This window comes from Bufo gargarizans, chromosome 1, assembly GCF_014858855.1.
Source record: "Bufo gargarizans isolate SCDJY-AF-19 chromosome 1, ASM1485885v1, whole genome shotgun sequence".
Taxonomy (NCBI): domain Eukaryota; kingdom Metazoa; phylum Chordata; class Amphibia; order Anura; family Bufonidae; genus Bufo; species Bufo gargarizans.
In genome coordinates this window covers 517,818,816-518,107,173 of record NC_058080.1, presented here as the reverse complement: position 1 = coordinate 518,107,173, position 288,358 = coordinate 517,818,816, and the positions used below count along the sequence as shown (strand labels likewise).

Sequence of the window (288,358 nt, the reverse complement as noted above, 5' to 3'; positions counted from 1 at the left end):
GTAGCTTCTGACATGCAGCTAGATAGCCCAGGCTCCTAGCTTGCCACCAGGAGAACGGTTTGCCTCCTAAGAAACCAAGTTCCCTTAAAGGTGCAGTGCAGAGCCAAGTTTATTTCCAGCCGAACAGAGAGCTGAAGGGCAGAAGGATATTCTACAGCAAGGAGATATATAGCAGAGGAAGTTTTCCCTACCCAAAGATGAAGCCAGCAATTGGGCATACGGGCCTTGGAGAAAGTCAGACAGGAACTGAGGAAAATACAGCCTGATCTGTAAGTGTTATTCCCTCTGAGTATCTTGCAAAGACTTTGCCTGCCGTTTTATATAAAGCCTGCCTATATTCAACCTTTTTACATATATGGAACCAGCTAAAGACTGTAAATAGTTGAACTGTTTCAGTAAAAGGAAGTTTTGGTTCACTGCAACTTGTGTTCCTCCATTATTCCTACAATAAATCGGTGTGCCACCGTTACCAGCACTGGCGTCACAAACTTAAAGGGATCTTGTCACCGGCACACTAAACCTGCAACACCCAGGGCACCTCACCTACCACCCGGCCTGGTCCCTATATACAGAGAGTGCCCCAGAGGATCCATGTGCCAGCCTCTCCATCACTGCTGTACGCCTGCCCAGGGTATATAAAGAAACTGTGAGTACCAAGAACACCCTCGGTTTAGTAACTACCCCTATGACCTCACCATCGCTCACCCTGCAGAGCTGCGTACTGCAACCGTCTACGGAAAAAGTACACTGGATGTCACTGATATTTTAGGGATGCACACACTTTACACAGGAGATGTGGTGCAGCTAATGTCACTGTCAGAAGCGGCCTATTAGACGCTATTTAGCGCAGGATGCACTCAAAATATATATTGCTGCTGTCACACACAATAGTCCTTAAAATGACTTTTGGGTCTCTAATAAAAATCTTCCAATAGCACTCCCTACACTGTCTGTCCCTTCCTATGCACAGCTCTCCCTAAGACTGAGCAATTTAGCGCAGGTTGCGCTACAAACATATATTGCTGCTGTCACAAATGGTAGTCCTTAAAAGGACTTTTGGGTCTCTGAAAAGTTTTTGTAATAAAAATCTTCCAATAACACTCCCTACGCTGTCTTTCCCTTCCTATACTCAGCTCTCCCTGACTAAGACTGAGCCAAACACGTGTCTTCAGGTGCTTTATAGCACCCGATGACGCGTTTCGGACAACCAATCACTGCTATGCCAGTAGCCAACATGGCTACGGAATTACAGTGCGTGGCAGTACATCGCTGCAAGTTTATTAGCTGCATAGCAGGCAAGAAACGTGCGGGTGGAGACTTGAGCATTGCGCTCAAGCACATGCGGTACTCGGCATGTGCCGCCATGTGCCGAGCATCAAGATGCTCAAGCCGAACAGGTGTTCGGCAGAGCATGCTCGATCATCACTACTTGCCATATCTTACCACTAGGATTTTTGCCCATTCCTCCTTGCAAAACTGCTCCAGCTCCTTCAAGTTGGATGGTTTGCGCTTGTTAACAGCAATCTTTAAGTCTGACCACAGATTTTCTATTGGATTGAGATCTGGGCTTTGACTAGGCCATTCCAACACATCTACATGTTTCCCCTTAAACCACTCAAGTGTTGCTTTAGCAGTGTGTTTGGGGTCATTGTCCTGCTGGAAGGTGAACCTCCGTCTGAGCCTCAAATCATGCACAGAGTGGTACAGGTTTTGCGCAAGAATATCCCTGTATTTAGCACCATCCATCTTTCCCTCAACTCTGACTAGTTTCTCAGTCCCGGCTGCAGAAAAACTTCCCCTCAGCATGATGCTGCCACCACCATGTTTCACTGTGGGGATGGTGTTCTCTGGTTGATGTGATGTATTGGGTTTGCGCCAGACATAGCGTGTTCTTTGATGGATGAAAAGTTCAATTTTAGTCTCACCAGACCAGAGCACCTTCCTCCATACATTTTGGGAGTCTCCCACATGCCTTTTCGCAAACTCACAACAAGCCTTATTGTTTTTAGCTGAAAGTAATGGCTTTCTTTTGGCTATTCTGCCATAAAGCCCAACTCTATGGAGCGTATGGCTTATTGTCGCCCTATGTACAGATACTCCAGTCTCTGCTGTGAAACTCTGCAGCTCCTCCAGGGTTACCTTAGGTCTCTGTGCTGCCTCTCTGATTAATGCCCTCCTTGCCCGGTCCATGAGTTTTGGTGGGCTGCCGGCTCTTGGCAGGTTTGCTGTTGTGCCATGTTCTTTCCATTTGGTTATGAGAGATTTGATGGTGCGTCTGAGGATTATCAAAGATTTGGATATTTTTTTTATAACCTAACCCTGACTTGTACTTCACAACAACATTGTCTCTTACTTGTTTGGAGAGCGCCTTGGTCTTCATGGCAGTGTTTGGTTAGTGATGCCTCTTGCTTAGGTGTTGCAGCCTTTAGGGCCTTTCAAAAAAGGTGTGTATATGTAATGACAGATCATGTGACACTTAGATTGCACATAGGTAGACATCATTTCACTAATTATTTGACTTCTGAAGGTAATTGGTTGCACCAGAGCTTTTTATGGGCTTCCTAATAAAGGGGGTGAATATATACACACATGCCAATTTTCAGTTTTCTATTTCTAAACAATAGTTTTATTTATATATTTTTCTCATTTCACTTCACCAACTTAGACTATTGTGTTCTGATCCATCACATAAAATTCAGATTAACAAAACATTGAACTTAAGGCTGTAATGTAACAAAATACGAAGAATGCACTGTAAATATTTAATGCTGTCAGCATTAATTAATTTATGCAGCTTTTTGTGCTGCACTGTGGTATCTGGTTCTGCCGAGGTAGCATTTTGTACTGCACTGTTGTATTGCTGGCCCTGCCTTCTGTCAATTTGGACCCGCTTACAATATGGGGCCACTTTTAGTTTTTTTTTTCACGGTCATTTTAAGTTAACAGTCAACCCCTGACCCCCTTACTCTAAAGCTACAGGGACGAGGTGTTGACCCTCTCTCTGATGCAAGCAGTGACAAAAAGGACAAAGGAGCAGTGGCCTGAAAAGCGTCAGTCAGCAAAATTTTGGTGTGCTTACAGTCCCTCACTGGGGGTTAGCGCCAGTGTAATGGCTATCAGCAGCTGAAGTACGTAAGAGAGTCAGAGAGTGAGAGAAGAGGTAGTCTCCTTCCTACACATGTCTCATGGAAGAGCAGACGGACAAAACAACTGCTGGAGTGTGAATAGTTTCAGATATTATTAGGTCATCAAATGACCAGGCTTGTAAAGGGGTTATTCTGCATAGCACTGATCATCACCCCTTACAAAATAGTGCCCTCAAACTGACCTCTTGCATTGTGCACTTGTACTATTGATATGCCAGTGTAGGCAACTGGACATTTATGCTTTGTTGCAATATTATGTTATCTGATGTAAACGTGTCTTTAAAGTTGTTTTCTGAGACTTTTATATTATATAATCTGTGGGGTCCGACAACTGGGACCCTGCTGATCAGCTGTTTGAGAAGGCACCAGCCTACTCACTACCTAGCCTAGTCCATGTGATGTCACGCTCATTGGCCATATGGCCTGGACGCAGCTCAACTCCATTGAATTGAATGGTGCTGAGTTGAGATACCAAATACAGCCACTATACAATGTACAGTGCTGTGCTTGGTGTGCTGAGAGAAGGCCCTGGCACTACTGTGAGCACCAGTGCCTTCTCAAACAGCTGGCAGACCTCCCAAGTGTCCTTCTTTTGAAGGGACAGACCCTCTTTTTTGAGCCAAGTCCCTCTGTCCCTTAAATGTCCTTTTTTAAAAAATCTGAGGTACAGATTTGCATCATTACATTTACAATTTTGATCCAGAAAGTATTTGTCTGATTCCTCTCTGTATATTTGAGCCTGTCTTCTATATTATTTCATTATTTGATGCTATTTGGCTTTTATAAATTTATATATTTGGATAATTTCTGCGCTATTGTTTAAAAGAAAAGTGTATAAAGATGCAGAAAAAAACGGATCTTTCACTCAATAAACTATGTGTCCCTCTTTGACCATACAAAAGTTTGAAGGTATGGGCAGAGGTATCGAGTGTTGGACCACCACCTACCAGATACTGATGACCTATCCAGAGGACTGTGCCTTTAAAGGGTTAATGTTATGATTTTTACCATTTATGGTGGGCACAGTGGATAGCATGGTCTCTGATTGTTCTGCCCAGCTGGGTTAGAGAATCATTACAGATCACGTCTGCCTCAGTCTTGGTATTTCTGAAGTGTTTTAGTGTGGTTATAGCACCATCTAGCGGTGTTAAGTTGTAGTACGCTTTGTTTTTCCTGTTACAAAGACTACTGCATTGTGGGTGGTGCATTGCATTGTGGGAGTGCAAAGCATTCTGGGAAAGAGAAGTCTCTAGGACACAGTTCAGAGCTGTTTTATGCATGTCTCCTTCTCAAACTTCACCATCCTTGTAAAAGCATATCTGGTGAGAGATCTACATTTGTTTCAGAAACATCATGTTATGCAGAGCTGTTCAGTTAGTTGTAATTGTTACTCAGGGAGTTGTTACCAGGGCCAGACTGGGGATAAAAACCAGCCCTGGAAAAAGTTGCACACCAGCCCCACAGCGTTGCGTCATTATTTACTTGTTTATAAAAGGGGAAAGCATTCATTTTAAAACACGTGTGTAAACACGAATATGAACTTTGCCCCACAATAGCTCTTTTGTAGAACCCCATTGTTCATATTACTGTTTTACTGGCTAGGGCAGCGCTAAATCCCGGCCATCAGTGACGGTGACGTCACTGGGCTTCCTGGCAGCCCCATGGAGAGCCCCGGTACGTCACCAGATCTTCAAAAAATGCATTTGCCCTGCGCGATTTAGCGCAGGGCAAAGGAGAGCATCGGAGCATAAACTGCTCCGATGCTCAAGTCAGGGGGGCTGCCGGGGTGAAAATGGAGGTATGTCCGAGTTCAGCTCTGAACCCGAACAACCCCTTTAATTTATACTCAGATATAGTCCTCCTGTAAGTACCTGGTCTTCCCCCTCTGTCCTCCTCTTCCTCACCCCCTTCCCCTTCTGTCCCCCTTGAATGTATGTCAGCAGCAGCACCAGGAGAAGGACTGGAGCTGCAGGCTGCACAGGGACAAGTGAGTGACTGGCACCCCCTTCCTGCTGTCACAGAGTTGCTGGGTTCTCCTGGAAAAGTTGTTGAAGTGCAGCTGCCTGGAGGTGGTGGGCTCCAAGCTTCTCACAGCCACTCTGACCATCAGCCATGGAGTTTCAGCTGCCTGGAAGTGACCTCCAGGCTTCTATGTAGGAAGGCACAGTAGACTGCTGGGAGCTGCCTGTGTGGAGGCTGAGCAGCCTGCTGGATGCAGAGAGCTGTGTGATCACTGTCCCCTCCTGTACAGAGAGCAGCAAGGGACTCTCCAGGAGTGGCATCAGCTGGGCAGATCCGCTTCTAGGATCTGGGCACCATGGGCATTCTGTAGCCCTCACATGCTTCTTTATGTATCACAGCAAGGAGATTGGGGCAGTTGACAGCAGGGCTCCGGCTGGAGGTAGCACTTTGTGAAAGGTTGTCACACAGGTTGTCAGGGGCTAAGAGTGGAGAACATCTTGGTGTGTACCAGCTGGGCATGGTGCCTCCACAGAGGGCAGGGAATCAGATTGACTGAGGAGGGCTTGTACTTTGGAGAAGTATATGTGGCTTCATGTGACAGAGCAGAGGAATCGCACAGAAGAGTGTGTGGATGAGGATACGTCGTGTCTCCAGGAGCTCTGCCCCTGACATCTCTAAGTGACAGACACTGCTGGACCCCCTGAAGCCAGGAAGCGCTGCCACCCTGTCCCCAGGTCTGCTCTGTGCATGCACCCGGAGCCCTCTGTGCCCACGCCGGTGATGCAATGTCCTGCAACCATAGTGGAGGTGATGTGGGAGGCTCTGGGCTCTGGATAAAAAGCAGCTCTGGAGGTAAAGGCAGGGGTAGGGACCGTTACTACGGCATGAAAGATGTGGAGTCGGGTCGGGGCAACAGGGTGCTGTTGAACTCCAGTAGAGGGGACGGGCTGCTTCTCCTGGGCACCAGTGACACTGGCAGGGGCAGCGGTGTGGGACCGGGAGGGGGCTTGCAGGAGAGCCACAGAGGGAAGCAGGGAGTTTGCATGAGCTTATTGGGGAAGCCGCTATCGTACAACAGCAGCCAGAGCTGCCGGAGGAACGTGAAGTACCGGAGGCTGCATAACTACCTGTGCAACGTGCTGGAGAGACCCCAGGGCTGGGCATTTGTCTACCACGTCTTTGTGAGTACCGGACACAGTGCTGCTGTGTATAATGCACCGCCACTCGCCACATGTGGGCATGGCCCTGGCATTCAATACATATCAGGGAAATCTATACTGTGCATTTATAATGTGTGCAGGGTGCCTGGGGGGTCCAGCAGTGTCTGTCACTTGGAGATGTCAGGGGCAGAGCTCCTGGAGACACAACGTATCCTCATCCACACACTCTTCTGTGTCATTCCTCTGTCACATGAAGCCACATATTCTTCTCCAAAGTACAAGCCCTCCTCAGTCAATCTGATTCCCTGCCCTCTGTGGAGGCACCATGCCCAGCAGATCCTTTGTACAGCACAGTGACACCAGGTTACACACCAAGATGTTCTCCACTCCCACCCCCTGACAACCTGTGTGACAACCTTTCACAAAGTTCTACCTCCAGCCAGAGCCCTGCTGTCAATTGCCCCAATCTCCTTGCTGTGATGCATAAAGAAGCATGTGAGGCAGAGGCGTACATAGGAATCACTGGGCCCCATAGCAAAAATCTGAATTGGGCCCCTTAACCCCGCCCACTACCCACCATGGCCCCTCCCACTTCCTGACTTTGCTCCTCCCATGCCACACCCCCATTAAATAAATTTATACATGACCTACAGAAACTGTTAGGGGTTTCCTGGGGGTGACCTGTCACATGGGATATCTGCTGCAGCCTGCAGGTCTCCTTATTTGGGGTGCCATGTTAGGCTACTTTCACACTTGCGTTCGGGTCTCCGCTTGTGAGTTCTGTTTGAAGGCTCTCACAAGCGGCACCGAACGGATCCGTCCAGCCCTAATGCATTCTGAGTGGATGCGGATCCGCTCAGAATGCATCAGTATGGCTCCGTCTGTCCTCCGCTCAGCAGGCGGACACTTGAACGCTGCTTGCAGCCTGGCCGTGCGGAGGCAAACGGATCCGTCCAGACTTACAATGTAAGTCAATGGAGACGGATCCGTTTGAAGTTGACACAGTGTGGCTCAATTTTCAAACGGATCCGTCCCCCATTGACTTTCAATGTAAAGTCAAAACGGATCCGTTTGCACTATCATGAACAAAAAAAAAAATGTTTTTTTTTTTTTTTGTTCATGTTAATGCAAACGGATCCGTTCTGAACGGATCTAAGCGTTTGCATTATAGGTGCGGATCCGTCTGTGCAGACACCAGACGGATCCGCTCTGAACGCAAGTGTGAAAGTAGCCTTAAAGGGAATCTGTCACTAGCAATTTACCCCCAATTTTTTTTTCATGAATCCATGTTTAACAGAGTACCTGTTTTCCATCTGTCTTGTTCTTTTGATTGTGAGTCTTGTCATGTCTTCAAAAAATCGATTCTTATGATATGTAAATGAAGCTGTAAGGAGCCCAGAGGGGCGTTATTCTTTCTCCACGGTGCCCAGGAACGCCCCTCTGAAGTGCCGTGCCCGGCTAAGTTTGAAAACTAATAACGCCTCCAAGTTCATCTAAATCGCCTCCCAGAGGCACGGCTAAGTGCTCAACACCCCCCTCCTCAGTGCCGCGCTCTGCGGCAAACACCCCGATCCTCCTCTCGCCGGCATCCCAAATCCCGCGCAGGCGCAGTGCCGTCAGTCATCTTATCATAGCGCAGGCAATCGCCGGCACTGCGCCTGCGCGGGATTTGGGATGCCAGCGAGAGGAGGATCGGATTTGGGAGGCGATTTAGATGAACTTGGAGGCGTTATTAGTTTTCAAATTTAGCCGGGCACGGCACTTCAGAGGGGCGTTCCTGGGCACAGTGGAGAAAGAATAACGCCCCTCTGGGCTCCTTACAGCGTCATTTACATATCATAAGAATCGATTTTTTGAAGAAATGACAAGACTCACAATCCAAAGAACAAGACAGATGGAAAAAAGGTACTCATGGATCCATGTTTAATAAAGTACCTTTTTTCCATCTGTGTTCTTCTTTTCCATGTCAGTCTTGTCCTTTCTTCTAAAAATCGATTCTTGCTGTAAGCCGGACTGGAGCCCAGAGGGGCATTTTTCTTTCTCCACGGTGCCCCTCTGATTAGTGCCGTGCCCGCCTAAATATGAAAACTCTAACGCCTCCATCATTTAGCTGAATCGCCTCCCAGAGGCGTGGCTAAGTCCTAGACACCCGCCCCCCTCCTCAGCGCTGCGCTCTGAAACACCCGATCCTCCTCTCGTCGGCGTCCCAAATCCCGCGCAGGCGCAGTGCCGGCGATTGCCTGCGCCTGCGCTCTGATAATACGGCTGAGGGCAACAGCTTCAACATCGTCACTGGGCTCGGCGCATGCCCAGTGACGATGTTGAAGCTGTTGCCCTCAGCCGTATTATCAGAGCGCAGGCGCAGGCAATCGCCGGCACTGCGCCTGCGCGGGATTTGGGACGCCGACGAGAGGAGGATCGGGTGTTTCAGAGCGCAGCGCTGAGGAGGGGGGCGGGTGTCTAGGACTTAGCCGCGCCTCTGGGAGGCGATTCAGCTAAACATGGGGGGGGGGCCCTGGGGAGAAAAGCAGCCGCATAGCCGGCTGCTGGTCATCAGTGGGCGGGGCCTTATCTGCGCTACGGGCCCCCCAGTGCCGCGGGCCCCATAGCAGCGGCGTGGTCTGCCTCTATGGGCGGTACGCCACTGATGTGAGGGCTACAGAATGTCCATGGTGCCCATATCCTAGAAGCGGCTCTGCACAGCCGATGTCACTCCTGGAGATTCCTGTAAACTGGAGACTGTATGTAAACTAATAGTATACACTACATAACCCTGAAAGCCTGCACAGTCACATGTGGGCACAGCCCTGGCATCCAATACATGTCACAGAGAGCTATACTGTGCATTATAAGCTATACTGCACAGTATAGCTCTCTGTGATATGTTTTGGATGCCAGGGATGTGCCCACATGTGACTGTGCAGGCTGTCAGGGTTATGTAGTGTATATTAGTGTACATACAGTCTTATAATTTATAAGACTGTATGTAAATAATATACACTACATAACCCTGACAGCCTGCACAGTCACATGTGGGCACAGCCTGGCCCCTTCTTACCCCCAGTATTTGCGGCTCCTCAAGTCCTCTCAGGGCATCGGTCATGACGGCGGCATACATAGGGGTCGGGCTCTGCTTCCGGTCTGCGGCCTGGGCCCGGCATATTGAATCTAGAGGTGAGGCGGCGGGAGCCTGAGGCCACTTGCAGGAAGAGAGGGGCGGCCACACACAGGACAGCCAGGCCGGGCCAGGAGGATCACGGGCTGCCGCTCACAGCGACACCAGGTGGTCGGAGGGAGCAGTGCCGCTCCCACGGAGGCCGGCCTGCTCAGCTCCACCTACCGGCCACCACTACATCAGAGCTTTCGGATTCGGCCCGCCGGCCACCGAAAAACTGCAGGCACATCTTAAAGCGGCCCCAGGGCCGGCGGCCTACCGGGAAATTTCCCGGTATCCCGGTAGGCCAGTCCGGCCCTGGTTGTTACTACTGTTAGCTAGACATATAATCCTATGTATAGACTGCCATTTTACCATGTGCTTTCACTGTCATGTTCTTCATGCTTAATACATGTTATTTGTATTCCTGTAGTTTTACTAAACAATCCTGTTTAATCAATCAATCATATATAATCAATCACATATGTACGACCTGTTGACCAATAAACAAGTTAGACTACAAAGAACAGTCCTCTTATTTGGAAGACAGGAATGGTTTATTCTGAATGTCAGACTGCAGACTGTGTGAACGTGTATGAAGACAGAACATTGGTCATGTGTGCATAGTCAGGAGCGTTGCACTGCAGTTGACAACTGGAGGAGATCTGTCGATCTCTGACATTAGGGCCCTGCCAGCATTTATTGCTGCAAAAGGCAGAGACCCTGATGTCCCTACTGAGCTTTCAGTACCTTAATCCTACGAAACTTCTGATTTTACTTGGGTCTGCTATGAAGGGTCCTCTGAGAATAAGACCCTTTGCATCCTACCTCCAGTATGTCCCTGTAATCAGGTGGATTGTAGCTGTGCCACCCCAGCTTCAAAGTGTTACCAGGGACTGAGACTACTCCAGGCCCATGGGGCTCGGCTTATATTATGATTTGGTTTGAGAGATGAACAGATACTGCGCTAGTAATGTACCGGACATGCATGAAATGGTAAAAGCTATAAATCTATAAAACATAATAATCCACCTACACTAGCTTTCAGTTGTACAAGTTACAAATGAATAGTAATCATGTATCGAACACAAACTTACCAGAAAGCGTTACATACTCGATCCATATTTAGTACTTTGGAAAGGGGCATAAAACCTGATATTATTTAGTAATGTATTGCTATTGTTGTATACTTAAAAGCTATTTTATTTACAGTGTATACTTTTCAGAAGTTATTGCAGTATTTAATGATGCCAGGCTAGTCTTTTATTCAGCACATAGTTCTTAGTGCCAGCTCTGCTCGTACCGATAATGGGAATAACAACAGATTAAAAAAATTGTTCTGTAGTGCAGGATCCTGGCACATGATTCTGGGATGCCTGCCACAACACCCATCTCATGTAATAAATGTTTTCCTTTTGCCCTGTAAAACCACTTTTCTCTTGCTCATTGTGGATGATTAGAGATTATCAGCATGAATATTAACAATGTGATATCATCTTTAGAGAAATATAAGAAACTGGAAACTGCTTCAGAGCTTCCAGTATATGTCTTCCTAAAAGACCTGACCTTCTTCAGTGACATAGAAGACGCTGAAAAGGACAATTTATTCAATTTTTATTTTATTTTATCATTTAAAACTAAAGACAACAAAGTTCACAATGCTTCTCTGTTGTCATGTTCCATATACTGTATTATAGATATTAACAAAGCAAGATAGTAGATTTGCTATCTGCCAGTCCTGCAGAGCAGACCCTGCCATTGAGAACCTGAATAAAGTAATGGTCTGACTCTGCCCTATTTAAAGGGGTATTCTCAGACTGTACATTTGGATTTCATGTCCCCCTCTTGTTTTCTGTATTAACTTTCTAAATTATATTCATTATAAATGACTTCCCAGTCATAAGGTATGCTCAGGGCTGCACCGCCAATTAGGTGAGGTGAAGAGATCGCCTCAGGCGGCCCTGGTGGCAAGTGTGGGGCGGCAGCGGCAGGAGTGGAGATAAGCTCTTACATTGTGGCAGCGCTCTTCTCTATATTCATCTGTATCGCCATCCTCAGGACAGCAATACAGATGAATGATGGGGCAGGGGAGAGGTGTCTCTCTTCCCCGTCCCTCTGATGGGCTGCAGGCCTAGGGCCTGCAGCCTATCAGAGGACGGTGCAGGCTGCGCAATGACATCATCGCGTTCATTCATGGTGCATGTGATCCTGGCCACCTGGTTCCAATCCACAATGAATGCTGCAATTATTACTGAGGACTCGTTCATGGTCTGCCCTTGCGCTCCTTGACCACAGAGCATGTGCAAGAATGATTAACTGCGTTAGCGCTTTCAAAGCTCCATAACAATGCCACCGGTGTCTGCACATACATCATGCAGGCCTACTGGTTGGGTTGGGGGATGGGCTTGTATTCTCTGCTCCAGTAGCGCTAGGGCACAGATTCGTTTTTTATCACGCATTTGCTGTGGTTAAGGAACACAGGGGGCAGGCCATGGTCGTGTTGTCAGTGATGACTGACATATTCCTTGTAATTTGTAACCAGGCAGGAATATGTACCATTTCCCTTACAGGACTATAACTATAAGGTCTTGTGTAAATGTATACAATGTACATGCGCTGTATAAGGTTGCTTAGCCAATAGGAAGAAATAAATAACGAAGAAGGTATTTTTTTGCTCTGTGTCTACACTTGAATACTGAGCTGCGAATGATGACATAATGGGTTAAGCAAGTGCAGCCATTGGGTTGACATGGTGTAAAGGGTGGGAACGAACCAGAGAAATTGAAGTTTGGGGCATAGAATAGTGCTGCTCAAGGGTACAGTGGGTCGATGCAGTGAAGAGCTGCTTGCATCACTACTAACACTCCCCCAACCAAGAGGTATTCAAGCAGGAAGAAAAGGCTCCAGAGGGACAGTGGAGAAAGCTCAGCTTGATCAAAACTTGCTTCAGGGTACTCAGCTTTAGTCTGCCATATGATAAGCCATTGCAGCAATATTTCTTGTTTTCCACAGACCCGAAAAAACCCTTTAATTGCTGCAGAACACAAAAAGGTTTATGTGTCTACGTAGAAAGCATTTACAGGGGTTTAGCAATGGAAAAAAAAATTGTGATACGGGTTAAAATATAAAGGAACCAAGTAGGCATTCCCTGTGTGTTGAAATAAGACCAGGAAGGTCCTGTGTGGACCCGGGCAGCATTGGAAAGGGAATGGAGCAGGATCAGTGAGGTATCAGTTCTTTTATTTTTTTAAAACACTCTGAGGCTTCTGCCACCAAGTTCTTCCTGCTGGAAAACCCATTTAAAAAGTTGGCTTTTACATGATCTGACCAACATATTTTCTTCATTTTTGAAGACCACTAAGAACCCACTATGAGCCAAAAGAGTGCCCTATTTGTATATGGTATGTCTTGGTGAAACCCCACATAAAGATGCCTTTAACAACAGCAGTCAAACAGCTTCAAGGCTATATATTCAGAGTATATATCAGGATAGTTTTCTGGATTATGTACGCTGAAAATAATTTAAACAAGACCATTTTGAAAAGCATGAACTGTTCTTAAACCATGAAAAAATTAAGGTGCTTTGGTTGTAAACATGTAGAAGTGTAGCATGTACAGGAAGGTAACATGGCAAATATTCAAATGGAAGTCCTTCAGGTTCACTAATTAATATTTTTGTCCTTCTTGTATTCTAAGAAGCAGCTCCCATTTATATACATCTGTCACCTTTATGAACAGTGGTGCTTGTCAAGATGCCCTCTGATGGCACTTTGCCATAACTGGAGGAAAGATTGTAGTACCAGCTTCTGACCACCCAAGAAAATCAGTAAGGTGGTGACACTCTGAAAATCTCCAGACTGGAAGACAGAAGAGGAGAACAGTAGGTGTGACATCGGTGGAAAGGACCACCTTGTTTAGTGGACGGGGTCATGTGCCCAGATATCAGATCTATACACACCTCAAAGTTAAAGTGTCACATATGTTAATACTAGTGCCTGTCGATTAAGTCATTGGGGACCTATGAACCTATGGCACATTAGTGAGTAGGTGACACACTGAAACTGTCTAGACCAGAAGACAGAAGAGAAGAGCAGTGGATGTGACACTGGTGGAAGGACCATTTTGTTTAGTGGCTGGAGTCATGTTAGTGAAGGTCAGATGTATACTGACCACAAAGGTAGATACGGTATATTACAAAGTGAAAGGACTATATAAATTACAAAGTGTAAAGGCTATACAAATTAAATTGGTTTTCTTTTCATAATAAACCAATACATCTATTTCCAACAGAAAGTCATAGTCACATGCATAAAGTACACAAACAATGGAGTCAGCAGGAGTTTGGAACTCAAAGCTTTTATTAAATTGCTTCAGCAGGTTTAGTCACACAGTGGCATGTGGGTTAACCATGCCATGGGAAAAACAGCAGCAGATCACGTAAAAGCCTTTTGGTATCTCTTTCCTGTCAGTGGCACTTGGAGGAAGTGGGCTTTATTTTAACTGGTAGGGTGGAAGGCTCCCCTCTGGTGCCACTGCATGTCACGAATGCGCCTCACAGACTGGATCTGGGGGTGTTGGGCGCCAAAGTCTGTGCTGTCCTTATAATCCCCCTTCTCAAACAGGTACTGGTATCCTCTGTAACCTGGATACTGATAGCCAACCCACCTGTAAAGAAATGTTTAGTATATTAGAGCGTTCTGTACCATTAATATGAGATCTGGGCATTTTTATGGTAAGTTAGTTATGCTTAGGTAACATCCCTCAGTTTAAAAAGTTCTTGCTCACCTTAGTCCTTCCACGTGGGGACTGTTTGGCATGGGGTTACAAAAGGATGTACCCACTAGCATACCTCTACTAGTTTATCATACTGTTTCATAGTGAGATGTTCTCTTTAAAATCTTGTAATGCTGGATAAGATAAGAGTGTGGAGACAATATAAAGCCTACCTGACTGACATTCAGGCAACATTATTGGACCAGTACTGTAGCCTAATATGTCTTGTGCAAAGCCGGCCTTAGGTGTGACCCATGCAGTTGCACTGTGTGCATTTTGATTGCGCACATGGCTTTGAATGAGGTCATGTTTTTCTTCTGACCATGCTTCTGCACAGTTCATACCCCATCCTCTCCCACTCCTGGTTCACGTGCTTCTAAGACATGAAAGTAGCGGAGGAACAAGTGCACACAATACAGTTTCCTGTCTACCATGGTAGGAGGCTGCAGTAGGAGGGATGGGGAATGTACTACATCCACCATCCCTCCCTTCCTCTAAAATCTTTGACACTATTTCTAGTTGGTGATGGTGGAGGACTGGCACTAAAAAATATTTCTGAACACAGGCCATGTAACCAAAAGCTAAACTTTGTCTGGTGCATTTGTTTTTCTTTTTTTATTGCCTTCCAGTCGGAGTACACAGCCATGAAGTCACAAGGGTATGGCCACACGGTCACGTTTCTGCATGAAAGTCAAAATCAGAAGTGAATCATAAATGGAGAGAAAGTATAAAAGACAGATACGATTCCTCCTCTTTTTGAATTCAATTCTGGTTTTGGATTCCAAAACTGCATGCAGAAACCTGACCGTCTGACGTATCCTGAGACAGTTGGATATGGTGCATCCCATCTTTTCTCCATCCTCTTGCCACTTCCATGAAAGCTATTAACCACATGGCAGGGTCTCTTCTCCCCACTGTCAGGATGAGCAATTCAGATGGACCCTTAAATCTATTTGAATTCACAAAATGATTTGTCTCGTATATCACAAAATATAAATTACAGTTCTGCACATACTGCAAATTTTCCACTGACACAGTATAAGAGCACTTTAACAGTTCAGTTAAAAATACGTTCTACGTATTATTTGATCCCAAGCATTATTTTAGATGAACACATTGCATACACGTCTGTTCTGTTTGATCTCCTGCTATACCCTATGCTAAAGACTTATCTGTGATGTTCAGATGTTCCCTAGAGGCCAAATGCATGGCATATGTTGCACGACTGGATTTAAACAGCTGTGAGGAGACTGTACATTTCCCTTCTGCTCTAATTTTTGTTCGTAAAAAGACAACCCAGTTTTATTTTCTACAGAGCGGTTAAGGCAGGGCTGGCCAAGATTAACTTACGTTCCACTTTGTACTCTCACAGAAGACACTTTTTCCTGGTAGCCATGAGCATGAAAGCTGGGGACATCATCGTCAATTATCTCAATCTTCTTCCCAGTGAAGTTTGGGTTTTCATATAGGACAATCTTGTGCTCCTGGCTGTCCTGGTAATTTACAGACGTAAGACTATATTAAGACTGAAAGATATTTTCAGGAACAAGTATCAAGATAAATAAAAGATGAAAAATGGGTAATCCCAGTAACCATGTATATTCTCTATAATCTTTTTAGCAAGGGAAAAGTGACCAAAAAACCAATCTATGGGGGAGATGTGTTACCTCCCTGTGCCACTTTGTGATTTAAAAAGTCACAAATACCGTGTTTGCATCTTTTTACCAAACTTTATCACAGCTGGCATTTCTGCACTGCCCTCGCCACTTGCCGTAAAAGGGGGCATGACAAGGGCAGGTCCACTGGTTCAGCCAAATTATCTTTATTTGTGCCAGTTTTCGGGTGCAAATGAAGTCATAACTCTATGGCAGCTCGCGCTACTGTAGATTTCATTCTAGCACAAGCCTGCCGGATGATCATCATCAAAGACTGGCGTAAAATGCCAAACTTTGATAAATCTCCCCCTAGGTGCTTTGCATAAATCCAGCCTGAATGTATCAATAATTGTTACAGCATGTACCTTGCCGTAGAATATTGAAGATTGCCGAGTGTAAAAAAACTGAACGATCAACGACAAATATTTTAACTACCAATTATTAAAATTGATCATTTATACATGAAAATCATTGGTATCATTTGTGAAGCTGAAAAACGTAAAAGATAAAGCCCCCACATACATGGCAAAAAAATCGGTCAAACCAGCCAATTTCAATGGGATCAGCTTACAATCTTCTGTGTATGGGGGCCTCCCGACTTCACCTAGATAGATGGTGTTGGGGGAAAGGATTCAGCGTGTTGAATTTCACAGCCCAATCCTTCTGTTTTCAAAAGATATAAGCCAACAGCAGTGGCTTACTCTCTTCTCCCCATTGAAAACACATGCATGCTCAGCCAAGCCAAGCGAGCATGCATACGGGATGGTCAGGACAATTAGCAGTCAGCCAAGCCAAGCGAGCATGTATACGGGATGGTCAGGACAATTAGCAGTCAGCCAAGCCAAGCCAAGCGAGCACGCATACGGGATGGTCAGGACAATTAGCAGTCAGCCAAGCCAAGCGAGCATGCATATGGGATGGTCAGGACAATTAGCAGTCAGCCGAGCCAAGCGAGCATGTATACGGGATGGTCAGGACAATTAGCAGTCAGCCGAGCCAAGCGAGCATGTATACGGGATGTTCAGGACAATTAGCAGTCAGCCGAGCCAAGCGAGCATGTATACGGGATGGTCAGGACAATTAGCAGTCAGCCAAGCCAAGCGAGCATGCATATGGGATGGTCAGGACCAGGCATCCTCAAACTGCGGCCCTCCAGCTGTTGCAAAACTACAACTCCCAGCATGCCCGAACAGCCTACAGGTATCAGCCTACAGCAGGGCATGGTGGGAGTTGTAGTTTTACAACAGCTGAAGGGCCGCAGTTTGAGGATGCCTGGTCAGGACAATTAGCAGTCAGCCAAGCCAAGCGAGCATGTATACAGGATGGTCAGGACAATTAGCAGTCAGCCAAGCGAGCATGTATACGGGATGGTCAGGACAATTAGCAGTCAGCTGAGCCAAGCGAGCATGTATACGGGATGGTCAGGACAATTAGCAGTCCGTCAATTGCTTCTCATTTCAAGATCCCTGCTGATTGAAAACAAATGAAGGCATTCTTGTTTACATCCAAGCATAAACTTGTCATGAACCTCCGCCATACACAATTTATAAGGCTTCCTGCACATGGCCGTATTTTCAGTCTGCGTCCGATCTGCATTTTTTGCAGCTTGCACGTGGATCAGAGCCAATATCTAGCCTTTTACATAAAGGCTTTCATACACTGCAAGCACAGATCTTGAAAATAGTAAGGAATGGGACCATGATTGAACAAAAAAAATGTAAGAAAAGAAAATCTGATAGCATATAGTACATGACAGTCTATTTCTAATGAACGAAGAACCAGCCCTGTACCTCACATGGATCCAGAGATCTCCCCATTCATTGCTCCAATTGCTCTGCTAGTGGGCATACACTATCTCGGGGGGGGGGGGGGGGTCCTTTCTACTACAGTTGGTGGCAATTGGTTGGAATTGAGCATGTGCTTCCATATCAGTGCACAGGACAGATATATTACAAAAGTAGACAACAGCAGGTGGCGCTATACAGATAGATGATAGATCAGTGAATAACTCAGTGGCTATACTAAAGGATTCAGATCCAGGTGCTGGTTTGAAAAATGTAGACAATTTTTCACCCCCTTTGATACAAATTTGACAAACATTTTATAATGCAACCAGTAAGCTTTAGTTCTAGTCACAGAACAGCGCCGGAAATGCCAATTTAGACTGTTGCACTTATAAAAGTCACCGATGTGGTCACTGATGGATTGGAGTGGTCCTGCGCCAGTATGGCATGTCACAGCTCTCGACAATGTAATCAGAGCCTTGCAATGTGGACCAGAGGGGCTGAAGCAGCACTGGATTAGAAGGTCAGTATGAGGTTTGTTTTACTAAATTGTGTAGGTATCAGGTCATCTTTATAAAGACCAGAAAACTTTACTTGGCAGCTCTGAATTTGAAGGAGCCAAATCTCAGTCAGGACCTACGCTTTGTGTGGCTGAAAATTATTTTGGGGCCCTTGTTTGAAAGAATAAAATTCATTATTTTTTTAATGTAAAAACAGTAAAGAACCGCACATCATATCCCTCAAGATGCTCATGGTTCCATCAAATGTAGCAAAAAATCCCAGCGGACGCTCTTTGTCTCCAAAACATCTCTTTCTTTATTTCATCAATGCAGATACATTTTGAGTTCCATCAACACCCTGGTCATTTCAGCTCGGATCGTAATAAACAGCAATCGGAGGGACTAAATAAATGTACTCTGGTTCTACTGAATGACAAAACAAAGCTACGCTCAGGACAAGCCATAGAAACATTGTCCCCACCGTTACAAGACATAATAAACTGCTGTATAAATGGAAAAGCATTCTGTCTAGAAGCCCTTTGGTATAGCAACCAGACAATGCACAAACACAATGATAAGTGGATCGCTAAACTGAAAATGCAGAGGCCCATAAAAAGTATTCATACAATAAAACAAAATTGAGTGCCAGTCAACATTACGAAAAACATTTTTTTTTAAATTACAAAATCTAGAACATAATTGCTTCAATAGATCAGCCTTGTACCAAACCTTGTGCAAACAATTTTTAAAGTCCTTCAAATCTGTATTATGTATATTTTATATTTTAAGCAGCATCAGAAGATTTATTATGAAGCCGGTTAGACTGATCTGTGGCCATGCCGTGTACACTGACCCATATAACGGTACATTGGCTGGCTGTACTAGAAGTCCTCAGTAGTATTCTCCCATAGCAGCAAGGCCTCTAAGGCTTCATGCACATGACCGTATGTATTTTGTGGTCCACAAATTGCAGATGTTCAAAATACGGATACCGTCTATGCTAAATTCGCACCCATTGACTTTTCTGGAACTGACATATGGAAAGGATCATCCACGTGCTTTCTGCATCCATATGCAAAAATATACACTATGTCCACAAAATGAAGAGCACTGACCTATTGAAGGCAAAGGCTCTGCAAAGAAAATGCCAACGGCACACAGACAACATCTGTATTTTGCGGATCCGCGATTTCTGGACTGCAAAATAGATACGGTTGTGTGCATAAGGCCTAGTACTGCATACAATGGAATGTATTATACAGTTATTTTTCCATAGGAATCCATACAACCAAATCCATATTACTGTAAGTCTCTGCTGTTTATCAAAAGTAATAATTCTATGCAAATCGGCTTACTTATTGGGGTATGGGGGGTATGCAAGTTTGGGCATTATAAATACATCTCACAATTTTTTTATGTATACAGCCTTTTTACTGCGAGCGTTGCTGCCTTCTTCAACAGCTGATCGGCGGGGATCCTGGGTGATCAGATACTGATGACCTATCCTGATAGGGGCTTTGCCAGTAATTGGCATTTGCCCCTCATGGTGTCATTAAGACCTATATTAGGTTGTCTTGGTGGATTTGTCTCTCTACCCCTATGTCCCCTTCTTTCCCTCCTTTTCCCGCCTTTTATTTCTCCTCAGGTGAATCAAAGGTCAGCCGGCAGCTAAAGGTGATTGGCAAGAAATAGTTGCTGACCAGTTGCTGGGCAAAGGGCTATTTCTAGCTGAAGTAATGGATTGGTCAAGTGCAAGTTTCGGCGGGAAGAGAAGGTGTATTTATGGAAGACACTCACCATTGGGAGCACTGTCAGCGGCTGGAAAATCAAGAGGGAAGATCGTGTCCCGCCCGCCCGCCCTCCCAATATTTTAGTCACGGTCTTTGAAAAGGGGGAAGTTTAGGGGGGGGGGGGGGGTTAGTCGCTCAGCCTTACTGGGTGGACTCTTGATGAGTAGTGCACTAATGGACTTGAGTTAATATTGGTGGAAAGTTCAATGGATTAATAATTTATGGAATGTTATTATTTATGGTTACCCACCTCCCCCCCCCCCCCCAGTTAATAAATACTGTGGCCATTTTTATCCACAATGGTAGTCTTGAGTAGTTATTTTAATATAAGGTTGAATTGGTGAATATGGCACTATGAGGACAAGTCATCAGTTCTAAAGTCTTGGAAAACCCCTTTAAAAAAAGACTGTGTCTCCACCCAGCATCATATAAATAAGTAATAGTACAGGTAACAGTATTTTTAAGCTCTATTGCTTTCTTACCACTTTGATTGGTCTCAGGGAAGAGATGCTGTCACTTTTTCGGCTGTTTGTCCAGGAGTCCCAGCGGGGATATTCACCCTTCTCAAAGACAAATTGTTCTCCTTTGCAGTTTTGTTGTTCATATCCTACCCAGCTACAAAACAAAAAGACTCATCTCAGAGTTTTATTCTGAAGAGCAAATATCAAAATTATAGACTAAAGCTGGTCATGTACATGGATGTCAGCTAAGCCCACCGATGTCAGCTGGGCCAGCCAACCATCTAATTCAGGCATCCTCAAACTGCGGCCCTCCAGCTGTTGCAAAACTACAACTCCCAGCATGCCCGAACAGCCTACAGGTATCAGCCTACAGCAGGGCATTGTGGGAGTTGTAGTTTTACAACAGCTGGAGGGCCGCAGTTTGAGGATGCCTGATCTAATGTGTATGGTTGTGTCTCCACATTCCCCAGCAGATGTGGAGGGAAGAAGGTCAGGCTGTGGGATTACAGTATGCCCAATTCTTTTGTTACCAGGAAGGCTTTCTCTCCTTTCCCTATTCACAAAACCCCCTGTTCCACAAAGTTGAGAAACTACATCTCCCAGCATGTATACTTGCTCAGCTCTTCTCAGAACTCTCATAGAAATAAATGGAGCATGCTGGGAATTGTAGTTTCCAACAGCTGGAGTGCCACAGGATGCCCACCCCTGCATTATGGGGATGTTATCATGTTGGCAGACAGCTATCTAATGTGTATGGCTGGTCTTTCTCTATTGTGAAGCAAGCTATTGCATTGAAGATATTAAAGGGGTTTTCGGTCAGTTTAAGGGCTTGTTCACACGACCGGTGCCCCTCTGTGTCCGTGCTGTGGACCGCAAATTGCGGGCACCAGCCGTGAGGCTGCCGCATGCGGATCGCGACCCCATCCACTTGAATGGGGTCCGCGATCCGTCCATTCCGCAAAAAGATAGAGCAAGTTCTATCTTTTTGCGGTGCGGAGGCATGGAAGTGCTTCCGTAGGGTTCTGTTCCGTGCTTCCGTTCCGCACCGCATCTCCGGTGAATGGGTCCGCATCCGTGATGCGGAATGCACATGGCCGGTGCCCCGTGTATTGCGGACCTGCCGTATGAGGGCCGCAATACAGCAACAGAGGGGCAATGGTCGTGTGAATGAGACCTAATACTGATTTCCTATCCTCACAATAGGTTGTCAATATCTAATCAGTGGTAATATCTGATCCAGCGAGTGCTGCAGCCACTTCCTAGGCCAGTGACGTCACATTCATCAGTTATATGGCATAGGCCAGGCATGTCCAAACGGCGGCCCTCCAGCTGTTGCAAAACTACAACTCCCAGCATGCCCTAATAGCTGTAAGTTATCCAGGCATGCTGGGAGTTGTAGTTTTGCAACAGCTGGAGGGCCACAGTTTGGACATGCCTGGCATAGGCACAGCTCAGTCCCAAGCATGGTCACTATACAATGAATGAGGCTGTGCTTGGTATGGGGTGAAGAAGCTGTGATGCCCCCCAGAGTGCTGCAGCCTGTTTAAACAGCTGGTCGGTTGGAGTGCCGGATGCCGGAGCCCCAATGATCAGATATTGATGACATATCCTGAGGGTAGATCATCAATATCTTACTCCCAGAAAACTCCTTTAAGTTCTGGATTTTAGGTGACCTCACATGTCTCAGGAACTTGCCAAACTGAGAGTCGGGTAGCATCACCAAGAAAGGAACCTTGGTATCATAACTGAATTGATCAATGGTTATCTTCAGACCACATGTATTTGTACGTGCACATTTTTTTGTGTAATATACAGTGTGTTATCACAAAGGGCAGCTATAGATATAATGTTTTTTTATTATTTAGTATTTTTCATGTGGTGTTATCACTCGCTTGACTTTCTATTTATGAATGAAATTGAAATTACATTTAGTAGCAGATTTGTTGTTGTTATCCACTGAAAATAAATGTGACCGTGCTATAAATATTCCAAAGTCCAAAGCTACGATTAGTATCACGTACTAAACCAATGGCTGATGTCATAAATGCTTGCTGATTATATACTGCTTACATCTAATCTACAGTAAGCTGATAACATAAAGGGATTTCTCTGTGGATAAAAATAATGTACACACAAGTGACCTAAATTCAGTGGGATGCACCCATATGGTAGCCTTGTACCTGGAGGCCCTGGGGGTCTAATTCATTTCATTACTAGATGTATTATGTCTCATATTTATGGATATTTAACCAATGCTGTCCCATTAACCATTCATTTACATATATATGGTTATTCAATTTTTTGCACTCCCTTTTCACCATAATCCGAAACAGTATTTTCTAAAGTGCGTGTCCTGAAATAATCCAAATGAAAACATTGTATACAAACTGTGGGACAGTCTAATCTGACAATTTAAGACAGTGATTGATAGCATAGTCTGTATAAATGTGTATACATAAATTACAAGTTAGGGCTCATTCACACGAACGTCTGATGCCCGTTGCTGTATTGCGGACCACATTTGCGGATCTGCAATATACGGAAACCGTTCCGTGGCCATTCCACATCACGGATGCGGACCCATTCATTTCAATTCTCAGCAAATTCAGAGATGCGGAACGGTGCGGAATGGAAGAACAGAACACTACAGAAGCACTACGGGGTGCTTTCTGGGGTTCCGCTCCATGCTTCCACACCGAAAAAAGATAGAACTTGCTCTATCTTTTTGCGGAACGGAAGGATCGCGGACCCATTCAAGTTAATGGGTCTGCGATCCCCATGTGCCTGCCCCACGGACGGTGCCCGTGCATTGTGGACCGCAATTTGCGGTCCACAGAACGGGCACGGCTTCACACGGTTGTGTGAAAGAGCCCTTATAATGAATATTTTTCTACAAAACTACATATCAATCTGCTCTATAACATGCTGTCTGCAGATTGCACAGCATTTTGTGGTGACAGGTTCTCCTTAACTCTTTCATGACCAAGGGTCATTGATGCCCCCGTGACCACGTCTAATTTTGCAAATTGGACATGTGTCACTTAATGTGGTAATAACTTTGGAATGCTTTTACTTATCCAAGCCATTCTGAGATTGTTTTCTCGTGACACATTGTACTTCATGATAGTCATAAAGTTGAGTCAATATATTTCACCTTTAATTATGAAAAAATCCTGAATGTACCAAAGATGTTGAAAAATTTGCAATTTTCAAAATTTCTATTTCTCTGCTTTTAAAACAGAGTGATACCTCATAAAATATTTATTACTTAACATTCCTCATATGTCTACTTTATGTTGGTATCATTTTGTAAATGTAATTTTATTTTATTTAGGACGTTAGAAGGCTTAGAATTTTAGAAGCAATTCTTAAAAGTTTTAAGAAAATTTCCAAAACCCACTTTTTAAAGGGCTTCTGTCACCCCACTAAAGTGATTTTTTTTTTTTGGGCTAGTGAAATTAGTTATATTGCGATATATCACAATATAATTGTGTTACTTACTTTGATCCAGCAGTTTCTGCAAAAAACGAAGTTTTATAATATGTAAATTCGGTCTCTAACAGCAAGTAGGGCGGCTACTTGCTGCTAGCTGCTGCAGAAATCCGCCCCCTCGTCGTGTTGATTGACAGGGCCAGCCGGGATCTCCTCCTCCGGCCAGCCCTGTCGGCATTTCAAAAATCGCGCGCCTCTGTTGATTCGGCGCAGGCGCTCTGAGATGAGGAGGCTCGTCTCCTCAGCACTCCCTCAGTGCGCCTGCGCTGATGACGTCTTCTATTTCGGTGATGTCATCGGAGCAGGCGCACTGAGGGAGTGCTGAGGAGACGAGCCTCCTCATCTCAGAGCGCCTGCGCCGAATCAACAGAGGCGCGCGATTTTTGAAATGCCGACAGGGCTGGCCGGAGGAGGAGATCCCGGCTGGCCCTGTCAATCAACACGACGAGGGGGCGGATTTCTGCAGCAGCTAGCAGCAAGTAGCCGCCCTACTTGCTGTTAGAGACCGAATTTACATATTATAAAACTTCGTTTTTTGCAGAAACTGCTGGATCAAAGTAAGTAACACAATTATATTGTCATATATCGCAATATAACTAATTTCACTAGCCCAAAAAAAAAAAAACACTTTAGTGGGGTGACAGAAGCCCTTTAAGGACCAGTTCAGGTCTGAAGTCACTTTGTGGGGCTTACATGGTGGAAATCCCCCATAAATGACCCCATTGTAGAAACTACACCCCTCAAGTTACTCAAAACTGATTTTACAAACTTTGTTAACCCTTTAGATGTTCCACAAGAATTAAAGGAAAATTGAGATTAAATGTCAAAATTTTAATTTTTTTGCAGATTTTCCATTTTAATCAATTTTTCTCTTTAACACATCAAAGGTTAACAGCCAAACAAAACTCAATATTTATTACCCTGATTCTGCGGTTTACAGGAACATCCCACATGTGGTCATAATCTGATATAAGAGCACACGGCAGGGCGCAGAAGAAAAGGATCGCCATATGGCTTTTGGAAGCTAGATTTTGCTGGACTGGTTTCTAGATGCCATGTCCCATTTGAAGCCCCAGTGATGCACCCTTACAGTAGAAAATCCCAAAAAGTGACCCCATTTTGGAAACTAGGGCATAAGGTGCCAGTTTTATTGGTACTATTTTGAGGTACATATGAGTTTTATTGCTCTATATTATGTTTTTTGTGAGGCAAGGTAACCAAAAAATTGCTGTTTTGGCACCATTTTTATTTTTTACAACATTTATCTGAAAGGGTAGATCATGTGCCATTTTTATAGAGCAGGTTGTTACGGACGCAACGATATAAAATATGACTACTTTCTTTGTTTCAGTTTTACATAATAAAGCATTTTTCTAAAAAAAAATATGTTTTTGTGTCTCCATTTTCTGAACGTCTTTTTTGTATTTGTCTGAAGATTGTCTTGTGCTGGGGCTCATTTTTTGCAGGAAGAGTTGATGTTTTTATTGGTACCATTTTTGGGTACAGATGATTTTTTGATCATTCATTATTAGACTTTATGGAGCAAGGTGACCAAAAAATTGGTTGTTTTGGAACAGTTTATATTTATTTATTTTTACGGTGTTCATCTGAGGGGTAGGTCATTTGACATTTTTTATAGAGCAGATCATTAAGGATGTGGCAATACATAATATGTATACTTTTTCTTATTTATTTAAGTTTTACACAATAATAGCATTTTTGAAACAAAAAAAATAATATTTTATTGTCTCCATAGTCTGAGAGCCATAGCTTTTTTTTATTTTTTGACTGATCGTCTTAGGTAGGGTCTCATTTTTTGCGGGATGAGGTGACGGTTTGATTAGTACTATTTGGGGGGCATACGCCTTTTTGATCGCTTGGTGTTGCAATTTTTGTGTTGTAAGGTGACAAAAAATATATATTTTTGGGCACTGTTTTTATTTAAAAATTTTACGGTGTTCAGCTGAGGGGTTAGGTCATTTTTATAGAGCTGTGACGCCCGGACGAAGGCACGCCGAAACACGCGTCGGGGTAGCGCCATCCTGGTCCTCACAGTCCGGTTGTTTGGTGAGTCGACATCATTATAATGTTATATTTGGGATTATGTCCTTTATCATCTTGGGGCCTGTGTGTACATATGCGTAATTGGTCATTGTGATGGTAACTACTGCTCATGATCCTGCTACTGCTGATTCATCTTGATATTGTGTTACTCACCATTTTTTCTACATTGTATTTAACAACTAGTATGGTCTGTGTAGAGCCGGGATGGTGCTTTTTCTGTCACTTTATTCTTTAAAACGGTGTGATGTCTGTTATATATTGAATATGTAATAAAATACTTTTTTATGGGTACTTATGAGCTTTTCTGTTCTTTGGTTTGGTGGTTTAATGATAACTAGCACCCAGTTTCCCAGAAACAGATATAATTTAGGCTACATTCACACAAACGTATTTTGTTTCTGTGTCCATTCAGTTTTTTTGCAGATCGGATGTGGACCCATTAATTTCAACGGGTCCGCAAAAAATGCGGACAGCACACTATGTGCTATCCGCAACTGTATGTCTGTTCCGTAGAACCGCAAAAAAAATGCGCACAAGGATAGGCATTGTTACAATGGATCCGCAAAAAAAATGGGTGCCATACGGAAAGGCATCCTTTTTTTTTGTGGATCCGCAATTGGCGTACCGCAAAACACATACGGTCGTGTGAATGTAGTCTTAGGCAAATTGCAGACGGGTGCAGACCCTTTAATTCTCTATGGGGACGGAATGAATGCGGAGAGCACACTATGAGCTCTCCGCATCCGCATTTCCGGAGCGCGCCCCTGATCTTCCGGTCCACGGCTCTGGAAAAAAATAGAACATGTCCTATTCTTGTCCACAATTGTGGACAAGAATAGGCAGTTCTACGGGGGTGCCGGCCGGGTGTATTGCGGATCCGCAATGCACTACGGATGTTTGAATGGACCCCTAGGCTCCATTCACACGTCCGCAATTCTGTTCTGCATTATGCAGAACGGAATTGTGGACCCATTCATTTCTATGGGGCCACACGATGTGCTGCCCGGATCCGAAAAAAGATCCGCACTTCAGGGACAGCAATTCCGTTCCCGAAAAAAAATAGAACATGTTGTATTCTTGTCCACATTACTTGTAGGCATTTTCTATTGCCGGTGTGTGTATTCAGACATCAGTGTTTTAGCACAGATGCATGCTCTATTTTGTCCGTGTTCACGGATCCATCACGTCCATTATAGTCTATGGGTCCGTGAAAACCACGGATGCCACGGATTATTAAGAAGAGATGCTTTGAAAATTATTTTACAGCTGTTCAGTGTCAGTGAAACACGGATGGCACACGGACAGTAATAAACGGACACACGGACCCAACACGGATGCATCACTGACCACCTTTTCACATATTTGAGAACAGACATGGACGTGTGAATGAGGATTTACACTGCCAGATCATTGCTGATTGAACGCTTGTTAGCGATGACCTGCATAATTATCTGCTAGTGTTATATAACTATTAGAAATGGCTGAATAGAAAAATTCACAATTTCACAGAAGAGAGTGTTAAGCCTCATTCACACATCAGTGATTGTGAGGCAAAACAAGGATTGTAGCCTCCACAGAGATAAGGTATAAGGCTTATTGCCCACGAAAGTGTGCACTCCGTGGCCGTATTGCAGACAGCATTTGCGGATCTGCAATACACGGGCACAGTTCCGTGTGCATTCCGCATCACGGATGCGGACCCATTTACTTCGATAGGTCCGCAATTCCGGAGATGCGGAATGGTGCAGAACGGAAGCACGGATCGGAACCCTCCTGAAGCACTACGGAGTGCTTCCGTAGGGTTTCGTCCCATACTTCCGTTCCGCAAAAAGATAGAACTTGTCCTATCTTTTTGCGGAGCGGCCGGATCGCGGACCCATTAAAGTGAATGGGTACGCAATCCACTGCGGCTGCCCCGCGGTGGGTGTTCGTGGGTGTGCAAGAGGCCTAAGGGAAAGAATTGCACCTGTTCTGTGTTTAGAGCTGCACCTGGTTTTGGCTCAAAATTACTGATGGAAATCACTGACCGAACACTGACGTGAAATATGGTGGTTTGGTTGTTAGAGATGAGCGAATTTCATATTTTGAAATTCGTTCATGCTTCATTTACTGGTAAAAGGTGAATTGTGTTATGGATTCCGTTACCATGAACCATAGCGCATTTCTATGACGGAATGCATAACGGAATGCTTTTAGAGGCATTCCGTTATTGATTCTGTCATAATATAAGTCTATGGGCTGCAAAACAGATCCGTCCCGATTCCGTTACGCAGGAGAGGACTCCCCGTTTTGCAGCCCATAGACTTCTATTATGACGGAATCAATAACGGAATGCCTCTAAAGGCATTCCGTTATACATTCCGTCATAGAATTGCATTATGGTCTGTGGTAACGGAATCCATAACACAATTCACCCTTTATCAGTAAACGAAGCGTGAACAAATTTCAAAATATGAAATTCGCTCATCTCTAATGGTTGTATTGTATTGTAGTGCTTTCTTCCAAAAACTGTCCACAGGCTATATCTGGTTTTGCAACTGCAATCTGCATTCACTTGAATGAGACTGAGCTGCAATACCAGACTCAGCCACTAGACAAGGGTAATGCTGTTTCTGGAAGTTGTGGTTTTCTAATCTAATACCCTTAAAGCGAACCTGTCATCAACTTTATGCTGCCCATACTAACGGCAGAATAAAGTAGAGACAGGTGAGTTGATTTCGGCGGTCTGTCATTTATTAGTTAAAAATAAGTGGATGCCGAGAACCAACATCACAATCATTGCAGAATAGGCCTGGAAAAGAGTCCCGGCCACCTGAGAAGAGTCCTGGTTATTAATACATTCCTGCTCTCCTGACCACCTGCTGATGACTGACGGTCTTCTACCTAGTTTTCTCTCTTTCTCTCTAGGAGAGAACTGCCAATCATCAGCAGATGGGTGAGAGAGCAGGAGATTAGGAATAACCAAGACTCTTAAGTAGATTTGACTCTTTTCAAGGCCTGGGCTTCAATGATTATGACGTTGGTTCTCAGAAACCACTGACTTTTAGCTCATGAATGACACACCGCTGAAATCAGCATTTCTGTCACTATTTTATGATGCCCTGAGGTCAGCATAAGGCCTCATGCACATGAACGTTGTGTGCATCCGCGGCCGTTGTTCCGTTTTCCGTTTTTTTCCGCTGACCCATTGACCCGTGGAAAAATCAGAAAATGCACCGTTTGGCATCCGCGTCCGTGATCCGTGTTTCCAGTCCGCGAAAAAAATATGACCTGTCCTATTTTTTTCACGGACAACAGTTCACGGACCCATTCAAGTCAATGGGTCCGTGAAAAATCACGGATGCACACAAGATTGTCATCCGTGTCTGTGATCCGTGTCCGTGATCCGTTTCCGTTTTTTCCTATCATTTTAAAGGCAAACTTGACTTAGATTTTTTTTTCATTTTTCATGTCCGTGGATCCTCCAAAAATCAAGGAAGACCCACGGAAGAAAAAACGGACACGGATCACGGAACAACGGAAACCGTTTTTGCAGACCGCAGAAAAAAAAGGTCCGTGTGCATGAGGCCTAAAGTTGATGACGGGTTCCCTTTAAAACCGATCTGTCAGTATAATATAGTCCCACTCATAATAGCAACAATAATGTGATAAGTCCATCTCCAAAAGTCCCTTATATCCTTTTTATATATAATGTTCTAATATTTAGGGGCTGTCCCTGTCACAGTAAACCCCCAGACCTGGATTTATAATACACAATCCTTTACAATTCACTCTCTCTGATCTACGCTATTTGTTCAAGAATTACTTGAGGAACACTGTGGATAATACAAAATGTGTGGCAGAAGATGCATATTCACAGTACAACTGGCAGTTTACTGAATTATATTCAGATACATACGGTCCAGAGTGCACGAGGATTGAGGCGACTTTTTCCATGCCAGCCTCTTTCAGATTTGTACAGGGTCCACTGAGTTCATGGCAGCGGCCTTGGAAGTTTTCTTGCTCAAAGATAATAATCTGTAAATGAGACGTCAGGATGTAAGACACTGAGAATGAAGATATATATGAAGTTTCACAACTGAAGCGCCCTATAAGCATTTACTGATAACCTTCCCGAAATAACACAGCGCAGAAAAAAAATCCTGTAATATGCACAAGCCCTGCAATAGCTTAAAATAAAAATTGCGTTATATTCACCTCTTTCTCCAGTGCCATTCACTGCAGCGCTGGTCCAGTCTTCTGGCCACAGCTTGTTTACTTACTGCAGCAGGGATGTGCCAGTATACGACTGAAGCCATCAGGGAGCTGCTCTGAAAGCCCGAACTGTTGCTAAATTTGTATCTCTGAACCCCTGACAGCTCATAGACACTCATTAAATGCAGATTATTATAAGTGCTTATGAGCTGTCAGGAAAGTACAGATTAGGGCTCATGCACACGACCGTATGTATTTTGCGGTCTGCAAAAAAACGGATCCACAAAAAATACGGATGACATCTGCGTGCATTCTGCATTTCAATTTTTTTTGCGGAAGGACATGTTCAATTTTTTTTGCGGAAGGTAAATAAAGACATACGGAAACAGAATGCACATGGAGTAACTTTTTTTGCGGACCCATTGAAATAAATGGTTTTGCATATGGTCCGCAAAAAACCCAGAATGGACATGGAGAGAAAATACGCTCGTGTGCATGAGCCCTAAGGGCTACACATCGAGCTATCAGAGCAGCTCCCTGACGGATTCAGTGTGAGGCAGAGAGCAATAATTCATAAATGTAGTAAAAGTGACAGTCGTAGAGGAAAAACTGTTTTTTTTGTTTTTTTTTTATAAAGACCAAATGAAACAATTATTTCACATCCAAAATGAGTAAAATGCAATGATAAAAAATGTCCCCATAGGTGTCCATAGTCTTCAACACAGTCCATCATCTGAAAAATGTTGCAAAATTCTGGGATCATGTAAGATTCTGAACTGTGAGCAGAGATAGCCAGTGGAATATTACAGAACTTCAGTAAGGGCACAATTCATTTACATTTTTTTTTTCTACTTTTGCATAAAGAATAAAAGTCTTTTTCACAAGACAGGTATCATTGTAACCAGCAGGAATAACCCTACCAGGCAGTATGCTTGGTTTAATAGCGTTAATCCTACTTACAAGTACTCTTTAAATGTAATGCACAAAATTGTACATTTCAGTCTTAAAGATTCTGTATATATTCAGATTTATTTGATTATACCAACTGGAATAAGACATTGACTATATCAAAGGATGAGGCATGCAAGCTTAAAGGGCATCTGTCAGCAGATCTGTACCTATGACACTGGCTGACCTGTTACATGTGCACTTGGCAGCTGAGGGCATCTGTGTCGGTCCCATGTTCATATGTACCTGAATTGCTGAGAAAAATTAAGTTTTAATATATGTAAATGAGCCTCTAGGAGCAACAAGGGCGTTGCCGTTACACCTAGAGGCTCCACTTTCTCATGCAACTGCCGCACCCTCTGCACTTTGATTGACAGGGCCAGGCAGGGAAACCATCATCACACCTGTTTTCATTGTTCTACTCCTATAATGCAGCAGTAATAGTGCTGATGTGAACAGGCCCTTAAGATGAAAGGAAGGTTTAACGATTCTGCATGTTTTTGATATGTTTAAAGAGCAAGTGAACCAAAAACAAATGTATAGATGAATACAGTCAAGAGCCAAATGTTCATCACCCTATTACCTGTCCCTACCAGTACTAAATATGTATGTCCAGCTTGCAGGAGGACTAGTGGAGGTTCTCTTTAAAAAATAAGTGAAGGGACACTGCAATGGCTAAAAACTACATTCTATACAGTTTCGATGTAGTGATAGTGTCACAAGATTCATGGTTAACTCATGGTTATCTTGTCATTTCCTGGCTTTTTATCAGCAAACAACATCGTTATTGGAATATGTATGAAACAAAACCACTGCAAGCAGGGAGCATGCTGAAAAACCACAAAGAACCATAATACATGCAGCAAAATCACACAATTCTGCCATAGAGAGCTCAATGCTGTGAACACATTTCTAGAATTGATAATTATAGTGTATCATGATATAAATGGAGGTTGGTATTTATAGGAGTGATTCACTAGCATGATGAAAAATTACCTTAAACTACATAGCACTACAAATCAGTCGGAGAAACTGCTGATTTTGGCATAATTGGCCAAATATCTAATGTGTGTAGGGCCTCATGACTGTGTGCAGATGACAGATGTTGGGCAGAAAGATTGGGCATTTTTAATTTCAGCATGCCCTATCCTTTGTTCCAGCAGAAAAGGGGTCTAGCATGTGCTCAGAGTCCTCCTCCACTAAAAAACATGCCAAACCATGCATGCATATTTGTGATTAAAGAGGACCTGACATCTCTCCTGACATGTCTACTTTAGTAAATACTTGCCTTTCCTATAAAAGATCAATCCTGGAGAAACTTTTTAAGGTTTTACAGTTTCGATGTTCACTGTTGCTACACGCAACTTATGTAGAGGATCATTTCTACTGAAATGTCAAATGGTATTTTTAACCTCTTATATTACTATTGGCCTTATAGGACCGCATATTTAGTGTTGATTGTTCACAGACAGTGTGAACTAGTGAACTCAACTAGAAGTTGTCTTAAAATAAAATAAAATAAAATAAAAAAAACTGGTGAAGCTGCAATGCCAGACACGGCCCAAATACAAGAGAGGCACTGTAGCATATTCCTTTTTCCCAATCCCATACCTCCACTTTATGTTTATAGAATTAGCAGATTATTCATACACAAAGGGCATCTGTCAGCTTAGATGCACTGAGCTTTGAGGTCCCAGGAACCATGCTGTGGCCTCTTTCTACACTCACTGACAAAAAACATATCACACCCAGATAGAAATGTTGGATTGCTGCAAAATTCAGCATGCAGCGATGTCTCAGGCAGCTGTGTAAATGATTACAGTTGTGGTTAGACTACACACTGAGACTTGTCACAAGAGGATTTAAAGAGGACCTTTCATCGGTCCAAACATTGTAAGATAACTATCAGGCTGTGTAGAGCGGTGCCCTGGGAACTCACTGCACTTACTATTATTCCGGTGCGCCGCTCCGTTCTCCCGTTATGTCCCCCGGTATTTTCGCTGACTTGGTAACACTGGGGGGAGCCTGCCCTTTGTCTCCTGGGCGTTCCTTTTCCCAGGTTGTAGCGCTGTCCAATCACAGCGCAGAGCTCACAGCTTGGGAGGTTTCTTTCTCCCAGGCTGTGAGCTCTGTGCTACGATTGGACAGCACTACAGCCTGCGAGAAGGAGACAAAGGGCAGACTCCTCCCAGTGTTACCAAGTCAGCGACAATACCGGGGGACATAACGGGAGAACGGAGCAGCACCACAGAATAATAGTAAGTGCAGTGAGATCCCAGGGCGCAGCTCTACACTGCCTGATAGTTATCTTACAATGTTTGGACCGATGAAAGGTCCTCTTTAAAAGTGCCTCCCCTGCTGTCCAACAGTAGAAAGGATCGTTTGATTCACCAAGCATTAGCAGCTCCCACAGTTTCATGTTCACCATCCAGACACAGGTGAGACCTTCATTACACAGACCATTCCAAGTGACTTAGCAGAAGAAAATTTGGTGTCATGGCACCCGCTACAAGTCCTGCCATTGACAACCAGCCACCATCGCCTTTGTTTGCAGTAGTGTCGTAACAAGTAACCTGCACTGCCATAGACTGGAACCGTATTGTCTTTAGTGACGAATCCAGGTTCTTTGTGGGAGCCAAAGAAAGTTGAGTACGAATATGAGGGCTTGTGGTGAGTGCTTCAATCCTGCCTTTGCTGTAGAGCGACACACTGCCCCAACTGCTGTTGTGATGATCTGGTGAGCCATCGCATACAACAGTCGTTCAACCCTAGAGGTAATACGAGGGACTCTAACAGCTCAGATGTGTGGAGGACATCCTGTCATCGCATGTGATGTCTCTCATGGCTGGGCTTCCAACTGGCATTTTTCAGCAGGACAATGCTTGCCCACACCACTTACCAGATTGCAACACTTTCTTGGCCTGCCTGGTCACCAGATTTTTCACCAATTGAGCGTTTATAGGGCCAGTGAGAACACCAGCTTCTGCAACCTACGAGTGTGCAGGATCTACAGACCCAGATGCAATATCTGTGGGCAAATGTACCACAGAATATCGTACATAACCTGTATATCTCCATATCTAACTATATCTCATCTTGTATCCAGGCTAGATACAAAAGCCCAACAAGATACAAAAGCCTCCTTTCAATTGTAGGTTTTCTTTCCAAATAAACTTATTCTTTCACTCTAATATTGTAAACACTTACATATATCATCATTACACTCACATATATAAAGTTTCATTCAATTCCAACAATTCCTTCTTGGTGCGTTAATTTGTTTTTTTGTGAATAAGTATATGTAGACATCCTATGTATGAATGGTGATGGAGACAAGTATAAAGTGAATGGCCACCATTGAACACCATTTGGCTATTTAAATCTGAATAAATGTAACATTTTGTGGTGATTATATTCTTTGTATATTTGTATCACAGTTCTCTAGTCTTTATCTCTCCTGTAGAGACACAGTTATATGATAGACTAGCAGCAATCACCACTAGAGGCAGCTTAGGATCTTACCGCATGCTGTTTAAAGATTAAATGCGCTAATATCTGTGAAATAATGGAAAGTCAAATTCACCTTATCAATTCCCCCTTACAAAACTTTCTGTTCCCCCGACAGTCTTTGCTTCCCGACAGGCAGGAAATGGTGGCGCAGCTGACCAGTGACCCAGCTCAGACAGGCAGTCATTTTTTGCGTGTCGAGAGGAACCAGTAAACATAGACTGGGAGTGGAATATAAAGCACTGGAAAACGAGTGGCAGGGGATTGGTAAGGTGAGTATGACTTATTTTTTTATTTTATATGGTTCTTTAAAAAAATAATAATAATTCACCGTACAACCCTTTTAAACTCTAAAGATGGATATTTATGTAAAGGGCAGGTAAAAAAACATTGTTTTGTTAAAGGAGAGAATATGTAACATTCATATGAAAAATATGGTCATGTATAGTGGGTGTTGTAAGAGATGAAAATATCTCATGCAATGACTGCTGCTATGTACAGGAGCCCAGAAATATGTTTTTGCAGAACTAAGGTTCCTGGACGCACCTTTGAGTTAGGTTGTTGTTGTTTAGTGGCTGGAGGTTGATGGTCAGATGCCATTGTTTCGCTGGTGTTTTGTTCCTGAAAGACACACAATCAGGGGAGGAATAATGATATTTAGTATCAATCAATGCTGTCTGGCCAATTCTTATTTGGAAGCATTTTGGATACAACTGTGGAAAACTGCAATAAACAGACTTCACAGCTTAGTCAGTGAGCGGTGGATTACTCATGCTGTAAAAGAACAAGTAGCCTGACCTTCTCTTAGCTATGGATTTAAAGAGGACCTGTAACCTCTCCTGGCTTGTCTGTTTTAGTAACTACTTGCATTCCCAATGTAATAACAATTCTGGAGCATCTATACTTATGACTCCATGATGCACTGTTCCTTTATTATTCCTGCTAGAAGTTATGAATTAATTACTAGCAGATTACACTGAAAGTCCAGATGGGTGTTACACGGTTGGGGGGGGGGGGGGCAGCCTGGCATCATCTAATCAGTGCTGCCAGTGCCAGACTGTGCAGGGACATACCCTCAACTGGTAATAGCCATTTGGACCTTCATTGCTAACTTCTAGTAATTCATTCATGAATTCTAGCAAGAATAATAAAGGAATGGTGCATCATAGAGCCATAAGTAGAGATGTTCCAGAATTGGTATTACATGAGGAATGTAAGTAGTTATCATAACATGCAAGTCAAGAGAGATTACAGATCCTCTTTAACTTCAAAATCATATACAATAGGTTGATGCTCTGCAAAATATATGTCCTTATTGAAAAAAGAGCCAAATTAACAATTTATCTTTCTGATAAAGTAAGTCAGATGTCTGCTCTGAACTGATAGCATAGGCTCAATACTGGGCCTAATAATCATAAAAATAATTCATAGAGCAGTCCAGCTAAAGTCTCCAAAACTAGATAAATACGACCCAAATGTATTAATTGTTCATCATCAATGATATAAAACAATACATATGCAAATGCAACTTAGTAAATATATAACGCAAAGGTTGAAACTCTGCTTCGTAAATATATATTTATTATTATATTATATAATTATTTGTAAATATATAATGTATCACTGGGTTGTTCCACACAATATTAGTAGAGTGGATATATTGTCCCATGATCCCTTAAATCTGTTTAAAACATAAAGAATAAAAAAGTGACCACATTGCAGGGATCTACAGATTGCTCGGTCTGTCAAGGTACAGTTAAAATATTTTCTCTCAGGTTTTATTTCTGGTTAATTGAGCAATTTTTTAAACTTATATAAATGCTACATTCACATACACAGAATTCATCCGGCTATAGCCGTTCTTGACCATGATAAAGCTTTTTAATAGACTATTGTAACTGCGATCTGCCAGGTAACATTAGTGTGCAATGTCTGGAATAAAGCTGTATCATTAAAACCACTTAAAGCATATTAGCCCTCCCATAAAAATGAACGTTATATGGAGCCACAGTAAGCAAACCTTTCACTAGTGATTCTTTACAAAGGCTATGGAAGGCATGACAGTGAGGTCTTTAATTTGTGCCCGCAATTAGAGCAGACCAATATCACCATATATTAGACATAGCCATACCTCACGTTAGGATGAAGGGACTGCTAGAATTCATTTTATTGGCAATATCAATATCACAATCACCAGTATGAAATGACTATCCTAGTCCTAAGGACAGTCCCAACACAGCCCTCTATGAGAGGATAATCTACTGCGACTAAATGTTGTCTCTATTGATTGTATTGGCATAAGATACGTCATTCATTCACCACTACTTCGATTTGATTGAATACAGGTTTCCTCAGGGGCCATATCTCCAGAACTGGTCTACGTGGGAATCCTTGTCACTTGAAGCCAAATGAGAAAAACCCAAGAATAAAGCAGATCTTACCCGTATGCCAGTACCCGCTTGTTCCAGTAAAGGGCCTACAGCTCTGGGTCACATTTATACTAAACGGGGACAGGAATATAGTGCCAGGACTATTTACAACATAGTTCCAGCGTGATACAAAGCCATAATACTGGATTACTGCTCTGTTGAAAACCCAGCTCTGCTGATACACCACCTGCATTGTTTTAAGAAGCAGAGTTGTAGAATTATTTCATTAGCTTTCACATTCAGCTGGCCCACTATTGTTTGGACTGTTGGTTGGGAGATTTGAACTTTGCATGCATCAGCCCTCTGAATGCCAAGACCTGGAACATCTCATTTGAGCATTTATAGCAGCCAGCCATTCCTGCTTTCAGGGGTTTGAGTGCCAAAGATTCAACCCTGTTTAACAGTCTACACCTACCCCAGGCCAGGGGTCTAAAGTGAGGACTGTCATTCGTGGCCTTCTAAGATCAGATGCCGGGCTTGTTTCTAATAATATAAAGTAGACTGAGTAAAAAAAAATATTATGTAAAAGAGAGGCCGAGGTCACCTGAAATAATATGGTATGCTGTAGAAATAGGATATAGCCACGATACTCATTTCATGTTGTAAAGCATAGACAGACTGGGGCACATTTATTTGCATACCAGTGAGCGTTCACCATGGGAAATTGAATGGGAAATGACCCATTGTTTAAATCAAGTGTTTATGTTAAACATATTTTATTTATTTTTTAGAAGTTTTGGTGGTTTAAAAAAATCCATGCCCATATATATATATATATATATATATATATATATATTAGAAATCCTAAAATCATGCAGTTTTCACTGTGGCCACTAGGCCAAAAATAAGCCAGGGCTTCCTGTTCTTTGACAGCAGCCACATGACCTCATTGACTTGTATGGGAGATTTTTCTGTCCTGTTCTGTGACCTGTACAGAGGTCAAAAGGGCATTGATAAGCTGTGATATCACCTACTGTGAATGGTGGACACTGTGTTATCTATACAAAGGTGTTTTCTGTCATTGTAATCATGCCTGTGATGATAATGCGATGTTTACGGAAAGGTTTCCTGTATAGAAAATATTATTAGTGGCCAGTGCTAAGACTGCAGTATTTTAGGAATTTTGAGAAATAAAATATAGATAGTGACATGTAAAATGAAATAAAAATTTGCACAAAATTCTAAAAAGATATGTTTTCTGGGTCTGTACACAGCAGACACTCGGTGGAACAGGCTGTGACCGTCGATAACACCAATCGTCACTTTAACCTCTCACAATTGACCATATAAGCAATCAGTTATCGGGAGCAATCACTCCTAGTGACCAAAGTGCTCCCCCACAAAGAGATCACAGGAGCTGTTTGCTGTGGCAGGCCTCTGAGCCTTCAGAAGACCAGAGACTGCAACCAAAACGCCTATGAACCTCTGTCTATGGCAGGGTTTGATAGGAACAAAGTAATTATCCCATAGGCTGCAATCGTAAATCATTGTTGTCCATGGGAAGTCCACTTATTAAATAAAAATAAAAAATAAAAAAGATGTTAAATTTCCAATCCCCCTTTCACCATTTTAAAAATAAAAATAAATAAACCCTAGAAAATAAAGATCATTATCCCAAAATGCCTGTACTATTAAAATCTAAAAGTATTTATTCCTGTACATTAAACGTAACATACAAAAATATCATAATTGCCGATTTGCTGTTTTTTGGTCGTTTTACCTCCCAAAAAATTTAATGAAAAGTCATACACATGCCAAAATGGTATCAATAAAAACTAAAAATGTAAAAGAGAGGCCGAGGTCACCTGAAATAATATGGTACACTGTAGAAATAGGATATAGCCACTATACTGATTTCATGTTGGAAAGCATAGACAGACTGGGGCACATTTATTTGCACACCAGTGAGCGTTCACCATGGGAAATTGAATGGGAAATGACCCATTGTTTAAATCAAGTGTTTATGTTAAACATTTTTTTATTTTATTTTTGAAATTTTGGTGGTTTAAAAAAACCAATGCCTTTTTTATATATATATATATTAGAAATCCTAAAATCATGCAATTTTCACTCTGGCCACTAGGCCAAAAATAAGCCAGGGCTTCCTGTTCTTTGACAGCAGCCACATGACCTCCATGACTTGTATGGGAGATTTTTCTGTCCTGTACATGTTCTGTGACCTGTACAGAGGTCAAAAAGGCATTGATTAGCTGTGATATCACCTACTGTGCATGGTGGATGCTGTTTTATCTATACAAAGGTGTTTTCTGTCACACAGCTTGCAGTTTATTGGTTGCCTCTTCTCTCTGTCCACCTCTTTGAGGTGGATGCACATGCTCAATTCTATCCTTTATCCTTCCAGCAATATCTACTGTTAGTAACAATCACAGTTACAGGGGGAAAGCTGCAGCAGAAAGGACACAACCCCTGAGCTGTGGCAGGGGAGAGCTGCAGCAGAAAGGACATATCCCCTAAGTAAGGACACACCCCCTGAGAAAGGGCCCACCCTCTGAACTGCCAGCCTGAAATAAATTTAACAGAACAAATATAGCATGAAATATAGCATGAATGGGGAGATTTCTGGATCCATGTGAGGTACAGGGCTGGTTTTAACAATGCTAGAGAGAGATTGTCATGTACTATACAGTCATCATGGGATAGCCCCTTTAAAGTGAACCTATCCTTAATGTAGCTCATTAATATCAGATTGGTGGGGGTCCGACTCCCTACACCCATGACTATCTACTGTTTTCAGAAGTTCTAGTGCTGGAATGAAGCAGTGGAACTACACTTGAATGGTTTCTGTGCTGCAATAACCAAGCCCAGCCACTATACAGTGTAGTTGTGGTGCCTGATTCTAGCACCATAGCTTCTGAAACCAGGGTGGCGGAGGTGCTGGAGTCAGACCCCCTCCAATCTGATAATAATAACCTATTCTATGGATAAGTCATCAGAAAGTCCTGAAAAATCCTTTTAATTGCTTCGATCGCAAATTAATAGTGTTTTTCATTCTACAGTATTTCCTTTTTCCTTAATGCTGTTGTTCGAGTTATTTTTTGTTCTTTGTATGTTTCTAATTAGGCGAATGTAAGGGTTTTACAATGCACTTACTTTATCTGCAGTGGCTACTTTCTCAGATTTCATCTCAGGGTCACATGACCTGTGATGTCAGCTTCTCTCCCTGCTCTGATGATGTTTCGTGCACAAGCCTGAGAAATCCGATATGTGTCTCTACACGAGAGCCTCTACTGTGCCCCCCTGCACTGTCTGCCCTGTGTCTCCCTCTCCCTGGATTCTTCAGGAAACTTTAACCCCTTCAGCAGCACACACTCAGGGCTGGAGACTTTTCCGAGTAGCTGCAGGGAGTAAGAAGACACAGAATCTTCGATCCTCATCCTGCAGACACAGAGCTGACAGACTGGAGGAATTCTGCAGAGCATTGCACAAGAACAGGTAGGGGGAAGATCCTGTGTGTATCAGCAGTGTCATTGTAAAGCTAGAACTTGTAGTCCTACACATACAACACCCCAGCAGTCAGACATTGCACTCAGGGCAGCACTTTTATTAATTCCCTTTGCAGGGAAGGGGGAGGGGCACAAATATTAATGGGGAAAACCTCAGAGATTGTTGCTACTGCACGTAAACAAAGGGCCGGAGGAGAACCAGGCAAATGAGGAAATATTATTTTCATTTGCTTAGCTTAGTTATATACTGCTGACCATCAGATTTACAGTTATATATATTTTTTTTCATAACTCGGACAACCCCTTTAAGATACGCCGCACAGTCAGGTATCTTAAGGTGGTTTTGGAAGCCAAAAAAATAGGAGTGGATGATAAAAGTAGAGAAAGCATAAAAGACAGATACAACTTTTCTTATTTTAATTCACTCCGGACTTCCAAAGCTGCATCAACAGACCTAAATGTGGGCCTCACCCACACATGACTAATGTAAAAAATGAAAATCAGACATTAGTACACGACAATCTCTTTCTAACAAAGCCAGAACCGGCCCTGTACCTCACATGGATCCAGATATCTCCCCATTAATTACTCTGCTAGATTTATATCAAGCTGACAGCTCAAGGGGAGTGTCTATTTTGCTGCGCTAAGGGGGCGTGTCTTTTCTGCTGCAGCTCAAGGTGAGTGTCTTGCTCCAGGCCTTCTTGGTGAGCAGCCTTCTTGGTGAGCTAGACAAAGAAATAAGAAAAAAACTGTAGGTGGCGCTATACAGATACATTTTTATTAAATAACTCACTGGCTATGCTAAATATTTAATTGCATGCAATTACAAAAGTAATCAGATCCAGGAGCTGGGTTGAAAACTGTACAATTTTTTTTGTGAGACAACCCTTTTAATGAATATGTGGCCTCTATATCATCAATAAAGTAAGTGAATAAACCCAGCTGCCTACACTGTATTTTCCACAGTTTCTCATTGAAGTCTATCTTATTTTGGTAAGCAGGACATGTGGTGACTTTATCTCAATACATTGAGTATGTCAGAATAATAACCAATGCAAGAATGTATAAGTAAAGCGCGAATTGTTTAAGAAATTAACAGAGGCAAATAAGAAATGTGAATATACTTCCACTACATGTATGTATAAGATCGCCCTCTCTACATTCCTCTATACTTGTAGAGGCAGGGACAGGAGAGAGGAGGTTTGGATATTTCTGCACAAAACCAAAACAGGCCTCAATATACCAACCTTAAATAAGGGTATAAATGCAATAACCAACATATACCTACAAAGTTGTTCACTCACAAACAACGACACATGCCCAAAATAGTAGAAAAATATAAATCCATTTTATTGCAGAAAAAGTCCATATACATAGCATATCACAATATAAAAATAAGAATAAAGAGGAAACAACAGACGTATAAATGTGCCAGAATCACCTAACCTATGCTGCTACTACCCACATGTCCAGCGTGATCAAGATATAGATGTGTGCACTATAAAGCATTAATCTCACACAGTGACCACATGGGTATTTCCCACAATATAGGTATATCCACATATAGAATACATACTAGAGAGTGTATAATAACACTGATAAGTAATGCTAACCCAAAGCACAATACAGCAAGGGTAACAAAAAATTATATATAGTCATGGAGTGGGGAGGATACTCTTTATTCTTATTTTTATATTGTGATATGCTATGTAGATGCACTTTTTATGCAATAAAATGCATTTATATTTTTTTTACTATTTTTGGCATGTGTCGTTGTTTGTGAGTGAACAACTTTGTAGGTATATGTTGGATATTTCTGCACCTAACGTACAGTACATTTACGTTTTTTTAAGTCGTCACTCGAAAATGTGTGCAGAACTGAATCTCCTGCGCCCTCCCCCCTATACAAATGTGTGAGGAAGGAGCTCACAATGCTGCCATTTCAGTTTGTTATTTCAACACCTTTGTGGTTGTGAAGGGAGGAGATGGTCTTTAGCACACATCCTGTTGTGTGGTCTTTGTGAGAACAGGAAAGCTTAGAACTGTGTTACGCTATAGCAGATGAGAAACCGGCAGCTGTCTTCTTCTCGTTCCCACTGACAATTAGAAGCCAGCCTGTACGAATCTTCCACTATGATAGTCCATGTTTCTTAGTAAATCTTCAAGACTGGAGATGTTAAATAATGTCACATAAATTACCTGAATGTATATAGTTTCTGAGGCCCAAAAAGATCTTAAAGGGGTTATCCAGGAAAAGATATTTATGACTTATCCTCAGGATAAGTCATCAGTCTCAGATCTGCGGGGGTGCGACAGCTGGGACCCCCGCCAATCAGTTGTTAGAAGAGGCCTTGAGCCCTGCAGCCCCTACTTAGGCCAGTGACATCACTGTACCTTGGTCACATGGCCTAGTTACACCTCAGCCACATTCAACTCAATGGGGCTGAGCTGCAATACCAAACACTGGGACAATATGATGTATGGCACCGTCCGGGACCCCTGCTGATGCGATAATGATATCTTATCCTGAAGATAGATCATCACTATCTTTCCAGGATGACCCTATTAAGGTAGACATGCCATCTCACCTGTGTGTCTGTTTTAGTAATTACTCTCATTCCCCATGTAATAATCATCTCTTCATATATCTCTATGTTGTTCTGTTCTTCAGCTTTTCTTCTAGAAATTTACCAAAGGGTCATCAGAAAATGACTTGTAGATTCTATGTTAATCAGATTTTTAATAATTTCTGGTGATGTTTTTAATTTTACATGTCACTATCTATTTAAAAAAAAATTAAAATTAAAATCCTGCAGTTTTTGCACTGCCAACTAAGCCTAATAATAGACACCAAACTGGTGTAAAGTACAACTGGCTTAGTTGCCAATAGCAACCAATCAGATTCCACCTTTCATTTTCCAAAGGAGCTCTGAAAAATGACAGTTTGATAAATGACCCACATATCTTGGTCTGTACAGATCACTTTTTATCATTATAATCACAGGCAAGGTTACAATGACAGATACCACCTATATAAACAGTATAGATAACACAGGATCCATCATTTATAGAAGGTGGTGGTCACATCCTATCTATCCTTTTCTTGTACAATGACCTCCGCACAGGTCACAGAGCATGCCTAGAAAACTCTCCCATAGATGTAAATGAGGTTCCCTCCTGACTATTGTGTCTATAGGGCTGTCGTAAAGCATATCTAAATGCTGTTATCTGGTTATAAAGGGCATCTGTCAGCAGATTTGTCCCTATGACACTGGCTGACCTGTTACATGTGCACTTGGCAGCTGAAGGCATCTGTGTTGGTCCTATGTTCATATGTGTCCGCATTACTGAGAAAAATTATTCATTAATATATGCAAATGAGCCTTTAGGAGCAATGGGGGTGTTGCCATTACACCTAGAAGTTCAGCCCTCTCTGCACCTGCTGCATCCTCTGCACTTTCGTTGACAGGACCAGACAATGAAAATGTCATCACACCTGGCCCTGTCAATCAAAGTGCAGAGGGCACAGCAGTTGCAGAGAGAGCAGAGCCTCTAGGTGTAATGACAACGCCCCTGCTGCTCCTAGAGGCTCATTTGCATATATGAAAACATTGTTTTTCTCAGCAGTGAGGGCACATATGAACATGGGACCAACACAGATGCCTTCAGCTGCCAAGTGCACATGTAACAGGTCAGCCAGTTTCATAGGGACAAATCTGCTGACTTTCTGATCTGACATCCCTTGAAGTAGAGAAATTTTCCAGCAAACAAACATGGATGCCGACACTATTGTTTTGGTTCATCCCGGACCTTGGTCATGGCCAAACAGAGCAGTATGAGCATTGTGTGGGGGGTGTTGGACAGTCCAGCACTCCCCCCCCCCCCCCCTCCCTTCCACACATTGCTCTGTTTGACCAAGTTCAAGGACAGATCATTATAGCCTCTTTCTAGGAAAGTAATGATACATTCTTCTGGCAAATGGCCTAGAAACTGCTCAGTCCCATTCAAGTGAATGGGCCTGAGTTTCAGACCAAGCACAGCCGCTATATGAGCAACCCACAGAGCTTACTGGAACACTGTGTTTTCTTCAAACAGCTGATAGGTGGCGAGATTCACACCAATCAGAAATTGATGTCCTATCCTGAGGATCGGTCATCAATATTATACTCCTGGAAAGCCCCTTTAAAAACTGAGTACAATATTTGCACGTTAGTCCGCAATACAGAACCATGTTGTGCTTTGTATTGCAGTCAGTGCTATTACAAGGTACTGAAAAGAGCATTTATAAGGTAAAATACAGCCCAATACATACAATTGCAAGAAAAAGTATGTGAACCCTTTGGAATGATATGGATTTCTGCACAAATTGGTTATAAAATGTGATCTGATCTTCATCTAAGTCACAACAATAGACAAGCACAGTCTGCTTAAACTAATAACACACAAAGAATGAAATGTGACCATGTTTTTATTGAACACACCATGTAAACATTCACAGTGCAGGTGGAAAAAGTATGTGAACCCTTGGATTTAATAATTGGTTGAACCTCCTTTGGCAGCAATAACTTCAATCAAACGTTTCCTGTAGTTGCAGATCAGACGTGCACAACGGTCAGGAGTAATTCTTGACCATTCCTCTTTACAGAACTGTTTCAGCTCAGCAATATTCTTGGGATATCTGGTGTGAATCGTTTTCTTGAGGTCATGCCACAGCATCTCAATCGGGTTGAGGTCAGGACTCTGACTGGGCTACTCCAGAAAGCGTATTTTCTTCTGTTTAAGCCATTCTGTTGTTGATTTACTTCTATGCTTTGGGTCGTTGTCCTGTTGCAGCACCCATCTTCTGTTGAGCTTCAGCTGGTGGACAGATGATGGCCTTAAGTTCTCCTGCAAAATGTCTTGATAAACTTGGGAATTCATTTTTCTTTCGATGATAGCAATCTGTCCAGGGCCTGACGCAGCAAAGCAGCTCCAAACCATGATGCCCCCACCACCATACTTCACAGTTGGGATGAGGTTTTGATGTTGGTGTGCTGTGCCTCTTTTTCTCCACACATAGTGTTGTGTGTTTCTTCCAAACAACTCAACTTTGGTTTCATCTGTCCACAGAATATTTTGCCAGTACTGCTGTGGAACATCCAGCTGCTCTTGTGCAAACTGTAAACGTGCAGCAATGTTTTTTTTTGGACAGCAGTTGCTTCCTCTGTGGTATCCTCCCATGAAATCCATTCTTGTTTAGTGTTTTACGTATCGTAGATTCGCTAACAGGGATGTTAGCATATGCCAGAGACTTTTGTAAGTCTTTAGCTGACACGCTAGGATTCTTCTTCACCTCATTGAGCAGTCTGCACTGTGCCCTTGCAGTCATCTTTACAGGACGGCCACTCCTAGGGAGAGTAGCAGTAGTGCTGAACTTTATCCATTTATAAGCAATTTGTCTTACCGTGGACTGATGAACAGCAAGGCTTTTGCAGATACTTTTATAACCCTTTCCAGCTTTATGCAAGTTAATCGTAGGTCTTCTGAGAGCTCTTTTGTGCGAGGCATCATTCACATCAGGCAATGCTTCTTGTGAAAAGCAAACCCAGGACTGGTGTGTGTTTTTTATAGGGCAGGGCAGCTGTAACCAACACCTCCAATCTCATCTCATTGATTGAACTCCAGTTGGCTGACACCTCACTCCAACTAGCTCTTGGAGATGTCATTAGTCTAGGGGTTCACATACTTTTTCCACCTGCACTATGAATGTTTACATAGTGTGTTCAATAAAAACATGGTAACATTTAATTCTTTGTGTGTTATTAGTTTAAGCAGACTGTGATTGTCTATTGTTGTGACTTAGATGAAGATCAGATCACATTTTATGACCAATTTGTGCAGAAATCCATATCATTCCAAATGGTTCACATACTTTTTCTTGCAACTGTAGTATTTCATGAAGCACACTGCAATTTTTTATGCTGGTTCCACCACCATGTGATAATACAGTGGTTTTCATGCCTCCATTGAGATGTTTTGCAGGCATAATGAAGATCGGTGGGGCAAAGTTCCCCAATGTTGTGCATGACTGTCACTAATGGTTGTGTATTAAAGCCTTTCAAATGAAAGTGGAAGGCCAGATTCAGACAGCCTTTCCGATGGAAATATCCACATGGCATGGTGCATCCATTTATTTTTATTTTTTTGGAGTCTTGAACAGAAAACAAGATGCAAGCTGAGAGTCTCTCTGCATGGGCCAACAGTTTGTCTTGAAAAACGGAATTGCATCATTACTATAAACAGGTCCTTGTTCTATTCAGGTGCAGTCTGGACACCACATGGATGGAAATGACTGCCGTGTGAATCAGGCCTTAATCCATTTACTTGTGACTACATTTAATTTTCTCTAGCAAGTGAAGTGTGTACAGTGCTTTACACTAGCGCCCCCTGCTGGTCATGTATATGTTTATTTCTTCTATTTCTGTAAAGGTAACGGAACTAAAACTACTACATGTTTTTTTTTTAGATTATAAAGCCATGTGCTCCTGCATTAACATTAGATGTTTCTTTTGAGTTTCATAATCACTTTTTTATGCTTCTGGACACAATTGCCAATACAATCATTGATGCCATGCAGTTATGAACGGTCCATCTGCACTATATTTTATTATTGTTTTTGTGGTGTCCATGTTCATACATAGTTTTTCCTCAAAATTTTTTTGTGCACTTTACAAAAATAAGTGGTGGGAATGCTATAGAATTACCAAATGTGAAAATAACCTATTACCCTAAGATACCCCAAATATGCATTATTTTTATATAGTTGAGATCCAAAATAAATGTTGCGGGAGTAAATTAGAGTATTCACCTCTGATCTATCAACCTGATAATCCAGGCCTATCCAGTGTCCATTTTTTTAACGCAGGTAATTGGTTTGCGGTTTGACAACCTGGGGGGTCATTTATTAAACAGAAATACGCCTAAATTAGGCGTATTTCTGGAGCAGATTGCAGCGCAAAGGCAGGTTTGTCTTATTTACAATTTTCTACGCCTGGTTTAGGTGTAGAAAATGGTCTAAATGTAAGACAGCAAGCAAGCGGTCTTACGTTAAGAGGTGGTGGTGGATAAGCCAAAGTTATGTAGAGGCCGGCGCTTCTTCATAACTCAAGCAGATCCACCGCAAGGTATAGGGGTTATTAAGACCAGCATCTAAAATGCATAAATGTGCCCCCTGGTTCTTATGCTTTAGTTGCAGTTATGAGACAGTATGGTAGGCTAAGAGATTTGGTGTGAAAGTAGTTTTATTAGGATATTTTCACTAAAGACAGATGAAAGATTAGTAGCGCAATCTACAATATAAAAGACCCCACACAGGGGGAATATAAAGCAATGCAATATAAACAGTATGCAAAATATACAATATTATAAAACTATGGAAAACACAAACAACAAACAAAAGATAGTGGCCTTAACTTTATTTCAAAGGGCCCCACCAACTATTGTAAGAGAATTAAAACAGTAGCATAAGTGGTAATAACTTAATGTATATACCCTAGCACAGTATATCAGAAAACTCAGATTACAGCATATTGTCATTCCCTACAAAAAAGTACAATGTTCTTGAACCTGTGGGCTATGGTTGCTATAGTTATGCCCATGGGCCTCATGTGTCAGTATATCTAAGTAAGGGCTCATTCACACAACTGTTGCCCCTCCGTTGCCGTATTGCGGCCCGCATACGGCAGGTCCTCAATACACGAGGCCCCCGGCCGTGTGCATTCCGCATCATGGATGCGGACCCATTCACTTGAATGGGTCCGCAAATCCAGAGATGCAGTGTGGAACGTAACAAAAGCACGGAACAGAACCCCAAGGACAGTGGCGTCGCCGGGGGGGGGGGGCCAGAGGGGGCCATGGCCCCCCCTACATCAAGCGGTGCCCCCCCATGTGCCCTCCCAACTAAAATTTGGTACTACTAGACTAGTTGGTCTGTGAGTCTTGTGACATGACATGTGCTGCTTGCCTGCTGCGCTCTGTACCGGACATCTGATCTACTCTCTCCAGTCCACCCACCGCCGCCGCGCCGCATCCTCCGCCCCCAGGACCTGACGAGTCAGACTCGACTCAGATGACTCACTCAGTCAGTCTCAGTGGCAGACTGGCGGCAGTGCTGTGCATAAATGAATCAGCTTGCCGCTAGTCTAGACTAGCTCTGATCTGCAGGATTCATTCACAGTACTAATTGCGTCTGTGACTGTCTGTGGCAGCAGTGCGGGCTGCGCTCCTGCTCCTCCTCCGGCGCATGACGTCACTGTGAGCAGCCCGCCCACTGCATAGTCTAACCTGCTTAACCAGGCCCAGACTAGAGACTAAGACAGCGACGAGACAGCAGACAGTGTGGCGTGGCCCTACTCTACCCATATATACCGAACAGACACAGACAGACTGACTGAGACTGACCAAAGACCGACCAGACCTAGTGGTGATTGAAAGGTGTGTAGCACTGCAGCCAGGACACTGAGAGGTTAACTTAAAGGAGTTATCCCATCTGACAATGGGGGCATATCGCTAGGATATGCCCCCTTTGTCTGATAGGTGGGACCCGCACCTACAAGGAGAACGGAGCAGAGAAAGTGGAGGAGGGCGCACTGCGCATGCGCAGCCGCCTTCCGTTCATTTCTATGGAGCCGCCGAAAATAGCCGAGCGCTGGCTCGGCTATTTCCGTCGGCCCCATAGTAATGAATGGGAGCGTTGGCTGTGCATGCGCGATGCGCTCCCATTCACTTCAATGGGAGAGGTGGGGAGCTGTGCCTGGTGGTGGACGGACCCCTGGAAACCCGGGGTCCTCCAGCCACAACTCTCCCCACCTCCGTTCTCGTTGTAGGAGCGGGTCCCAGAGGTGGGACCCGCACCTATCAGACAATGGGGGCATATCCTAGCAATATGCCCCCATTGTCTAAGATGGTAATACCCCTTTAATAATATAAGGTTAAGTAGTGACTTAGTGGACTAAGTCTCTTTCTATATTTCTAACTAGACAGATTAGATCTGACTGAGTCTGAGAGGAGAGCTGGCTGGCGGCTGCCCCTGATTCCCTGAATCTTCCTGATTTAAAAGTTAAAGGGGTTCTGCACTTTAATTTAACTAATGATCTATACTCTGGATAGATCATCAGCTTCTGATCGGTGGGTCCGACACCTGGGACCCCCGCCGATCAGCTGCTTGAGAAGGCACCGGCGCTCCAGCAGCGCCGCGGCCTTCTCACTGTTTACCGCCGGCCCAGTCATGTCACGGCTCACGACTAGTATCAACTAGCGTGGGCGCGGCTAAGCTCCATTCAAATGAACAGAGCTTAGCCGCGCTCAGGCTAGTTGATACTAGTCGTGAGCCGTGACATCAGTGGGCTGGCGGTAAACAGTGAGAAGGCCGCGGCGCCTTCTCAAACAGCTGATCGGCGGGGGTGCCGGGTGTCTGACCCCCGCCGATCAGAAGCTGATGATCTACCAGAGGATAGATCATCAGTTAAATGAAATTGCAGAACCCCTTTAAAGTTACCGTCAGTGCAGCCTGGATGATTACAGTGTTTACTTTACCGTTTAGAGAAATCATGTTCAAATGTAAGCGGTGGGAGGGGGATCTGTGGTCTGTGGATGTCATGAGTCATTACACTGTTATAGGGGGGGAGGGATCTGTGGATGATACTTTTATAGTGTTATAGGGAGGAGGGGTCGGGGGTCTGTGGATGTCATGACACTGTTACAGGGGGGATCTGTAGATGACACTGTTACGGGGGGGGATCTGTAGATGACACGATTATGGGGGGGGAATCTGTGCCACTGACACTGTTAGGCTCCATTCAGACATTCGTAACAGCGGTAATGTGCGGGTCTGCATTTTTCTTTTCAGTAACGGAATTGCGGACCCGGAAGTGCGTGTCCGCATTTCCGTATCCGCTGGCACGTCTTGTTGCCCTATAGAAATGAATGGGTCCGCAATTCCGTTATGCAAATTTTGGATGTGTGAATGGGGCCTTATAGGGAGGGGGACCCTGGTATGACACTGATATGGGGTGGATCTGTGGATGACACATAGCATAAGATGCTATAAACGGTATGTATCATCCACAGATCCCCAGGAGGACATGTTGAAATCTGAGTGATTGGGGTTTTTCTTCCCTGTTGCGGTTTTAGGTATTGGGTAAAGTATTGCAGCATTTCTAAGCGTACTTGTGTAAATGTATCGTTGTTATAGCTGCCCCCCCTACTTTTGTCCTGGCCCCCAGTGTGCCCCCCCAAAATTTGAAAGCTAGAGACGCCACTGCCCAAGGAAGCACTATGGAGTGCTTCTTGGGCTTCCGTTCTTTGTCTCCGCGCCGCAAAAATATAGAACTTGCTCTACCTTTTTGCGAAACGGACGGACCGCGGACCCATTCAATTGAATGGGTCCGCGATCCGCATGCGGCTGGCCCACGGTTGGTGCCCGTGCATTGTGGACCTCAATTTGCGGTCCACAGCACGGGCACGGAGGGGCAACGGTAGTGTGAACAAGCCCTAAGTGTGATTCAGACATTGAAAATAAGTCATCTATAAGAGCATAACAGCAAGAGACAGATTTCATGTTCAAACAAGATGAGCTAGACCAGGGGAGTTCTTGTCTGCCCAGGGCAGCAAGGTTAGTAGAAATAACTCTACAGTGTGAAATCTCATATTTTTACGTAGACTATAGTTCTATTTACTCTATCCTACACTAAGTCTACTTTCACATTAGCGTTTTTTGCAGATTCCGTTACAATAATACAACCGTATGCATCCTTTATGAACGGATCCGGTTGTATTATGTCTTCTATAGCCATGACGGATCCATCTTGAACACCATTGAAAGTCAATGGGGACGGATCCGTTTTCTATTGTGTCAGAGAAAACAGGTCCGTCCTAACACACAATGTAAGTCAATGGGGACGGATACGTTTTCTCTGACAAAAGACGGATGCTCTGCACCACATCGCGGACAGAAAAACGATGCTTGCAGCGTATTTCTGTCCACGATGGGGATGCAACCAAACGGAACGGAATGCATTTTGGTGCATTCCGTTTAGTTCAGTACAGTTTTGTCCCTATTGACAATGAATGGTGGACAAAACTGAAGCGTTTTCTTCCGCTATTGAGATCCTTTGAGGGATCTCAATAGCGGAATTTAAAACACTAATGTAAAAGTAGTCTAAAGCAAAAGACATGTGTTGAGATTTCCAGCTAGCAGCTATTTGTATCCTAGATGCCATACTAATATATTGAGATCATTTATATTACGGGTTACAAAGACCCAAATCTTTGTCTCCCATCAGTAGTACTGAAGGGGAACTGGGAAATATAAACTCAACTTCATCCAACCAAGGACAACATCTGCATGGCGTATATGTTCTCCCCGTGTTTGCGTGGGTTTCCTCCCACACTCCAAAGACATACTGATAGAGACCTTAGATTGTGAGCCCCATTGGGGACAGTTGGATGCTAATGTCTGTAAAGCGCTGTGGAATATAGCAGCGCTATAAAAGTGCATAAAATAAATAAATACTAGTGCAGAGGAACAGTCTCCTGGAGTTCAACGCATCCAGCATAGCCAGATACCACCTTTCCTCACCCGAGCCCATTGACGATAATGGGACCCGGCAGGGATCCAGCTTGTTTCCAGCATTAGTGTCGGGATTCGGCCAGAATAAGAAATGCTGCAAGAACCAGCTGAATCCCGACACTAATTCCAGAAATGGGCCGGATCCCTGCTGTGCCTCAGTATAGTCAATGGGCTCTGGCAGGAAAAAGCATTATCCAGCTATGACGGATATGATGAACTCCGGCAGGCCGTTCCTCTGCCAGTACAGCCTCCTGGAAGAATTTAAGGTTAGTGTGAAGCTAGCCTAAGTTACACACTTTATACCATACTTGTGACACTATCTATCTATGGGGCTGCGCTGCGCCTAGGCCACGTGACTGATGAACGTGTCGTCACTGGCCTAGGAATAGTGTCGCTGCCTTCTTGAACAGCTGATCGAGGGGTCCTGGGTTTCAGACGCCCACCAATCAGATACCTATCCTGAGAATAGCATAAGTATAAGGCATCATGCACACGACCGTTTTCAGTTTTTTTCCGTGGACCCATTGACTTTCAATGGGTCCATGGAAAAATCGGAAAATGCACCGTTTAGCATCCGCGTCCGTGATCTGTGTTTCCAGTCCGTCAAAAAAATAGACCTGTCCTATTTTTTTCACGGACAACGGTTCACAGACCCATTCAAGTCAATGGGTCCGTGAAAAATCACGGATGCACACAAGATTGTTATCCGCTTCCGTGATCCATGTCTGTGATCCGTGTCCGTTTTTTCCTATCATTTCAAAGGCTAACTTTTTTTTCATTTTTCATCTCCGTGGATCCTCCAAAAATCAAGGTAGACCCACGGAAGAAAAAACGGACACGGATCATGGAACAACGGAAACTGTTTTTGCGGACCGCAAAAAAAAAACGTTCGTGTGCATGAGGCCTTAAAGTTTTAGAAAATGCTTTTAATTGTCAAGTAGGGGATATTTTGTGTATTAGTCTAAACATTTAAAGTATTGAAATTCCAACACTAAGAAGGCAAAGTTGTGAAATAGTGGAAATCACACGATCGATAGACATGTTAATGATATGCAAATGATAAAAAAAAGGAAATAAAATATTCTAATATTCTGCCACACTGAATGCACTTGGGTATACAAATCATCAAGATCCGCTGCTGGCAGCTCTCTTTACAATTGACAACCAATGATGTCCAATATGTACTTGATGCATGTTTAGGCCATGCAGGCTGCTCTAAGTAGCATGAGCAACATATGGCCTGGCATTGCCCTGTTTAAAAAACAGTTCCTGGGACGTTTTGGAGAAATAGCCATACCACTGGTTTCATAACAAAATCAATGTAGCACTGAGCTGTTAGTGTACCTAAAATGAAGACTAGAGTGGCCTAGCTACTGTACACCCCACGCCATATGCCTGGGAGTAAGACTGGTATCAGTCACATTTCCTTGTGAAGGTCTTTAAGGCTACTTTCACACCTGCGTTCGATCGGATCCGTTCTGAACGGATCCGCTCATAATAATGCAGACGGAGGCTCCGTTCAGAACGGATCCGTCTGCATTAAAATGGCAAAAAAAAAAGCTAAGTGTGAAAATAGCCTCGGACGGATCCGTCCAGACTTTCAATGTAAAGTCAATGGGGGACGGATCCGCTTGAAGATTGAGCCACATTGTGGCATCTTCAAACGGATCCGTCCCCATTGACTTACATTGTAAGTCTGGACGGATCCGCACGGATCCGCACGCCTCCGCACGGCCAGGCGGACACCCGAACGCTGCAAGCAGCGTTCAGCTGTCCGCCTGTCCGTGCGGAGGCGAGCGGAGCGGAGGCTGAACGCCGCCAGACTGATGCAGTCTGAGCGGATCCGCTCCATTCAGACTGCATCAGGGCTGGACGGCTGCGTTCGGGTCCGCTCGTGAGCTCCTTCAAACGGAGCTCACGAGCGGACCGACGAACGCTAGTGTGAAAGTAGCCTTAATGGCATTGCCCATGTGGTCTCAAGACCAATCTCCCACTATCACTGCATCTTGCTGTCATTCCAGTTCACCACTGTTCTCCAAACCACTAGGACACGAAATGGTGAACAGTGCTGGCATCTCGGCCTATGCTCATAGCGATCTGCCAGCGTGATAAATCAAGGTCTCTCAGTTTGAAGCGTAGCTGAGTTTTCAAAAAAAAGTTTGCATAATGTCTGTGCTTATTTGTACAATCATAACTGTAAAGGAATAATATTTTGGGGGGCTTCCCTAACCTTTCAGCAATATTATTCCCTGTTTCAGCTTCACAGATAGATTCATTTTACTCAGAAGCAGGGGATGACTCCCTTCCGTGGATTCTGCCATCACTGTACTACTGTGACATTCTTTCCCTTACTTCCCACTATGTTTGTTGTCAGCTCCAGACCTCACAGAACAGGAAGAGGGGGAAATTACAAAGATGAAGTGATTTAGAAATTTGCTAGATATATCACGCTCTATTAAATTTATTGTGTTGAAGTACAGTGACTCTTTAAGGATTCTGTCCCTCTCAGTTTGTGACAGGTGGTAATAACACACATATCGATGAACAAGAGGCATTGCACAATCATCCCACATGGCTTGATCTGATTTTTGAGGTTTCATGTGGCTAAAAAACTTTGCTTTCAATCAGACTTTTATGCCCCTTCCGCCTGCCACTGATTGGAGGTAGGTGCTTACACATTTGATCATCTGCAGATCTTAGCGACACCTGCTACTTCCTCAATTTTCATAACCTTACAGCTTGTTGTTGCAATTTTAATGCTGTGGAGTGTAAGTTGCATTAAGTTTAAGGCTAGAAGCAGAATATCACAAGTTCAGAAATTCTGATTTGCTATAGTTGATTTAAAGACCCAATAGAGATACAAATGTCATAGTTTTATTCCGGCCGCCTCTCTGCATGCCGTGCTGTGGCCAGACCTCCGACCTGCCCCCATTATAGTGAACAGGGCTGAAGCAGACTTCCGGCGGCACGGTGCACTAGCGGTAGCACGGATCCGGCAGGCTGTTCCCCTGACGGAACAGCCTGCCGGAGAAGGCTTGCCGCTAGTGTGAAACACCTGAGACACCTGAGAAAGAGACACCTGAGTTTTTTTCACGGTAAGCAATAAATAATCCACAAACAAGCTAAGCTTGTATTCCCTGTTACCCACATACCAGTTATGTCAGGGTATAGTCTAGCTTTACCATAGTGAAGGCAAATACCTTGTGCCATGTTGGATGTTTACAATAAGCCTAGATGTAGAAGGAAATTTTAAGGTTGCTTAAGGCAGTGTTTCCCAACCAGTGTGCCTCCAGCTGTTGCAAAACTACAACTCCCAGCATGCCTGGACAGCCTTTGGCTGTGCTGGCATGCTGGGAGTTGTAGTTTTGCAACAGCTGGAGGCACACTGGCTGGGAAACACTGGCTTAAGGGTTGGAGTACAGGAAAAAATAAAAAAATAAATGAAAACAGGTGTACCAATAATTTGCTAACTGGATTCATTAGGATCTGTTAGGATGCATTATAAATTGTCTCAAAAACAGATCTGTCATGGAAGGGTATATTCTAGGAGCAGTATGGTCCCACTGTCTGCTGGTATAGGGAGACATGATTAATTAAGGCAGGCATGTCCAAACTGCGGCCCTCCAGCTGTTCCAAAACTACAACTCCCAGCATGCCTGGATAGCTTACAGCTATTAGGGCATGCTGGGAGTTGTAGTTTTGCAACAGCTGGAGAGCCGCAGTTTGGACATGCCTGAATTAAGGCCATTGATAAAAGTAGTCCTGTATACAAATTAGGTATCCTTCTGGTATCCTTAGGTATCCTGCCATGACTGCTCTGGTCTATACCCAGTTAGAACCATCGTTTTTCCTGTTTTATCCCAAACTCTTTGATGTATAATATTGTATTGAATCCTCTGAACTAATATAGTTTAAAATATGACAAACAGGACAGAAGAAGGAAAAAAAAAATACCAGTGTAAATGGTGTAGTACACAAATCACTGCAAAAAATGGGTGGGAACAGCATGAGAAGTCCACCGAGTGGCCCTATGACATAGTGGTGAGGTGGAAGCAGCATGAGGAGACAACAGAATGGCCCAATGACAGAGTCTGGAGGTGGCAGCAGCATCAGGAGGCCACAGAGTGGCACAATGACAGTCTGGAGGTGGCCAAATAAAATAAACGTAGGCACTGCTTCAGTTTTGTTTGAAGTATTGTGTTGATTTTTATTTGGTTTTCATATGCAAGGCAACTTGTTGTGTACATGTGACGATTAGTGATGAGCGGGAGGTGCCATATTCGATTTCGCAATATTTCGCCGAAATCGAATATTCGTAATTATTCCAATTATCGCAAATAAGATGCGATTTATTTTTTCGCGTATTGCGATTATTTATCTTGATAGTATAAGGCAACGTTCCTATGCTAATTGACTATGGCTAGGCTAATATGTGTATTTTACGAAATTTCGTGATATTGCTATAACTTCGTCTCTTAGAATATTACGAATATTCTAAAAGAAGAAGTTAGAGCAATATTACGAAATTTCGTAAAATACACATATAGATTGTAATTTAGCTAATATAGTGCTATAATCCCTTTTTTTCCTCAATTTTTTTTTTGCCTCTTCTGAACTTAAGTTTTGTAAAATATGTACACTATTAAAAAATATTTCTATAGCAGTATATTAGCTTAAATACAATCTATGTGTATTTTACGAAATTTCGTAATATTGCTCTAACTTCGTCTTTTAGAATATTCGTAATATTCTAAAAGACGAAGTTAGAGCAATATTAAGAACATTTGCAAAAACAGAAATTGCGATGCGAGTAATATAATACGAAATAATCGCATGAAGATTTCAACTTAGCACTGCTATACTCCATATTCTAGCCTAATATGGAATATAGCAGTGCTAAGTTAGCACTGCTATATTCCATATTAGGCTAGAATATGGAATATAGCAGTGCTAAGTTGAAATCTTCATGCGATTATTTCGTATTATATTACTCGCATCGCAATTCCGGCTTTTGCAAATGTTCTTAATATTGCTCTAACTTCGTCTTTTAGAATATTACGAATATTCTAAAAGACGAAGTTAGAGCAATATTACGAAATTTCGTAAAATACACATAGATTGTATTTAAGCTAATATACTGCTATAGTAATATTTTTTAATAGTGTACATATTTTACAAAACTTAAGTTCAGAAGAGGCAAAAAAAAATTAGAGGAAAAAAAGGGATTATAGCACTATATTAGCTAAATTACAATCTATATGTGTATTTTACAAAATTTCGTAATATTGCTCTAACTTCGTCTTTTAGAATATTTGTAATATTGCTCTAACTTCGTCTTTCAGAATATTACGAATATTCTAAAAGACGAAGTTAGAGCAATATTAAGAACATTTGCAAAAGCCGAAATTGCGATGCGAGTAATATAACACGAAATAATCGCATGAAGATTTCAACTTTGCACTGCTATATTCCATATTCTAGCCTAATATGGAATATAGCAGTGCTAACTTAGCACAGCTATATTCCATATTAGGCTAGAATATGGAATATAGCAGTGCTAAGTTGAAATCTTCATGCGATTATTTCGTGTTATATTACTCGCATTGCAATTTTGACTATTGCGAAATTTCGTAAAATACACATATAGATTAGATTGTAATTTAGCTAATATGGAATATAGCAGTAAGTTGAAAACGCCACTGACTGGAGCAGCCAGGAAGCCAGGAATCCAAAGGACAGGTAAGAACAACTTTAGAGAAGTGGGAAAGAAAAAAATATAATAATAAAAAAAACAAAAAAAAATGAATATTCGAATTCGCGAATATATAGAACGATATTCTAAATATTTGCGAAATCTCGAAATTGCGATATTCGAGAAAAAAATTCGCAATTCGAATATTTCACCATCCTCAAACAACTATTCTCTCTTTTCTTCTTCCCATGGCAACTAGTGTTTCAAAAAGGTCTAAATAGGACCAAAACGTCACATGTACATGACAAGTTGCCTTGCATATGAAAACCAAATAAAAATCAACACAATACATCAAACAACTGACGAAGTGCCTACGTTTATTTTATTTGATTATTCTAGGGGGTTGGGACCCCACAACTAGAGCACCCGAACAATAGGACACGAGTGCCACATTCTACCTTAAGTGTGGAGGTGGCGGCAGCATCAGGAGGAGGCCACAGGGTGGCACAATGACAGTGTGGAGGTGGCAGCAACAGCATGAGAAGACCACAGAGTGGCACAATGACAGAGTTTGGAGGTGGCAGGAGCAGTAGCATCAGGAGGAGGCCACAGGGTGGCACAATGACAGAGTATGGAGGTGGCAGCAGCATTATCAGGATGCCACAGAGTGGCACAATGACAGTGTGGAAATGGCAGCAGCATCAGGAGGCCACAGAGTGGCACACTGACAGAGTTTGGAGGTAGCAGCAGCATCATCATCAGGAGGAGGCCACAGGGTGGCACAATGACAGTGTGGAGGTGGCAGCAGCATCAGGAGGCCACAGAGTGGCACAATGGCAGAGTTTGGAGGTGGCAGCAGCAGCATCAGGAGGAGGCCACAGAGTGGCATGATGACAGAGTATGGAGGTGGCGGCAGCAGTAGCATAAGTAGGAGGCCAGAGGGTGGCACAATGACAGGGTGTGGAGGTGGCAGCAGCATCATCAGGAGGAGGCCACAGAGTGGCACAATGACAGTGTGGAGGTGGCAGCAGCATCAGGAGGCCACAGAGTGGCCCAATGACAGAGTGTGGAGGTGGCGGCAGCAGCATCAGGAGGAGGCCACAGGGTGGCGCAATGACAGTGTGGAGGTGGCGGCAGCAGCATCAGGAGGCCACAGGGTGGCACAATGACAGTGTGGAGGTGGCAGCAGCATCAGGAGGCCACAGAGTGGCACAATGGCAGAGTTTGGAGGTGGCAGCAGCAGCATCAGGAGGAGGCCACAGAGTGGCATGACGACAGAGTATGGAGGTGGCGGCAGCAGTAGCATCAGTAGGAGGCCAGAGGGTGGCACAATGACAGAGTGTGGAGGTGGCAGCAGCATCAGGAGGAGGCCACAGGGTGGCACAATGACAGAGTGTGAAGGTGGCAGCATCATGAGGAAGCCACAGAGTGGCGCAATGACTGAGTGTGGAGGTGGCGGCAGCAGTATCAGGAGGAGGCCACAGGGTGGCACAATGACAGTGTGGATGTGGCAGCAGCAGCATCAGGAGGCAACAGAGTGGCACAATGACAGAGTGTGGAGGTGGCGGCAGCAGCATTAGGAGGAGGCCACAGGGTGGCACAATGACGGTGTGGAGGTGGCAGCAGCATCAAGAGGCCACAGAGTGGCACAATGGCAGAGTTTGTAGGTGGCAGCAGCAGCATCAGGAGGAGGCCACAGAGTGGCATGATGACAGAGTATGGAGGTGGCGGCAGCAGTAGCATCAGTAGGAGGCCAGAGGGTGGCACAATGACAGAGTGTGGAGGTGGCAGCAGCATCAGGAGGAGGCCACAGGGTGGCACAATGACAGAGTGTGAAGGTGGCAGCATCATCAGGAAGCCACAGAGTGGCGCAATGACTGAGTGTGGAGGTGGCGGCAGCAGTATCAGGAGGAGGCCACAGGGTGGCACAATGACAGTGTGGATGTGGCAGCAGCAGCATCAGGAGGCAACAGAGTGGCACAATGACAGAGTGTGGAGGTGGCGGCAGCAGCATTAGGAGGAGGCCACAGGGTGGCACAATGACGGTGTGGAGGTGGCAGCAGCAGCATCAGGAGGCAGCAGAGTGGCACAATGACAGAGTGTGTATGTGACGGCAGCATCAGGAGGAGGTCACAGGGTGGCACAATGACATTGTGGAGGTGGCAGCAAGAGCAGCAGCATGAGGAGACCACACAGTGGCACAATGACAGTGTAGAGGTGGCAGCAGCAGCATAAGGAGGCCACAGAGTGGCAAGTTGACATAGTGTTGAGGTAGCAGCAGCATCAGGAAACTACAGAGTGGCAAGGTGACATAGTGTGGAGGTGGCAGGAGCATCAGGAGACCACAGAATGGCAAGGTGACATAGTGTGGAGGTGGCAGCAGCATCAGGAGATCACAGACTGACCCAGTGACAGAGTGGGGAGGTGGGTGGCGATACCAGTACCAGCTGAAGATGGTGGGTGAAAGAAGGAGCACTTGGCAACAGATGTGTGGCATCAGGCGGGTGGCAGCATCAGAATAGTAGCTGAGGCAGGTAGTCAGAAGAAACCGGTCCCTTTTGTCAAAGTGTTGGTGTGGCACCATGGATGACCTAGTCTGATGCATCAGGCATTGGTGGGTGGAAATACTGGCTGATCCATGCCTGATTCATCTTGACAAAGGTCAGTCTCTCCACATTTTTGGTGGACAGGCGAGTTCTTCTTGGAGTAACTATGGCCCCCGCCGTACTAAACACCCACTCTGATGCCACACTACTAGCCGGGCAGGACAGCTTTTCCAGGGCAAACTCTGCCAGTTGCAGCCCCAAATCCAGTTTGGCTGCCCAGAAGTCCAGCGGATCTTCAATGTGGGGTGGCAGGGTGCTGTCCAAGTATGCCACCACCTGCTGGTTCAGGTCCTGCTCCAGGTCTAGCTGCTGCAGCTGCTGGTGAGTAGTTTCTTAACTAGGCGGGTGAAGAAAGCTGCTCATCAGCAACTCTAGACTCAAGTTGCTGCTGATGGAGCTGGAACTGTTCCTATCCGCCCATCCTGCTACAGCAGCCATGGCAGAGGAACGGGAGCACAGAGGGCCCCCCCCCCCCCTGGTCAGACCTGCGAAAGGATGTTTCTATTGTAGATCAGTTTGTCCTCTCTCTCATTGGGTGTAAAAAAGCGAAGGTCCAACAAGGTGGAGAGCCAGAAGTCATCCCTCTGCTGAATGGTGACAATTCGGCTATCAATACGCAAGCAAATAAGCTTGCATCAGGCCATTTGTGCAAGTGACTCGGAGGGACTCCCTGCCTCCATCTCCACTGCTTACTGCCACAGTGTGTCTGGGTCCTCTGCCTCCTGTTCCTCATCACCTTTCACCTGTGTGTAAAGACCACCCATTTCGCTACACATTGCTTGTGCTTCAATGTCCTCGTCCTTCTCCAGTTCAGCCCCCACAGGGCTCATGTGGCCGTGAGATCTAGGCGTCACATCTCCAGTCTCCTGAGCAGCCAGATTTATCAGCATATGTTCCAGTGGAATAACGTTGTTCATTCCGTAGTCCTGGCGACTGACAAATAACGTGGCCTCCTCAAAGGGCCTGAGCAAACAGCAGGTGTCACGCATGAGCTGCCACTGCCTGGCATTACACAGGGGAGTACTCCTGTCCGCTTGGATCATCAAGAAATCATTTATGGCTTTTCTATGTTTGTATAGTTGGTCCAACATATGGATGGTGGAATTCCAATGAGTGGAAATGTCGCATATCAGCCTATGTTGGGGTATTCCGCTCTGCCGCTGCAGCTCAAGGAGGGTGTGCTTTGCGGTGTACGAGTGGCTGAAGTGCATGCAAAGTTTCCTGGCCATTTTTAGGATGTCTTGCAGATGGGTGGAAGACTTCAGGAACCGCTTGACAACCTGAGGGAACAGAAAAGAACAGAGGCAGGTTGAGTACAGGTGAGGGCACAGGGCCTGCTCCCGGGCCTCCCAACTATGGGTTGTGTCTGTTGAACCCACCGAATCTTGACTGGGGGTGTCTGATGTCACTTGGGACGAAGTAGATGACCGAGTCAACCCTTCAAGAACCGCTGGGTTGCTAGTCAAGACACGACCGCCAGATGACACCGGGTGCTCAGGCCTCTCGCTGCGACTCCTGCTGCCAAGCCCCCTTACTCTGCTGCGACCTGTGCATGCGCCAGAAACATTTAAGCCTCTGCCACTCCCAGGGGCGTAGCTAAAGGCTCATGGGCCCTGGTGCAAGATTTCAGCTTGGGCCCCCCCCTCTCTCAGTGCTTTGTGGCCAGGGGCAGGGAAGCGCATAGCCTTTGTGCTGCATGAGGCAAAAATTGAAACGGCACTCCTCCCCATGGCAAATTCTTGACCTAACCCCTTACCTCTAGCCAGAGGTGTAACTTGAATAGCATGCACTTTCTATAATACCATTGTCTTCACATGCGGCACAAGGGTCTTTGGGCCCCCTCAGGCTCCTGGGCCCGGTAGCGACTGCTACCTCTGCACCCCCTATAGCTACGCCCCTGGCCACTCCCCTGTGCAGGGCCTGGCACTTCTCTGTCTGACATACTGTTAGATCAAATAAATAAATAAAAAGTTAATTAAACACACCAAAAAAGTCTACTTTTGTACTTTTCTCACTTAACCACACAACGGCTAATAATCCCTTTTTTCCCACTAATACAAACCAAAAAATGCTTTAGAACATATAACTGACTGCACAAGGGCAAATAGAAATATTTCCTTGTAATAAAATGGCTGAATCCAAGATGACTGAGGCTATTTATAGTGTTGTGACATCACAGGGCTGGCTGTCTGCTGATTGGCTGCATGCATGGCATTGTGGGTGATGCCTCATTCCCAGAGTCCCTTGCTCCATGACCTAACACATGCAGCATCCATTTTAGGAAAAATGTCATTCATTACCACGACGCGTGAGGAAATTCGGATTTGGTGCGAAACAATTTTTTTCTGAAATTCGGATCGAATTCCACTTTGTCAACTTTGATTCGCTCATCTGTATTTGCAATCATCATAAGGAAAGGCCAGGTGATAAAAATTTCAAAGCTTTTTGAATACTGTACCCAGACTACTCTAACCTTATCCGGAAAACAACGGTAATGGATTCTTCTAAGCAGCTACCTAACACTATGAAAATTAAAATGGTTGAGGCCCACAAAGCAGAAGAAGGCTATAGGAAGATAGCAAAGCATTTTTAGGTTGGCATTTCCTCATTCGAAGTGTAATTATGAAATGGCAGGTCAAGAGAAGATCTGGAAGACCAAGATCACTTAAATGCAAAAGACCATCAGGAAGATTTAGCAGACTTTGGAGTTCTGGTACATTGTTCTACTGTTCAGCGACACCTGCACAAATATGGCATTCATGGAAGAGTCATCAGAAGAAACCCTGTCTTACATCCTCACCACAAAATACAGCATCAGAAGTTTGCAAAAATAACATCTAAACAAGCTTAATGCTTTTTGGAAACAAGACCTGGGGACCAATGGGGTTAGAATATAACTCTGGTCCCAATTAGCAAATGTATGTTTGGAGAAAAAAGGCCACAGAATTTAATGAAAAGAACACCTCTCTAACTATTAAGCATTAGGGTTTTCATGATACAAAAATTTTGATTCGATTTCGATACCATAAAAAAGAATTGTGATACACGATACCATTCGATACCACGTGAAACAAATAAAACAGCAAAAAAGCTGCATGCATTCCACATTTTATGGAACTATTAGCCCCCTAGAGGGCTAAAACTCTTGCCCTATTCTCCCTAATAGAGCTCTATTAGGGTGAATAGTATTTTACACTCTCCCTGCTGCCCGCTGCTTACCATGGATGTCAAGACTTTAGTAGCATCCTGGCTGCCATGGTAACTGATCAGAGCCTCCCCGATTTTACTGCTGGTGCTCCAATCAAATGCTGCCCTGCCACCAATGAAATAGACTGAGGAGGAGGAGAGGAGACCCTGTGGCCACTGCCACCAATGACTATAATACTGGCGGGAGGGCACACTGCGCCACCAATGGCTATAATATTGGGGGTGCACACTGCGCCACCAATGAATATAATACTGGGGTGGGGGGGTGCACTGCTCCACCAATGAATGTAATTAAACCATTAATACAAATGTAAGTGGCGGGTGTCGGCAGTATCACATACCCAGCACCCGGCCCCTATGAAAGGGCCCTGCGATCACAATCAATTAACTCCTCAGGTGCGGCACCTGAGGGGTTAAATGCCCTGTGCCCTGTCATTGAGGCCAGATGCTGGGTATGTGATACAGCTGGCACCCGCCGCTTACATTTGTAATAATGATTTAATTACATTCTGGGGGAGACAGTGGAGGGACCCTATGCATAGTTGTGTTGGTGGTAGTGCTGCTGTTAGTTCTGGTCACAGCTGTGGTGGGGGGCGGAGGTAGCAAAAGTGGCACTCAGACCTAACCCAAACTCGGCTGCCTCTAGCTCTGCATGAGCAAATCTCGAATGGTGTTTTTTCTCCACAAGGCCAGCACACAAAACCTGTGTTTTGCACAAAAACTGTGTGCAAGATCTGCAGGTTTAAAATAAGCTGTGGCTGTTGAAACACATACATAGGTACCAGGGCTCTATTGCAGCACATGAGGCAGTATCACCAGATCCTGTGGGAAAATAGAACTGGCCAGCATTCTCAATCAGAACAAATCTTTCCTCCTTCTCCTGGTCATCATAGTGGCAGTTAGCTCAGCTCCTCAAGCAGTACAGTGTCTTTGTCATCATCATCAGCTGCTTTGTCTCCTTCTCAGACTCTCCCTCCTCATCCTCTTCTCCATTGTGATATCCATAATGGAATGTCTGGCCATGTGAAAACTATTCTCGACCAGCAATTAGCTTATGTGCAAGTTGCTGGCAGTTCAGTTGCTGTCGTACAACTTAGTTGTAGGAAATAGGGCGCACTCCCTAGCCTTTGCCAAGCAAGGGTTCCGCTGATATATAGAAAATTTGACTCTTGTCAGTCTGCAAATGTGTCACACTTCCACGCCTTTGCGTTACTTTAATTTTTATGGGATGTTGCTCAGGCAGTGGGCTGGGACTCTTCGCCAGGCAAGCAAATGTTCGGCTGCTATATCAAAAATTTGAGTTGTGAGTCTGCAAATGAGACACACTTTCACGTCTTCGCCTAAATTACATTTTTATGGGATGTTGCTCAGGCAGTGGGCTGGGACTTTTTGCCAGGCAAGCAAAGGTTCAGCTGCTATATCGAAAATTTCAGTTGTCAGTCTGTAAATGAGACACACTTTCCTGTCTTCGCCTAAATTAAATTTTTCTGGGGTGTGGCCCAGGAGGTGGCCTGGAACTCTCGGCATGTACGTGTCATATGCGCAGGCATTCTTGCCCTGTTAAGGCGGAATTTTTGGACACTTTCCCAACAAACACAGTTTTTTCCCCATAATACCATGTGTTGATAAGGGACAATGTTTGGAAGCTATGGAATATGAAAAAGCATAAGACATGCGACAGTGCAGCTTGTTTTTAAACATGGTTGTTAACGCCATTAACCATGTGTTTACCCATAGCTATATATGTCAGTGTCATTGTCAGTGTGACATTACTTGCTATTCGTGTCATTGTGCTCAAGAGCTTACAGAGGAAAAAAATTCATGAGAGGAGACTACAGGGCGTTATATGCCAATTTTCAGGGCAATTGGAGCAACTTTGGTTCAGAAAGAATTGATTCATTTTCAAACCTAACTTTTTGAAAAATTTGGCAAACCTTGAATGAGGTGAATCTCAAATGGTTCACTCGTCTATATTGAGGGACCCCAACACCTTAGGGCATTACTTATCTTCTTGCAGTCCTGCCAATGTTTTGCTCTCTTTTCATGTCTTATTAGTTGTATAAGCCAGAGGTATTGGTATATAGTTTTACGGTAAAAGATTCCGTAATTTATACATACAGTGATTGACAGCCTGCCCTATATGACTGTGTGTACACAGAAAGCTGTCAATCACTGATAGGACCGCCTCCTTGACTTCAAAGTCCAGAATAAGCAAGAATTTTAATGTATAAATTACAAGTTTTACTGAATCTTTTCCCATAAATCTTTATAGCAATCTGCTCAGCCCCTCCTGCTCTATAACATGTAGCTTGCATTGCATTTTCATGGTGACAGGTTCCCTTTAATGAGTGGACAATGTAAGGGAATAAATGATCCTGTGTATCAATCGGACGCTTACCTTGGAGTGCTCTTATAGGGTGCTTGTTAACAGTTATTATTTTATTCATTCATATAGTGCCACGTACTCTGCAGCACAGTGCACGGATTGTACTTGTTCATCTTAGGCTCGCCTCTTCAAGAAGAGACAATCATAGCTGAAGGGGCACAGGGTTCGACTAAGTGGTTTTGCACCTTCAGTAATGGGAAGTCTCAGCACCCGACCCCAACTGATCAAAACTGCTGCAAAGACACTACAGCACCCATCTCACACACAATATTTAATTCAATAATAGTATAAACTGAATAGTACACCAACCTCTCCTGTATAAACTGGTAAATATAGCCAACAGAATGACTCAGTGATGCAGTAATCTTTATTGAAGATTACAGACTGACAAAATAAAGAAACGCTATCAAGTTTTAAAATCATTTTACTCGTTTCTTCTTGCTGTGCTTTTCAGCAGAAGAGGGTGACAACTGATGAGTGTGCTTTAATCTCCTTCAGCTACTTGCTGGGGCAGGGGCAGGGGCAGCAGAAGCTGCTGCTACTGGGGCTGGAGCAAAGCAACCACGCTTGTGCCACTGCATGTCACGGATACGGCGAACAGACTGTATCTGGGGTTGGTTGGCCTCCCAGTCATTCCAGTGCCTGTATTCATTCTTCTCAAAGACATACTGACGACCTCTGTAGCCAGGATATTCATATCCTACCCAACTGCAAATAAGAACAGACTCAATTAAGTCTTATCGTGTCCAGACAGAAATTATCCTTCAGCACTTGTATGTAAAAATAAAAGACATTGTGAAACTGCCAATACCAGTATTTCTTCTTCCCATACATCTTGACCTCCTCTTAGACATAACTGGAATGTTTGTTTTTCAGCTGAAGCGGTTGAACCTATCAGTGCCTATGGATTTCATAGTTGAGAAGCTCAGCTAGGGACATCCTTTATTAAAGTGGCATACACATTAGATAAATGCCAAACTCATTGATTTCAGTGAGATTTGCCAACTACTAACTAATGTATTTGGGGGCCACCTGACTCTCCCCTGATGGAGTACATTGTGGGAGATAAGGATCAGGCAGTTGGATCTCAACTGCCCAATCTTTTTCTTCTCAGGGACATAAGCCACAACCAGAGAAGTCTGGCAGTGGCTTTCTCCCTCTCCCAAATCCAAACACATGCAGCTGAACAAGCAAGTGCATGAAGGTTTGGGAGAAATAACTGTTAGCCAAACAACTATCTAACATGTATGACTAGCCTTACTGTACATATGTTGCAAAGATCAGCTCTTGCTCTGGAAGACTTTATGTGACCATTGACTTCAATAAACACCATGTAAGAGTATTATACAGCTGGCACCTAGCTTTCACTGCTACGATTTGAGAACTCCCATTCCAACAGTTCAACCTGTTAGATGCCACTGTCAATGCTGATCGAGGCATCTAAGTGGTTAGGGAGAGAGGGTGCTCCTTCTCTCACCCCACTGGCCTCCTCACAATGAGATTGCAGGCTGGTGAGTGGTTGCTAAGACAGCCAAGGGCCTGCATGTAGAAATGTTGGTTCGGTGCTGCCATAAGACAGGGCTTAATAGGCATTATGTCAGTTTTACAGTAAAACAGTAATACTGCTGTGAGGATGTTCAAATCCTCTAGTGGGACATAGAAAAAAAAAATGTAAAAGTAAAAAAAAGTGCAAAAATGTAAGAAAAATTCAAATAACTCCCCCACCCTCCACACAAAGACACATACACACACACAAATCATCTTTATTTGTTTCCAAACATGTTTGTTCATGTAAAAATATTAAAGGCTCCATTGTGAGAGCTGAAACGTTGCTGCTGGTTGGGTGAATAAAGCGTCCACCATTCTTCACTATTTGGAGTGCTGCCTTCTTTTTTTGTCCTTTGTCTACAGTTGGGACCTTGGTCTCTGGTCCCCCAGGAGGATTTTTGCACCGCCATATTATTTTTTGTGTGCTGCTTCTTTTCTTTTCTTATCTATATATATATATATATATATAGATATGAAAAATGGCGGCACTGACTGCTATACAGGAAAAATAGGGTGCACGTTCCAGGGGAATCGACTCCTTACCCCAATCAATGAATCCAGAAAAAGGACGGCACTCCGGTCTTGAAAAGGTAAAAGTGGTTTTAATCAACCTTGCGGTACAACGTTTCGGCTCCAATACTGAGCCTTTCTCAAGTGCTTGAGAAAGGCTCAGTATTGGAGCCGAAACGTTGTACCGCAAGGTTGATTAAAACCACTTTTACCTTTTCAAGACCGGAGTGCCGTCCTTTTTCTGGATTTATATATATATATATATATATATATATATATATATATATATATATATAATAAAGAAATCGGACTGCACTCCAGAAAAGATGTTCCGTGAAAAAAGGATTTATTCACCCATGAGGTGGCACAAGCGATGTTTCGGCTCACATATGAGCCTTTCTCAAGCCTTTCTCTTCTTTGGCTTGAGAAAGGCTCATATGTGAGCCGAAACGTCGCTTGTGCCACCTCATGGGTGAATAAATCCTTTTCACGGAACATCTTTTCTGGAGTGCAGTCCGATTTTCTTTATTCCGTATTAGTGGGTAAGCACCAGTTACCATACTCGGGCAGTGCACCCTTTGTACTTTGTTTTTTGGCTTGGTGGTGCTGCCGGGTATTTTTCTCATATATATATATATATATATATATATATATATATATATATACATATATACAGTAGAGACCAAAAGTTTGGACACACCTTCTCATTCAAAGAGTTTTCTTTATTTTCATGACTATGAAGGCATCAAAACTATGAATTAACACATATGGAATTATATACATAACAAAAAAGTGTGAAACAGCTGAAAATATGTCATATTCTAGGTTCTTCAAAGTAGCCACCTTTTGCTTTGATTACTGCTTTGCACACTCTTGGCATTCTCTTGATGAGCTTCAAGAGGTAGTCACCTGAAATGGTCTTCCAACAGTCTTGAAGGAGTTCCCAGAGATGCTTAGCACTTGTTGGCCCTTTTGCCTTCACTCTGCGGTCCAGCTCACCCCAAACCATCTCGATTGGGTTCAGGTCCGGTGACTGTGGAGGCCAGGTCATCTGGCGCAGCACCCCATCACTCTCCTTTATGGTCAAATAGCACTTACTTTCAAAGTTTTCCCAATTTTTCAGACTGACTGACTGACCTTCAGTCTAACAGTCTATTCCATAGGACTATCAGCTGTGTATCCACCTGACTTCTCCTCAACGCAACTGATGGTCCCAACCCCATTTATAAGGCAAGAAATCCCACTTATTAAACCTGACAGGGCACACCTGTGAAGTGAAAACCATTTCAGGTGACTACCTCTTGAAGCTCATCAAGAGAATGCCAAGAGTGTGCAAAGCAGTAATCAAAGCAAAAGGTGGCTACTTTGAAGAACCTAGAATATGACATATTTTCAGTTGTTTCACGCTTTTTTGTTATGTATATAATTCCACATGTGTTAATTCATAGTTTTGATGCCTTCAGTGTGAATCTACAATTTCATAGTCATGAAAATAAAGAAAACTCTTTGAATGAGAAGGTGTGTCCAAACTTTTGGTCTGTACTGTATATATACACACACACATAATTGGTATAGTTGCATCTGTAATGACTCATACAACAAAATTATCACTTTTTTTAAATCCCGTATGGTGTTCATTTTGTTCATTTCATCTCTCTAAATTGCAACAAAAATAAATCAACACGTTGTATGTACCCAATGAAAACTACAACTTGCTCAGCAAAAAACAAGCCCTCACTCAACTCTGTCAATGGAAAAAAAAAATGTTGGTCTTTGAATGCACCAGCACAAAAAAAAAAATAAGAAAAAATAATAAATTCGTTTTTATTGTGCAAAAGTCGAAAAAACATTAAAAAAATTATATCATCAGCACAATTGTACTGTTCTGCAGAATACAGTTATTATGTCACTTCTACCACACAGTCTATGCCATAAAACCCCAAAAAATAAAAAAATTGCAAAATGGCTGTATTTTTTCATGCTATCACCTCAAAAAAGTTGTACTGTACATTAGATGCACCCCAAAATGATGCCACTAAAAAACTGAAGTAATCCTGCAAAAAAAAAAAATTAGCTCTCATGTGGCTATATTGACAGAAAAGTTTATGGCTTTTTAAATGTGTGGATGAAGAAGTAAAAAAAATCACAGAGCCTTAAAGGGTTTTTCTATTGATGACCTATCCTCAGCATAGGTCATCAATATCAGATTGGTGGGATCCAACACCCGACACCCCCGACGATCAGCTTGCTAAATTCTAGCTCCCAATGAATGTGAAAATAGGACCTTTAAACTTTAGTGAAGAGAATACAATAGATGCCAACAAATGGATCATTGACTAAACCAACCCTAACTTTCCTTTTTGGGCCTATGGGAAGATAAGTACTACTGCAGAAATCATGTCCTCCTCTCTCACCTTAAATGGAAAACCATATTTGAAAAAATGAGTTCTTACGTTCCATTGAGGACCTTAATACTGGCCACACGATCCTGGAAGCCATGAGCCCAAAGACTGGGTACATCGTCATCCACAATCTCCATCTTCCTTCCATTATAGCCAGCATTTTCAAATAGGTGGATTTTATGATCAGCGCTGTCCTACATTAGAGCAAGCATATATAGGGTAAATATGACCCGTGACACATAAATCCCCTAATTTTCCAACCACTTTTCATGCAAGTTGGTTCCAAACATCGATGAGGGGCAATCACCCAAAAAAAAAACTGTCTGCAGTTGAGATGTTGGTTTAATTATTATCCAGGTCATGTCTCAAGGCCTTTTAAAAGGTTAAACTTTGACTTATAGATAGCTGCTTTACATCTGGTGGCATCAGTGGCAGAGCTTGTTTGCATACCTTCCAAGCATCTACTATTCTTTCAGTAAAACACTTTCAAGTCAGAGACTAAAAGAAAATAGTAAGAAAGGAGGCTAAGGCTACTTTCACACTCGCGTTTTGGCTTTCCGTTTCTGAGATCCGTCATGGGCTCTTAGAAGCGGTCCAAAACGGATCAGTTTTGCCCTAATGCATTCTGAATGGAAAAGGATCCGCTCAGGACGCATCAGTTTGCCTCCGTTCAGTCACCATTCCGCTCTGGAGGCGAACACCAAAACAATGCCTGCAGCGTTTTTCTGTCCACCATGTGGTGCTGAGCAAGACGTATCTGTCCTGACACAATGTAAGTCAATGGGGACAGATTAGTTTTCTCTGACATAATAGAAAATTGATCCGTCCCCCATTGAGTTTCAATGGTGTTCAAGACGGATCCGTCATGGCTATAGAAGACATAATACAACCGGATCCGTTCATGACAGATGCATACGGTTGTATTATTGTAACAGAAGCGTTTTTGCAGATCCGTGACGGATCCGCAAAAAACACTAATGTGAAAGTAGCCTTAGGTTACCCTCACACATGTGGCACAGAGCATGCCCACAACACACAATGTTACTCACAATGTTCAAGGGACGGGTGGACATCAAATAGTCACTCCTGTGGCTGTTAGACCAGGTGTCCCATCTTGGATAGTCCCCCTTTTCCAGGACAAACTGTTCTCCACCAAATGCTTGCCGCTCAAAACTGAGCCATCTACATAAGAAGAACAATTTAAATGACTATACTAACATTTCTATAAAATATGCATGTCTTTTGTAACCTATTAACAATTAAAATGGGTTTTCCGGGCTCCTGATATTGATGCCCTATCCCCAGGCTAGGCCTTCAGTATCTGATCAGTGGACCCCGCACCCGGCATCCCCTTGATCAGCTCTTCCCTGCAGCCTCCAGGTGCTGGAAGTACTACTTTGAATGAAACAGGAAGCATGGCTCCTTTGAAAGTGTAGTGGCTGCGCCAGGTTACTGCAGCTCAGCCCCCATTCACTTCACGGTTATGGCTGGTGTCAATTGGATCAACTACTAAACTCTCTATAAAGTTGTGCCCATGTAGCTATGTTACCTAAAAACATGAATATAGACAGAACAGAAAGATGATAATATTTGGAACTGGACACTTCAATGATAAGCAGAATGTTCGGTGCAACCATAATTTTGATACATTTACTGTACCTTCGTCTTTTTACCAGTTTTACTTATGTTACCCAACACTACTCATAAGTTACATAATCACATTGTTTTCTACAGGTTGTCAAGAAAAATGTAGTATTTCAGCATACTAACGAGAACAAACATGACGGTGCACCTAAGCTTTATACAATGATTTATTCTGGCAGCACGGTCGCTCAGTTGACGCCTTGCAGCGCTGGGGTCCTAGGTTTGAATCCAACCAAATGACAACACCTGTATCAAGTTTGTATGTTCTCCCCGTGTTTGTGTGGGTTTCCTCCGGGTACTCCGGTTTCCTCCCACACTCCAAAGACATACTGATAGGGAACTTAGATTGTGAGCCCCATTGGGGACAGCCTGATGCTAATGTATGTAAAGTGCTGCAGAATATGTCACCGCTATAAAAGTGTGTAAAATAAATAAAAATAAATTCTGCATTGGCCATCCAACATGTTTTTCATAACAATTATACTTACGTACATTATACTGTACAGCGATTTTCTTTTTTTTTGTTTCTTACTCCCTGCTTTCCCGGTGCCATGACTATTTTCTTTTTCTTTTCACATAGATGTATGAAGGCTTGTTTTTCATGGGAAAAGTTGTACTTTTTAATAATACAATTTAAAATTGTCTATAATGTACTGTAGTGCCAAGCTGGAAAAAAATTCTAAATGGAGTACAACTGGGGAAAAAAGCATAGTTTTATGGGTTTTGTTTTATGGTGTTCCCTAAAATGACATGGTAACCTCATTCTGCCGGTCAGTATGATTAAAGCAATGCCATATTGGTATTGTTTTTTCTTGTGTTTTAATGCTTAAAAAAATAAAATAAAATGTAAACAAAATAATTTTTTCTTTGAATCACCATATTCTCCACATTTTTTTTTTTATAGTTCTATAGTCTATGGACTTTTGAATCACTTTTTATACATTTTTTTTGCGAGTTGAAGCTATCAAAAACCGGCAAATCAGCCATTTAGATTTTTTCCCTCTTACACCATTCAGCAAACAGGATATTTTTAGATTTCAATAGCGTGGGCAGTTTGGGATGCAGCAATAGCTATGTTCTTCATTTGTATGTTTTTAAAATGGGGAGGGGGTGATTTGAATTTTTGGGGGGTTATATTTAGAAAAACCTATTTTTACCTTTTTTTTACTCTTATTTTTAGTCCCCATAGGACTTCATAGCTTTGCAATGGCAAGCCTTTGAGTCTTCAGAAGGCCCCAAGACCACAACAACCGAATGGCTTTTGCCATCTCGTCATTGTTCACTGGGAGTGCACCACTGTCAGTAATTGACCGCTCAGATGTTGTGGTCACAACTGACCATGATATCTGAGGAAATAAGTCCATCATGAGCGTAACCGCCAGTCACAGACTGTGCCTCGGAGTGCCTGCTGTGCACCATCTTTAAAAATACATCTGCAGTGCATGCTTGCCAGATGTGCGGAAAAGGTTAAAGAAGGCATGTTAACTATACCGTAAATAAATAGATGAGGGGGCACATCAGGGTGAGCGTGGATTCTAAACAACAAAGAAAGGAACCTCAACATCAGCAAGATCGCCAAACATCATCGAAAAATACCAGCGGTCTACAAACACCAACGGTTCACCTCCAATACCAAAGTTACAGCCGCATAAACAGTGACGTCATAGACAAGCGTCTACCCGGAACCCCAGAGACCAGGTCACGTGGGACGCCACAGCCGGCCGTGTACGGCCACCTGGGATACCAGCGCTGCAGCCTCGCAGCAAGAAGGGGTAAGGATAAGAAGTCACAGCGGCAAGAATCAGTAAGTAACCTGGAGGGTATATACGCATCTCTGTATAAACGAAGTATCGGACTTTGATCTTTAATCCGAGCCACCACTAGCAGCCTAAGTGGATACATATATCTAAGGACACTGAATCCTGATAATCAAGGAAAAAGGCACCTACACTCCATTCCTAATTGGAACATTGTTTAAAACCACGGCACTATAGCTGCAGCATAGTGCGGGCTTTCTAACATCAATCTTAAGGGGCCACAGTGTTGTCTCCATCAATTTCCAATTAGATTGCCTTATCATCAAATTATGTGGTAGATATTCAACTATACAGCAGTGATCGCTACATTTATATCTACAAATCTAAGTGGGACACTGGTGTTTTTGTTATATTCTTATGCATTTGGTTGCTGCATATTTCATATTCAGATATTTTGATGTATATGTTTTATGTGTATTTTGGGGGTTTGTTTTTATATTATTTTTTATATTATTTTTATTAAATCAAATTTACATCATCCAACAGTGTTTTCCTTTTGAGCGTACCCCTCATCTATTTATTTACGGTATATCAATTTTTGGTCTTGAGGGTAAGGCCTGAGGGTGAGCACCTATCCATACGAAATAGCAGTGAGCCACTGTATCCTTTTCATTCTAAGGCATGTTAACTATCTCTAAATAATTGTACAATTTTTCTTACGACTGTGCTTTATTCTCTTGTTCTGTTAATCCTAGAAATATATGAATAGTGTTACCAGTTCAGTGTGTCTGTTTGGAAAATGTGTAAAAATTCAACAGCACCAGATGCACAGCCTTTGGACACAAGACAATAACAAGGTCTGATTGTTCTGTATTTAAAGAGGACCTTTCACCAGAATTAAACTTCTAAAGTAACTATACAGGCATGTAGAGCGGCGCCCAGGGACCCCCCTGCACTTACTGTTATACCTGGGCGCCGCCGGTATCTTTAAAGTTAGGCTCCACCCAGGGGAACCTGCCGTCGGCTCATTCTCCCATGCTGTAGCGCTGGCCAATCACAGCGCTCAGCTCATAGCCTGAGAGAGAAAAAAGCCTCTCAGGCTATGAGCTGAGCGCTGTGATTGGCCAGCGCTGCAGCATGGGAGAAGGAGGCGCCGGCAGGTTCCCCTGGGTGGAGCCTAACTGTAAAGATACCGGAGGCAATTACGGGAGAACGGAGCGGCGCCCAGGTATAACAGTAAGTGCAGGGGGGTCCCTGGGCGCCGCTCTACATGCCTGTATAGTTACTTTAGAAGTTTAATTCTGGTGAAAGGTCCTCTTTAAAGGCTATTACACCTCAGCATTAATTTTTAAATTGCACATATTTCATTAAAATGTTTTTCAAATTTTTCTTCTGTAGTTTGCATGTATTCCACTAAATTCACAAGCCGTAAGGTCATGCAAATCAAGAAAGTAATAGGTGTTGCTAAGATCTGCAGATGATCAAAATTTCAAGCACCTAGCTCCAATCTGAGGCATGGGGGGGGCATAAAAGCCAGATTGAAAGCAAAGTTTTTTAGCGACATGAAACCTCAAAAATAGATCAAGTCTGTGGGATAATTGTGTGATGCCTCCTTTGCCAAGATAGTAGAAAATTGCAGCACACACTGTTGTATCCAGCGCGACACACCATAGAGGCACAACTAAAGATTAAGACCGCTGAAGAAGGCCCTGACTAGCCGAAACGTCCGGTCGCCATTCTGATTTATACATGCCTGTAATTGCACTGGAATATGATCATGTGATGATTCAAATTTTAATAAGCAAAGAGAAAAAACACTGTGTGCTGCAATTTTCTACTATTTGATTACGACTAAACAAGTCCTTGCTGGCACCAGCAACCAACGGTGTGCGGTACTCCAAAATTTAACAGATCCTTTGCCAAGATGTCGGCACTGTTCAACATTGTGTGTCCTGGTGCTTGGGAGAACAACAAAGAACTGGAATGACAGCATGGATGGATCGGCTGATTAGAAGAATGGGACATAGTGATCCATTCTGTACTGCAAATTAAATTGGACGTCACATCCCAAGCCTAGGGCAGCAATTAGTGTCTACACAAATCATAATAAGGTGTTTGCACGACATTAGGCTACGAGCCTGACATCCAGCTACAGATGTTCCATTGATATAACACCACCACTCTCAAAGGCTGTCATTGTGCAAAGCAAGAGAGTGGAATGGAGGTTTATTCTCTTCATTAATGAGTCCAACTTTTGTCTCAAACACAATGATAGCCAGAGACTGGTGTGACGACCACCTGGGCGACACCATGAAGAGGCCCTTACAACAGACCATCACATCGGCCCTACTCTTGAAATTATGGGGTGACATCATGTAAAGTAGCCAATGAAGACACACACTAGTGACAAGAGGAATAGTAATGCTTAGTTAATACATTTACAGGAGGAACGATACAGTGCAGAGCTAGGTCATCAATATCAGATCAGTGGAGGTGAGACTCCTGGCATCCTCGATGATCAGTTGTTTAAAGGGGCTGCTGCACTGACGACAGTGCTGCATCCTCTTCAGTGTTTACCTGCATACCCTCTAGACTGTATGAGCAGTGGAGACCCTAAAGTCAGTGGCGTAATGATCATGGTCACAGGGGTGCAACCACGACCGAGCCTAGAAGGGAAGGGGGCCCACTAAGATCCCCAGGCAAGTGGCGCTTTCAACTGGATCTTTTTTTTATTCGTGCAAAGGGAACATGAGGGGGGCACATATCATTAAAGTGCAGGGGTCCAAAGAGAGAAATAAGTATTGTGTGTGGGAAATACAGGTGGTCATATCATTTTTATTGTTTGGGGAAACATAAGGGGCATTACTGTTGTATAGAGGCAAAAAGGGGGCATTACTGTTGTATGGGTGCACAATTGGTGGTATTACTATTGTATGGCGTGTATAAAGAGGGGGCATTACCCCTGTAAAGGGGTACAATGGGGGTATTACTATTGTATTTAGACAACACTGTTAAAGATATTCTTCCGGCACTCTTTCTGATAAAGTAACAATAATAACTTTAAAATAATAGCTGCCGTGCACAATCCATAGAACCGCTTAGGTGTTTGAACCCCGAAGGGCTCTTAATCATAGCATAACTTTTTTACACCAGACATATTTAAATTACACAGAAGTGGGTGAAACTACACTCACTTCCATTCCAAAAGGAACCAGGGGATTCAGGGAATAGGTAAGGCCTACAACATTTAACTCCTTTATTTTTTTATTCTCCAATTTATACCTCTTGAGGGGATGTGTGTCTTTTCCATAGCTTTAAAGGGGACCCGCCCTGTTGAACATGTTTGAGCTGCAGACAACATGTTATAGAGCAAGAGGAGCTGAGCAGACTGATATATAGTTTTGTAGGAAAAGATTCAGTATAACTTGTGTTTCATTCATTTAAAAACACAATTAAGGGGCAAGTGATTGACAGTCCTGACAATGCTCTCTTTTCTCTTTACATGTCTCATTTGCTAGGTAAGTCAGAGGTATTGATATATAGTTTTATGGTAAAATATTCCCTAAAACTTTATACATTTAAATTCCTGCTCCTTCTGGGCTTTGAAGTCAAGGAGGCGGTCCTATCAGTGATTGACAGCTATCTCTGTATACACAGTCATAGAGGGCAGGCTGTCAATCACTGATAGGACCGTCTGCTTGACTTCCACGCCCAGAAGGAGCAGGCATTTACATGAATAAATTACAAGTTTTACTAAATCTTCTCCCATAAAACTATATATCAGTCTGCTCATCCTCTCCTGCTCTATACCATGCTGCCTGTACCTTACATTGCATTTTCATGGTGACAGGTTCCTTTTAAAAGTGTAAATAATTGTACATTTTCTGCATGATACTCACTAAAGTGTTTTGACACAGTTGAGGCTGCAGAGCATGGATACCGATCAGTGGTAGAAAGAGATTTTAAAATGTTATATGATTGCAAATAAATATATTACCCAAATTTTACTCAAAAAGGACTTTGAAATATCTAAAAACATTGTGGTAAGAACATCAAACTAGGAAGGTTCCATCACCATACTGAATTCAGGGTTGTATAAACGATGCTATCCATACAAAATGTATACAGAAACTTATCACACAATCCAACGGATGAATTTAAAAATATTCTGGTTAAAATATTGGATGAAGGCGTTTGTTTAGGGATTCTTAACCAAAAGCAAGAGGAATATATGAATTTTCCTGTGTGTCCCATCTTCCATGCACTGCTCAAGTCCCATAAAGAGGTTTTCCCCCTGCCTCTTCACCCTATAGTATAAGGAATAGGGTCTGCTATGGGGGGAATCTGTGCATGGCTCGACAATCTATTTTAACTACTCATGACTGAAATCCCTGGCTTTTCTCACTTTAGCTAATGTTAATGTTCATGAGTCCGCCATCAGGAGAACGCCAAGCTACAATGGTATGCATGTCAGGATTCCAAGGAGAAAGCCGCTGTTCTCCAAAAATAACATTGCTGCCCACCTGCAGTTTGTTAGAGCCAGAAGGTTATTGCAACAATGTTTTCTGGATGGATGAGACCAAAATTTAACTTTTTGGTTTAAATGAGAAAACACTGCATTCCAGCATGAAACCATCATCCCATCTGGGAAACACGGTGATGGTAGTATCATGGTTTAGGCCTGTTTTGCTGCATCTGGGCCAGGATGGTTTGGCATCAATGATGGACCAATGAATTATATCAGCAAATTCTAAAGGGATATGTCAGGGAATTTATTCATAAGCAGAATCGACAAGACAGCAACCATAAGCACACAAGTCGTTATACTAAAGAATGGTTAAAGATGAATGAAGTTATCATACATGTCCTACCAATCATACATGTGCAATCATACATGTCCTGCCTTTGTCTGTGGCTTATTTCTTGTAAAAACCATACTTTTATCATATGCAAATTTCTTTACTACCAGCAAGTTGGGCGGTTACTTGCTGGTAGCCGCCGCATCCCCGGACTATAAACACGCCCCCTCCTCCACTTGATAGACAGGGCCAGCGAGCGCTCTCCTCCTCCCATTGGCCCCGTCTGCTGCTGAATTTCCGCGCCTGCGACGTAATGTTCCTCGATCGGCGCAGGTGTACTAAGTGAAGGACGCGCGCTTAACAGCTCCTTCCTCAGTGTGCCTGCGCCGATTGCGTCACACTACACCCGGAAGAGAAGACTGCCGATTATCGCTGATGCCGGCAGTCTTCTCTTCCGGGTGTAGTGTGACGTAATCGGCGCAGCCGCACTGAGGAAGGAGCTGGCAAGCGAGAGTCCTTCTCTCAGAGCGCCTGCGCAGAATGAGGACCGGTACGGTCGCAGGCACTGGATTTCATGGGCAGAGAGAGCCAGCGGGAGGAGGAGAGTGCTCGGTGGAGGAGGGGGCGTGTTTATAGTCCGAGGATGCGGCGGCTACCAGCAAGTACACGCCCAACTTGCTGGTAGTGAAGAAATTTGCATTTGATAAAAGTATGATTTTTACAAGAAATAGGTAGGACATGTATGATTGCACTCAGCTGACATTAGCAAATAGCTAATGTCAGCTAATGAAAATTGCTAAATGGGGGGTGACAGAAGCCCTTTAAAGTTTTGGAATAACCGAGTCAAAGCCCTAACCTTAATCCCATAAATATATTGTGGAAGAACTTGATGTGAACAGTTCGTGGGAGGAAACCATTAATGTAACAGAGTTGAAGCTGTTTTTATACGGCTTGTATGTTTCTAATGGAACTTTAATGGTCTTTATTGTTAATTTATTGGAAAGAGCACTGGAAGAATACTTTTAATAGTGTTGGCTTTGTTTGGGACCCGATTGCCAACTCATAGAATATATCTCAGATCATCGCCAATACAAAATAGGCGGATTTAGGGTGTCTGATTTTGGGATGCCTACAATTTTTAGTATCTTTTTCATACAAACGTTTTTTTTCCTATTGTATGGGGGCACAATGGGGGATTTTACTATTGTGTGGAGAAATGGCAAAGGGAGGCATTGCCATGTTGGGAACACACAAGGGGTATTTTTACTGTGTAGGGCCGAAAAGAGGGCACTATTACCATTTGTGGGCACTATGGATGGCAAGTGCATAGGTGGGGAGGGTACTAGAGAGCAAGGAGCCAAAGATATTAGTGTGTTACACTCTGCAGGCTTGAAGACGTTATGGCTGGAAGAAGTCTTCAAGGTGGTCTGTGCCAGATGGAGAAGAAAGGCCAAAGAAAATTTCCCACCAGAAAGAATGTCACCTGTAAGCCACTGGATATAACTGTTCTGTAATCACTTATACGGTCTGCAGAGCCTATGTAGAACTGGCATTGACCACCTTATGGCCACTGGATGTTGGTAATTTTGGTCTTAGTAGTGTGGTTTTTATGCAATATTAGTATGATGGTAATATTCAGTTACTATGTGGTTGTAATTTGTCTGGTGGTATTAACTTATTGGCAATATTGGCCTTGGTATACATTTTTTTTTTCTTCAGTAACAGTATGATGGTAATATTTATTACTAGTGTACATGTTATAACAGTATTATTCAGCTGTCTATTATCAAATGCAGAAAATTGTCATATGTAGCTATGGTATATACATATATCTATAGCAATTATGCTGGTGCCCCTGCCTAAAGCTTTAATACAGGATTAGAAACACATTGCTGCTTTCTTCTAGAAAACAATGCCAAGCTAGTCCATGGGTTGTGTTGGGCACTGCAGCTCGGCTCCACTGAAGTAAATAGGGCTGGGCAGCAATACCACATAGGACCGGTGGACAGGTGGACAGGTGTGGCAACACTTTATGAAAAAAGTAGGCATGTTTTCTAATCCTGAATAGCCAATTTAGCACACAGAAATTTGCACTGGTGTTTTTTTATTGTTATAAAAAGTCATAGGAACCTCTTTTTCATGCTCATGCACTTTTTATGGCATTGTTTTAGCCACATTTTTTTGGGAGGAAGGCATTTTTCCCCCCACTATAGTCAAGGAGATGCAAAAACTCCAGAGAAAAATAATGTTGTTTCAACATACTGTGTCTTTAAAAATAACATCAGAAACAAAATACCATCAATTAGGGAAAAAAACACCAATGGGAGAAAAAAATGCTTATGTGTACTGCATTTCATTTTTCCAATAGACTTTCAGCTAACATCTGGAGCTGGCATTGCAAGCACTGGAAGCTGGAAGCTAAGGTGCACCTGGAGGGTATGACCCACTCCTTGGTGCACTAAAGCCTTCATTTGCATAAAGTATTTTTCTCAAGAATGCCAAAATAGATTTCCACAAGACATGAATGATTTTAATCAGCAGGACACTGTCAGGCAGTACGCCTGGTTTAATAGGGTTGATCCTGCTAACAAGTGCTCTTTAAGTAAGTAAACAGCATGCAAGCTCTACTCACGGTCCAGATTCCACCTGGATTGATCCAACTTTCTCAAGCCCTTTCTCTCCCAAGTTCTGGCACTCTCCGGTGAGCTCGCACTTCTTCCCCTGGAAATTCTCCAATTCATAGAGCGTGATCTGAATATCAGGAATGTAAATGACAAGACAGCGGTGTTTATCCTGTTTGATGCTCTGCACAAAGCATAACGTGTATCTCACTTAGCTTTATTTTCTGGAGTTTCTAGACAAAGTCTTGTTGAATGACCAAGCTCAGGCTCTGTTTGCAAGCTCAAGCCAGCATACCCCTAATGTATCCACGACACCCCATGCACCCTGCATACGCAAAAAGATTGCCTTTTTCCAGGGGCGGATTGGCCATAGACATTACAGGGAAATTTCCCAGTGGGCCGATACCCAGGGGGCCGCCTGAGCCCTCCTCACAGCCGGCCAGTGGGAGTTTTTGGGGATGTATTTTGTACTGCTGGCAGTATTTTGTGATGGACTGTGGTATTTGGCTTTGTCGGGGTGGTATAATGTGCCACAATATGGTATTTCTGGTCCTGCCTTCCATCAGTTCGGACCCAACTACAAAACTGGGACACTTTTAGTATTTTTTCCAGGGCCACTTTAAGTTCCCAGTCCGCCCCTGTCTTATTCATATACACAGGGCCGGTATGTGTCTGCATACTTTGTATAGGAAAGCTTAGTCTGTTGTGCTTTATAACCCAGAGGGATACACCCAATTAACATGCCATGCGGTGTACATTTTTTTTACAATTGGAATTGAAGGAAAATATATGCCACTGTACAGTATGGCTATAAAGTGGTATATGTTGTAGACTTCCCCTGAAGACATGTTGGGAATACCCTAACATATACCTCTGGAGGAAGGGGAAAAAAAGATCTAAACGTGACATTACAGTAACGTTTTTGGCCTCTGAGGTCTGAGAAATTAAGTTTAAGGCTGGGTTCACACCTGAGTGTTTTACAGCGCATTCCTACGCGCTGTAAAACGCTCAACAGGCAAGAACCAATGATTCCCTATGGGCATGGTTCTCACCTGAGCGTTTTACAGCGCGTAAGAACGCGCTGTAAAACGCCATACGCCCCAAGAAGTACAGGAGCTTTCTGGAAAAGTCATGAGACTCTGTGTCTTTGGGTGCAAGGGTAGAACCCCAACTGACCTTCATCTCAGCTCAAAAGGTGCCTTTCAACTACGACCAAGGTTGCCTATCACTACACCACATACCGGTACTTACTCATTGGGTCAGGGCCTGCTCCTTCACAACCCAGGATGTTATACAGCATTTTTATTTTTCACTTCCTGTTTCTCTACAGTGTGGCTTTCAGAGTTTGAGAAAGACCATTAAAGAGGACCTGTCACCACTTCTGACATGTCTGTTTTAGTGACTACTTGCATTCCACATGTAATTAAAATTCTGAAGCATCTATACTTATGGCTCTATATTGTGCCATTTCTTTATTATTCATGCTAGAGATCATGAATTAATTGCTAGTAGTTTGCAGTAAGAGTCCAGACCGGTTATCAGTTGGGGTGTGTCCCTGCACAGTGTGACCCTGGCAGCACTTATTGTATAATGTCAGAATGTGCAGGGACACACCCCAGCTGGTAACACCAATCTGGATCTTTATTGCAAACTACTAGCAATTCAGAACTTCTAGCAACAATGATAAACTAATAGTATGACAGAGTCACAAGAATAGACTCAGAATTGTTATTACAAGGGGAATGCAAGTGATTAGTAAAACTGACATGTCAGGAGAAGTTACAGGTAGTGTTGAGCATCCGTTATGGTCCGTGGTAGCGGAATCCATAACGTGATTCTTCGATAACCCGAACCCGAACCCGAACTTTAGACGCCGAACTTAAAACACAAGTTCGCTCAACACTAGTTACAGGACCTTTTTAAATTATTTCCAAATACTGATCTAATTGCCATAAAATAAAGATCAAGGGGGTTTATTCTGAAATACGCCTATATTAGGCGTATTCCAGGTGCAGATTGCAGTGCAACGGTTAGTTGTGCTGCAATCTGTTACTTCTCCCTGCTCACGCCAGGGGAAGGGGATGGGCCGGCAGTTTCACAACTGTTTCAAGCGCAGAAAATAGTCTAAATGTAAGACAGCTCGGAAGCTGTGTTACATTTAGAAAGGGAGCTGGATGCACCAAAGTTATGGAGAGGCCGGCGCCTCTTCATAACTTCAGCGGATCCACCGCCAGCTATGGAGCTTTATTAAGACTGGCGTCTAAAATAGAAAACGTTTCTAGGTCTCAATTTGAAATGCAGAGTTCTTCTTCAAAGGGTTTTTTCCATACAAATTCTTTTGCATCTATCCACAGGATAGGAGATAATTGTCAGATTGCTGGGGGTCCAACTGCTGGGACCACCAGTGATCCCTAGAAATAGAGGGTCCCTAAGTCCCTTCACTGAATGAAATAGTAGTGCAAATATCATTCCACTGCTGCATTCACTTCTAATGGACTAAAACAGTCATCTATCCTGTAGACAGGTGATAAATATTTTTCATGCATATCCTCTTTAAAGTATCAGGTGGACAATAGCTGCATAATGCCATATATTAAAGGGGTTGTCCCATGAAAAATATTCTACAGTTTTCAAACCAGCACCTGGATCTGATTACTTTTGTAATTGTATGCAATTAAAAAATTTGACATAGCCACTGAGCTATTCAATAAAATCTATCCGTATAGTGCAACCTGATGTTTTGTTTTTTTTTCTTATTTCTTTGACCTGCTCACTGAGAAGGCCACACATGCTCAATTTCATCCTTCAACTGCCTCCTGAGCTGTGATAGGGAGAGCATGGACACGCCTCTTGAGCTGGGATAGGGAGAGCATGGACACGCCCCCTTAGCTGCAGCAGAAAAGACACTCCCCTTGAGCTGTCAGTTTGATATAAATCTAGCAGAGCAATGAATGGGGAGATCTCTGGATCAATGTGAGCTACAGGGTTAGTTCTGGCTTGTTAGAAAGAGATTGTCATGTACTATATGATGTCTGATTTTCATTTTTTAGTCATGCAAAAACCCCCTTAAAGTGGTTGTCCGGGTTCAGAGCTGAACCCGGACATACCTCCATTTTCACCCTGGAAGCCCCCCTGACTTGAGCATCGGAGCAGTTCATGCTCCAATGCTCTCCTTTGCCCTGCGCTAAATCACGCAGGGCAAAGGCATTTTTTGGAGATCCGGTGATGTACCGGGGCTCTCCATGGGGCTGCCAGGAAGCCCGGTGATGTCACCGGCACTGATGGGCAGGATTTATCGCTGCCCTAGCCAGTAAAACGGCTAGGGCAGGGCTAAAGTCCGCCCATCAGAGCCGGTGACGTCATCGAGCACACTGCTGGGCCGAGGCCTCCGCCCGGCAGTGTGTTATTGTAAATAAAAGAGCCCTTGCCCTGCGCTATCAAGCGCAGGGCGAGGGAGTGCATTGGAGCATGAACTGCTACTATGCTAATATCAGGGGGACTGCTTGGGTGAAATTATGGGTATGTCCAGGTTCAGCTCTGAACCCAGGACAACCCCTTTAAGTATAATTTGTTAGAATCGTGTGCAGCATTATTCTATATTTACACAGCAAAAAAACACTATATTTTCTGCCAGTAAAACAGAGGGCTAAAAAGGGGCATGGATTAAAGTGGTTCACTGGGAATAAAGAAAATGAAAATACTTAAATATTACTTAGTTATAAATATATTCCCAAATTGCTTTCATTAGTTATAATGGCTTGTTTTTTTGTGGGGAGCAATCAGCAAGGAAAATAACTAATACTAATAGGATGGCTGCCATCCTATTAGTACAAACAAAACCTGTCCTAATTACACAGGAGGACAAGTTACTTCACAACACTGAGGTAAAGAGCTGCCTCATCCTCCTTTCTGCTCTACTGGGCAGGTATTATGAGCCTGAATACAGTTTAATATGATCTTCAGCTGAATCTCTGTAGGAATGGAGCTCATGAGGAGACATGAAGTACAGAGAGGAGGGTGGGTGTAATGGGCAGCAGCACTTGTATGCAGTCTCCATTACCACAGCCCCAAATTACCACAGTTTGTCCTTGCTGTACTTCATGTCTCCTCATGAACTCCATTCCTACAGAGATTCAGCTGAAGATCTCATCATCTGTGCTCCGGATCATTCAGTGATTAGGGTAGGTTTTGTGTGCACTAATAAGACGGCGGCCATTTTATTTCTCCTAATGATTGCTCTCCAGACAAAACGAGACATTATATTAACTCAACTATTGAAAGATATTTCAGAATATGTTTATAATAAAGTACTATTTAAGTATTTTTATTTTATTAACTCCCGGATAACTCCTTTAAGATTTGCCATTGTGCACCACTTTCTCTAATATATCACAATGGCCTAATAGGGTATATGAAAATAGTGGTCCTCTGAATTAGTGTGCAGAATGTATAGTTCTGGAACAGATGACAAGAACACAATGTAACAGGCACTTTCTAAGACAATTACAGATAATCAGGACACGAATAGGCATTCACTAGATACACATTCCAATGAATCAGACATTATTTTTCAACAATGCATGGCATATCCACAGATCCAGTAAAACATCAATTTAGAAAAATGCAAAGCAAAATTTACACAAGACAATTTCATCGTCTGTGATTTAAATTAAGCAAAATACTGTACTCTTCCTTCAAATAAAACCAGTAGGGATATGCCACAGTAGCATCCCCTGCTGGTCAAAGATGGCACTGCAGCATGTTACTTTACATAACACTATAGATAAGGCACTGGAGGATCAGTGATCCCAGAGTCTGTGAACAGGCCTTGTATGCCTTATAGACTATTTTACTTCTTTGTGATGGGCCACATTCACCTGAAAAACATGCAAAACACTAGTTTGTTGTGTTTTTTTGCAGAAATATTGCCCTTTATAAACAGGGGATATGCTGCCGATAATATGCAAAGTGAATGGGGAACAAGCATGGACAGGCCATCAATATCTGAGACCACTTACCTTTGCCGATTGGCTGTTCTGCAGTAGCTCCAGCACCAGAAATTGTCACTGGAACTACACAGCTCTGTCCATTGTATAGTGGAGGGCAGAGGGGTGCACCTAGCCTTTCTGCTGCCTGAGGCAAAAACTGAAACGGCGCCCCTGCCCCCCATACCAATTTCTTTACCTAACTCCTTTGGCACAATGAAAGCGCTCATTGCCCATGGCCCTTCTGCTGCCCCCCCTACCTGGTGCTGCCTCCCTTGGTCTCATTGGTGGTGCACCCCTGGTGGAGGGAGCTGGTTACTGCAGAAATGCTCCTATTAAAGTGAATGGGAGCAGCAGTTACAAGCTCCATCCACTGCACAATGGCCAGAGCTACTCTGAAACAGGGTGGTGCAGGGCGTCATACCTCCACCGATTAGATATTGATGGCCTATCCTGAGAATAGGCCATTAACAGTAAGGCTAGGTCTACACGACGACATTTGTCACGCGAGAAAAAGTCGCGCGACAGATAGGGCGCAACAGTTGTCGCGCAACATTTTGTTGCACCAATGTCGCGCGACAATTTTTATAATGGCAGTCTATGGTGTCGCACTGCAACATGCGACATGTTGCGACTGCGACGCGACAGTCGCAGAAAAATCCATCTTGAATGGATTTTCTGCGACTGTCGCATCGCAGTCGCAGCATGTCGCATGTTGCAGTGCGACACCATAGACTGCCATTATAAAAATTGTCGCGCGACATTGGTGCAACAAAATGTCGCGCGACAAATGTCGTCGTGTAGACCTAGCCTAAAGGAGTTGTCAAACACTTTAAGTGATAATGCTAACATATTGCATTTCAGAGAAATATGTGGCATTTCCTCAACCTGCGGTCTATCTGTATCTCAGTCATCAGCTCTATTTAAAACGTGTTGCTGATAAATCAATGTACCAGATATTGTCTTTCTTTGAGATGTATCAGCAGCGTGTAGTACAGTATATGAAAATAGTGGCATCCTGTATGGTATAGTAAATTACTGATAATGGTTTCCTTACATGATATGACACTGTATCATGTCATATTGCTGACTAAGACTGTGGAAATCGTGCTGCACATCTCTTTCTGGTCTATTCTCATTCTACTTTAAGATTAAATGAAAAAATCTCCTCCCCTCAGCGAACGGTTTGTGTACATGTATATTATGCCTCAAGTGGTCATATGGGTTGCAATCTCATTTTAGGTTGCCAACCTTAGGCCCCATCCCCCCCCCCCAAACAAAGTCATAGTACTTTAGCATGGGCAGCAAGGTGGCTCAGTGGTTAGCACTTTGCCTTGCCTTCTTGGTTATGAATCCAACCAAGGGCAACGTCTATGTGGAGTCTGTAGGGTCTTCTGGAAAACATGAGGTAATGCTCTGTTCATTATACCGTTATTGTAGAGAAATTACATCAGTATTGGTATATGCCATTCAGATCTCATTGGCACAGAAGGGAGGGGAATTGTTTTACTGAAAGCCTTCTTTTGCCTATGAGAGCTACATAAAACCAATGTAAGCCCAGCAAACTACCTGTACAAGGAGCTAACCTATCACAGAGACTGCGCTGGTCTATATGTTTGTATGTTCACATGAACCAAAGCCATGACACTGTTCCAGATCTGTCATGCAGTGAATGCTTCCTTACTTCTGGCATCAGAAGTGATGGATCTGGCAGGGCATATAAATTGGAGTTTATCAATATGAGACAACCCATTTAACAATTGCCTGCAGAACCAAGTGATTATAGTGGGATTCTGAATGAGGTGCCAGAGTAATATGGTTCTTCATATAGCTTGGTATGAAGATGTGTTTGCAGCTAATAGTAAGGAGGCCACATACAAGGAACCCTGTAGAGCTATCAGTTGGAAATGTTGGTCTAAAAAAGAACACATGGAAAATTTTATGAGATTGACACGAAGGGCTCCATTAGCTACCATGGTCACTGACATCTAGTATTAGTGGAGGGAACATTGACCAGCCTTCGGTATGTCCAGAACATCATGGAGCCAGTCCTCCTGTTGTCTTTCTGATGCAGTTAGGAGATGTAGTATTCTAACAAGATAACGTCCACACACACATTGCCCACGCTACACAAAGTGCTCCTCAGGGTATCCAGCAGCTCCCCTATCCAGCTCCTTCACCAGATTTATATCCCATGAAGAATGTCTGGGACTGGATGGGGCGATGGATCTCTCATGTACAGCAGCCAACAATAACCTTGGCCGAACTACGGGTCCAAGATGAAAAAGCTTGGAGTGACATCCCACGGGAGGATATCCAGCATCTGTATTACCATTGCCATGTCAGAGGGGCAGCCTGTATCACTGCAAGGAGAGATGCGGCCCAGTATTACTGTGACCTACCTCATCAAATACTCTACTGAAGAACCCAAAAAAAAGGGTGTGTGATCATTGACCAAGCACTACTAGCAGTTTATACTTTGTCCATCTTAGCTTTTTTCTAAGGTGTTCTTTTCTCATTTTCTAGCAGTGTATAAATACATTATACAGTAATTCGAATATATCACTATATAATATATAAATGCAAAGATTATTGACAGATTTGTGCTCATAATTATCCCTAATGTATGATCCTCTAATTCTGATATGGTAATGGCGGATAATATATAAGTGATCCACTGATTTAGCAAAATACCTTGTAGTTGCCACCAATACCACCATGGCTCTTTCCAGCTGCCATCTGTTCTGGAGTACTCTGTGGTTCACTCATGTTTACCTGGAGCAAAAGGAATGGTATTAGTAATGCAAGGCAAATCTGTGAATATTCATGAGAATATACCATGTCAATTTGGGATAGAATAGATAACTCTTTATGACCCTTTATATGTTTTAAAGTTCTGATTCCCAAATTGTAAACAGTTTTAAGTGAAATGGATCAGATTAACTAATTGATTGTTGTTGGTATTATTATTGCGGTACATAATATGATTCACATCTAAATAGATAATGGTTCTAAACATAGTGGAACAGGACCATAGCAAATATTAAAAAGGCGCCTCTTTAGGTATTGACACCCACCACTAATCTCCTGCCCCATCTCTTTAACATGATCTTTGGGTTGGTTCCCCACACCCTTTTCTTGCTAATATGGTATGACCCATGAAGAGGGGATCTCTGAACACATTTTCACAATACACCCCATAGCAAAGGCGTCCTATATGATACCTATGCTCTTGAGTATACAATAAAACCTGGAGAGGAAGTTATTTCAAAAGATGCTTCAATAGTAGTCTAACAGGTAAATTAGAAATATATCATCTCACGTTGGGATCTCTTTCATATAATCGTATGGGGTTGGTCCATGAAAATCAGAATACTTTTGCAATTGTCTGCATTTACATTTATTGCAGCCACTGAATTCTACAATAAAATATGTCTGTATAGCGCCACCTGCTGTTTGTTTTTTTCCTCACTTCACTGTCCACCTCAGTAACATTGATGAGGAGAACGCACATGCTCAGTTCCATCCATCAACTGTTACCAGCCCTATCTACTCTAAGAAACTGTAACAGTTACAAGGAGAGAGCTGCAGCAGAAAGGACACACCCCTTGAGCTGTGATAGGGAGAGAGCTGCGAGAGAAAAGACACACCCAGCCCCCTGAGCTGCCAGCTTGAAATAAATCTAGCAGAACAACTGGAGCATTAAATGGAGAGAGATCTGGATCCATATGAGGTACAGAGCTGGTTCTAGCTTTGTAAGAAACAGGTTGTCATGTACTAGATGATTATTTTAATATTTTTTACATTATTCAAGGAATAACCTTTTAAGTTAGGCTTCTTCACACTAGTTTTAAAACTACTCGACAGGCTGTTCCGGCAGAGGAACAACCTGCCGAAGTTCATCATACTCGGCATAGCCAGATACTACCTTTCTCTGCCACAGCCAATTGACAATGGGACCCAGTGGGGATCTGGACAGTTTTCAGCATAAATGCTGAGATTCGGCTGGACAAAAACCAGTGCAAGCAACGTTTTTTGTCCGGCCATATCCCAACTCTCAAGCCGAAAGAAAGACCGGATACCCACCAGGTCCCATTGTAGTCAATGGGTTCTGGAGGTGCTTCGACCCTATCCAGCTATGCCACATACAATGAACTCCACAGGCTATTCTCTGCTGGGTAGTTTTAATGCTAGTGTGAAACTAGCCGAAGCTGAATAACTGTTCTCTTTTCTGTGCAGTTTTCAGTAATCCTGTGTAATTGGATTTATACGATTTTATATCTCGCCTACACATCAATGTCTTGCCCAGAACATAGATTGTTAAAACTATTAACCAGTTTAAGTGGTGGTAATAGATATTCAGAGAGTCTGTAGGCGTAAATATAAAGACCAGCTGTGAATATGATACTGATGACCTTTACATTGAGACTGTAGGTTAATAGACATTAATCTGGCCAGCCTGCCAGCTTTTACTGTTATCCAGATGAATGAGCTTTACAGATGAAAAGGCCTCTATTTTTGCTACGTGTCATATTAGCCGACAGAATACTATGCAAAGGGATAGAGCATAGGACGCAAAACATTTAGGGCAGTTTAAGCCTTATTCATATCTCCCCTCAGTTTTCATTATTTGTCTGCATTACTTTTGATCACCACTAGAGGGACCCTCTGGTAATCTCTGCAGTGTTTGACAGATTCAAGTAAACTAAACTACCAAGCTACCAAAAGTTCTGACTAGTCATGTGAACATTGCAGACACAATGTGGTTTCTAGCATTCCCTATGGGGGAAAAGTTGCAGAAGACCTACAATTTAATATAATTTGATATAATTTATCCTGGCAGAGGTTGCAGTTGTATATAGGCCCTGGTACCTAAGGGGCACCTAATCTAGCATTATTTTAAATAGCACATATTGGGGAGGAGGGGTACAAACTATTTACAGATAGCTTGATAAAGGCCCAATGACAGCGTGCTGAAACTTTGCACCTGAACATATAGAGGATAAATAAGCTTTACTTTTATATAATATAGCAGTAAATTCCTAGATTTCTTTATTTTCAGTCTAATAATTGTATGAGGCCCAGTAGACTAGAAATCTGAAATAGTGCCTGGGTCGGTAAGGTGATTTGCCTGGAGACTATATCAGTACATTAAAGATTAAAGCACTAAATTAACATTTACAACAAAAAAAATACTATCACCATTTCAAGAAATATATACAATGTTAGGACAGATGGAAATTGAATGATTGAAATCAGAATTACTCTAAACTTCCTGCTAGAACTTCAGTAGTAGTAAATGGTTCAATGCACGAGATTCTTATCACAATCTTATCACTTATCACTATTTTGTCTGCATACAAAGCAAAGTTTAGGCTTCCCTGAAACTTCCAAAGCATCTCAAAGTTAAAAAGTTTCTACAGAATGGGTGTTTTTTTTAAATCTGAAACAGTTTATGGTATCTCAGCTCAAGTGGATGCTGCCATGCCAGACACAGTGCATGGACAGAGTTATCGTATACAGCATGGATGTCAAACTCATGGCCCTCCAGATGTTGCAAAACTACAACTCCCATCATTCCCTGATAGCTGTAGTATGCCCAGGCATGATGGGAGTTGTAGTTTTGCCACAGCTGGAGGGCCACGAGTTTGACATCCCTGGTATACAGCATAGCCAGACACTACCGCACACGTCGAGCATCTCAACAGCAGTATTTGTCTAGCAGAAAGGCAGCATTTATGCTGGAAACCCGCCGGATCCCCATCAGATCCCTTTATAGACAATGGGTATCCAGTGGTGCCTGGTGGTGTGCGACAGTGTCCTGTTATACTGGATGGGTAGTCTGTTCCTCTGCCAGAACAAACTATGGAGATGTGAACATAGCCTTATCCTAGAAAAACCTTTAAATTATAATTGTTGATAATGAGTCACAGCAGCTCTTCCCAACTGTATGGTCATGTCTTCAGGCCTCCGAATATTAACCTCCGTGCCAATGTCATCTGCAGTACTAGTTTCTATATGCAAATCTCATGAATCACGTTCATTTAGAAAACACACAACACAGGTTCTTCATTAGAGACACTCGTCAAACCTAAATCGATTAATGTCAGCAAATCCTCCATATATAACACCACATCTCTGTATAGAGAAGTGGCCTAGGCTGTCTATATTCCCAGCATGTATGGTCCATCAGGCCATAAATTCATGAAGCCATTCACCTGCACTTTATATAAGGACAGGTATTCGTCGAGTCTTTGATGCTTGTCCTATCAATCATTGCATGGTGCCTCAATAGTCCTTCAAAGCCATTGCCCTGAAGGGAGTAGAACAGCCACAGAGGTTTAGACCCTGCTTCACAAGCCACTGTATAAAGCAAACCCAAACCAAAAAATTATGCATATCCCAAGGCCAAGAAATGAAGAATTCCAGAGACGGCACACGTGAAGGTGAGCAGACCATCATACCTCTTCTGCTGACTCTATCCAGAAATGACCATCCCCTGATGGAGAGACGGACCATATATATATGATTGCGGTGAATAGAGCTTGAGATTACAAGGTTGCTGAGGCAGCAACTGTGTCTATCCCATTGTCTCCATCAGATTTCACATGAATAGTCTGTGCTGGGCGTCCACTGTGCACACCAGACACTGTTCTACCCCACAGCTCATTTTCAGAAGATTAGTGATTGACTTTGGGTCAGCATGTTCAGATTGCCTCACTCTCCCGATTCATGCCAAATATGAGGCTCAAATGCAGCTCTCAGCAGATTGTAAAGTATCATTCTGTATCCCACTGTACGACAAATAGGAGGAAGAAAAGTGAGGACAGGCCAAATAATATCCTGTCCTCGCAGAGGTGACTGTTTAGCGTATGTTTTTTAGCACACAAATGTGTACGTCTTGCTTTAAAAAACTAGGAGTGCAACACCATCTTCAATTAAAACAGCTTATGAGTTCTAAACGTATTAGACTCCCATCAACATGACCTTACATGTCCCAACTGGCGTATCACTGCTAAGGCTACTTTCACATTAGCGTTTTCAATTCCGCTATTGAGATCCGTCATAGGATAGCAGAAGAAAGTGCTTCTGTTTTGTCCCCATTAATTGTCAATGAGGACAAAACTGAACTGAACGAAACGGAATGCGCCAAAATGCATTTGGTTCCATTTGGTTGCGCTCCCATCGCGGACAGAATAACGCTGCGAGCAGCGTTTTTCTGTCCACGATGTGGTGCAGAGCAAGACGGATCCATCCAGGCAAACAATATAAGTCAATGGGGACTCAATGAGTCCCCATTGACTTACATTGTTTGCCTGGATGGATCCGTCTTGCTCCGCACCACATCGTGGACAGAAAAACGCTGCTTGCAGCGTTATTCTGTCCGCGATGGGAGCGCAATAGGGGAAGAAAACGCTTACGTTTTGTCACCATTCATTGTCAATAGGGACAAAACTGAACTGAATGAAATGCACCAAAATGCATTCCGTTCCGTTTGGTTGCTCTCCCATAACTGACAAAATAACGCTGCAAGTAAAGTTTTTCTGTCCGCGATGTGGTGCGGAGCAAAACGGTTCCATCCTGACACACAATATAAGTCAATGGGGACGGATCCGTTTTCTCTGACACAATAGTAAACTGATCCATCCCCCATTGACTTTCAGTGGTGTTCATCACGGATCAGTCATGGCTATATAAGACATAATACAACCGGATCCGTTCATGACAGATGCATGCGGTTGAATAAGGCTACTTTCACATTAGCGTTTTTTGTGGCTCCGTCGTGGATCTGCAAAAACGCTTCCGTTACCATAATACAACCGCATGCATCCGTCATGAATGGATTCCATTGTATTATGTCTTCTATAGCCATGACGGATCCGTGATGAACACTATTGAAAGTCAGAGAAAACAGATCCGTCCCCACTGACTTACGTTGTGTGTCAGGGCGGAAACGTTTTGCTCCGCCCCACATCGGGGACAGAAAAACGCTACTTGCAGCGTTATTCTGTCAGTGATGGGAGCGCAACCAAACGGAACGGAATGCATTTTGGTGCATTTCGTTCAGGTTCAGTTTTGTCCCTATTGACAATGAATGGGGACAAAACGTAAGCGTTTTCTTCCCCTATTGAGATCCTATGGCGTAGCGGAATTGAAAACACTAATGTGAAAGTAGTCTTATGGTAATGGAAGCGTTTTCACAGATCCATGACGGATCCGCAAAAAACGCTAGTGTGAAAGTAGCCTAAAATACATAGAAATTACAGGGCATCATAGCAACAGTTAACATTGCCCACCCAATAAGTAAAAAACTAAGGTTTGAGCTTCTTGGTTGATGTCTTCTCTGAGTTGACTTCTGCTAGCTCTAATATTGTTCCTGTTATGTGCCACTTGTACAGAGTGCAGATTTCAATTACTGAAAATCTTTGCAGTTTTATCATGGACTACAGTAGGTTAACACAGAGTAATTTGGGCAAAGATTTGGCATGGATACCGACAAAAAACACATGCAGAACTTCTCTATTGATTTCAATAGGGAATCTGCATGTACTGCTCTTTTGAGATCTATCCACAGATTTTCAATGATGTTCAGATCAGGGGACTGTGAGGACCATAGTAAAACCTTCAGCTTGGGTATTTTGAGGTAGTCAATTGTGGATTTTGACGTGTCTTTAGGATCATTATACATTTGTAGAAGCAATCCTCTTTTCAACGTCAGCTATTTTTTTTACACTTGGTGTTATGTTTGCCTCTAGAATTAGCTGAAATTTCATTGAATCCATTCTTCCCCATACCCATTAAACGTTCCCAGTACCACTGGCTGCAACACAACTCCAAAGTATGATTGATCCTCCCCATGCATAGAGGTTCTCCAGGAATTAAAAAATAAATGAAAATACTTAAATATTATTTTAAAATAAGTATATTCACAAATACCATTCATTACTTAGAACGGATTGTTTTGTCTAGGGAGCAATCATTAGGAGAAATAAAATGGCCGCCGTCCTGTCAGCACACACAGAACCTTTCCTAATAACACAGGAGGACGTTACTTCACAACAATGAGCCATAGTGCTGCCTCATCCTCCTCTCTGCTTGTCAGGAATCATGATCCTGAATACAGGTGAATCTCTGTGGGAATGGAGAGGATAAGGAGACATGAGAGGAGGGTGAGGTGTGAATAATGAGCAGCAGCACTTGTATGCAGTCTCCATTACCACAGCCTGTCCTGTCTGTCCTCTCTGTACCTCATGTCTCCTCATGAACTAAATTCCCCAGAGATTTCGCTAAAGTTCTTATCTGTATTCAGGATCATAATACCAGACAAGCAGAGGAGGAGGATGAGGCAGCTCTTTACCTGTGTTGTAAAGTAACTTGTCTTCATGTATGATCAGGACAGGTTTTGTGTGAACTAATGGGACAGCAGCCATTTTGTTTCCCCCTATGATATGTCCCCGGACAAAACGAGCCATTATAAATAATGAAAGGTATTTGAGAATATATTTATAATAAACTAATATTCAAGTATTTTTTTTTTATTCCCGGAGAACCCCTTTAATGGTTGGAGAGGTGTTCTTTTCATGAAATTCTGTGCCCTTTTTTCTCCAAACATACCTTTGCTCATTGTGGGCAAAGAGTTCTATTTTAAACTCATCGGTCCCCGGGACATGTTTCCAAAATGCATCAGGCTTGTTTAGATGTTCTTTTAAAAACTTCTGACACTGAATTTTGTGGTGAGGACGGAGAAAAGGTTCTCTTCTGATGACTCTTCCATGAAGGCTATACAGGTCCTTCTAAAAAAATTAGCATATTGTGATAAAGTTCATTATTTTCTGTAATGTACTGATAAACATTAGACTTTCATATATTTTAGATTCATTACACACCAACTGAAGTAGTTCAAGCCTTTTATTGTTTTAATATTGATGATTTTGGCATACAGCTCATGAAAACCCAAAATTCCTATCTAAAAAAATTAGCATATCATGAAAAGGTTCTCTAAACGAGCTATTAACCTAATCAACTAATTAACTCTAAACACCTGCAAAAGATTCCTGAGGCTTTTAAAAACTCCCAGCCTGGTTCATTACTCAAAACCGCAATCATGGGTAAGACTGCCTACCTGACTGCTGTCCAGAAGGCCATCATTGACACCCTCGAGCAAGAGGGTAAGACACAGAAAGAAATTTCTGAACGAATAGGCTGTTCCCAGAGTGCTGTATTAAGGCACCTCAGTGGGAAGTCTGTGGGAAGGAAAAAGTGTGGCAGAAAACGCTGCACAACGAGAAGAGGTGACCGGACCCTGAGGAAGATTGTGGAGAAGGACCGATTCCAGACCTTGGGGGACCTGCGGAAGCAGTGGACTGAGTCTGGAGTAGAAACATCCAGAGCCACCATGTACAGGAAATGGGCTACAGGTGCCGCATTCCCCGGGTCAAGCCACTTTTGAACCAGAAAAAGCGGCAGAAGCGCCTGACCTGGGCTACAGAGAAGCAGCACTGGACTGTTGCTCAGTGGTCCAAAGTACTTTTTTCGGCTGAAAGCAAATTTTGCATGTCATTCAGAAATCAAGGTGCCAGAGTCTGGAGGAAGACTGGTGAGAGGGAAATGCCAAAATGCCTGAAGTCCAGTGTCAAGTACCCACAGTCAGTGATGGTCTGGGGTGCCATGTCAGCTGCTGGTCCACTGTGTTTTATCAAGGGCAGGGTCAATGCAGCTAGCTATCAGGAGATTTTGGAGCACTTCATGCTTCCATCTGCTGAAAAGCTTTATGGAGATGAAGATTTCATTTTTCAGCACGACCTGGCACCTGCTCACAGTGCCAAAACCACTGGTAAATGGTTTACTGACCATGGTATTACTGTGCTCAATTGGCCTGCCAACTCTCCTGACCTGAACCCTATAGAGAATCTGTGGGGTATTGGGAAGAGAAAGTTGAGAGACGCAAGACCCAACACTGGATGAGCTTAAGGCCGCTATCGAAGCATCCTGGGCCTCCATAACACCTCAGCAGTGCCACAGGCTGAATGCCTCCATGCCACGCCGCATTGAAGCAGTCATTTCTGCAAAAGGATTCCCAACCAAGTATTGAGTGCATAACTGAACATAATTATTTGAAGGTTGACTTTTTTTGTATTAAAAACACTTTTCTTTTATTGGTCGGATGAAATATGCTAATTTTTTTAGATAGGAAATTTGGGTTTTCATGAGCTGTATGCCAAAATCATCAATATTAAAACAATAAAAGGCTTGAACTACTTCAGTTGGTGTGTAATGAATCTAAAATATATGAAAGTCTAATGTTTATCAGTACATTAACGGAAAATAATGAACTTTATTACAATATGCAAATTTTTTGAGAAGGACCTGTATTTGTGTACAGCTCCAGAGTCTGCTAAATCTTCCTGAAGGTCTTTTGCAGTCAAACATAGGTTCTGATTTGCCTTTCCAGCAATCCTTTTTCTTGGTCTTCCAGACCTTCTCTTGACCTCCACTGTTCCTTTTAACTGCCATTTTGTACAGTATTTACATTTCAAACTGAGGAAAGGCAACCTGAAACACATTGATATCTTCTTATAGCCTTCTCCTGCTTTGTGGACCTCAACAATTTTTAATTTAAGAATGTTAGCTTCTTAGAAGAACCCATGGCTGCTGTTTTTTGGGACAAAGTTAAAGGAGTCTGAGTTTTTACAAAGCATTGAAATTTGCATCACCTGGCCTTTCTTAATGATGATTGTGAACAAACCTTAACCCTAACAGGCTATTTAAGGTCTAAGACAGGCATGTCCAAACTGCGGCCCTCCAGCTGTTGCAAAACTACAACTCCCAGCATGCCTGGATAGCTTACAGCTATTAGGGTATGCTGGGAGTTGTAGTTTTGCAACAGCTGGAGGGCCGCAGTTTGGACATGCCTGGTCTAAGAGCTCGGTCTAAGTTATCCGAGTGCTCAAATCTCCTTGGGTTCCCATACTTTTGCAAGGTACTCCTTTCCTTTTTCCCCCCACTCTTAAACTGAACAAAACCAAAATTGCTTAAAATGTTGAAAAAGTGTGTTGCTTCTTTACATTTATGCCTTTTGGAGATTATCTCATCTTTACCTTTTAATTTTGACCAAGCTTTTGCAAGCAACTATATACAGGGTGTTCCAAAAGTATGGAGACGCCTAAATAAATGGCAGACAGTGGTTGAAAACACCATCCTGTGTGTGGAATGTTGCTAAGGGGAAGGGGACAAGTCTGTGAGGGCCAGTGTCAAACACATAAGCTATTTTGAAAGCTGCCATCTTGGAACCAAGTCAACATTTTCAAATGGGAAGGGGTGCATGTGACATATGTATCTCAGAGAATTTAATGAGGAATCCAAATCTATCTTATATGTGATGTACTTTTATTCCTGCAAAAGTTATTAACAATTTTCTCTTTTTTACAGACACAAATATGCCTGCAAGATCAACACGCGAGTGGGGCACAGATTGTGCTGATCTCTGGGGAGCAGATTTCAACGCTCGGGATTCTAACAGACCTCCCATCCTCCATGGCACAGTTGGCAAATTGCTTGCCAAATTTAGCCAGACAAGTTCTTTGTTGTATCTGCCCACACATTTATAGGGAACCTGTCATGTGCAGGAATGTAAATAACCAAAATTCTAATTATACTTATATAGTTTTAAATGAAAACTATATATCAATCTTCGTAGCTCCTCCTGCTCTAAAACCTGCTGCCTGCAGCTCAAACACCATGTTCAATGTGACAGTTTCCCTTTAACAATACTTAGACCAGAAATCTATGCCAGCAACTGGCAGCAAATTTCATTTTCTGGTGCACAGACTTCCCAAAGACGCAGCTCTTAAAGGGGTTGTCCAGCCTTGGGGCTGACAACACCTATGCTATGGACTTGTGTCCGGAACATGAACAAGACTCACCTGCAGTCTCGCCAATGCCCTTATTTCCTCTTCCGAGACCAGAAAGCGGCTGGGCCCCATGACCACTGTGGCCAGTCACAGACCCCATGGGACCCAGATACTTCCTAGTCCCATGGCTGCCCGGAAGAGGGAGGAAGAGCAGCAGCAAGAATGCGCACATGTGTTCTTTTTCGTGTTCTGAGTCTCAGATCCGTAGCATATCTGTTGTCTGCTCCTAGTCCAGACAACCCCTTTAATCCTCCTAAGTTTACGCCAGTATATTATATATATACTGTATGTGTGTATAAATATATATATACACACACATATATATATATACACAGATATATAAAAATGTGTATAGTTGCGGACCGAAACTACGGCCATGAGGCCTAAGGAGTAGACAAAAGGACACAATAATAAAGAAACAGACACTTTGTTGTTAAATATATATTCTGTGTATTCAAAACCGGTTTTATTGCAATACCATCTTTGTATAATGTGTATATGTATATATAGACATTTACAGATGTGTATACATCCATATATACACACTTATAATGGAATAGATTTCTTTATTGGCGCAACAAACAATACAATCTGCTGCAGGTCACTGAGATGCAAGAAACATGTAAAGGCCTCTTCACAAGCATCTCCTCCTGATACAGTAGTGCGACAGTAAGTGCAAAGGATTCTGGGATTATATACAAGTTAATTTCTGTGCAAGAAGTTTTACAGTGGGAGTGCTACTGAGGTTTCACATATACATAATCACTTTAATCCTCATTTGTTACCAGTCGTGTTTTTACAAGATTTATTTGTGGCTCCACTGGGGGATACTCACAAATCAAATAATCTTGCATACCCTCATTTTCAGGAAGCCATTCTTGTCATAAGTGTCACACTAGTACACATATTATATTGTAAAAGGTACTTATGGCAATACATTTAATTTGTATTATAGGAAAAACATTAAAAAAACTAAATTTACACCCATGTACAATCTATACCAGGATGAAATTACCTTTCGTCAAAGGTAATTTTTTTCTCTGGTCTCATTCTGCAGAACATTTGTCTCTTCAGAGAAAGGGTTAAAGTAGCTGAGTAACGCTCTTCAAGTCAGAGGCGAGATTTTAAAAACCCCAAACACCCCTTTATGAATCCATTGAAGGAGCTCTTCAGAAAGAGTCTTTTTTTTCCCCAAAAACAGCACCACTCTTGTCTCTAGGCCATGTCTGGTACTGCAGCTCTTAAGCGCTGAGTTGCAATACCAGACACAGGCGACGGTCAAGATTGGATACCCCTTTCTAATATGCAGAGCAGTATGGCCCATTCTAGGGAACGCACAGCAGAGAATCTGCGGCAAACAGCTTGCTGTAGACTTTACACACCACATCCTGATCGAGCTATCAGCCAGCTGCAAGTGGGAGCAAATCCTTTAAAATGGCAAAAAAAAATATTGAAATTTCAATACGGTTTTTGGCAAATCAACAGCTTATGCATACTGCATATACATTTAGGCAAAGGTCTACACATTCAAGAAAAAAAGGGGGCAGTAGTGTAAAAAAACGGTTGGCTGACGTAAAAAGGAAGTAAGTAAAGTATTGTGCTTACAAGGAACATTCCAGGCAATACTGATACACTGTGCTGGGGCATGTTCAGACTGAGAAATTTGGGCATGGGTTTCAGCAAGGATTCGGTAGCGAAAACCAGGTCAAATCTGCGCTGAAAACTGCATCCCATTGTTTTCAATGGGAGGCTGTGCAGCAGTTCATGTGGCAGAGGATTTTTGATATGTGGTTTTCAAGATCACGCCAAGAATGTACAAGTCCACGGTTAGCGCAGTTACCGTGCGGAACACTCACAAAGCCACAGCGGCAGCGTGCTTGCAGTTTAGCTTCATTCAGTGGAACTAAACCAAGAGTGAGTCCGCATGAAAACCCATGGGAGAACCTGGATCACAGCAAAGCGGTTTTTGCAGTGGGATATGTGGCGGATTCTATTACTGACAAAAGCCTCCGTCTGAACATACCCTTATGGTGAGGGGCTAATGCATGACAAAGGGATTCTCTATTTGCTATTTACCGAGTTCCGAGGCGCACCTGATCACTTGGCCAGAGCCGAGAGGACTACCAAGAGCGTCCAATAATTTGAATGCACATTGTGCAATGCTAAATTTCTCCTGTGGTGGTGCTGCAAGGAAACTAAGCACTGCCAGATTTACTAATACAGTACAGCTGATGGCTTTGGGGGTACCAGTAGGGGTACACTTTGTGATCTGCTTATTGTCAAGTAGGGAACCCCAGATATGTGATGGTAGACACACTAGAGCAGATTTACTGATGAAAATGCACAAGGATTCGAGCTGAAACTGAGCTAGAATTCTGGCACCCGTGCTGTGCGCCATAATTATTAAAGGGGTTGTATGCTTTTTACTATTGATGACCTATCCTCAGGATAGGTCATCAAAATCAAGTTGGTGGGGCTCATGGCACCCCCAACGATTAGCTGCTTGAAGAGAAAGCCTGTTCTGTTTACCCCCTCGCCGCAGCAATTGCAGTGATGAGCAGTGTAATTACAAGTACGGCATCCCCATTCACTTCTATGGGAATGCACTTGGACAGAGCAGTCAGATACGGTAGAAGTGAAAGGGGACGCCATACTTGTAATTACACCTGCTCAACAGTGCAATTGCTGTGGTGAGCGGGTAAACAGAGCAGAGAAGGCAGAGCTCGTATGAGTGCTGCTTTCTCTTCAAACAGCTGATTAGCAGGAGTGCCGGGAGTTGGACCCCGGCCGATCTGATATTGATTACCTATCCTGAGGGCAGGTTATCAATAGTAAAAAGCAGACAACCCCTTTAAGGCTACTTTCACACTAGCGCACGCGTGCCGTCGGAGGTCTTCTCCGGCCCCATTGCCTATAATGAGGGCGGGCCGGAGTGTCGGCGGCAGAACGGCAAGCATGCCAAGAGGCTCTTTGTGGGAAAGGGGTGTCTCCTGCGACGCAATACTGTGCATAAATATTGCAGCAAAATGTTGGTGCACAATTCTGGCACAAAGAAAGCCAATGGGGACATTTACTAAAGCTTGTACACTATAAATGTAGTTTAAAAAAGTAGCAATTTATGGAGCATGTCATATTTGCGACATAATTTGCCACTGTTTATGCTTCTCGACACTTTTCTGAAGAGGGGAGACAGGGGGAGCAGCTTAGCAGGTGAGGCAAGGCTTAGCACAGCTCACCGGATTTACGATAACTTATTGCTCGAGGTTACGCCAGCCGCTAACTAGAATTTCTGGCCCACCAAGGGGCAGAGATGCAACTAATCTATTAGCAGGCATCTGCCTCTTAATACATTAGGCACATCTTACTCCAGCACAGGGAGGTCAAGACTGGCATATGGGATAAATGTCCCTCAATAAGTGGTATAGACAGACTAGACAGTCTAAAGATGCACCACATTTATCAGCCAGCATCAGTCACTGTAATATATTTGGTATTAGGTAGGATTAGTAAATCTGCACCAATGTTGTCAAGACAGGAGTAAAATATACTATCCCCTTTAATAGTACCTACAACCCAGGAAACTACCCGGAGTGACCTACAAGGTAATAAACACCTACAACACCCCTAGTATACCTCATGCAAAAACAATGCAAAAACTTTATTAAAGTTAATGTCCCATAGAATTATTTCCTGCCGGCTAAAACCAGATCGCAACACATCTTTTTTCTAATCTGTTTTTATTTTTTGATTGCTGATTTTTTAATTCTATGTCCTGAACATGATTAAGAGGGCAGCCATCTAGCCAGAGCTGTTCTTAACAGCATTTAGAGATAGCAACCACCATGGACTATATAGACGCAATGGACAGGAGGGGACCCTATTGACTTCTATGGGAGAGCTTTAGATACCTGCGCGGAGGTCATTTGACGAGGACGGAGTAGATAAGCTGTTATGACCACCTACTGTGAATGGTGGATCCTGTGTTACCTATCTATATATGCCATTGTAATCTCAAATAAGATAATAATGAGATGACTGCTGAAAAGTGATCCGAAGAGACAAAGATTACCAGGAAGTTGCAGCTTAGAGGCCAGGGCCAAAACTGCAGGATTGTTTTGAATAAGTAGTTGGAAAATAAAAAATAACATGTTTGTCATATGAGCTATAAAAGGGGTCTTATAGGTGCTTGTCCCCTTTAGTTCATCGACATTAAACCCTCCCTCTGCCAGAAAGCACAATGTACTTTACATTCATATTATACCCTATACATAATCATCTGGAAGTCATTTCCTCCACAATCAGTTTTAAAGGGATTCTGTCACCAGAATTAACCCTAATCAACTAGCTGACGATGTGCTAATGTCAGCTGACCCCAACTAGCCTATTCCTACTTTTATCTATGCCCCTGTTACTCCAGAAATCTAACTTTTATAATATGCTAATTAGCCGCGTTGCTCCGTTCTCCCACCTCTGGCCAAGTCCTGCTACACTAGATTGACAGGCCCAGGCAGCGTTGGTCTCCTACTGCCGACCCTGTCTGCCGTGTAAATCTCGCACCTGCGCCGTCCCGTTCAGTATTCGGTGCAGGCACAGTGAGTGAAGAGCGCTCGCTGGCTGCTGGCTTCCTCACGGCGCAAGATTTCCCCAGCGCACAGGGCCGTCAGTTGGAGGTGAAGGCTGCCTGGCCCTGTCAATCTAGTGTAGCAGGACATGGCCAGAGGTGGGAGAACGGAGCCTCCAGGAGCAGGGGCAACGCCCCCCCCCCCCCCCCCCTGCTCCTAGAGGCTAATTAGCATATTATAAAAGTTATATTTCTGGAGTAACAGGGGCATAGATAAAAGTAGGAATAGGCTAGTTGGGGTCAGCTGACATTAGCACATCGCTCATGTCAGCTAGCTTAATGGGGTTTAATCTGGTGACAGAATCCCTTTAAAACATGTTCTCCCGGTTTAAGGTTTCATTACCACAGAAATGACAGATGTGAGGAACTCATCAGTTAGACCACAGCATATTTTCATGATGCAGAGAACATAATCATGATCATCCATATAATGGAAAATCCAGTAGTCCTACTGGTTCCCACTAAAAGTAGACATTCAAAGCATACATTATGGGAAACGATTCTGACGAGGTTATTGCTGCTTCAACCTTTTTCCGTCCTGCTTGTTGCCAGGTAGAATCTAGATTCCGAAGCATGATTTGCTATAAGGCAACACCATTTACTGTAGCTCATCCATTGTGTATTAGAGTTGTAGAAGAGCCATAGAGGAAGAGTTAACGGCTATGGACGCCTTTAGAAAGTAGAGCTATTGGTACAGATCGAGCCATACGAACAGAGCTCTGGTGGAGTCACTAGAAGGAATAGCAACAGTCTGCAGATGCAGTAAAACTGAAAGCTGCAGGAAAAACTGTTGAAAATGTTTAATAAAGACCAAATTAACAAATTATTGCAGCCCAAGGGTACTTTCACACTAGCGTTATTCTTTTCCGGTATTAAAAACACAGTAAAGGGTCTCAATACCAGAAAAAAACACATCAGTTTTGTCCCAATGCATTCTGAATGGAAAGCAATCCGTTCAGTATGCATCAGGATGCTGCAGTATTTTCTCTGGCCAAAATCCCAGAACACTACTGCACTTGCCGGATGCGCAGTTCTTTTTAGCTTTGAAAAAATGTAATACCGGATCCGGTATTTCAATGAATACGTCTACTGGATCCATATCCAGATCAGTAAAAAAAAAAGATATCCGTTTGCATACGGATTTCTGGATCCGGCAGGCAGTTCCGTCAACGCTAGTGTGAAAGTACCCTAAAATAAATAGAATGCAATAATAATTTTAAAAAAAAACATGCCCCCAAAGGTGTCCATAGCCTTTAATGGTTTTGCGTGGAAGGACAGGGCCAGATTTACATAACTTTAGGCGATTTAATCCACATCCATGCCACTAGTCACGCAGAGCATTTTGTAGCTTTTTAGCATTTTCACATTGTGCTTAATGTCTATTGTTCATCCAGCTCATCTCTGAAAGATAAAGTTGATCATGCTAGCAAGACAGAGAAAGAGCTGCCCCCCCCTCCCCCCAAAATAAACCCCAACCTACGGGGATCTATGGTAAATCTGGCCCTACTGAAATGTAAATACAGGCACAACAAGATCCGACACAGAAACATGCAGAAAACAAGAGGTTACATAGAAGAAGGGTGTAACAAGGACACAAGGGGGAGCAGATATGTATGGAAGATGGGTAATGTTAAAGACACAGAGCAAAGGCATGAGTCTACTGGGTCATGCAAAGCAGAACAGGGAGCCCCGGGATATGTATTACAGCACATAGGCAAACCATGCTTATATTATGGGAATCATTTTAGTGTGTGAAAGGTAATTTACATGGGCAGAGAATGGCTGGTAGCCAGTGAGAATGGTAAAACGGCAAACTGAAATAACGAACCAAGGTTTAGCAGAGAACAAAAAACAATATATTGTTCGACGGTAAAACAGTATTGTGCAGACAACAAAATAAAAGCAAGGAGAGCATAAAACACAATCCGACGTTCTCTTTCCTATTAAGAATTTTTAAAAATTATTTTACAAAAGTAGTCAAGCATTTTTGTTGTTATTGGCAGTAAACATTTTGTTCTCTTCTATATATATATATATATATTTATATACTCTGGGACGAATAAATCATCTGGATAGTGAATTACAATATTGTAAGCGACATAAAAGATAGATTCATTTGTGAAATTGATTTCTTTTCTCATAAACAAATACAAAAGTCAGTCTTTTTTCCCCCCACTCATTCTACATTGAGTCCTTCGCATACAGAACCGGTTTACACATTCGCTCCACTGACAAGCGCTAGCGGCCACTGTCCTGACTCCCTCCATATCAACAGGTCATCAGGGGGCATGACCTTTGGCTTTTGTACAGCTCTGTTTCAAGTAGGTATCCTTTTCAGTTTTAAAGTGACTTATCTCTTCTACAATAAAATACATTTTTGTTTGTATCTGTGTAAGTACTAAGCAGCTTTTTTTCCCCGCAAAAATGGGAAGGCACGGAACACATTGCAGTTGAGATGAAGCAAGACAGCAGAAAGATGTGCATCTGTAGGGCTGGGTGGATTAAGGCTTATGTTAAACTGCTGTGTCCTCTTCTGGTTGACTGTTGGTTCTAGAATAAATAAATACAATTTACAGCGTTACGTTATATAAAATAAGTAAAAAGAAACTTAAAAATTAAAGATCTTAAAATATTCTAATAGCTCAGATTTGGTCTCTGCTACGGAGGCCTGTGATTATGATATAAATAAACAGAAGGCTCTAATATATAGCACTGTACAGCATGAAATGAATACATAATATACCGCACTTTATACTTTTTTTTGTGGCAGCCCTCTGTATAGGAAAGCACAGTTTGCTGCGCTTTCCTATATAGTTGAAAATAAAAAATAGTGACAAAAAGACAGACAGAGACCAAAGGAAACTCTTGGGGCAGCCAATGAATAGCGCCCTGTGGATATGTTTAACATATACCGTACACTGAATGGTTTTCTATGTAATAAACAAATAGCTCGATAGCTGGCCATACACATTAAATAACTGCCATTCGGCTGACAACTCTCTCCCGACTCCCTCATGTATACACGTGCAATTCGGTTGAGTGCGTATGTACTATCAATAGAGAGAGAAGAAAGAGCCACTAGCAGATACTTCTAGAGGTGGTGTATCTCCTAGGACAGGCATGCTCAACCTGCGGCCCTCCAGCTGTTGTAAAACTACAACTCCCACAATGCCCTGCTGTAGGCTGATAGCTGTAGGCTGTTCGGGCATGCTGGGAGTTGTAGTTTTGCAACATCTGGAGGGCCGCAGGTTGAGCATGCCTGTCCTAGGAGAACAAAAGGATCAGGCAGAAAAATGTAGTTCTCGGGTTCATCCAACAATACACTAGGTTACGTGTCGATTGGGGGCATATAACTGCTGAGGCTAGTGCATGGCCACGTCAAGTTTACATGTAAGGGACCAGAAGGAGCAGGACCAGACCCGATCCTTGATACTAACAGTGGATGCTGTCTAGGGCATAGGAAAAATTGTTGTAGAAGCTGGACAACTCCTCTAACAGATATAAACTCCAATTAGTCCAATCACGCTGGGCTCCAGATGCTCCTCCACAGGCTATCCTTTTTATTTCGGAGAATGAATGGCTGACTATATACCCATACAGTAGTACTGCCTAGTGCACGGCCGCTACATGAGCTGCCACTAGGCAACCATGATGCTCCTCTCTGCACAGAGAAGAAACACCTCACTGGCGGCAATCAAGCTGGTATGTAACGAATGATCAGATACCACCAAACCATTTTTCATACTGTTGCGAGTTCCTTGGTTCTTTTAAACATTGGCCCACTTTTACTAATGTGAAATTGTGGCATAATTTGGCACATCTACATTTAGAAATACCTGACCCAACAAAATAGTGTGGCTTAATGGAAAAGGGTAGTGGCCTAAAATGCAACATTTTCTGGTTTGTTAGTGATACCTTCCATTAAAGGTCCTGTAATAATGGCAAATTCCCTTAAAAACATGTTCTAACAGAAAAGGATGACCATTACAGACATCTTCAACTTTGCTTTGTCTTCTGGAGCACAAAACACTATACTCTACACTATATATTTCGACATAGGCATTGAATACAAGCATACCTGTTAACTCTGGTTCTCATAGAGGCTCTGTCTCTTCTTTGATTTCAGCTCCTTTAACCACTGTGGGGATGCACTTGCCCCTCTGAAATCAACAAAATGCAAATAATTATGCTAAATTAAGGCTAGGTTCACACCTGCGGAGGAGGTTCTCCATTGCAAAATGATGGTATTCAAGCTGGACACCCAGTGGCTGCCAGAATAGTAAATGGGATCATTTGTACCCATAGATCATGCGCCCTGATATACTAACACTGGCCACAGATATGAGATTTTTCATTTTTTTTTTTGTGGGATTCACAAACGATCTTAAAAAGAGCCCGTCATCACAAAATGCAGTGCAATCTGAAAAAAGCATGTTATAGGGCAGGAGGCGCTAAGCAGATTGATATATAGTTTTGTGTTAAAACATTCCGTAAACCTTGTACTTTACACATTTAAGTCTCTGCTCTTTCTGAGTTCTGTTGTACACAGGGGAAGGCGTTATCAGTGCTTGATGGGATTCTCTGTATCATCACTAAAGGACCAAATACACATTAATGTATTGTCAGCTGAGAACACTGACAGTCTAATGTGTGTGGGGAGTTCCTGACTCTCCTCCAACAGATGATATGGGGAAAAGAAGGATCCATCAAAATTAATATTTTCACCAGATCCTTTTGTTCTCCTGGGATATAAGCTGCCACAAGAAGTGTCTGGCTGCAGCTTTCTACCGTCTCCCCATTAAATACTCACTTACACAGATAATACTATCAATCACTGATAACACCTCCCCTGTATACAGCTATTAGTGACTGACAGCTATCTATGTATACAAACTTACACAGAGAATGTTATCAACCACTGATAACACCTCCCCTGTGTACATCTATTAGTGACTGACAGCTATCTATGTATACAAACTTACACAGAGAATGTTATCAATCACTGATAACACCTCCCCCGTGTAAAACTATCAGTGACTGACAGCTATCTCTATATACACTTACACAGAGAATGCTATCAATCACTGATAACACTTGCCCTGTGTACAGCTATCAGTGACTGACATCTATCTCTGATAGCATTGTGTGTGTAGGTGTATTTACAGAGATAGATGTTAGTCACTGATAGCTGTACACATGGGAGGTGTTATCAGTGATTGTATATACACCTACACACACAATGCTATCAATCACTGATAACACCTCCCTGTGTGCAACTGTCAGTGACTGACAGCTATCTCTGTATACACACTTACACAGAGAGGAGGGTGGGGATGCAGCTGATGAGCAGCAGCACTTAGTATGCATTCTCCATTACCAAAGCCCCACATTACCACAGTCCTCTCTGTACTTGATGTCTCCTTATCCAATCTATTCCCAGAGAAATTCAGCTGAAGATCTTATCATCTGTATTCAGGATCATAATCCCTGACAAGTAGGAGAGGAGGATGAGGCAGCTCTTTACCTCAGTGTTGTGAAATACCCTGTCCTCCTGTGTGATTAGGACAGGTTTTGTGTGTACCAATAGGTGGCCATTTTATTTCTCCAAATGATTACTCACCAGACAAAACGAGCCATTATAACTAATGAACAGTATTTCGGAATATATTTATAATAAAGTAATATTTAAGTATTTTCAGTAATTTTATTTTCCAAATTCCGAGAGAGAACCACTTTAACCCCTTAAGGACCGGGCTCATTTTCACCTTAAGGACCAGGCCATTTTTTGCAAATCTGACCAGTGTCACTTTAAGTGCTGATAACTTTAAAACACTTTGACTTATCCAGGCCATTCTGAGATTGTTTTTTCGTCACATATTGTACTTCATGACACTGGTAAAATAAAGTCAAAAAAATGAATTTTTTTGCATAATAAAATACCTAATTTACCAAAAATTTTTAAAAATTTGCAAATTTCAAAGTTTCAGTTTCTCTACTTCTGTAACACATAGTAATACCCCCAAAAATTGTGATGACTTAACATTCCCCATATGTCTACTTCATGTTTGAATTATTTTGGGAATGATATTTTATTTTTTGGGGATGTTACAAGGCTTAGAAGTTTAGAAGCAAATCTTGAAATTTTTCAGAAATTTACAAAAACCCAATTTTTAGGGACCACTACAGCTCTGAAGTCACTTTGCGAGGCTTACATAATAGAAACCGCCCAAAAATGACCCCATTCTATAAACTACACCCCTCAAGGTATTCAAAACTGATTTTACAAACTCCGTTAACCCTTTAGGTGTTGCACAAGAGTTATTGGCAAATGGGGATGAAATTTGAGAATTTCATTTTTTTGCCTAATTTTCCATTTTAACCAATTTTTTCCACTAACAAAGCAAGGGTTAACAGCCAAACAAGACTATCTTTATTGCCCTGACTCTGCTGTTCACAGAAACACCCAATATGTGTCTGTAAACTACTGTACGGCCACACAGCGGGGCGTAGAGTGAAAGGTGCGCCGTATGGTTTTTGGAAGCCAGATTTTGCTGGACAGTTTTTTTGACACCATGTCCCATTTGAAGCCCCCTGATGCACCCCTAGAGTAGAAACTCCATAAAAGTGACCCCATCTAAGAAACTACACCCCTCAAGGTATTCAAAACTGATTTTACAAACTTCGTTAACCCTTTAGGTGTTGCACAAGAGTTATTGGCAGATGGGAAAGAAATTTGAGAATTTCATTTTTTTGCCTAATTTTCCATTTTAACCAATTTTTTCCACTAACAAAGCAAGGGTTAACAGCCAAACAAGACTGTATCTTTATTGCCCTGACTCTGCCGTTTACAGAAACACCCCATATGTGGCCGTAAACTACTGTACGGCCACACAGCGGGGCGTAGAGTGAAAGGTGCGCCGTATGGTTTTTGGAAGCCAGATTTTGCTGGACAGTTTTTTTGACACCATGTCCCATTTGAAGCCCCCTGATGCACCCCTAGAGTAGAAACTCCATAAAAGTGACCCCATCTAAGAAACTACACCCCTCAAGGTATTCAAAACTGATTTTACAAACTTCGTTAACCCTTTAGGTGTTGCACAAGATTTAATGGAAAATAGAGATACAATTTCAAAATTTCACTTTTTTGGCAGATTTTCCATTTTTTATTTTTTTTTCCAGTTACAAAGCAAGGGTTAACAGCCAAACAAAACTCATTATTTATGGCCCTGATTCTGCAGTTTACAGAAACACCCCATATGTGGTCGTAAACTGCTGTAAGGGCACACGGCAGGGCGCAGAAGGAAAGGAATGCCATACGGTTTTTGGAAGGCAGATTTTGCTGGACTGTTTTTTTGACACCATGTCCCATTTGAAGCCCCCCTGATGCACCCCTAGAGTAGAAACTCCAAAAAAGTGACCCCATTTTAGAAAGTACGGAATAGGGTGGCAGTATTGTTGGTACTAGTTTAGGGTACACATGATTTTTTATTGCTCTATATTACACTTTTTGTGAGGCAAGGTAACAAGAAATAGCTTTTTTGGCACGTGTTTTTTTTTTTGTTATTTACAACATTCATCTGACAGGTTAGATCATGTGGTAATTTTATAGAGCAGGTTGTCACGGACGCGGCGATACCTAATATGTATACAATCTTTTTTTATTTATGTAAGTTTTATACAATAACTTTTTTTTAAAACCAAAAAATTGTTTAGTGTCTCCATAGTCTAAGAGCCATAGTTTTTTCAGTTTTTGGGCGATTATCTTGAGTAGGGTCTCATTTTTTGCGGGATTAGATGACGGTTTGATTGGCACTATTTTGGGGTGCATATGACTTTTTGATCGCTTGCTATTACACTTTTTGTGACGTAAGATGGCAAAAAATTGCTTTTTTTACACCGTTTTTTTTTTTTTTTTTTTTACGGTGGTCATCTGAGGGGTTAGGTCATGTGATATTTTTATAGAGCCGGTCGATACGGACGTGGCGATACCTAATATGTATACTTTATTTTTATTTATGTAAGTTTTACACAATGATTTTATTTTTGAAACAAAAAAAAATCATGTTTTAGTGTTTCCATAGTCTAAGAGCCATAGTTTTTTCAGTTTTTGGGCGATTATCTTGAGTAGGGTCTCATTTTTTGCGGGATGAGATGACGGTTTGATTGGTACTATTTTGGCGTACATGCGACTTTTTTGATCACTTTTATTACCTTTTTTGGGAAGTAAGGTGGGCAAAATTTCAATTTTCTCATAGTTTTTATTTTTTTATTTTTATGGCGTTCACCGTGCGGGGAAAGTAACATGACCGTTTTATAGATCAGGTCGTTACGGACGCGGCGATACCTAATATGTGTAGTGTATTTTATTTTTTTAATTTTTATTCAGTGATAAATGTTTTTTTTTTTATCTTAACTTTTTTCACTTTTTTTTTAATTTTTTTGACCCAGACCCACTTGGTTCTTGAAGATCCAGTGGGTCTGATGTCTGTATAATACAGTACAGAACCTATATAGGGTTCTGCACTGTATTTTACTTACACTGAACAGATCTATGCTTTCAGCACAGATCTGTTCAGCACCATGGACAGCAGGACGCCTGAGCAGGCGTCCTGTTGCCATGGGAACCTTCCCCGTCTGCCACAACTTCGCAGACGGGGAAGGGTAAGGACGGGGCTCTCGGGGGGATGCCTGGGGGCTCTCTCCCTCTCCCATCGGGGGGCTGCAAAGGCACAGCAGCCCCCCGATGGGAGAGGGAGGGAGCTCCCTGCACTGTTAACCTTTTCCATACAGCGGTCCGTACGGACCGCTGTATGGAAAGGGTTAAACGGCTGACATCGCATCAACGATGTCAGCCGTTTATACCAGGGTGCCAGCAATGTGCTGGCACCCTGGTATATCCACTAGAAACCAACGATTATTCAAGGGGAGGCAGGCGGGGGATTGCGATCCCGCCTGCCGCACCGCCCGCCTCCCGCAACGCCCCCACTGCCTGCGACACCCCCCCTGCACCACCCGCCGCCATCAAATCGTGCAGGGGTGCAGGGGGAAGGTGAAATCTTGATTTTAGGCACTCTGAAGTTTCTGATCCCCGCGGTCAGGGACCGCGGGGATCAGAAACTGCAAAAAGCGCAGCAAACCGCAGGTCTGAATTGACCTGCGGTTTGCTGCGATCGCCGACACGGGGGGGTCAAATGACCCCCCCCTGCGTTGGTACGGGATGCCGGCTGAATGATTTCAGCCGAAATCCCGTTCCGATTAACCCCCGCGGCGCCGGAATTCAGATTTTAAGTCAGGACGTACCGGTACGTCCTCGGTCCTTAAGGACTCGGGAAATAGGGCGTACCGATACGTCCTCGGTCCTTAAGGGGTTAAGCAAAGAAAAAGCAGAGATTTAAATGTAGAAAATGTAGAAAAATTTACACTGAATCTTTTCCCACAGAAACTATATATTAATCTGCTCAGCTCCTCCTGCTCTATAACATGCTGCCCTTAGACTGCACTGCATTTCATGATGACATGTCCTCACATTCAGGGGACATTTGTCAGCAAAGGAATCCATTTTTATCTGACTTTCCCTGAAGATAATAGGCTCTAAAGGATTCTGACAGCTTCTCGTCCCCTTCTTTCCAAGGAAAAACAATGTTTAATAGTTCCATTAATGGTACTATTAAACATAGAGCTGGGTCAGCTGACCTGTCCTGTATGTCCGCAGAGGTCGGCAAGAGTTTGACACCAATTGTTCCTTGTGGTAAAGGGGATTTTGGCGATCTTGAGGGTTGAGCAGAAGCTTGAGGTGAGGAAGGTTGAGTTGATGATTCACTACTACTTTCTGTCTCTTGTCTTTTCCGAAGTTGGGCCTATTGAAAACATATATAAGTATGAAATATGACAATGCAATATGATGATACAATTGAAGATTAGTAAGGTTGGAAAAAATGGGGTTGCACTAGTTTCTGTGAAAAGCCCACATATGTTCCTTGTCATAAATGTACAAGAAGCATTTACAAGAAACAGAAAAAGGAAACCTTACAAAAAATTCTGGGTTTCAATACCATGATGCATTATAAATTTAAGAGTATGTTCACACTGTGTTTGAAGCGTGTTCCCATTGTTTTCATTGGGAAACTGAATTGCCGTGCATGCAGCAGATTTTTTCGGTACAGATTTGACAAGTCACTTGGATTCTGTGCAAAAATTTCAATGGATTTACTACATGGGAATTAACCCCATTCCGTGGGGACAATCTACAGGTGGATTTCTGCCGCAGATTCTGCATCAGATATTCTATTCAAAATATATGTCAAGTGAACATAGAAAACATCTATAAATTCTGTATCATTTTTACTAAGTGTGAAAACTAGGTTTAATTCATCAGCCACATAAATCTCTTAGTTCAAACCGGCTTGTACTGTATAATGAGAGCTTACATGTGTACACCGATGTGAATGGTGATTACAATAAACACAAGCTCATAATAACATTGCACTTACAGAAATCGGAAGACGTCATCTAAATCCCTGATCAATTTTTGGCCTGTAACTGAGTGATGTGATCAGATTTCACATTGAAAATATTTTAAAAAAGGCCTTTCCATTTTTATACACACTAAAGGGCCTTCTATATACATTTCTACTGGTAGGACCTCTTTAACCACTTCAGCCCCACTAGGTGAAACCCCCTTCATGACCAGGCCACTTTTTACACTTCGGCACTACACTACTTTCACCGTTTATTGCTCGGTCATGCAACTTACCACCCAAATGAATTTTACCTCCTTTTCTTCTCACTAATAGAGCTTTCATTGGGTGGTATTTCATTGCTGCTGGCATTTTTACTTTTTTTGTTATTAATCAAAATGTAACGATTTTTTTGCAAAAAAATGACATTTTTCACTTTCAGCTGAAAAATTTTGCAAAAAAAACGACATCCATATATAAATTTTTCGCCAAATTTATTGTTCTACATGTCTTTGATAAAAAAAAAATGTTTGGGCAAAAAAAAAATGGTTTGGGTAAAAGTTATAGCATTTACAAACTATGGTACAAAAATGTGAATTTCCGCTTTTTGAAACAGCTCTGACTTTCTGAGCACCTGTCATGATTCCTGAGGTTCTACAATGCCCAAACAGTAGAAAACCCCCACAAATGACCCCATTTCGGAAAGTAGACACCCTAAGGTATTCGCTGATGGGCATAGTGAGTTCATAGAACTTTTTATTTTTTGTCACAAGTTAGCGGAAAATGATGATGATTTTATTTTTTTTATTTTTTCTTACAAAGTCTCATATTCCACTAACTTGCGACAAAAAATAAAAAATTCTAGGAACTCACCATGCCCCTCACAGAATACCTTGGGGTGTCTTCTTTCCAAAATGGGGTCACTTGTGGGGTAGTTATACTGCCCTGGCAATTTAGGGGCCCAAATGTGTGAGAAGAACTTTGCAATCAAAATGTGTAAAAAATGACCGGTGAAATCCAAAAGGTGCACTTTGGAATATGTGCCCCTTTGCCCACCTTGGCAGCAAAAAAGTGTGACACATCTGGTATCGCCGTACTCAGGAGAAGTTGGGGAATGTGTTTTGGGGTGTCATTTTACATATACCCATGCTGGGTGAGAAAAATATCTTGGTCAAATGCCAACTTTGTATAAAAAAATGGGAAAAGTTGTATTTTGCCAAGATATTTCTCTCATCCAGCATGGGTATATGTAAAATGACACCCCAAAACACATTCCCCAACTTCTCCCGAGTACGGCGATACCAGATGTGTCACACTTTTTTGCTGCCAAGGTGGGCAAAGGGGCACATATTCCAAAGTGCACCTTTCGGATTTCGCAGGCCATTTTTTACACATTTTGATTGCAAGGTACTTCTCACACATTTGGGCCCCTAAATTGCCAGGGCAGTATAACTACGCCACAAGTGACCCCATTTTGGAAAGAAGACACCCCAAGGTATTCTGTGAGGGGCACAGCGAGTTCCTAGAATTTTTTATTTTTTGTCACAAGTTAGCGGAAAATGATGATTTTTCTTTTTTTTTCTTTTTTCCTTACAAAGTCTCATATTCCACTAACTTGCGACAAAAAATAAAAAATTCGAGGAACTCGCCATGCCCCTCACGGAATACCTTGGGGTGTCTTCTTTCCAAAATGGGGTCACTTGTGGCGTAGCTATACTGCCCTGGCAATTTAGGGGCCCATATGTGTGAGAAGTACTTTGCAATCAAAATCTGTAAAAAATTACCGGTGAAATCCGAAAGGTGCACTTTGGAATATGTGCCCCTTTGCCCACCTTGGCAGCATAAAAGTGTCACACATCTGGTATCGCCGTACTCAGGAGAAGTTGGGGAATGTGTTTTGGGGTGTCATTTTACATATACCCATGCTGGGTGAGAGAAATATCTTGGCAAAAGACAACTTTTCCCATTTTTTTATACAAAGTTGGCATTTGACCAAGATATTTCTCTCACCCAGCATGGGTATATGTAAAATGACACCCCAAAACACATTCCCCAACTTCTCCTGAGTACGGCGATACCACATGTGTGACACTTTTTTGCAGCCAAGGTGGGCAAAGGGGCCCAAATTCCTTTTAGGAGGGCATTTTTAGACATTTGGATCCCAGACTTCTTCTCACACTTTCGGGCCCCTAAAAAGCCAGGGCAGTATAAATACCCCACATGTGACCCCACTTTGGAAAGAAGACACCCCAAGGTATTCAATGAGGGGCATGGCGAGTTCCTAGAATTTTTTTTTTTTTGCATAAGTTAGCGGATATTGATTTTTTTTGTTGTTTTTTTCTCACAAAGTCTCACTTTCCGCTAACTTAGGACAAAAATTTCAATCTTTCATGGACTCAATATGCCCCTCACGGAATACCTTGGGGTGTCTTCTTTCCGAAATGGGGTCACATGTGGGGTATTTATACTGCCCTGGCTTTTTAGGGGCCCTAAAGCGTGAGAAGTCTGGAATATAAATGTCTAAAAATGTTTACGCATTTGGATTCCGTGAGGGGTATGGTGAGTTCATGTGAGATTTTATTTTTTGACACAAGTTAGTAGAATATGAGACTTTGTAAGAAAAAACAAAAACAAACAAAAAATTTCCGCTAACTTGTGCCAAAAAAAAATGTCTGAATGGAGCCTTACCAGGGGGGGGGGGGGGGGTGATCAATGACAGGGGGGTGATCAATGACAGGGGGTGATCAGGGTGATCAGGGTGATCACCCCCCTGTCACTGATCACCCCCCCTGTAAGGCTCCATTCAGACATCCGCATGATTTTTTACGGATCCATGGATACATGGATCGGATCCACAAAACACATGCGGACGTCTGAATGGAGCCTTACAGGGGGGTTATCAATGACAGGGGGTGATCAGAGTGATCAGGGTGATCACCCCCCTGTCACTGATCACCCCCCCTGTAAGGCTCCATTCAGACATCCGCATGATTTTTTACGGATCCATGGATCGGATCCACAGAACGCATGCGGACGTCTGAATGGAGCCTTACAGGGGGGTTATCAATGACAGGGGGTGATCAGGGAGTGTATATGGGTGATCACCCGCCTGTCATTGATCACCCTCCATTCAGACGTCCGCATGTGTTTTGCGGATCCGATCCATGTATCCATGGATCCGTAAAAATCATGCGGATGTCTGAATGGAGCCTTACAGGGGGGGTGATCAGTGACAGGGGGGTGATCAATGACAGGGGGTGATCAGGGAGTGTATATGGGTGATCACCCGCCTGTCATTGATCACCCCCCTGTAAGGCTCCATTCAGACGTCCGTATGCTTTTTGCGGATCCGATCCATGTATCCGTGGATCCGTAAAAATCATACGGACGTCTGAACGGAGCCTGACAGGGGGGTGATCAATGACAGGGCGGTGATCAATGACAGGGGGGTGATCAGGGAGTTTATATGGGGTGATCATGGGTGATCGGGGGTTTATAAGGGGTTAATAAGTGACGGGGGGGGGGTGTAGTGTAGTGTGGTGTTGGGTGCGACTGTACTGACCTACCTGAGTCCTCTGGTGGTCGATCCTAACAAAAGGGACCACCAGAGGACCAGGTAGGAGGTATATTAGACGCTGTTATGAAAACAGCGTCTAATATACCTGTTAGGGGTTAAAAAATTCGGATCTCCAGCCTGCCAGCGAACGATCGCCGCTGGCATGCTGGAGATCCACTCGCTTACCTTCCGTTCCTGTGAGCGCGCGCGCCTGTGTGCGCGCGTTCACAGGAAATCTCGGCTCTCGCGGGAGGACGCGTATATGCGTCCACCCAGAAGAGCAGGACCGCCGCCAGGACGCAATCCTGCGTACGGCGGTCCTGAGGTGGTTAAAGGTGCTGTCTTACGTATAAAAAAATAATACTCTATAAGAGAAGAGAGGCTCTCACTACAGAGCCATACAATAAACGGACACCCCACTGATTTCACTAGGAAATGTAAAATGCGTCGCATCACTAGTAGTGGTGCTGCTGGGAGACACTTTAATATAATTTTTGCATTACTGTAACGTGATTTGTTAATGTGTAAAGTCAGTCAAAATAACGGTGGCTGTGAAATCAAATACGCTTGTTTTTCAGCAGATTTCAGCCTGGAATGAGCTCTGATCAAGAATATAACCAGTCCATCGAAAGGGGGACGAACAATCATTTCTAAAATCTGCCCTCATTCAGTTTGCATATTGTCGACAGCACATTCCTGTTTACAACGGAAGATGTAGTGTGATAATTTTTATGTTTTCTTAAACGACCTTATCAATTCACTAATGATTGGGAACGAGCGCTCTTATAAGGCTACTTTCACATCTGCGCTTTCCCTTTCCGCTATTAAGATCCGTCAAAGGATCTCAAAAGCGGGGGAAAACACTTGCGTTATGTCCCCATTTATTGTCAACGGGGAAAAAAAACTGAAATGAAGAGAATGGAGGGCACCAGAATGTATTCTGTTCCGTTTGGTTGTGTCCCCATCGCGGACAGAATAACGCTGCAAGCAGCGTTTTTCTGTCCGCGATGTGGTGCGGAGCAAGACGGATCCGTCATGACACACAATGTAAGTCAATGGGGGGGGGGGAATCCGTTTTCTTGGACACAAAAGAATACGGATCCGGCCCCATTGACTTACAATGGTTTTAGAGACGGAACCGTCTTGGCTGTGTTAGACATAATACAACCAGATCCGATCAGAACGGATGCAGACGGTTGTATTATTATGACGGAAGCATTTTTGCTGATCCATGACGGATCCAGCAAAAACGCTGGTTTGAAAGTAGCCTTAATTATCATTTGGTGGATCATCGGACAATGTAAAAGGAGTTTGTAGAAGCTATACCAAGCATAGATGCCAATAAAGGAAAAAGTCCTGACTCATTTACCATCAGAGTGGAGTGGTCCATTCCGGGAAACATCGGCATCCTCTGGGATGGAAGTGAAGACCTTTGAGGTTTTTCTTCTTCCCCATCAACCTCATCCTTTTTCTCCGGTTTGTCTTCTAAAATACCAGACACAGAATAATCATAGAAATATTTCTAAAATGTGCCCAGTAATATACTGTAGAGAAAGCAAAAAAACCCTGCTACATTGTACAATGCCAAGTGCAGGAAGTGCAATAACCCCACTAGGCACAGTACTATTTCCCAGTTTACCAGCCCCTACAATACTCCACATTTCCAGTCAAGCAGAGTCAATGGTCATATCTAGAACACGGTTACCTGTAGAATCAGTGAACATCCAAGGACTGTCTGTATCTTCTATCACTGCAAGTTGGCTACTGGACACCAAAAGTCGACTTCTGCGCTGTGACTGGCTAGGTGCACGACGCTGGCTCTTCCGACTTAGCTGAACCCTGTTCTTGAGTGCTGTGGAATCTAAGACCGAAGTTTGCTGTGAAGGAAACAAGAGTTTCAACTGCAATTGTCCTGCATCAATATTTATCTATCTACTAACCATAAAAAAGGGATGTATATGGATCAAGGTAACAGTTGCTTTGTGTTAGGTCCAGTACATCAGATGATTATTACAAACACTGATTACGGCACTGTCCAAGCCCCCGCTAGGTCAGCCTAATGCCCCCCATACACATTAGCATACTGCTGGCTAACCCTCCAAGAATTATTTACTGAATAATGAATGCAATGTGACTGGCTTTCAAATATAGGTGGCCACAGGCCGTTTTCATAGCAACAATCAAATGTCTATGAGGACAGCCAACACTCTAATGGATGCGACAGGTTGCTTTTCAAGGGGTATGTTATGTTTTCAGTTGTGACTGAAAATGACCATGGCCAACTTTATACTGAATGAGATAAGAAGAGGGGTGTTAAAAATATGCGCACATATCCGCCACTCTTAAGGCAGACTGTCCAGATATACACAGGAGTGGCAAACAAGGTTTTTAAATCTGTGTCCAGACTTACAGCAGTTTTAAACTGTATCAATAAAAGTGATATTTTAATTTCACTCCAAACCTGGGTCAAGTTAGGTTGATAGCCTCCAGGTCTAGGTCATTATTGTTAAAATAAGTACATTTGAAAAGGTTGTTGCTTTCAGAACAGTCTAATTTTAACATCAATTACAAAGATTCCTTACATCCACGAAAGAGAAATCAACTGCTTTGGCTTCATGAAAAGATGGGGTGCTTGCTGTGCCGTCGGTGGAGTCAAAATCCATGCTGGATCTATCCAGACTCCCTTCACGAGCTTCAGTGATGGAATCATGCTGGTCAGTCTCAGTGTGGGACAGAGAGGACAGGCGGCTGTGTGACTGCTGTTTGCGGCCGCTGATGTTATCGTATGACGAAGATTCTTGCACAAAGCTGAAACAGAATAGGTAAATATTCTTAGTACAGTAAGCTTTGTACAAATGCGGTAGAATATGGTACAGTCCTTTGAAATAATTACGCCGTTTTGGTTAGTTGGACATAGCAGCTAATGCAAAAGAAAAAAAATACATTTAGGAAACAGCAGAGGGCAGCCAAGTCACACGAATATAGTGAATGGTCTCCGTACTATGCAAGAGCAACCAGCCGAGATACAGGAAGCCGCAGTGTTTATGAGGACAATTTTCCGTTTTCTCATTGATCTAAGCAGAGGGAAATAATGGCGGGGCTGGTGTAGGAAACACATTTCTCAAAAGGAGAGAAGGGTTACACTACACGGCATCAGTGTTGCCAGCCGTCTGTAAAACCATAGACAGTCCACAAATAACGGGTGTTTTTTTTTATTTTTTTATGTGGTCCATCGTGTCCAAAGATTTTTTTTTGATTTTTTTTGCAATTTTTGCAGGCATTTAGGAAGTCAGCAGGAGAGGGAGAGAGGCCTTGCACAAGGCAGGGCACTAAAGAGAGAGAGTAGGGATTTGAGTCAGCCAATCCCTACTCTCCTTGTTAAAGTATCACCAGCCCTGACCTTCAGACTGTCTGTGAAGACCAGTGGGCCATGCATGCACCAAGGAGGAGTGTATCGGTTAGGCCTCATGCACACAACCGTATCTGTTTTGAAGTCCAGCAAACACATATCCCCAAAATATGGATGCGGCCCCTGTGCTGTGCGCATTTTACTTGCGATCCCATTGTTTACAATAGGTCCATGGTTCACATTTTGCAGACAGTCTGTCTTTTTGGGGAACAGACATACAGATGATCCTCGTGCTTTCCGCATCTGCATATCTATTCTGAAAAAGGCTAGAACATGTCCTATACTTGTCGGGAAAATGTGAACCATTGACTTCAATGGGTCCACTGAAAATGCAGGTGTAACATGAACCGAATCCATATTTTGCGGATTTGCGGACCGCAAAATGGATTCAGTCGTGTGCATGGGCCCTAAATATTCATGTGTAAGTAGAGGCATGATGAATGTGTTTGGTGCAGGAGACCTTGATCTCCTGCGAGTGCCCGTTTGACTATTCATTGTTTGCAAGTTAATAGCTGTTAATACCTTTTACCGGTGTTGTGTTGAGGTCTGATGAAAAATGTATTTATTTTTTTCCTATTTTCCTCCTTTAAAATACAGGTGCATCTTATGGGAGGTGCGTCTTATAGAGCGAAAAATATGGTACACATCCAATTAGCAATCTTAAAGGGGTTATCCAACCCCTTACCAGTGAAGCAGACAGGGCCGCCATGGCAACAGGGGCGACGGGCGGCCGACACAGCTCGCAGTCGGTCTCTTACAGCAGGCCGGCCCGAGACTGTGTGAGGCAAACCTGGCGAGCTGAGCCGCTGCAGCTGCCAGGTCAGGTTCCAGAGCGTGGAGGAGGAGCTTAGAGGTGCAGGCGCAGCGTCCAAGTGCTGCGCCTTCACAGAGAGCCACAGAAGGATCCGCTCAATGTGTGAGGGCGGCGGCCGGTGGCTGCAGACAGGGAGGGAGTAAAGGACTTCAAATAGTGAGTACCTATACTTATAGTTTTTTTTATTTTTATTTTTTTACCAAATATCTTTCATTAAATGGGGGCAGGGTCTAATAAAAGGGAGCAGGGAACTGGATAAGGGTGACAGACACTGGGTATGATTAAGGGGGCAGAGGACTGGATAAGGGTGACACTGGGTATGATTAAGAAGGGCAGGGGACTGGGTAAAGGTGACAGGGTATGATTAAGGGGGCAGGGGACTGGCTCTGGGTGACACTGGGTATGATTAAGGGGGCAGAGGACTGGATAAGGGTGACACTGGGTATGATTAAGGGGGCAGAGGACTGGATAAGGGTGACACTGGGTATGATTAAGAAGGGCAGGGGACTGGGTAAAGGTGACAGGGTATGATTAAGGGGGCAGGGGACTGGCTCTGGGTGACACTGGGTATGATTAAGGGGGCAGAGGACTGGATAAGGGTGACACTGGGTATGATTAAGGAGGGCAGAGGACTGGGTAAAGTTGACAGGGTATGATTAAGGGGGGCAGGGGACTGGGTATGGGTGACACTGGGTATGATTAAGGGGGCAGGGGACTGGATAAGGGTGACACTGGGTACGATTAAGGAGGGCAGGGGACTGGGTAAAGTTGACAGGGTATGATTAAGGGGGGCAGGAGACTGGGTATGGGTGACACTGGGTATGATTGTACTTGTTTGCACTTGCACTTAAATTATCTGTAATAAAAAAAAAACTGTTTGCTACAAAGATTGTTTTCCTCTCTGTGTATGTTTAGGTGAACTGGGGGGGCACAAGATTAGCTCGCACAGGGCGCCTGAACACCTAAAGTCAGCCCTGGATGCATATCAATATCTCATTAGGGAGTCCTGTCATTGGGCTGTTCTGCAATAACTACACAGCACTGCCCAATGTGGGTAAGAGCTGTGTGGTTCTAGTACAGAGTCCCAGCACTTCAGCTACTGCAGAACAACTGTCGGGCACCTGCTGAGCAGATAGTGATGGCCTAAGATAGGCATACTACTTGTAAAAAGTTGGACAACCCCTTTAAGGTGGCCAACACCTTGACAGAAACAGGTTGATGGTTTTGAACAACCATTGAACAATCTCCTGGTGAAAGATTACGAACACACATACACATTTTAGTCTAAATTGAAATATGGTTGAAAGGGTTTCTCTTTATAAGGGTGACACTACACAATAGTGTGCACATATTAAGGGGACAAAAAAAATACAACGACTACCTTCGCTGTTGGGTGTCAGCCATTGCAAACAATTAGTCATTTATTTATGTATTTTTTTAATCATCACTCAATTCCCATCTAAAGGATATGGAGATTTTATACTGTAGATCCCTAGTAGCACAAATATACAGTAGTACAACAGAGCAGAGAACAACCCTCCTCTAACATGAGAAACGATGGTGCCCTCTGAAAACACTTAAGACGGGCATGTATGGCATTATACTCGGATTATCAATGCACCCCGCAGGAGGTAACAGTAAATCTATCCTGCGTTAGAGGCCCCTGGCTACAGGGATTATAGAGGTTTAACCAAAATAGACCAGATTAGACATATCGACTGAAGGTGCTACGAAGAATACAATCTCATTAATATGCTGAATCTTGGAAAGCCGTGTCTCCTCCTTCGTCTGTGACACTGTCCCCACCACACAATCTGCAGGCTGTAAGCACTAGTGCCTGACAGGAATTCTGCCATGACTGATGCCATAAACAAGGATGATGAGATAAGCTGCTCTTTTTCAGGACTGACTCCTTCCTCTTTGTCGCTGTCCTACTAGGGAAGTAGATCTGTGAGGCTCCTCTGCCTGTAAATATTTGGACGGAGCAGTGAGTTACGGGTAGGGAGGCACACGTCACGTGGCGCTTATTCCCTGCCGTATGGGTGTCACGGGCCTATTTATAAGCATGTAGTCACTCCGGCAGCACAGTAACAATGCCATTATTCTATGTGGGCAGACTAAACAGGCTTCGATGTACTGTGCCAAGCCTGAAGGAAGCTATCAAATATTCTAGAGCATTCCTTTATCACTAAATTATTAAGGACTAGTTCAATAAGCACTCTGCAGGGCGGATTCTCCAAAGATCTAGGGTGGAGCAGAGTGAAGCTGCGGAGCTTTGATCGGGGCAGTGCCCACGGCTATTAGGCAGCAACCTTATCACACATGTCACATACCCGCCAAATGTGAGACACCGGATACAGCTAACGACTATAACTATGTCCGTGCCGTCAAGGGTCTAATCTCTTAGTCCAGGTTGACATCTGCAGTGAAGATTTTTGCAGGAACCTCCGTGGCAGATTCCGGCACAAAAGAAGGAAGAAGTACCGCTGCATGCAGCAGTATTTTGTCCGGCAAAATGCCGGCACTCACACTGGACACCCGACAGACCCCATTATGGTGAATGGGTTCCCTTGGGCAGCGGTTCCTTTATTATGCCGGAACAGAATACTGGAAACTTGGCACGTGCAATTAGCCTTTGTGACAAACATATCTGATGCTTCAATTCAAAGCACATACGCCACAGGTTTAGGCTGTTTAGGTTTAGGTTGTTGTGGTCCGTTGCTCCGTTCCGTGGCCCCGCAAAAAAATAAAATATAGCATGTCCTATTCTTGCTCGTTTTGCGAACAAGAATAGGCATTTCTACAATGGGCCGCCCGTTCCGTTCCGAAAAATGGCGGAATGCACATGAGCGGCTTCCGTTTTTTGCGGATCCGCGGTTTGCGGACTGCAAAAACGGAACGGTCGTATGCATGAGGCCTAAGGCCACTGCCCCGTCGTGCCCATATTGTGGCCCGCAATATGCGGGTAACGGCTGTGTGCTCACCACATCACGGAGGTTGACCCATTCACTTGAATGGGTCCGCTATCCAGAAGGTACGGTGTGGAACTCCACAGAAGCACTACGGAGGGCTTCCGTGTGGTTTCTCTCTGTGCCTCCACACTGCAAAAAAATAGAACATGTTCTATTTTTTTTGCGGTGAGGACGGATCACGGACCTATTCAGGTTAAATGGGTCTGGATCCGTCCGTGGCAGCTGCAGGGATAGTGCCCGTGCATTGGGGACTGTAAATTGCAATCCCCATGAACGGAATGGCCGGGCAATGCCCGTGTGCATGAGGCCTCAGAAATGGCACAATTACAGCTGTTCACATCTCGATTTTGATTTAGGTTGAGCATATGCATTTGAATGCAATAAAAATATATTGTCGTGTATAACTTGACATGCCCATAGACTATAACAGAAAAAACACATTCCAATGGGGTCATTTATCAAACTGGTGTAAAATAGAACTGGCTTAAAGTTGCCCATAGCAACCAATCATATTTCCCCTTTCATTTTGGAAAATGAAAGGTGGGATCTGATTGGTTGCTATGGGAAAGTAAGCCAGTTCTATTTTACACCAGTTTGATATATGACCTCACAAATGTGTATACTTATGACTAGATTTGTATTTCTATCTGGTTTCTGAAAGGACAGAATAGTACAGCATACCAGGCTCTGATGTCTTGCAAAAAACTAATATTTGACATATATATACACCGTATATGCCGGCGTATAAGACGACTGGGCGTATAAATTGACCCCCAACTTTTCCATTTGAAATATAGGGTTTGGGCTATACTCGCCGTATAAGACTACCCCTCTTCCAACGCACACTAAATAAAAATTTTAAAACACCCGATTTGATTTCAATATGGTAATTTTAATTGAAATGCCCAGCCCTCCCTGTCTCAAAAACGATCTTCTCCAGTCTAGGGAATTGACCATGGCAGCCAGGGCTTCAGTAGCATCCTGGCTGCCATGGCATCCTGGCTGCCATCGGAGCCCAGCAATTACACTGGGTTAAATGAGTTACCCAGAATCTCATTGTTGTAATAAAAAAAACATACTGTACTTTTGTTAACTCCACCTGTGGTTTACCGTATTTATTGCAAAAAAGCGATTTTATAGATATGCAAATTTCCAGTACCTTTGTGCCCAAGGGGGCGTTCCCTCCGCCGTTTTGTGCCCAGCCGCGCCCCGAATCCTGGATCCCAGCGCTGCCACTCTCTTAATTTATTCACTGCACTTTGCTTTTTTTATCTTCTAAAGCCGCTCGTAATCTAGCGCATGAGCAGTTAGTTGGCGCTGTCTCCTCTATTCCCTCCGACCTCACAGCAAGAATGAGCGAGTGCTCCAACTAACTGCGCATGCGGCATGCGATTACGAGCGGCTTCAGAAGAGAAAAAACGGAAGTGCAGTGAATAAATTAAGAGAGGTGCGGCGCTGGGATCCAGTATTCGGGGCGCTGCTGGGCACAAAACGGCAACAGCCCCTTGGGCACAAAGGTACCGGTACTGGTAATTTGTATATCTATAAAATCGTTGTTTTTTTTTTTGCTATAAATAAACAAACCACAGGCCCCTCCTCCGCCCCTCTCTCATCATTGGTGGCAGCGGGCAGCACAGGGGGGAGGGAGAGACTGCTTCCTTCTCCCCTGTGCTGCCTAATACCCGGCGTATAAGACGACCCCCGACTTTAGAAAATGATTTCTGGTGTTAGAAAGTAGTCTTATACGCCGGCATATATGGTAGGTTTTCTAACACTACAGTTTCTGGGAACCAGATGAAAAAAGCATTATGTAAAGCATTAGGTTTCCATACATTAAACTTATCAGCTTGCTTCATTTAAAGCCAGGGGAAGTATAAAAAAAAAAAATGTGAAAGAAAAAAAAAAGGTTTTGTTACACAAGCGTATAAAGAAACGTGCCCATCTGTTAAATGTACAAGTTTAAGAAAGGAGAATCAGGTTTGTTTTCATGTACATTATAAATGAGAGGAGAAGAGCCCCTTAGAATTAAGCATGGAGGTCCACCACAGGGGATATGCTTAACAACGGAAAATGTAACCATGAGGAGAAATGGTGCGGGAGGGAGGGCAAGAAGTCAATATGGAAGGCAGGCAGAGAACACAGACAGACCTCACACAGACGCTTTTCCTCTGATAATAATCAGTAATATACAACTTCCACCTCCAATCCTAACCAACAATATCGACTAGAACTCTCAACTGGGTTTTATCTATTTTCCTTTTTTACAGGAATTCTCCTATTTTCTTCCTTAACATCCCTATTTCCCGTCTGCTCTGGGGATCTCCACTGATACATACATTTCGGTATATGACACCACATCATGTCCCGGTCCACGGTCAAATCATTGTGTTGTCTGGTGAGCAGAGAGACCATAGTGATGGCTAACCTCCGACACTCCAGCTGTGGTGAAACTACGACTCCCAGCATGCTCCATTAATTTCTATGGAGTTCGGAGAACAGCCAAGCAATTATAGACTATTAGCTCAGCAGCCTTAACCTTATCACCCACCTATAATCAGGTATGTTAGCAATTAATGATGTTCAGGTGCAAGTATGGCTTGGCTATAGTAAATGTTGGCTTACATGGAACAGATAAATAGCTTTGATCCATGAAAAGTGGAACAAAAATACGGACTATGCAGGAAATTTATCAAAGACTGGCATTTCCATGTGCCACCAAAGGATACACTTAATTTATGACGAGGATCAGGCCTAGTCATAAATCAGGCGCATCCTCTGGCAGTTCGGGCGCCTAAAATGAAATCTATTCCCACTCATACGTACCTGGCATAGACTTCATGGGTGTGGGTAGTACAGATGACTGTAGAAATGGTACATACAAAAATAAGTCCCTTCTTTTTGAGATTATTTAATAGTCATTTTACAAGGCCTATCATACATGGCTACCCTATTCTAGTGCAGGAGAAAGCAGGACGATGTATGTCATCATTTATGAGAAGGATGAGAGGAAATTATACGGTGGGTGTAGGCAAAAGTGTTAGGATGAGGGGGTGGAAGTGAGAGGGCATTAGAGGAGACAATTAGAAGATGAAGGAGAAAAGGAGACTAGGAGGAGAATAGTGAAGGAGGGGGTGACAGGCAATACAAGGAGAAAATGGAAAGAAAACGAGGGGGGAAGGGAAGATGAAGGTAAGGACAGGATTGGTTAATATAACCTAAGCCTCAGGAGAAATACATATTTGTTCTCTTGACAACAAGTATACTCAAGGACATCTGAGCAGCTTGGTCATGACATCACTACACTTGCACTTCATTCATCATGGAGACATAACTGGTGTGACCTGCCTCAAACACAGCTCGGATGGTGTAATATTACTGCACTTAGCTCACCAACACATAACATCTCAAGAAGATGTATATACTATATACTAAAAAGAAAATATACTAATTGTAACAGTACATTAGCACTATGATCTACAGTATACACACCAGCCATATTCTGGCTGATGAATTTAATGTTGAAGGAAATTACAAGAACGCAACATTTTACAAGGCGTTGTTATACTGCAGAGGTTGTTACAAAAAAAAAAAATAACACTTTAAAGAGGACCTTTCACCTGGTTATCTATAATCTAATTTTTATCCTACCTTATAGTGCGTCCCCCAGTGATGTCTTGGCAAATTTATTTATTTTTTCCTAAAGAACCCCCCCTTCATCCAGTGTGGTCCCTGTATCTTTTGGCGCCTCATATGCTAATGAGGCGACTCGGTTATACTAGGTGTGGACTTGTATTTCTCCTAGGCGCGGTTATCTTCTCCCTGGCTGCGAGCGCATCCAATCAGAGCGCCCCGCCAGTGAGAAGGAGCTTAAGTTCTTGCGGGAGAATCGCAGCTCCTTCTCCCGCAAGAACTTGAGCTCCTTCTCCCTGGCTAAGAGCGGTGCTCTGATTGGATGCAGTGCTCTGATAGGGAGAAGATAACCGCGCCCAGGAGAACTTTAAGTCCAAGCCTAGTATAACCAAGTTGCCTCATTAGCATATTAGGAGCCAAAAGATACGGGGACCACAGTGCACGAACGGGGGGTTCTTTAGAAAAAAAAAAAAAATTGCCAAGACATCACTGGGGGACGCACTATAAGGTAGTATAATAATTTGATTATTGATATCCAGGTGAAAGGTCCTCTTTAAAGGGAACCTGTCACCGGGATTTGATGTATAGAGCTGAGGACATGGGTTGCTAGATGACCACTAGCACATCTGCAATATCCAGTCCCCATAGCTCTATGTGCTTTTATTGTGGAAAAAAAACTGATTTGATACATATGCAAATTATCCTGAGATGAGTCCAGCGTTTTTTTTTTTACACAATAAAAGCACACAGAGCTATGGGGACTGGGTATTGCGGATGTGCTAGCGGCCATCTAGCAACCCATGTCCTCAGCACTATACACAAAATTACGGTGACAGGTTCCATTTTAAGAAAGATGTTATACAATGCTTTTTGTGGCATTTTATGCTACTTTTATTATAACTTTTTATGTTAGCTGTAAGGCAACAAATAATTTTTGTGGTATTCCCCAAAATGCAGCATGCTCTAGATTTTATTTTTTTCAGAAACACACCTAAAGAAAAGATGTGACCAAATAAATGTCTCTAAAGCAAGGCACATTTTTTGCAAGCCAAAAAAAACGTGAACAGCAGCAGTGATGGTAATAACAGAGATGGCACTGGGATGATTCCTTCCTTTTTAGAGAGTGATGTGTGTTGAGCAATCTCGGTACCACTTTCAGTAAGGCTAGGGCTACACAGCGACATGTGTCGCATGACAATAAGTAGTGTGACAAAAAGGGAACAACTACACTGTGACGTGTGTCAGTCAGTGGTGTTGCACTACAAAATGCCATGACAGTCGCACAAAAATCCAACTTGGATGGATTTTTTTGTGACTGTCGTGTCGCAGTTGAAGCATGTCGCAGTGCAACACCATTGACTAACATTATAAAAAAGGTTGCGCAACTTTTTGGCGACAAGAAGTCGACATATGCTTGATCCTATTGCTTCCCCTAAGATCCAGGGGTTACCATTTCCCCTTCTGGAGAAGGCCTGGTAGGCGTAAGCAGTCTTACAGTCCATGCAATGCTCCTCTGGGAAAAAAAGTCTGAAATGAGGTGGCAAAGAGGGACTGCTTCCTCTAAGATAAACAGCTCCAAAGGCAATTATCTCACCCCCTCAAAGCAAGACCCAAATGGGCATATCAATAAGGCGGTCAGGAAACATGGCCGTTATTCATGACTTGTCCAATGAAATCCAGGAAATAGGTTCTGATGAATTTTAGCTAAATATATATTAAATTTAGAGAAAGAAAAATGAATATCACACAACTTAGAAGCATGTAGATGCTGGGGAGTGTTTTTAGGTATGTCATTTAGATTTATTCTTACCACGTCAAGTGGATGATCACTTTCAGAAACTCCCTTTGAAAATGAGATGCCAGGTGGCACATACCAAATAATTATAGAAAAAAAATGGAAAATATAGAGCGACAAAATACCAAAATCTACAGTCCCTGATCTGGTGATACAGTAAACTTTCAAAGATTCTATATTGAAAAATATCTATTAATATGAAAATAAGAGCTCTCACAGGCAGTGGTAGAAAATGATGGACTTCAGATTGTGCAACAGAGAAAGGGCTAGAAAATCGATGTCTAAAGGCTAACAGATTGAGTGCTATAGAAAAGCAATTAAGGCACTATATATAATATGTGAAAGGTTAGATGATCCAGTAAAGTGATGTGATTCATCTAGTAAAGAAACATTGCACCAGATCTTGCACTGGATGAGTAACGTTGTGACACCAACCAACCACCTCCTGCAGGTTTTTACTGATGGGAACATCACGTAGCCAAAGCTTATGTTCCCAATTACAGATCTGGGCAAAGCTAGTGACAAATCTGCCTGCTGGGTCAAACTAATGGGCCTATTCTTTTTTTCCAAGATAGATAGATAAAATAGATTAGATGTTAAGTAATATCCATGTCCGTATCTGTCTGTCTGTCTGTCTATCTATGTCTGTATCTATCCATCTATCCATCCATCCATCTATGTCCGTATCCACCTATCTTTGTCCGTATCCATCTATCTTTGGCCGTAACCATCTATCTTTGGCCGTATCCATCTATCTTTGGCCGTATCCAATCAATCAATCAATCAAGCTTTATTGGCAGGTCTAAAATTATACATCAGTATTGCCAAAGCATGTGGGAAATAGGGGGTTGAGAAATAGGGACACACCTGGGGTCGGTGTATAGGAGTCCATGGCATATCATGACAGGAGGGGGAAGGGGTGTGAACACACCCAGGGTCAGGGTATTGGAGTCCATGGTATATCAGGCTCCTCTCAGTCTGTGGCAGGCACTGACATATTGTGCTGTTATGTCCACAGTGTTCTCTTCCTCTCCTAGCAGGATGGGCAGTTTCTCTTCCTCCTCCATAGAGCTGAAGTCTGGGAGTAGATCAGAGTCTCCTAAAGTGGATGTCCCTCACTGCTGAGTATTTGGGACCGTATATCAGGAAGTGGGCCTCATCCCTCACCGCCTCCAGGTGGCACTGCTGGCACAGTCTGCTTTCTCTAGGCATAAAGCTCTGTCGATGGCCAGGCTGTGGGTGCTCAGTCTGTAGCGGCTCAGGATTTTCCAGTCTCTGGGGTTCCCTAGTTTCTCCAGATATGAGGCCAGTTTGTAGTCTTTCTGCAGGCTCTGGTACACTGTCAGCTTCTGGGATGCTCTCACCTCCTTCCTCCATTCACTGACATATTCCTCTTGTCTCTTGTTTACTGTGTTCCTGATCACGGCTTTTGTGAGGTGGTGTGGGGTGATTATCCGGTCGGGCTGGATTTCAGTAAGTTGATTTGGGGGCTTTGCCTTGCCTGGGATCCCTTGGTGTAGCAAGGCTTTATGGTGATGGGAGACTTCACTACTACCATGTAGATGGCCCCAGAATAATAGCGCCCTCTTCTGGATTGTAAAGTGTAGAGGAAATCTGCCCAGCTCCCCTCGACAGGCATTGTTAGGCCCCTTTCACACGGGCGAGATTTCCGCGTGGGTGCAATGCGTGAGGTGAAGGCATTGCACCCGCACTGAATCCGGACCCATTCATTTCTATAGGGCTGTGCAGATTAGCAGTGATTTTTTACGCATCACGTGCGTTGCGTGAAAATCGCAGCATGCTCCTCTTTGTGCGTTTTCCGCGCAATGCAGGCCCCATAGAAATGAATGGGGCTGCGTGAAAATCGCAAGCATCCGCAAGCAAGTGCGGATGCGGTGCGATTTTCACACACGGTTGCTAGGTGACGATCGGGATGGAGACCCGATCATTATTATTTTCCCTTATAACATGGTTATAAGGGAAAATAATAGCATTCTTAGTACAGAATGCATAGTACAATAGGGCTGGAGGGGTTAAAATAAATAAATAATTTAACTCACCTTAATCCACTTGTTCGCGCAGCCCGGCTTCTCTTCTGTCTTCATCTTTGCTGTGCACAGGAAAAGGACCTGTGGTGATGTCACTACGCTCATCACATGATCCGTCACACGATCCACCAACATGGTAAAAGATCGTGTGATGGACCATGTGATGAGCGCAGTGATGTCATCAAAGGTCCTTTTCCTGTGCACAGCAAAGATGAAGACAGAAGAGAAGCCAGGCTGCGCGAACAAGTGGATTAAGGTGAATTAATAATTATTATTTTTTTAACCCCTCCAGCCCTATTGTACTATGCATTCTGTATTAAGAATGCAATTATTTTCCCTTATAACCACGTTATAAGGGAAAATAATACAATCTACAAAACACCTAAGCAAAAACCAAACTTCTGTGAAGAAGTTCGGGTTTGGGTACCAAACATGCCGATTTTCTCACGAGCGTGCAAAACGCATTACAATGTTTTGCACTCGCGCAGAAAAATCACGCATTATCACGCATTTTCCCGCAACGCATCCGCATCTTATCCAGGCCAAAAACATGACGCCCGTGTGAAAGAGGCCTTAGAGGTGCTCTGATGGACCTGGAAGAGATGCTTACAGAATTCCAGGTGGAATATTTCTGTTGAGCTGGAATCCCATCTTGACTAGTCGGGGTACGTGTGAGGGCCCCAGACTTCACTGCTGTACAGGAGGATTGGTGCAATGATGGCGTCAAAGATTTTAAGACCCTGACTGGTGCTTTGAGGTGGTACAGTTGTCTTCTGATGTTGTACAAGGTCTTGCATGATTTGTCTTTCAGCTCCTCAATGGCTGATTTGAAGCCATTGAGGAGACATGTCTATCCAGGTCTGTCCGTATCTATCTATCCACCTCTGTCCGTATCTATCTATCTATCTATCTATCTATCTATCTATCTATCCACCTCTGTATCTATCTATCTATCTATCTATCCACCTCTGTATCTATCTATCTATCTATCTATCTATCTATCCACCTCTGTATCTATCTATCTATCTATATATATATATATATTGATCTATCTCCATATCTATCTATTTATAAATCTCCCTATCTAATTTTAACATGTACGAGTCTAACTGCAAATTATTGTACTGCTCTAAAAAAAACATTAAAAAAAAAATCTAATTTACTGTTATCTCTTAATTCAGCGTCAAAGATCAGGGCAAGTTAAGGCAGATTTAGGGTCCATTCACAGGTCCGCAAATGGGTCCGCATCCGTTCCGCAATAATCGGGAACAGGTGTGGACCCATTTATTCTCAATGGGGCCGGAATGGATGCAGAGAGCACACTATGTGCTCTCCGCATCCGCATTTCCGGAGCACAGCCCCGAAATTCCGTCCCGCAGCTTCGCCAAAAAAATAGAACATGCGGACAAGAATAGGCAGTTCTATGGGGGGTGTCGGCTGGGTGTATTGCAGATCCGTAATACACTACAGAAGTGTGAATGGACCCCAACACTGTACAATTACATGCAGTGATCTCCTCCGCAGCATGGGTAAGAAGTAATTGCTATGCCATCGGTCGTACCCATGCTGTATAGTGGTTTGCCAGCAGCAGATCATGATTAGACAACACGATCTGCCGCCTGCAAAGGATAATTTTTTTGTCAAAAGATTTGGATTGCCCAATGAACAAGTGTTTGCTTGTTCACTGGGTAATCGGCAGCAGTATAACACCGCAAGATGATCGCTAACGAGCGTTCCTACGAATGTTATAATACAAATATTATGTCCTTCATGACTGGTAGATATCTATGTCAAAATAGCTGCTAAAATAGTATTCCTGATAACCCACGAAATGCATTGCAATAGTAACACTGTGTTCAGCCAGTACAGCACATAGTAATTGGGCTTTGTATTTGAACAGCAGTCTCCCTTATAGATAGGCTATTATTTGCAGACCAGGTAGTGACCTGAAACTAGAGTCAACAGCTCCAAACAATAGAGTGCTTGTACTCGCATCGCTTTCATACTGCAAACTGCAGAATATTACCTGTAAGAACTCTGCTGCTCAGGAACAAAAGGTATCAAAATCTATGTCCTTAAGACTTAATGAGCAAAACTATAGGCATCAACCTACAGCCAGACATGTACCCAGATCACTGAGAAGATAGATGCCAGTTCTAAGGGTGCAGCAAGATGCCAGTTTACTGCCTGCAGTTGATTATAGTAATTTAATACAAAGCACACACAAAAGCCAGTCACTAATCAAATAAAATGGGTCAAATGGGCTAAAAGAACTGTGGTGGTACAACATAGGCTTCTGGATTCCTACAGCATGACTAATGTCCATTGTTCTTGTATACTTTACACAGGCATTGGGAGATATTCTAGTGTATCCTACCCCAGCACTTACATCTACTATCATAAACAGGAAAGGGAAGGAGATGGTGGAAGAATGTACACAGCACAATGTATATCTCTATTCTTTACGGCACTATATATATATAACCTTTAAAGCAAATGTGGATGTTAAGAAATGTCAATGCGCCAAGCCGAATAGCCTCACATATGAAAAGGAATTCACCAATATTCTTCATTCATGTGTAAACCGTGAGATGAGATGGGTTTCACCCTAGTGCCAAGCCTCAGTAATACTATGGCACTCCTGTTGCCACAAAAGCATAACATTATTTAGAGCTGCCACCAGCGCGAAGCCACAGATGCAAGCCTTCTGTCAACCAATTCAGAATTGTGCTTTTTACAAAGACATTTGCAGTAATAAACTATACAAGGATGTTTGACACTTAACAAGGTAATTACACAGGGTATTTGAAGTGTTTAAGCAAGATAGCTGATGCCAGTGACTGGCTGCAGCATTCACATGGTGTATACGAGCAGATCACCGCAGCAGTCAAAGCCCGGCCAGGAGCTTCAGAAGGGCAGCATTGGAGCGCTGAGAGTTCGAACTGGTAAGTACACATTCTTTTATTTCCTACCTTCCTCACCTTTTTCCTAGCTAATTATCACTACCTCTGTACATACGTACATATATTTACTGTTGTAACTTTGCTTCTTAAGGCTTTTCTCATTCAAGTCCGAGATTTCCGGATTATCTCTAATATTAACAACAACCTCATACTTACAGTAACTAATCCAATGAATATTAATAATTTATTCCTGTAAGCAACTTTAATAATCGTGATAATAGAAAATTGATTTTATGTTGGTGCTACAATAGCCTATGTATGAAAAGCAGGAAAAAAAAAAAAACGTACACAAAGCACTGACAGTATGCATGTCTTAAACAAAGGAACGATAATATAAACTGAATAAAGATTAACTTTATGACAAAGAATCCTAAAACGCCTTATGAGCTCAAAAACAAGAATATTCGCAACGCATTTCCACCCTTCATCATACACATATTCATCCTTGAAAGTACATACCGGTATATATAAAAGGCTACATTCACTTTAGCGTTTTTTTGCAGATCTGTCATGGATCTGCAAAAACGCTTCCGTTACAATAATACAACTGTATGCATCAGTTATGAACGGATCCGGTTCTATTATGTCTTCTATAGCCATGATGGATCCGGGATGAACACCACTGAAAGACAATGGGGGACGGATCCATTTTCTATTGTGTCATTTCAGTTTCGTCCCCATTGACAATGAATGGGGACAAAACTGAGGAGTTTTTTTCCGCTATTGAGATCCTATGACGGATCTCAATAGCGGAATTGAAAACGCAGATGTAAAAGTAGCCTAAACTGCAAAGACAACTACTACCTTGTAATAAAGATTACATGGGTTGTCCAAGATCTTGTGAATAGGTGATCGATATGAGATCTATGGGGGTCCGACTCCATACAACCCCGCTGATCAGCTGTTTGAGGAGCGCTGCATCCTCTTCCTAGGCAACTCACATCACGATGATTGGTCAAGCAGCATAGGTACAGCTCAGTCCCATTCAAGTGAATGAGTCCGAGCTGCAATACCAACCACAGCCATTATCAAATGGATGGTGCGGTGCTTAGTGCTGTATGGATCTTCTACAATTCCTACAATCCTAACTGAGTGAAATATCACAAAAGAGACCGAAAACCACCTCACCTGTCCTCAGGCTTTTGCTTATCCTGACTCCATGTGCCATACTGTCTGTCAGTTTCTTGCACAAGAGAATCTGTGTCCTTATTGGAGGTGGAGGATCTGGAGAAACACTGCTTTACGTGATCCTGAAAATACAATGAAACAACAGGTCATCAACCACATCAACAGCTTTATGATAATGGAGAATGTAAGGGGGCAGTTTAAAGGGGTTTTCCAAGACTTAAATACCGATGAGATATTCTCTGGATAGTTTTTCAGTATCTGATCGGTGGGGGTCCAACAACTGGGACGTTCGTGAGCAGCTGTTCGAGAAGGCAGCAGCAGTAGCGATGCGGCCTTCTCGCCGCTTTCCTTAGGCCTGTGACGACACTTTCATTGGTCGCATGGCCTAGGTACAACTCTCCTCCATAGAAGTGAATGGGGCTGAGCTGTGATACAAGCACAGGCGCTTTACAAATGTACGGTGCTGTGCTTGGTGAGTAAGGAGAAGGCCATGGTGCTCAAAGGAGCGCCGGTGCCTTCTCAAACAGCTGATTGGTGGGGGTCCCGGGTGTCGGGATCAGACCTATCCAGGCCATCAGTATTTAAATCTCAGAAAGCCCTTTCAAGTCTCCTTTGCATACACAAGACTGCACTGAGAACATTTATCACACTTACAGTATGTAATGGAGTCATATGTAACCATGACCCCATTTAGAGCTCATGACCATGACTTCCAGTGGCTGCATTCATGCAAAAAAGCTACAAAACAGTCATCGAATATAATTATCATCATACCTATGGATTATATGGGAACATAAAAAGTGCTGGAAGCTTGCAAGCTCACTGCCAAAAACATCTACATGCTGTAGAGAATTAAACAGGTAAGGACTAGAACTTCATTACATTGACTTCAATTACAAGGTTTAAACCCATTCATGTGAGACTTAAAACATGCTCGCTCTTGTGTATATAACGTTTATAGGCTTCTAAAGTGACCTAGATACTGGAGCTCTTTTTATGAATCTTTTACTAACTACTAATTTTAATACTGCAAGGATATTTAATTTATCTTGACATTTTTAAGCAGTATCTAGAAAGCACCAACAAAAAATAGTTTTTTTTTTTAAACATTTGTGTGTCTTCATGTGAGTTTGGCTCAAAACGTAATGTTTTACAAAATGTGCACACATTTATGTGATCCGAGCAGAACCTGAGGCACAGAACTCCTAAAAATCAAAGTTCTGTATGTGCAGAGTTCATGTCTACATGAACATCTTGTCGTACAAAATCGATAGAAACCTCCATGATTCAGATGCCATTAAACGTTTGTTTCGTAAACGGTCCACAAATGCCCTGATTAGGTGTAATTAGAAGTATAAAGCCTGTATTACACCTGTTGATTTTTCGACAGATGATCACTCATTAACAATCATCTGGCAGTATAATACTGCTGCCGTTTGCCTGAAAATCGGGCAGTCCAAATCTTTTGATATGTTAAAAAATAATCATTTGCAGGCAGCAGATCGTGGCATCTAAAAACAATCTGCAGCCAGCAAACAACTTTACAGCATGGCTTAGCGATCGCTTCTCCCATGCTGTAAAGGAGATCACTGCATCTAATAGCAGCTGTCTCCTCCACTAGCAACCAGGCTTTTGCCGAGTGGGAACGTTTCCCTCCCGAAAATCGTCTGCAACATTGAGCTGTGTAATACAGCCTAAGGCTCCATTTACACGTCCGCAAATGGGTCCGCATCCGTTCCGCAATTTTTCGGAACGGGTCCAGACCCATTTATTTTCTATGGGGACGGAATGGATGCGGACAGCACACAGTGTGCTGTCCGCATCCGCATTTGCGGAGCGCGGCCCCGATCTTCGGCCCCGCAGCTTGCGGACAAGAATAGGCATTTCTATAGGGGTGCCGGGCGGGTGTGTTGCGGATTTGCAATTTGCGGGTCCGCAACACACCACAGACGTGTGAATGGAGCCTTAACTGTTAGAATCAGGGGGAACTTATCTTGCCTGATTGATAAGAGGGGTGATAACATGAAGAAAAGTTCCTGTATTCCCTAGCCCTCCCAATGCCTGGGTCAATGGACTATGTACAAGTCTGAGATGACAGTAAAAGTGACCTTACACATTAGACAGAAGTATACTGATGGTTGAACAAACATTGAACAAATGATCATCTGATGAAGGACAGTGTTACTGCGTGTGCTCCATCGCTTCGGGAATCGCCTCAATACAGGGAGAAAAGCTGGCATCGCCTCCTCCCTGTACCGATGCCATCTATTAGCATCCAGGGCGCAAAACCGGAACAGGGTACACAGCGGGGCAACAGAGCCATGACATCTACTAATAATGCTCTACAGTGCCAGGTACTTATATTGTAATGTCTGGACCGGTGAAAGGTCCTCTTTAAATAGGTTGTGTATGAGACCGCCTCTAAAAGGTAGACATCTTGGTGACTGTCTCAGGTCTGGATCCTGGAACCCTTGGAAATCAATTGTCATCACCGGAGAAAGCCTTTTTACACAGGCATATTGTTGGGAAAGAATGTTCATATGAATGCTCATTCCCGATAAGTGGTAAATGTGAAGCAGATCACCCGATGAACAGCACATAAAATCATCATTTGCTGGCAGGCTTCCTGAGATCTGCTGCCAGCAAACGATGAATCTTTATGGGATGAGCCATCACCGTAGCAATATCTCATCGCCTTGCGATTAGGTCATTTTCAGGAACAAACTGTTCATTCTCGAATATTTTCTGGGCACTGGATCGTGTAAATGCAGCGTCAGGCCTAGTTCCAATGTCACTGATTGGTCAGTGATTTTCATCAGTGATTGGCCTCATGCACACGACCGTTCTGTTTTTTGCGGTCCGCAAAAAACAGAAGCCGACCGTGTGCCTTCCGCAATTTGCAGAACGGGCGACCCATTGTAGAAATGCGTATTCTTGTCTGCAAAACGGACAAGAATAGGACATGTTCTATTTTTTTTGCGGGGCTACGGAATGGAGCAACAGATGCTGACAGCACACGGAGTTAATAGGCTCGCATCCGAGCCGTAAAAACTGTGGCTCGGATGCGGACCAAAACAACGGTCGTGTGCATGAGGCCATTTGAGTCAAAACCAGGAGTGGGTCAAAAACAGAACTGCAAAATCTTTCCATTAGGCTTCATGTACACGGCCGTTGTGCGGTCGTTCCGTGCATTGGGGCACCGCTATTGCGGTCCCCAATGCACGGACAACATCCGTGCAGCAAGCCGGACCCATTCAACTTGAATGACATGTCATATTTATTTGCGGTGCGGAACAATGGAAAGAAACATCACAGAAGCACTCCGCAGTGCTTCCGGTGTTCCGTTCTGTGACTCCGTTCCATGTCAAGAATTGTTCGTTTCCGTGTCCGTTCAGTTTTTTTTGCGGATAGGATGCGTACCCAATCATTTCAATGGGTCCGCAAAAAAGCATTAGTATGTCCGTTTCCGTAGCCCCGCAAAAAAAAAAAATGGAACATGTCCTAATCTTGTCCATTTTAAGCATTGTTACAATGGATCCACAAAAAACAAAAACAAAAAAAAACAAAAACGGATGGCATAAGGATGTCATCCGTTTTTTTTTTTTTTTTTTGGGCGGATCGCAAAACACATACGGTTGTGTGCATGTAGCCTAAGGGCTCGTTCACACGCCCGTTGGTGTCCCGTGCCCATGCTGTGAAACGCAGATTGCGGTCAGCAATGCACGGGCACCTTCTGTGGGGCAGGTGCATGGGGATCGCAGACCCATTCACTTACAAGGGTCCGTGATCCCTCCGATACGCAAAAAGATAGAGCATGTTCTCATCTTTTTGCGGTGCGGAGGCACAGAATGAAACCTCAGAAAAGCACTCAGTTTTTTTTAACCCCTCCAGCCCTATTGTACTATGCATTCTGTATTCAGAATGCTATTATTTTCCCTTATAACATGGTTATAAGGATAATGTGATGGACCATGTGATGAGCGTAGTGACGTCATCATAGGTCCTTTTCCTCACAGATGAAGACAGAAGAGAAGCCGGCTGCGCAAACAATTGGATTAAGGCGAGTTAAATTATTATTATTATTTTTTAACCCCTCCAGCACTATTGTACTATGCATTCTGTATTCAGAATGCTATTATTTTCCCTTATAACCATGTTATAAGGGAAACTAATAATGATCGGGTCCCCATCCCGATTGTCTCCTAGCAACCATGCGTGAAAAACGCACCGCATCCGCACTTGCTTGCGGATGCTTGCAATTTTCACGCAGCCTCATTCACTTCTACGGGGCCTGCGTTACGTGAAAAACACACAAAATAGAGCTTGCTGAGATTTTCACGCAGTGAAAATCACCGCTCATGTGCACAGCCCCATAGAAATGAATGGGTCCGGATTCAGTGCGGGTGCAATGCGTTTAACTCACGCATTGCACCCGCGCGGAAAACTCGCCCGTGTGAAAGGGGCCTTAGCGTGAGCTGATTAGGTCCGGATGCGCTCAGTGAAAAATGCATGATTTTGCATGCAAGTTCATTCAGTTTGGTCAGTGATCGCGTTTAGTTGTTCAGCTTTTATCTCACAGGTGCAATGAGCATTGATGCGTTTTTTACGTGAGTGATAAAAAAAACTGAAGGTTTTAACTCTTAGTAACCATCCGTAAAAAATGCATCGCATCCGCACTTGCTTGCGGATACAATGCGGTTTTCACGCAGCCCCATTCACTTCTATGGGGCCAGCATTGCGTAAAAAAACGCTGAATATAGAACATGCTGCGGTTTTCATGCAACGCACAAGTGATGCCTGAAAACCAACGCTCTTGTACACAGACCCATTGAAATGAATGGGTTTATGATTCAGTGCGTTCACATCAAGAATTGCAAGGAATACTCGCCGGTCTGCAAGGGGCCTTAGGCTGGTTGTCAATTTGCAATTTTTGGAGGATTTTTTTTTTTAACCAGATTTATAAATTTGACGCTAGTGATTAAGGGGCCTAGAGGTGATAAATCCCCAGAGCAAGAATCACTCATTGTAGTACATCTTCATTGTAACAAAAAGGTCTGGGATTCATGTCCCCGCCCATCCCTTGGTTGAACTTGATGGACTTCTATATTATTTTAACCGTGTAAGGCCTCTTTCACACGGGCGTCAGTTTTTTTGCCCGGATAAGAGCCGGGTGCATTGCGGGAAAATGCGCAATTTTCCCGCGCGAGTGCAAAACATTGTCATGCGTTGCACTCGCGTGAGAAAAATCGCGCATGTTTGGTACCCAAACCCGAACTTCTTCACAGAAGTTCGGGCTTGGGATTGATGTTCTGAAGATTGTATTATTTTCCCTTATAACATGGTTATAAGGGAAAATAATAGCATTCTGAATGCAGAATGCATAGTAAAACAGCGCTAGAGGGGTTAAAAAAATAAAATAAATAATTTAACTCACCTTAGTCCACTTGATCACGAAGCCCGGCATCTCCTTGTGTCTCCTCTGCGCTGAACAGGACCTGGGGTGAGCTGCTCCATTAAATACCGGTTAAGGACCTGCGATGACGTCACTCCGGTCATCACATGGTACGTCACATGATCTTTTACCATGGTGATTCACCATGGTAAAAGACCATGTGATGACCGGAGTGACGTCATCGAAGGTCCTTAACCGGTATTTAATGGAGCAGCTCACCCCAGGTCCTGTTCAGCGCAGAGGAGACACAAGGAGATGCTGGGCTTCGTGATCAAGTGGACTAAGGTGAGTTACATTTTTTTTTATTTTTTTTTTAACCCCTCTAGCGCTGTTTTACTATGCATTCTGCATTCAGAATGCTATTATTTTCCCTTATAACCATGTTATAAGGGAAAATAATAATGATCGGGTCTCCATCCCGATCGTCTCCTAGCAACCGTGCGTGAAAATCGCACCGCATCCGTACTTGCTTGCGGATGCTATGCGATTTTCACGCACCCCATTCACTTCTATGGGGCCTGCGTCACGTCAAAATCGGACAATATAGAGCATGCTGCGATTTCCACTGAACGCACAAGTGATGCGTGAAAAACAACGCTCGTGCACAGCCCCATAGAAATGAATGGGTCAGGATTTAGTGCGGGTGCTATACGTTCGCCGCACGGATCCCACCCGTACGGAAAACTCGCCCGTGTGAAAGGGGCCTAACAGATGCAACCTCAACTGGTTAAATCCATATGGAGAGAGGATAACCCTTCAGGTATTAGAATACTGCATTCTGTAGACAAGAATAGGTACTAGAAACAATAGAGTTCTTAATTTTTAATAAAACCTATTTGCTCCTGGCCACATATATAGCTCACAGTGCACAAACCAGACAACAGAGTGTCAGAATTAGATTATTTGTGGCCAGATGGAAGATGTCTACAATTACGGGAAAGCATAAGAACCTCCCACAGCTGAAACATTAAAGGGTGAATTACACATATAAAATGCATCATTATAGTTATAGCTGATGCATACCATGGATATGAGCACTTATTGACATTTAGCTGCTGCCTTACATACAAAAATAAGGGCTTTGACAGAAACAAAAAGTAGGCCTTCAGCCTGCATAGCAACTCCACAGACCGTCTACCTACGACAACCTGTTCCTCAGCAACATCAACATAGCGCACAAACAGCCCGGAGGGCTCTCTGTTCTGTCCTCAGGTATTTACTTCTGCTTACCTCAGCTATGTGCTAACATGTCCAATGAGGCCTGGCATTTATTAGAATTCCAAATCAAGTATTTGATACATCGAGGTGAAAACTTATTTTACTGTATTCTTGCTACAATTACTATGCTAATATACTAAGGCTACTTTCACACCGGATCAGTCTTGTATCTGCACAGACGGATCCGCACCGATAATGCAAACGCTTGTATCTGTTCGGAACGTATCCGTTTGCATTACCATGAACAAAAAATGCAAACGGATCCGTCCTGACTTACATTGAAAGTCAATGGGAGGCGGATCCGTTTTCAATTGCACCATATTGTGTCAGTGAAAACGGATCCGTCCCTATTGACTTACATTGTAAGTCAGGATGGATCCGTTTGGCTCTGCATCGTCAGGGGGACATCAAAACGCTGCAAGCAGCGTTTTGGTGTCCGCCTCCAGAGCGGAATGGAGGCGGAACGGAGCCAAACTGATGCATTCTGAAGGGATCCATATCCATTCAGAATGCATTGGGGCTAAACTGATCCGTCTTGGGCCGCTTGTGAGAGCCCTGAAACGGATCTCACAAGCGGACCCAGAAACGCCAGTGTGAAAGTAGCCTAAGGAGGTTTCGGAGGAGATAAAGTTTTTCAGCCTTTAAAAATAATGTATGCATTTCTGTTATGCTTAAAATAACATCTTAAAATATTTCTTTCTAGAATTTCTAGGCTTTCCTGTCTACAGTGCATTCAGAAAGGCATCAGACCCTTTCACTTTTTTCACATTTTGTTATGTCGCAGCCTTGTGCTAAAATCAAAAAAGTTCACATTTTTCTCCATCATTCTGTACTCAATACCCCCCATAATGACAAAGTAAAAACAGAATGTTAGAAATCTTTGCTAATTTACTGAAAAGTAAAAACTAAAATCCTGTAGAGTCTGCGCACCTGAACACAGATGCCCAACGGCATAGGTAGGTTTAACGTAGAACCTGCCTGACTGAGACCACCTTATCGGGGGGGGGGGGGGCACAGATGTGTTTTGATCAAAATATATTGGCTAAGAGTCTCAGATTTTATTATATCAAAATGAGGGCTTAGGCTACTTTCACACTCGCGTTTTGGCTTTCCGTTTGCGAGATCCGTTCAGGGCTCTCACAAGCGGTCCAAAACGGATCAGTTTTGCCCTAATGCATTCTGAATGGAAAAGGATCCGCTCAGAATGCATCAGTTTGCCTCCTCAGGCTACTTTCACACTGGCGTTTCTGGGTCCGCCTGTGAGATCCGTTCAGGGCTCTCACAAGCAGTCCAAAACGAATCAGTTTAGCCCCAATGCATTCTGAATGGATAAGGATCCGCTCAGAAAGCATCAGTTTGCCTCTGATCAGTCTCCATTCCGCTCTGGAGGCGGACACCAAAACGCTGCCTGCAGCGTTTTGCAGTCCGCTTGACGAAACTGAGCCAAATGGACACACAATGTAAGTCAATGGGGACGGATCCGTTTTCTCTGACACAATAGAAAACGGATTTGTCCCCCATTGACTTTCAATGGAGTTCATGACGGATCCGTCATGGCTATAGAAGACATAATACAACCAGATCCGTTCATGATGGATGCATGCGGTTGTATTATTGTAACGGATACGTTTTTGCAGATCCATGACGGAGCCGCCCAAAATGCGATTGTGAAAGTAGCCTTAGTCTATAGTGCTTGCATCTATTATGTTAGTGCATTATTATTTTTTTCTTTGATTTTTTTCATAAATGTAGCCATGGACATCTGCAGTTATTTACCATATCGTGCAGGATGTTTTTAGCTTTGTTTTTTTAAATCTTTTTTCTATGATTTTCGTTTAGTTTGTAGTATATGCTTGAGGAAGTGGTACCTTCAAGTGTGAATGCGCTCCTATTTTATCCCGTGAGTTGCATTCCTGTGCCCTTTTGCCCAGACTGCCTTGATTAGGTGGTACATATAGGTGTGTGTGCTCCTCCTCTCATCGGTTGCTGGATGCACATAGAGGCAACTAGGAGCAGCACACTATACGTGCAGAGTCTGCGCTCCTGAACATAGATGCCCAATGGCATAGGTAGGTTTAGCATAACATCTGCCTTACTGAGACCACCTTGGCGCTTGGTAGGCGGGCACAGATGTGTTTTGATCAAAATATATTGGCTAAGAGTCTCAGATTTTATTATATCAGAATGAGGGCTTAGTCTATATATGGTGCTTGCATCTATTGTGTTAATGTATTATTTTTTTCTGAGATTTTTATATATTTCTTAAACTAAAATCTTGCATTGACGTAAGCATTCAGACCCTTTACTCAGTACTTAGTTAAAGCACCTTTGGCAGTGTTTACAGCCTCCAGTCTTTTTGGGTATGATGCTACAAGGTATGTACACCAGGATTTGGGGATTTTCTGCCATTCTTCTCTGCAAATCCTCTCAAGCTCTCCCAGGTTGGATGGGGGCGTCGGTGGACAGCCATTTTCAGATCTCTTTAGAGATGTTTGATTGAGTTTAAGTCAGGGCTCTGGCTGGGCCACTCAAGGACATTTACAGACTTGTCACTAAGGCTACTTTCAGACTGGCATCTTTCACACAGGGCTCTCACATCCTGATCCGTCTGACAAATGCATTGAAATGCCAGATCCATCTCTCTGGTGTCATTCGGAAAAACGGATCCGGCAATTATTTTTTTCACATTTTTTGCAGTCTGAGCATGTGCAGACCACAAAAAAGGATCCGTTTTGCCAGAACACTCTGGGCCGGATCCGGCATTAATGCATTTCAATGGGAAAAAATGCCGGCATTCCGGCAAATGTTCCGGAATTTTGGATGGAGATAAAACCGCAGCATGCAAAAAGACTGAACTGAAGACATCCTGAACGGGTTGCTCTCCATTCAGAATGCATGGGGATAAAACTGATCAGTTCTTTTCCGGTATTGAGCCCCTAGGGAACTCCGGAAAAGAATAACGCTAGTGTGAAAGTACCCTTAGAATTGAGGCCAAAAAGTTCATTATTGGTTTCATCGGACAAGCTCTTTACTCTTCATGGCTTGGTTTTTGCTCTGATATGCATTGTCAGCCGTGAGACCTTATATAGACAGGGCTGTGTCTTTCCAAATCATGTCCAATCAACTGGATTTACCACAGGGGGATTCCAATCAAGGTGTAGATACATCTTAAAGATGATCAAGAGAAATAAAAAGTCCTGAGCTAAAATTTCAAGTGCCATAGCAAAGTATCTGAAACTCTGAATACTTATAGCCATGAAAAAAGTTAGTTTTTCCTCAAATAAATTTGCAAACATTTCTAAAATTTTGTTCTCACTTTCTCATTATGGGATATTGAGTGCAGACTGATGGAAATGAAATTAACTTTTTTTTTTTTTTTTTTTAGCATATGGCCGCAACAAAATGGGAAAAGAGTGAAAGGATCTGAAGACTTTCCAAATGCACTATATATAGTGAAGGCAAGACCAAATTACTCAAAGGAGTATTTATGATCCAAGAATAAGATTATACAGAATCCAGTTCTAGGAGTAAAATTGGAAGTGGGTTCATTAAGGAATTTGATTAGATTTATTATGAAGAATTGGATTAGTGCCAGACTTCCATCAGTAAACTGGAAACATGTTTACTTCTGTAACTACGTTCTTTACCCGAAGAGAGTACATTCATCTTTTTTCTATATGCAAATATATGGTACAGAACCAACAGAATGACAGTGAAATGAGTCAAAACCTATACTGACCAGTTACTCCTCAAAGAAATCAAAGTCACCATCAGCTACCCCTTAAAGGAGGATGTCTTAGTTAAAGGGGTTGTCCGGGTTCAGAGCTGAACCCGAACATATGCCCATCTACACCCCTCCGGCCCCCCTGATATGAGCATCAGAGCATTTCATGCTCTGATACTCTCCCATGCCCTGCGCTATATTGAGGAGGGCAAGGGCTTTTTTGTTTAAAATGGCACACTACTAGGTGGAGGCTTCCACCGAGCAGTGTTCCCGCTGACGTCACCAGCTCTGATGGGCGGCTTTAGCTCTGTCAAAACCTGCCCATTAGTGCCAGTGACATCACAGGGCTCATAGCTGGGCGGAAGCCTCTCCGCCTAGCAGTCCCTATGGAGAGCCCGGTACGTCACTGGATCTAAAAAAATAAATTAAATGCTCCGATGCTCATACCAAGGAGGGCCGAGGAGTGAAGATGGGGATAGGTCCAGGTTCAACCCCTTTGCCAGTTAATGTTCTGAAATAAACAATCATCCTATACTTTTGTCACTTTCTACCCTGAAGCTCCGGGCCGCCTCTTCGTTCTTATAAACAAGGCTGCAGCTTTGATGTACTGGCATACAACACATAGCTGCTGTAGTGTAGCTAATCACTGGCCTTAGCAGTATACACATAAGAGTGCTGAGGCCAATGAATGGCTGCAGCAGTAACATGCATATTCCTCTATGTCACCACTGCATCTTTGTATGCAGACATGGGAAGAAGGACCAGAGTGGGGCTGTGGGGCTGGCAATGGTGGGGGAGTAACAGGTGAGTGTAGGATCTATTGAGGAACATTCTCAATTACCATAACTCTGACAAACAGCGTTAATATGGTGTGATGCCTAGTTTGGTAACAGTCATTAAATAAGGACTTTTGACATTTCTAGGATTCTGGGGCTCTGATCTGATACATTTTGAACATTGATGGAATTTTTAAATGTATTAGTCTAAAGCTGATCATTTGTTGGGTGAAATTTAATAACACAAGATAATTTATTCCAACCAGTGGTGGAATGTCCTCGTCTGGAAAGAAGTTGGTCATGTTTAATATTTTTATCCCATAGTTGCTAGTCCATGAACAATCTTTCTGTGAACATTCCCAGAAAGATCTTCATCCTTCACCTGGATCTTCATCCTTGGACTGTAATAACCAACATGGAGTAAATGTGTATGGCTATGTCGGCAGAACAACTGTTCATGAGGTGATCGTTCACTGAACAGTTGTTAAAGGGGTTATAGGGAAATTCATTCATGGCATGGCACTCCTAGGCCATGTCATGTCACCGTAGATCCGTCACATGGCCTAGCTGGGGCTCAGCCTCATTTAAGGCAACAGGGCTGAGCTGCAATACCAAGCACGGCCGCTATACAATGCACTGCGCTGTGCATGGTGAGCTCCCAGGAGGCTGCCTCGCTTACCACGGTCGTTCCCGATCATCAGCCCAGGTATCGGGAGATGTAAACTGGTATTAACTTTGTCATGTGAGAAAATATAACATATATATTTTATTGCTCTTTTTTGCTTTAAAAAATAGGATTGATTTCCCAGAAACTATATTGTTCGGTAATGTCAGCGTTATTTGTCACCTTCAGTAAATACAATAAGGACTAAAAAAGAAAGGTTAATGGAGTAATTATGTCACTTTTTATTTTGCCTGCTCGGTAGCTTACAGGGATTTTAAAAGAATCTGAAGCATGAGTCACAGCTGACAAATAAAGGCTCTGCGCGGCACAGGGGTTTGGACGTGGGCCGTGCAATTCAAGGAACCCACTGTGTCGCAGCCAGATAGGTGCATTTAAGGGAGTGAAGATTTCTCTCCTAGGTGGGTGTATACGGAGTGAAACTACATGCTATGGACTGAAAGTGCACCTACCTGCCATGTTAAGTACTGAAATTCTCCCCCTCAAGGAAAAGTCAAGGATACTATAGTCTAAAAACATATACAGTATGCACCTATATACAGCACACAGAGCTTCCATTAGCTAACCGTCAATCCAAAAATCCTATGAGGTTGGACAGTATGCACCTATATACAGCACACAGAGCTTCCATTAGCTAACCGTCAATCCAAAAATCCTATGAGGTTGGCCGAAAAGGCACATTATTTAAGTGGTGGTGGACACATCTCGGGTGACATTGAAGCTGACAGAGGTCACTTAGGTTTTCCACATAGATGAGATTATGGACAGTTTAACAAGCGAACCACCAATATATGCAAAGAGTGAGTGTAAAGACTTCTATTCCAATCTGCATACAGTCTAATTCCCCATCTATTGCTTACAGTGAATTAAAGGATTTATATGGTTTTTAGTTGGACACACACTAATCTAATATTGATGGCCTATATCCTAACAGCGAGACAACCCCTTTCATTCAGCAATTTTCGTTGCTCCCCAATATTTATTGCTTGGTGTATTTTTTTCCCATGAAACAGCTGTGTTGTAGTAACCATCAAGCATATTGTGATGGATTATATTTTATCATTCCAGAGATGAACACAGTTGCTGAGCAACCAAAGAGCCAAGGATATAGCGGGTAATATACACCTGCTACTATATATGGTCACGTTGGAAGAAACAAGACAAATATGCATCCAGGAATATACTGTAGTACTCTAGGGGAAACACTGTCATAGCAAGAACAAAACATCAGCGCTCATCAACTGTGTAGTGAAAATGGGAACCCTCCTTTTGACTACAACAACACTCCTGTGCATGGCCATATATGTGTGCATTTCTTCTCACTCCCATCAATGGAAATTGTCATTTGTAAATATGACAAAAATAGGACTTGTTCTGAGATTTGTGGATTGGGGACACAGCTCCTTTAAATATGCCATGTGCATGACCCAACAGAAATGAATGGGTCAGTGAGCTGTCGGCTATTCTGAATACAGCCTTACAGAGCATCTGTCAACATGATCAACCCTATTAAACCAGTCATTTTGCCTGTTAGGGTTGATCATGCCGAGTTCATTATGGTAATGCCTCTCATTAAGGGAAAGGCATTACCAGTAGAAAGAGGGAGGATGCTCATGCCGCTCTACAGAGCACTAGTGAGACCTCATTTGAAGTATTGTGCTGCAGTACTGGAGACCATATCTCCAGAAGGATATTGATACTTTGGAGAGAGTTCAGAGAAGAGCTACTAAACTAGTACATGGATTGCAGGATAAAACTTACCAGGAAAGATTAAAGGACCTTAACATGTATAGCTTGGAAGAAAGACGAGACAGAGGGGATATGATAGAAACTATTAAATACATAAAGGGAATCAACAAGGTAAAATAGAAGAGACTATTTAAAAGAAGAAAAACTGCTACAAGAGGACATCGTTTTAAATTAGAGGGGCAAAGGTTTAAAAGTAATATCAGGAAGTATTACTTTACTGAGAGAGTAGTGGATGCATGGAATAGCCTTCCTGCAGAAGTGGTAGCTGCAAGTACAGTGAAGGAGTTTAAGCATGCATGAGATAGGCATAAGGCTATCCTTCATATAAGATAGGGCCAGGGGCTATCCATAGTATTCAGTATATTGGGCAGACTAGATGGGCCAAATGGTTCTTATCTGCCGACACATTCTATGTTTCTATGAGTACAACTATATATTTATTTTCTCTATAGAGGTAATAAATGCTGAGATATAGTCATTTTTATAAATTATCTATTTGGAGCACCAAGGAGCTACCTATAGTGCTAGGAGCACCACTAGTGCAACACTCCTGTGCTCTCTGTACTCCCACCTCCCCTTTGAGTAACAGGGCTAGACATCTTGTCTAGCATGTGTTCGAGGCAGCTCTGAGGCTCAGTGACTATGCGTTTGCACACAATCGCATACTGCTTCCTGAGCTTGGGAAGCAACAGAAGATCCATTGCTCAAGTGCCGAGCTGGCTCAGTAACTCGGTGCCTGTGCAGTGGATCTGATGAGCTCAGAAAGCAGCGTCCATCAGATCCACTACACAGGCGCCAAATCACTTTAATTTACTTTCATCTATGTTCCCAAGTAATTCACTGAAATAAAAAATAAAAACATCCAAGGTCATAATTACTGACACATGGTTAAAACACCAGTCCCATCAGAATGCAAATATTACATGACGTAGGCTGTACAGAAGTAAAATACTGACGAACTGCTATTCACATTTCTTTTTCAGTGAATCACTTTTGATTTTAGTACAGGGACTTGTAACACAATGAGGACCATTGACACGGATTGTGAGCTTGCACATTTAGGCTACAATATCAACTAATAACTTGTCAGACTAGCCAGACCGTGTGACTTTGATAGAGACCGCATGGGGCACTACACATAACCATATGATTGGCATGCTATATTGGATGAGTACAGCAATTGGCTACCGCTGGCTGTCCCGTATAATTAAATAATGCAGCAGTGAAATGGGAGAACATGGGGTGGGGGGAGGGGGGGTCGTCTGGCTAGACCCCCTATCGGTCAGACTGGTAAGAGAAAGGGTAAAGTATATTGGCTCCTGGGGGGTATGACATCACAAGGTTGTGTGACACAGACAGTGGGTGGTGAAAGGAAGAGCTTAGGACATTGGGTTTCAGGGGTTTTGGGACCATTTTATAAGGTGTTGTGTGTGTGTTTTCTGGGGGTTAGGGTTGTTGGCATGGCGGACATGGGTTCTGAGCATACTGTGGAGTCGGGAGGCATCTAGTCATGTACCCCTGAGAAATCTCCTATGAGCCCAAACATTCTAGGCACAACTCTCCTGGTTATGGTCAGTACTAAAAACACCTTCCTACTACCTAATTCCTGAGTAAATAGGACTTTTACATACAAAACAATCTAAACAGACTGAGAATAGCAATAGGCAACACTCTTGCACATTAGTAAGCATCACATAGCCATGCCACAGGAAATAAATGGAGTTTGGGGGGTTGTGGGATCATTTTATAAGGTGCTCTGTGTGCGTTTTCTGGGGGTTAGGGTTGTTGAGTTGGCAGACACGGGTTCCAAGCATGCTGTGGAGACAGCTGGCTTCTGGTCATGTACCTCTGAGGAATCTCCTATGAGCCCAAACATTCTAGGCCAGGGATCCACAACCTTTGGCACTCCAGCTGCTGTGAAACTACAACTCCCAGCATGCAAACTTACTCTGCTGCTCTGGTAACTCCCACAGAAGTGAAAGGAGGATTCTGGGAGTTGTAGTTTCAGAACAGTTGAAGTGCCGGAGGTTGCTGATCCCCGTTCTAGGCACAGCTCTCCTGGTAATCGCCAGTACCGGAATCCCTTTCCCACCACCTAATTCCTGAGCAAATAAGACTTATGTACAAACCAATCTAACCAGGCTAAGATCAGCAATAGGCAACATTCTTGCACATCAGTAAGCATCACATAGCCATACCACAGGAAATAAATGTATTCCACTACATATAAACTCCAAATGTAGCTTTACTGGAGTGTCCTGAAGAGCAATAAATAATAGATTACAGGATACTTCCAGCGCTGACATCATAAACCATTCACATTACATGATCTACAAGTGTGCACAAAATGCAGATACAAATTTTGCTGCTTCAATTCACTGTAGTTTTGCCATTAGATAAGACTTTGAAAACACCAAAGATTTATTAGTCTTCCCGCAGGGGGCTATTCTAAGGCTGTGTATCCGCAAGGTGTTGACAGCTGAGGAAATCATTTTGTATTCTACTTTATGTTGGGCACAGTCTGGGACAGCTTTCTAGCTCCCATAAAATTCACTCAATTCTTTCCTTCTGCTGTACGTTTTATTTCCTGAGTAATACAGAATATTCCAAAAGCACTTTACGTATAGATCAATAAGATCAATGTGGAACGGCTTTCACCGAGTCTTGCAATTAAAAAAAAATTACAATTATTGTAAGCCCTTGAGTTGTTTCTGACAAGACAACTGAATCTCTGGAGCTACTGTACATCAGTTTCCAAGAAAACCGGACGACGACCAATGTACCGCCATTACGCTTCCCACATGGACGGTTGGTCAGCTTTCCTACAGAGTAGTAAAACCGTACATGCATATAGAAATGGAGGTAGCCAAAATGTTGGCACTACATGACTAGACTGGTTTGCCTTGTCCAACATGAATGACATTTCCCAACCTGCTCTGATATCTACATCTTCTTCCACCAGTGCTCCTACTGTAACTAGTTAACGCTGTATGTATATGTATTCACTGAATGCTGCATTCTGTGATCTTGTAAAATGTATTATCTGGATTTTGCACAATGTAATGTGCCACAGTAGACCATGACACTCTATGACTCGATAAGAACTTGTCTGCAGCCCATCTATTTCTACAATCGTACCACTGATGATCCAGCTATATCTACTTACAGACTGGTTGGACATTATTACAGACTGAAGTCCATTTGCAAGTATAATTTCTCTACCAGAAGATGTGGTTTCTCGGTTCTTTATGTGTACAATGAGGACTCTAATTTTAGAACATACTGGGGTTTGTTTAGTGAGAAATGTGCCTATTAAGGTGAATGTGCAAATGTGTGTTTGGAAGCAGAACAGATAAATGTTCATTTACTGAAAAACAGAATTGCATGAATCATCTTCATAAAAACCCTCCCGTGCCAAGGAATCTAAGGCTACTTTCACACTTGCGGCAGAGTGATCCGGCAATCTGCATGCAAACGGACAGTATTTGTAGACAGATCCGGATCAGTCTTACAAATGTATTGCAAGAACGGATCTGTCTCTCCGCATGTCATCCGGAGGGAGAAACCTCAAAGATAGCTGTGAACCAGTCTATCTCACACCCACATTTAAGAGGACCTTTCATCTGGCAAAAAATTCTGAACTAAGTGTCATGATCTGTACAGCAGCGCTCAGGGATCTCACTGCACTTACTATTATCCCTGGGCGCCGCTCCGTTTTCCCGCTATGTCCTCCGGTATGTTCGATCACTGGGTTATAGTAGGCGGAGACTTAGGGGACTTGGTTATAGAGACTGCCCTTGTTCTCCTGGAAGTCTTCTTCTCCCAGGCTGTGAGCTCTGCGCTGCGATTGGCCAGCGCTACAGCCTGGGAGAAGAAGACGCCCAGGAGAAGAAGACGCCCAGGAGAACAAGGGCAGTCTCCTCCTACTATAACCAAGTGACCGAACATACCGGAGGGCATAGCGGGAGAACGGAGCAGGGCCCAGGGATAATAGTAAGTGCAGTGAGATCGCTGGGCGCCGCTTTATATATCATGATACTTCGTTCACAATTTTTTTGCCAGATGAAAGGTCCTCTTTAACACAAACCTGGCTGACATCCAACCTGAGAGGTACATAGAGATGCAGCGGCTGTATTGCATGCAATTCCATCAAGACAGGTAAAACTTTCACCAGCAAAGTTACCTCGGATACGTATGACATTCGATCATTCATTACTTGCAGAACCACATCAGTCATATACTTGATGACATGTGACTGCGGCGTACAATATGTCGGTAAGATGTGCGCCAATCCCCAAGAGGAGGAAATCTGGACAAGAGAGTACTCCGAAAAGAACTGGAGTGGATCTTTCGTCTTAACACTGAGAGACCGAAGGGACTAAATGACGTCAGTAGATTTACGTGCTTCATTGAGTAATCAATAAGAAAATAGTGGATCTGGGGGCATATGACAGGCACTTGTGTATCTGGCAACTGACATGCGGTGCCTAGTGTGGATTCTGGGAAATATGTCTCCAAGTCATCTGGGGTCAGGTGACAATTTCTCATCAGAATCCTAAATTTCCTCCTCAGTAATATGTCATAGAATATCTACAGTTGCCTTATTAATACATTCAGCTGTGGATTGATAACCATGATGCTATTTTGTATCAGTGTGATATGAAGATACAATGTTATGCTGATACACAGTAACCCTCTCAAATACTCCTATGAGGATATGTAATTCTCTGTCGCATACTTCTCTATATCCTTGCCATCCAGATCAATAGAATACAACACCCTGCTGACAATGTAATGTAGCAGCCTAATGGTCCCCCCCTCTTTTCTCTTGTGCTGTACATCAGCGAGCGGGGAACGCCTCCTACAGTGCATCAAGACCCGGCAGAATGAAGCAGGGGTGTGGTTATGGATCTGACCATGCCCGTGCCCTTAGATTGGTCTGGGTGGACAGCACCTCAGTTCCTCACCATCCCTATTTAAAGAGCAGGTTCCGGCGGGCAAATACGGCCATCATAGTGCCGATACGCTGCACGACACACGTGCAGCGTCCACTGCCGGCGCAAACTTTAGATAGACTACCACCTCTCAGACCCTAAGCCTAGCTCCTGATGAAGTGTCCCAGCAAAAAAAAGGTGCAAAGAAACACGTTGAGCGGGCTGAGAGAATTAAATATAGGTAGCCATAAGGTGGCGGTGAATTGTCTTGCTGTGCTCCAATTTACTATGAATGGGGAGTCTGACTAAACATAGATCCTCTATTCAAAACTGGTGTCCTCAGAGCGATCCTGACGTATGGTTAGTGGGACATTGGATTGTGGAGGGCCAGTAGAGACCTGTTGATATAGACGTATATGATCGGCCGCTACATGACCCTAATCCATAGTTGGTCAGTTTATATACTATAAATACACGGCTGACTATGTACGTACTCACAGTAGAGTGCGACAACGAATTATTAATTTATACACAATTTTGTCGGCACCGTATCTGTGAATTAGTGGATATAACACTCATTTCCCGCTTTGCACTAAAGAGCGGTGAAACAGACAGGGGTACAGTACTACAGACACTTATATATCCTTATACCCTCGCACTAAGGTGTGTGGAAATTAGAGCGTAAAGTATCGGTTCTATTCAGATTATATATATATATATATATATATATATATATATATATATATATATATATATAAAAAGAACGGCACTCCTTTAGATAAAAAGAACTCCTTTAATCACCTGTGCGGTGCAACGTTTCGGCTCAGCACTAGAGCCTTTCTCAAGCCAAGCTTGAGCGTGCACCCGCCATCTACTTATTTAGCTGGTGCCGCCATTTTTCTTATATATATATCCCCACAATCTGCCTGTCTCTATATGAGAGAAAAAAAGAGAGATTCAACCATTTTTAACAGATATTTATGAATAAATATTTAAAATAAAATTATTTTTTGTTTTATTTTAACCATCCTTCAGGCAGTGAGACTTTCTAAAATGAGTACGGTAAACCGGAACATATCTCTCCGTGAATTGTAATTTGGATCTGCTAATATATCTCACCCAGGCATTTACCGTTGGCATGCCTGCCATATTTCTAAAATCTACTGTATTAACACAGGTCACCCAAACAATGATACTGTACAAACAAATGAAGACTGAAGCATGGCTCTCTACACAATATTCATACAGGATTGCTATCAAAGGGGTATTCCAGATATAACATTCTACTATGAGGAGGGGTGTGGGGGGGTCTTTTCCTATGTACAAAAACAAATGATATGAAACTCTATGCAGCTGGCTAATAGGACTCCAGATAGAAGTATCCCATCCTCCATTAGCTTTATGAGTCCCAACTGGACAAAGAATGGGATCATGCAAAGACCAACCTTGTTCATGTTATGCTGGTCATGAAACATTGGTGGTTTAGGGGTTTTCTGAGACCAACACGTTGATGACCCATCAATAGGATAGGTCATTAATATGAAATTGGTGGGGGTCCGACACCTAGAACTCCCACTGATCAGCTATGGCAACAGCCACAAGTTACAGAGGTAAACAGTGTATGGAACCGGAAACTCACAGATCGGTGTACTGTGTAGTGAAAGTTCTCAGGTACTGCAACTCCCATCCACTTGGTAAGAGAACAACCACTACACAGCGTACACTTCTGTGGTGTTCTGGTTCTGTACACTGTTTAAGGCACCTTTACATTGCTCGATTGTCAGGAATCACCAACTCGTCAGTGGAGGTGCCCGCTGCATTTACAATCCCTAATGCCATCGCTCATCGATCTGCTGCCCACAAACAATAATATAAGTGACTATACCAATCTATTACCCAATGAACAAGCATTTAGCTCGTTTATCGGGTAATCAGCAGCAATTTTCAACTGGAGATTACTGCTGGCTAGTGATAAATCTGCCAGAATATCGAGCAGCGTAAAGGTGGGATTACTTCTGTAACCTGTGGCTGGACCCCCATGATCTCATACTGATGACCTATCTGATGAAAAGGTCATCATTATGTTAGTCCTAATAAAGCTCCTTTAAATACAGTTTATTTCACCAAACTTATATTTTTACTAATGCTAGTCTATTACTAACAGCAAGCACAATTATTTCTGCTTTGACTGACAGCGTCTTTATTATGTTTTCTTTTAAAATATCTTTTCATTGGCTTTGACACGCAAACTCTCGCAGTCACTCTGACACGCACAAGGAATAATAGCTGTATTGTCTGAACGAATCCCTGTTTCAGTTAGGATTTTAGAAAGTTCTAAAACATAACCCCCAATAAATTACCACCTGACGACCTCTGTGGATTCTTACAATAATGTGTAGGACATGGTGTGCTATATTATAAAAGTGCAGTGAGGTGGGGAGTTTTTTTGGGAATTCATTTTGTAAAGGTTTGGAAGGCAGAATAATTCAAAACTGCTTTCATGCTTTTAAAAGCATTACATTATTTTGCAGTCTAAGCTTATTCAATGCCAATGGCACAATAACATGTTACAACAATTTTGCCTGAATTTCCTTTATTGAAGCAAGTATGAATGTTAGAGAAGTTACAAAGTTCTGCATGGGGATTAGTACAAATACAATATGTGAAAATCCCTTGCCCCTAACAAATATAACAATTTTTTTGTGTTTAAAACACCATAAATACTGTATATATAAAATATATACCTTAGGCTACTTTCACACTAGCGTTTTCAATTCCGCTAATTCTGTTCGGTTTGGTTGCGTCCCCATCGTGGACAGAATAACGCTGCGAGCAGCGTTTGTGGTGCGGAGCAAGACGGATCCGTCATGACACACAATGTAAGTCAGGCATGGCCAAACTGCGGCTCTCCAGCTGTTTCAAAACTACAACTCCCACCATGCCCTGCAGTAAACTAATAGCTGTAGGCTGGGACTTGTAGTTTTGCAACAGCTGGAGAGCATCAGGTTGGCCACCCCTGATGTAAGTCAATGGGGATGGGTCAATTTTCTCAGATACAAAAGAAAACGGATTAACCTCCCATTGACTTTCAATGTGCGTCATCACAGATCCGTCATGGCTATATAAGACATAATACAACTGGATCCGTTCATGACCGATGCATGCGGTTGCATTATTGTAACGGAAGCAGTTTTGCAGATTCCATGCAGGATCCGCAAAAAACGCTAGTGTGAAAGCAGCCTTAGATCAAATATAAACCTTTTTTTCCTGATTTACCCTGAATAATTCTCGGGCTGACTATCAGGAATGAACGTTCGTATGAACCCTCATTCCCAATAGGCAGCCAGTGTAAAGCTGCCTCTGATCACCCGAAGAATGAGCAAAATGCTCGCTCATCGGATTAATTCTATTCAGCACATTAAATCATAATTTCTGGCCAGCAGAATGATATTTGGGTCAATTATTGGGAACAAGCAATCACAGGACCACTTGTTCCTGATTACTGGCCCATAAAGTCATGAAGTCAATCAGCTAATGAATGAGTCAACGTCAGCTGACTGGGATCTTTCATCAGAATGAAAGCTGACCGATTATCGACAGCTCATCTACCAGTGTAATCAGGGATGTATTGCCAAATTAATTTATGAAGTTATTACGCGAGACTTCGCAAAGCAATAACTTTGGCTCATCAGAGCCAATACATTCTAAAACTGTACGGAGATCCTGCTCCATACAGTATTAGAAACGAAGTTTTATGTGAATCGACTTTGGATGTTTTATCTGAAGTCTATTCGCTCATCCCCAATTGCCAATAATCATTAGAAATGAATGACTGGTAGCAATTATTGCTACCACATTTACTTTGCATCAGTTTGTGTAATAGGCCAGTGCAAATAAGAGACATTGGACATATTTATCATCTATCAGCACGAATATTGACCAGTGTAATCGGGCTTTTACTGCTCCCATACACATTAGTCTATTGCCGCTGCACTTGTCAAGAACAGCTGGTTTGGCCGACAGTTTAATATGTGTGGAGCTCCTGAGTCTCCCCCGATAGATGACGTCGGGGGGAGAAGGAATGGGTAAAATTTGTATTTTCATCCAATCCTTTTTGTTCTCCAGCGAGCGAAGCTGCTGCCAGAACTGTGTGGCAGTGGCTTTCTTCCTCCTCCCCATTAAACACTCATATAAGTTTGGCCAAGCCAAATGTGGATGCGTATGAGGGAGTTGTGAGGAAGTTGGAAGAGATAGCTGTCGCCCAACAGCTACTGAATGTGTATGGCCACCTTTACTCTTCAAGGCTTTAAAAAAAATAAAAAAAATCTTACTAGATGAAGAGTGTGTGTGTATAAGGGTTATCAGAATCTACCATCAGTAGATAAACAGAGACTATAAGGGCTCCCGACTGACTGGAGAGATGACAAGTTAACAAAGAGATGTCATCAGCCCAAAGGGCAGCCCCATAACTTGATGAATTACATTACAAATTACAAACTACAAAGACTGGACTGAGGTTGAACTGGCATCTGCAGCCATGGTGCAGTACTATGCAGTGAGAATGCAGGTTTATCAACAAGCTAATGTTTCACAATGAAAACATGGACAAACCCTATCTGCAAACAGAGCAAAGATGGTGAACGAGTGATATTAAAAGGAAAGTAAATAAAAGGAAACGATCAACTGTAGTATGCTATCCAATAAACCTGCTCCATGTTATAGAGCAGGAGGAGCTGAGCAGACTGATATATAGTTCTGAGGAAGAAGATTCTATTTAACTTGTAATGTATTTATTTATTTATTTTATGCACTTATATAGCACTACTATATTCCACAGCGCTTTACAGACATTAGCATCAGGCTGTCCCCATTGGGGCTCACAATCTAAGGTCCCCATCAGTATGTTTTTGGAGTGTGGGAGGAAACCCACGCAGACACGGGGAGAACATACAAACTCCATGCAGATGTTGCCCTTGGTCGGATTCAAACACAGGACCCCAGCACTGCAAGGCACCAGTGCTAACCATTTGAGCCACCGTGCTGCCCCGATGTATGAATTATAATGTTTGTTCAGGATTTAGGAGTCCAGGGCGCGGTCTCACTCAAGGATTGACAGCAATGATTTTGCATACAGAGATAGCAAACAATTAGTAAACAGGCCCACCCAGCCGACCACTAAACAATTAGCGTTGCAGTCTAAAACACCCTGTAGAACTTGTTTTTTTGAAGCCAAATTGTAACCTTGTTTGCAATTTTTCACATTTACTTTTCTCTTTAAAATGTGTAAAAGTATAAAATAAGGATCTGCTCTTGGCCACAGCCCTATTAATAGCAGTCACATCTGAATGACAAGCACATATCTCCTTCCACACTTGTGCTATCACATTCTGTAACACCGTCTAGCTGCAGAAATGTGTGCTTGTTCATTAACCCGTAAATTCTTTGAATCCAGCCTGTGCCCATGCAGCATAATATATTCTCTTTATGGATCAAGAATCCAATATTTAAATGAGCATCTTTTGATACTAGATTAATAATTCACAAATGCGACCTTCCCAGGTGGAGGCCACAAAAAGTACTTTGAAGTATGAATCACATTAAAACAATAACTAACCTTAGTTTTTGATGAAAAACATGACACTTTCAGGGATTCTTTTGCGAAACGAAGCCTAAACATATCCACAGACAAACTGTAGGCCAAAAGATAAGGCTTCCCCATTAATATAATTGTCTGACTCAGTTCAATTAAATGGCAATCAAAGGGGTTATCCAAGACTATGAGACCTCCTAGGGTGGCCGACCCACAGGGCTGATCATACTTATCCGTCGAACCCAGTCTCCATCGCTCCTCATCCAGCTATTCATCTCCTTACTGCGCTGAAATCAACACCTCTTTCAAACACTACCTGCCAGACAAGAAGTTAGGTACAAGATGATGGTGCTATGAACTGTGAATTTTCTATCTATAGTGTCATCATAATCTACCTAACCGCTTCTTTGGTAAATAGTGTTTGAAAAAGGTCAATACAGGACCGAAACACCTCACATTTTGCCATGAATTATAATAAACTGACTGAACATTGCATTAACTTCGAAGTGCTATTGTTTTCTTACTTGTCATCCATACACCGATAGAAGAGGTTTGCCTTTCTTCTTCTCCTCCTCCTTTCCATACACTTCTATGGGCAACATACAACCTTTTCTTCCAGTGAAATTGTTTTCCTAAGGCACTGCCTGGCTAATAAGACTCTAGACATGCCACCAACATGGTGATCTCCACAAGAAGAAACTTAATTCCCCCAGATATTAGTGAAACTGACATTTTTCTTTAATATGATATATTACAAAGTTTCTTATCCTCCACAATTGTACTGTATCCACAGTACAAGTCACTTCTATGACAGAAGACCACTATATGGTCAATGTATGGTGGTAGCATGCAATTCAGTACCACAGTCCCCTTTTTCCATAACCACAATCTTCATTATCATAACCACACAAAAATATGTCCCTAACCAATACCCCTGCCCATACACACACATTTTAGCTATGTTGTCCTGTATACACACCAGATTTTAGTCACTGATTTAGTCACTTAGATAATTTTGCACCAGAATACTTTGTTGACATTGCAGTGTATCGCACAGTGAAATCTGGTACTTTAGTTCCATTATTATTTTACATGTAGAAATAATTACATGACCGTACAGTACCATAAAAATCAATTATGTAAATCAAAGGGCAACACTAGTACAGAATAGAGAAGCCTTGCCTTTATCAAACCAGAAAAGACAAAATCAACAAAGGCTTGTCCTATAATAGTGGTAGGCTTGATTGTTGGCCTTCACCAATACAAATTCTACCTTTAAATGTCCTTCGCGGCATGTATCTATTTTCTCGCTACTAAATAGCTTAGAAACACGGTGTTAGCAATGTCAAATTTCACGGGCTGGAGAATTGCTGACAAATACAATCATTCTCAACCCATCATCGACCGGACCCTACATCTCAGAGCCACTGAACTGAACAGCTATGCTCACAAATAATTATCATTTTTCTCAGCAATCATGAACAAATGAACGTAAACCAAAATAGACAAAATGGCTTTGTTAGATATTTTCATTAAAGAAGCCAAAAGGTACTAAATGGTAAAAGTACATGAGCTGGGTTTCACCAAACCTCAAAATAGGCATAATGTAAAAATAACAAAAAATTAAAGGGATGCTCTAGATACTATATGAAGGAAAGAGTTCTGCTTCAGATGTTTGTTGAGGACAATCCCTACCATTAGACAAATAAACAATAGAAATTGAAGAAGAGGGCACGTGAGACAGAAATGTCAGCATTGACCTCCTACAAGATCAATGAACACTTTGTATGGACCATAAATACATCAACTGGGAACTGCTGTGAGGGAATCATCTAGTAAGCCTACTGCTATTAGTGGCATTTCACGTCTAGCTAAGGGGGCTGGCTTAATGGCAAAGTGACTCATTCTCCAAAAGGAGGTTGCATCTTTGACTCCTACACAATATCAGGGCCTCATAATGCTATTCTGAATAGACAGAGCAAATTTGTCTGAGAGAATTAGTTAAGTCACAAAATGTCAGGTTGCCATTACTGTAAGGGGTCCAAATAGTAAGGTACTATTACACCAGCAAATGTCATACATCACGATAAACGATCAAAGATGTAGTGACATGTTAATGCCAAATATATTGCTTATTATACCCATAACCCTTCATACTTGTGGTTGTTAGTTGTTGGCTAGTAAATCCTTCCTTGCTATGTCATGTAAAGATGGAGGACAGATGCTTGGTCAAAAGGCATGTATGAGATTGTTAGCAAGTAGACTACTCCATATTATACAAACAGGTCTATTAACGAGGAGCGACAATTTTTTTTAGCATGGTGAAAGATCACGATGGACGAGAAACGTCCTTGAATCAGTCTGTATCACACGATTTTCATTCATTTTAGCTCGCATTCACAAGAATCTGTATAATATTTTCTCTGTGAAATAGGGCCTTTAGTCAGTTACAGACTACAAATTATGCAGTTTCTACAAGAATGTGCTCCATGTCTGAAAAATCAAAAGGACCACGTCTGAAAAATCAAAAAGGACCAAAAGCAAAGCATAGGACTCGAAGTCCAACCCAGCTGACTGTGCAACCATACCTGGGCTTTTGACCATGGATGAGCACAGGGGAAGCAGCCAGAAACTTCCTATACAAAATACAAATACAAAGAAATTACCACAGAAATAGTAATAGAAAAATATCATTAACATTCAGAAAATGGATTTTCAATACCATATCAAGCATTAAGTCCTGTAAAAGGGATAAGGAAGGTTATGAGCAATCTTCTAAGCATGCTGGAAAGTATCTCATCAGGGTTAGCTTTGATGCCAGCTCTGCTCATTTTATGATACTGTAGCAAATATGACATCATCTTCCACCATGACTAATTGGGTCTTTTGCTGGAAGAGGATGTATGTGCACACAAATATAATCAATTTTCAAAATAAGGTAAACTGGTTCACATGACATTAATGCTGTGGTGGAACTAAAGTAATTGTGAATCATGCAGTTTGCACATGACTGCTCATATACATAGAGAAAATAAGTGAACGAATAATGTACGATATTCATAGAGAACGGTAATACACTATTCTCATTTTTACAATGCCAAAGGTCAACAGAGATGGTGACCATCTGCACTACTTGAACATCTTTACAGTACAATTTAGATTAGTAAAAAAAAAATCTTCAAACCAACCCCGCCCGCTCATCTCTAGCCATCAGCTGGTTAGTATATGGAAAGTGTGGCATTTGATCCTATCTACAGAGATAAAAGTTTGGAAGTGATTGATAAGTGTTAAAGGTCCACTCTCTCTACCATCTTGTCATACCAGGAATAATTTGTATATTTATTAGGTTATATATTGCTATTTGACATCAGCGTATAAAACTGTCATCTTGAATATGGGCTATTGATTAATGCAAATGTTGTCATACATGCCAGCAAATTAGGGATGTCATCCTCGTGGCATGGGGGAGGAGTGGGTGGCTGAATACTTTATGCATAGGTCAATCAATTAACAGGCCCAGATAAAACCTTTTTTTACCAAGTGATTTCTCTGTGTAGGCCTTGAATACAGTTCCCTGAGGGCAAGTTTGTTCCTCAGCTGTGGCAATCTGAAGCTGACCAACATATTCAATAGTTGCCAGCTATTCCTCCCAACTAACCCATACATATGGCTCAGCCAAGCAAGGGAAAGGATGAAAAGCAGCTGCCAGACACTTCTGGGGGCCACTTATGTCTGGTGAGAGGAAGAATTGAGCTGGCAGAAACTTCTGGTGGCCACTTATCTCTGGAGAAAAGAAAGAATCAGGCATGTTGAAATCCAACATGTTGGGACCTTCTTTCTCCAATGGCCGTGAAGGGAGAGAATAAGGGAACTACTGTAAACGTTAAATGGTCAGCCTATCCTGCCAAAATCAGCTGGTTTGGCCAATGTTTATCTAATCTGGATGGCCATCTTTAACTCTTCATCAATGTATGTACCCTTTGGAACAAAATTGCTGGATATCATCTACTAGCTGGAAGAAGTACCAGATGAAAAAAATGTTTCTGCCATATTTCTGTGTTAGAAATAATGCCAACCCATCAGGCTTCAGGATTATAAGATATTGGGCCAAAGTCAATTTACCATATATTTATTTCAAATGTAAATGATTAAAAGGTAGATATAGTGTAATATCACAACACCAAATCGCCTCAGTCCCTAGCAAACATGGTCCTGCATTCAGTGGCAGAATACCATCATGATAGGTTTTGGCCTGCTGGTGCAAAATGGCACCATTAAGAGAAACATCATATAATAATGTGATACAGCAGTAAAAAAAGAGGTAAAGAGGTAAAAGGAACGAGAGATATGGACAAAATGCTTCTGTACGGCCTACTGCAGTGGCTGGCATTTGTACTGACAATGCTAAATAGAAAGGTATTTGCTAGCCATATAAATAGGCTCGGTTTAGCCCACCCTCTCAACTAAATTTATTCCATGTTTCTGTTTCAGATATTGATTCAATCCCAATGTAGACTTACATTTAATACAGCCTACTAGAAGAATAAAGATAAAAGAATGTGTACTCAGAATCTGTTAACAGTCATCTGAAAACCATATTGCAGATAGCATAGGCATTCCTGCAGAGGATATTATGTAGACATTCAGTACATATCTATAATTCATTCATTCATGCTTGTACATATCCTGCATATGTTGGTTCTAAAAGGTTTAGCTGCATAAAGCTCCAGTATTAGCCATTCCCCACCATCATTAGACTGCAGCAGGCAACGCTGCTGTAAACAGATGCAATGCTGGTTTAAAGCCACGATACATCAGCAATCTTTCACCAAAATCCCAGCTGATAAATGATAAAGAAAAATAATATCGAAAAGCTATTCTTGTGAATATAACCAATATTTTTTGCATTCATGTATAAACACAAGAATTACATAACATGATTTCAAAAGGTATTTATGCCTCGATATTTTCAGGGACAAAAAAAATAAATAAATAAAAAATTTAATCACAAGAAATGACTACACAAAAACAAACATTAAGAGGCTTACAGAGTCGGCCTGTTCTGGGGTAGCATGCCTTTTCCTCAGAGAAGAAAACCTTTGCTGACTCCTAACGGAAAACCTACGGAAGGATTCACGGCTCCGGGTGGCAAAGTGTCGGAAGGATGATGTCCGTTTAAAAGGGTTCCTGTTGTCACCTTCCACATTAGTTCTCTCATGTGTTACAGCTGTTGTGACCAAACTGAAGGCTTCCTGCAGAGACCTCCTCATGGTGCCCATCCATTGGTTCATGTGTGTATGTGCCACTGTTATTTTATCTCCAAGATATTCCATAATCCAGAGAGTATCAAGAGTAAAACGCTTTGACTCAAAACAAGTACAAAGACCCCCCAAAAAATCCAAAGGTCTATAGGCCTACCGTCCTGGTTTTCATCAAGGGGTAAACGTTACCAAAAAAGCAGAAAGAGTATAAAGAATAGTCAGTCCAGTTCATTAAGCCACCTACAGTAAAGCCTATGTCCTCATGTTTGCTGAAAATACTTGGCACAGACAAGGTACTTTGACCTTTACCAACTTGAGTAAGTTGCCATCTCCTACACATTCAGCATATGCGCCTGTATGAGAAGCAGCAGTCCATTCTCTCTTCAGTCTACAATGCTCTTCAATTCCAGGTTGTTGCTGGCCATGTACATTACCTCCATCAAATCTGGTAAGCTGCTATTGCATGGAGTGAAACGGCTTCATTTTAAGGTGGTTTAATGGTGAATTAAGCAAAAAGAATAAGCTCTGGTTTCTTTGCACACACCATGGCTCTTCTTCAAACTGTGACCAGACGTTGAATAGAAAAGCTTAAAGCCTCTCTGTGTAAATCCACGGCGGTGTTAGCCTGTGCACTGCCTGAAAGAGACTGCTCTGCTCTCTTCAAGACTCTGCTTGCAAGCACGCTCTTCCCTTTTGCCAAGAGATTTTTCTGAATGACATCAGGTCTTTGCTTTGTAAAGGAGCTGCATAACCGAGGAATGCAGCAGGGACAGATAAACCCTGGAGGCAAAGAGCCAAAAAAATGTACACACTTCATCCACGCCTATTTCAAAGTCCCCCAGACCTCCTCTCCTCTGCAAGCATTTCCAAGAATCCTACTTAGATGTTGCCTCGAAGCTGCTGAGAAACAGCAAAACCCTCTGCTCTTCTCTCCAAATATCACGACTGGCTTCCATCCGTCCGCTTCTCCCTCATTCTGCTACAGCCTGCTCTCTATAATCCACAGCAGTGAAACAATAGGCTAGGTGAGGCAGCCGCAGAGGTCTGCCAAAGGAAAACGATTTGGGCTGGGCTTTTTTTTTTTTTTCCCCCTCTTTACGCTACAGGCAGCCATTGTCATAGCAACCAGGGGACAGCATCTGCCTGGGAAGTCTAGGGTTGCAGGATCTATGGGAATGATCCATGTATGGCTTATGGTCATGTGACACTGTCGCACCTTAACCCTTTTGACAGGCTTTTTTTTTCTATTTATTTTCTTTTTATAATGACTTTTTTTTATATATGGTTTTATTAGAAATGAACACAAAATACTGCATTTCAGAATATTTTTAGGAAGTGCTTTCCCTGGAGCAGCCTATATAGTATGCACTCAGGGCAAGGTGACGTATGGAATGACTAAAAAAACATAGGCAGAAATACGTTAGATATATACTGTAATCACACACGATAGACCTACATACGTGTAACGTTATATAGGGAGATCAGATTGCTATTGTGGATTGATGTAAACATAAGGAATATATTAGCTCTAGATAAATGGCAAGTAATAAAAATTACTAAATAAATATTTAAATTAGCATAATAATTACTATTTTTTATGGGAAAATTAAATACATTTGTGAAGCCTGGTAGCCATAGCACTGGAAAGAAAAACTATAACAGTTTCTGCCTGATGTAATTAATACATTCTTGCGCATTAGCATTAAAGGTTTGGAGGAGATTTATCAAAACTGGTGTAAAAGGAAAACTGGCTTAGATCCCCATAGCAACCAATCAGATCCCACCTTTCTTTTTCCAAAGTAGCTCTGAAAAATGAAAGCTGGAATCTGATTGGTTGCTATGGGCAACTAGCCAGTTTCCTTTCCACCAGTTTTGATAAATCTCCAAGTTGAATGCCTGCTACAAGCCCCATGTGTCCGTTCATGGTATTGTAGCTCAGTTGGGACAAGGCTGAAATCCCCAGCACAGTCGCTACTAAATGTACAGTGTGCAAACGTATGGAGCAATGGATTCAATGTCCCGAGCACCGCTGCCTCTTCAAACGCCAAGAGCAGAACTCCCACGATTCTGATATTGATGGCCTATTCTAAGCCTAAGAAAGGGATTTTTGTGCGACTGTGGTGTCTCAGTATGTCACAGTGCGACACCAGAGACATGACTGCCGTGCAGTTGTACCCTATAAGTCGCGCGTAGCCCAACCCTAGCCTTAAAACAGGATTAGAAAAACATGGCTTCAATCTTCCTAAAACAGCACCACACCTGTAGAGCATGAATTAGCTGCAATACCACATACTTGAATTCTGGACAAGCCCTTTAAATCCTTTGTATATAATACATTAATTCTCTAATAGTGAAGGCAATTATCAAATATAGGTCTTAAAGGGAATTTGTCACCACAAGCTTGGACTATTATCTGCACTAATACTTCAGATAAGAAGTCTAGCTTGATATTTTTTTTATTTTCCTACTGCCCTCTGCCTTAAAGCTGCACTGAAATACATTGTGCATGCTCACAGTCCACTCCAATATGCTAGCAGAATAGTCCGGATCAGTGGTGTAGCTAGAAATGACTAGGCCCCACAGCTAATTTTTGAATGGCCCCCCCTTCCCCAGTAATTTTTTCGCAACCCCTTCCTTTCATGCCGCCCCCATTTCTGTGGCTAGTAAAGATCGCTCTCTCAGACCAGGCCCGGCAGCTGTTCCTTCAGTTTTATACACCGTCTATACTGTCACTGTATATAATTTCCTTGTGTAATACTGTTGAGGGGGCCCTGACCAAATCCTTTAGTCCTCCTCCTTCTGGATGGGCTCCTTCTGGGTCAGGGCCCCAAAGCAGCCGCTTCCCCTGCTTCCCCTATAGCTACGCCCCTGGTCCGGACTGTGTATTTCAGAGCAGATTTGGCTGCTGACACAAAAAAGTAAAAAAAAATTGTGATCTGGACTGGGAGAATTTATCACACCCTGAACGTCAGGAATCTGGCTTCAAAAAGTCTCAAAATAGGGGCTTTGCAACGTTTTGGGTTCCTTGTGAGACAATGCTGTGACTTTTGCATTTTGCACCGCTCGCTCCAGTTTTGAAAAGTGGATGGGAAAAAGGCAGTGCTTAGCTGGGTTAATGTGTTTCACTCCAGATTTATCACTGAGATTTGATTTATTTTTTAAGTTTCAAACTCATTCCATTACAAGGGTGGCGTAGGAAAACTAGAGCAACATTTCTAGACAAAAGGGTTAAATTTAAAGATGCACAAAATTTATCAAACATGTAACATATAAAGTTGGTGCAAAGTACTCTAATGCAGAATACTTTAAAACGGACTTCAAATATTACCCTCATGATAAACCCCCCCCCTCCACTCAGGTACTACTGCAGATAATAGTGTGGAATCAGTGACAGATTCCCTTTAAGCTGCCAAACCCACTAATTTCCTTAGGGCAGGCTGAAAATATAATTTGTATGGGGTCCTCCTGACTGCACCCAAATGTCGGGGGAAGTGCAATTAAACTGACCGAGCCTTTGGTTTTCAGGGAGATAAGCTGCTGCCTGAAGTTAGAAACAGAAAAATACCACATGATCTATTTAGACGCATTTTACGTCCGTATCTGGTTCTGGATTTAAACACGCTTGCCTGAATATGGCTTAATATGTAAAATGATATTATTTAATAAGCTAGTAAAAGAATTCTAGGTGCAACCACCACCATTGGCAATCACATGCAGTGACATTGGTATTCTGTTATAAAGTCAACCACAGGAAAAGATGGCGTTAATCTAGTGCACCTCACCGGCAAACTAATTCTAGTGTGCCAGTATGTACTGTACCTAGCCGCCTCCTCGCTACGAAAGGTGTTTGTTCATTTACATTCAGCACATGGAAGCCGCACTATGCTCATGAGGAGGAGCGCTCCCACACATTTCATTGTTCGCAGTCAACGCTCTATATTTGGGCTATCTTATCTTCAATACATTACTGAGGAGGATACAAGGATACATTTGTCTGTTTAGTATCCTACAGATTTGTGTCAGACATGGATTCCGGAAGGAGGCCTTCTTAAGTACACTACATTAATAGAAGTGCAAGGTAATCTATTGAGCTATGTATATCCACGCTATTATCCTTTCTGCCAAATGGTCAATGTGTCCATCAAAGGTGCGCTAAACCTAAAATACAGAAGTATTAGGGTATTGTGACACAGTAAAGGGAGTTGTCTGGGAAAACAGGTATTTTCCTCCCAGTGTGTGCTGCTGGGCTGATTTGCAGCCAGTTGGGGTCAAACACCGGACTGGATTTTAAAGTGCCGATCCGGGGTTTGGCAATACCTAACTGTCCTTAAAAGACAGCTGGGTTCAGAAGAAGGAGTCTCTGCGTTAGGATCTGGGAGCCTTGTGTCTGGATGAAGGCTTGCTACCTGTGTGGCGTGAAAACAGGTTGGTGCGGCTATCAGCAAGGACTCTTTGAGGCAGAAATGCTGCATGGTGTGAATTACCACCAACACCGCAAGGTGACTTTTTGTTTGATTATGACTGCTTGTTCTGTCACTTGCCTAAAGTGTGAATAAAGCCCTGAACTGTTTGGTCTAAAGAACTTGTTGTTGCCTCTATACTGCGTCCGCTAATCCTGTCTACTAGAGCGAGTCCCCACAGTGTATATACACACATGGCAGATTCGTGACAGATATTTTTTCCAAAAATAATTCATCCAGCGCATCTGAATAGGGTTGTTTCCGCAGCAGGTCCATAGACTTCTACAAACACTATTCAGACCAATGAGACAGCACCAGAAATGTCTGTATATAAGTTTACCCTAAAGAGCACTGAATATTAAAAGGGCATCTAATGTAATTCATAAATATGTATGTAAACGTATCAGGTGTTCTCAGGATTGGATGTATGGGAGATAGTCACATAATTATGGCCACTTCCTACTTTCAATGGCGGGAGCGCGTAGCTTAGGAAGGAAGTCACGTGTTGTGAGCTGGCTTGGTGGGTATATAAGGTGTGTGATAGTCTGCACACGTATCCCTTGTTGCTGTCATGGGTGAAAGGGGTGATTTCAGGAGGCTTTCAGGCCAAGCTGGCAGTATTTCTGAAAAGGTGCAGTTTGTGAACTGTTCTCTGCTCGACTGGAGAAAGTTTATCGTGAGTGGACAAATGGATCCACTGAATAATTGACGTGGTAACTGTGGAGCACCTTGTGCCATTGATGTGATGGGGAAGGTGTAGCACCAACATGCTACAGTGGAGCAGCTCACTGCTGAAATGAACCAGGATTGTCAGAGAACAAACACCCTGCAACCATTGCTAGAAGAAGACAAGCTGGTGGAGGCAGGGTTATGGTTTGAGGAAGGTTTTCATGGCATTCTCTGGGCCCACTCATCCATGCAGAAAGACTAGGCTGAGCCTTGGGTTTATTCCGCTGGCTATGCATACCGATTAGCAGTATTCAATGGATATAATCAGTGCGTGGCCCCTTGCCACAATATCAGCATTTTTTCCACTGCAAAAACCGTGGCAAGATAGGGAGGACACTTCTTTTTTAATGCGTTGAAAAAAGAAGCAGTTGATATTGCCTCTTTAAAAAAAAAAGTGGCACGTTTGAAGTGTTTTCTACTTCATTTCAGTCTGTCAACTGGCCCTTAACCCTGTTTTTGCGTGGGGTGGAATTAGAAAAGAAAATGGAATTCCACCATAGTTTTCGGGCAGCTCAGTGGTTAGCATTGGTGCCTAGCAGCACTGGGGTCCTAGGTTCGAATCCGACCAAGGGCAACATCTGCATGGAGATTGTATGTTCTCCCCGTGTTTGCGTGGGTTTCCTCTGGGTACTCCGGTTTCCTCCCACACTCCAAAGACATACTGATAGGGAACTTAGATTGAGAGCCCCATTGGGAACAGCTTGATGCTAATGTCTGTAAAGCGCTGCGGAATATAGCAGCGCTATTTAAGTCCATTAAATAAATAGTTTTTTTTTTTTTTTACGGTGTTCCCTATGTGGTTAAACTGACCTATTACCTTCCTACTATGGGTCAGTATGATTACAATAATACCTTTACGGTATATTGTCTTTCTTGTTTTTTAATACTTAAAAAAATATATAATATACTTAGAAAAATATGATTTTGTTCTTTGCAGCCTCATATTCTAGTTTTTATTGATACCATTTTGGAGTGTGTCTGACTTTTTGATCACTTTTATTCATTTTTTGGGGAGGTGAAGTGACAAAAAAAAAAAAGCTCAAATTGGCCATTTCGTTTTTTTTTATCCTATTATGGGGTTCATTGCAGTCTATGGGAGATTCTCCATTTTGCTATGGGGCCCTGCCACAGGGCTCCATAGCAAGCTTGCTGTGGCAGGCCTCGGATATTTCAGAAGGCCACAGGCTGCCACCGCAACCTAGCAGCCTCCTCGATCTTGGCAGAAGAGAGCTGTTTAGGCCCTGGAGTTTGACCATTCAGGGAGAATACCTCACCCAAGGAACAGACACAAATGAAAAAAGCTTATTATCGGGTAGCTGGCTCAATACATACTGCCCACATTTTCTTGGCTATCAGAAAATGTTGATGCAATAACTTTTTTATATTTCCGTCTACAGGTCTTGTTTATTGTAACACAAACTGTAGTTTTTATGGGTACCATTTTTGGGGTACGTACAAAAGTTATTTTGGGGGGGACAAGGACACAAAAAACTGGCAAACAGCATGTTTTGTTTTGTTTTTTTCTGTTATGGCGCTCAACACGCATATTCGGATGCAGAGATACCAGTTATTTAAAAAAATAAAATAAATTTGGTACATAAAAATAAAGTTTGTGATGCAATTTTTTATTTTTCATGTCATTATATTTAAAGAAAATCCCAAAAATTCAGCAATTGATCACTAACCCTAATAATAAGTTAAAATTTCCTGCTCTGCAAAGAACACTTTTCAGAAGTCATCTGATCATCATTATGATTACAATAACAGACATCGCCCACATATAGCTAACACACGATCCAACATTCACAACCTCCTACAATGACCTCAGCACAGGTGTATACAAGTCCCCTCCAGTCTGTTGTGACTATGGCCCATGGTGGCTGTTCCAGGCAAGATGGAAACCCACATAATCATGTTGAGGAAATAGGATAAAAAAAAAAAACTAAATTCACAAATCAGAAAATAACAGATCATAAAAGAAATGACATGCGTCACTACCATAAATGCCAGAAGAAATGTAAGTGACAAATTCCCTTTCAGGTAAAAGGTACACGGGATATCTACAGTAAAAACAAGCATTCTTTCTGGTGCAGTAATCATGGTGTTTAACCTCACTTATTTTTTCTTGTGTTGTATCCACTTGTATCTTTTGTTCTCCCTTTAATGTTTAACAAATGTACTGGGTGACACACCTTGTAACCACTAACATGGTAACAAGGAATGTAGCCAGAAGACTCAATAAGTGAGCAGTAATCAGGTTAATAACTTATTACGTGACTTGCAGATATCTGGCACATGCATGAAAAAGGAATATTTGTTCAGAATTGGGTGCAGTTGTTTGGTAATGTCAGATTAAGGATCATACATATTGCCTGTTTTGAATTCTTTTCTATATAGACGACATACATATTTTACTCAAATTTTTCTTTTTTTCTGTTTAACCAGACATGATGCCTTGTAGGGCTAGCTCAGATGAATGTGAAGATACCTTTTATTTACAGATCCGTTGCATCACTCTGTAGAAAAAGTACCTCTAATCCATATGCAGATGAGGAGTTAAGTGCCCCAAGAGCAGGCCCAAGCCCATCTGTGCAGCCTTCTCTTCAGACTACTGCACAGTCATTTCGCCTGGCCATGAAAATGTCCCTTTAAACAGATTAGGGCCTGAGCTGCAATATCAAGCACAGACGCAAAACTACGTACACTGTGCTTGGTGAGCAAGGAAAAGGTTGTGGTGCTCACAGGAGCGCTGGTGCCTTCTCAAAAAGCTAGATGTTGGACCCCCACCAATCAGACAATAATGACCTATCCAGAGAATAGATACTGTGTTAAATAGAGCAGCACAACAGTACCTTAATATGGAATTTCGGAAATGCAGCAGCCAATCCAAAGACCAAGATCCATGGGGGTCAATACGATAATAACCAAAAAGAAAGCGATGGCAGTATCTCCAATCCAACAAGGTTTATTCACACATGCTGCATGAGACAGTACAAATGGTCCAGGTACAGCAACGCTTCGACTACATAGTAGCCTTTTTCAAGCTACTTCTGAAGTGCAAGCCAGGAGTATAACTTTATATTCTATTATTATTATATTAAAGCTGGCAAATAGCATTAGGCAGCATCCTAATGGTGGTGCAACTAGTTGGTCAGCAGTATGTAGACATCCCTTCTGACACTTGCACTCATAGACACAGAAGAGTACAAGGCAGTAGCTCCCTGCCCTGGTGGAGCTGGTATTGTGAAGTTTAGCAATGGTTCAGCTGCTGAGCAGTAATCCATGCAGGCTCCCAGAACATTTAACATAGTGAAAATCAGTGGACCTTGGTTACAACACAGAGAGAGTTCCAAATTGCCTCTGGAAACAACACCAGTATAAGGGATGGTCTATCTGGAGCTTCATGCATTGTATCAGCATTGCCAAAAGGTAAGACTCAAATCTGAAAAGCATACCACTACTGGACCCTGTAGTAATGTAAGCATGAGTGATAAATCATGCTTTATAATCAGAGCCTGATGGATCTATATGGTATATGCCAAGAAAAATATTTTTGGATAGACTGTATTCTACAACATTTTGGTGATACTGCGATCAATGGTGTTGTGTGCTCTTGATTCTAATCCTGGGTTATGTGCCACCTGAGGATACATCACTGCTGAGGAATTGGCTGCAGAGGTGCAGGTGACCCTGTTTGTAGCAGACCCCATTGACTTATAAAGGGGTCTGCTCAGGTGTCAGGTTTTTTTTGTTTGTTTTTTTAAGCAGAGTAAAAAAGGCCTTTAGTGTTACATAATTAAGCCCAATAAATAATAAGGCCAGTTCAGAGCATATCTGACAAGATGATGGCAATCTATCGACCTCTCTGATGTTACAAATATATAATCATCTCTAGCACAACTATGGGGGTCATTTATTAAGACTGACGTTTTAGACGCCGGTCTTAATAACCCCTATAGCTGGCAGTGGATCCGCCTAAGTTAAGAAGAGGCGCCAGCCTCTAAATAACTTTAGAAAATGATGAATGAAACGGGCCTGCTGGCCCGCCCCCTTCCCTGTTCACGCCATACCGACTTTTTTAGACTTGGCGGGAGCAGCAAAAAGTTGCAGATTGATGCAAAAATAACCTTTTCTGCACCTGAACTATGCCTTATATAAGCATATTTCTGGATAGTAAATGACCCCCTATATTTTTTGACATGATGGAGGAATGCAATCAGTGGAATGAATCAGTGATATCTCTTTTATACTGGGACGTGTCTTGACTTGTTCTTTACTTGATACGTTACAAATTCCAGGGAATCCTATAAGCAAGCAAGGCGTTCCTTCTGCACATGAAGGATTCCTCGACTCCAAGCTACATTTCTCACTTGCACACTTACATAAAGGTAACACCCTAACCTAAATGATGAAACACTGTAGCCCAATGAAAGGGAAGAAATGTAGCAATAAAGACACTTTGTTCAAATGTGCAAATGAGATGTTTGGTGCACTGAGTAGCACTTTAGTGCACCCAAGTTCTGTCCCTCCTTACAGTAATCCCCTCCTTTTCCCATGTTCATTGATAGGGCCAGAAATCTGTCTACTGCTCTTGACTGGCCCTGTACTCTGACGCCTGTGCTGTGTGCCTGAGGTTTGGCGCATGCGCAGTACAGCCTCTTGTTTCTGCCCTCGAGAAAATAACTATACTGAGCATGGGCTGGAATTCTAGCGCACATCACAAGGTTACGGGCAAAGTGAGAGCAGTATACAGACACCGGGCCCTGTCAATCAACAAGAGAATGGAGGGGCTTACTGTAAAGAGGGATGGAACTTGAGTGCCCTGAGAGGCTAGGGCCACCATCAGTGCACTAAACATCTCATTTTCATATTTTAAAAAGACACAGTAGCAAAATAATTCAAGTATTTTTAAACCTTTCTAGCCCAACCCAATTGTGGTTGGATAGGGTTTGTCTCATGAAGAGAACTCCTTTACAAATAGAACTGGCAACAGCGGGCACTGAAGAGGAAATGCAGAAGAAAATTAATGGTCATCCGAATTGTGTTACCACGACACATGGACAGGCAGTGCCTTCATGACAACCTCCGTAAGGACTGCTGAATGTATCTATTGCTTTGCCACAGCTGTATGAGGCCATATTTTTTGTGAATGAATGCAATCTATATAAACTGTCTGTCTACACTTTATGAATATAATTTTGTGATCTATAGTTTGCTTGGACACCTGACCGGTATTGTGATCAGGTCTGATCACTGCACCAAGGCTACTTTCACACTAGCGTTTTAGTTTTCTGGTATTCAGACACGTCATAGGGGCTCAATATTGGAAATTGCTTCTGTTCAATGGCGACAAAACTGAACAGAACGGTTCGGTTCTGTTTAGTTGCTTTCCCATACCGGAGAGCAAACTGCAACGTGTTATAGTTTGCTTTCCGTCCTGAGATGTGGAGCAAGACGGATCTGGCATAACCCCTAACGCAAGTCAATAGGGACGGATCAGTTTTCTTTGCCAGAATAGAAAACGGATCCGCCCCCCGTTGACTTTCAATCGAGTTCATGACTGATACGTCTTGCAATGTTAAAGATAATACAACCGGATATGTTCATAACGGATGCAGACGGTTGTATCATCAGTAACCCTGCTGGATCCAGTAAAAACGCTAGTGTGAAAGTAGCCTTACAGGGTTAACTGCCAGCCAGCTGGTTGTTAGATTGGGTGTGAGGTGTGTATTACAGTAGTGCTCCCGGAGGTAAACACTGGTAATGCAGGAACTACCTCCCTTCCTTGGCATCCTATTGTATGGTTATAAGTAACTGGAAAATTACATTGCGAGTCCCACTGGGGACCAGGACTAATGTGATTACCGGAACTGCAGAATATGTTGCTGCCTTCCTCAGTGGTGCAAAATCTAAATCAGATGCTGGGACCTCATTTTTAAACTGATTCAGGTGAAATCAAATCTATGGGCCGGATCGACATCCATAGAGTATTGGTGTTCAATCAGTGTTGTTTCAATAATCTGTGGTCCGGATTATTCTAGGCTAGATTATTAGTATTAAATGAAACATACTTCACATAATGCGTTTTCATGCCTTGTTACATGGCATAACGCTCTACGGTTCCATAATTTAATAAAAACATTATATATGTCATTGTGAATGGGATCCGACTTATATACCGGATCGTCATGAATAATGCTTATAGTAACATAGCATCATTCACATAATGCATTTTGATATCCTGCTTTTATAGTTCTAATGTATGTGATTTCTTAACTTTTTACTATTGCATAATTCCAAATAAAATACAAATCAAATAAAAAAAAAAATATACTACATACAAATAATCAAAATCTTCATAAAAAAGGAAAACTTCATTGAAGTATAAGGGTGAGGGGAAAGTCGCAGGATGCGTCAGTGCGCTGATATACAGCATAGCACCGACGATTCGTGTGAGCTGTACCCTCACCCCATTTAGAGGAACCCAAAGATTTCCAGTTCTGCATTTGGTTTCCTCTAAATGGGGTGAGGGTACAGATCACACAAAGCGTTGGTGCTATGCTGTATATCAGCGCACTAACGCATCCTGCGACTTTTCCCTCACCCTTATACTTCAATGAAGTTTCCCTTTTTTATAACGATTTTGATTTTTTGATTATTTGTATGTAGTATATTATTATTTTTTATTTGATTGTATTTTATTTGGAATTATGCAATAATAAAAAGTTAAGAAATCACAGATTCAAAACGCATTATGTGAATGATACTATGTTACTATAAGCATTATTCAGGCCGATCCGGTATAGAAGTCGGATCCCATTCACAATGACATATATAATGTTTTTATTAAATTATGGAACCGTAGAGGGTTATGCCATGTAACAAGGCATGAAAACGCATTATGTGAAGTATGTTTCAATAATCTGTGCTCCGGATCAACCTAGGCTAGATTATTAGTATTAAATGAAACACCACTGATTGAACACCAATAATCTACGCCAAGTCAATCAGGCTCAGAGCTTTGATTTCACCTAAATCAGTTTAAAAATGAGGTCCCAGCATTTGATTTAGATTTTGCACCACTGAGGAAGGAACATCCGTGTTCTGAAACACATCTGGTGGCGGTTTCGTGTGGGCACTGTGGATGGTGATTTATCGCTGACACAACAAAGAGAATTATCAGCTGAAGTCAGCGTTCCGGCAATGTCAGAGCGCATGCGCAGGGAGGATCATAGTGGAGAATGGCATAGCTGAGAACCACACCGAGAGGCTGAAAGGAAGATCAACCTGAAAACCACATAAGGTCGTGAGTAACACAGACTAGAGTTACACTTGAGTGTGGATGAAAATGAGTGCCCTCTAAGTACAACTTATATATTTGGATCATTTTGCGATATGAAAGCATGGATTTGATGAATATTTTATCAGCATGCACATATATGAATGCGAACTAATTGCAACCAAGCGCATTGATCCAAACAGACAGGAGAATATAGTGTCATAAATTATATGGACATATCTCAATCTATCCATATCAAGCGATTGTATCATATACCACCTAACCACGTGCCTAAAATCAAGTAACTGCATATGAAATCCGCATTTGTTTTATTTGTTTTTAAAATTGCATATGCGTGAGCTCCGCATCTAATTGGGACCAAGTTTATCAACCTAACATAAGGATCTTTATTACATAGAATTGTATTTGGGGATTGTTATTTTATTTCAATTTATTCTATTAAATGTTTTATATATATGTATGCAGCACTAATGAAGTAAAAGCCAGCCATATTTCTTAATTTGGTATTTATCATAATTGGGGGTGGTCAGTGGGCCGGGCTCTGGGATAGCTGGTGAGCATTCTCGAATTTGGTATTATCTGTCATAAATAGTGTTGAGCGAACTTGTGGTTTCAAGTTTGGCTTACAAGGTTCGGGTTATCTAAGAATTCCGTCATGGATTTTTCTACCACGGACCATAAGTTATGGCCTGTGGTAGCGGAATCCATGACGGAATTCTTAGATAACCTGAACCTTGTAAGCCAAACTTGAAACCACAAGTTTGCTCAACACTAGTCATAAACTCAATGTAACATGAGTTATAGTTGAAAAGAAAATGGGAGAGCACTTTATAATTTGTTTAAAAATGTGCTCACCTTATTGGGTTGGGCTTCGAGCACAACATATATTGTGATTGTCCATACTGCCTCCTTTGCTGGCTTGATTAATTTTTCCATCACGTTATATACTTCTCGTTTCCATGGTTACAACCACCCTACAATCCAGCAGCGATGGCCGTGCTTGCACACTATAGGAAAAGGCGTCGGCCTCTCTGGAGGGCCGGGACCATGGGAGCGCACATAGGCTGGTGGTTTTTCCTATAGTGTACAAGCATGGCCATCACTGCTGCTGTATTGCAGGATGGTCGTAACCTTGGAAACAAGCAGTGTCTCACTTCAACAAATAGCATTTATTATATACGGGAAGTTAATACAAGCCACTTACTAATGTATTGTGATTGCCCATAATGCTTCCTTCGGTGGCTGGATTCATTTTTCCATCACATTATACCAGGCATGCTCAACCTGCGGCCCTCCAGCTGTTGTAAAACTACAACTCCCACCATGCCCTTCTGTAGGCTGTCTGGGAATGATGGGAGTTGTAGTTTTACAACAGCTGGAGGGCCGCAGGTTGAGCATGCCTGGTATAATGTGATGGAAAAATGAATCCAGCCACCGAAGGAAGCAATATGGGCAATCACAATACATTAGTAAGTGGCTTGTATTAACTTCCCGTACATAATAAATGCTATTTGTTGAAGTGAGACAACCCCTTTAATTTTCAATGGCTTTTGTCATGAGATAACACTGTGACATGTGCTATCAGAGCCAAATTTAGCTCGGCTACATCTGTATGTATATACAGGTCCTTCTAAAAAAAAATTTGCATATTGTGATAAAGTTCATTATTTTCTGTAATGTACTGATAAACATTAGACTTTCATATATTTTAGATTCATTACACACAACTGAAGTAGTTCAAGCCTTTTATTGTTTTAATATTGATGATTTTGGCATACAGCTCATGAAAACCCAAATTTCCTATCTCAAAAAATTAGCATATTTTATCCGACCAATAAAAGAAAAGTGGTTTTAATACAAAAAAAGTCAACCTTCAAATAATTATGTTCAGTTATGCACTCAATACTTGGTCGGGAATCCTTTTGCAGAAATGACTGCTTCAATGCGGCGTGGCATGGAGGCAATCAGCCTGTGGCACTGCTGAGGTGTTATGGAGGCCCAGGATGCTTCGATAGCGGCTTTAAGCTCATCCAGAGTGTTGGGTCTTGCGTCTCTCAACTTTCTCTTCCCAATATCCCACAGATTCTCTATGGGGTTCAGGTCAGGAGAGTTGGCAGGCCAATTGAGCACAGTAATACCATGGTCAGTAAACCATTTACCAGTGGTTTTGGCACTGTGAGCAGGTGCCAGGTCGTGCTGAAAAAGGAAATCTTCATCTCCATAAAGCTTTTCAGCAGATGGAAGCATGAAGTGCTCCAAAATCTCCTGATAGCTAGCTGCATTGACCCTGCCCTTGATAAAACACAGTGGACCAACACCAGCAGCTGACCTGGCACCCCAGACCATCACTGACTGTGGGTACTTGACACAGGACTTCAGGTATTTTGGCATTTCCCTCTCCCCAGTCTTCCTCCAGACTCTGGCACCTTGATTTCTGAATGACATGCAAAATTTGCTTTCATCCGAAAAAAGTACTTTGGACCACTGAGCAACAGTCCAGTGCTGCTTCTCTGTAGCCCAGGTCAGGCGCTTCTGCCGCTGTTTCTGGTTCAAAAGTGGCTTGACCTCGGGAATGTACACGGTGGCTCTGGATGTTTCTACTCCAGACTCAGTCCACTGCTTCCGCAGGTCCCCCAAGGTCTGGAATCGGTCCTTCTCCACAATCTTCCTCAGGGTCCGGTCACCTCTTCTCGTTGTGCAGCGTTTTCTGCCACACTTTTTCCTTCCCACAGACTTCCCACTGAGGTGCCTTGATACAGCACTCTGGGAACAGCCTATTCGTTCAGAAATTTCTTTCTGTATCTTACCCTCTTGCTTGAGGGTGTCAATGATGGCCTTCTGGACAGCAGTCAGGTCGGCAGTCTTACCCATGATTGCGGTTTTGAGTAATGAACCAGGCTGGGAGTTTTTAAAATCCTCAGGAATCTTTTGCAGGTGTTTAGAGTTAATTAGTTGATTCAGATGATTAGGTTAATAGCTCGTTTAGAGAACCTTTTCATGATATGCTAATTTTTTGAGATAGGAATTTTGGGTTTTCATGAGCTGTATGCCAAAATCATCAATATTAAAACAATAAAAGGCTTGAACTACTTCAGTTGGTGTGTAATGAATCTAAAATATATGAAAGTCTAATGTTTATCAGTACATTAAAGAAAATAATGAACTTTATCACAATATGCTAATTTTTTTAGAAGGACCTGTATATATATATATATATATATATATATATATATATATATATATATATATTTATTTATATTTAGTAGGTGTTAACTATTTTTATTTTTATTTGCAGTTCCAAGGTGTATATAAGACCGACCAGTTTTGGGACTTCGAGATGCACCATACATAGTACATGCCTGGAGGGACTGCTGCAACATTTACATGCAACAGATGACTAGATATGTGAAGGAAGGGCATTTCTTTTAAAAATAAATTAAAGGGGTATTCCCATCTGGACATTTATGGCATATACACAGGATACAGAGAGGTGCATGAGTAGCCACCTTTCCATTCACAGCAGCCCAGACTCGAGACGGGTACAGATCTTACAGGTTGGACCCCCACCTATCAGACATCTATGGCATATCCTGTAGATGGTTGAGCGCCTAATACACATAGAGAAGATTTATACATTTCTGTTGTAATTGTAATATGAGACAAACTATGATATTTCTGGGGTATATAGACAGTATTTTCTAGGTTAGTGTTCCTTTAATAAATAAGAGGGCTAACTTAATAGCATTCCCAGAGAAATCAATTTATCATGGGTTTACTTCTAAATTTAGCAGCAACTGCTAGGAGACATGATCATATTATACCTTTGCCTCGTGCACAATCACAAACAGTTACAGGGAAACCTAGATGAAACCAGCTAAACCCATGACATGCCGCCCAGCACACGAGTGTTGCCCGTGTCTAGCAGTGAACAGCGGCAGCTGCTGTATGTGACATTTGCAGACTCCGGGCGGGCGAGAAGCTGGCGACTGTTTACACAGCAGCTCGGATTGAATAACAATATGCACACACTTCTTAAAGAAAGTCCCAGAGCACAATGGAAGGTGTTCCTGATGCCACACCACAATTTCCTCAGTACTACGTAAACACTTCACTAGCTGGAGAACTGGGCCCCCGAAAACAATGGTGTGAAGTGAACCATTTCATTAATGCTTGGCAAATGTGTAAAAATAAAACGGTGTACCAAGTAAAATAGAGAAGGGGAGGAAATTTATCGTATCCCCCGTGACAGAACTGTGGCTCCAAAAAGTTGAAAATATTGAGGAAGCCACATTTTGTGATAATATTTGTGACTTTTTGCCCCATATCTACCATGTTTGCAACTTTTCCTAAAAGGGAGGGTGGGGCGTGGCCTAAGCAGCCCAACACATTTACCTAGCAGCTGGCATAGCGTTCAGACTTTGGAGCACCCAAATAGTGCCATCTGTCAGCAGATTTATATCTATGAAACTGGCTGACCTGCTACATGTGCACTTGGCAGCTGAAGAAGGCATCTGTGTTGGTCCCATATCCATATGTACTCGCATTGCTAAGAAAAATTATGTTTTAATATATGCAAATGATCCTCTAGGAGCAATGGGGGTGTTGCCATTACTCCTAGAGGCTCTACTTTCTCTGCAACTGCCACGCCCTCTGCACTTTGACCGACAGAGCCAGTGAAAACATCAAAGCGGAGAGGGTGTGGCAGTTGCAGAGAGAGAAGAGCCTCTAGGTGTAATGGCAACACCCCCGTTGCTCCTAGAGGCTCATTTGCATATATTAAAACATAATTTTTTCTCAGCAATGCGGGCACATATGAACATGGGACCAACACAGATGCCTCCAGCTGCCAAGTGTACATGTAACAGCTCAGCCAGTTTCATGGGTACAAATCTACTGACAGATGCCCTTTAAGTGTCATGTGCCACCTTGGCAAATCTCGCACCACTGCCCATGAGATCAAGGCGGTAGCCTTGATAAATCTCCCCCAGAGTTTATACCGGACTGTTCGTGACTGCAAGTACAATAATTTGACAGTTGTATAATACAAATTTCAATCTTCATGTTTATTGCTTGACAACTATGTTCATTTCAACTGAACCCCAAGCAGGAGGAGAAGACTACTTCCTCTTTCACTGATGACTACAGTATACTGCCCAGAACTGTTTGGTTTTCAACTTGAGGAACATAAAAAGCTATACACTAGGACAGGGATCGGTAATCTTCCCCAGAATCCTCCTTTCACTTGTATGGGAGATACAAGAACCGCAGTGTAAGGGAGCATGATGCATGACTATGCAAGGTCATTTATTAAGATTAGCGTTTTAAACACCAGTCTTAAGTACCCCGGCGCTGGCTGTGGATCTGCCAAAGTTATGTTGAGTCACCGGCCTCTACATAACCTCGCGCATCCACCGCCGGTTTAAATCTACACCAGCTTCCTTGCTGGCACAGATTTAGAAAATGTTCTACACCTAAAACAGGCGTAGAAAATAATAAATGAGACGGGCCTGCTTCACCACCCATATCATGCCCCCTTTTTTAGACCTGGTGTGAGCGGGGAAAAGTTGAAGAATGCGGCACCAATAACCTTTGTGCCGCAATCTGCGACAGATATATGCCAGAAAACTAGCGTATATCAGTTTGTACGGTACATTATCCCCTATGTTTCACTGGTATAGACTAAGTCAAGCACAGTAAGGGATAGGCAGATGGGACAGCTAAAACAAAATGGAGATGCAGCCGAAAACAGTGGCAGTACATGGACTCTGTGGTCAAAGGACAAATATATTCCGCGTTGCATTCATATAATTCTTATTTTATAGCTTTACATATTGAACACTTACTATTATTAAGTATACGACTCATCATGTACCTTATTAACACAGCATAAAACCTGACACCAGCAACAGTAATTTAACTGAGATTACAGCACCACCCAGTGGCAAGTTTGGGTTTTTCACAGTTTACCCTACGCACTATAGAAATGTTTCCAAACCAGTGGCCCTCGACCCTTCACATGGCTCCCCAGCTGCTGGAATATGCAGTCATTAATGAGTAGCACTGTCACTAGAGAAGGCATAGCATTACTGAACCATGTCACTCGGACGACAATTCACACTAGGATAAAAAACATCTTTTTATAAGGTTTTCAGTTGGGGCTTAACCCCTCCCATCATATTTGCCAAGTGACTTGTGAACTAGAAACAATTCGGTCTTTGCCAGAATACCAAGGTGTGCTGCCTGTCTGCTAGATATAAAACAGCCTAATAAGAAGTTATTCATTTGTTAACCCCATAGTGAACAGCCTGTTTTGGGCCCTAATAGATTTCTTTCACTTTTTTCATCGTCTCATTCCAAGAGCTATAACCTTTTTTATTTTTCCGCTGATTTAGCCGCTTCAGAGCTTTTTTTTTTTTTTTTTTTCTCCTGCTGGACAAATTGTAGTCTTAAATGGCACCATTTTGGGGTGCACAAAAAGTTTATTTTAAAGATGAATTTTTATTAAATCATTCCGGGGGGAGTTTTTACATGATAAATTTTGTGGCATTTATTTTTCGGCATAAATAACATGATAATTTTTTACATATTGTTTTTTTTTCCAATGAAGCAAAATGTTTTTGCATCAGTGAATCCCAAGAACCATAACTTTTTAATATATTATTTTACGGAGCTTTGTCAGGGCTTGATTTTTGTGGGGCAACTTGTACTTTTTATTAGTATCATTTTGGGGTACATGACACTTTTTAATCGCGTATTATTTTGTAGTTTTTTATGGCAAATATGCAACAAAAAAAACAGCAATTCAGGCATTTATTTTTTGTTTTCATGGTGTTCATCGTATGGGATAAATTACACAATAATTGTGTAATGTGAGTCATTACGGATGCAGCGATACCAAATATGTGGTTGCTACTGACCACAGCATATAAGGCTGAGTTCACATCACCGTTCAGCCTTTCCGTTCTCCCGTTCCGTTTAGGAGCAGGAGAACGGAAAGGACAGATTCGGCACATAACTGTGAACACTGATGTGAACTCAGCCTAAGGGGTTTAAACGGCCTGGATTGGTCAATCGGGGCTGTTAGAGCAAAAGCCCTGCTTTCATTTGAGAGTCGAACAGCAGCTCTCCGCTGCACGGGAGAGCCATGCAGCGCTTAGACTGGTCCGCTGTAAAAAGGTGGCATCCCAGCCTAAGGCCCCTTTGTGACTGCTGTAAAAAGGAGTATAGGTGTTTACTAAGAAGTGGAAGGGTTTGTCCAGGAGGATCCAGTATGGTTTAAAAAATAATGGAAGCATTACTCCTCGCTGCAGTGGCCTCTGCTTCCTGGAGATAGCAGAAGTTGCCTGCTGAGCCAATCACTGGCCACAGGGGTGACTTGCCTCAGCGCTCATCTCCTGCTATTTCCTGTGTGTTGCGCTAGAGACCAGTGGGGAACCAGTTAGGCCTCTGACACACAAGTGAGTTTTCTATTTGGGTGCAATGTGTGTAGTAAAAGTATAGCATGTTGACTGAACCCTGACCCATTCATTTCAATGGGTCTGTGCACATGAGCGCTGTTTATCTGCATTAAGAAGAAACTGCAGCATGTTCTATATTGCTTTTCATGCGGCACTGACTCCACTGAAGTGAAAGGAGCCGAGCATGATACCAAGCACATCAGCTATACAATGCACAGCACTAGGATTGGTGAGCTGTGAGAATGCTGCGGTGCTCACCGGCTGATTGGCGGAGGTCCCGGGTGTCGCACCCCCACAGATCAGATAATGATAACCTATCTTGAGGACAGGTCATCAGTATCAAAATCTCGGAAAACCCCTTTAATTAAATCTGATAATGGATTTTAAGGAAACCACTAAAATCTAATTCATCACAGCAATACCTTTGGAGCTCACTAACTGGTTAACAGAAGCTATTCCACTAATACTAAATTGGGGAATTGTAACGAAAGCAATAAACCTAATCTGCCAAATAGCTCTAAAAATACAAACATAACACAAAGGCTAGCCTATCCAGGAAATAAAAAAAAAATGGACGTAGTTCATGGGGATGGGCGGAGGAGTCGTGTTCTTTTGATATTACAATGACGCTAATCAAGATCTAGGAAAGGCACAGGATGCCTGCAATTGCCTAGGTCCTGAGGAATGCAATGGCTGTAACGTGACATGTCGTGGCCTTATCAGAATTTGCACAGGCACCAACACCCAGTTCATTTGTAAGCCCATCCCTTGTTTTCAAGTCAGTCAAGTCGGAGCACTCTGCAAACACTTTCCTATGATAAGTTTAGTGGACGTATTTAAGCTGGCAAGCAGTCCCAGGAAAGTGAATATAAAAATAAGAAACCCTGTGAAATTACAAATGAAGCACAAAAGTGCAATACTGTGTTTAGAACATTACAAAATATGTATTTAACCATCATTTCAAAAAGGTGTAGGGCCTCCCTACATGTGTGAAGATGTCTTATGAAAGGGCTCCCTAATTCTGATTGTCCCTGATTATTTGATCTGCTGGTAGACCTGCTCCCCTATGTATTTCCAGGGCATCCCTGGTTCGTTAACAAGTGCTGGGAAAAATAGGGGAGCAGGGCTTAACCGATCAACATTGACTCCTGCGACATACAGGGCCACCCAATACCTTTACTGTGAGGGGCACTAAAGGGCATCATTGCTATCATTATTGTGAGGAGATGTTTATACAGTGCTGGGGCACTAAAAGATCATCCTTACTATGTGAGGGGCACAAAGCGGATTGGGTGGGATAAGAGGCATGGCTTAAGTAAACAAGAAATTGCACACTTTGCTCCACTGGTGGTGTCCCTTCTTAAATTTTTTTCCGCTCAGACCCGGTATGTGGACTTTTACAAAATGTACTGGAGTACCTGAGTCCTAAACAAAAGGGAGGCAACCAAGCGCAAGGTGCGCCTATGATTATTCATACTGTACTATTGATTGCTAAACTGGTTCTCCTACAGAAGTGTCCGCCTGACATACAGTAGCTAATGGCATCAAATGAACCACTTACTGGTACTGATGCTTGCAAAATAGTTATATTTTACTGCCTCACATTAATCAGGACTGGGAACCGAGAACTTGGTCACACACGCCCTGGTGGTACAGAAGAATGATGGAAATGCATAACTAAAGAGTACGGCCAAGCTTATCTGGAAAGGCCCATTCTTTGGGATTATCACAACACAGTTCAGGACATTCTTTTTACCCTAGGTGGATACTTTGTGCCAGTTCCTTACTCTTGTTTTTGGTATAGTTATACTGTAGTACTCGATTTGCTGGGGTATTCACATCTGGCCAGTCCCATTTTATATGATGGCTTGTAAAATATGAACCTTACCTAATGCCATGTTGTCCAGCTATAGGTCCTTCTCCACTCACATTGTTTGCAGCTCGTCTAGAGCATGCGTGCTAGCTTCATGTCTGGCCACCTCCCTGCGGCTCTACTGAGCTGTATGGGACGGCTCCAGGGCATGTAAAGTGGCCATTGAGCTACTCTACTCTACAGAACTGCAGACCACCATGGCTGATACTGCTAAATGTACATAATACAGCAGCATCGGGAGGGCGAACATTCAAACAATGCCTGAACTGTAAATCAGCAAGATGAGTATCACCCACCGATTGAATGGGGAAATGAGGAAGGAGTGGGAGACAAATAAGTAGAGAAGGTGAAACCGCAAAATAGGAATAACCCTTTAAGGCTCTCTGAACATCTGTGTTGTGGCTTCGATTACAAATGGAAACCACAACTAAGGCTACTTTCACACTCGCGTTTTGTTTGCGAGATCCGTCATGGGCTCTTAGAAGCGGTCCAAAACGGATCAGTTTTGCCCTAATGCATTCTGAATGGAAAAGGATCCGCTCAGAATGCATCAGTTTGCCTCCGTTCCGCCTCTATTCCGCTCTGAAGGTGGACACCAAAACGCTGCCTGCAGCGTTTTGCTGTCCGCTTGACGAAACTGAGCCAAACGGATCCGTCCTGGCACACAATGTAAAGCAATGGGGACGGATCAGTTTTCTCTGGCACAATAGAAAACGGATCCGTCTGCCATTGACTTACTGGAGTTCATGACGGATCCGTCTTGGCTATGTTACAGATAATACAAACTGATCCGTTCATGACAGATGCATGCGGTTGTATTAGTGTAACGGATGCGTTTTTGCAGATCTATGACGGATCTGCCCAAAACGCGAGTGTGAAAGTAGACCAAGTGCTGGATCTGTCATATGACAGACACTTGAAGAAACCAGTAGAAACATACTTCTTTATAATGGGTAAAGTCAGGTGCAACCTGTCTGTCGTTTTGACAGAAAAAAAAACTGCTCATCTCCAGTGGAAACAAATGAGATGGCAGAGAAAAGAAGGACCAGGCATGCTGGATTTCAACAGGTCATCCAGGGAGAATTATGAGACTCCCCCATATACAGTACACGGGTCAGCTAATCCCACCAAAATCAGTGGGACAAGCAGATACGATTTCCTTAAAGGGACACTGACAGGCCCAATTAGCATATTGAGTTATATATATCACAGTACAGGTCATATAAAGTGTATTAGAATCATGTAAGTATCCCCCCTGCCCACCTTATAAATACGGAAATATAAAGTTTTATAACCTGCTTGTGTCCTCTCCAATCTGCCCAAGGGGCGGCGTTTCATCTGAAAATGGACCCAGCCAGCCGCTCCCAACTGCCGTTCTGAAGCCCCGCCCAGCTCATCAATATTCACGTGGCTGGGCGGCAGCTACAACTCTCCAGGTCTCGATCCTGCGCATGGGCAATCGAATCCTCCTGGCATCGTTCGTGTGTAATCTTCTGCGCCTGCGCCCCGCCGTGGTTAGATCGCGCCTGCGTACACACTCTGCCTGCGTCCCCGAGCCTCTGCCTCATGTGCATGCGCCAGACACTGTTCATAGCAGCAGCACTTCAGGCGCATGCGCATGAGGCAGAGGCTCGGGGACGCAGGCAGGGTGTGTACGCAGGCGCGATCTAACCACGGCTGGGTGCAGGCGCAGAAGATTACACACGAACAATGCCAGGAGGATTCGATTGCCCATGCGCAGGATCGAGACCTGGAGAGTTGTAGCCGCCGCCCAGCCACGTGAATATTGATGAGCTGGGCGGGGCTTCAGAACGGCAGTTGGGAGCGGCTGGCTGGGTGCATTTTCAGATGAAACGCCGCCCCTTGGGCAGATTGGAGAGGAGACAAGCAGGTTATAAAACTTTATATTTCCGTATTTATAAGGTGGGCAGGGGGGATACTTACATGATTCTAATACACTTTATATGACCTGTACTGTGATATATATAACTCAATATGCTAATTGGGCCTGTCAGTGTCCCTTTAAAGACTGATCAAGTATGGTATCTTTCTACAAAGAAATGTTGGAGGTAGTACGAGGCAGGTTTATTATTATTATTGCATTAGTTTGAATTAGTATGGTAGCATTATAGGCTGGATATGATGGACCTATGTCTTTTTTTTTTTTTTTTTCAAGTATTGTTCTCAAAAAGCACTTGACATCCACCATAGCATTATCTAGCCATTTTACACAACTCTACCTTTCCAGTCAGTTATTTCCTAACCAGTTTTCTGAATGTGTTTAGTCTCACTTTTTAGGTTTTTATGGGTTCAGATGTTACAGCAAGAACAGTATGACCTGAAGTGTTTTCTTTGCTGTCCCAAATACCAGTAACCACGAAGAACCTCTGCTGGATCCATTTCATACAAAATCTCAACAAATCTCCACTAGACACTATGGGGAACATTTATCAAAACTGGTGTAAAGTAGAACTGGCTTAGTTGTCAATAGCAACTAATCAGATTCCACCTTTCATTTTCCAAAGGAGCTTTGTAAAATGAAAGCTGGAATCTGATTGGTTGCTATGGATAAGTCAGTTTTCCTTTGCACCAGTTTTGATAAATGTTCCCCATAGTGTCTAGTGGAGATTTGTTGAGATTTTGTATGAAATGCATCCAGCAGAGCTATCATGGTCCTGTTATGAACTGAAGACATGATGTTAACATTAAAATAGCCTTCTCGAATACAGACAAACATCATCATCATGTCATAAATGTGTAGTGCAACTCATCATGGGGCATGCTAAATTCCTCACCATTTTGCTTGGAAGGGTTAGGAACAGTAAGTAATGCATCGTGATTACTGTACATACTAGTTCATCAGGACTACAAAGAGCTTCCCTGCTGCGAGTCAATGACATTTCTGCTGAGCAACTTGGATTTCCCATGACCAGTTAAGCAGGTTTCCTTCACAATAGGCACAAGGCCTCACAGCATTGAATACCAGAACTAAAGAGATTCATTACAGAAGTAGACATCACTTAAAGGTTAACTTCATCTTCACACACAAGAAATATGCTACATGAAGAAGTTGTATGATCTATATTAAACAAGCTATAAGTCTGCTATACATATGTACGTATGTCCCATGCCTTTATCATAAGAAAACAACTAATATATAGTGCAAAGCTGCTCACTGGAGATATGTCATATAACAGGCTCCAAAAAGACAGCCCTACCCAAAGGCTAAATTACGAGAAGACAGTAAATTATGTGCTTGTATGTCTGCTAAACAGCATTTCTTACATAACCAGACAATTGCTATAGCTGCTACCATTATTGTACATTACAGCCAGGGGTGTAGCTATAGGGTGGTGCAGAGGTAGCAGTCGCTACTGGGCCCAGGAACCTGAGGGGGCCCAAAGACACTTGTGCTCTCTAAAAAGACACCGGTATAATAGAAAGTGCACGCTGGTCAAGTTACACCTCCGCCTGGAGGCAAGGGGTTAGGTCAAGAATTTGCCATGCCGGGGGTGGGTGCCTTTAAATTTTTGCCTTAGGTAGCATGAAGGCTATGTGCTTCCCTCCCCCCTAGCCACAAAGCACTGAGGAAAGGGGGGCACAAGCTGAACTCTTGCACCAGGGCCCATGAGCCTTTAGCTATGCCCCTGATTACAGCAGTTACATTAATGGGAAAGATTATCTTTAGAGCTTATTCAGATGAATGTAAAGGCTCTGTGCCCGTATTGCAGATGAGGACCCACTGACTTGAATGGGTCTACGATCTGAAAGATACTGCAAAAGATAGGACATGTCCTATCTTTTGCAGAGACTCTGATAGGAAGCCCACAAAAATGCTCTGAAGCCCTTCAGTGGGCTTTTGGGTCCGTGCTCCCGCACTGCGAAAGATAGGACATGTCCTATCTTTTGATGTATTTTGCAGATTGCGGACACATTCTAGTCAGTGGGTCCACACTACAATACAGGATTCACATAACTGGTGCACTTGCAATACAAGCATGGATCTCTTACTATCACTTTAAAAAACTGCAGTAAGAAAAATTACATATAGAATATTATTAATATATATATATATATATATATATATATATATATATATATATATATATATATATATACACACACACACACTGTGGTAAAGTGTACGGTAAAGTCCTGGAAGGGGTGGATATCCCACCCAGGTTCCTCAACTGGGTGAGGTAAGTAAAATCCAGGAAGATGGCGCTGGTTTCAGCAAACGGAGTTGCTGGAGCTATTTTTTGTTAACGTTCAAGGGCTGGATTTTATTTGGACTGGAAAGGTAGGTTTGGTAGTGTGACCTCCCCATACAAATTTGTATTAGCTAGAGCCCAGACGGGCAGTGGTTTATTTTGTTTGGTTTATGTTTTGGTGATGCTGGAACCTCATTTTACCCAGTGAGTTATAACTGGGTTCACCTGTAATTGCCGAAGTGCCATAAATTAAAGCATCATTTGGACTTTAATCCTGTTGTCTGCGAAGGAATCTGTCATCGCTGCCTTGCGTGAGAGCGCAATCCCTTACAATAAATATATATAATATGAGGTCTGATATGACGCCTGATGAAGATTGAGGATTTAATCTGATGGTCTGTTCAGAGGAAAGTATATATTTTTTTTTGTCATTTTGCTCTAAAAACGCGTCTTATAAAGCGAAAATATGGTACATATATACAGTATGTGTGTATGTGCATTGGCAAACTACCTCTTTGAAAATGATATAAAGTAGCATAAATTGCAAATCCCTACTATAAATTAAATATAAGAAGCACTGCCTTTAGTGATGTAAATGATATGATAATTACATTCAGGGCTGTGGGGAACTTCAAATTCCCTCTGCTTGCCATGCAAATCCATAAGCAATTAATTTTTACGAGAACCTGGTCTTCAGAACCTTGAATGCCTTTGGTAGATAGACAGAAAGACAGACAGAGACACACAGACAGTTTATACTATAGATAGCAATGTATGCAGATAGATAGATACGCAGATACCTCATGTTAAGGACTCATTCAGACGGCCGTATGCCGTACGAAAAAATACTGAATGCTATCCGTTTTTTTGCGGATCCGCAAAAAAACGGATAGCATTCAGTATTTTTATGGACCCAAAGACTTCAATGGGGCCATGTCCTGATTTTCACGGACAAGTATAGGACATGTTTCATTTGTTTTGCGGAGCCGTGGAATAGAAAAGGGCCCCATAGAAGTGAATGGGTCTACATCTAATCCGCAAAAAAACGGATCCGCATTTTTGCGGATAGCATACGGCCGTCTGAATGAGCCCTAAAGGTGAACTGCACAATGGTGCGCATTACACAGACAGACACACACACAGATAGGTTTATAGATATTTTATACAGATAGATACAGACAAGCAGAAAGAAACACAGATAGACAGACAGAGATACACGCAAACAGAGATACACTTTATGTGGCTGTCATGGCCCGTAAAAGGTAGGAACTAGTGTTAGGGACCACTCATGAAGGCGACCTTGACGTGGTGAGTGGCTTATTACGCTTTGGCCAAAATGTACACCAATGCCTTATTCAACATCCAGCATAAAGGCAGGGCAGAGTGCTGGTTGCAGAGTGCGATTGCATTTTGTGTTTTTGCGTTTGTATCTGTATTTCGCCATAGCAATCTGCACCTGCTAGGGGTTGTGCGGGCTGAATCTTCCATATTTTTTCTTTGTAGTACGTATTGGAGGCGTGGCGATCTCCAAGCAGTCATGCACACCTGACCAGTTAGTATGCCCTGGAGGCTGGTTTTAAAGTCAGTATAAAACTGAGTCTGCTTATATAGCACCTACCAGTAGCCATTTGGCTCCAGGAGAAGTATATAGTGGGCTCAGCATGCATGTTGGTACTTGCATCCCTGGATCCGATGAAAGCTGTAATGGCACCGGACGGGGTTAAAAGCAGAGTGTGCTTGGCGTGCATGCTGTACCTGCGCTCCCTGGACTTTATGTGGCTGTCATGGCCCATAACAGGTAGGAACTAGTGTTAGGGACCACTCATGAAGGCGACCTTGACGTGGTGAGTGGCTTATTACGCTTTGGCCAAAATGTACACCAATGCCTTATTCAACATCCAGCATAAAGGCAGGGCAGAGTGCTGGTTGCAGTGTGCGATTGCATTTTGTGTTTTTACGTAAGTATAGGACATGTTTCATTTGTTTTGCGGAACCGTGGAATAGAAAAGGGCCCCATAGAAGTGAATGGGTCTACATCTAATCCGCAAAAAAACGGATCCGCATTTTTGCGGATAGCATACGGCCGTCTGAATGAGCCCTAAAGGTGAACTGCACAATGGTGCGCATTACACAGACAGACACACACACAGATAGGTTTATAGATATTTTATACAGATAGATACAGACAAGCAGAAAGAAACACAGATAGACAGAGATACACGCAAACAGGAAGACAGATAGATAATCCATAGGCGAACATAGACAGATAGATGGATAGACAAACAGCACCATATGCAGCATTGTAGACTGTAGCGCGGCACTGAGCAACACACTCATATTACAAGGTGAACTGCACAATGGTGCGGATTACACGTTACACAGATAGATAGACATGTAGATAGACAGACACAGATGGGTTGATAGATGCGCAGAAAGAAACACAGATAGTCATAAAGACATGACGACAGACATACAGAGAAATACACACAGACAGAGAGACAGACATATAATTGATAGGCGGGCACACAGACAGATGGATAGAGAGACAGACATACAGCCCCCAGAGGCAGCAATGTAGTGGCCAGCCCGGCACTGAGCAACACGTTCATATTACAAAGTCAACCGCACAATGGTGCGGACTACATGTTACAAACAACATTGTATTCGTCCGGTTGTCAAAGCCTCATATTAAATTATGCATGCAAAAACTACATCAAGTCCCAGAAGACAGAAGAATTACTAAAAACACAATGCCCAGTGTCATCTGTTCTCTTACCCACGCAGCCTGGAAGTATTTGAACATTTGAGGCATGTAGTAATAGTCCATGTCTTGGGGCACTACACAGACGAGGTCATTATACTCTTCGGTCAGAGGGATATGTATAATTCACAGGTTCCCCCGCAGCACACGGACACTTCTCTCTCATCAGCTAACCACAGACTGCTCATGTGACCGACCTTTCTGTATCTGTGACCACCAGCTGGAGGAACTCTGCCTCTATGATATGATGGCATGCAACTGGAAAACGTTATAGTATCCTAGGAGCCAACAAATATTACCGCTATCTACGTGTCATTCTGCTATCTATAGCTGCGCACAAGAACTACTGGCACCCACCTCTATAAAATTTGCCATTACAAATGAATGTGCACTACACGAAGAGGCAGATATATTAAGATTTTTAAGGTTTACTTTGGGCTACAATATTGTGCCTGCGACATTGTGAATTAGTGTCGAATTTATGACCAGCATGTATTTGGATTGAGGGTGCATTCATTTCTATGAGGCCTCAAAAAATGCAGACAGCATAGACAAATTATAGAACACGTCCTTAACAAGAATAGATGTTTTTTTTTAAATGTGTTCCATGAAAAGTGCGCGATGCACACAGACCACATCCATATTTTGCAGACCGCCAAAACAGATACGGTCATGCGAATGAACCCTAAAGCTGTTGTAAAAGTATGCTATTTTTGTGTAAGGCAATATGAAGGTAAGATGTGCCACAAGATGCCTATATGTGAAACGATGCGCCCATGGGCTCCATACTATGGCTGATACAGCTTTTGACCACAAGAGGCGCCAAAATCTGCCTCTAAGTGTCGCTGTGTCCAGCAACTGAGCGTGCACCACAAATTCTGTCCCAAATAAAGTAAGATTCTAGGTGTGTGTATTTATATATCTTATATTATGATCCACATAAATGAGCAGCTGGTATAGAAGAATCAGCCACATGATCGTATAACTACGTTATGATGATGGTTATCATTGCTGAAATTATCCAGTTACTAGTCTGCATAATCATATAAAAGTTAAGCAAAAAAAATAATAATTGTGAAAAAAGGGAAAGATGATGTAGGAGAGTCAGCACTACTTGAGATATAATTTAGGTAAGTAAATGCAGTAAAGGGTGTATTACACCTGCCGATTTTTGTAATACTGCTGCCCAGAGGATAGGCCATCAGAATAAAAATAAAAAAAGTCTCAGAAAACCCCTTCAACGGTCAGTTAACAGGGAAGTGACAGTACAGTGGTCCCTGACGTTACAACAATGTGGATTGTGAGGTCACACTGGTGACGCCTATGACAAGTGACATTTTGGAAGGGAGGGAAGGGATCCATATAAACATCTGATACTCATTATTTCAGTTATTTAAATCCATTAGTAATTTACAGTTCAAAATTTACACTTCTGTCAAAAGCATGTACAGGGGTGTGCAAGGGGATGGGGCATATTGTGCATGGGGACACTTATCTGACGAGTGGGGTTGTATGAGAGCAGAAAAAAATGCTCTCTTTGATATCCATAAAAACAGCAACATTCTATGCCAAAGGCTGTCTCTGTTATTTCAGCTCTGTTCTAGTTCCATTTAAGTGCAATATCAGACAGAGACAATTGACAAGAGTTGCACAGTTTCTGGGAGAAAAAGAAACAAAAACTGCCGCCTATAAAATTTGGCTCAGAGACAGATAAAATTAAACATATATGGTGGGCTAAAAATACACACAGAAAGCCACATTAGCAGGAAAGGAAGTAAAATGTAGATAACACAGTATAGATTAACACAAACTAGTCTCTGACTAAATAGCTAGAAAAAGGATGTGATAAAATGCGCACGGTACATTCAGCAAATGTTGCACACCGTGAGGAACAGAAGTATTTGAACACCCTGCGATTTTGCAAGTTCTCCCACTTAGAAATCATGAAGGGGTCTGAAATTCACATTGTAGGTGCATTCCCACTCTGAGAGACAGAATTTAACAAAGAACATTCAGGAAACAAGTATTGGAACACCTGAGAAACAGCAAGAATTCTGGCTCTCAAAGACCGGTTACTGTGCCTTTAAAGTCAACCTCTACTCCACTCATTAATCTAACTTAGTAGCACCTGTCTGAGCTCTTTAAAGACACCTGTCCACCGCACAGTCAGATGCCAACTACTACCATAGGGCTGGGCAAGACCAAAGAGCTGTCAAGACACCAGAGACAGAATTGTGGACCCCCCACAAGGCTGGAAAGTGCTACGGGGCAATTGCCAAGCAGCTTGGTGAAAATAGATCAACTGTTGGAGCAATTGTTATAAAATGGAAGAGGCTAAAGATGACCATCAGTCTCCCTCAGACTGGGGCTCCATGCAAGATCTCACCTCGTGGGGTATCACTGATGATAAAGGTGAGGAATCAGCCCAGAACTACAAGGAAGGAGCTGGTCAATGACATGAAGAGAGCTGGGACCGCAGTTTCAAAGGTCACTGTCAGTAGAACACTAAATCGTCATGGTTTCAAATCATGCATTGTAGGGAAGGTTCCCCTGCTCAAATCATCACATGTCCAGGCCCGTCTGAAATCTGCCAATGACCATCTGGATAATCCAGAGGAGGCATGGGAGAAAGTCATGTGGTCAGATGAGACCAAAGTAGAACTTTTTGGTCTAAACTTCACTCGTCGTGTTTGGAGGAAAAAGAAGGATGGGTTGCATACCAAAAACACCATCCCTACTGTGAAGCATGGGGGTTGTAACATCATGCTTTGGGGGTGCTTTTCTGCAAAGGGGACAGGACGACTGCACTGTATTAAGGAGAGGATGAATGGGACCATTTATTGTGAGATTTTGAGCAACAACCTCCTTCCCTCAGCCAGAGCATTGAAGATGGGTTGTGGCTGGGTCTTCCAATATGACAACGACCCGAAGCACACAGCCAGGATAACCAAGGAGTGGCTCCGTAAGAAGCATATCAAGGTTCTGGAGTGGCCTAGACAGTCTCCAGACCTAAATCCAATAGAACATCTTTGGAGGAAGCTGAAACTCTGTGTTGCTCAGCAACAGCCCCGAAACCTGACAGGTCTAGAGGAGATCTGTGTAGAGGAGTGGGCCAAAATCCCTGTTGCAGTCTGTGCAAACCTAGTCAAGAACTACAGGGAACGTTTGACCTCTGTAATTGCAAACAAAGGCTTTTGTACCAAATATTAATACTGATTTTCTCAGGTGTTCAAATATTTATGTTCAGCAGTGCAAGACAAATATATTATTTAAAAATCATATAATGTGATTTCCTGATTTATTTTTTTTATTCTGTCTCTCAGAGTGGGAATGCACCTACAATGTGCATTTCAGACCCCTCCATGATTTCTAAGTGGGAGAACTTGCAAAATAGCAGGGTGCCCAAATATTTCTGTTCCTCACTGTATATTAATAGTACTAGCAAATATATGAAATTCTGTAAAATATCAGAGGAAAAAAAGCCTTCCCCATTTTTCTACCCTATACTGTTCAGTACTTCTCTACAATGCCATCCATTCTGCTGCTTCTTTGTAATCAAGTGATACTGAAGGGGACATAATCTCCTTTACTTTCTATGTGCTGTGTATGGGAGACATCATAGCAATCACTTTTCACCCACTGGCTTAGGCAGAACGGACAATTAAAGATGGATCCTGCAGAGAGGAAACTGGTAAAAATTCCATATACAAGTCATATAATGACCAGAAATAGTGCTACGACGGTACACTTTGACCAAAGCAAACCTTAAAAACTCACATGACCAGAAACCAGAGAGTTGAGGCCAAGACTTCTCTGTTCACATCCTAACAGATATATACTGTAATGTTTCCTTCCACAGGCTTCTATTCAGCAGATACTTGACTGTGCTGCCCTATGTAAAGGCATCAAATTATTGGGACACGTCCACTCTACTATTATGCAAACCCATATTAGTTTTTACAGAGTCATAGGTGGAGGTGCAGCAGCCTAAATAACAATAGACCTAAAAATGTTCACATCCACCTCCCCACAAACGTCATCTTAAAGCAGTTCTGTCGTCGGACTAAGTCGCTCTATGTAACGGCAGCATAGTGTGGGGACCAGTCCGCTCTTGTAATAGCCAAAATGGCACAAAAATGATTGAGAATACACCATGATACAACACTTCATCACGGCCACTACCACTCCCATCTTCTGCACCGGCTCCCCCAGGGTTTACTGCACATGGTTTATCAGTTTGTTGTAATTCATAACAGGAACAATCTCCATGCCATCCTCACAGAGACTAGGTTTTTTTTTATCTTTCTTATTTTAAGCCACTGTGCTGTGTCAATTATCAAGAACACTCATTCCCAATAATAGACTGTGTAAACATACTGCCGATGACCTGATGAACGAGCAAAATGGTGGAATGATCTTTTATACAGAACATTAACTGATTGTAGGTCACCACATGGAAATGTGCCTTTACAGTATATATACATGCTTTGGTTACAGAAACATCTGCGGTAAAAAGAAAAATCTTTTGCGCTCAGCTGAATGGGGTTGTTTTTGAGACGAGCACGTGGATCTCTGTAAGCCCCATTCAGAAGAATGAAACTGTTGCAGACATTTCTGCAATAAATCTGCAGTGTGTGACTACACAAGAACGTAGAAATGTCTATTTCTGAGCTGCAAGGGTCTGTTCACACATGACAAAGAAAATCATTAAAATATTTATGCAAAAGGCAAAAAAAGGTCATTCGCCTTGTAAGTACTGGATGACTAAACACTAAACAGAGGCGTACTGCTTGTAATGAAGACCGCTTTTTATTCTACATCTAGCACCCACCCACTCCCTTATACATGCTGCTTTCTTGACCTTCCAGCAAACCGTGGTGGAAAGCAACATAAAAATACACATACAATATATTGTATCCCAGGTTAGGAAGATTGTTAGAAAGAAGATATACTGTGGATTTGAAGCTCGTTGACTGGTTATGCAGTCATTGTACATGAGATGTGACGGCCTAGAAAGGCAGCGGCACAGTGAGTGCTCCGAGCTCGTGACCAGGGGGATGACTTTGCAGTGTTATATAAGCATTCAGCTGCTTACACTGCCCCCATGTGGACAGCTTACAGTTCACTACCAAGCCAACCTTAGCCTAGGGACAAAAGTCTTCCAGCAGAAAAAAATTAACCCCACCAGAGCGTTTAGCCTGGGGGGATGCATGGGGGCAATGACACCATAGGTAGTATAAATTTAGGGGTTCTGTAGGATCCATGTTTCTTTCCCCTGTTTGTCTTTTCCCGCCCTTTTTCTATTACAGGTGAATTTACCTCAGAAAGCGTCTTACCTGCGGTCTAGAAGATTCCAGCTTATACAAGTGAAGAGCGCAGCTGATTGGTTGCTGCCTGTTGCTGGTGGAGATTTCCAGCCCTCTGATTTGTTGTTTGTTTAGTAGCAGGAATCTGTTCCCCTTTATATTTCCAGGTTCGGCGGAGCTGGCTCAGATGTGCCTGAAGAACTGACCAGCGTCCCACCCACCCTACCCTTATTTTCGCACTGTGTCACCTGTCGCTGGGCTTTATTAGAGGGGTAGTGTCGCTCAGCTCATGCTGAGTGGATCTTGGTCTTTATATGGTTAACTTATTATTGGTCTTTTGGTATCGGTTATGATGGTATTTTAAAATTAATTAATTTATTTAATTTATGGTTGTAAAATATTTTAAGTGACCCTTAATAAAGCTCAGCGGCCATTTCCTCCACTATGTTGTTGGTGTCAATCATTTATTAGCGATTAAGTTAGCATTAGAGTGTGTCATTTGCCCCCATGCGACTCCCACTGTGCTGAGGAGCAAATCCCATGCGCCACTCTCCTGACATGGGCAGAAAAGTGACTGCTACGGGACAGAGGACCTCAGCTAGAATGAAATGTAGATATCACTGACCAGAAGATGCATTTTTGCTCTGCAGATCATTACTTAGTTCAGAAACTATTATAACTTTACAGTAAATGCTAAAAAAAAGAAAATGTTGCCTTTCACATAAGCATAATAAAGGGTATTACATTATGCCAGAGACTAAGATGGGGTAGTTATTAAATAAATGCAATCACTGGCCCCCAATATCCCAATGGGTGGGACTATTATAAGGGACTGTGTATTAAATTTAACTCAGTATATCACACGCAGCTCAATATGGATCAACTGTACAGCCCAGTAGCACCTTTCCTGGACAAGAGTCGTGTAGTCAAATAGGTGATCCCAAAAACTTAATCGGCTAAGAACCACCCTTTAAAAATGACTGTCTGCAAGTAAAACATGGTGATGCGTCTTGACATGCCGCCTTCACTTGAAGGAAGTTAAGCTGCAATGCCAGACATACTTACGGACAAACCCTCTGTCTCAGTGCCTACACCCGCCGAGGAGCAGCAGATTGTCGGGAAGGAGGCGTTCTGTCCTAACAGTCGGCTGCTCGTTCAGTGGGGGTGAAGCTCTGCATTTACATGCAGCGATCACCTCCACAGTATAAGGACGAGGAATCAGTATTGCGATCACTCGTCCTCATACAGCTGCACTGTTTCTGGGCAGCAGATCTCTGTTTAGACCACACGATCTGCTGCCCAAAAGTGATAATTTAGGCGTCTGCAGGAACAACAGTTTCAACCGATGAACAAGGGTTTCGGGTGATCTGCTGCACCTTTAGACTGTCGGGAATGAGTGTTTGCAGGAATGTTTATTCCCGATAATCTGCCAGAATATCTACATGTGTAAATCCACCTTATTCCTCTTTGAACTATAGCTCCACTTGCTTAAAGGGGTTTTCCAAGCTCCTGGTATTGATGACCTCTCCTCAGGATGGGTCATCAATATCCAATCGGTGAGGGTCTGAAACTGGGAACCAAAACCAATCATCTGTTGCGTCTCAAACGGAAACCAAATGGAGCCCTGTTCGGCGCTCCCCTTCTTCCTTCTTGCTCGTTGCTGCTATGTCTATGGCAAGCAGGAAGAGAGAAGGGAGATGGCACAGTTAATTGCCAATCTTATATTGATGACCTATCCTAAGGAATATTAAAAGCCAGGAGAACCACGTTAAGCAATATCGACATACACATATCATACTAGTATTTACATTCCGATTACCTGGTCAATGTTCTATACACTATCATTACACAGTTAAATGGTGACTAGTTCCCTCTAGTGTTCTAGACCAGAACTACATCCAATGTGCATCAGTAGATTACAGTACCTGAGCTGACTCCTATAGAAAAAAGAACTCTCAGTCACACTTGGGTCTGAAATGTATCTAATGCTGATTATTTCAATTCTATTTCTTACTTAAAACTAAAATAAAATAAAATAAAATAGACATTTCATGTTAAACCATATTTCAAGGCATGTGTTTTTTTCTGGAGACATTCCCAAAAAAGAAGGCTTTGAGGGCGCATTTATTCACCATCATCATGGGTATCACTTCCACAATAAAGTGGCAGCAAAATGTATGAGAAAAAATTGTACACTGGTTATCTTATCAGTGGTAATCCTTTTGAAAAATTGGCCACCAGGGCAACTGACTGACTGATCAGCTTTGTTCCTGTTCCTTGCACCCCGGAAAATACCTAATTTTGTCGTGGGAGGCAATTCAAGGCAAACAAACAAGAATACCTTGAGCCCTCCAGAGCTGAAGCCACAGAGCAGCAATCGTTTCTGGCTCATAAAGCAGGATCCCCCTTCTTTATGATGTGTATATGCTCCTATAGGGCAACCAGTTTAAAGCGGTTGTCCCACCCAAAATATTCTACATTTTTCAAACCAGCACCTGGATCTAAATACTTTTGTAATTGAATGTAATAAAACATTTAGTACAAATATTCACTGAAATCTATCTGTATAGCGCCACCTGCGGTTGGCTCTTTTTCTAATTTCTCTGTCCTGCTCACTGAGATGGAAGCACATGCTCAGTTCCATCCTTCCACTGCCACCAGCTGCAGCAGAAAAGGCAGGCCCCCTATTTGGCAACTTAAAATAAGTCTAGCACAGCAATTGGTACAATGAATGGAGATATCTCTGGATCCATGTGAGGTACAGGGTTGGTTCTAAGTTTGTTAGAAAGAGACCCGTGTACTACATAGCTTTTCATGTTTTACACTAATCATGGGGTAACCCCTTTAACCACTTCAACCCCGCTAGCTAAAACCCCCTTAATGACCAGGCCACTTTTTACACTTCTGCACTACACTAATTTCACCGTTTATTGCTCGGTCATGCAACTTACCACCCAAATGAATTTTACCTCCTTTTCTTCTCACTAATAGAGCTTTCATTTGGTGGTATTTCATTGCTGCTGACATTTTTACTTTTTTTGTTATTAATCAAAATTTAACGATTTATTTGCAAAAAAAATGACATTTTTCACTTTCAGCTGTAAAATTTTGCAAAAAAAACGACATCCATATATAAATTTTTCGCTAAATTTATTGTTCTACATGTCTTTGATAAAAAAAAAATGTTTGGGCAAAAAAAAAAAATTTGGGGTAAAAGTTATAGCGTTTACAAACTATGGAACAAAAATGTGAATTTCCGCTTTTTGAAGCAGCTCTGACTTTCTGAGCACCTGTCATGTTTCCTGAGGTTCTACAATACCCAGACAGTAGAAAAATCCCACAAATTACCCCATTTCGGAAAGTAGACACCCTAAGGTATTCGCTGATGGGCATAGTGAGTTCATAGAACTTTTTATTTTTTGTCACAAGTTAGCGGAAAATGATGATTTTATTTATTTTTATTTTTTCTTACAAAGTCTCATATTCCACTAACTTGCGACAAAAAATAAAAAATTCTAGGAACTCGCCATGCCCCTCACGGAATACCTTGGGGTGTCTTCTTTCCAAAATGGGGTCACTTGTGGGGTAGTTATACTGCCCTGGCAATTTAGGGGCCCATATGTGTGAGAAGTACTTTGCAATCAAAATGTGTAAAAAATGGCCTGCGAAATCCGAAAGGTGCACTTTGGAATATGTGCCCCTTTGCCCACCTAGGCTGCAAAAAAGTGTGACACATCTGGTATCGCCGTACTCAGGAGAAGTTGGGGAATGTGTTTTGGGGTGTCATTTTACATATACCCATGCTGGGTGAGAGAAATATCTTGGCAAAAGATAACTTTTCCCATTTTTTTATACAAAGTTGGCATTTGACCAAGATATTTCTCTCACCCAGCATGGGTATATGTAAAATGAAACCCCAAAACACATTCCCCAACTTCTCCTGAGTACGGCGATACCAGATGTGTGACACTTTTTTGCAGCCTAGATGCGCAAAGGTGCCCAAATTCCTTTTAGGAGGGCATTTTTAGACATTTGGATCCCAGACTTCTTCTCACGCTTTCGGGCCCCTAACATGCCAGGGCAGTATAAATACCCCACATGTGACCCCATTTTGGAAAGAAGACACCCCAAGGTATTCCGTGAGGGGCATGGCGAGTTCCTAGAATTTTTTTATTTTTTTTTGGCACAAGTTAGCGGAAATTGATTTTTTTTTGTATTTTCTCACAAAGTCTCCCTTTCCGCTAACTTGGGACAAAAATTTCAATCTTTCATGGACTCAATATGCCCCTCACGGAATACCTTGGGGTGTCTTCTTTCCGAAATGGGGTCACATGTGGGGTATTTATACTGCCCTGGCATTTTAGGGCCCTAAAGCGTGAGAAGAAGTCTGGAATATAAATGTCTAAAAAATGTTACGCATTTGGATTCCGTGAGGGGTATGGTGAGTTCATGTGAGATTTTATTTTTTGACACAAGTTAGTGGAATATGAGACTTAGTAAGAAAAAACAAAAACAAAAAAAATTTCCACTAACTTGGGCCCAAATAAATGTCTGAATAGAGCCTTACAGGGGGTGATCAATGACAGGGGGGTGATCAGGGAGTCTATATGGGGTGATCACCCCCCTGTCATTGATCACCCCCTGTAAGGCTTCATTCAGACGTCCGTATGATTTTTTACGGATCCACGGATACATGGATCGGATCCGCAAAACACATACGGACGTCTGAATGGAGCCTTACAGGGGGGTGATCAATGACAGGGGGGTGATCAGGGAGTCTATATGGGGTGATCAGTGGTTCATAAAGGGTTAATAAGTGACGGGGGGTGTAGTGTAGTGTAGTGTTTTGTGGTACTTTACAGAGCTGCCTGTGTCCTCTGGTGGTCGATCCAAACAAAAGGGACCACCAGAGGACCAGGTAGCAGGTATATTAGACGCTGTTATCAAAACAGCGTCTAATATACCTGTTAGGGGTTAAAAAAATCACATCTCCAGCCTGCCAGCGAGCGATCGCCGCTGGCAGGCTGGAGATCCACTCGCTTACCTTCAGTTCCTGTGAGCGCGCGCGCGCCTGTGTGCGCGCGTTCACAGGAAATCTCGGCTATCGCGAGAGGACGCGTATATGCGTCCAGGAGGAATAGATCAACCACCTTCCGGACGCATCCGTGCGTACAGCGGTCGGGAGGTGGTTAAGGTAATTTTTAATTGCCTCAATCTATAGGAAAGGATATAAATGTTTCAAGAATTACTGGCTCCTAAGCTTGAGTTGCTCCGTCATCTCTCTGCTTCTGTTTTCAGAACTGTTCACCCATAATCAGTAAATCATTCATGTAAATAAGTCATTTTGCTATATACTGTATAGGTCTTGCTCATTTTAAATCTGTAGAAACCATGGCGAACGTTGAAATCTTTAGCCAGATAAAGCCTGAAGGCCAGATGCCTGGGATCAGCAGTTTGCACTGCCTTGTGAGTTGATGACTTCTGATTTATGACCTGGTTTTATAATCACAGTTCAAAGGATGATCTGTGTAATGAGAACAAGCCCTAATGCGCTGCAGCAAGTACAGCACAAGTGAGGAACAGAGGAAATTCAAGTGAAACTGCCCTCCTCACTAGTACTTAAAGGGAATGTGTCATCAGAAAATGTTAAACATATTTTTTTTTTAGAATTTCTGGTGATTCTCGTTTACATTTTCAATGTCACTATCTATAGTTTAAAAAATATAGAAAATTGTGAATTTTTTTTACAGCAGCCACTAAGGCCTTATGCACACGGCCATTGTTTTGGTCCGCATTCAAGCCGCAGTTTTGGCGGCTCAGATGCGGACCCATTCACTTCAATGGGGCCGCAAAAGATGCGGACAGCACTCAATGTGCTGTCCGCATCCGTTGCTCCGTTCCGCAAAAAAATATAACCTGTCCTATAATGTGGCTTTAGGGGTTAAAAAATAAAAAAATATTAACTCACCTCATCCTCTTGTTTGCGCAGCCAGCATCGTCTTCTTTCAGGACCTGCAAAAGGACCTTTGATGACGTAATCGCGCTCACCATGTGGTGAGCGCGGTGACGTCAGCGCAGGTCTTGCTGAATGAAGATATCTACCTTCATTCAGCAGGACCTGCGCTGACGTCACCGCGCTCATGACGTGGTGAGCGCGATTACGTCATCAAAGGTCCTTTGGCAGGTCCTGAAAGAAGAAGAAAGAAGAAGATGCCGGCTGCGAGAACAACAGGATGAAGCGAGTTAATTATTTTTTATTTTTTAACCCCTAAAGCCACATTTTAGTAAGCATTCTGTATTAAGAATACTATTACTTTGCCTTATAACCATGTTATAAGGGAAAATTATACAGTAAATTGACTCTTATCAATTTACTTGCATCATCTCTTAGCAACCATGCGTGAAAATCGCACCGCATCCGCACTTGCTTGCGATTTTCACGCATACCCATTCATTTCTATGGGTTCTGCGCTGCGTGAAAAACGCAGAATATAGAACATGCTGTGATTTTCACACAACGCACAAGTGATGCGTGAAAATCACCGCTCATCTGAACAGCCCCATTGAAGTGAATGGGTCTGGATTCAGTGCGGGTGCAATGCGTTCACCTCACACATTGCACCCGCACAGAATTCTCGCCCGTGAGAAAGGGGCCTTAAAAGGAGTGTTTTGAGATTTTAATACTGATGACCTATCCTCTGGATAGGTCATCAGTATCTGACCGTGGGGGTCCGATACCCGGGACCCCTGCTGATCAGCTGTTTGAGAAGGCAATGTCACTCACAGTAGCACTGCAGCCTTCTTGCTGCTTTCCCTAGGCCAAGTGACGACATGGTCATTGGTCACGTGGCCTTGGAGCAGCTCAGCCCCATAGGAGTGAATGAGGCTGAGCACAGCCGCTATACAATTGTACAGCACTCTGCTTGATAAGCATGGAGTAGGCCATGGCGCTCGCAGGAGCAGCGGTGACTTCTCAAACAGTGGATCAGCAGGGGTCTCAGGTGTCGGACTCCAGAGGATAGGTCATCAGTATTAAAATCTGAAAACCCTTTTAATAACACATATTGGGCCTGTGGAAGACAAAACGGTTATATACCGGTACTTAACATTTTGAAGTTGCATAGGTCAGCCACTCAGGAGCCCGGTCACACTTCAGTCAACGCTTCAGATCTGGAAAGTCTGCTTCTGTTAATATCACGTCCTTTACCAGTTTCCCTGACTAGTCTATGGACAGGGACATCAGATCTGCGGCCCTGAACATGAGTAGGTACTGTGGACATGGCCATATTCCTCTACATGGTGCACGCAGGCTCCTGAATCCATCTGACCTGTGCATACACCAGAGAGACAAAAAGTTCTGGCCCATCCACAGTGAAGTGATGTCCCATCCACAGCCCAGGCAAGAAATGGCGTTGGTGGAATCAGGTTTTTCAGAAGAGGAGCATCACGTCGATTCCCCAGGCAGCCAATCCTCAACTTTAGGATACTAAAAATCTTTTGTCCACAGGCAAGATATAAGTAATTAAGGACCCACTGGTTCCCACAAAACCCCTTTAAACAGGATCGGTCAGCTCTCCGAACATGCCTGTTTTAGTAATTTATTGTTTCTCCATGATAAAACAATCCTAGAGCACCTTTCTTAGAACTCTATGTTGTGCCATTCCTCTGTTATTTCTCAAGGGATTTATGAAAAAAAAAATGTATCATCTGGGTGGTGAGAGTCTGACATTCCCCAATTAGTGCTGACATAGTCAAATTGTGCAGGGAAAATCCCTTTGACAAGGACAATAGTAATGCCCAAGTGTCAATTTATTCATAAATAACAGAGGAACAGCACAACACACCCAATGAACTGTATTATCTGACAACCATTTACCTGAACAACCATTTTATACAAGGACGGCTCAGGTCTGGTAAAATGGGAGCCCCTTTCTCATAAAGCAGCCCTACAATCTGACTCACAGAGAGGAGTCCTTAGTGGACGATCCAAATGCTTTAGTAAGACTTCATGATAACATCCATTACTGTCTGAATCTACCTTGGCAATCTTGACCACATTCCTTTTCATTTATTTGTGGAACAGAGCACACAACCTAAGCCACATTGAAGGCATCTCACCCAGCCAGCCAGAATCCTACTCCATAGTTCTGAGAGGCAAGCACCATGAAACAGCTGTCTACGGATGGATATCTGGCTTGGCCATATTCTCCTGTCAAATCCTAAGTCTTGTTGGAAAGTCAGATCTTGACTCATAAGTAGGCACTTCCAAGAGGTGGCGCTGGTGAGATGGTTCTCTTTCTTGGAGATACCTCTTTGCATATTGTTTTCCCATTGAGCACTGCCAATAAGTCTCCAAAGTCCAAACCATGGGGCACTTCCAGTTAGTCTCCATACAGAACTGGTCTCTTTAAAGGGGTTGTCCAGCTTCAGAGCTGAACCCAGACATAACGCCTTCTTCCCCCATTCAGACCCTCTGAGTTGAGCATTGGAGCATTTCATGCTCAGATACTCTCCCTTGCTCTGCCCTCCAATTTTGCACCACATTTTTGGAACAGTTTGCCACATTTCATTTTAGATATATTTATCATTGAAGTAAGCCAAAAAGAATAATCCACTGCACCTTGACCACTAAGGCTTCGTTCACATCACCGTTCAGCCTTTCCGCTCTCCTGCTCTGTTTAAGGAGCAGGAAAACAGAAAGGACGGATTCGGCACATAACTGATCTGAACGGAACGTAAGGACCCCATAGACTATAATGGGGTTAGTTAGGTTTCCACTCAGGAGAATTTTTTTTTTTAAAGCGGAGACAAAAGTCCTGCATGCACTACTTTTGTCTCCACTCCAAAAACTTCTTCTGAGCGTAAACCTATCGGCCCCCTTTATAGTCTATAGGGTCCTTACGTTACGTTCGGCTCAGTTATGTGCCAAATGCTTCCTTTCAGTTTTCCTGCAACTATAACGGAGCAGGAGAGCGGAAAGGCTGAACAGTGATGTGAACAAAGCCTAAGGGGGCATGACTTCACTGAAAAGGGCCATGGCTTTGTGGGAAATTCTGTTGCAAAGTAAGCTAAATAACAGGTATAAAGTTAAATTAGAGATATATCACCCAGCTTTAGTCACTAACAAATCTTTAAGGGTAGATTTTTTTAACTGATGACCTATCCACCTATCTCACCAAGTACAGCGCTGTACATTGTATAGCGGCTGTGTTTGGTATCGCAGCTCAGCCCCATTCACTTCAATGGGGCTCAACTGCACCTAGGCCATATGACCAATAAACGTGACGTCACACGACCTAGGCAAAGATGATAAGTCTGCGGCACTACTAGGAGCGCTGATGCCATCTCAAACTGCTGATTAGAAGGGGTCCTGGGTGTTAGACCCCCACTGATAAGATACTCATGACCTATCCAAAGATAAAAAAAAAAAACAAAAAAAAAACACCTTTAGGCTACTTTCACACTAGCGCTTGATCGGATCCGTTCTGAACGGATCCGATCATATTAATGCAGACGGAGGCTCCGTTCAGTACGGATCCGTCTGCATTAATAACTTAGAAAAATTTCTAAGTGCGAAAGTAGCCTGAGCGGATCCGTTCAGACTTTCAATGTAAAGTCAATGGGGGACGGATCCGCTTGAAGATTGAGCCATATGGTGTCATCTTCAAGCGGATCCGTTCCCATTGACTTACATTGTAAGTCTGAACGGATCCGCTCGCCTCCGCACGGCCAGGCGGACAGCTGAACGCTGCAAGCAGCGTTCAGCTGTCCGCCTGGCAGTGCGGAGGCGAGCGGAGCGGAGGCTGAACGCCGCCAGACTGATGCAGTCTGAGCGGATCCGCTCCATTCAGACTGCATTAGGGCTGGACGGAGGCGTTCGGGTCCGCTCGTGAGCTCCTTCAAACGGAGCTCACGAGCGGACCGACGAACGCAAGTGTGAAAGTAGCCTTAAACTGCAAGGTCTACATTTCAGACAAGAATAGTAAATCTGCCCCAATCTAATTTTTCTTTCAATTTGTATTTTTCTTTTTGCGTGGACTGACAAAAAAAAAAACATTTACAATTTCACTACTATTTACACAAAGGATTTTTTATGAAGACTATACTATACGATGCCACACTATATGAAAAAAAACATTAAAATCACACCTCTTTTGAGATTTTTGAGTACTCTTTACGTCGGTTTAGACTTTTCCTCCTAGACAGATCTGTCACAAGCTCCATTTCTCGTACTCTTGTTGGATGTGGTTTAAGTTCTTCTGTTTTGTAAAATTCCTAGTAGAAGAAGTGGGTCAGCAATCACTTTTTGATGCTAATAAATCTTCACTTTATTGCCATAAACAAAATACAGGCAGATGTGACGCGTTTCGGCTAAACAACAACTTTTTAAAAAAATCCCTAAAAGTCACATCTAAATGAAGCTTGTTTATACCATGACATGAGACCATCTATAACAGTGGATATGTATACTCCATATATAGAAACAGCAAAGATGGCATAACATGAAAAAGTCCTGAAAGCACCAACCGGTTGTGCTTATATGGTTAACTTAAAGCAGCTGTCTCACTTCACCAAATCACACTGATCATGTAGAGAAAGTGAATACAAGGCACTTACTATTGTATTGTGATTGTCCATATTGCCTCATTTGCTGGCTTGATAAATTTTTCTATTGAATATACACTGCTCATTTACAAGGGTTACAACCAGCCACCTCGTATCTGTGCTGCAGCAGTGGCCTTAACCCCTTGAAATGAGCAGTGTATTATGCAATGGAAAAATAAATCAAGCCAGCAAAGGAGGAAACATGGACAATCACAATACATTAGTAATTGCCTTTTATTAACCTTGTTGACATGATACATGCCATTTGCTAAAGTGAGACAACCCCTTTAATGCCTTTCTATCCCACTGCATGGTACAAAACCTTGATGAATATTCCAGTCCTATGGAAAGCCTATCCTTCCAGATCAAACAGTTATAATCAGATGCTTGCATCATTGGCCTTGGTATTCTTCACCACCATCCAAGACCATCTAAGGCTTTACTCTACATCAATTTCAGTTTATTACCTTAGGTTAGTAGAAGACACTTTAAGAATGTCTCTATACTTTGCTGTGACTCAAGACAAAAACAACAACAAACGAACATCTCCATTCTCCTCCTGGACTACAGTTCAGTATTGACATCTGCCAATTGAAAACACTGAAAAACCCACACATCCTGTATTTTAAACCATATATGCAGCTGGACCTTTCTATTTCCATTTCCTCATCTACTTATTTTAAGAATGTTTTATTACATTCCAAACTTTATAAATTTGCTTCTCTTGGACCTCATCAAAAAGGAATCCTACCAGTGTAGTCTCTAGGTGAAGTAGTCTGAGGATTTCACCAAGGTTAATCATGAACATTTTAATGATGTCCAACGCAAAACATTAATGGTTTGATTCTAGACGTTTGTCTTCACAAAAAAAACAAAAAATAAAAAAAAACACACATCACATGGACATTTGTATACCTTGCTTTCACTGTGTATCCATTCCTGCTGAACCACTAATCGTTGCGTTTTTGGCTCTTGTGGTAGTTCCACTGGAACACTTTGCCTAGAACGATGCCACTCCATTTTCTTTTCTTTATTTTCCAGCATAAGGCTGATTAAATCACTAGCTTTCGCTGGTTTTTTAGGTTCAGAAGGTGTCGGTGTCTTTTCCTCTGGAATGGATCCCCTACGCGTAAAGCTCTGGTGTTCACGCTCTACCACGTAAATTTCCTTTTGATCATCACCACTCATCTTTATTTGCACTTGTTTTCCTTGCAAATGTAAATTGGATCTTGCTTCTGTTGTCATTGATTCAAAGGATTGTGTTGATTGTGCTTTATAGTTAAAGGTTTTTACTGAGGACTCCTGAATGCCTTGAAGCTCTTTTCCTTTATATAGATCTTTCTCATAACTTCCTTCTGCTAAAGCATTCAAATTATCTAAAAATGTAGAACTTTTTGACACATCTTGCTTAAGATCATCTTTTGCAGAGGTAAATACTTGTGATGAAGAATACCGTGAGGAAACAGCCTCATACTTGTTACCTTCATCATTAGTAAATTGCCTAATTGAGGGATCTTTCCATTTGTTGCTTGAACCTTTTGAGACACTCTCTCTAAAAGATCTTGACCTTTCCCAGTGAGGCAAATTATGATCATCATCTCTGGCCTTGTTCTCTTTATCCTTCCTTTGACTAGCATTATAGTCAGCCATCAGAGAATCAACGTCCAAGATTTTAGATTTATAGGTTCCTTCAAGCTTAAGAGAAGGTCCTTTGGCATTTGACTCTTGTGTGTTCTCTGGCTCCATGAAATGTGACTTCTGCATAGGTTTTGTTTGGGTATCTAGATATGTTGGACCTTGATCATCTACACTTGACTTTTGCTTGTGTCGCTTAAGCAAAGCATCAATATCAATAACATTGCGTCTTCCAGATGGCTTTTCTACTAAATTATCCCGAAGAACTTGCACATTTTTGTATGTTTTTAATTCTTTTGAGGCAGGTGAGTCATCTATATCTTTATCTGTATTTTTTTCTTCTGGTGTGAAAGAATCATGATGTGAGTTGGAGTTAATTATGCCCATTTTTATGCTACGCTTAAAGTAATCCTCAGACGTTAAACTGGTATTACTGCTGATCTGACTTTGAACATCATGGTTCCTATGCTTTTTACTATCTATACCGGTTACTGCAAAATATGTTGCTTTCTTATCCACCGGAGTTAGGTCTTTAGCAGCACTAATATCTATGTTGTCTTTTTTTTCATATGATAGGCTTAATTCATCTGTCTTTTTCCTTAAGTCATCACGCTCAAATTTATACAGGCTAGATCGCCTATTCGTGTCATCACTGATATTCTCTCCGTCTTGAAAGAAGTCTTTACTTTTTAGCAGCGTAATATTTTCTTTAAATTCTTCCTTGTACTCTTTCTTTAGAAAGCCATCAGCTTCTTTCGTCGACCTTCGGGTGAATAATTCTCTCTTTATTTGCTCAATTTCCGTATTCAGCATGACGTCAGTAAAGTCATTTGACTCCTCTTTATTGATGTTCTTGGTTGACAATCCTTTTTGAGGATTAAACTGATTAAGTGATGATAGCTTTTTATACTCTTTCACTTGGGTTAAACTATTTGTTTCATCTCTTACATTTGGATTCGCAGTGGTTGCATCCTCCACAGTTCTAATGCCTTTTTCTGAATCTTTTTCTATTAAGTTGCGAGAACTAATCAACTTGTCACTTTGTTGACTGAAACTTCTGAAAGGGGTTTTCCCTTCTCCCTTATCTGTCGCACTAGTTCCAAAAGAAGAATAGTCTGAAGAATATTTACCCAGTGTATTTTCTGTTTTTTCTTTTCTATTATTTGATTCACAAGATTTCGCTTTAAAATGTAAGTCAGCCTCATCATTTAAATAATTTTTATTACTGCTAAAAAGACTTTCAGATGATGCATTTACAAATTCCTTTTTCTCTGTTCTAGGGGCATTTATTCCTTGAAATGGAAATTCAGTGTCTGTAGAAAATAATTTTCCTGGGGAATTTTCTTTAGGACTTAGGGTATTTCTCTTTCGATACTCACTCTTACTTCTTTGGAGACTAGTTCCTGGATGTTCATTCCCATCTTTGACAAGTTCCCGATCTTTGTTGTGAAAAGATCGTCGAGATCGAAGAGTCACGGCTTTGTCTTCAGGTGCCATTTTAATAGATTCACTTAGAACTCTTTCCCCTACAGCTTGGACTACTTCATACCTCGGCTCTACTCTCCTGTTCTCATCAACATTCTTAAGGTTTTTAAGCCTCTCTCTTTGTAAATCTCCAATTTCTGTGGAATACAAAACAGTCCCAACGGAACTTTCACTAAGTTTACTGTCTGCTACTTTGAGGTCTCTTTTAATTTGTGACTTAGAGTGCACGTTATCGCCACTTAACCATTCTAACCAACTTGAGGATTCATGTTTGGCCGGAAGATATTCAGACATTACAGTACTTTTGGGAGATGGGTTGGATGTAAGACTTCCCAAGTGGTATACATCAGGAGGATTATGCCTTTCCACATTGTGTTCAAAGATGGTTGCTTTTGCAGTTTTTTCTACTTGGGTAGAATTCTTGTCCTTTACTTCTGATGTATCGGTTTTTGCATCATAGAATTTATCTTTGTAGCTATAATCTCTTCTGTCTTTTGTTACATCTGCATTTTCCTCAAGCTGTACAGGTTCATCATATCTTTTGATTGACCTTCTTGGCCCGAATGTTTTTTCCTCCAGTAATGAACTATTTTGCCAGTCCTTTTTTTCCTGAAAAAACAAACAAAAAAAAACAACTTAATATTATGTTACTCTAATTTCATATATCCATGCAACAGACTATTCCTCTTAACCTATCAAAGGGGTTATTCATGCATTTAAAATACGAGATCAATATTAGATCGGTTGGTATTCAACTCTCGGAACCGCCACCAATCAGCTGTTTGATGGGGCTATGGAGCTGCAGCTTCCTCATGGCTTACAACGCTGAGTTTTTTTAGGCCAGGATCCACCAAAAACAACAGGCCCAACTGTGGCCCTTCCAGGGAAAACTTAGGTAGGACAACTTTAATTTCACTCCATCCAGTTCTATTGCTCTCCCTTTTTACCCCAAAAGATGATATACAGAAGTCAGTCAAACTTCTATTGTAGATAGAAGTAATTCTTCCCTTGTCACTAAGGCAATGATCACACAATGGGATTTCATAGGGATTTCGGTACATAGTCCACACTGAAATGTGTATGCAATCTGCATTCTGGTTCACATGCAAAAGAAAACTTTGGTGATTTCAGGAACAAATCACGAGGATTGGCCCCACTAAATAACAATGGGTCTAATCCTAATGTAGATCCACTGCAGTGCAAACCACAACAAATCTGCATCAGAAATCATAAGGATCTGCTGCGGATTTCTGTAGAAGAGAATACACATTGGAAAATATTTCACATTCCCTAAAATACTCCCCCTTACTGAGGCTCATTTGTCTCACAACTACTTCATAACAACTACAGATGTTCATCTGTTTCTCTCTTGATGTTAAGTAGTCTCTTTATATAAAACTATCTAGATTTGAACATACCAGACCAGAGAACTTTTAGCAATCCAACATATATATATATATATATATTTAAATCATCAAAGATCTAATGTTTGTACTAAGCTCCCAGACTAGGCTAAATGACTTATAATTTCTAGAGCCATAAACCATAGTGTCATAAATGATCAACGCAAATTACCAGTTAATGCACATAAGAAAAGAAATTTCATGCGGATGTGAACATGGATAAATACAATTTTCATTAGGGAAACTATTACAATTTAAAGTGCCTGATGGGCTGTAAAGGACTGATCTATAGTAAGTGAATTAAACAAAGCATTACAAGTATTTTAGATATTCATTAACATGCCATTTCTTTGGCACTTTGAATGAGTATTTAAAATGAACTGCACAGCAGACAGCCCTGACATGTTGACAACTGCACTGTCTGATCATGCATGAAATATCGTGACATGCTATGATTATTTAAAGGAGTTATTCACCATTATATTAGACCTCACAGACTGGCCAACCCGTGGTGGTGATCATAAACACCTGGTTCCCGCTGCTGGGTTTGGTCTCTATTCCTTCACGACCGGCTGTCCATCTCCCTGTTTCCCTGATATCAACATCCTGTAGCTCTCCGCAGCGGTGACCTCCTCCCGTTAAGTTGTGGCAAATGGTTACATGAAGCAAGAGAAGGAGGTCAACGATGCAGCATGCAACCCCTCCCGCCCAACCCCTGTCAACAGAGATTCAACCGAGCGATGGGGACCAGGTAAGTATGATCCCCACCAGGGGTTGGCCAATCTGTGAGGTCTGATATCATTTCTGATAACTCCTTTAACCTCTACCCTTTTTGGGGTTTGTTTTCAAGGAGTTCGTTGAGTGGTGAAAATAACATGTTAACTTTATTTTGTAGGTCAGTATGATTATAGCAATACTAAATTTATATAATTTTATTATGTTATACTAATGTTCAAAAAAATAAGCCATGATATTATAGAGCAGGAGCTGAGCAGATTAATCCTTTCAGGACCAAGCCATTTTTCACCTTTCTGCCCAGGCCATTTTTAGCAAATTTAAAAATGTGTCACTTTAAAACGCTTTTACTTATCCAGGCCATTCTGAGATTGTTTTCTTGTCACATATTGTACTTCATGACAGTGGTGAAATTGAGTGTATACAATATATCGATCGGCACTGCGGGAAATAGAGTGGCGATGCGCATGTCCCAGGGGAGGCGTCCCATGTAGATAAAAGGAAAGAAGGACTGGCACTCGCTGTTAGATATACTGTTGTGACTTATTGTCACATTCCAGTGACGCGTTTCGGCATACAATCTGCCTTTATCAAACAGTTTAATAAAGGCAGATTGTATGCTGAAACGTGTCACAGGAATGTGACAATAAATCACAACAAGATTATATACTAACAGCGAGTGCCAGTCCTTCTTTCCTTTTAATTAGGTGGCAAAATGGAGTTAAAAAATTCAATTTATTTATAAAAAAATACAAAATTTACCCCAAAAATTGACAAATTAGCAAATTTCTATTTCTTTACTTTTATAATAGATAGTAATAACTCCGAAAATAGTTATTACTTTACATTCCCCATATGACCAGTTTATGTTTGGATCATTTTGTGAATGCCATTTTATTTTTTGGGGACGTTAAAAGGCTTAGGCTACTTTCACACTTGCGTTCGGAGCGGATCCGTCTGGTATCTGCACAAACGGATCCGCTCCTATAATGCAAACGATGGTATCCGTTCAGAACGGATCAGTCTGCATTATATTTCAGAAAAAAAATCTAAGTCTAATTGTTAGTCAGACAGATCCGTCCTGACTTTGCATTGAAAGTCAATGGGGGACGGATTAGTTTGAAATTGCACCATATTGTGTCAACGTCAAACGGATCCGTACCCATCGACTTACATTGTAAGTCTGGACGGATCCGTTTGGCTCCGCACGGCCAGGCGGACATGAAAACGCTGCAAACGCTGCAGGCTGTCCGCCTGCTGAGCGGAACGGAGGCGGAACGGAGCCATACTGATGCATTCTGAGCGGATACTTATCCACTCAGAATGCATTGGGGCTGTACGGATCCGTTCGGGGCTCACAAGCGGAACCCCGAACACAAGTGTGAAAGTAGCCTTAGGCCTTTTTCACACGGGCGTTGTGGGAAAATGTGTGGGTGCGTTGCGGGAACACGTGTGATTTTTACGCACGAGTGCAAAACATTGTAATGCGTTTTGCACTCGCATGAGAAAAATCGCGCATGTTTGGTACCCAAACCCGAACTTCTTCACAGAAGTTCGGGCTTGGATCAGTGTTCTGTAGGGTTAAAAAAAAATAAAAAAATTTTTAACTCACCTTAATCCACTTGATCGCGCAGCCGGCATCTCCTTCTGTCTTCATCTTAGCTGTGTGGAGGAACAGGACCTGTGGTGACGTCACTCCGGTCATCACATTATGCATCACATGATCTTTTACCATGGTGATGGATCATGTGATGACTGGAGTGACGTCACCACAGGTCCTGTTCCTCCACACAGCTAAGATGAAGACAGAAGGAGATGCCGGCTGCGCGATCAAGTGGATTAAGGAGAGTTCAATTATTTTTTTTATTTTTTTTTTAACCCCTCCAGCGCTATTTTACTATGCATTCTGTATTCAGAATGCTATTATTTTCCCTTATAACCATGTTATAAGGGAAAATAATAATGATGATCGGGTTCTTCATCCCGATCGTCTCCTAGCAACTGTGCGTGAAAATTGCACCGCATCCGCACTTGCTTGTGGATGCTTGCGATTTTCACGAAACCCCATTCATTTCTATGGGGCCTGCATTACGTGAAAAACGCACATAATAGAGCATGCTGCGATTTTCACGCAACGCATAAATGATGCGTGAAAATCACCGCTCATGTGAACAGCCCCATAGAAATGAATGGGTCGGGATTCAGTGCGGGTGCAACGCGTTCAACTCACGCATCGCATCCGCGCGGAATACTAACCCGTGTGAAAGGGGCCTTAGAAGTTCAGAAGCAAATCTTGAAATTTTTCTGAAAATTTCCAAAACCCACTTTTTAAAGGACCAGTTCAGGTCTGAAATCACTTTGTGAGGCTTACATAATAGAAACCACCCAAAAATGACCCCATTTTAGAAACTACAGATTTTCCATTTTATTAAATTTTATTTCCATTAAGAAAGCAAGGGTTAACAACCAAACAAAACTCAATATTTATTGCCCTGATTCTGTAGTTTACAGAAACACCCCATATGTGGTTGTAAACTGCTGTACGGGCACGCGGTATTACGCAGAAAGAATGGAACGCCATATGGTTTTTGGAAAGCAGATTTCACTGGGATAATTTTAAGCTGCCATGTCACATTTCAAGACCCCCTGATGCACCCCTAGAGTAGAAACTCCAAAAAAGTGACCCAATTTTAGAAACTACACCCCTTAAGGTATGCAAAACTGATTTTACAAACTTTGTTAACCCTTTACGTGTTCCACAAGAATTTATGGGAAAAAAAAAAAAAAAGATAAAATTTCAGAATCAGTTTTTTGCCAGCTTTTCCATTTTAATCCATTTTTCTAGTTAAAAAGCAAGGGTTTAAATACCCCATATGTGGTTGTAAACTGCTGTACGGGCACACGGCATTGCGCAGAAGGACAGGAATGCCATATGGTTTTTGGAAGGCAGATTTTGCTGGACTGGTTTTTTGAAATCATGTCCCATTTGAAGCCCCCCTGATGCACCCCTAGAGTAGAAACTCCTAAAAAGTGACCCCAATTTGGAAACTACAGGATAAGGTGGCAGTTTTGTTGGTACTATTTTAGGGTACACATGATTGAGGCAAGGTAACATAAAATAGCTGTTTTGGCACAGTTTTTATTTTTTGTTATTTACAACGTTCATCTGACAGGTTAGATCATGTGGTATTTTTATACAGCAGGTTCTTACGGACACGGCGATAGCTAATATGTCTACTTTTTTATTTATTTAAGTTTTACACAATAATATCCTTATTTTATCTCCATATTCTGAAAGCCATAGTTTTTTCTGTTTTTGGGCGATTGTCTTAAGTAGGGTATCATTTTGCGGGATGAGATGACTGTTTGGCGTTATTTTGGTGTGCATATGACTTTTTGATCGCTTGCCATTACACTTTTTGTGAGGTAAGGTGACAAAAAAAAAAAATGGCTTTTAGGACACAATTTTTATTGACCTAAGGGGTGTTGACCTAAGGGGTTAGATCATGTGGTATTTTTTTTTTTAGAGCAGGCCATTACGGATGTGGTGATACCCAATACATCGACTTTTTTTTTTTTTTTTTTACATTTAACACTAATATTTTTGTAACAAAAAAAAATCATGTTTTATTTATTTGATGGTGTTCACCTGAGGGGTTAGGTCATGTGATATTTTTATAGAGCCGTTCGATACGGACGCGGCGATACCCAATATGTCTACTTTTATTTATTTTTTACAATTTTTAACAAAAAATTTTACTTTATTTTGGGGAAAGGACGCTTTTTTTTTTTTTACTTGAAACTGAATTTTTTTTGCAAAACTTTATTTTTTTACTTTTTTTTTCACTTTACTTTTTTGTCCCACTCTGGGACTTAAACTTTTGGGGGTCTGATGGCCTTTACAATGCATGACAATACTTCTGTATTGTGATGCACTGGCTGTAAGTGTATTACACACTGTAATACACTTACAGCCTTCCTGCCTGTGAGATCAGCTGTCACGGAAGGCAGCCATGATGTCTAAGGAAGGCATCAGGCTGCCTTCCCTGCCATCGGGTCCCTGTCACAGCAGCACCGGGACCCGATGGTTGCTTCCTCCCTGCACAGGCATCACCCGTGCCGCGGTCATCGCTGGCCGCGGCTGTGCAGGGGTTAATGCGCCGGCATCAGTGATTTCACCGACGCCAGCGCAGACAGCAGGGGTCTGGCTATCAGTGACTGCCGAACCCCTGCCGTTGATCAGGCGGGCGAAGCTCCTGCACCTGCCCGATCAGGGAGATTTATCAAAACTGGTGTAAAGCAAAACTGGCTTAATTGCCTATAGCAACCAATCATATTGATCATGAAAGGTGGAATCAGATTGGCTGCTATGGGCAACTAAGCCAGTTTTCCTTTGCACCGGTCTCGATTCCCCCCTTGACCATTCCCCCCTTAGGGCCGGACAAAATGCGGGTGCGTTGCGGGAAAATGTGCAATTTTTCCACACAAGTGCAAAGGGCTTCAAAGCGTTTCGCATGCGCGTGAGAAAAATCGGCATATTTGGTACCCAGACCCGGACTTCTTCACAGAAGTTTGGGTTAGGTGTTGTGTAGATTTTATTTCTTTCCCTTATAACATGGTTATAAGGGAAAATAATAGCATTCTTAATACAGAATGCCAAGTAAATTAGGCATGGAGGGGTTAAAAAATAAAATAAAAAAAATATTTAACTGACCTCATCCACTTCGCGCAGCCCAGCTTGTCTTCTTTCTTCTTCTTTGAGGACCTGGGAGGAAAAGGACCTTTGGTTACAGGCTGCACGAACAAGTGGATGAGGAGAGTTAAATTTTTTCTTAATTTTTTTAATCCCCTCCACCCCTAATTTACTTAGCATTCTGTATTAAGAATGCTATTATTTTCCCTTATAACCATGTTATAAGGGAAAATAATAAAGATCGGGTCCCCATCCCGATGGTCTCCTAGCAACCATGCGTGAAAATCGAACCGCATCCGCACTTGCTTGCGATTTTCCCGCAGAACAATATAAAAATATAAAAAAAAACGCACAATATAGAGCATGCTGCGATTTTCACGCAACGCACAAGTGATGCGTGAAAATCACCGCTCATGTGCACAGCCCCATAGAAATGAATGGGTCAGGATTCAGTGTGGGTGCAATGCGTTCTACTCTATTCTACTCTACGCATTGCACCCACATGGAATTCTCGCCCGTGTGAACGGGGCCTTAGAGTCTAGTTGGGGGAGTGATTCAATGACACTATTTATGAGTGTCCACAAAGACTCCCAGTTTTGTTATTTATTAATGTATGTAATAGAAAATTATACACTTTTGTAATATATATGTATTTAAATATCGATATATATACTTTTTTTATATCATATCAGGCAGTAGAATGGTATAGCCCATGTATCAGTCCCTTCTAATGCATCCATGGCATAAGTGAAACATGGCATCAGTCATTTGACACTCTTTACAGCATATAATTCCCGACTTTCAGCAAGAGGCAGTGTTACATGACATACATGTAGTGGGTTAGCACACAGGACACATCCATAGGCTAACTAAATAGAACTATTACTAGAATAGCAATTTTTTTTGTGGTTATCAGAGTACCTGTGTGTACTCACATGGCCGCCTGTCTCTAGGTGATGTTGTCATGCTGTTAATAAAGCATAGTGTAAAAAAACACAGATCTGCTTCTACCCAGACACCATCAGACATGAAGAGATGCTGCTGAAGGTGGTAATACTGTATATGCTCTATGTGTTCAGGTTCTCCAGAGGCCACATGACACGTGAGGGTGACATGACTGACACCATGTTTAGTCCTATCTAGCTCTCCTACAGATGCATTTTACAGGAATAAAACGGGCCGTGCCCTTTTTTTTTTTTCTTTAGGGGGATGCTACTATATGAATATAATATAGATCTGAGCAAAATTTTAAATATATGTATATTAGAAAATTGTTCAACATCCTATTCTAAATGTAGTCATTAAAAGTGGAATACCTCTTTAACTGTCAGTCACAAGTAGGTCTGCCCACTGGGCTGATAAGCTTACAGTTATCCCAAACCCTTTGCCATAAAATGATTTATCAAACTGCTTGGCTCCTCCTGCTCTATAGCACGCTGCACGCATACCATAAAAGGTTCCCTTTAAGTTCCCTCTAACTACAATCTGCATCTGCTGATGCAAAGTCCACTTCATAAACATCTACATAAAATCCAGGGTTACACCTAGTGCACCCGGCAGAAGTGGAGAGAACAAAGTTCAAGATTCTTACACTAAATAGATAAATTGATGCATAATGGTCGAAATATGCCATGGCAAAACAACCAATGGGCCCAATATAGCATCACCAAGTGAAGGATGGTAGATTTCTAGAAATGCAAAAAAATATAGTAATGCTAGCTTTAAAAAGGTCACCACAATCTGCAGGCAGCATATAGAGCAGGAGAAGCTGAGCAGATTGATATGTAGTTTGACAGCTGTCTATATACACAGAGAATGAAATCAGTCACTGATAACACCTCCCCCGTGTACGGAGAGCAGGGGGTTAGAAAAAGCAGAGATATAAATTTATAAAATTACAAGTTTTACTGAATCTTTTCCCATAAAACTGCATATACCAGTCTGCTCAGCTCCTCCTGCTCTACAACATGCTGCCTGCAGATTACACTGCATTTCGTGGTGACAGGTTCCCTTTAAAATCCATTTACCTGGGTAGATTTCCTGCCCTTAAAAAGCATCAATACAGCACATTTCTGTATTGGTGTATTAAAGGGTGTATTAAAGGGTCACCGAGTTTTCAAAAAACTTTTGATGTCATAGAGACATACGGAAAGTCTGAGTGTTGCCCCCTGCCGATCGCACTCTCTCAGTGCAGGAAATGGATCCTTAGAAGTCTTAATTCTGTCCTCTGCAGCCAGGAGAGTGCCCTATGTGACCACATCTACTCGTTCTAGCAATCGGTGGGGGGTTTCAACACTAAGACCCCCACCAATCAAAACTTTTGATACGTCTCTATAACACATCAAACGTTTCTAAAGAAAACTCAGTGGCCCTTTAAGGCTCCAGTAAACAAAGCAATCTGCATGCATGCAAAGCGTATGGGTTAAAATGATTGTTACTATAATCAGTCGTCTCCGGTTAGTTTGCATTTGTCAGCAGCCCGTGTGTGATATGCTGCCAAAAAACAATGACTTTTCTGCTCAAACAAAAGATGCCATCACCAAACCGCACTTTCTAATTTCTTAGCTGCCGGGCAGGATCTTTACATGGGGCAATGATCAGGAACGGACCGTCATAGGAATGTCTGTTCACCCAATAATCAGCCGGTGTAAAAGGGTAGTTAAACTTCATGATGCGATACATTTTTTGTTTAATTATTGAGTGATGCCCTATATGGGTGATTGGTCAGATGTCCTAATGGGTCAGTGTTCTTCTTTATTAATTCAATATAAAACACTTGTTCACAGTGTTTTGGTGCTGATTTTGGAGCGTTTTCCGCATTGGAATCAGTGTCAAAAAATGACTCCAAATAGCCTCCTATTCATTTCCACATTGGAAAATAGATGTAGCACGTCTTATCTTGGCGCTGAATCTCCCACTGAAATGAATGTGAAGCAGCCAAAAACTGCACTGTACGCTGCGTATGCGTTTGCCGAAAATGCGCTTTTGAAATTAAAGTGATTTTCGGACATTTAAATACTGATGACCTATCCTCAGGATGGGGCATCAGTATCTGATCAGCGAGGGTCTGGCATCCTGGACCCCTGCTGATCTGCTGTTTGATAAGGCACCATGTGAGCACCATGGCCTTCTCTCTGCTTTTCCTACGCCAGTGGCCCAGGAGCAGCTCAGCCAGGAGACGTATTGTCAAAAGGCATTGTGTGAACGTACCCTAAGGAGTTGTCCCATGAAGACAACTTATCCCCTATCAAAAGTGTCTGACCGGTGGAGGTCTGATCAATGGGGGCCATTCTCTCCTGTTTAAATAGACGGTTACGCACCCACCGCTGCTCCGTGCAGCTCTATGGAGCTCCCGGAGATGGTTGAGCGCTTGTACTCTGCACACACTTGTTTCTGGGACTCCGTTCAAATGGAAAGCACGGGCCCACATTCTCATGACTGACAGGGGCCCCAGTGGCTAGACCCTGGCCGATCAGACACTTACCCCCTATCCTGTGGGTAGAGGATAAGTTATCTTAATGAGGCAACCATTTTAATTTAAAGAAACCATACCACATTCTATCAAATCCTCAATAGCCTGCAAGTTATTCTGAACACTCAAGAATTCTCCTCTTACAGCTATTGATTTCTACCTCAGAATGTATCTATCCATTCCCTCTGTCATCTACCACCTCCCACACTGTTAGTGGAACGTGATGAATAAAACTTCTGCTCTGGCGCCCTGACATTTTTATAATAAAGACATCCTCCATTGTTTCTGTAAGCCCGACCATCTTGGGAAAGAAAGCAGGAAATGGTTTAACTAAACCACGTGAAAAAACAAACCAAACATTTCAAACAGCATTTATTAATTAACCACAACCAAAAATATCCTACAAGCCCCGCAGCCAGAAACTTTCATTCCCGTGACCTGCATGTAGCCTTCTCTTCAATGAGTTTAGACTGAAAAGGAAGAAAGGTATGCCAAGGGTGAGCAGTCTGACTTGTAAACTAAAAAGATGACCAAAAACAATAAAGTAAAATAAAAAGCAAGCAGTCCAGAAAATTGCCGCATACGCTTTTGAGTTCTTTTTGGCTCCTTAAGTATCTATTACTGGAAAGAGTTGAATTAAATATCATTTGTGTGCCTGTGTAGTCTGGACTGACCCCTTACAACGCAGTTAGTAAGCGGTTAGGCCTAAACCTCTGCAGCACCTTCACATGATAAAAGACCAAAAGCTAATGACTATATACTGCAAGTTCATTTGCTTTTAGGATTTCCAGATATTTAGGTCAAATTGTTTTATACCTTAGGCTAGTTGCACAATAGCGTTATATAATCTTTCGGCAGGCTGTTCCAGCAGAGGTCTGGATCCGGAGGGACTCCAAAAATTTTAACGCTAGTGTGCAACCAGCCTTAGACTAGTTTCACACTAGCGTTGGGCCTCTCCAGCAGCAGTGCCCTGGGTCCGGCACTAATGGACGCTACCTGACACTCACCGGCCCTATTCGCTATAATGGGGAGCGGAACAGATCCGGGCCACAACCCGGCACACATGCGGAGAAGCGGTCAGACCACAGGCAGCGGTATTTGTCCAACAGATTATCAGCATGTATGCTGGGTTGTAGCCAGATCTTTGCTAGTCCCCATTATAGTGAATGGGGCCGGATGGCGATGCGGTTGCTCACAACAATGCCAGCAGGCTGTTCCCTAATGTTAGCGTTTTAGCAGTCAGGTATGTTTAAAGGGAGTCTGTATTCTCCCAAATCAGTTTCAAACTAAGCACAACGCCATGTATGGTAGGTGCCCCAAAACATAACCATACACTTCTTGTGAGAGTGCGACCCTCTAATACTGAGAAAAACTTAATTTAATTTTTATGCAAATAAGGTTTTCAATGCACCATTGGCAGGATGGCTCTGTTTACAGCAATAATGCCGTCCAGCATCTCCCAATCGTATATAACTGTCCCGAAGACTTCAGAAACAGTAGCTAGAAATTTAGTTGCACGAAGTCCTACCCGTAAAAATGAAAATAAGAATTTCTCAGAATTACAGGACATATTTTCACAAGAAAAGTAATTGTACTTCGCCTACTTTCACACTAGTGTTTCTGCTGGATCCGGCAGGGTTCAGCAAAAACGCTTCAGTTACTGATAATACAACCAGAGGTCGCACTCCGTTTTTTCCAGAAGAGTGAAAATTCTCCTCTGACCATTTTTGAGGAGTATTTTTACCTGAGGAGGAGTACAAAAGCTGCAGTAATACAAATACATAATACTTAGTCCTGCGCTTGCCCACATCTGTGTTGGAGGCTGCGTTTGGAGCCTCTGTTGGAGATTCTGTGAGAAGAGTCTGTTCAGCTTCTTCCCTGTCAGTCAGGCTGCGCTCAAATCACAATTTTGTCATACATATAATGTACACAAAAAACGTGTACTGTTGCATCCGTCACCACAGAGTTCCATTGTAAAAAAAAAAAAAAAAAAAAAATTTATACGTTAGCCTCTAATTCCATGTTTTTTTTGCTAAACCTTGCAGGATGGAAAAATGTGGTACACAAAACTTTCCCATCCTGTACAGTTCTGAAAAAAAAAAGTATACTTTTTTTTTTTTTTTTTTACAATGGAACTCCATGGTGACGGATGCCACAGTATAGCGGTGTCCGTTAATGTTTACGTTTTTTGTGTATGTTGAAAGAATGACAAAAATCCACCCTTACGTGTCCGATCCAGCACTTCTGTTATTTTTGTTACTCTGTTCATCTAACGGAGCAGAACAACAGAAATAAATAGTGGTGGTGTGAACGTGGCCTAAGAGGTGGGTATTTATGCAGAAGACCATTACTAAATACCATCATGCAATTATAGCCAAGTGATAAAGTCCAGTCCAATATAGCGGAATTAACCCTGTACTTTATCAGTTGGCTATAATAGCCTGCCTGCATTCACTACACAGTGCACTACATACACTACACTGCATGCATCAGTGTGTGATGTGTGTAGTGCAGTGTGCGATGTGTACGGTGCAGTGTGTGATGTATACGGTGCAGTGTGTGATGTATACGGTGCAGTGTGTGATGTATACATGTGTTGTCACCTTGATGTTCAGGACTATTTGTCACCTCTGAGGAGTCCTCTTAAGCTCCTCCACCGCCATGTTTCCCGGGGTCCTTGTGCAGCCCTCCCCGCTCTCCTTACTGTAGAAACTCCCGGGAGCCGGAGCCTCCTCCTCTCAGATACCGCTGGCTTCCCCTGCTGCAGGGCGCTGTATCGCTCTGGTGCCAGCCCAAAACCATCCAATAGTAAAGCTCCTTACTGTATGGAGCTTTGCTATTGGTGATTTCAGGCACAGGCAGCGCAGCTGTCTGTAGGTAACAGTTTCGACAGCAGGCTTAGAAAATTATGATAAGCTGCAAGATGATTTGATTACGCTTAAAGGGGTTGTCCGATTTCAGAACTGAACCCAGACATATCCCCTTCTTCCCCCTACTAAGCTCCTTGGCATGCGCTGTATCGGGCAGGGCAAAGGCTTTTTTGTTTACAATTTTACACTGCTAGGCGGAGGCTTCTGCCTAGCAGTCTTCCCAGTGACGTTATCGGCACAAATAGGCGGGTTTTAGCGCCGCCCTAGCCATTTTACAGGCCTAGCCCGCCCATTAGTGCTGGTGACATCACCAGACTCACTGCTAGTAGGAAGCCTCCACCTAGCTTACCCATGGAGAGCCCGGTAGGTCACCGGATCTCCCAAAAAAAAGCCCTTGCCCTGTGCAATTCAGCGCAGGGCAAGGGAGAGCATCAGAGCATGATCCACTGTCGTAATAAGGTTGGGAATCATTTACTTAGGCACTGCCAAACAATAAGCATTTTATGGAAAGGACTGTGATGCAATAAGAAGTTAACCTCCTATGTTCCCTTTCACATATACAAAGGTGCGGGCTAAGAATTCATACCTTCTGAGCTGCATAATCCTGAGAGGAAAAACTACTCCTCCTTTCTTCATTTGGTTTCTCAGATTTCAGATCCAGTCTTGAAGGGGAATTAAAGAATCTGTTAAAAAGTCAAAATAGAAAATTAGAAAATAAAAAAAAAGTGGGCACCCGCACCCTGGAAAAAGCCTAGTACTAATATGCCTTAGACTTTTCTTGCCACTCATCAGCGCAGGACACACTATGAACAGCACAAGCAGCGCACTGAATGCAGGCAGGCTATTATAGTACATGGAGGATATACTATATTGGATTGTAGTATTTAAGCTATTACAGATAAATTATAAAAGGTACAAGGAAGGTATACTATATTGGACTGTAGTTAGAGATGAGCAAATAGAATCCCACAAAGTGGAATTTGATCCGAATTTTAGGATAAATTTGATTCGCCTCAAAGCCGAATTTCTTTGTGCTTCGTGTAAGCGAATCGATTTAACCTAAAATATTATTTTAAAAAAAACTAAAAAATTCATTCTTACCTCCTCCATTTGCTCATGATGGGCTGCCAGCCGCCATCTTGATTGAAGATCTCAGCCGAAATCCCATAATCACGCAGGCCGACGCAGCCTGCGTGCTTAAAAGATTTCGCGCCAGATCTTCAAGCAAGATGGCGGCAGCCGGCCAGTCGAGAGCAAATGGACGGGGTAAGTTTGATTAAAAAAAAAAAAGTTATGTTAATTTCACACTGTTTTTACACTCAGATGCCGTGATCGTGTATGAACGCGGCATCTGAGCGGTTGTCATTGCACCTACTACTTACAAAAAAAATGCACTTCGTGCTAATCAGCTGAATCGAACTTTTGAAAAATTCGCTCATCTCTAACTGTAGTATTCAGGTTAAAATGCCTTGTTGGCACTCTACGATAAATAAGTGGGTTTTGGGTTGCAGTTTGGGCACTCTGTCTCAAAAAATTTCACCCATCACTGCATTATCACTTTAAAAAAACAACTATTTTGTTCATTTATTTTGCTTTTTCCTCCCCACCTTCCAAGGGCAATGACTTTTTTAATTTTCTGCTTGTTTTTTGTGGGGTCCAAGTTTATAAAAAAAAAAAATGATAAACAGCATGGGACGGTGTTATAATAAGAAAAAAAAAAAAAAGGTATACTCCCCATTCCAAAGCCTCTCCACTCCAGCACCACAGCTATGCTTCGTTTACATGAGTGACGTACCTGTACCTGCATAATGTGTGTGACTACTGCAGGCAATGACTGGCATCAGGTCTTGTGCCGTATACTTCTGGGGCCACTGATTTGCTGCAGTGGTCACATGCAGTATACAGGATGTCATTGCTGCAGCCAAGAACATGACATCATGGCTGCAGCAGTGGGGAGAATCTGAGACGATCTCAGAGACCTATCTAATTTAGGTGATCTGAAGACAATTTAACCACCTGCCATGTCAGAGGTTATAATTTTTCAGCTCTCAGACTTCTGCAAGTAATTGTCTTCCCTATAAATATATTTTCTTATAATTCAACGTTGTGCCAGTCCTGTTACTCCTCCTAGAAATCTATGAATAAATTGACAACTGGGTTTTCCAGATGAGAGGAGGGCATGTATCTGAACTGTCCAATCAATGCTGCCAGTTCAAGACCACGTGGGAAAGCACCCCTCTGACGAGGGGAATTGTAAGACCCAAATGACATTTTATTCACCAGTTTCTAGAAGGAAAAACAGAGGAACGGTATAACAGAAAGTTATAGGGAAAAATGTTCAAGAATAGTTATTTTGTGTGCAATACAAAAATGTACTAAAACAGATATAAGAGAGCTGTTGTGTCCTCTCTAAAAAGGACCTTTCAATTTTAACACTTTTCAACTCATAACCAATCAATCACACACCTCGACTGACGACATCCGCGATGCGTTCGCGTATTATTACTCCAAGTTTAATACCGCACAAGCGTACTCACCAGCAGACTCATGGGACCTGCTGTCGTCTTGGGGGGCAGGATATGCTCTCTGGTCCTACCATTGAATGGAAGGTGGTCCATGTCATAGTCTCTCTCCATAATAACAAGACGCTGTGCCCGGATGGGCTGTCAGCAGAATATGAATATATTCAAATTTACTGAATTCCATCTATCAGTGTGGATCCTTTGCAGAGGGGGTTTCATGAAGCACAGACCAAAGATAGACCCAATGGATATTGGGGCACATCAGCCAATCTCCTTCAGGAATGTCGATTATAAAATTCTGAAAAGGATCCTCAATGATAGACTTCACAAAGTTCTTTCTAAATTGTTGAAAATCTCCCAATTAGGCTTTGTGATAGGAAGACACTGAACCAGAGGGGTATGCACAGTTGTAACAGCAACGGTACAAGCACGCCAATCTAATTTTCCCAGTCTACTTTCAAGAAGGCTTTCAACTCCCTACGAATCATGATTTGGAAATTTTAGGGATCATTTTTGGCAATTCCTCCACTTAACGAGGTTGTGCCAAGTATAAAAGTTAGTCCACAGGATAGGGGATAAGTAACCGATTGTGGGGGTCTGACTGCTGTTATGTCATTTCTGTACTATTTCTATGAGAAAGTTATGGGTGTTACCAGTTGGGGTCTGACACTGGTCGGAACAACCGAGTCCTAAGATAAATGACATTTCATGTGGAATACAATCATTTGCTAAAACAGAGATGTCAGGACTGGCGACAGCTCCTCTTTTAATACACTTAGTTGTAGAATTTTTTTATTTTTATTCAAGCGTCACCTGTACTACAGCATTACATTTACATTATATTATATAGAGGTAATGCTGGGAAAGATCAGATTTTTCCCATCAAAGTTAGTATGCTTATTTCATCAGTCATTCTGTGTATGTTATTTGGGATCACGTAACTTTCTTTCCCATGTATGTGTCGCTATTCCTGTTCATTATTCTACGTATCGCATGTATGACTCCACTAGAAAAACAGAATTTAAAAATTGGAACTGATAAGGCACATCCTGCCTTCAGTGGTAAATGGGTAAAAATGTGCTGACTTCACATTTTCCTCTAAACAGGATATGTCCCCACTCCTGACACGTCTAAGTAAATACTCCATGAAATAACAATGCCGGAGAAGGTTCTCTTCTAACACAGTCTGACACTTGCAGAACTGATTAGACAATATCATACTGAATATGGATATTCCTTACCCCAACTGGTAATACAGAGTTATTAATCTATTCCAAATGCAGGAATAACAGAGGGACAATACAATTCACCATTATAAGAAAAGATGTTACGACATTGGAAATGCAATTTACTAAGGCTACTTTCACATTAGCGTTTTTTGTGGCTCCGTCGTCGATCTGCAAAAAAAGCTTCCATTACAATAATACAACCGTATGCATCCGTCATGAATGGATTCCATTGTATTATGTCTTCTATAGCCATGACGGATCCGTGATGAACACCACTGAAAGTCAAAGGGCGAGGGATCAGTTTTCTATTGTGTCAGAGAAAACGGACCCGTCCCCACTGACTTACATTGTGTGTCAGGACGGGTCCGTTTTGCTCCGCACCACATCGCGGACAGAAAAACGCTGCTTGCCGAGTTATTCTGTCCGCGATTGTAGAGCAACCAAACAGAACGGCGTGCATTCCATTTCGTTCAGTTCTGTCCCCATTGACAATGAATGGGGACAAAACTGAAGCGTTTTTATCTGCTATTGAGATCCTATGACGGATCTCAATAGCGGAATTGAAAACACTAATGTGAAAGTAGCCTAAAACTGACATGTCAGTTTACGAATTAATTCTTAATTATAATTTGTTTTTCAGCTATTGACACGTGAAGCTGTGGCTAGCTATACATTCACTTGTATACACATACAAGTGGTATCACAAGGCAGCCTTGTAGCTTTGCCACAATATCAGTGACTGATATAAAAATTAAAATCAGACATTATATAGTATATGGCAACCTCTTTCTAACAAAGCTAGAACCAGCCCTGTACCTCACATGGATCCAGAGATCTCCCCATTCATTGTTCCAATTGTTCTGCTAGATTTATCTAAAAGGTGTCTACTCAGGGGGTCATGTCCTTTCTACTGCAGCTCAGGGGACGTGTCCTTTCTGATGTAACTCTCTCTCTCTCTCTCTCTCTCTCTCTCTCTATAACTGCCACAGCTTCTAGCAGGCGATATGGCGGTGGCGATTGAAGAGTTAAAGTGAGCATGTGCAACCACCTCAGTGAGGTGGACAGAGAAGCAGGGAAAAGAACAAACAGCTGGCACTATACAAATGCATTTTATAGAATAACTCAGCAGTTATACTAAATCTTTAATTATATGCAATTACCAAAAGTATTCAGATCCAGGTGCTGTTTAAAAAAACATTAAATATTATTCATGGCACAACCCCTTTTGTAGACTTACCTTTTTGCAAAATCTGTGGTCACCGGAGATGGCGATGTTGCCCATTCTGTAGCTGACTTTGTGTCCTTATCAGGGACATTGCTTCTAAGTTTTCTCTCAATGTTGGCAGTACTTTTGTTGTCTGTGTTTAAAGGCACATCTGCTTCCTCAGAGGAACCGGTATTGGCACTATAAAGACTAAGGCGCCTTTTTATAACTCCAGGGACAACTCCACTTTCATCAGACTTCTTTACTTCACTAGAGGAACCATCATTTGAATCGGGGAGAAACTTTGAAGACTGGTTGTTGATATTTGTTGACATCTTCATAACATTTTCACCAACATCAGCTATTTCTTGTTGCTTGTTAGATGGCACTTCCTTGGCTTTGTCTTTATCGATGCGTGTAGAATATGCATGTCTTAAGGAAAATCCACTTACACCTGTTCTAGTGTCACTGGAGATGATTTTATCACCAGCCTGATCCCCTTCCTTGGCGCCTAGACTAGACTGTTCGTCCATGCTGCTGTTGGTTAGCGAATTTTTCCTAAAAGGTCTATTTTCCTTAGTTTCTTCAGAGGGACTTTCATTTTTGTTTCCATTGACTCTGCTTTCAAACAATGAGGTAAGATCTTCAGAAAGAGGCCTTCTGTTCCATTTTCTTGGTTCATCTGCTACTTTTTGGTCACTTACGGGCTCATTTGATCCTAGAAACACAGCAGATACTGGACGCCGTTTTTGCCTTAACTGATCTCTAACTGTTAAGCTATCAATGTTTTCAGGTTTAGTGTTTTCTACACTTTTATATCCAGGCTCTCTTGATTCATCCACACCTGAAAAGGTTCTTCTTGAGTAGACTGGGTAGACCGTTTCCTGTTGAGAAAGTTCAGGTTTCCTAGACATTATTGGGGGCTTAGATGTGACTTTCATATCCTCAGTTTGTGGAGTAGGCTTAGATTCACCAATAGTGTTTGTTAATGGGTGCCAACCTGGGGTGGTCTGTCTCCTACCCACTGCTGTTGAAGAAAACAATTCTGACTTATTGCCTTGGTCTTCATCTGTGTTTGCTTGAGGGGATGATGTGAAAATTCGACGACCTACTCTTTCACTTTCATTACTTTTTGTACTACCAGATAATGATATGCTGGTAGTGGCTTGAAATGGCACATCACTTTGTTGCTTCACATCTCCAGAGAAGGTAAAAGGCATTCCTGTTGACTTTCTGCTTTCTGGAGGTTTTTCTCTTGAAAAAGGCTTCGGCGAGGATCTTGGCCTTATTCCACTGTTAAACATGCTCATTGTTTTGGAAGGATTTGCTATGGTATCCTCAATAATTAGGGAGCCGGATATACCTGTGTCAGTGGACTTATTGCTGGCATCTGAAAGAGGACTAACAAATGTCCTAGATGGTTTAGCATCATTTAAAATGTCACTCCGTGTGCTTCTGGTTGACAGTTCTACCTTGGTAGACATAGTAGACATCAGTTACTTAATTTGTAACATTTTCAAACCAGGGAAGAGATCCGTGAATGATGCTGAAAAATAAAAATAAAAATGTTTTACAGATTTCATACTTCGTTATATGACTTATGACTATCAAAGTATAAGGCCCCTTTCACACGGGCAAGTATTCCGCGCGGATAAGATGCGCGAGTTGAACGCATTGCACCCGCACTGAATCCCGACCCTTTCATTTCCTTGGGGCTGTTCACATGAGCAGTGATTTTCACGCATCACTTGTGCGTTGCGTGAAAATCGCAGCATGCTCTATATTGTGCATTTTTCACGTAACGCAGGCCCCATAGAAATGAATGGGGTTGCGTCAAAATCGCAAGCATCCGCAAGCAAGTGCGGATGCGGTGCGATTTTCACGCACGGTTGCTAGGAGACTATCGGGATGGAGACTCTATCATTATTATTTTCCCTTATAACATGGTTATAAGGAAAAATAATAGCATTCTGAATACAGAATGCATAGTAAAATAGCACTGGAGGGGTTAAAAAAATATATATATTTAACTCACCTTAATCCACTTGATCGCGCAGCCGGCATCTCCTTCTGTCTTCATCTTAGCTGTGTGCAGTAACAGGACCTGTGGTGACGTCACTCCGGTCATCACATGGTCCATCACATGATCCATCACCATGGTAAAAGATCATGTGATGGACCATGTGATGACCGGAGTGACGTCACCACAGGTCCTGTTACTGCACACAGCTAAGATGAAGACAGAAGGAGATGCCGGCTGCGCGATCAAGTGGATTAAGGTGAGTAACCAAAAAAAATTATTTTATTTTTTAACCCCTCCAGCGCTATTTTACTATGCATTCTGTATTCAGAATGCTATTATTTTCCCTTATAACCATGTAAAGACGCCAGTGTGAAAGTAGCCTAAACTGTTTGAAGGTTTTCTAAGAGATGCTATCTTAGAGCATCTCAACGGAAATAAGCAAATAACGCCATATCAGCATAGCTTCATGAGGGATCGGTCATGCCAAACTAATTTAATCAGTTTCTATGAGGAGGTAAGTTCTAGACTTGACAGCGACGAATCAATGGATGTCGTATATCTGGACTTCTCCAAAGCATTTGGCACTGTACCACATAAAAGGTTAGTATATAAAATGAGAATGCTCGGACTGGGAGAAAACGTCTGTATGTGGGTAAGTAACTGGCTCAGTGATAGAAAACAGAGGGTGGTTATTAATGGTAAATACTCAGATTGGGTCACTGTCACTAGTGGGGTACCTTAGGGGTCATAATTGGGCCCTATTCTCTTCAATATATTTATTAATGATCTTGTAGAAGGCTTGCACAGTAAAATATCAATTTTCGCAGATGATACTGTGTAAAGTAATTAACACTGAAGAGGACAGTATACTACTACAGAGGGATCTGGATAGATTGGAGGCTTGGGCAGAGAAGTGGCAGATGAGGTTTAACACTGATAAATGTAAAGTTATGCACATGGGAAGGAATAATGCAAGTCACCCATACATACTAAATGGAAAAGGATCTAGGAATTTTGGTGAACCGCAAACTAAGCTGTAGAAACCAGTGTCAGGCAGCTGCTGCCAAGGCAAATAAGATAATGGGTTGCATCAAAAGGGGCATAGATGCCCGTGATAAGAACATAGTCCTGCCACTTTACACATCGCTAGTCAGACCACACATGGAGTACTGTGTACAGTTCTGGGCTCTTGTGAACAAGGCAGACCTAGCAGAGCTGGAGAAGGTCCAGAGGAGGGCAACTAAAGTAATAACTCGAAAGGGGCAACTACAGTACCCTGAAAGATTATCAAAATTAGGCTACTTTCACACTAGTGTTCGGGTGTCCGCTTGTGAGCTCCGTTTGAAGGGGCTCACAAGCGGCCCCGAACGCATCCGTCCAGCCCTAATGCATTCTGAGTGGATGCAGATCCGCTCAGAATGCATCAGTCTGGCAGCGTTCAGCCTCCGCTCCGCTCAGCAGGCGGACACCTGAACGCTGCTTGCAGCGTTCGGGTGTCCGCCAGGCCATGCGGAGGCAAGCGGATCCGTCCAGACTTACAATGTAAGTCAATGGGGACGGATCCGTTTGAAGATGACACAATATGGCTCAATCTTCAAACGGATTCGTCCCCCATTGACTTTCAATGTAAAGTCTGGACGGATCCGTTCAGGCTACTTTCACACTTAGAAATTTAACAATATAATGCAGACGGATCCGTTCTGAACGGAGCCACCGTCTGCATTATATGAGCGGATCCGTCTCAGACGGATCCGCTCTGAACGCAAGTGTGAAAGTAGCCTTAGGGTTATTCACTTTAGAAAAAAGACGACTGAGAGGAGATCTAATTACTATGTATAAATATATCAGGGGTCAGTACAGAGATCTCTCCCATCATCTATTTATCGCCAGCACTGCGTCTGGAGGAAAGAAGGTTTGTACACAAACATACTAGAAAAGGATTCTTTACGGTAAGAGCAGCGAGACTATGGAACTCTCTGCCTGAGGAGGTGGTGATGGTGAGTACAATAAAGGAATTCAAGAGGGGCCTGGATGTATTTCTAGAGCGTAATAATATTACAGGCTATAGCTACTAGAGAGGGGACGTTGATCCAGGAAGTTATTCTGATTGCCTGATTGGAGTCAGGAAGGAATTTTTTATTCCCCCTAAAGTGGGGAAAATTGGCTTCTACCTCATAGTTTTGTTTTGCCTTCCTCTGGATCAACTTGCAGGATAACAGGCCGAACTGGATGGACAAGTGTCTTTTTTCAGCCTTATATACTATGTTACTATGCTACCAATCAGGCAGTATATGAGCTGACTGGAACATTTAAGGGGACGACTTTTACTTCTATGAAAGGGGCGAGTTGTTGATGTTGCAGTTATAATCACCCCTGTGGCTAAAAGGAACACTTCCATCATGACACAAATGTTTACTGACACCTAGATCATAAAGATTTTGGGTTTCTTCAGTTCAGTATATACGGTACGTGAAGATATGATCATGTATGTATATACCCATAAGTGGCATGTATAAACCATGGACACGCCGAACTTTCATTTTTAGGAGTTTTGTGCGTCTATAACATTTATCCATATCCATACGTGGATTCGTACGCATTTATTACACAATGTTTTGAGGCACAATTTCATAAAGTGTCCATTTATAAAGGGCTGGGTGGGGCATTTTCCCAATGTGCAAGCTTTCTACTTTCAGAAAATGTATGGGTATGGGGGTATAACATGATATTTGGTTTTACCTGCATTTATCAAAAGAGTGGCAATAATTCAAAGACTTGTGTGAGTACCACAAAAATCAAGAGAGGTCTTTGGCTTTTAAATTTGAACAAAAATGTTCCCATTCACTGACAGCAAGAAGCCATATTCAATTGAAACACAAAATCATGTTTTGTGTTTTAGGTTACAATGAATGACCTTTATTAGCATGAAATTGGAAACCCACTTTAAAGGGAACCTGTCAGAAACTTCAGCCATGTCGCTGCAGGTCCCATTACAGTAAATCAAACACGTTTCCAGTAAAACTCTCAGCAGTTCCATCTTAAAAATGCATAACTTTAAAAAAGTACCTACCTTTAAGTAAATGTAGTCCATAGAGTCACCGCTGTGAACCAGTCTGTCTTAATTTGGTTAACATTCTCCTACCAAGAGTTTTCAGCAGCCAATGCAGTTTACCTACTAGAAGGGTGTCAAACTAAAATGAGGGGGGTTCACAGCGGTGACTATGGCATTGCTGTCAGACGTCCCAATGGCTCCATGGACCACATTTGCAACAACACAGGAACTTTTTCAAAGTTAAATATCTCGAAAATGGCACTGCTAACAGTTTTCACAGTGGGCATGTTTGATATCACTGTAACGGCGCCATGCCATTAGTTTAAGGAGATACCCCATCTCGTTGACACCCGCGACTCCCGCCTATCAGCTGTAAGAGAAGGCAGCGGTGCTCACAGTAGCGCTGGGGCCTTCTCTCAGCCCAACAAGCACAGCGCCGTACATTGTATATTATACATGCTTGGTATTGCAGCTCAGCCCCATTCATTTCAATGGGGCTGAGCTGCGCCTGGGCCATGTGACTAATGAACATGACGTCAGATGGCCTAGGGAAAGCGGCGAGATGGACACTGCCTTCTTAAACAGCTGATTGGCCGGGGTCCCGGGTGTCAGACCCCACCACTCAAATACTGATGACCTATCCAGAGGTTGCCAGTAAAAAATACAATCGGAAAACCCTTTTAACAATTCCAAAGTGGCAGATCTGTTGTAGAAGCTTTTGCCACTGTCCCATAGATCTGAATAGGCCTTGCAGAAATCACCCCCAACATTAACCCATGTGCTTGCTGGCAAAATAAAGTCAGATGAATGAAACACATTTTCAAATACAGAATTTTTTGAATCCACGCCCTGATAAAAACCTGTATAAACACTACTATAGTGTGTATTTATTTCAAGGTAGAGAAATATATTCCCATTCTATGATATCCAACATTTTGATAACTATAAAAAGTGCCTATTTATTTAAAAAAAGGTAAAAGGTTGGAGAATAATATGGTTACTACTGAAGGACTGGTAATAAGGGGTCCTACTTCTGAGAGCTTCCGCAATCAGCCGGTAGAACCAGTAGAACCACTTTCTCAGCACTCAGTTTCTCTGTAGCGTGACTGCAAAAAAAATAAAAAATACAAAAAGCAAAGCCGGGAGCTCTCGGGTGTCAATGTGAGCAGACACCCCCGCCCAACACACACACCTCCTCCAGACCCAACTGGGCTCATGGACAGGAGCTATCCAGACAAAAACAAAAAAAACTGAGCATGCTAAAGACGAAAAACATACAGAAAATGCAACAATCCTCAAGCTATTAAAAAACACGCCTTGATTGGAGTTTATTTTATTAAGTGCCATTTTTACAAGTTCACTTATTGAGGCAACATTGCACTGCCTGTAAACAGCCAAATACTGTAATTCACAGTATATTATTACCAATGTGAATGTAATAAACACATCAAGCACACTAACTGTCTTCAATCAGAATGCACATAAGGCTAAAGTACAGATGGAAACATGAAAAGGCCACACCTAGAACAGCAGTACATAGAGTACATCAGAGAAGATGCATAAATCCACACTGTAAACTGCAGGTTACCAAGACCTAAAGAAAGGCTTCGTGCAGGTTTGCTGCTATTTTTTCAATTGCTACATTCCAAAAAAGTAGATTTTAAAACAGATTTGAAAGGGGCTGTCCAGGATATGTGTTTTTCAATTGATCTCCAGTGAGCGAGACCTGTGAAGAAACCCATACTTACCTGCTCCCCACCACTTGGTTCCATTAATCTGGCTTCCAGGCGGTCTTCACTCAACTTTCAGTCCCTAGCTTTAACTTGCTTGAGGACACATCACCACTGAGATCGTTTATTGGCTGCAGCTGCGCAAGTGAGCCCACCTGTGCAGGAAGCTGACAGAAGGGGACTGAAAGTTCATTCAAGACAGCCAGGGAGGTGGAACCGCGCAGCGATGAGTAGCTAAAAGGGATGAGCGAATTTCTTGTTATGAAATTAGTTTGCGCTTCGTTTGGTGGTAAAAGCAAAATTGCTTTATGGATTCAGTTACCACTGACCATAAGGCAATTCTATGACGGAATGTATAACGGAATCCCTTTAGAGGCATTCCGTTATAATAGAAGTCTATGGCTTGCATAACGGCTCCGTCCCGTTTCTGCTATGCAGGAGAGGACTCCCCTGCATAACTGAAACGGGACGGATCCGTTTTGCAGGCCAGACTTCTATTATGACGGAATGAATAATGAATGCCTCTAAAGGCACTCCGTTATAGAATTGTGTTATGGTCCGTTGTAACAGAATCCAAAACGCAAATTCTGCTTTTACCACTGAATGAGGCGCAAACGAATTTCGAAATATCAAATTCGCTCATCTCTAGTAGCTGAGTATGGATTTCTTAACAGGTCCTGCTGGCTGGGAAGGGAAGGGGGGGGGGGGGGGTAAATAAATGTGGTCAATGCCTTAGGGGGAAAAAAGTTCCATTCAGAGCTTTTAGAAACCAGTAACCATAGTGTAGGTACTCTATGTGCTGCCACATGGTGTCCGTAATACAGTAAGAAATGCAGCATTCAATTAAATGAATAGAAGAAAATAAAAACCTCCATAGATTTCTGTTGGTGCCATAATACAGATCCATACGGCAGCCACATCCAATACGTCTTATGGTGCTGGAGATCTGCACTACTGACAAAAATGATCATTCTAAAAGGTACACATGTAATCAACCATCACAAATTCATCTCTCAAAAAATACACCATATGCCAGCATCTTACTTTCATCAATCAATAATATGTAGTGGTAGGCATCTATGATCCTGAAACATATTGGCTGCATTTTCTAAATTGGTTTCAGTGCATTATTTGTAATGGTAATTGATTTTCTCTCCTATTTCTGAGAAATTCAATCATGTTTAGTGTATCTATAATAAAGCTTCCCATGTAAAAGAACGGATGTGCCTCTGACATAAATAAAGAGGCTGCATGGTAGATGAAAGAGGGCAAGGATAGTAAATGCATCCAGGGATCAATGAAAAAACAGATCAGACTTAAAGTGCACCTAAACTTTTATTTTATTTGTCATAGTTCAATAGTATAGGAGATAATAGTGAACTTTGTAATATACTTTATTAAAGAAATGTGATTGTTTCTATACTTCTCCCCCCTCCCCACTGGTTACGGTCCCACGAATTAACTGATCAAATCCATACAAGAGTCCGTACACAAGAGAAATCAGGTTACAGTAGACATAGCAGAGAAACCAGAGGGGGCTACAGCAGTACAAGTGAGAGATTCATTTCGCCCCAGAGTTGGATAATGTTTCACTTGATAATCCTGCTCTGGGGAGAGCTAAATTGATCAGTAGTAGCTGTAGCCACATCTGGTCTCTCTCGTCATCGGCCTCCCACCCTCCCTATATATTTCAATAGGCTGCACACACATTTTTTACTGATGACCTATCCTCCGGTGGGGGTCTGACACCCAGGACCCTGCCAATCAGCTGTTTGAGAAGGCACTCTCAGGAATAAGGACCGCCTTATCCCTAGTTATTATAATGTTTGCTGTGATGTTATATGTTTTATGGTTATATGTCGCAGTGTAACATATTCCAGTGTGTATTTATGTGTCTGTATTTGTATGGCCAGCAGCCATTTATGAATTGGTTAAGGCTGCATAAAAAGAGTCGAGCTGTCTGCCTCATACCTGGAAAACAGCCAAACTGCTCCCCGGGATGTAGTTAGCACAGAGCTGCTAACGAGGATGGGCCCGTTTGCTGGTCACATCTCAGGACAAGGGACTGCAGACTCTCCGGCACCTTTTGTCAGCAAGGGGCAGAATGAACAATAATTTGTAATCCTTCACAACTTGTTCAGGAGGGGGCGGATGTCCCCAAAATCCAGCTCATCACGTCTGGTATGATGGGGGCATCGCATGGACACCAGACATGGCGTATAAACTCGCCTTCATCTTCTCAATAGAAGGATCTCACCTTCCGAGCGTCCTGGACATATCGCGTTTGATAAGCCAGGACTCGGAACGGTGAGATATGAATTATGAAGAAGGGCTGGGGGCTGTATCTTCACTAGGGCAACTGGGAAAATATATTTTGGATATTTTCATACCTGTTCCCTAGATGGCCAGGGGGTCAGGTTGCATGTATAATGAGGCCCAGCCCAGAGGGGCTGATTCAGAAGTGTGAAAACACAAACACATACGGTCGTGTGGATGTAGCCTTACACAAAGAATGCTATCAAATCACTGATAACACCTCAGTGTACAGCCATCAGTGACTGACAGCTGTCTCTGTATACACAGTTACACAGGGAATGCTATAAGTTCCCCATGTACATCTGAAGCCAGAAATAGCAGAGATTTAAGTCTATAAATGACAAGTTTTACTGAATCTCTTCAAATAAAACATTGAGATTGATTGAGATTGAGATTGAGATATATATATATATATATATATATATATATATATATATATATATATATATATATATATATATATATCTCAATCTGCTCAGCTCCTCCTGCTCTATAACATGCTGCCTGCAGATTGCACTGCATTTTGTGGTGACAGGTCGTTTTCAATGCAAGTGCATTTACTGATGCCATGTATAAAAACTATAACAGAGGCAAAAGGAAAAAGCAAAACCTCTCCAGGCAATCTATCAGGTGCCAGGATTCTGAACTATTTTTAAACCTGACCCTATTGTGTTTTAATTCTACAGCCTAAGCTTTTATATTATGCAAAGGAAAAGGAAAGAAAACAAAATGTCTATGACTCTTTCCGTCATGTTCCAAATGAACAACGTGTGCCATTAAAAAAATAAGAATAATAAAGAGCAACAAAAAATTATGCATTTTATCTGAGAGAGGCTGTTCAGATTTTCAAAAAATACTAAAATCAAGGAATGTGGTAAAATAAAGAAGTTACACTCAACTGGTAACTCCCCTGCCAGTCTGTTTACTTCACATTTATTATATAAATAATAAATGTGATGTCTTGCCGTGAGCTAGCCAATTGTATATTTTCTTGCGTATATTCTGAGACCTTGTGGTAGGCCGAGCTCCGGAGCGCTAGTACCTGGTGAGCCTACCCATTTTTGAATCCAGTCTGTTTACCTGCCTACAGAGCTGACGTGCTGTAAATGTTTATGGGACCAGTGATACCTGATGAGGTGTGCTTCCCCATCTTATGCCTACTAAACTGTCAAATTTTCTTAAATTTCAGAGATCCCCATAAAAATGTGATTTGACGAGATGTTATATTTTTACAAACTCACTGCAAGTGATGGTAAAAATGCTAGGACTGTTTATAGATCTGTTTCTCCTTGACACAGTCATTGACTTTTAGCACCACCATATCTTTATAAGTTTATTATATACTAAGAAATATTTGCTGGGAGGAAATGTAGAGATCACTGACAGTGAACTTTAGATTGTAACACGGTGTGGGTGTGTGGAGCAGAGCATTAATCACTTACTGAAAGGGCAATTCTACAGATAAAGTAAGAGCCTCAACTGGTTAGATAACATGTTTGGTCTGCTGACTGGAGCTTCAAACTTGCATAAAGAATGAGAATACAACACATGTACTACACCCATACAGGTGCGATAGACACATACCGATCAGTCATAGCTAAGCTAAACCTGTCCAACCTTGTGTACATCACCTCATGCCACCTAAACAGGTCTGACCCTTCACGGCATGGACTCTACACGAGCTTTAGAAGTCCCCTGCAGTATCTAGTACAAAGATGTCAATGGCAAGGGGCTGTGCAGGGGTTTTATATTGATGGATAGGTCATCATTCAATATAAAACCCTGTACAACTCTGTTAAATCCTGTAAATGGGAAGATGGGGCCTCCATTGACTGGAATTGTTTTTACTACACATCCCACGGATGCTCAATATGGATGAAATCGGGGCAAATTGGCGGTCAACATTAATCACTTCTTGAAAAGTCAATTCTATAGTATGAGCCTCAACTGGTTAGAGAATGTTTGGTCTGGTGAATGGAGCTTCAAACTTGCATGAGGAATGAGAATACAACACGTGCACTACACCCATACAGGTGTGATAGACACATACCGTTCAATTAAAGTAAAGCACCGGTCCAATATTGTGTTCATCACCTCATGCCACCAGAACAGTTCTGACCTATGAAGGCAAGGACTCCACAAGAGCTCTAAAGGTGCCCAGCAGTATCCAGCACAAAGATGTTAGCAACAGATCCTTTAAAGGGCTTCTCTCATTTTTCAGCAAGTCCCCACAGCCTACCTCTGTAAACAGAATATTCATACTTACCTGCTCCCTGACGCTCTGGTCCACCACTGTGTCCATGTTCCAGTCCCTGGTTAGTTTTCTTCTGTGCTGCATAGGCATGGTCACATGCTCCAGCGCAGCCAACGACTGGCTTCGGTGGTGATGAGCTGCTACTGGCCATATCACTGCTGTAGCCAGTCATTGGTTACAGCAGAACAAGTGACCATGCAGCACAGGAAGAAAACACGCTGGAGACCAGAACATGGACACAGCAGAGGACTGGAGCGGCAGGGAGCAGGTAAGTATGAATCTTCTGTTTACGGAGGCAGGCTGTGTGCACTTGCTTAAAAATAAGTATTTAATAAGTAAATTGCAAGGTAGGACCTCCATGATTCAGACTTGCTTTTCCAGCACATCCCACCTGTTTGTGACCATACTGAGATCTGAGAAATTTGAAAGCCAAGTTAACATCTTTATCCATGATAGAAATGCCAATTATTTTCCACAATTACGAGGCCACGGAACACGAAGGATGGATGCGGACAGCACATGGTGTGCTGAGGCCCCATTGAAATGAATGGGTCTGCATCCGTTCCACAAAATTGCAGGACGGATTCAGACACTAATATACAGGCGTCTGAATGAGCCTTAATAGCCCGAGTATATTGTGATCAGCTCACAAACTGCAGGTTGCACAACCTGGAGAACTCTCTGAACTTTAAGCAAGTGAGGTGTGGTGAAGAATGCTTAATGGAGCTCCACATGACTCACTAACCTTGACAACAAAAGAGACTTGCACTTGTCAGGTAATATAAACAGCAGACAAATATGACCGCCACTAATAAAGGCCCTTCTTCTGTACTTGATCCCATGATGGGCTCAGCAAGTTCCCAATCATTACCATGTGGAAACATGACCAGTAAACGCATAAAGATCAACACCTCATATAAACAGAGATGTGCTGCTGACAATGAAGAATGATCGCATTAATGATCTTTGGTCCTGCACGGCATCAGTGATCAGTAATGGAGCACCGATGGACTTGCCATATTGTTGCAAAAAAGGAAAATCAGCAGACTATCTGCCCCTAAACAAGTGCTGATCAAAGAATTATTAGATCAATCAAAACTCATTTAGTACAGACCCTTGTACTGTACAGGGATGAATGATCGTTAGTACAGAAGTTCACTCCCATACTGTCGACATTTAAAGTATAACTGTCATATTTTTTGGGGGAGTATTGGATTGGATTGTGGTGATTAATATCTCCTTGGTGGCCCTATTTCAATTTTTCACTGTGTATTCAATTACCCCTTAATTCCACAGTTTTGCTCCCTGTACTGCCTATTTTTACCTGTGCTTAAAATCAGGTTGCTAGGCATGGTCCGTCTATGTGTCGAAGAACGGAGGACGCAGAAGCAGGCAGCATGCAAGGTCAGATTACTGACAGCCAGGGACTGTAGGTAAATGATTAAAGCCAGGTCCTCCCCAGCAGCTGATAACAGTGCCTGGGCTGTGTGCACTTCTCCCTGTCCCTGCACTTGGCAGACGCTCCCTCACTCAGCAGAGCTGGAGAAGTAGAGTTGGTGCAGCGCAGACCAGGGAAGGGAGATCTGCCGTCTGCTCAGTGTATAAATGACAGCAACATGTGGTAAGAGGACCCCTTTGTGCTGCAGGAGATTAACGCTTTAGGGGGAGGACTGTGGTTACTGACACTTTTGGGGGGCTATTGTTACTGGCTAGTCAGGGCAGACGGGATTAGCCTCAGGTTAAAGGCAGTGGCGGCCATCTTAACTGAATAGTGAAATTGCAGTTTAAGGGCTCTTTCACACTTGCGTTCTTTTCTTCTTTTAAGCGGGAGCAAGGACACTAGCTACTGTATGTTTTTATGGTCTTCACACAGGGCTTCCATCAGGGAAGTACTGGCGGTACTGCAGTTAGGGGCCCCGGGCCCAGCCACATCAGCGGCCTCGGGCCCAGCCACATCAGCGGCCTCATTAGTATTCACTTCAGTGCTGGATATGGGGTGGACAGAGCAGGTAACTGCAATGCTGCGGTCATTCTCTTCAACGGGAACAGCACTGCAGTTACCAGATCCAGCGGCGGAGGTACAAGATAACAGGTAACCGGCAGGGGTACAGGGTGTCAGACAATGATGGCCACCAATATCAAAATCGAGGACAACTCATTTTAAGGGAAACTCTCAGCACATCTGTACCTATGATACTGTCCGCGTTTTTTCTTTGTATATGCAAATGAGCCTCATCCAGAGGCTCTGCTCTTTCTGCATCTGCAATACCCCCGTTGCTTCTAGAGGCTCGTGTACATATACTAAAACTTTATTTTTCTCAGCAATGCGGGCACATATGGACATGGGACCAACACAGATGCCTTTAGCTGCCAAGTGCACATGTAAGGCTACTTTCACACTAGCGTTCATAGGTCCGTTCGTGAGCTCCGTTTGAAGGAGCTCACGAGCGGACCCGAACGCCTCCGTCCAGCCCTGATGCAGTCTGAATGGAGCGGATCCGCTCAGACTGCATCAGTCTGGCGGCGTTCAGCCTCCGCTCCGCTCGCCTCCGCACGGACAGGCGGACAGCTGAACGCTGCTTGCAGCGTTCAGCTGTCCGCCTGGCCGTGCGGAGGCGAGCGGATCCGTTCAGACTTACAATGTAAGTCAATGGGAACGGATCCGCTTGAAGATGACACCATATGGCTCAATCTTCAAGCGGATCCGTCCCCCATTGACTTTACATTGAAAGTCTGAACGGATCCGCTCAGTTATTAATTAATTTATTAATGCAGACGGATCCGTACTGAACGGAGCCTCCGTCTGCATTAATATGATCGGATCCGTTCAGAACGGATCCGATCGAACGCTAGTGTGAAAGTAGCCTAACAGGTCAGCCAGTTTCATAGGAACACATCTACTGACAGACGCCCTTTAAGGGTGCAGTCACAAATATTTTTTTCCGTTGTATTTTTGACTTGTAAAAAACACATTGAAATGTATGCATTGTGACAAACTAATTTGCTGTGGTGTTTTGAAGTGCATTTGCATTTTTCAGATGTTTTATTTTCCCATAGAGAGGTCTCTGGGAAAACACCTGAAAAAAGCCAAAACCAGAGAACCCTGTCATTCAACTAAACACCAAGAGAGCAGAAATGACAAGGAAAAGAGGAGCTGTCACTTCTCCTGACTAGTCTGTTTTAGTAACTACTTACATTCCCCATGTAATAACAATTCTGGAGCATTTCTTCTTATGACTCTATGATGTGTCATTCCTTCATTATTCCTGCCGGACGTTATGAATGAATTGCTAGGAGTCTGCAATAAAGGTCCATCTGGGTGTTACCAGTTTGGGGGGGGGGGGGGGGGGGGTGTCATGCACAATCTGACACTGGTAGCACTGACTGGATAATATTACACTGTGCAGGACACACCCCTAACTGGTAACACCCATGCGGACCTCGACTGCCAACAGCTACTCATTTATTCATAACTTCTAGCAGGAATAATAAATAAAATGGTACATAAGAATAGATACTCCAGAATTGTTATTAGGTGCCTTCACACGCAGCCGAAAATTCAGCAACTGAAAAGCATCCACCTTAGGCCTCTTTCACACTACAGTTTTTTGCGTTCCGTATACGGTCCGTTTTTTGCGTTCCGTATACGGTCCGTATACGGAACCATTCATTTCAATGGTTCCGCAAAAAAACGGAATGTGTTCCGTATGCATTCCGTTTCCGTATTTCCGTTTTTCCGTTCCGTTGAAAAGATAGAACATGTCCTATATTTGGCCGAGAATCACAGTCCGTGGCTCCATTCAAGTCAATGGGGCCGCAAAAAAAAACGGAACACATACGGAAATGCATCCGTATGTCTTCCGTATCCGTTCCGTTTTTTGCGGAACCATCAATTGAAAATGTTATGCCCAGCCCAATTTTTAATATGAAATTACTGTATACTGTATTTGCCATACGGAAAAACGGAACGGAACAACGGAACGGAAACGGAACCACAACGGAAGCAAAAAACGGAACAACGGATCCGTGAAAAACGGAACGCAAAACACTGAATGCAACATACTGTAGTGTGAAAGAGGCCTTAATGGAGCTTGCAGAGATCCATGTGCGTGCTGCCCCAATCAAATGAATCGAACTGATTTTCAGTTGCAGAATTATCTGGCGCGTGTGAAGGAGCCCTTACATGGAGAATATAAGTCGTTACTAAAACAGATACCGGTAAGTCGGGAGAGGTGACAGGTTCACTATAAACTGATGCTACAAAGAAGCAGCATTTGATCATTTCCAATTGGCCAGCATGTAACATGTGGCAGTATCATTTTTTTTTTTTGTTAAAATATATATATTTTTTTAATTATAGACAAAAAATTTATTGGGAATTAGAAAAAAGATAATCACCCTAACAGGTGTCTGCAAAGATTTTTGGATCCAGGTTTATACTATGGAATAAACTGCTTTGGTAAGATGGTGTGTAGATGGTGTATATTTCCCATTAGAATATGGTTTTGACAGATGACAAACCCCTAAAAACGACACAAAAAATGTAAGCTTGATTGACTGCCGCCCAGTGATTCACACACTATATATCAGCCCCAAAGAAAAACAAATTAAAGCGAATGAACTCCGTCTCACATGCGCGGTCACACGACTACTCAGAGTTGGCACTGGCATCATGAGCAACAGGTAGGTTGGACGTCACTAAAGTTAGCCCTGGCTCAAACAGTGCATAGCAAAAAAGAGCGTGGCCTACAAGGAAACAAAGGCGTATAAAGCAAAGACTTTCCTAAGTCGTTCTTGCATTTTGCTTATCCTGCAGAGACAAAAACTCAGCTGAACGAACTCCGCCGCCAGGTCTGTTTGGATAGTAATCCACATCACTGGCAATGTTTTTTCACCTGCACACTGAGAAGCACTATCCCTCCACTCCCAGGCAGGATACAAGTGCTGCATGTAGGGGCGGTACAATGCTGTGCGACCTTCTAGTGAACCAGGACATGTTAGGATGAACTACAAGCAGAATTGACATATTTGCTTTAAATGTGTCTGTTCACATTTCAGTATTTTTTTTATTGAACGTGGGTCAGGATTTTTTTTTTACGGAGACATGCACTACTTCGGATCCGGGATGCGACCCAAGCACGCCCATTGAAGTCTACGGGTCTGTGAAAATCACGGACACAACACAGATGGCATCGGAAGACAGATCACGTCTGTGAATTACAGATGACACACAGAGGGAAAAAAACGGATACACGGACCAACGACGGATCCTTCACGGACAATGCAAGGATGCTTTTTTTCAGGGACGTGACACGGTAAGGCCCCTTTCACACGGGCGAGTTTTCCGTGCGGGTGCGATCCGTGCGGCGAATGTATGGCACCCGCACTAAATCCTGACCCATTCATTTCTATGGGGCTGTGCACATGAGCGATGTTTTTAACGCATCACTTGTGCGTTCAGTTGAAATCGCAGCATGCTCTATATTTTCCGATTTTGACGTGACGCAGGCCCCATAGAAGTGAATGGGGTGTGTGAAAATCGGATGGCATCCGCAAGCAAGTACCGATGCCGTGCGATTTGCACGCATGGTTGCTAGGAGACCATCGGGATGGAGACCCGATCATTATTATTTTCCCTTATAACATGGTTATAAGGGAAAATAATAGCGCTGGTTTACTATGCATTCTGTATTCAGAATGCTATTATTTTCCCTTATAACCATGTTATAAGGGAAAATAATACAATCTTCAGAACATCAATCCCAAGCCCGAACTTCTATGAAGAAGTTCGGGTTTGGGTACCAAACATGCGCGATTTTTCTCACGCGAGTGCAACGCATGACAATGTTTTGCACTTGCGCAGAAAAAAATCGCGCATTTTCCCGCAACGCACCCGGCTCTTATCCGGGCAAAAAAACTCACGCCCGTGTGAAAGAGGCCTAAGGGTGCCTTCACACGCTGCCGATTTTGTTGCAGGAGTTTCCACGGGTAAAAAAAAATGTTCAATTCGTTTGAATGGGGTGGCAACACATGGATTTCTTGAATCCCCACTGAGGTGAAAGGAGCTGATTTTCAATTGCAGAAATTTCGGGATCAAAATCCACAGCGTGTGAAGTGCACCCTTAGTCCAGCTGCATATGTTGCGGAATACGTGCGTAGTACAGTACCAGCAAACAGTATGGACGCTTTGCAGATTTTTTTCAGTATGGAAATTGCTTTTCAAACCCACAGAATGTCAATTAAGTTTGCAGTTTTAGCTGCAGATTTCATCCTTTTACAATGAACCAAAAAACGCTGTTAGAAATTTCATAATTTGGTGCAGATATGGAGCAGAAACCCACATAAAGCCGCTTGGAAATTAGCATTAGCGCTAATATTTATACCCTTCATAGGGTCTCAATACCGGAAAAAAAGGCTTCATGGGGACAAAACGTAACTGAACTGAACATACCGGAATGTATTTTTGCTGCGGTTTGCTTTCCATCCTGGAATGCAAAGCAAGACGGATCCGTCCCCTATTGACTATCAATGGAGTTCATGACGGATCTGTTACAGATAATACAACCAGATCTGTTCATAACGGATGCAGATGGTTGTATTATCAGTTACGGAAGCGTTTTTGCTGAACCCTGCCGGATCCAGTAGAAATGCTAGTGTGAAAGTAGTCTGCAGTCAGGTTTCTGCACACAGTTTTTAAAGATAAAACCAGAAGTGGATGGAAACAAGGGGAAAAGTTGTTTCTGTCCGTTATACTCTCTCCTTTTATAATCCTGATTTTGGCTGACTGTGTGCCGGACCCTTAAGGATGAATGAATCAAATCTAATAAATTCATTTGTCTCATTGGCAAAAGTTCTTCACCAGCCCCTCACAGGTAAAGAAGCCCCCCACATGCCCAGACCTGATAACCTGGTGTCTGAGCAGCTTCTCAATGTAGTGACACAAAATCTCTGCTTCTGCTACTGGAGCAGTGACTGCGCATGCGTCACTGCACTTCCAGGTAGAGGCACATGAACAGTTGCTGCTGCCGAAGCAGAGCCTCAGTGCGTATGCCGATACTTAGAGACGTCATCACCCGTGGAGATTAAGAACTTTTGATGGAGCCGATTTGCTCATCTGTAGACTGTATATCGCCAGTATATTCCATCACTATCAAATCAGTTTAAAACCAATCCTGTCACAGTGCTAATGGGGGTCTCACAAGTCGAGAGGTGATGGTATAGTTTAGCAATATGCCATGACTTCAACATATAGGAATAACCCTTTAAAAATGAACTATTAAGAAGGGGACACCAAACAGACAAAAAAGTGAGCCCTGCATATTAGCATAGACAAAGCACACATTTGCCAGTTACTACTTATGAACAAATCTATATGCATGAACAGACAGCTAATGTAACTAAAGAAGATATGACAGTTTTAAAACTTTCCCGGTATTGGACTCAATAAGGCTACTTTCACACTTGCGTTCGTCGGTCCGCTCGTGAGCTCCGTTTGAAGGAGCTCACGAGCGGACCCGAACGCCTCCGTCCAGCCCTGATGCAGTCTGAATGGAGCGGATCCGCTCAGACTGCATCAGTCTGGCGGCGTTCAGCCTCCGCACGGACAGGCGGACAGCTGAACGCTGCTTGCAGCGTTCAGCTGTCCGCCTGGCCGTGCGGAGGCGAGCGGATCCGTTCAGACTTACAATGTAAGTCAATGGGAACGGATCCGCTTGAAGATGACACCATATGGCTCAATCTTCAAGCGGATCCGTCCCCCATTGACTTTACATTGAAAGTCTGAACGGATCCGCTCAGGCTACTTTCAGACTTAGAAATTTTTCCAAGTTATTAATGCAGACGGATCCGTACTGAACGGAACCTCCGTCTGCATTAATATGATCGGATCCGTTCAGAACGGATCCGATCAAGCGCAAGTGTGAAAGTAGCCTAATAGCGCAGTGTGAAGCTCAAAATGCCTAGAACTAAAGGCGGGTTTAGACCGCACAATGTAGCGGCCGATTGTGGTGAAGGAAGCGCTCCTTCCAGAAAGTCGGCTGCTCTCTCAGTGAAGGTGACCGGTGTATTTACATGCAGCGATCTCCATCACAGTATGAGGACGAGGGATGGCTATAGCGATCCCTCATCCCCATACAGAATCATTGTTTCTGGGCAGCAGATCTCTGTTTCGACTGCACGCTTGTTCATCGGGTGATCCTGTCGTTCCTGCAGGCACACCAATCATCTGGGCAGCAGATCGGCAGCACATTTATACAGGTAGATTGTTGGGAACTAGCGTTCACAGAAACGGTCGTTCCCGATAATTGGTATGTGTAAATCCACATTCATACAGCCTCTATTGTTTTCTACGAACCACTTTTAACCGAGCCCCATTCCAGAACTGTAGCCCCTATATTATAGTCTTTCTTTTCATCAAGAAAGGCTTGCCCATCACAACAAATCAGATTCACTTCATGTCCAACTCTATTACAAGCTGCAATCCTATTGGTTTCTGGAAGTGGTCTGAAGCCGTCCCACTGGCTCCAACCCCTTTATCCCTGTAGACTATAGAGTCTTCCATATGTGTCTGCCACTCCAATAAAGTGGGGAGCACGTTCTTGTGATCATCAGGGGCCCCAACATTTGGACCCCCTCTGATCAAACACTCATCCCCTGACCTGTGTCAGAGTATGCAAGGACACCCCCCAACTGGTAACACCTATTTAGACCTTCACTGCATACTGTTGGCAATTCATTCATACATTTCAGTAGGAATAACAGAGGAATGGCACAACAGTATTATAAAAATAGGTGCTCCAGAAATGTTATTACATAGAGTATGCAAGGAGTAACTAAGGCTACTTTCACACTCACGTTTTGGCTTTCCGTTTGTGAGATCCGTTTCAAGGCTCTCACAAGCGGTCCAAAACGGATCAGTTTGCATTCTAATGCATTCTGAATGGATAAGGATCCGCTCAGAATGCATGAGTTTAGTCTCCATTCCGCTTTGGAGACGGACACCAAAACGCTGCTTGCAGCGTTTTGGTGTCTGCCTGACGATGCGCAGGCAAACGGATCCGTCCTGACACACAATGTAAGTCAATGCGGACGGATCCATTTTCACTGACACAATCGAAAACGAATCCGTCCTTCATTGACTTTCAATAGTGTTCAAGCTGGATCCGTCTTGGATATGTTAAAGATAACACAAACTGATCGTTCTGAACGGATGCAGATGTCTGTATTATCTAAACGGATCCGCCCAACAAACGCGAGTGTAAAAGTAGCCTAAAACAGGCATGCCAGGAAAGGTAAAAAGGTCCTCTTTAAATATGTATATTTTAGCTCCATATTACTTGTTCCTCCAGCTGGGATAGAATATCATTTTGGAGAAAAAAAATTAAGTTTAAAGCGGAAAATCGAGATAAAGTACACTTGTGTAAAAGAGACCCATAGCTGTAAATAATGGAGGGAGAGGGAAATCTGAAACCCTCCGACAGGCCCCCTGACGTCCTGGGAAGCACAGAAAAGTCTGCTATACACACCCATGTAATCTTTACTACCCACCGCGTGGAGCTTCCAGGAGATATGTAACACGTCTTTGTGTGTACTATTATACACGGTGTACATACTTTAGGTATGCCCACACTGTTTTTCTAACACACTAAAATAGGGTTTAAAAAAAAAAAAAAAAAAAAAAGCATAAACTACAACCACTGATATCAGCAGCAGCTTTCCAGAATGAAAGAGAGAAATCTATTTAAAATATGCAGTGTGGGAACAAAAAAAAAAACCTGCTAATTTGATGCTATTTCTGCCCATATTTGACATTCAAGCTGATTCATTAGCTGGTATGTGGACTTTCGAGCTTTGGGGCAAGAGCCAAGTCTTCCCAGTTTCTCAGGCCCTGTATCCAAGCAGTGAAAGAGACCGAATGGAGTACAGCAACGAACGTCAGGGTTCAGCATCTGTTTGGTCACAAGTTGTGAAGCAGCGAAAAAAGAAAAAAGCAAAGATAACATAAATCAAAGCAAATATAAATAGCCGTGAGTGAATGAGAAGGAAAAAAAAAATAAAAAAAAATAAATAAATAAAAAAAATCACAGGATGTGGCACAAGAAGGGAATGCTCTGAAACCATTATGCACTTTAGACTTGGAGGAGTCAAGTTTCAGACATCATCTGCTGGCCGGAGGCCTGGGTTTACAAATACAAAGAGTAGGTGCAATATGGATGGCAGGGGGCGAGAGCCGCCACTACCTAGCTAACCCATTAGTGCCCATTTATATGGCCAACATTCAGGAACAAACTGTTCACTATGATCCTCCTTCTCCATACAGAGCAAACATCTGTTATCACAGAGCGATGACAATTTAGGTGCCACGCTAATGACAGATCACCAAACAATGAATGGATGAGCGGCAGCACATTTATAAGGGGGAATTATTGGGAATGAGCATTTAAAGGAACACTCTAATATAAGGGCCCATAGTCACAGGTGAAATTGCTCATGGTAAACAGTATTTGGCTGTGTTAGGCCACGTTCACCTCTCCGTCAAGATGTTCCAGCTGCATAATCTGGCACAAACGTCGACAGTCGGCCAGACCAAAAACCACTGCATTGTCCCACCGAAAACCTGGCATTAATGCAGAAAATCGGCCAGATCACCACTGGAACCCATTATAGGCAATAGGGATCTGGCAGAGATCTGTTGAATACAGCAATACCGGATCCGGTGAATTCGACAACGTTCACTGGAGATGTGAACAAAGGGGTATCCCGGTTACACAAAGTAGAATCTACGTTAATGTTGTAGCATACAAATGACTCACTAGTAGTGTTGAGCGAACTTGTGTTATCAAGTTCGGCGTACAAGGTTCAGATTATCTAAGAATTCTGTTATGTATTCCGCTACCACGGAGCGAACCTTGTACACCGAACTTGGAAACACAAGTTCGCTCATCCCTGCTCACTAATACAATGCCAGTACCAATACCAGTTTTGCTGCATTTATCTGTAATAAAAGTCCCTTTTTTGGGGCAGCCAGCCTTTTGCTTATTCAAAGGTTTCCATGGTTACGACCTGTAGTTTACTGTGCAGCATGGTCGAGCATGCACAGTTATTTTCTGCCTCTTCCAAGCTGACTCCGTCACAAGCCGTGGGAGTACTTACACGGACGAGCGCTTGCGTTCATGTAAAGCAGAGAATGGCTGCCTGTGATTGTTCAATGTGTAAGCAGAACTTCCTTCCTCTTTACAGGTGAAAAAAGAGTGCTGTGCGTCACAAGGCTCTGCTGTCATGCTTAGTATATGGAGGAGCTATCACTATGCCATCGATCTTCCTCATACAGAATCATTGTTTGCCGGCAGCAGATCGTGATTAGACACCACAATCTGTCGCTTGCAAACAATAATTTTTAAACCTATAAAAAAAACTTGGAATGCCCGATAAAGGAGCTTGCTCGTTCATCGAGTAATCAGCGGCCGTATTACACTGCCAGATCATTGATAACTAGCTTTACTACAAACGCTCACTAGCGATCATCTGCCAGAAAATCTGCCCGTATAATACAGGCTTAAGGCTAGTTTCACAATAGCGTTCCGGAGATCCGGCAGGCTGTTCTGGCAGATAGTGCTGGATTCGGTATTGCTGGAAGCTACATGAATGCCATCCGACCCCATTAACTATAATAAGGCCAGGCGGAGATCCAGCCGCAACCCAGCAAATATGCTGAGAATCATCTGGGCAAATACCGCTCAGCATATTTGCCAGGTTTGTCCAGATCTCCGCCTGTCCCAGTTATAGTTAAGCATTCATGTAGCTTCCAACAACACCGAATCCAGAAAGATCAAGCAGGCTGCTCTTTGTCAGAACAGCCTGCTGGATCTCCCAACCAGTGATGGCCAGTCCGCATTGTTCGCCCGCGAACACATGTGGGCTGCCATCTTTTCTCACAAGTCTGGCGAGGCGCAGGTAAGTCCTTACCTGTGCGCGAGCCGGTCTGAAATCAAATGCGGTCACCGGGAGCAGGCAGTCCCGAGAACAGCACGATGAAGGCCGCCGGTGGCTGTTCTCGGAAATGCCTCCTCCGGGTGACCGCATTTGATTTCAGACCGGCTCGCGCACAGGCACAGGTAAGGACTTACCTGCGCCTCACCGGACTTGTGAGAAAAGATGGCAGCCCGCATATGTTCGCTGGCGAACAATGCGAACTGGCCATCACTGCTCCCAACCACTGGTGTGAAACTAGCCTTACACAGCAGGGGAAAAGGAACAGACTATATAGTATTGTGGTAAAAGATTCAGTATAACCTGTAGTTTGAAGCCCTACGCTTTCTATGCTTAGTAACAGATATCTTGGTATGCACAGTTGTGCAGGGATGGCTGTCAATCACAGGACTGCCCACTGGGCTCTTAAGCATAGAGAAACCAAATGTATAAATGACAGGTTATACTGAACCATTTACCATAAAACTATATATCAATCTGCTCAGCTTCTTCTGCCCTATAACATTGAAATGGAAGATCAGACACAATGTCAGTGTGACAAGTTCCCTTTAAGAAATCCTATCCATATGCTGAAAAAATAAATAAAAAATCAGCCAACTGAGGCACTATAGGCATTTTTAATTTTGCTATGCAACACATCGTAGATTTTGGAACAAATGCTTCTGTGAGGAGTGCCATACTAAGGCCTCATGCACACGACCGTTCCGTTTCTTGCGGTTCATAAACTGCGGATCCGCAAAAAACAGAAGCCACGCATTGTAGAAATGCCATTTCTTGTCCGCAAAACGGACAAGAATAGAATAGGACATGCTATATTATTTTTGCAGGGCCACGGAATGGTGCAACGGATGCGGACAGCACACGAAGTGCTGTCCACATCTTTTGCGGCCCCATTGAAGTGAAGGGGTCCGCACCCGAGCCGCAAATAAACTGCGGCTCGGATGCGTACCCGAAAAACGGTTGTGTGCATGAGGCCTAAGTCACATTTGCTGGTTTGCCACAGACAATAAAAAAAAAAAAAATATATATATATATATATATATATATATATATATATATACACATACACACACACACACACACACACACACACATATACATACATACATACAGTACAGACCAAAAGTTTGGACACACCTTCTCATTCAAAGAGTTTTCTTTATTTTCATGACTATGAAAATTGTAAATTCACACTGAAGGCATCAAAACTATGAATGTGGAATTATATACAGTTGTTCTAGAGATGTGTCTGCTGCTAGAACTCTGTGTGGCATTGACCTGGTCCTTCAAGACTGTTGGAAAACCATTTCAGGTGCCTACCTCTTGAAGCTCATCAAGAGAATGCCAAGAGTGTGCAAAGCAGTAATCAAAGCAAAAGGTGGCTACTTTGAAGAACCTAAAATATGACATATTTTCAGTTGTTTCACACTTTTTTGTTATGTATATAATTCCACATGTGTTAATTCATAGTTTTGATGCCTTCAGTGTGAATCTGCAATTTTCATAGTCATGAAAATAAAGAAAACTCTTTGAATGAGAAGGTGTGTCCAAACTTTTGGTCTGTACTGTGTGTGTATGTATATATATATATATATATATATATATATATATATATATATATACACATACATACATACACACGAAATATAAAGGAATTAGAAAAATAGATTCGCAAGAACGCAGTACTGTATATACATGAATGCGTTATGTAGTTTTCAGGACTTCAGGCAGAAAACCAGCCACAGAAAAACTTTTATCTGAGGATTGAGGATTAGAGCGCTAAGCATCTGAGAATAAAAGTGAGGGAGAAAAGTGATAGCCAGGCCTGGAATGAAAAACTGGTTGGGTCAGGAGTAGAGATGAGCGAACCTCTGTTTTAAGTTCGGCGTCTAAAGTTCGGGTTTGGATTAGCGGAGAATCCCGATCTGGAACCGGATATGGATTCCGACTTCCGTTGTGGTCCGTGGTAGCGGAATCAATAATGGCCGATTATTGATTCCGCTACCACGGACCACAACGGAAGTCGGAATCCATATCCGGTTCCAGATCGGGATTCTCCGCTAATCCAAACCCGAACTTTAGACGCCGAACTTAAAACAGAAGTTCGCTCATCTCTAGTCAGGAGACAAGACACAGGAGAAGGCTCATGACCGCCTGATTTCCAGAGCTGGCGCCTCATGAATACAGACCGAATACTCAGTAGCCATACTTCAGCTGACGTTCTTCTCAAAAATTATGAGGGGGGGGGGGATTTAGCATGAAGGGAATTTGTGGGGGTAATCTAACAAACTGGTGTAAAAAAAAACTGCCCAGAGCAACCAATGAGATTCTACCTTTCATTTTTCAAAGGAGCTGTGAAAAATGAGAGGTAAAATCTGATTGGTTGCTATGGGCAACTAAGCCAGTCTCCTTTTCACCAGTTTGATAAATCTCCCCTGTATGGCCATTATTTGCACCAAAAAAGGCATGTTTTATACATTTGGTGCATCTTTAAACATATCTAGAGATGTTACAGCAGCTTTCATGCCACTCTGCTTGCCGGAGTGAACTTGTGACAACTGCGCGACTTTTTAATTTCTTAAATTATGATAGCTAACTATGTCCATTTAAAAAATGAAGCGAGTGGTGTAGTATCACAAAAAGTCCAGTTTTGAGCAAGTAAGTACAATTCGTTTGAAAAGCCCTGTTTTGTGACTTTTCGGATCCAGAAATTGAAATTTAAACCCCCTGTATATGTTTAAAAGCAGCCATATATTGTCAGAGGAGTTCTCACTCATACTCCATCACTTGGAAAAGGGTGGAAATAATTCCGCTCTTAGGCCTTATTTACATGTCAGTGATTCACGGATGTGTGCTGTCCGTGTTCTCCAAGGGCAGCACACTTACCCACTCATTTTAATGGGTGTATTCACACATCAGTGGTTCTAGCACGGAAGCATGCTCTGTTTTGTCGAGGTTTATGGATCCATCATGCCCATTATAGTCTATGGGGCCGTGAAGAACACCGAACCAACACTGGCATCACCTGTGTTTCACGGACCGTTTATTGGAGATGCTCTGAAAATTACATTTTCATCAGTGCAGCTTCAGTGGAACACGGATGACATACGGACCCAACACGCATTCTTTATGAAAATATTTACACATGAATCCCTGACCACCTTATCACAGATTTCAACATGGACATGTGAATAATAAAGCCTTAGGGATACTCACATTTTGCTGAAACATGGTTCAACCGCACACAGTTTTACTATATAGTTTTTGGTATTGTGTTTTTTTTTTACCGTTTAAACTGTCAATTCACAGTAAACTCCATGTTGTTTTCGATACAGTTCCCAATCACACCACAACTGTGATGTGTGAATAGAACATTGCTTCAGACTTTAAAGGGGTTGCCCAGCATTTTATATTGATGGCCTATCCTCAGATACACCATCAATATCTGATTGGTTGGGGTGAGACAAACCACAACCCCTCAAGGGAAAAGAAGGACATTATTCCTGTGAAACATGTCGGAAGTGGTGGACTCCTGCTATCTACTTTGTGAGTGACATCTTGACAAGTAGACGGCTTTGCTGTATTAACTTGTGCTTGAGTTGAGCCAATGCCCAGGGCTCCTCTCCTTATCCTTTCACACAATAGACTGTGTGCGACTGACTATAATTTGAAGGAAGGAGATACTACAAACACAGAGTACAACCAAAGAAAGCTCAGAGCACCACACCTGCTCTCCTGGGATTCTGATCGTGATATGAGATCCTAGAAGTACGTTATCATTTTCCAAGGGTGCTGTTTATTAAGTATAATTCACCAGATTCATTGCTAAAATTTCTTTGTTGAAGTGCAATGTGTTCACTTATTTAGTGGTTGCCTAAAACTATGGTCATGTTCAAGCCGAGGGTACAGCAGGCAGAGCGTGTACAATCCGGTAACAAGACAATCATCGGGGTTGGCCATACAAGTGTTAAAGATGTGTGAATTTTATTCTATATTTTTTGTATATCTAGGACTGTAATGAGTTAACTTTTTCTTTTTCCAAGTGCCTTCCTCCCACACCTCTCTCTTTGTCTCAAGCTGGAGAAGGGAGAGGGGGGCAAAGAGCTGTGCTGTGGGAAGTGTCTGATTTCTCATCTTTCTACAGGTGTCCCATAGAGTGTGGTGGAATGCGTAAGCCAATCATATGGCTTGATGATATATATATTATTCACAGCCTATAGAGAAGCACCTCTTTGAAGTGTCACATATGACGTATGCAGTATTATTGTTAGATTGTCCGCCATTACAAAATGGCGAACACCTAGATGTTTACATTAGTTCACATTCCAAAGTGGTACTCACTGAGTAGATGTTGAAGTGTTATCTCTGTTTCTCTTATCACTTTTTCCTTTTTGACCAATGAAACAATGTTTTAGCCTCAGAGAGGACTGCCCTCTTCTGAAGATGCATATACGCTTACCCCATGTAATAAAAAAGTTAGAGATTGCTTTGACCAACTTCTGTGTGAGTGTCCAGTCTCTCAACCACGCGTGGATATTAACCCCCTGAGGGTACATTGATTTGGAACACCAGAGTGTATCTTAAATGCCCTAATTTAGGGCGTCTTCATCGCAAGTTCAAATCCAAGAGTCAGGCAGAAGTCAAGTCAGGCAGCAGAGGCTCAATTCCCATAGTCAGGCAGGAGTCAAGCACAAGTAGTCAGACAGTATACAGCACACCTTTCCTGGCTCTAGCATGCTAGGTAAACTATTGTTCAGGCACCTTCCTACAAGGGAAGGTACCTTAAATACCTTGAGGTGAACAACCCTAGGATGGGGACTATTAAGGTGCATGTGTTCTGGCCTTTAAAAGTCGAAGCGAGCACACGTGCGCCCTATGGGCAGAGAGAGTAAATGCAGGCAAGGAGCAAGTCTGACTACCTTGCCCACTAAAAAAAGGAGCAGAGAGAAGCATGGTACAAGCAGGAGGGCAGGTGAGCATTCAAGTGGCCATGTATGTCGAAAGAAGGGTGGTATTGGCAGGCAGACTGCTGGAGCTACAGTATCCAGCTGAGAACACAGTATGGACAAGGTAGACTTTGGAGGGATAGCAAGAGTAATAAGGTATATGTTTACTATGGAACTTATTGAGGCTCCTTAATGGCAGCTTGCTAGTAATCTCCTACAGATAGAAATCCACTCAGGCCTGGAATATTCTGACATAAGAAATATGCAGAGTATGGCAACGTTTGGAGAGAGATGGAATTTAAAGGGAGTCTGTCATCAACATTTCACCTTTGTAACCCTTCCCATAGCTTTCTAGCAGCCTTGCAGTTAATAAAAACATTACCGGCAAAAAACATCTTTGTAGCATATGCAAATGAGGGCTCGCAAGTGCCCAGGGGCAGCGTTACCCTCGTAGGTGCCCAGCTAGCTCAGCCTTATTGTCACTTCCCCCGCCCCTTCCTTCCCTCTGCCCGCCCATCCTTTCCCTCTGACCGCCAATCTACTAACTTCTTGTTTTGCCGAGATCCCGCGCCTGTGCACTGAGTCCGTCGGCCGGCGCATGCGCACTGCTATGCCCATTCCTTGTACTGCATCACAGTAATTAATGCGCATGCGCCGGCTAACAGCGCGAAAACACAACAAAGGAGGCGGTCCATCGGCGCATGTGCCGGCCGACGAACTGAGTGCGCAGGCGCGGGATCTCGGCGAAACAAGACGTTAGAAGATGGGCGGTCAGAGGGAAGGAAGGGGCAGGAGGAAGCGACGATAAGGCTGAGCTAGCTGTGCACATACGAGGGTAACGCCGCCCCTGGGCACTTGCGAGCCCTCATTTGCATATGCTACAAAGATGTTTTTTGCCGGTTTTAAAAGTCCAGGATTGCTCATAAAGGTAACGTTTTTATTAACTGTAAGGATGCTAGAAAGCTATGGGAAGGGTTACAAAGGTGAAATGTTGATGACAGACTCCCTTTAACATCAGCACATTGTGAGAACAAAAAAGTGCTAAAATGTTTCATCTACCAACATTTTCTATGTCTATACCTAAGACACTGGTAGCGCGCATTAGCCACAAAACATAGACTTCATGCTTTCAACTGGGCGGACTCGCAATGATTCATGAGCTTGGAATTCATATATCAAAATTTCTTTTTACTTAATGAGTCTGACATGAGCACCAAGCAAGCTCCACGTGGTGAAAGGTTATTTGCAGGGTGTGAACCCTCAGGCGTACGTGACTCCAGTTTACAGCAGTGCGCCCATACATTGGTATTTGGGGAAGGTACATCAACAGATGTGCCGGCTTACAACATACAGACAATGCAAACAGAAAACAGGTTAGTAAAATGAGGTGGACGTCACAAGCCTGTATTATTTGCTTATACATACAGGCCTATAATTAGAGTCATCAATCCTGCCTTCCAATAACTGGAAGAAATCATATTTTGACAATTTCATTGCACAATAAACGGTAAATATGCCCAAGTCATAAAGCCCTGTGACCACTGAGGGAAAGAAGCAGCACTCGCAATATAACTGAAGGTCAAACTAGCATTTATGAGATGTAATTCAATTAATTCAATCCTGAGACTCAACACAACAATCCAAGAAGTGGGACATGAACACTGAGCCACAGTCACCCATGACTTCTTCTACTGGAAGCCATTAGAATATTATTCCATTAGTCCACTCCAAAAGTGTCAAGGTAAAAAAACACTTTACTCCTAATTGTCTATCTCCAGGTAGGTAGTAAATTTCTCCGAAAGGATTTGCAGGTTTAAGCCACGCGCACAAGTAATAAGGCAGATGAAATACCAAGAAGCTGCCTTAAAAGCCCTACACAACCATACAAGGTTCCTCCCCCGGGGAGACAGGTTTGCACCGTTTGTACCTGCACTTGTTGAAGGCCTATTTCAACCCAAGCTCACTTTAGGAAATGTATCCAGGCATGTAAGATAAATGGTGCAAAGCTGACTTCATAGTAGTGTGTAGATGTGAATCATTAGGCGTGAAGAGGGACATGAAACAAATGCTTAAGTCTATGGTTTCAGTACAGCAAGAGCTTACCTCCAGACCTTGGACGAGCGCTGATCCTCAGCATACTAATGAGCCAGCCTGTCACAGCAAACAGTGTAATGTATGTCTTTGCTTTTGTGAGCATCTGCTGATTGGTTCATGTTGTTCCTATGCTGCCTCCCAGGACAGAGCCACCATTTTCACTACTGTGCTATTTGTATAGCATAAATAACAGATGGAACAGAATTGGCAAAGGAACCCACAGGCCATTTTAACAGAATTCGTCAACTTTTATGGAGCACTATTGTCTGCTCATATCCTTTATTAATTAAAGTATAGGATATATAGTAACCTGCTAAAGAACTAGAGAGACTCACATTCGGCCAAGGTGGCAGTTACTTTTCGGATCTCAAAATATTACGGTAACAAAAAAAGGGAATGATTTTTTACAAAATACCATCCACATACTAAGGGAAATATCTGCAGTGGAAATTGGCTCATGGTATGGGTTTTGAAAACATAGCGTGTTTGTCAGAAATGTGCGCCGCTATTCCATTCATTTCTATGGGAGTTCCAGAGATAGCTGAGCGCTGTGCTCAGCTATCTCCAAATCTCCAAAGGAATTAATGGAGCTGCGGCGCGCATTTCCAACCAACCTGTCCGCCCATTTCCACAGGGTACAGGGCCACCGTTCTTGTGATCAGTGGGATTCCCAGTGGTAGGACCTTCACTGATCTAATAGTTATCCCCTATCCTGTTGATAGGGTATAACCTTCTGTAACCGGAATATCACTTAAGGGTTCATATACACAACCGTTTTTTGGCCTGGGCCCGTACTGCGTCCATAATAGTATGCATTCTGTCCACAAAAATATCAACCTAAAGAAAAGCAAAGATAGCAAGAAAGAGCAATGAGACGACAACATCATGCAGGAGGAGATGCCGGCAATTTAAAGAAGATGGAATCCACCATAACTCCTTTCAGGCCTGAAAAAAGCAGACAATCAAGGAACCGTCGTTTTATTATAAGGGGCACTGAAAATAAATCTGGAGAGGAAACTGGTCACTCAGTAAAATGCTAAGTGTGCAGCTGGTTGTAACTGTCCTAATAAATGATAGCAAGCGACAAGTATGGTGGCAAGCACAGGAGGAGCAAGCGACACAGAATGGCAGTCACTGTAAACTAGACAACTCCTAAAGGCGGATTTACTGCACAATTCCCGAGCCGGGAACATATATTACTACAAACGCTCATTACCGATAATGTGCCTGTGTAAATGTGCTCCCAATCACACGAACAAGCAAAATGCTACTTCATCAGGTGTAAGGATCGTGCGGACACCTTAATCTTCATTCACGGGGAGCAGATTGTGCTGTGTGAACAGTGATCTGCTGGCCAGAAACAATCAATCTGTATGGGGACGAGTGATGGCAGAAGCCATGACTCATCCCCATACCGTGGAGGCAATCGCTGCGTGTAAAAGCAACTCTTCACTTCCACCGACGAGCAGGAACCATTCCTTCGCAATATTTGCCTGCCAGGTCGGGCAGGGTAAATAAAGCATTCATTTCAAATGAAATATTAAGCCTTAAAAAGATATAGGTTGTACTGGTCCAACGTCCTGACATTATACACTGCTCGTTTCCATGGTTACAACCACCCTGCAATCCAGCAGCGGTGGCCGTGCTTGGACACTATAAAAAAAAAGCACCAGCCTACGTGAGCTCTCAAGGTCCCGGTCACCATAGAGGTCGACATTTTTTCCTATACTGTGCAAGCACGACCACACCATTGCAGGGTGGTCGCAATCATGGAAACGAGCAGTGAATAATTTGATGGAAAAATTAATCCAGCCAGCAAAGGAGGCAATATGGACAAACACAATACATTAGTAAGTACCTTGTATTAACTTTGCTTACATGATAAATGTTATTTGCTGAAGCGAGACAAAAGTTTTAGCCAACTTTCATTCAAAAAACTTGTGTGATCAACTGCTCACAATGGCGGATGGCAATGACCGCTATCAGCTTAAAGTGCATGCTTACGGCATGATCAACCGCATTCAAACAATCTTTTGCCACTGTGCTCAAGGACCAGGGAGCCAGTTTTGTTAAAAACAGACTCTTTGGTCGGCCAGTTTCGTCTGGTGGGATCATTTGCGTAGGACGACTGATCGGCCACAGTGATCACTGTGTCTCAAGTGTATGGCCAGCTTTACCATAAAATAAGACAAACAGATCAGGTCCAGGGAGTGCTCTTCCTGCAGGGCTACTCTTCCCTCAGCCTGTGTGACAGCCCCGAGGACATTACAGCCACTCACACCCATCTGCTGTAGAGTGAATGAAAAGGACCTGGTCGGATTAGCAAGAAATGACAACAAAAAATGTGTTTTGCAAGCTCCTTAGCTACCAATGGCATCACTGGATGAAGCAATTATACATAAAGCTGAATACCACGTACTTCAGGAGAGAGTGTGTGCTCAATGCCAGAGAGGCAGAACAAGGTCAGAACAATGCTGCAACTGATCTGCTCAAGATCAAATACAGCAACCAAATACTGTAGAACTAAAACAAGCCAATTCTGTGGCTGCTGAGCGCTGCTCCGTGCACAGACCAAACCCATCACCTACCTCAGATTAGTGCTGAATACACCTCAAAAAATATAGCGCATAGAGGAGCCGGGAGCATTGCCTACAGCAAGTACTATGGTTGCAAACTGTTACTACAAAGTACTAAGCGTAGTATTCAACAACTGAGCTCAAGGTTTTTACATTACTTTTCATGAGCCCCCACATTATTATCATTATACACACTTATATAGCGTATTCCACAGTGCTTCACGCTGTCCCCAATGGGGCTCACAATCTAAGGTCCTTACCAGTTTGGAGTGTGGGAGGAAATTGGAGTACCTGAGGAAACATGGGGGGGAACTTGGAGTGCCTAATGAATTTAGTAAATGTGGTGCAAGATGTTTGTAGGAGAATTCTGGTTCAATTTGAGCTAGAATTGTGGCACATTTTCATTAGTAACTCTGCCCCACCATGTGAAGGGGCATGACATTAAAGGGGTACTCTCATCGCAGACAATGGGGGCATATCGCTAGGCTGGAGGACTCAAGTCCGGCCACCACCAAGAAAACTCCCCATAGAAATGAATGGGAGTGCACCACGCATAACCGGCCACCGCTCCCATTCACTTCTATGGGCCTGACGGAAATAGACAAGCCACCTATTTTCAGCGGCCCCATAGGGCGCATTCCTTTGTCTGAGATGAGACAACCCCTTTAAATGTTAACTAATGAAGATGACATTTAGAATTTTACATAGGCGATTTTTCTTGTTAAAGAGGACCTTTCATTACGATAAAAAAAATCATAACTAAGTATACAGACATGGAGAGCGGCGCCCAGGGATCTCCCTGCACTTTGTTAGACCTGGGCGCTCCGTTCTCCCGGTATAGGCTCCGGGGTCTTCAGATTTTCGGCTCAACTGAGAGGAGCCTGCTCTTGTTCTCCTGGGTGTCTCCTTCTCCCAGGCTGTAGCACTAGCCAATAGCAGCGCTCAGCTCATAGCCTGAGAGTTTTTTTTTCTCCCAGGCTGGAGGGCTGGCCAATCGCAGTACTCAGCTCATAGCCTGGGAGAAAAAAAAAACTCTATGAGAAGGAGATGCCCAGGAGAACAAGAGCAGGCTCCTCCCGGTTGAGCCAAAAATCTGAAGATACCGGAGCCTATACCGGGAGAACTGAGCGGCGCGCAGGGATAATAGTAAGTGCAGGGAGATCCCTGGGTGCCGCTCTCCGTGTCAGCATACTTAGTTTAGATTCTTTATTGTAATGAAAGGTCCTCTTTAAATAACAAAGATTAAAAATTAAAAAAAAGGGAGCGCTGAAAAATGAAAGGTAGAATCCGATTGGTTGCTATGGGCAACTAAACCAGTTTTACTTTAGACCAGTTTTGAAAACTCTTTCCCAGCATCTGCTAGAGGCACAGAGAGGAACAGTATGAGCCTATGGCAGTCTATGGACACCATAGTACAAAGTATAGCATCACTTTTTATGTTATAGCATTCAGGGCCATGTCTGAGATTTTTTGTTATCCTGGGCAACCCCTGTAACGAAGTTTGCCAAAATGATTTTTAATAAAAATCAATTACTGTAAAGTTGTATGTATACTACACACAACAATAACATTCAGATCTACAATCCTGTGGATCTAAGCAAGACTGACCAGGCAAACGTTAACATTTTATTTTTTATCACATCTGACAGCCATGCCATCAACTTATATCAATATGGTTCTCCAAAGCTCAGCAGAACAGTCAAGATACCATCCATAGAAAGAATGGAGATGTGAGTACATGGTCCAGAGAGGGGGAGTAGACACCTATCCAAGAGGTAGAAAAGCAGTTCATATTTGTTGATCAATATTGCATTATTGATGAAGGCTTCATTCTCGTGATATATTCCTCTGTCCTGTGTTAGGCTCAAGTCACGCACAGCATCTTGAAGTTTTTTTTAATTTGCCTTTTTAAACGTAATTTTAATACCTTAAAGGGGTTCTTTGACATTTTTATGCTGATGACCTATCCTCAGGTTAGCCAAACAAATATCGTGTAGAGCAGCACTCCTGTACCTTCCAGACTCCTCTAGACATGCAACAGCCCATCCATGACGCCGGATCCACAGCAATCCACCGATATTCAAGTAGTAGTTGACGGCAGCATTTTCGTCCAAAGGTTCTTTATTAATAAAGAACCTTTGGACGAAAATGCTGTAGTCAACTACTACTTGAATATCTATCCGCGGGATAGGTCATCAGTATATGATCAATGTTAGTCCGACACCCGGGACCCCCGCCCTTCAGCTCTTTGTTTTCAGTGAATGGGGCTGAGTGCAATACCAAGCACAGCCACTATACTATGTATGGCGCTGTGCTTGGTAAGCTGCAAGAAGGCAGCAGCACCCACAGGAGCACCGATGCCTTTTTAAAACAGCTGATCGGCGGGCGTCCCAGGTGTTGGATCCCCACCGATTAGATACTGATGACCTATCCTGAGGACAGGTCATCAGTATTAAAATGCCGGAAAACCCCATTTTCCAGACTGCAAACCAGCCATGTGCATGGGTCTGCAATCCTCAAGATATGGAGCGGAGCCATGGATTGGAAGCTCACAGAAGCACTATGAAGCACTTCCGATGGGATTTCAGTCCGTGCCTGCACACCAATTTAACATGTTCTATTTTTTTGCAGTGCGGATCGCAGGCCCATTCAAGTGAACAGCTCCCCATTTGCAAACAGTGTGCACTCGGCTGGTACTTGTTCATTAGCAGTCCACAGCACTGGCACGGGGCACACGCTCATGAGCATGAGCCCTAAAGGCGTTTTCTGTGATTTGAATAGTGATAGCCTATGATCAGGATAGGCCATCAATATATGACATTCCTCACCCCCTGCCAATCAGGTGTTTCAGAATAGCTCTGTTGCCGGAACTACACAGTCCATAGACTGCTTCAATGGCAGCAGCGCTGCAGTAACCAGCTCCGACTATCAATTTTAAAATCACAAAAAAAATTATAATAATTTAAAGTCTATATTGAAATACTGTTTTGTTGCACTTTAGGGTGGTACCCCTCGAAAGTCTGTAAAACAATGTATTTGTATGACATCAATATGTTCACCTCTCTGGGGGCAGACTGTCCTGTTAAATGTATTACAAATCAAAGTTACTATGCGTCACATTTATACAAAAGTATAGGATCCCTTTAAATGTGGCCATTAAGTATTAAAAAAAAAAAAATACACCCCCACCCCCTCCCGAATGTCTGAACAACTCCACCACAAGACACCAGCCAAATAACTCCATTCTTGGCACTCTGATCATCTATGATCATGTTAGTAAGATGATGAAACCCAAGTGCACCATACGCTATAAGCTTTAACTTACGCCCTAAATCCAACTCCTCCTGCATTACATACAATAATTCCCCTGGGTATACAGAATATCACTGGAAATAAGGCCTGGAAGAGAAATGATCAGTGAAGACCAGATGGCCAGTGTATGATCCTGGGAAGTATACCCATGGGCTGACACACCCGACTCCCAGGCCTCTTCTGGCACAAATAAGACAACAGATGGAAAGGAGAAATCACTACTGAAGACAAGCCTTCCAGGCCCAGTAATGGATGAGCAGTAGCAGAATATCACATAAGCCATATGCTCCCCTCCAAGTAAACACTGTGATAATTCCTAAGAAATTATTTTCAACTTTCCCTACTTTTTATATTGGTAAAGACCTATTCCCTAAAATCCTTCAGCCAGTACTTCCATTATTGTACTGGATGTCCACGTTACACATGTCAATGAATCAATTAAGAAGGTAATAGACAGGCAGGTAAATTATATGCATTACTCAATTACATATATTTTCATACAGAAGGGTTTATTTTTATTTTACTGGAATGCCCCATTAGATACTTTATGTGTCTGAACACATTCCAGTATTCTGGTATACAAGCATTGTTTCCAGAGAGTTTGTATGGACACATGGAAGCTGTGCAGCTCCATACTAGGGGATTATGCATGGCCCCACAGTCTCTGCTTGCACGGCCCCACAGGCTCCGCGTGCATTTGACATTTGTCTGTTTTCTGCAACCAAAACATCGCTCTATTTCCATGCATTAAAAAAAAAAAACACAGTAGATTACATTACCAGCCTGTGGAAGAACTCAGCATATCTCATCCACATGCAGGGAACCGTAATACGGTGTGCATTTTTCTGCAGAAAGTCAATTTCTGATGTGGTCAGGGTACTGATCTATACTAGATTTTGCCAAGGAATTCAATGGGGAAGAAGAAACCACTATCAAATCCTAGCGTTTTTGCTGTTGATTACATGTTGATCCACAGGGGTGGTCAGTCGCTTCAAATTAAAAGAAAAAAAAAAATCCCCCAATCCCTGGATGCTCTCGTGTTGGTGATCCCCGGCCGACCCTCCAGTCATCAAGTGTTCTTTCGGTCACATGGGTAGACACGCTCTCACTAGAGGCCGGGAAAGAGACCAACAGTGAACCATGGGATTCCACATCACATCACCATGGGACTGGCCGGTGAGCATACTGCCTTTTTTATTTTACACGGTTATCCACACAAGGGAAAATCTGCAGCAAAATGCACATTTTCACTGCAGCTTTCTGTGTGATTGCTGCAGAAATTTTTCACAGCAAATCCATTACCCATTAAAGGGGTTGTCCAATTTTTAATATTGATGACCTGTCCCCAGGATAGGTCATCAATATCAGATCAGTGGGGGTCCGACTCCCGGAACTCCAGCTGATCAGCTGTTTGAAGAGAAGGCAGCGCACATATGAGAGCTGCTTTCTCTGCTCTGTTCACCCGCTCTCCGCAGCAAAGCGGTGAGCAGTGTAATTACAAGTATGGCGTCCCCATTCACTTCTATGGAACGGCTCTGTAGTATGCACTTGAACAGACAGAGCCATCCCATAGAAGTGAATGGAGATACCATACTTGTAATTACACTGCTGATCACTGCAATCGCTGCGGCGAGCGGGTAAACAGAGCAGAGAAGGCAGCGCTTGTATCAGCAACAGCTGATCAGTGGGGGTGCCTGGAGTCAGACCCCCACGGATCTGATATTGCTGTCATATCCTAAGGATAGGTCATCAATCGTAAAAAGCAGACAACCCCTTTAACGGCTTCAGTTTTCATTCTACACTGTCTTGATGAAAAAAGAGCTCTGAAATTTCTGATTTTGCTCTATTTATTCCAGTTTAGCAGATGCTGATTTGGCTTTGGCTGGTGGGAAGGACTACATTTCCAAATCCATCCATGTACTGCTAGATGTGGGTATATTCACATGCGGCAGATTTGCAGAAATTTGATTTGTTTCTGCAGGTCCCATTTATGAGACAGTCACAGACATGTCTGCAAAAAAATGAGACTTGAAAATTATCAAAACTTCTGCCCAGAATTTTTAGAATTTTTCCTAAGGGTAGGCAGAGGACAGATATACTGCTGCCAAGATGGTGGCAGATTCTGCGGCAAAACATTATATATAGACACACACTATATAACAGCTCTGAATTTCATGCAAAACAATCTTCACTTTATTGCTTTATTGCTAAAATACAGGCAGATGTGACGAGTGTTTGTTTGAAAAAGGATGTTTAGTTGAAATTGTCTGCATTTTTTATGGCAATAAAGGCCACGCAACTCGTGCAAGTGCTGCATCCTCCGCAATGTTTACCTGCACACCGTCTACCCTGCAGTGGCTCTATAGCAGTGATGGCGAACCTATGGCACGGGTGCCAGAGGCGGCACTCAGAGCCCTCTCTGTGGGCACCCACATCCTGGAAAAAGTCTATGGTGTAGCAATATGCCTTAGACTTTTCCTGCCATTCATCAGTGCAGGGCGCACTATGAACAGCACAGGCACCGCAGTGAATGTAGGCAGGTTATTATAGCTAAATAATAAAGTACATGGAAGATATACTATATTAGACTGTAGTATTCAGGGCGAATTGCTGTGTTGGCACTTTGCGATAAATAAGTGGGTTTATGTTGCAGTTTGGGCACTCGGTCTGTAAAAGGTTCGCCATCACTGCTCTATAGTGTAATTACACTGTACCACTGCTACCATATGGACGTCATGCAGGTGCTGGGCTCGCATACCCTTCAAAACAGCTGAACAACGGGGTGTCAAGAATCGGATCCCCACTGATCTGAAACAGATGACCTATCCTGAAGATAGATCATCAATTTCAGGAAACCGGTATACCCCTTTACGCTTTTGTAAAACTGAAAAATGGGATTGCTGAAGAAGTAAACATTTAGTTTCCATCACTTACTGGATACATAAGAGTCAGCTCTAAACGGGGGTGACAACCTTTCTTTTCGCTATCTTCTCATAGTTAGGGCTCATGCACACAAACGTATTTTTGGTCTATGTCCGTTTCGTGTTTTTTTTTGTGGCCTATTATGCAGAAACACTCTATGGCCCGGCCATTCCGTTCTGCAAAATGCAGAACGCACGCGGCCAGTATCCATGTTTTGCAGATCTGCAACAATGGTTGTGTGCATGAGCCCTTACACCTTTAGATCAGTGGTCTCCAACCTATGACTTTTCATCTGTGGTGAAACTTTAACCTCTGGAAAGTCAACACAGCTGCAGGCTGGGAGTTGTAGTCCTTCACCAGCTGGAGAGCCACAGGTTAGAGACTACTAACCGAGACAGTACTCTGGTCCGTTTTGCAGACCAATTTTGCACACAGAAGTCTATAGGTCTGTGTAAACCATGCACAGAATACGAACGCCATAATGAGAAACAATGAGAAAAAAGGTACATCCTGATCTCAGAATTCTGCGGATGCAACACGGTCCAAGTATTTGCATTCACAAAATTCAATACGGGCTTATTTGCACAACCGTATCTGTTTTTTGCAGATCAGCATAACAAAGATACCGGACGCGTGCCTTTTGTATTTTGCGGAATGGAACATCCTCCTCCATGATAGAAATGCTTATCAGTGATGGCCAGTTCGCAGTGTTTGCCAGCGTACACATGCGGGCTGCCATCTTGACTCACCCGTCCGGCGATGCACAGGTAAGCCCTTACCTGTGCCGGGATCTGGTCTGAAATCAAAATGCGGTCACCGGGAGTAGGCAGTTCCGAGAACAGCCGCCGGGGGCCTTCATCGAGCTGTTCTCAGAACTGCCTGCTCCCGGTGACCGCATTTGATTTCAGACCGGCTCCCGGCACAGGCACAGGTAAGGGCTTACCTGTGCATCGCCGGACGGGTGAGTCAAGATGGCAGCCCGCATGTGTACGCTGGCAAACACTGCGAACTGACCATCACTGATGCTTATATAGGCAATAATAGGGCATGTTCTCCTTTTTTTGCGGGGACATGGGATGGATGTGTGCTGTCCGCATCTTTTGTGGACCCATTGAAATGAATGGGTCTGCATCCGATCTGCAAAATCGGACAGAAATATACAGTCGCGTGAATGGGACCTAAACTTGTATTTATCACTTGTGAATTTATACTCCTCTCCGAAAAAAAATTAAAAAAAGATAGAAAAAAAAATAAAGACCATTAAGATTCACTACAAAAAGACGACCAGCAAAGCATAATAGAAATGACTCCAAAATGAAAACTAGCGTCCATCCATAACACTCTGCAAGTGGAAAGAAAACGTGCGCAGGATAATTAGACGGCTTATTTTTAGCTGCATATTTGACAACTCTTCTGTGTACATATTTGCCATTGTGGAAGCATGGCGTTCATTCCTGGAGCAGAAAACCCACGCTGAATAGCCCCGTGCCTAGAAGTCTTGTATGAATTCTATAAAAGGCAATGCCAGAGACAATCCAGCCTATTATGATCAGAACAAAAGTCATTACTAAAATACACAGAACAATGAATTCTCCAGTCATGTTCCTTAAACACCGAGGCAGAAGAGAAAAGCGCACGGTACTGAGAGCGGTGAGGACAAACACAGGCAGCAATGAGACACCACTGGTTTCCAGGGATGGAACGCAGGACATTCAATGCAAAGCAGGGACAAGCAATTCTCAGTAAAGAATACAGGTGCTTATCAGATGGTGGAGGTCTGTGAGGAGGTACACGCAATGATTCCTACTAATATATGGGGGCAACCCTTCTGTATGTGCCCCCATGAAGACTTCAACTTTTAAAACACAAGTCAGCGCAATACACGTAGTTTTACAGCTCACATACGTGTCTAGTCACAATGGAATCTCTCACCCATCATCCGATGTGGACTCCGCTCCCTATAATGCTCCACCGCACAACCCCTTTAAGAAAGGGGTTCCCTGGGAAGAGCTGCCTCATCCTCCCCTCTGCTCTACTAGTCAGGGAGTATAAATACAGTTTAATATGATCATCAGCTGAATCTCTGTAGAAATGGAGTCCATGAGGAGACATGAAGTACAGAGAAGATGGACAGGACAGACTCTGGTAATGGATACTGCATACAAGTGCTGCTGCTTATGATCCACATCTCCACCTCCTCTCTGTACTTCATGTCTCCTCATGAACTCCATTCCTACAGAGATTCAGCTGAAGATCATATTAAACTGTATTCATAATCCCTGCCAAGCAGAGCAGAGAGGAGGATGAGGCAGATCTTTAGCTCAGTGCTCTGAAGTAACTTGTCCTGCTGTGTGATTAGGACAGGTTTTGTGTGTACTAATAGGACAGCGGCCATTTTATTTCTCCTAATGATCGCTCCCCAGACAAAACAAGCCATTATAACTAATGAATGGTATCTAGGAAGATATTTATAATAAAGTAATATTTAAGTATTTTCATTTTCTTAATTCCCGGAGAACTCATTTAAGGTCTGCAGCATTTCTGCAACAGAATGAGCATTTTGCAAATTTGAACACCGGCAGCACATGAAAAACCCCTTCCACAAGTACTGTACTTGCTGCGGATGCGCGGTGCCGCATTTGCGCAGCAAATCCACCAAGTCTGAACCTATTCTGTAACAGTTTTATGGAGAAACTGGCCTTCACAAAATCCACACATCATTTCCGCAGCAGGACACCGATTTTTAGAGGAGACAAGTTTAAACTGCATAGGAATATATGGGGATGTATCTAGGGAGCCATCACACGTGGCGGAAGAATCTGCCAGAAAATATGTGCAGATTTTTACAAAGATGTAGATTTTGGTGCAGATTTCTGAGAGGAGCACATCCCCTATTGAAATGAAAGGAGACATTCTGCTTCAGTAAAACCGCAATACATCATTATTTACACTACGCAGTGTCATTCCGCAGAGGAACACAGGGCAGGGATTGACATCTTTTAACCCCATCGGATTAAATAGTGGAAGTCTTTAAGCTGTACATTTTCTGGCAGATTCCGGATTCCCGTGCGGAAAACCCACAGCGTAATACAGTACCAGCAAAGTGTATGAGATCTCATGTACACTTTGCAGATTTTTCCTGTGTGGAAATTGACCTGCCATGTGGACGTTTGTGGTTTTAGTTGTGGACCCTTTTTAATTTAAGGGCAAGATCTGCAGCAAAACTGCATCTTATCTGCGCCAAAAACCGCTATAGGAAATTTTGGATTACAGATATAGTGCAGAAACGCACAGAAAGCCGCCCAGATCTTAAGTGCGTTCACCCGCACTTGTGTCCAGATGCCCTAAGGCTACCTAAACACAGGGGTGTGCTGTGTAACAGAAATTTAGCGTAAATTTCCGTGCGTTTCCACACGTGTTACTTGCGGTTTTGCCTCAGATCTCACGCTTGCACTCAAATGGGGGAAATCCGCACAAAGACATAAAATCCTCACTGCAGAGCAAAATTTTTAAATCTCATACACATTCCTGGTACTATATTACGGTGTGTTTTTTCTGCACGAGCATAATCCGCAACACACACAGGTAGCCTTAGGGTGCACGCCCCAAAATCCACATCCCTTTAAGTGAATTGGACGGTAAAAAAACCTGTTCACACAAGGAAATATTGGAACGCTCCAGCTGAGGCTAAAGTTCACAAAAACTGGATGGGCTGGCCTCACGGGTGGCAGACGTGTGAATGTCCCGCAGCAGTTTTCAGCAGTATTGTCCCCTGAACAACAAAAATGTGTGCAAACTCCAAGACTCATCCGAAATTCTGCAGCATGTGAACGTGGGATGAGGTTTAGCTGAAATCAATACCAATACATCAGAGGTTTGCATGCCTTATCCATAGGCATCATACTGGGATTCAGTGGGAGGAGCTCACGTCAGGAGGACCCCCATCAACAAATTGTCAGTAAATAAAGGAGGAGAGCCCCTTTAAAGACCCCAGGGTTAACTGCGTAGTACAAGTTTCAGGATGCAAACACGGATGAACCTCCTGCTCCCCCCCAGATACACTGTACACATTTTGAGATCTCCCGACCTGACAGTGAATTCCTTTGGAAAGTTTTGTTATTGCTAGTTCTCGGTCCTTCTAGCCCAGGACTCCAGCTCCAAACAAGGCTCCCGTCCCGTCTAAACAGTGGGGTCCATGTTCGGCAGCACACAGCTAGGGGGAGGGATGGGAATTTAACCTTTTCTGCTTTAATTCCTCCCAGTGGTCCCTGTTTTGATTCGAGGGGGTGTAATAGGAGGACGGGGAGGGAGCGCGTATGTTTGCTTTATTTTTTTCCTCCCTGTCAGGATTTGCAGAATGCGGGATAGGCACAGTAGGAGTGCACTGACCTTTGGATACCACTGATATTACTGTACATGGGAATACTGCGACTGAAATAACCTAATAAGGGAATTCTGGCCACCTTTCCTATTGAAATGAGAATCCTTCCATTTATTACGCTGACAAAGTGGACATCAAACGCAAAAGACGCCATGAACGGAGGAGGCGCGGTGTGTTTGTATAGTCTACCCATTAAAAGCCTGCAGTGATCTAAAAGGCAGATCACTGCTGCCGAGCCAAGGGCTGGTTCACATCTGCATCGGAGGCTGCGATCGGGATTCACAGATTCTGTCAAAACAGCAGAGAGTAAAGTCTTGAATGCAAGCCTAAAAAAAAAAAAGAGGGTGGTCCACGTTTTGCGAATCTAGCTTTTTGTGCGGCATGTATAATCCGTGTGCTTTCCGCCTCTGACTGTCCGATGTGCAAAAGGACAGAACATGTCTTGTCTACAAAATCCAAACCGTGCACCCACTGTAGTCAATGGATTAGCAAAAAAATGCAACACAGACAGCATCAGTATTTTACGGATCCGTGAGGTTACGGATGGCAAAACGGATACGGCCGTGTGCATGGGGCCTAAAGGGAACCTGGCATTAGATTTTTGTACCCTATGGCCCCTTTCAGACGAGCGAGTATTCCGCGCGGGTGCAATACGTTATGCGAAAGCATTGCGCCCTCACTGAATCCGGACCCGTTCATTTCAATGGGTCTGTGTACATGAGCGTTGGTTTTCACGCATCATTTGTGCGTTGCGTGAAAATCGCAGCATGTTCTATATTCTGCGTTTTTCAAGCAACGCTGGCCCCATAGAAGTGAATGGGGCTGCGTGAAAAACGCATCGCATCCGAAAGCAAGTGCGGATGCAGTGCGTTTTTCACTGATGGTTGCTAAGAGATGTTGTTTGTAAACCTTCCGTTTTTTTATCACGCGCGTGAAAAATGCATCAATGCGCATTGCACCTGTGCAATAAAAACTGAACTGAACGCAATTACAGGCAAAACTTAATGAACTTGCTTGCGATATCGTGCATTTTTAACTGAACGCATCCGGACCTAATCTGTATCGCTCAACTGCAAGGGGCCTAAACCACCAGTATGTCGTTATATTGCTGGGGTTTAGTGTACAGAACATGGTCGCTGTCAAAATCCTCCATTACAGCGTGACGCCAAACTACAACGTGCGCTGTGTGCAAGTCCAGAGCATGCGCAGTGAAGGGAGGAGTACGGCTTCGCCTGCGCATGCTACAGACTGTTCTCTGGAAATTTAAATACAGTGCACGCTCCGATAGGCGGCATACACACTGTCAAGATGGATTTCCACTGCCCCATTACATTCCTGATCAGTTTTAGGCCTCATGCACACAACCTTATGTAGTTTGCGGTCCGCAAAAAATATGGATGACGTCCGTGTGCATTCCGTATTTTGCGGAACATAACAGCTGTCACCTAATAGAACAGTCCTATCCTTGTCTGTAATGAGGACAATAATAAGACATGTTCTATTTTTTTGCGGAACGGAAATACGGACACACGGAAACGGAATGCACACAGAGTAACTTCAGTTTTTTTCGTGGACTTGAAATTAGTGGTTCCGCATACGGTCTGCAAAAAAAAACTGAACGGACACGGAAAGACAATACGTTCATGTGCATGAGGCCTTAGAAGCAGAACAATGAAATTAACGGAAGCGCCAGATTTGACACAAACGGAATACACTGACTCTAAGGCCTCTTTTACATGGACGTCGTGGGTGAGGGCCGGATAGGATATGTGTTCACTGAAAATCATTGCGTTCTACAGTTTTTTCCGCGCGAGTGCAATGCGTTTTGCACACGCGTGATAAAAAAACTGAATGTTTGGTACCCAGACTCGAACGTGGACTTCTTAACTGAAATTCGGGTTTGGGTTCGGTGTTCTTTAGATTTTATTATTTTGCATTATAACCACGTGGTGAGCGCGATGACGTCAGCGAAGGTCCTTTTGCAGGTCTTTCAAGAAGAACAAAGAAGAGGATCCCGGCTGCGCGATCAAGTGGATGAGGTGAGTAATGTTTTTATTATTTTTAACCCCTCCAGCCCCATTGTACTAAGCATTCTGTATTAAGAATGGTATTATTTTCCATTAAAACCATGTTATAATGGAAAATAATAAATTAAATGGGGTCCCAGGTCGCTCATCCCTCGTCTCCTTAGCAACCATGCGTGAAAATCGCATCGCATCCGCACTTGCTTGCAGATGCTATGCGATTTTTACGCAGCCCCATCCATTTCTATGGGGCCTGCGTTGCGTGAAAAACGCAGACTATAGAACCTCCTGCGATTTTCACGCAACGCACAAGTGATGTGTGAAAATCACCGCTCATGTACACAGCCCCATTGAAATGAATGGGTCCGGATTCAGTGCGGGTGCAATGCGTTCATCTCGCGCATTGCATCCACGCGGAATACTCGCCCGTGTGAAAGGGGCCTTATGGGTTCCACTTTCCATCTGAGGAGCCAGAATTTGAGAGGCGAGGAGTCCTGCAAGCAGGTTTATTCCTCTGGTATTTTGAACGGAATCTATGACGGAGGCCCCAAAATGCCCCCTCTGTCGTGATAGCATCACATTTAGTACCCTACGGCTAATTTAACATGAGCGTGTACGCTCCGTTTGTGTGAGCGGTATTTCCCAGTCTGCGACACAGACTCATGCATTATCCTTATTTATAATGCTTTGTGTGGCTGCCTGACCTCGGCTGTACTGACGCAATTATGTCAGTACAATTCAGTACAGCTGAGGCAGTAATACACAGCATTATAATGCAGTGTGTTTATGTCACAGGGGCATCGTTCAGTCCATGAAATACCACTGTCACATGGATCATATTTCACTGACTGAATACCCTCAAGTGACTAAAAATCTGCAACATTTCTGCTTGTAATCTGTAGCATAAAAAAAAAAAAAAAAAAAAACACATCACAAATGGTGCACTTTTGTCTGCCTGACTTTCTTCCTGGAACGCTGCCGATTTGACTCCGATTTCATTCTCGGCATTGCAAAGGGTGAAATCCCCTATAAAAACGTAAGGTAAAAAGTAACATGCCGCAGATTAAAAGGGGTTCTGCAGTTTGTTCAAACTGATGATCTATCCTCTGGACCCCCACATCTGATCGGCGGGGGTCCGACACCCGAACAGCTGTTTGAGAAGGCAGCGGCGCTCCAGGAACATTGACTTGAATGGAGCTACGGAACATGATTTGCGGGCAATAATAGGACGTGTTCTATCTTTGAACAAAAATACGGAAGCGGAATGCATATGGAGTACCTTCCGTTGTTTTTGCGGACCCATTGAAGTGAATGGTTCCGCATACTGACCGCAACGGGAATCCACAAAAACGGAACGGAAACAATGAACGTTCGTGAGCAAGAGGCCTTAAGGTCACGCATAACGGTGGGGGGAAATCTGTGTAAACCAGGGGCAGGCAGAGGGAATGAAAACAAGTACGACAATGTCAGCGGTGGCCTGAGAATTTTGACAGATACCCGACATCTGTACTAAAATGCCCCCAATACCTCTACCGCCCATAGCCTGAACTGGCTGATAACAGAGAGCAATACCTTGTACTCAGCCTCCCATCACACACAGATTACATAGACTTTAGCTAGACTGTCCCTGAAAGGGTGAATAGCTGCTGCGTAGTTGAGCTCTACAGCAGTGATCTGCAACTTGTGGATGGCGGCACTACAACTCCCAGCATGCCCTGTCTGAGGTGTAGCTGCACCGCAGCATGGATGCACATGCACCCTCTCTACGGTATGTACAGTATACATGCACCATCCCAGGGAGGATCTATATACATGCACCTCGGGCTGAGACCCACAGCAGCAGAGCACTACAACCCATGACATCCAGTAAAGCAGGGTCAGCCGCTGGGGCCCCCAGGTACAGGTGTAAGGAAGAAGCACAGGCAGGCGGGAGTTGGAAAGTTTGCGGTGACCTAGTTTGCAGAGCAGTCTTACCTGGCCGGCTGCCTCGTCCCCCTTTGTTTCCCCGGTGCCTGCTCTCACTGTCTTCCTTCCTCTTTCTCCATGTTCCACCTGCCTAAACAGAGACAGCTCCACCCGACCAACCCAACCTGCTGCGACGGAGCCCAGGCCACGCCCCCTGCCCTGCCGTGCCTTCCACGGGGAACCCCAGGCTGGGACAAAGGCCGCGCAACCTAGTTTGTTTGTCAGGCAACGAGGCGGGGCCAAGGCTTGGAAGCGGCTTTGTTAGCATGGCAACCTGTGGCTGAAGATAAGCGAACGGGGTGTCGCTGATATCGATCGCCACCTTCTGGCTGTGCTCGGCATTGCACCCCTCCAGTGCTCGCGTCTTCCAATATAACCATGCTCTGCTTTTCCCGTGGGTTTTTGAGATTATAGCAGGAAAGTAACCCACCCCTGACCTGTCGTGATAGCAGTCACACAACCGAGGCTGCTGCCAAATACATACCTCCCAAGTGTCTCTCTTTTGGAGGGACAGTCCCTCTTTTTGACCCAAGTCCCTCTTAAATGTCCCTCTTTTTGACCTGGGAAATTAATGCATAAATGTGCATTCATTTACTAAATTGCTCCTTACTAAAGTGTCTGTCTAAGGCCTCCTGCACACGACCGTATGGTTTTGCGGTCCCTAAAAAACGGATCTGTAAAAAATACGGATGACATCCGTGTGCATTCCGTATTTTGCAGAACGGAACATCTGGCCCCTTATAGAACAGAACTTTCCTTATCCGTAATGCGGACAAGAATGGGACATGTTCTATGTTTAAACGGAAACGGAAGGCATACGGAGCACCTTACTTTTTTTTGCGGATTCATTGAAATGAACGGTTTCGTATACGGAACGTAAACAGGGGAAAAAACGTTCGTGTGCAAGAGGCCTAAGAGGGTGAAATGGCCACCATTGCTTAAAGGGAGTCTTTCACCTAAAATCACCATTATAGGACACAAACATCAGGATCTCCATTACATTCCTCATATTGGGAGGGAAGGGATGCAAATGAGCTCTTAACAAGCTCTGCCTCTAATGCCACCAGATGTAAGGCAGCTATCCTATAAGTCAATGTTCAGCTCTTAATATAAGCCTTGAGACATGACTTGGATATTAAATAAGCCAGCACCTCATCTGCTGACAGCTGTTTTGGGGTGATTGCCCCTCATCAATGCAGAGCAGAGAGTACTGGCTTAACTGGCTAACTCTCCTTAAGGTGCTCTCTCCCTAAGGAGAGTTAGTTCCCCCCTGACCCAGACACAGGCCTCTCACCCAGCAAGCCAGTACGCTCTGCTCTGCACTGATGAGGAGCAATCACCCCAAAACAGCTGTCTGCAGGTGAGGTGCTGGCTTATTTAATATCCAAGTCATGTCTCAAGGCTTATATTAAGAGCTGAACATTGACTTATAGGATAGCTGCCTTACATCTGGTGGCATCAGAGGCAGAGCTTGTTAAGAGCTCATTTGCCCCAGAATTCCAGAGGAGCATGTATGGCCTATAAGTCTCCTCACACTGATTAAGGTGCTCTCTCCCTAAAGAGAGTTAGGCTGCTTTCACACTAGCGTTCGGGTGTCCGCTCGTGAGCTCCGTTTGAAGGGGCTCACGAGCGGACCCGAACGCAGCCGTCCAGCCCTGATGCAGTCTGAATGGAGCGGATCCGCTCAGACTGCATCAGTCTGGCGGCGTTCAGCCTCCGCTCCGCTCGCCTCCGCACGGACAGGCGGACAGCTGAACGCTGCTTGCAGCGTTCGGGTGTCCGCCTGGCCGTGCGGAGGCGTGCGGATCCGTCCAGACTTACAATGTAAGTCAATGGGGACGGATCCGTTTGAAGATGCCACAATGTGGCTCAATCTTCAGGCGGATCCGTCCCCCATTGACTTTACATTGAAAGTCTGGACGGATCCGTCCCAGGCTATTTTCACACTTAGCTGTTCTATGCTAAAATAATGCAGACGGATCCGTTCTGAACGGAGCCTCCGTCTGCATTATTATGAGCGGATCCGTTCAGAACGGATCCGCCCGAACGCTAGTGTGAAAGTAGCCTAAGTTCCCATTCCCCATATTAGAATGCTACCTTTTATATTGCTGTCCATTGCCGATTTTCTCAGAAAAACGCTTTTATTCAATATGATAATTAGCTTCTATAGGTGCCCAGTGGCGGCGTTCATGTGGCCGATGCTCTTGCCCCTCGGCGCTTTTCATGCCAAACCCCTCCCCTTTCACCACTCTGGCTCGCCCTAAATTCTTCTGATTACCTCCTCCCTTCAGTGAGAAATCCTGCGCCTGCGCCGTTCGACAGCATCTCCGCGCCTGCGCACAGCATTACCCATTATGGGCAGAGGCACCATAGCGTTTAAAGTGCATTCGCCGGCCCGTACATCCCGATCTAGCCGGCGGAAGTAAACAGCCGCATCAGAGGGCTGTACTGTAGCCGCAGAAGGGGGTGGGTTGGCATAGCAGCATCATCTCTCCTCCTTTGCCCTCCCTTAGTCCTGACTATGCTAAGTAGGTGTCCCCCCATTTTTTTTATATCAAACACAGCCCCACTCTTAGTAATCATCCTCACATATACACAATGTGATTTGAGCCCCCTGTCAAAATAAATAAGCAGTGAAAGAGTTATTATGTGCAGGCGTGGGATTTCTCACTGGAGGGTGGAGGTAATCCGAAGAACCTAGGGCAGGCTAGAGGGGTGAAAGGGTAGGGGTTTGGTATGATAAGCACCAAGGGGCATGGGCACCTATAGAAGCTAATTATCATATTGAATAAAAGTGTTTTTCTGAGAAAATCGGCGATAGACAGCAATATGCAAGGTAGCATTCTAATATGGGGAATGAAGGGATGCAAATGAGCTCTTAACAAGCTCTGCCTCTAATGCCACCAGATGTAAGGCAGCTATCCTATAAGTCAGTGTTCAGCTCTTTAACTAAGCCTTGAGACATGACTTGGATATTAAATAAGCCAGCACCTCATCTGCTGACAGCTGTATTGGGGTGATTGCCCCTCATCAGTGCAGAGCAGAGAGTACTGGCTTAACTGGGTGACAGGCCTGTGTCCGGGTCAGGGGGGAGATGAGGCAGATGAGGTGCTGGTTTATTTAATATCCAAGTCATGTCTCAATGCTTATTTTAAGAGCTGAACACTGACTTATAGGATAGCTGCCTTACATCTGGTGGCATTAGAGGCAGAGCTTATTAAGAGCTCATTTGCATCCCTTTCCTCCCAGAATTCCAGAGGAGCATGTATGGCCTATAAGTCTCCTCACACTGGTTAAGGTGTAACAGAGATCCTGATGTTAGAGTTCTATAATGGTGATTTTAGGTGAGAGACACCCTGTAAAATATGGTTTCTAATACTGTTGATGTGAGTTTTTACTTGTTAGAGTTGTCATTGTGCAGTTTTGCCACAAGAGGCCGCTGTTTCCCCACATAGTTAAGTTTTGCTAAGTATTTGACTATGTATAAGGCCTCTTTCACACTTGCGTTGTACAGATCCGTTGTGTACTCCATTTGCCGGAATTACACGCCGGATCCGGAAAAACGCAAGTGAACTGAAAGCATTTGAAGACGGATCAGTCTCCAAATGCGTTCAGTGTTACTATGGCAGCCAGGACGCTATTAAAGTCCTGGTTGCCATAGTAGTAGTGGGGAGCGGGGGAGCAGTATACTTACCGCCTGTGCGGCTCCCGGGGCACTCCAGAATGACATCAGAGCGCCCCATGCGCATGGATGACGTGATCCATGTGATCACATCATCCATGCGTGTGGGGCGCCCTGACGTCACTCTGAAGCGCCCCGGGAGCCGCACGGACGGTAAGTATACTGCTCCCCCGCTCCCCACTACATTTTACCATGGCAAACAGGACTTTAGCGTCCTGGCAGCCATGGTAACCATTCAGAAAAAGCTAAACGTCGGATCCGGTAATGCGCCGAAACCACGTTTAGCTTAAGGCCGGATCCGGATTAATGCCTTTCAATGGGCATTAATTCCGGATCCGGCCTTGCGGCAAGTGTTCAGGATTTTTGGCCGGAGCAAAAAGCGCAGCATGCTGCAGTATTTTCTCCGGCCAAAAAACGTTCCGGTCCTGAACTGAAGACATCCTGATGCATCCTGAACGGATTTCTCTCCATTCAGAATGCATTAGGATAAAACTGATCAGGATTCTTCCGGCGTAGAGCCCCGACGACGGAACTCTATGCCGGAACAGAACAACGCAAGTGTGAAAGAGCCCTAAGAGGTGGAGATGATGTCTCATGCTGTTGCTGTGAAGAAGCAGGGAATGGTGAGCTGAGCAGACATTTCTGGGCAGAGACTGGAAGATAGCATTGTGTGCCCTCCTCCCGTCAGGGGGACTTGGAGTGGCCAAGATCACTGTTGGAAGTGACTGATGACTGTTAGCGATCCAGAAGGTGTCCAGGAGTGAGAGGATTGGTTCCCGGAAGGCTGGAAGAGCTGTGGAACGGTCAGGGCTGCCATAAGAGGTGAAGTTACTCAGCCTGGAGAAGAAGCAGTACGCCATTTTGTGAGCTGTCTGAGAGGACCGTGTGGACTCAGATTCTGTTCCTAGGGTAAGCATCGGCGTCAGGAAGCTAATCAGAACAGAGAGTCAAAGTTACAGGTCCTGCAGGATCACATGGAGAAACCAGCAGATACAGTACATACTGTACATATTGACTTATAGGCTCCGCTGTGTGCGCTATCGGTCAGGTCTGTTCCCCTGCGTCACAGTATTGACTTGCAGGCTCTGCTGTGTGCGCTGCCGTCTTAGGGTTGTTCAGTTGGACAGGAACAGTGACTCTGAGCCTGGAGTATAGGGGATCTTGTATACTTCTATATTGCTGTGTTTAATACTACTGTTAGTAAAATTTCAGTTTTTGTATAAATGCTGGTGCCAGTGTTGCTTTTCTCGTCTGTGACTTTGCTGTATCCTGGGGAACCCTCCCCGGTCTTCTATCTGTATGGTTTCTACCTGTATTTTAGACCATAACTTCATTGTTTTGTGCAATTACTACAGTTAAAATATCTATAATCTGATGATTTATGAGCTAATATTTAAATGGATATTGAAGCACAAGAAAAAATTGTCCCAGGGGGTCCACATGCTGTAAATAAAATAAAGGAACTTACACTCGCCTAACCGATCCCCAGCTGCTGCAGTTCTGATGGAGTCAGTAATTATGCTTTGAGCGGAGTTAGAGGCGTGGCCTAGTATGAAAAAAATTGCCGCGATATATGCCGGCATATACAGGTGAAACTTGAAAAATTTGAATATTGTGCAAAGTTCATTTATTTCAGTAATGCAACTTAAAAGGTGAAACTAATATATGAGATAAACTCATTACATGCAAAGCGAGATATTTCAAGCCTTTATTTGTTAAAATTTGGATGATTATGGATTATAGCTTATGAAATCCCAAAGTTTCAATTTTGAGGTCCCCTTTGCTCAGGGGGTATGGATTAGTTAGCTGACTAGAGTGTGACACTTTGAGCCTAAAATATTGAACCTTTTCACAAAATTCTAATTTTAACCTCTTCAGGACACATGACGTACCGTTACGGCATGTTGTCCTGGTACTTAAGGACACATGACTTACCGGTACGTCATGTGTATTTCCGATCACCGCCATCATGTGTATTTCCGATCAAATCATTGAGCAGGCAAATTGGCTAAATGCGCAGGGGAGTCGCGTGTTCCCCCCCCCCCCCCGTGTCAATTCAGAGCTGCGGTTTGCGGCTTTTACCTGCAGTTGCGGCGGCGGTGGGCGGTGCCATCGGGTCCCCATGCGGCTGTAGGGGGGACCCGATGGTATCTGGGGGTCTTCAAATGGGACATGGTGTCTAAAAACCAGTCCAGCAAAATCTGCCCTCCAAAAAACATATGTAACACCCAGGGCCGTCTTTAATATTGATTGGACCCTGGGCAAAAATTTACTTGGGCCCCCTGGATCCCGCCTTCCCACACCTTAGAAGGCAATCACGCCCTCCACCACAACACACACACACAAAAATTCACATACCTGGTAGAGTACAGTGAATGACTGTAAATTCTTCCAGTTCTGAAGACTCCAGCGGCTCAGGATCAGTGCTCTGGGCAGCTGGGCTCAGGCTGGAAGTGGGCACCGCTCTGCAGGAAGGAGACCAGGGCTCGGCTCACCCTCGTGTTACAGTGCACCCCAGCACCCCACAGTATGTAGTATAGCACCCTATAGTATACAGAACCACACAGTATGCAGTATAGCACCCCACACTATACAGTACCCCACAGTATATAGTAGAGCAGTATAGCAGCCCACAGTATACAGCACCCCACAGTATACAACACCTCACAGTATAGCACCTCACCGTATACAGCACCCCAAACTATACACGATACAGCCCCCCACACTATACAGTACAGCAGTATAGCACTCCACACTATACAGCACCCACAGTATACAGTATACAGACCCCCACAGTATACAGTACAGCAGTATAGCACTCCACAATATACAGCCCCCCCACACTATACAGGCCCCCCACACTATACAGGCCCCCCCCACAGTATACAGCCCCCCCACAGTATACAGACCCCCACACAGTATACAGGCCCCCACACAGTATACAGGCCCCCACACAGTATACAGGCCTCCCACACTATACAGGCCCCCCCACAGTATACAGCCCCCCACACTATACAGGCCCCCCCACACAGTATACAGGCCCCCCACAGTATACAGCCCCCCCCACAGTATACAGGCCCCCACAGTATACAGGCCCCCCCACAGTATACAGGCCCCCACAGTATACAGGCCCCCCACAGTATACAGTCCCACACAGTATACAGTCCCACACAGTATACAGGATCCCCACAGTATACAGTCCCCCACACAGTATACAGCACCCCACTATACAGTAGTTTACAGTATACTAGCATAACAGCCCCTGTCACCTTTTTCTGATGTAATCTTCACACAAAAAAGCTCCACAGTTAACTTCTGCAACACTCCTGGTAGGACCTGTGATGACCTCATAGCCATGTGACCAGTAATATTGCTAGGTTACTGGTCACATGGTGATGATGTCATCTAAGGTCCTAGATCACAGCTCTAGCACAGTACGATGCCTGGACTCAGTGCCGGCAGGCATGGCATGGCAGCACCCCCTGTGTAGCTGACAGCCTGACACCCGGGGCAGTGGATAGCAGGGCTCAAGAGGCAGCTGCCTTGGGCCCCCCAGGAGCAACTGGGCCCTGGTAACACCCTCGAGTGATGTTGCCACTTCTACACCCTGCTACTGTCCTTAACCTCTTCCGGACACAGGGCGTACAGGTACGCCCTTATGTCCTGGTACTTAAGGACACAGGGCGTACCTGTACGCTCTGTGTATTTCTGATCACCGCCACGCAGCGGCAGGCACCTCGGCTGAATGCCCGGGGGTGTCCCGTGACCCCCCATGTCGGTGATCACCGCAAACCGCAAGTCAATTCAGACCTGCGATTTGTGGCTTTTCTAAGTTGCGGCGGCGAGCGGTGCCATCAGGTCCCCATGCGGCTGTAGGGGGGACCCGATGGCATGGATGGCAGCACGATGTCTGAAGAAGGCATTGCGCTGCCTTCCTGTGACGTGCCTGTGAGATCCAGCCCCCTGGATCTCACAGGCCCCGGAAGCTGTATGAGTAATACACACAGTATTACTCATACAGCCAATGCATTCCAATACAGAAGTATTGGAATGCATTGTAAAGGATTAGACCCCCAAAACCAAAAAATTAAGTGAAAAAAAAGTAGAAAAAATGAGGTCCCCCCCCAAAATTAAAAGTTTCAATTAAAAATAAACAAAAACGTAATTTTCCCCCCAAAAAGTTTTTAAAAAATTGGTAAAAAATAGGGGGGGAAAAGAAAGTATACATATTAGGTATCGCCGCGTCCATAATGACCGGCTCTATAAACATTTCACATTACCTAAACCCTCAGATGAACACCGTAAAAAATAAAAAATAAAAACTGTGCTAAATAAACCATTTTTTTGTCACCTTACATCACAAAAAGTACAACAGCAAGCGATCAAAAAGGTGCATGCCCACCAAAATAGTACCAATCTAACCGTCACCTCATTCCCTGAGACAATCGCCCAAAAAATAAAAAAAACTATGGCTTAGAAAATGGAGACACTAAAACATCATTTTTTTTGTTTTAAAAAAAGCTGTCATTGTGTAAAACTTACATAAATAAATAAAAAAGTATATATATTTGGTATCGCTGCGTTCGTATCGACCGGCTCTATAAACATATCACATGACCTAACCCCTCAGATAAACACCGTAAAAAATAAAAATTAAAAACTGTGCTAAATAAACCATTTTTGTCACCTTACATCACAAAAACTGTAATAGCAAGCGATCAAAAAGTCATATGCACCCCAAAATAGTGCCAATCAAACTGTCATCTCATCCCGCAAAAAATGAGACCCTACCAAGATAATCGCCCAAAAACTGAAAAAAATATGGCTCTTAGACTATGGAGACACTAAAACATGATTTTATTTTTGTTTCAAAAATGATATTATTGTGTAAAACTTACATAAATAAAAAAAAGTATACATATTAGGTATCGTCACGTCCGTATCGACCGGCTCTATAAAAATATCACATGACCTAACCCCTCAGATGAACACCGTAAAAAAAATTAAAATTAAAACTGTGCTAAATAAACCATTTTTTGTCACCTTACATCACAAAAAGTGTAATAGCAAGCGATCAAAAAGTCACACACACCCCAAAATAGTGCCAATAAAACCTTCATCTCATCCCGCAAAAATCATACCCTACCCAAGGTAATCGCCCAAAAACTGAAAAAATTATGGCTCTCAGACTATTGAAACACTTAC

The 288,358-nt window shown here is 42.9% G+C and overlaps 3 protein-coding genes across 6 annotated transcripts; all 3 read right to left on the bottom strand.

Annotated features, from left to right (window-relative positions):
* Positions 1–13,918: 13,918 nt before the first annotated feature.
* Positions 13,919–37,053, bottom strand: CRYBB2 (crystallin beta B2). 2 transcript variants are annotated; one of them, XM_044288840.1, is made up of 6 exons: positions 37,032–37,053; positions 35,137–35,211; positions 29,840–29,958; positions 20,407–20,539; positions 15,546–15,688; positions 13,919–14,087 (listed from the first exon to the last, which is right to left on the bottom strand). In XM_044288840.1, exons 2-6 carry the CDS (start codon positions 35,188–35,190, stop codon positions 13,919–13,921), a joined length of 618 nt encoding a protein of 205 aa, XP_044144775.1. In that variant the 5' UTR covers positions 35,191–35,211; positions 37,032–37,053. The 2 variants fall into 2 exon arrangements, with proteins under 2 accessions (XP_044144775.1, XP_044144784.1); XM_044288849.1 differs by lacking the exon at positions 37,032–37,053 and adding an exon at positions 18,656–18,658 and having other exon boundaries at positions 20,410–20,539; positions 35,137–35,190.
* Positions 37,054–66,374: 29,321 nt separating this feature from the next.
* Positions 66,375–99,231, bottom strand: CRYBB3 (crystallin beta B3). The gene is made up of 6 exons (XM_044281434.1): positions 99,172–99,231; positions 88,943–89,023; positions 81,275–81,447; positions 71,492–71,624; positions 70,494–70,636; positions 66,375–66,690 (listed from the first exon to the last, which is right to left on the bottom strand). The coding sequence occupies exons 1-6, from the start codon at positions 99,229–99,231 to the stop codon at positions 66,477–66,479; spliced, it is 804 nt and encodes a 267-aa protein (XP_044137369.1). The 3' UTR covers positions 66,375–66,476.
* A 6,970-nt stretch (positions 99,232–106,201) lies between these two features.
* Positions 106,202–279,621, bottom strand: KIAA1671 (KIAA1671 ortholog). 3 transcript variants are annotated; one of them, XM_044275376.1, is made up of 13 exons: positions 279,481–279,621; positions 231,922–233,434; positions 227,520–227,616; positions 220,613–220,663; positions 211,556–214,369; positions 210,185–210,310; positions 136,553–136,674; positions 120,376–120,601; positions 119,499–119,670; positions 119,163–119,278; positions 113,474–113,637; positions 107,859–107,940; positions 106,202–106,330 (listed from the first exon to the last, which is right to left on the bottom strand). In XM_044275376.1, exons 2-12 carry the CDS (start codon positions 233,379–233,381, stop codon positions 107,862–107,864), a joined length of 5,427 nt encoding a protein of 1,808 aa, XP_044131311.1. In that variant the 5' UTR covers positions 233,382–233,434; positions 279,481–279,621; the 3' UTR covers positions 106,202–106,330; positions 107,859–107,861. The 3 variants fall into 3 exon arrangements, with proteins under 3 accessions (XP_044131311.1, XP_044131312.1, XP_044131313.1); XM_044275377.1 differs by lacking the exon at positions 279,481–279,621 and adding an exon at positions 275,189–275,305; XM_044275378.1 differs by lacking the exon at positions 220,613–220,663.
* Between the last annotated feature and the right edge of the window lie 8,737 nt (positions 279,622–288,358).

Coding starts and splice junctions, on each gene's coding strand:
- CRYBB2 (XM_044288840.1), bottom strand. CDS start 35,190: ATGGCATCTGACCATCAACCTCCAGCCACTAAACAACAACAACCTAAC. Junction 29,959..35,136: donor AACAACAACCTAACTCAAAG/GTGCGTCCAGGA, acceptor TCTCATTTACAG/ATTATTATCTTTGAGCAAGA. Junction 15,689..20,406: donor CCCTGAGACCAATCAAAGTG/GTAAGAAAGCAA, acceptor GTAAATTACCAG/GACAGCCAGGAGCACAAGAT.
- CRYBB3 (XM_044281434.1), bottom strand. CDS start 99,231: ATGGGGCCCAGCCGCTTTCTGGTCTCGGAAGAGGAAATAAGGGCATTG. Junction 81,448..88,942: donor GTATTGGTGGCAACTACAAG/GTATTTTGCTAA, acceptor TGCTTTGTGCAG/AGCATCAAACAGGATAAACA. Junction 66,691..70,493: donor ATTAAGGTCCTCAATGGAAC/GTAAGAACTCAT, acceptor TCTTATTTGCAG/TTGGGTAGGATATGAATATC.
- KIAA1671 (XM_044275376.1), bottom strand. CDS start 233,381: ATGTCTACTATGTCTACCAAGGTAGAACTGTCAACCAGAAGCACACGG. Junction 214,370..220,612: donor GGCTGCGCGAAGTGGATGAG/GTCAGTTAAATA, acceptor TTGTTTTTTCAG/GAAAAAAAGGACTGGCAAAA. Junction 119,279..119,498: donor GATGTTCACTGATTCTACAG/GTAACCGTGTTC, acceptor CTGGTATTTTAG/AAGACAAACCGGAGAAAAAG.